The 211,170-nt window shown below is 39.0% G+C and overlaps 9 protein-coding genes across 36 annotated transcripts; 3 read left to right on the plus strand and 6 right to left on the minus strand.

The window, feature by feature from the left end:
* Positions 1-208: 208 nt before the first annotated feature.
* On the minus strand, positions 209-11,207 carry c20h1orf127 (chromosome 20 C1orf127 homolog). 2 transcript variants are annotated; one of them, XM_058993191.1, is made up of 11 exons: positions 9,746-11,207; positions 9,029-9,129; positions 8,753-8,854; positions 8,402-8,526; positions 8,037-8,180; positions 7,546-7,584; positions 7,164-7,301; positions 6,770-6,854; positions 6,452-6,648; positions 6,236-6,359; positions 209-433 (listed from the first exon to the last, which is right to left on the minus strand). In XM_058993191.1, the coding sequence occupies exons 1-11, from the start codon at positions 9,772-9,774 to the stop codon at positions 348-350; spliced, it is 1,170 nt and encodes a 389-aa protein (XP_058849174.1). In that variant the 5' UTR covers positions 9,775-11,207; the 3' UTR covers positions 209-347. The 2 variants fall into 2 exon arrangements, with proteins under 2 accessions (XP_058849174.1, XP_034760855.2); XM_034904964.2 differs by lacking the exon at positions 209-433 and adding an exon at positions 1,816-4,686.
* Positions 11,208-11,249: 42 nt separating this feature from the next.
* On the plus strand, positions 11,250-16,553 carry LOC117432111 (TAR DNA-binding protein 43-like). 4 transcript variants are annotated; one of them, XR_004548749.3, is made up of 7 exons: positions 11,252-11,954; positions 12,483-12,646; positions 12,817-12,957; positions 13,223-13,393; positions 13,538-13,694; positions 14,584-14,727; positions 15,562-16,553. XR_004548749.3 is itself a non-coding variant. In XM_034053600.3 (6 exons), the coding sequence occupies exons 1-6, from the start codon at positions 11,714-11,716 to the stop codon at positions 14,673-14,675; spliced, it is 966 nt and encodes a 321-aa protein (XP_033909491.1). In that variant the 5' UTR covers positions 11,252-11,713; the 3' UTR covers positions 14,676-15,482. The 4 variants fall into 4 exon arrangements, 2 of the variants coding, with proteins under 2 accessions (XP_033909490.1, XP_033909491.1); XR_004548750.3 differs by having other exon boundaries at positions 11,253-11,954; positions 13,538-13,622; XM_034053600.3 differs by lacking the exon at positions 15,562-16,553 and having other exon boundaries at positions 14,584-15,482.
* A 3,648-nt stretch (positions 16,554-20,201) lies between these two features.
* On the minus strand, positions 20,202-24,225 carry LOC117425535 (centromere protein S-like). The gene is made up of 5 exons (XM_034042519.3): positions 24,031-24,225; positions 23,128-23,251; positions 21,398-21,431; positions 21,028-21,094; positions 20,202-20,849 (listed from the first exon to the last, which is right to left on the minus strand). The coding sequence occupies exons 1-5, from the start codon at positions 24,070-24,072 to the stop codon at positions 20,697-20,699; spliced, it is 420 nt and encodes a 139-aa protein (XP_033898410.1). The 5' UTR covers positions 24,073-24,225; the 3' UTR covers positions 20,202-20,696.
* A 3,495-nt stretch (positions 24,226-27,720) lies between these two features.
* On the minus strand, positions 27,721-36,398 carry LOC117425534 (6-phosphogluconate dehydrogenase, decarboxylating). The gene is made up of 13 exons (XM_034042518.3): positions 36,239-36,398; positions 34,886-34,961; positions 34,160-34,339; positions 33,943-34,008; positions 33,670-33,788; positions 33,235-33,304; positions 32,469-32,603; positions 32,084-32,273; positions 30,523-30,653; positions 30,262-30,395; positions 29,204-29,303; positions 28,750-28,872; positions 27,721-28,291 (listed from the first exon to the last, which is right to left on the minus strand). The coding sequence occupies exons 1-13, from the start codon at positions 36,244-36,246 to the stop codon at positions 28,172-28,174; spliced, it is 1,452 nt and encodes a 483-aa protein (XP_033898409.3). The 5' UTR covers positions 36,247-36,398; the 3' UTR covers positions 27,721-28,171.
* A 1,818-nt stretch (positions 36,399-38,216) lies between these two features.
* Positions 38,217-123,380, minus strand: LOC117425531 (kinesin-like protein KIF1B). Of its 19 annotated transcripts, none has more exons than XM_058993175.1 (51): positions 123,054-123,378; positions 119,829-119,982; positions 97,046-97,122; positions 95,728-95,907; positions 95,043-95,108; positions 94,775-94,953; positions 92,619-92,730; positions 92,276-92,353; positions 91,780-91,845; positions 91,663-91,680; positions 91,250-91,325; positions 90,472-90,550; positions 89,878-90,020; positions 88,735-88,776; positions 87,152-87,285; positions 82,782-82,861; positions 82,597-82,672; positions 80,435-80,514; positions 79,238-79,344; positions 78,733-78,816; positions 78,253-78,433; positions 77,739-77,811; positions 66,459-66,552; positions 65,663-65,811; positions 65,361-65,539; positions 65,095-65,232; positions 63,599-63,847; positions 60,417-60,535; positions 59,134-59,219; positions 58,609-58,738; positions 57,965-58,124; positions 57,236-57,326; positions 56,636-56,748; positions 56,349-56,404; positions 55,725-55,925; positions 54,437-54,545; positions 53,180-53,246; positions 52,591-52,675; positions 52,057-52,162; positions 49,486-49,512; positions 47,525-47,639; positions 47,088-47,221; positions 46,861-46,922; positions 46,244-46,389; positions 45,015-45,257; positions 44,815-44,886; positions 44,365-44,486; positions 43,801-43,953; positions 43,416-43,608; positions 42,866-42,984; positions 38,217-42,145 (listed from the first exon to the last, which is right to left on the minus strand). In XM_058993175.1, exons 2-51 carry the CDS (start codon positions 119,932-119,934, stop codon positions 42,103-42,105), a joined length of 5,598 nt encoding a protein of 1,865 aa, XP_058849158.1. In that variant the 5' UTR covers positions 119,935-119,982; positions 123,054-123,378; the 3' UTR covers positions 38,217-42,102. The 19 variants fall into 19 exon arrangements, with proteins under 19 accessions (XP_058849158.1, XP_058849153.1, XP_058849154.1 ...); XM_058993170.1 differs by having other exon boundaries at positions 87,152-87,363; XM_058993171.1 differs by lacking the exon at positions 91,663-91,680 and having other exon boundaries at positions 87,152-87,363.
* Positions 123,381-126,915: 3,535 nt separating this feature from the next.
* Positions 126,916-154,914, minus strand: LOC117425615 (ubiquitin conjugation factor E4 B-like). Of its 5 annotated transcripts, XM_034042690.3 has the most exons (29): positions 154,610-154,914; positions 151,121-151,325; positions 147,458-147,593; positions 146,635-146,722; positions 145,880-146,024; positions 145,329-145,557; positions 144,738-145,166; positions 143,160-143,273; positions 141,189-141,330; positions 140,778-140,878; positions 140,280-140,394; positions 138,975-139,058; positions 137,783-137,839; positions 137,309-137,425; positions 136,200-136,298; positions 135,746-135,859; positions 135,281-135,479; positions 134,729-134,867; positions 133,935-134,034; positions 133,686-133,813; positions 133,123-133,221; positions 132,769-133,004; positions 132,180-132,306; positions 131,410-131,554; positions 130,901-131,035; positions 130,231-130,422; positions 129,358-129,532; positions 128,714-128,860; positions 126,916-128,137 (listed from the first exon to the last, which is right to left on the minus strand). In XM_034042690.3, exons 1-29 carry the CDS (start codon positions 154,631-154,633, stop codon positions 128,067-128,069), a joined length of 4,092 nt encoding a protein of 1,363 aa, XP_033898581.2. In that variant the 5' UTR covers positions 154,634-154,914; the 3' UTR covers positions 126,916-128,066. The 5 variants fall into 5 exon arrangements, with proteins under 5 accessions (XP_033898581.2, XP_033898583.2, XP_033898584.2 ...); XM_034042692.3 differs by lacking the exon at positions 143,160-143,273 and having other exon boundaries at positions 141,189-141,327; positions 154,610-154,913; XM_034042693.3 differs by lacking the exon at positions 143,160-143,273 and having other exon boundaries at positions 145,014-145,166; positions 154,610-154,912.
* A 2,836-nt stretch (positions 154,915-157,750) lies between these two features.
* On the minus strand, positions 157,751-167,559 carry LOC117963643 (nicotinamide/nicotinic acid mononucleotide adenylyltransferase 1-like). The gene is made up of 9 exons (XM_058994068.1): positions 167,448-167,559; positions 167,021-167,180; positions 164,880-165,063; positions 164,586-164,710; positions 163,338-163,727; positions 160,737-160,862; positions 159,178-159,356; positions 158,719-158,820; positions 157,751-158,145 (listed from the first exon to the last, which is right to left on the minus strand). Exons 2-9 carry the CDS (start codon positions 167,133-167,135, stop codon positions 158,092-158,094), a joined length of 1,275 nt encoding a protein of 424 aa, XP_058850051.1. The 5' UTR covers positions 167,136-167,180; positions 167,448-167,559; the 3' UTR covers positions 157,751-158,091.
* Positions 167,560-173,393: 5,834 nt separating this feature from the next.
* On the plus strand, positions 173,394-177,512 carry LOC117963609 (protein LZIC). The gene is made up of 7 exons (XM_058993192.1): positions 173,394-173,499; positions 173,923-174,053; positions 174,473-174,608; positions 175,074-175,172; positions 175,266-175,361; positions 175,633-175,714; positions 176,127-177,512. The coding sequence occupies exons 2-7, from the start codon at positions 173,953-173,955 to the stop codon at positions 176,183-176,185; spliced, it is 573 nt and encodes a 190-aa protein (XP_058849175.1). The 5' UTR covers positions 173,394-173,499; positions 173,923-173,952; the 3' UTR covers positions 176,186-177,512.
* A 3,174-nt stretch (positions 177,513-180,686) lies between these two features.
* Positions 180,687-209,965, plus strand: LOC131698830 (beta-catenin-interacting protein 1). 2 transcript variants are annotated; one of them, XM_058993195.1, is made up of 5 exons: positions 180,687-180,897; positions 190,503-190,565; positions 191,195-191,309; positions 191,934-192,024; positions 207,334-209,965. In XM_058993195.1, exons 3-5 carry the CDS (start codon positions 191,214-191,216, stop codon positions 207,390-207,392), a joined length of 246 nt encoding a protein of 81 aa, XP_058849178.1. In that variant the 5' UTR covers positions 180,687-180,897; positions 190,503-190,565; positions 191,195-191,213; the 3' UTR covers positions 207,393-209,965. The 2 variants fall into 2 exon arrangements, with proteins under 2 accessions (XP_058849178.1, XP_058849177.1); XM_058993194.1 differs by lacking the exon at positions 190,503-190,565 and having other exon boundaries at positions 180,689-180,897.
* The last annotated feature ends 1,205 nt before the right edge of the window (positions 209,966-211,170 follow it).

Genomic DNA, 211,170 nt, shown 5'->3' on the forward strand with positions numbered 1-211,170 from the left:
TAATAATAATTTAATAAGATTGGGAGGGTTTTTATTCTTCATTCGAGATCCAGTTGGAGAACTGCAATGAGCCTTGCTATGCTTTTGTTCTTGTATCGTGATACAAACGATACATACCTTTAGTAGGATATGATATTTCATGGAAATAAAGTATCACAATTCAGTGCCATGCGAGGACTCATTCTACCCCTAACAGTAAATACTGAGGATACTCCTGGAATGTTTATTCCAGTGAGGAAGGCTGAATAACAGAGACGCTTCCAAACGGTGTTCTGATTGTGTAACACGAACTGTGTACAGAAAAGGAAGTTTAAACCTAAATTAAACAATTCAACGAGGAGAATTACTCACACTGTATCTAGTTCCAGCATCTGCTTATCAAAGGGACGGAATTTGGAACAATGTGACTCGCCCAGGCGTTCCGTCACTGGATCTGAAAAGATAGATTTCTACATGAGATTTAACACTGGAACTGTTTATATACACTATGCAAATATAAATACAGTAATACAGGATAATGTTGAACCTAAGCAGAATCATAATCATTGAATTATTCATTTCTCCAGAGGCATTGCAAAAACCAGTTCCTAATAAAATACTGTATATATTATGGTACCTGTAAATAGTAATGGTTTATTTACACAATCTGTAGGCCTGGAAGGACCATGCTGAGGTATTCAAGAAATGCAGGCAACAGCGCCCTCATCTGTCATAAATCTATATTACAGCAATCCAGACTTAAAAAAATAATAATAATAATAATAATAATAATCTAAACTTTCACCTTTATATTTGATTCTAAAAAAAACAACAAAAGAAGAACTATATTTCAATTGTAATGTTATATTTTATTTATATTATAGGTTGGGTCATAACAGGTCATTTTTACATTGCAGATATCGTTGTTAGTTCACCAAAATATGAATAAGGAAAGAAATAACTGTTACTCACGTCACCCGTTGCCCTGCGCGTTAGCAGTGAAACAGTAGCCTGGGAGAGTGATTGTGCAGCCCATCCATTCGTCAGCCTCCCCCCTGAACACAACACACTTTGAATCATATAAAAACAAGTTCAATCTACTGTGAAGCTATCATTACCACAGGGAGGGTTTGGAAAGGCACTGTTAAAGGCACAACACAGCACAGTAGAGAGAATCCACAGTACAACAAGCATGATTGAACTTGAGGAACAGGATTAATATCCCAGTGGGTTATCGAGTGTGAAGAGACTTCTCATTGGTTATCTGAGGAATTCGTATTATTATTATTATTATTATTATTATTATTATTATTATTATTATTATTATTAGCAACTGTATGAACCTCCTTCCACCCCCTGCCTGTGTTGCGGTAGGACTGCACAGGTTTGTTTTCTCTCTGTGTAGTGTACAGGCCCTGTACATAATCCTTAAGAATCCTTTTTAAAACTGATATAACATGCGCATAAGTATCCATGCAACATGGTCATTTATTACAAACCACACCTGTACTGTAACTCAAAACACTGCATGTATGTAACTCAAAGTCATGAACAATTTTACTGGATTTATTGAGACAATTGAATAGAATACACATAGTGATAGAACGGCCTTTACAAAGGTGTTGTGTGTCCAGTTTCAATATGTGTTACGCAAAGGTGAACCCGTTAAAAATGAAGCTGGCTCTGCTTCAGATCAAACCTTCCCTTCCCCTACTTGTGACAGAAGAGGATATGGACCCATTTCCTTCAGAATCTACTGTTAAACCACACCCCACTTGAATTCCAACTGGCCTGCTTTGTATTGTACATTGGAACTGCATGTTGATTCAATGGGCGTTGAATACAAAACATAATAGGTGATGCTAATTATTAACACTAAAGATTGAGAACTTTAGCCCTAAAAAATCAATTAAATATACTTGCACATGTTTTATTATTTTATTAGATTTGTTTGGTTTTTATTACAATAATAAAAACACATGTTACATTTCAATTTAATGAGGTATGATACAATGTATAATCCCATTAGCAGTGAATGTAATAGTAATAATAATAAACAAATCAAACTACAATAAATATAAGCCAGTTGTTGTTTTTTGTGTACACGTCTAACAGTTTTTTTTAAAGAGGACTAGTGTATTGATTCTCTCATTTGCATGATCTGTAAAACTTCAGGCAGTGGTGTTATTAGCTAGTGTCAGAGTAACTATCAACGGATAAAACCTGCTAGTTTATAATGTCAAGTCAGTGTCACTACAGCCTCATGTGCTCCTAACTGCAGTTGATCTTATCTAGTGATAGACTCGTTAGGAATTCACTTGAGGAGACATGAATTGTGTGGCACCACTGATTTCCAAAGAGACCTCTGTAGTATGAGGTCTCGCTGATAAACACACAGTTATTCTGTGCCGTTTGGCCCAGGAGAAACAATTCAATGATACGCACAGCTTTTGGTAAGTGGTTTCAGTTCGACGTGGGATGATGACAACATTCGGCCACCAGGTAACACTGGGTTATGTCCCATAAGAAACTGGTTAAGCCAATAAAAAACACAATAACTGGTCACTGTCTGGGGCTCCGCCTGTAGATTTTCCATTCTTTGAACATCTGCTGCGCTCCAGTGGAAAGCCGTACCAGCGATGACAGACACAGCTCAAAATAACACCTGTGCTTCTTCCGAGCCAGATTTTGTGGCTTCTCCTTTCAATGTTGTACTTGAGCCAGATGGCACAGGCTTGGACTGAAGAGTAATTCCTGATATTTCTTGATCTAATAAAGCTGTCCCCATGCCTGCAGTTGCTGCTCTGTGGCTTGTATCAACCTGATTCTCTTTATTAGTTACAGCAGCATTACTTGTCATAGGCTCTGACTTGTCAGCTGCCCCCCTCAACAATGCTGGCAATGTGTCCTCTGTATTTGCTGCTGTAAATGCTGCTGCACCTGTTGTTGCTGATGCACTGGAAAGAGGATTGGGGCCTGCAGTAGTTACTGTGGAAGATATCTTTCCCTGAGCTGGCAAGTCTGATGACAATATGTTACTGGGAGAACCAGCAAACACAGAGATACTTGATACTAAAGGAAGCCGCTGTGTTGTAACCTGGGAAAAACAGGATCTGTGACTGGTTTCATAAGCTGGTGTTGTCAGTGAGGTTTTAGCAGTTAATTGAGAGACACGAACAACTGGATTCACAGGTATGGCAGGTGAAGGTGTCACCATGCCAGATGTTGGCAGCCCTTTTTTTGATTGCTGGAAAGTGTTAACAAGGAATGGAGCTGATGGCGTCCCAGCATTTGCAAGTTCATATAAATTTCCTGCTGTTTTCGTAATGGCGTCCTCTGTGGAACTGGCAGGACTGGCTGTACTGTTTTGCGCAGGATGCAAGCTTTCTGCTACACTGATGTCATTCTCCTGCGTGATTGGAATGACACCCATAAACGCTTTCTCCACGGTGGGCATTATTGAGTCTGAAGTCGTCTTGTTTGGAGATGTGTTGAATTCAGACATTTTTACTAAACTGTCCGCTGTGGTTCCTGCTGATAATATCAGCCCTGAGGGGGATCCCGTTGGAGATGCGGTGCTGTGGGTCTGCTCGCTGTCAGCGCTGTCTTCTACACTTGTGCTCGTGGATGATTGCTTTGCAGGTGCTCCAGCCTTTTCAGTGGCAGACGTCGCAGATAGCATGTTTACTTCCACTGCACTCGAAGAAGCGGATGCCAGGGACAGAATGGGACTGCTTGGTTCATTGTGAGAAGTCCCCGATGTTCCCATTAGTCCTCCAATAGGTTTTGCTGCTGTCCCCTTTGAGAATCTCTGAAGCTCTGCAGCTGCCTCAGAAGTGTCAGATTGTCCTGTGCGGCCCCTGGTTGTGTGTGCAGTTCCTTTGGTTTCTCCTCGAGTTGTATCTCCTTCCACTACAGAAGTGAATGCTTCCTCAGCAGCTCCAGGCGGGCCTGCACTATGCACCCCCAACAATCTGTTCCCATGTGTTACATCACTCTCGTCTTCCGTTGCTTGCCCCGTGCTTGTCTTCACAGGAGTCGCTGCTTTAGCAGTAGCCTCAATCCCTTCAGTTATTAATGCCAGAGGATTTGTGCTGGAAGCTACCATGACATGTTCCCTACCCTCAGACTGAACTGGAATGTGTGTGCTTGTAGGGAGTGCAGCAGGAGTCAGCTCTGTAAAAGGTTGTCTGTAGTCAAGAACTGGCATTGACATCTGTGCATCGGCTCCTGCAGACAAAGGGTATGAAAGGCTGGCTTCAGAAGGCACTGTTATATTTAGTTCTGTTGGTAAAATGGTGTCTTTCTCAGTTGGCTCAGATCGTGTCTCCTCTTTTGATATTAAATGCTCAGTGGCTTTACTATTCCCATGATCTGATTGGTCAAGAGGCTCCTGGGTGATCGCAGATGGGAACCTCAAAGCTGTCCTCTCGTATGGAGTGCTCGCAGTGCTTTCTTTGTACCCGTGGTCAGCAGGCATGGATGTCTGTGGCGATGGTGTGCCCACTGATGAGGCAGACAGTGATGGCTCTCTGGTTTGACCAGCATCTGAAGTGTACTCACTGCCAGTTGATATCCCTGAGGCTGTTGATGGTGCCAAAGACTGTTTAATAAGCGGAGGAGATATGTCTGGGGAAGTGGAGAGGTCTTCTGTTGAATACGCAGGGTCGGGCGATTTTGTTGATGTCAAGGATAGGCTTTGAAGCACTGTTGATATTACAGTATGGGAAAACACAGAATACAGGTGTTTTTTTACTGAACAAATGACAGTCTGTCTAGTCCTATTGTCTTACCCCAATGATAGAACATCAAAAACATATCTAACAAATGATAGATTTCGTCTAGGTTTATTTTCTCTTTTTATTTTCTGTGTGGTATCGTTTTGTGTTATTTTATTTTTCAAACATGCATTTGAAATCCAAAAAAGTTATATAAATGTATTTTAAACCCCCTTCAATATATGCAATATGTGCAAATCCATTCTACTAATAATCCATTTTCAGCTTTTAGGTTTTGCCTGCAGTCCTCAGAGTATAAAATAGAGTGTAAAAAGATTTTTTTGTAGTATAAACCTTTAATGTAACATTTTATGTATAATATTGATTTGATTTAGTATAAATATTGACTAGTTCTGAGGTGAAGCAGAGGTTATAGTTAACTGAAAATTGCATCGCCCTGAGTTCCCAAGGGCGAGACAATAATTCCTTGTAGCAAATATAAATTAATTCCACAGGAAAGTAAATATTTGTATCATTATATTGCTTAATTGCACCCAGCTTCAATTAATTCTTTGGGCAAGTCAAATGAGTAACAGGAAATCAATAGCCGCTACGTTCTCAGGGTGTGGTGGAGACCAATACATTTAGTCATTTTGTCATTTTGTTGCACAAGCTAGCAACATATTGAAAATCTATCTCAGATGCTGTCTGGTGTGTATATGAATTTAGCAATAAAATATTTGGGGGGTGATTCGAATGTGAAGCACAAAGCGAACATGTGGTAAATGAATGTATATGGAATGCATTTAAAGATGTAGCGCCTCTCACAGTTCTAAAATGACATAAGATGGGATGTGGTGAATTATAAAAGAATAATTCCATCGAGGGCTTCTGTGGCATTAAAAACCACAAGAGCGTCGAGCAACAGTTATAAACTACATTCATTTAAATATTTTGGATTGATACATCCTGTGTAATTAACTGCTGTTAATTACGACTGTATGGTGTCAGAACTATGCATCCATACTGCAATTATAGTAACTAGTCTATATTTTAAAAGGGCTTTGCTTAAAAGCCCGAGATTGAAATATCACCTGGTGTAAAACTGAAACTGGGAACGGGACACTAACACACCATACAGAAACTACTTGATTATCCTTAGCTTTTAGCAAAACACTTGATTGTAAAATTAGATGGTTTTTATGCTTTTAGATGTGGACTTAGTGGATTGTTATTTTTTTTAAATACCGGTATGTTTCACTATAAAATGAATGCAATTCCATAGGCTTATTAGGACCATTCAGTAAATTGCTTTCCTTCAAGACAGCAACTTATATGATAATGCAGCTAGTTATCACACATAGTCACATTTCATCCAATTAGACAGTGGCCAGTGGACTAAAGCCAGCACTGTACATTGCTTATACAGTCATTGATGCCTGGTATGTTTTGTTTTTTTTATTTAGCAAATCAGTGCCACCAGGTGGCCAAACATAAGAATAACAAAATGTCCACGAGTTCTAGTTGTCATTACTTACCAGTGCATGGGAACTGGTTTTCCATGCTCCAGTAGACTTTGTAGGGCATTTCTTTGAAGGTCAGAATCACGTCCACTTTATAGAATGGCTGCACGTATAAGTTCCCAAGTAGATCTTCACATTTCTAAAACATAACAGCAATCAGAGGCACGCTGGCATTGGATTCATGTATAAATGCTGTTAACCCTAGTGAGAAGTGTAGGGAAGGAGTCACACCTTTGCTTGAAGGATCTCAGCTGTGGGGATGGTAACTTGGACAAAGTCGTGGTCTTCAATCACAGAGTAGCTGGCGGTCTGCTTTACCGCAATGTTTTTTACAGTAAGGATCTCATTGTCATACCCCCCTCTCTTGATTAATCCCATTCTCCGTTTTAGGATGTGGAATACTGTCTCGTTGCTCGGGAGTGAGGAAACTGTGGAATACAATAGAATGTAATGAATATTTATATATTTTTAAATGATGTTTTACTTTGTGCTTTAGCCCTTAGAAAGGTACACTATGGTTAATGTATTCCTGATTTGAATAATGCATACCCAGAGGACAGCTGGCTTCCATGCTATATGCATAATACCCACTCACTATCCAGAGTGGCAGAATGTCGATTGTTTTCCCCATTACCTGTAATAAAATCCATCTGTTAATACACAAAGCACGTACCCTGCTAACGCTTTGAAAAACACCTTTATGAAATCGTGACCTACAGCCACAATGTGTAGGGTAACCTCTCCTAACAAACACCTGTATCACAGCTTCATCAGAATCCCACTTCTCGATAAATCTGCTCTTACAACACTAGATAGCAGTGCATGGTTATGCAATTCACACACGCAAAAAAAGACCACGGCATTCAAGAGCTTCCCATTAAAACGTGACTGGCATTAAGCATCCCTTTAATGTCAGTGGAAATGTACACGTGCCACGGCGTACCTCGGTCGTGCTGAGAATGCCTCCTCTGGTGCCTTGTACTGTGATATTCGGACCCTTGGTATCCACGGTGAGCCGAATTAAACTGGCGTCCTCAACTGCTGCTACCAGCTGTCCCCTCAGAGACAGAGACCAGGGAAGCTGGGGACGACACAGACATCTCCTGTTTCTCCACAAATTCCACCTTATTACTGACTTTTCTAATCTACAGCACCTGTCACTTTCCTCTAATTAAGGTACAAGGGTGAACACCTCCATTGCTACCCTGTCGTCCACATCACAGTTGTGTATAGTATGTTATATCCTGGTAAATTAAAAGTGAATGCGTTTTTTAAATCCTGTAGGAAATGTCTAACAGACTTTAGCTGCCGGTAACATCTTGTACCTTATTGTCCCAGTTGTCTTGAGGAAGTGGTCTGGTTACCTGTGAAAACAAAACAAGGCCATGACTTTAAACTTGAGGACGTACAAGTACACTTACAATATTCATCAAAGCTAATCAATGTTATCTCTTTCTTTAAGTAGATAGTAGTTTCACAACCAGTTAATCGACCAAATTATAATACGGAGAAGCTCGTGAAATAGCCAATTGGTTTTCAACACATAATATAAACAACCTTATTTTTCACAGCTTCTGTGTGTCTACTTTAAAAAAAAAAAAAAAAAAGATATACAGTATACTGCATGGATTCACTTTTTGAAAATTAAAGCATTTGTACGCCTTTTGTACCTTGTTTTCTAAGTTAAAATCCCAATCAAATCGAGGGTGAATGTGAATGTAAATAAAAGCAACATTAAAGGTAATAAAACTGTTTACCATGATATCTATATTTATTACTTCTGAAGCTAATGCAGAACATGTAAGTATTAACTCACTTGAATGTAGTCAGGCTTGCAGTGAATATGCTCTCCACCAGGGGGCACTGTAACCAATGGGCATTTCATGACAAAGATTTGATTCCGAGTTCCAAATCCGCCCAGTCTCTTTATCAATTTTACATCCAGGACATAATTGCCTTTCTGAATAAAAAGAGAAGTAGCAGATATAATTTCTGCAAAGGGTAAACGCAAAGTCTGACTATGCTAACTATTGTACAAATGAAGAATGGTAACTGCTGTACAAACGGATCAGAAAACTAGTTCTAAGGGGTCACTGTCCTAACACCTGCATTAACTTTTACTGTACACGCATGCATATTGTTTTAGCAATTGGAAATAAATACATAAGTTACATGTCATACCTGGAGTTGTACAAAGCAACCACTGTACTTGACTCGGAAGATATAGTTCCTGTCTTGATCCCTGTGGAGGGAGTAACCACAAGGAGCTAGTCGGGAGTTTAATCTGTCCAGAGAAGCCAGGTTCACTGTGGACAGGGAAACAAAAAAAATTATATTAACGAGTGATGGGGGAATTAATACTACCTAAGTAATGCAGCACTGTGAATCAGGAGAACAAAAGTAACACCATACAACTCCATAAACTTGTACTAATCACAAACTCCATAAATACTGATTGGATATTGTTGCTATTTATACATATACCTAGGTTGAATACAGATCCCCCCCTATCGTTAATAATGGATTTCTTACCTGGAATTCTTAGAGCTCTTGAAATCCATTCGCTCAGGCCTTCTGTTCTCCTCTGTTGTAACCACAGCTCCATGTATTCTGTGAAGCATTCAACATCCTCCTCTGACAAAAATGGGGAAATATATATTTTTTGAAGCGAGACTTGCATGTAAGACATTTAAAAGTGTATGTTACCTTTTTATCATCCTTATGTATTTCCTATTTTTAGCAGGGCTTCAAGAATTCCTAAAGGTTCTCCAGGAGAACTTTGTGCAAAAGAACCTTTTTATTTTTTACCTGCAATGTTTTGAGATGAGCGACTGAACCAGTCTGTTTTTTGATCTTTCACGGGGAAGCCTCTTGCGAGAGGTACACAGAAACTGGAGAAGAGGTAGAAACTAAGGAGGAAAAAAAAGTTAATTGATCCATAAGTCTGAGTGATTCGCAGACCTCTGCAATGGCAGTTGAAGGTATTTAGAAGAAATACCAGTGTTGTATAGTGTTCATAATACAGCATCACACTGGTACTGGTGTAGCACCTATACAATTCAATGGATTACCAGTGTCTTCTGGTATTTGATTCATGCTCTTATGATCAAATTAATATATCAAAATATGGTTCCTCTGCAATACATCTATCAATGTAACACCATTTACTGGAAGCAGTAACAAGTGAAAAACCGTCTCAGAAAAGGTTAATAGCCATACTTTAACTGAGTCAAAGGTGCAATTGCTCTGAATTTATGAATGAAATCGAGGAATAAACGTGCCGCACAACATTGACAGTACACTTAAAGTCGTTTCTATCTAAATCTTACAACACCTCAATCATAGTGTTCCATACGGTAGACAAATGTTAACCCATCCATTGCCATTCAAGTTCATTGCTCCTGATCCTCAATAACACCGCATAATACAGACATTATTAACACGTATATCTCCCAGTAATAAAGGAGTTCCGTAACACAAGACCTATAAACTGAACACGCAGATGATCAGAATCAGAATACTTACTAGATAACTGTAAAGCCGGCACACATCATTTCTCACTCTGGTAGGTTGCTCTTCGGGTGCAACTCTCTAACTACCTGCCTGTGCACTCTGATGGTATTTATAAGCAGGCTTGGTCAGCTGTGTTTGTGTGCAAACATCTCAAACATCAGGAAGGGAAGTGGAGGTGTGAGGCAGGTACCGGTGAAGGAGGATCACCGGCTGTTGTGAAAACTTGAGAGGAAGGAAGAACGTGAACAGGCTAGTATAGGGGCACATTTGTGTGCATCTAGCATGTATTTGAGTCCGGTTGTTGTTGATTGCCAAACCATAACCCTTCGCAGACTAAAATCATGGAATTAACCTAAACTCGTTCCGTTTGCCGCTTGCATGCTGATACACCTAAATGTGCGCATGAACTATTATCTTTTACAATTATGATTTTAAAGATATATTTCCATAACACAAAATAAAATAAAAATAATAATAATTTTAAAAAATTACACAAAAACAAAAAAGATGAAATTGTAGAAAATAAATGCATGGAATTACGTACTACTAAAAAAGGTACTCCGTGGCCACATGATAAAAATTCAATATATATATATTTCATACTTTATGTATCAATTCATCCAACCAATTTACATTTGCTATTTTCAAGTGGGTTTAACAAATACAACTATTTAAATCATAAACAAATAATTGTTTAAGCGGTTGTAAAAAATAAAAGAGGCGGTGCTTCTGAACTTTACTTGCATATGAAAAGAAAGATCACACAGAAGTGGCATTGTCACACAGAACGACACAACAACGTCCTTGTTTTGTGATTGAACGTCAAAGAAATATACAAATGTAATTAATACAGAAAGCAAGTAAAGCTAGTCATGAGAAAGAAAGAAAAGGGGTTTTCGGGGGTTACTAGTTTCAGTTCACCAAGCGTCGGTTTATTATTCAAAACAAGTAAACACTTTCTATTTGTAATCGTAGCCGACAACAAGTGATTAAATAAATGTGTTTCAACAAAGGTACATTTAAATGAATATACGCATATGGTACATTATCCTTTCAAATACATTTTTTATCTACTTCTTATTGTTAATTGTCAGAATATATTAATCTTGGAAAAGCGGTACTGTATTAAAACGCGGTTTCCAGTAATTTAAAATATAGTTTTTGATACATTTCGTTCATATTCATTGTGTTTTTGGTTTTTTTTTTTACCTAAAAGAACATTCCAGCATTTTAACTGTTTTGTTTCATGACGTAATTACGTTACGTTACATATTTATTCAGCGTTATTTAAGGAATGTACTAAAATGAGTTAATAGAAACACCAGGTTGTCTATAAAAAAACATATATATATATATATATATTAAACACGTATAATTGAAAAACATGTATTATGAATTATTTATTAAATATAAAAATTCAGTAAGCAGAAATTGTCTAGTTTACAGAAAAATTTGCACTGTTACCCCCCCTTTTATGAACTAATGGAAGCTTCCAAAGCGATGAGGTAATACGATCCAAGACACCAGTCGGACATTTTGTTTCGAAGTTCAGGTAGGAATTAGTGAGGCAGGGGACTGTGTGGAATTTTGTTTTCACAATTAAACGGGCTCTTTTCAATTGAAAAGGATAATAAACGGCATCATACTGCGGTATCTCGAGAGCTGACAAACCAGGAGACGGGGTTTTTTCACTTGTTTGTCCTTTAAATGGCGGCATAGAACAATAGGTTTTGTAGAAACCATTCATTGCAAGCGTGGTTGGTCAGGGCCTACATGGTTGCTAGATAATTTTAAAACAAAGCGAATTGTCATCGAATTGTGTTGTATTAGCTTAAAGCTCCTTTCGATATCAGGGGCATAATTATTATTTTTATTTTCAATTTAAAAAAAAAACGTTATAAGTTCGTCGGATTGTTGCATTTATCGTTTAGATCTTGTGGTTGTTGTGCAGTGAACGTTGTAGCGCATTTTAGGGTGAAAATGGCAGAGTTATATATCCGGGTCGCGGAGGATGAGAACGAGGAACCGATGGAGATCCCCTCGGAGGACGATGGCACCGTGTTACTTTCCACGGTAGCCGCGCAGTTCCCCGGTGCCTGCGGTCTGAGATACAGGAACCCAGTTTCCCAGTGTATGAGAGGGGTCCGTGTGATGGAGGGAGTTTTGCAAGCCCCGGAGACCGGCTGGGGAAATCTGGTCTACGTTGTCAACTATCCAAAGGGTAAGCTGTGCAATCTTTAACGTATTTCTCTATCCCCATAATGTATCCATGAAGTAAACAAGCCACACGATCGTTTTTATGATTCTTTCTGTGTTTATATTAATCGGTTTCCCCCAGTTGCTCTTAATTCAGTAAAGATAGTGTTAGGCCTGCTGATTCATGCTCTGGCACTCCGTCAGGTAGTAATAGTATAGCCATTAGTTTTAAGTCTGAGAACACGGGCAGTTAAACTTGGAGTATTTGACATTCAGTGTTTTTTAAATCGTTAAACCCCACTACAGTAAGTGCTATTTTTGTCTTGGGCAAGACTGGCAGTGGAATGAGCAGCCTAGGCAATGTGTTTTATGTAAAGGTAGTAGGAAAAGGGGGAAGGTCTGACTTGTTACTGTATTTCATGTTTACATGTTACCCAATTAATATATTTGAGATCTAAAAAGAGAATTAGTTGATAATTGAAACTATCCAATTCGAGTTTATATATATATATATAAAATATAATGGTGTTTTTTTTTGTTTTTTTTAATTAAGATAACAAAAGAAAAATGGAAGAAATTGATGCCTCTTCTGCAGTGAAGATCAAGAGGGCAGAACTGAAGACCTCAGATTTAATTGTTCTTGGTCTGCCCTGGAAGACTTCAGAACAGGATCTGAAAGAATACTTCAGTACCTTTGGAGAAGTAATAATGGTGCAGGTAAATACTTAAGGTTTTAATGTGAAATTATATGAGCGCTCTGACCAGAGGTTTCTGAATTTGTACATGGCTTCAAACACCCCCAAACACCCTTGGTATTTATTTATTTTATTGTTTCCAGTCTGTTGTGGTCTTGTATTTAATTTTATATTCTCTCTCCGTCTCCTCAGGTTAAAAGGGATTTAAAAACTGGCAATTCCAAGGGCTTTGGCTTTGTAAGATTTACAGACTATGAAACGCAAGGAAAAGTGATGTCACAGCGGCACATGATAGATGGAAGGTGGTGTGACTGTAAACTACCTAATTCTAAGGTAACTTGTTTTCTTTAAGAGCGCAGTGCATAATCTACACAGAGGGAAGCCTTGACAAGGGTCATATTGCTGCTACCACTCTTTTTATAAAGGATACTGTTGGACTATTCCGTTTCAACATCCACTGTTTTTGTTGATTGTAGCTTTATTTCATTGTTTTTAAACTTGTATACCATGTCGGATTTGGCTAACGTTTACCGATCCACTACTGTGAAATGCTGTCTTTACTTACAAATGTGACTTTTTTTTGGTTTTGGGTAAACAGCAAAGTCCTGATGAACCCTTGAGATGCAGAAAAGTGTTTGTTGGCCGCTGCACTGAGGACATGAGTGCTGAAGAACTTCGGCAGTTCTTTATGCAGTATGGCGAGGTTACAGATGTCTTCATACCCAAGCCCTTCCGAGCTTTTGCTTTCGTCACCTTTGCAGATGACCAGGTTTGTTTTGTTTTTCATCTTGCTATAAGTCCCATTTCTTGTTTCTGTAAGCTATATTTTTTTAATTAATAGGATATCGTTTAAAGGTTCAAGATTTATCTTTGTAAAAAACTAAACTTGTTGTATTTATTTTTTTTCTTTCAGGTTGCCCAGTCCCTTTGTGGAGAGGACCTGATAATTAAAGGAATCAGCGTGCACATCTCGAATGCTGAGCCTAAGCACAATAATAGTAGGCAAATGATCGAAAGAGGGGGGAGATTTGGGAACAGCCCGGGGTTTGGGAACCAGGCAGCAGGCTTTGGTAATGGCAGAGGGAGTGGGGGTGGGTTGGGGAACAGTCCAAACAGTAATGTGGGGAGTGGAATGAATTTTGGTGGTTTTAGTATTAACCCAGCCATGATGGCTGCTGCTCAGGCAGCTTTGCAGAGCAGCTGGGGGATGATGGGCATGCTTGCCAGCCAGCAAAATCAGTCTGGGGCCTCAGCTAGTACTCCAGCAGCACAGGGCAATATTCAGAGGGAGCAACCCCAGAGTTTTGGTTCTGGAAACGGCAGTTATGGAGCAAACCCTTCAAGTTTAGCATGGGGGGCGACGGGATCAAACTCTGGCACAAGCAGCAGTGGGTTTAATTCAGGATTTGGTTCAAGTATGGAGTCAAAATCCTCTGGGTGGGGAATGTAGAAAACTTTTTTTTTTTTTTTAAGGCTTTACGTTTCTAGATTATATGGTAAGTATTTTGAAAGATATTTTCCAGATCATTTCTAATATGTCCTAGGTAATTTAAATGACATACTATTTTTTGGCCTTTCTTTTTGTAAAAGAAAACCTGAATGTTTTGTACATTTGACTAAATCTACAAAAGATTAATGTACAGAGTGGTTGAAAGCGAGTCAGTGTTTGCCAGGATGGTAACACTATGTGTGGTTTAAAAATGTTTTGTTTTTCCCTGGTGAAACTGAGATTGTGGCAAACCAGATTCTCTCTGCATGCATTGTAAAAAAAAAAAAAAAAAAGATATTCATTTCAAAAATTGCATGAATAGACCCCCCCTCCCCACACTTGATATATATATTTTTTTTTCCATGTATCTTGTATTGTGAGAATCTGGTTTCAGACTTCATTTAAGTGTTTTTTTTGCAGTTTTCTTCTAAAGTTTTATAGAAAACACCTTCATTAAAATCTCTCTGCAGTTCATCAAATTTCCAATATGCCTGGAGGAAGCTCTGCACTGGCAGCAATGTTCGAGCAATCTCGGTATCAGTACCCTTCTTCCCATGTCTAAATGCTTTGTCATCAAAGAACACAGCTTCGCTCTGCATAAACTGTGTTAGACGGTGGGTGTTGCATTTTTACTCCTATTTCATGGAATCGTATCTGCGCTGTAAAGCAAGGTTGTGATGTGAAAACGGGAGAGCTTTTGAGACGCTTAAGAACTTTGATTGGGATGGATTGTTGGTGCCACGAGTGAGAGGCTGGTGTGAGCGAGCGGAGCAAAAGCACGTGTGGAAAGAACTGGTTGTGCATTTAAAATAAAGCCATTTAAGAACTGTACGAGATATGGCTCAATCCTGTGGCTTTGGTGAGCGAGTGTGAACGGAGCAGCAGTTGCAAGGAAGGTACGAGTGTTTCTAACTTCATCAGAGGACGTCCGTTGACTGTCTTGAGAGAGACTCTAGGGTTTTTTTTTTTTGTTTTTTTTTTTGTTTTTTTTTTTAACTGATCAAGTGAAAAAGTAGTTACAAATGTAGTGGAATGTGTTTAGTGATCTGAATATTTGTATCTTTTCTTGCTATATTATCTGATGTGAATGCCGTGTGGTGTGTGCTTTGTTTTCCTTTTTTGACCTGTAAGTGTGGAAATGTGATCTGATGCTGGTGGAGGCTGTGATGAGAACACTGGGGGAGCTTGTGGTGTGCAGCTAAAGTGTGCCAGAATTAACCAAGTGAGCTCAGTGCGTCTCAAGGAGGATGAAAGTCTGTAAGAATTCCTCAAAGGGGCAAATGTTGCTTTTGTTAAGTGTTTGTGTTTGAATGCATTTTATTTGATTTGTCATTTTGAAGGGAATTATTAAATAAAATTAATTACAATAGGTTTTATTGTCTTAATTTATTTTAACTTTCTTTTTTACCTGAGCCAAACACGCAAACTTATTTAATTCGCACATTTAGGGACCTTGGATAAGGAGTGATCTGTCCCATCATGGACCCAGGTTCACATCTGTACCCAGGAAGACCATCATTTTTCTGAAGGCCGTTGAAGACCCAAGTCCCAAGGATTGTTGGTGGTCCCAAACTAGCTAATGGTGGATAGTAGCCCATTCCCTCTAAAATAAGGCTTCCTCCACTTAACCAGACTTTGGGAGCTCTCCTTTCGCAAACTAACGGACAATTCATAGAGCTGAACTGGGGGGCAAAAAAAAAAAAGCCTGGCTTCATGAAATTAAATCTTTTAATGCTATACACAGGGGGTAAGTATAGCTATTTAGTTGGAGGGTGGAGGCAAACTGACAGGATTCCTGTGAAAGACTTCATACTGTGGCTAACATACTCCCTGTGTAACTTAAACATCTGTTAATAACTTCTTTTTTTTTAAATCATAAAGGCTATGGGTTTTGTATTGTGGCAAATCCATGGAATGTGTTCTTGCTAAAGTGTTTTGTGATCAATGAGTGAATTCAGCTCTCTTGAAAAAACGTACTGCGATGTATGTATAAATCTGTTTAAAGTTTAATTGTAATTTTAAACACTACTCTTTTTACAAATTGGCCTATATCAGAGACACTTTTTATTTTTCTAGTGTGAATTAAAAATAATTAAGTAAATGCTGTGCGATCAGACCCCTTGTGCTTTTCTTCTAAATCTTAAAATAAAACATGGCCTTTTTAAATTGTGATCATAAAACACTAACTAACTAATGTCTTGAAGTTACAAATGTGCTGCTGATATAAATGTTGTGTTTCATCGCCATGCTGCTTCAGTTTGAGGGCATGATTGTACAGAAGACTGAAAGGGTTGAGAAACTTTTATTTGATTTAATGTATAGGCTGTACTTTTGAGTGAATGCCTGCTGTTTAGGACCCCTTTGTAAATGGGACATGTTGTCCCAATGGGTTAATCTGGTGAGCAAAATGTTAATAAATTAATAAAACTTGGGTTACTAATGCTGATCCTTTTATTAGCTGTTTCCTCAAACAAAGCACTTGGGAGTGCAGTAAATTGTAGCAGGTTACGTGGTTGTACGTTATCTGGAAGTTCAACTACCATGTAACACAGGTCTGATTTAGTCCCGTGTTAAATATGGTATTTTTATATCTAGTGAAGCTCACTTTCTTTGATGTCCCCTACTCGTTATTAACAATGACATGCTTTATGGTTATTTGTAAGCAGACAGTAACAGCAGCCCATATTTACATTAAAGTCCCTGCACCTACTTAATGAACTTAATATTTTCAAATAACAATACTTTTTTTTTTTTTTTTAACTAAAGTGGAAATGTCATTAGCTAGATGCTTTCAGTACTAATGAAAAAGCTTTAACTACATATCACTAATGGTGCCTAAATTGCTGGAACAGAAATAATTTACTTAATCCAAAGAAAGTACAGGCTGCTATTTAAATCTGTGTCTGTAATTGGCACATTTTAAATGGCATGTTTGTTTTTTCTTTCTTTCTTTTTTTTTTTTTTTTTTACATTTATGAATGTTTTGATGTTCTTTCATAGAATAACCATTAATGCAAATACAAAAATAAGGAACCTATTCCAGTATGTGACTTACGGGGTGAGTTTTCATTCTGTTAGGCCTTTTAAACAGTAAGTTCATCTTTGCCTGGAATTTTACAGCAAAGTCTATATGGCAGTGCGCTCTGCTATGAACTCTAATCAGTCATGTCATAATATATTGGATTGTCAAGTTAAATATTCTGTTTTGAATTTTCACCAGTTTCTTAAACAGACTGACGCGTCAGTATTTTAAACTTGCATTGATATCTTTCTGCTGTCGATTTCAAATTCCACATTAGGCTGTTTTTTAATTAATTGGTTCTTAAAACAGTTTGGCCACTTAATGTGCATGCTAATGTTTGGATCATTGTGTTCTGCATTTGTTCACTGAGATCCTATTAAAACGGAATGCTATTTCACAATTTGTTAAGCCAACTGTTTTTGTGGTGTTCCTCTTGAAAAAGATATACCCTTCTTATCTCTTACGTTTGTTGTTGCTGATTTTAATATGCAATGTAATTTCTATCAGTAATAACACCAGGGACTGGCCAATTTAAAGATCCCACCAAGATCCATCTGGGTTCAGATAAAAACAAAACACTTTTTTTCTGCTTTGATTTTCATTAATATGATTTATATATGTTACTTTTTTCTTTACATAGTACATGTATGCATGGAACGTTCAGAAAGATTACATTTTACAAATGCGCTTGTTCACACACTGTTAGTTGTTCAATGTTAACAGGTCGAGAAAGTCTTCCAAAAGAAGTTTTTGCAGGGAGTCCTTTCTTTGGGCGGGTATTGATTGAAGATTGATCTCTCACCAAGCTGGGATTCTTTAACCTGATCGGAGTTCAGAGCTGCCATCTCTTTCCCCAAGATGTTGAAATCTGACAGTTCGGATAAAATCTTCAAAATGAAGTCTTTCCTTTCTTTAGCGAAACCCTGAAAGAATAAACGTTCCTTAACAATGAAACAAAAGGGAAGCAGATATGTATTTGTAACTATAGCATTTTAATAATAACTTTAATGGTTATTGTTGTATGAAAACTAAGGAACAAATATATCTATATATATATATATATATATATATATATTAATATGGATAATTTGTTGTGCCCTTATGGCTGATAATGTTTCGATATTAAAACTTGCAATGATCAAATGTCTAAACCAAGTTGTTAATTAAGCATTAAGTAATTAACCATGATCCATAGCCTTTGCCTTAAAAGAGACAGAGGTATAGCTGAACGTTTAAGAGTATGTTAGAAACCTTCATTTGTTTGGATGAGAGACCATTGTATCCTATTGTCCTCATTTTGGCACCACACTTAAATAATTTTATAAACTCAATCTCCTGCAAGTATCAATTTACAGATTGCACAATGATTTACTCACCCCATTGTTATACTGTGCTAGCGTCTCCTCAGCAGGCATGGCTATCGCTGCTCTCGCACTCCAAGCTACGAGAATCAGGGGAAATACTCTTGACAGCAGTTGCATGTTGGCCACAGTGAACTTCCAGCAAATGTGCGATTTGTACTTTGTCGCAGTTTCCAGCCTTTTTATACTATATTCCACAAAAGGCTCTGACGCACACCCTGAAGCAGTTAATTAGGTAAATTATGCCTTTAGCCATTAACCACAATTCCAGGAAATGAATGAACTCCTAGATGAATATAAATTTAAAATACATTTAGCAGCATAGCTTGCCGCTTTCTATTTTCCATATTAGCATATCTTAGTGTACTCTAGTATTTCAGTAATACATGACAATGAAAGTATGCTTTAGGTAGTTCAATAGGGATTATTAATTTTTTTTTTTTTTGTAGTGACATTTTAAAACTAAAATATTCAACCAGTTATGTTATTAATGGGTTAGCAATATTCAGCTATAAAAAAATAAAAACGTATCATTAGGACTGGTGTTTTGTTATATACTCTATGCCAGTATTGATTTAAATTTATACAATACCAGGTTATTTGAACAACTAGTCCCGAGATGTTACTGAGTAGCACCCAAATCTCTGATCATTTGAGGGTCCTGGAAGAAATTTCTAGAAATGATTTGCTCCCTGCTATTTTAGCTAATTACTACAATTAAGCTACATTTCCACAAGGAAGTGATCTAATGACTGTTGTTTACTGTTCCTTTTCATTATTTACATCATTCCTGGAAGGTCAGACGTACTTTATTTGTCAATTTCTGTTTAGTTCCAAAATTAGAATCAGAATACGATTATTGGTTTGCATTGTCCACATCTATAATGTTCTTTAGACAGAATTTATTAAAGTATTATGACCTTTAGCAATTATTGTTTTTATTTTTTGCTCAGGCAGTCTGCACTGAGAATAAGAATCATTCTGGATAAAACTTGAAGAAACACACACAAAGAGGAAGACCACTGTTGAAATAACATGCTCAGGTATCCAGAACAAGATTTGGGCAGCAGTAACTCATCTTCGTATTCAGTGAGGTCCCAGTAAAACTGAAACGCATCTCTAAGCAATCAATGGTAGCACTTTAAAATAATAGCTGCTCATTCATATGAATTTCAATATAGTTCAATAGAATTGCATAGGACTAACATCTGAACAAGTGTTTTGTTTTAATTTTTTTTTTTCTAGTGAAGATCATTTAAAAAAAAAAGTCAAAAATGAATAATGGATATACATGGAACAAAATAGTAGCTAATGCATTGGAATTCATAGTAGTTTGCAGCCGTTATGTTAAAGTGCAGCACCATTAATATACACGTCATGCTGTCTCTTTACATGTAATTTTTTCTGAGGTGTTCTTCTGTATCCAGTAAGATTTCATGGTGAGGAAAAGTAAAGGTGCTAACTTCTTCAATTTGTGCTGAAATGACTATAAGCATTTGCCTAAATAACTTGAGGTTTATTGACTATAGTTCCTAAAGACTCTCACCTTACATTATTGATTAGCTGCCCTTGCAATGTAAAGCAGAATAAGGATATTTCCCACATTAACGGAGACAATATAGGGTCAGCACTGATGAGCAATTACTGTATAAAACTATTTTCCTTTTTTACCAGCTATAAATAAAAATCATAAATCAAGCAAAAATAATATTTTACATTTATTAACAAAAAATACATAATGAAAAACAATTATTTACAATATGGTAAGTGCGGTGCAAATATTTTTCCAATTCTGTAATTCCAACTTTCTTTTCGTTCTGAAGTTGACATTACATATTTGTCCGTGGGAAAACAGATGCTCAGTACTGTCTGCATTAATGAATTAATAAGCAAAATGTTTGTTAAATGTCAGATTATGTGTTCAGCTCTCATTTTATCACAAAGACACTCTACCAAGCTTAGAATCTTGAAATAATAAGGTTGCTTTCAATCACCCTAATGTTATCAAATACATGTTATGTTATCTTTATATTTTCAGTTTATAATGTCAATGCTACCCTCTGCAGATGACATGAGATAAATGCTGGAACATTTGGGCTCATCGATAGCTGATGATAGTTATAATGCAGACACTACCCATTGTGTTGGGTATTACTGTATAGATGTACAGAATTGACAATGGGGCTTTAGCAGAGAGGTTTTAAGCCATGTTGGAGTCCTCGTCTTCATCCATTCCAGACTGCAATGGAGCATCACTCTTTTTTTTCGCTTTCCCGCCAGCCTTCTTTCTTTTCTCCTTCTGTTCTTGGTTATTGGAAACCAGTTCCTCGCTCCTTTGTGTGATAAAACTGAACTGCAAAGCAAATCCAGTATTAACGATTGTGAATGTAGCTGAAGAACAGAGGCGAGGAAAGAATCAGTGCATATTCTTGTTTCACAACTTTTACCCTTCTAAAAATGGACTGAAAATTAAGATGCATTATGGCTTTGTTTCATTACTAAAAAAGATATGATCGAAAAGGTTATCTCACCAACGCGTTGCTTCTCCTGGCAGTGAGTTTCACATCTTCAGCATTTACTGTGGTTCTCTTTGCATGCCTGAATTAAAACCATGGCACAAGATTAACAGAAACACAGAATGCAAAACAAACCAGAAGAAAATGACTCAGGAAATGGCCTAATCTCTAAAATCACAGATATTAAGAGTGTATGTATTGATGCAGATGAAGTCAAAATGCACCAGTACTACAGTAAATTAAACCTGCAGTCTTGTATATCACTTGAAAGAATTCCTGTGTTTGTTTTTGTGCAAATTTGGTGAAAATCAGTTATATATATATATATATATATAAAATCAGAAACAAGGGAAAATAAAGTGTTTTGCATATGATTTGCTCTTACCTTGCAAATGCTTCAAGGTCTCTGGCAAAAATCTCTAAATAGAAGAAAAAAAATAATGAACCAGCAGGAAAATAAGTAAAATAAATGTTTTTATCAAACATTTAGAAATAGTTGCAACATACTACTGTACCTAGTAATCACAATAAGCCCAAAAACAACTTTAAAGTATTTAAAGCCTTCAGATTGTGTACAGCAAATGTAATGTTTTAAAGTCAGTATCCTCAGTCCATTATGTAGCCTTATAATTATATGCTCTGGTTAATACCTTATGTATATTTCTTTATAAAACAGTGTGATCACTTGCTTTCAAAAGTATTTTTTACAGTTGTTCCCAATGTCAAATAACAGAAGGAAAACTTGTTGAACTGTTGTTCTTGTAAGTTTTGAGAATAGATGTGGCCTTGAGATAGCGGAGAAATAAAACCTCTGCATTAGCTTATCTGTCATATAATTTTACATACTGATTGAAGTCAGCATTAACATTTATATTGTCGCTTACAATCGCAAGAAATTTGCAATCTGTCCAAGCATGTAAAAAGGGATTTTTTTTTTTTTTTAAATAGGTCCTTACTTAATATTCAATATTTGCAAAAGCCCTGTTTTAAAGCATCACATTGTTTGTTGGGCTTTGACCAAATTTGGTGTTTCAGTCTGTTTTGGACAAGAGGCGCTAATGGGGGAATAATTCTCATTCCACAGATTTGTTTGAGAAATGATATTCACTCACGCTTTTAAATCACTGTGACTGAAACTGTTGCCTGTTTGAAAGAAGCCCTCAGCAGGTCATTCTTATGCAAAGTGAATCTGATTGCATTGAAATGATTTTTATACAAACGCTTGGCTGCAATGACTTGGTATTTCTTTTCTACGCTTTGCCACCTGTGTGCGTTGGTGTCAATGTGTTCAACATGGCTGATGAATATATACCCTCCTTTGCAAACTCATACATTTCAAGCCAATTAATACCAGCATTATTGTTTCCTTTGACAAGCAGGCATGACACTAGTTATTAAATGGAATGGAAGCACCAGCACCAAATAGTTTAATGTAAATGTTAAAATTTCAAGTCTTCCAGGTGGATTGTTAAAAAACTAAGCAACATAAAAATATGTATTTTCTCCCCTATAAATTGGTAGTTTCTTCCCCCTAATTAATGTAGCCTTCTTTATTATATGGACTAGTTAATAACTAAAAAAAAAACAATATGCTTGCATATTTAACACATTTAGCACATTGCAGTTGTAGTTTTTACCGCACCATTTCTGATTGAGAGATTCTAGAACCTCAATACTTTCACTGGAGTCTTTTGTGTGTTACTCTTCACATGTTGAGTGTGGATTACTGTAAATAACTTGTGTTTAAAATGCAAAATTTGCATTCCGTATTGAGAGCTAACACAGCACCCTAATTCCCATTCACAATCAGGACAGAGTCAGACCCACACCTACAAAAACCTTTAGTTTGTTACTGATGACTTATCACCACCACCTGAGCTTGTTGGTTTTACACACGGCTAACAAAACTCACAGTAAAACCTGGAATAGATCAACTGCTACAGTATGCCGTGGGATCCATATTCCTATCCCAAATAACAATAAAGCCTGCACATTGTCTTAATCAGTAACATGTACTGTGTGTAAAAGCTGTCATAATCAGGACTGTCTGGTAAAACATCAGGAGAAGGTAAAGACCAATGCCTTCTCTTATTCAAGGAGGTAAACCGAACTCACCACACTGTCTAAATGTAGTTTCCGCAATGGCTGCTATGGTTTGCTTGCTGAACTCCACCTCTTTGTGTTCTGCCACTTCTTGGCAGAAGAGGCCAGTAGTGTAGTGGACGGCAGCCTTCAGCCTCTGTGAATAAACACTGTTTAGGTGAAGGTAAAGCACCTGTGTCCCATGAACACTAAAATATAATTCCTTGCTTTCTATTGTGTACATTTTTCCATAGTTTAATCTTCAGGGTAATCCATTTAAAAATGACACCAATATCCTTTAGACTTTAATAACAACTGTAATAAAGAAAAATTATAATTTGTAGGGTTTTATGCAGTATTACACAAATAATTGTGCAATAACTTTTTTTTTTTTACTTTTTAAAAGTGACTATCAGGATATTGGTGCATGAATTATATTTTAATCCCTGGGTATCCATTGCGAACCATGCTTGCAGCAGTAATGTCATTTTGAAGCTTGTAGTTCAAGATGCAAACCAGAACTTAAAAAGGGGTAGCATTTTACAGGAAACATATCTAGTCTATATTTTCATTTTGAAGCTTGTAGTTCAAGATGCAAACCAGAACTTAAAAAGGGGTAGCATTTTACAGGAAACATATCTAGTCTATATTTTTAACATGGTCAGGGTTTTGCTTCGCTTCGTTGTTCATACGGTAAAAAACAAACAAAAAAGTTAATGGATGCGTATGCAGCGATACACCCTTCTTGCAGCTAAAGTTAATTTGGTTTTACAAATGGTCTTTTCCAAACCAAATAATAATAATAATAATTACACTGACAAGCATGTATTTGAGGGGTAAATGTAGATAATGCAGTGAATGGTACATCAAGCATTAATTTCAGGTAATTAAATAACACAATATTGACCTACGTTTAAGTTATTTCTCAATTCTCACCTGAGTCTGAGTAAAATTCCTCTGTTCTTCTGTGTCTGCCATTACGATTCAGATTTTAGGCACTAATATTTAATGATTTGTAAACAAGGGTGTTTTTTCCCCGTGTTAATTCCTGTTCAACTTTCCCGCGATCTACGGATGCCGTCTGTAGACAGAAAATGCAGACGGAAAACAAAAAGCGCAGTGCTTACAAAGGTACTAATGTTGCTTTCAGAACAACTGAGGACCGGTATATACTACGATTTAAAAGATGTGAAGACTATAACAAAACGCTCGGTTAAACGGGAAAGAAAAAAACGATAGAACTTGGAACTCACTCCAAAGTATTAACATAATTAAGGTTTTATCACTGAAATCAGACATAACAAGTTACAATATGATTTAGGTCTACGATTTTAAAACATATGTGTTTATTTTTCATGTTTGCAGTACAATTTAGACACGTGCCTGATTCATACTCTTGTTTTGCCTACGCTGGTCTATTCTTTTTGTTTCACTGTCATTTAGCGAAACATACGATGTAATTAACAATATGCAATTGTTTATCACTGTCTTTGCAAATTAAAATACGGAATAAAGTTGGTGGGGTTTTCTGGTGGGACTGTGCTTCAGGCTTATGTCCATTCTGCTTTAGAATCAGGCAACAAAGCTGGATATTCGTTTCAGTATTATGATTCCTGCCCCATCACCAGTCGCTGCTGACAACACTCTTCAGATGCTTCTCAGGTATGGAAATAAGACTCCCATTGCACAGCAGTTTCACCCATTCCAGGTTTTAATACAAGCTTGATTGTTAGCCCCAGTGTATAGGTAACAAGCCCAGGTATGTCTTCTTAAACTCATTGTAAAACCAGGAATGGATTCAACTGCTATGCGATGGGAGTCCCATTCCATAAGATTATTTTTAGCAGTCGTGTAAGACTAATAAAAGGCTAACATACTGTCAAACCAGTGTGTCAGTTCTGGACAGTAGCTTTGTGAACATTTGACATTCAGAATGCTTTCTACCTTGCGATGATGCGAATGAATGCATCGTATATGAAGAGTGAAGTGCAGCACTGGAGAAATCAATCCAGCAGGTAACGGAGTGGAAAGTCATGTTTCACAGTTGGGCGGTTTCCTTGTGTTTCAGTAGTACCTTCTAGCCAGGTCTGGGTGGTTGTGGTCAGGATCATTCTGTCTTAATTGCATTTCTGCACTGCTGCGTGGGGAGCATATGTAGAAAACGAGGCAAGCAAATCGTCCCTTTAAAAACATAATCCATCACAAACCGACAAACTAATAACACCCGGTCTGGTGTAGAAACTCAACACATGCAGTAATTGGTGTCTGTGATTGAGCACTCATGAATTAAAGGCCTGTATGAATAAGTCACACACTCGTTCATGGTGGATAATCTGATGTATCACTTAGACCAATTATGTTTATTTTTTTTACAGGAATAAAGATATCATCTAATTTAAACCTACTGCATTTATATATTCTTTTTAATTGTGCAGCTTGAACAGGGGCTGGATCCAGCATATTAAGGACTCTGAAAAGGGGTAGGGTTATGTAGAAACCAGTTAAACTTATATACACTTGTATCCCATCTGCCTGAGTACTGGTAGACAATTTACCATATTTAAACTTAATTGGATTTGAAGTGGAGCTTTTGATATGTTGCTAAAAGACAAACTGTAGGTCCACAATCATGCACGCAGGGGCTGAATAACCCTAACAGTGCCACCACCGGTCCTTGAACATCCCCATTGTGACATCCCAGGGACGATACAATCACTAATTGCTCTAAAATGTTCACAGAAATAAAGACTTTTTTTTCCAGAACCAATAAATCAACCAAGCATTTGACTCCTTTTTGAACGGGCGATTCAAAAGTGAAAAGCGTATGTGTGTGTGTGTGTGTTTAATTGTAGTAAATGAATGCCCCGTTACATAACAGCGACAGAGCAGCACACCACTGGGGAATGAATGGTTTCTACACACCCTGTTATTTTCTCAGCTAGCTGTCTCATAATGTACCAGATGCCTCCAATTTGCCCAAAAGGTTTTGTGCATGTATTTTATTTATATATTTCATCTGAGCATTGTATTCATGTCAGCCTCTTTTATGCATCTCCAGCCTGAGGGCTCTTATTCATCTCTGAATTCCACAGCTTTCTACAGACCCCTATTGAATTATGTATTAAATTTAAAAAAATCTTCTACATTCCCCTGCTGTTAAGAAGACATTTTAGGTTAGAGCTTTCAAAGAAGTGGTTTTGAGTAAAGAAAACAGTGTATTATTCAGCACTGTGTTCAGTGATTCATGTTTAATGAGAAATTAGATTCTAGACTGTTTTGCTTATTTGTAAACTGGGATACAATATTTCAGTTTTCCTCTAAACCTTATTCTTAGGCTTTCTCCAGCCCTAGAATTATCCAGCTACAACTGCAGGACAGATTGTGCATACAGATCTGCCTCTGGACAGATCTTACACCCCATGTATTGAGCTGCCCCTCTGTTTCACATGGTTTGCGCTTCTCTAAGGCAGTACCAGCCCTTTGAGAGATGTGAAAGGTGAGGCAGACAAAGACCCTCCCCAGGGAGATCCAGCGATTACCCTGCTGGAGAGGAGAAAGTAAGAAGCCTGAATTCTAACGTCGGAATCCACGTCCAGTTAACGGTCAAGCAGAGTCAGGAGACCTCTGAGAATGTGCATGAAAACTCAACTCCGGAGTACATCAGAGACACCACTGTGGGGTATCGGAGAACATTTCCGGATATCAAGGTTGTGGCTCATGGTATGTTTTGTTTTGTTGGTTTTTTTTTTTTAAAACACAGTTGCGATTGCTTTCATAGTGTATCCACTTGCCCCAGTTCATTATTTAACTGCTGGGTGTCTCCCAATGTAGTAATTACAGTATCCCACCACCGCTGAACTGTCTGCAGCATGTCTTTGAAAGCCTCTATGTTTAATAATAGCATAACACTGGAGACGTTCAAGCAGAATTTGGCTTTAGAAGGCTTTTTTTAGTGTTTTATTGAACCGTTATTGTTACCATTATCATGCCCTGTAATCATAGGGCTGTTTTGTTTTTAGAATAATACATTGGATTTTTTAAGTCTTTGGTAGAGCACAGAATGTGAATCAAATTGAACCAACTTTTAATGTTAGGAAGTCAGTTCTACATGTTTTCTTTCCAGAACCCTCCACCCTTATACCAGAGGATTGTGTTCCATTCTCAGTGCAGGAAAACTGCGGAAACTCCCAACATCTCTGTGTGGGGAGGGCTTAGGTCGGCCAGGGTGTCCTCGGCTCACCGCGCACCAGCGACCCCTGTAGACTGGTCGGGCGCCTGTGAGCCTGCCTGCAAGCGGCCCAGAGCTGCGTGGTCCTCCGACGCTGTAGCTCTGAGGTAGCTGCATGGCGGGCCTGCAGAGTGAAAAGAAGAGGACGGCCGACAGCACACGCTTCGGAGGACGAGTGTGCTCGTCTTCGTCCTTCCCGAGTCAGCGTGGGGGTGGCAGCGGTGAGCCAGGCTTAAAAAAACTGGGCATTTCAAATTGTGGAGAAAATGGGGTAAAAAAAATTATTTGGCGATTTCCAAATAATAAAAAAAAAAGAAGTACAAATTGCATAATGAAGTAAAACAAGATTTGATAAATAGGGTTCACAGCATTTGGGATACACAGAGGACAACATCTAATTAGAAAGGGATTTGAATCTTTATTTAGCAGAAGAATCTAACACATTGTGAGTGTTCAGTTTAATCCAGGATTACAGCTGTAAACTGGCAACATGATTTTAGAATCAAAACCTTTTGACCGCATTGAAAAAAAAAAAAAAAAAACCAACACACCACACACACACTTGAACTTACAGTCGCTACTTAAGTGCTGAAAAGCTGCAACACACAACAAAACATTTTGTTTACAGAGTTTATTGTCCACATTTATCCACCTATTAAATATTCGTTCAGCACGCCTTCTAGACTTCGTTTTTCCTCATACAATTCTATAATAAAAAATATTAGATATATTTAATATTTCTAAACCAGGTGATGGCTTTTGATTTGGTTTAAAATAAGGAATGTGTGAGATGCCATCTCAGGTGGTCAGAGCTTCCGGCTGCCTGTGGGTTGTGGGCCCGGCCGCTCGCTAGGCGTTGTAGGAGGAAGAGGACACGTTGCCTCCGTGGCCAGTCCAGTTTGTGTGGATGTACTGCCCAGGCTTAGTCAGCAGCTCGTAAGTATGGGCGCCAAAGTAATCTCTCTGGGCCTGCACAGGTGAAAGAAGAAAAGCAAAAACATTTTTCAATGCTTTAGTGCTTCCGTTAACTGTAGTTCCTTCTTGAGGACAGTATTACTTATTACACCCAGACGGGTTTATCAGTAGCAATCACAATTAATTATACAGAAAACAAATACTTCTGCACTATAACAGGGTGTGGCAGTTTATCCACCTACTATAGAACTATTACACATTTTATATATATATATATATATATTATATAACTAATACATTTCCAAGGAATTTATACCTAATCTCTAACTTTTGGTGCTATCTAACTTCAATTTTTGTATATCTTTCTTGTGCAATTGCCTGCTGTTATTGCCAAGGACATATGAATCAACTATAAGGAAAGTGTGTGTGAAAAATCCCAAACCCAAGAACAAGTAGCGATTGTGATGTACAGCAGTGACAAGTGAATCACTGCAAACGTTATGTGCCCTGACCTGGAGGAGATTGGCTGGCAGCATGTCGTGTCTGTACCCATCGTAGAACGAGAGAGCCGTGGTGAAGCAGGGCATGGGGATGCCCACCTGCACTCCAGTGCTCACTGCGCGGCGCCAAGACTCCTGAGGGGAGAGGAGGGAGTGAGAGCAATCCAATAACACACTGCTAAGAGAAACACTGTCTAAACTGAATTAAAGGAAATGCATTCCAGTCTATTCCAAATGACGCACATCCACACAACTTTCAAGGAGCTATACAAGATAAACTCAGCTATCCAGAGTCAATCAAGCACTAGTCATCTTCCTTTTTGTTGTCCTGTGCTGGAGTGTTCACAGTATGATCTGACATACAAGGCTAGACTCGGTGTAAATCTGTTAGCTCTATGTGCCCTGTGCTCGTTGCTCAGTCACACTGCAGCGATGCAGCGAGGGAAAGGGTTGATTGATTTCCTACTTGGCAATCCTGAACCGCCTTTCTGAAGAAATCATCCAGAAGCAGGCTCTGGAGCTCAGGGTTCCCATCAAACGCCTCCTTGATCTTGCCCAAGAAAACACTGCAAGAAAAAAAAAAAAAGAAATTAAAAGGGTAGTCACTAGTGTGTTTTATAAGCTTTTTAAGCTGACCGGTTTCTTATCAGGTCAAAATTCACATGTTTAACATCTGTCTGTATGTTGCACAGTTTTACCCTGCATTCTATTATGACAAAAAAAAAAGAAAAAACCTGTCTTTTGTAGTTCCTGGGCAAAAAATGAGCTGTAGAATTAAGTTCTGTTCTTTCTCCAGTTCCCTTGTATATTTCCTCATCTCCCGAGTAGACATAACTGATTTCTCCCCCTTGCATTTCCTCATTACAGTATTTCACAACTGAGCATTGCCAAATACACATTGTGCAATTTGTTGTTTGAAGCAAGTTTTATATCAAACTTGCTATTTTTTAGTTAAAGTACAGTGGGGATGCAGTTAACTGACATCCTCCAGGGAATCAAGAATACTGTTACCTGTCCCAGACCTTGGTTAGAAGCAGGTTATATGAGGTCATATGACTTCTCCCACAAGAGGGCAGACCTATTGCCACATTTGAGATATTTCAACAAAGCTTGATTTTTTCCCTCAGTGGCTTCCTGATGGTGTTTTAAAGCTATTTCACCCTTTCATGCATGGCGACCTCCTATGGGAACGATTAAAAAAAATATGGGGACATATAGACGACACACATGCATGATGACCTCATATGAGAATGCAATTTTTCTCCATATAAAAGCAATGGAATAAAATGTCACTGAAAAATATATTTTATTGTGTCCAACATTTCATGCATGAAAGGGTTAAGTAAATGCACAGTAGTTTTTTTGGGGGGGTTGTTTAGCATCTTGGAATGTACACTCTTTGGGGAAACTTTGTGCTATGCACATCTAGCGAGTGTTTTTGCTGGTAGCTATAGACTCCAGTATGCAGCAAACAGACCGGAGTGTGAAAAAGTGTTGTGAAAATGAACAAGCGTATATTCTAACCTCCTGATGATGCAGCCTCCCCTCCACATCAGAGCGATCCCACCATAGTTGAGCGACCAGCCAAACTCTTTGGCTGCCTGTCGGAGCAGCATGAAACCCTGGGCATACGAGATGATCTTGGAGGCATAGAGAGCCTGAAACACACATAGTGTTTAAAATACTGCTGCTGCACACAACAGAACCATTTCTTTGTTGTACAGCAAGAAATCAAGGAAGCAGCGCAACAGAGTCAACATTCTTAAAGGGATGATTCAAGCATACCTGTCGGATGTCCTCAAGGAACACCTTCTTATCTCCGTTAAATTCCGCCCCTTTGGGTCCTTTAAGGTTTTTGCTGGCTTCGACTCTTTCCTCTTTCAGCGAGGACAGGCATCGTGCGAAGACAGCCTCGCCTATCAAAGAGAGATCCCGTGTACGTTACTGACAAGGGCGCGCTAGATCACAGAGATACCCTTGGCACTGCGCATCAAATCTTTACGGACCTGTAGTTACTAATAAAACATACTGACCATCCATTCTGGAGAAGTGTTCTGCACTCAGCTCGTAGTCAGAATTTCAACATTACTCATTGCTTTATTTACATTTCAATAATACTAGGTTTGCCTAATTAAATAAGAAAAAAAACTGCCAGTCGAGCATGACTCTGCGTATGCTGCTCATTGAATTGATGCAATTGATAAACGCAAGTCACAGTGAATTAAGCAAGTGACCCTGCAGCCCATTGTTAGCATGTTAATAATACACGAGAAAGAAAGGCGTGCTTCTGTGCTTACTGTAGCAGCACCCTGATTTAAAAGAATACTTCCTTTTGTGTATTTATCATCCATATCATATTACTAAGAATGGCTAAGAAAAGGAGAACTAGACAATGCATGAAAAGCCTAATTTACCTTCTACTTCTAGAGACCATAGAATAAACCAAAGAATGCCTTGCGATGCAAAAATCTGCAGCTTTTACAGTGGCTTGGTTTCAGTGCCAGACTCTGTTACACAACCCAGTTTAAAAGATAAAACCTTAACCCCCACAGACAAACACACACAGAATTTGCATTACTGCATTGTCTGCAGAATAATGTTGAACGTTGTCTTTTGTCAGTGTGCGTATTTGCAGCTTTTTTTTTTTTTTTTGACATACCAGAAAACCTCCCAAGATGCACACTCTCTCAGCTGTGTTAAAAATACCCAGCCCCTGTGCTCCGGGAGAGCGGTGTCAAATACTGTTAATGTGACTATTTTGAAAAACACAAAGAAGAGTCTGTCTAGCTGGAACCACTGATGGGGAAGCTAGCAGGATTCACACTCAGCTGCGAGTCTCAACTCTAGGCTGTGAATGAGGCCTCCCCCAGCCTTATCCTGGAGAAAACAACAAGGTTGTTTATTATATTGTTAACAGGCAACACTGGAGTACCAGAGAAGAGAAGAGAAGACTATCCCAGTTACAGAGATTGTGTGGTGTTAGGCTTAGCTGTCTCCAAATCTCATTACATGTTCAAAGAGCCTTTCTGGGAAACTTGTTTGTGCTACTATCCTGAAGGTGTGGAGAGAAGACTTGATTTTAAATCGTTACTACTGTATAAGGACCATTATAAAAGGCAAACAATTGTAGCAACATTTACAGAACTCAGGCTTGGTGCTACAATGGTTTCACTTTTCAACTTCTGGATCACAGATCAGATTTGTGCGTTTAGTTTCCTACCACATAGATAGTCACCATGGGCAACATCCACAGCATGGAGAATTGTGCAATGCAAGTTTTGATTACGGATAGCATTGGGCCCAGTTTTTGCTTGAGTTTCCATTAAATGAGAACCCAGGTGCTTACCTATTAAAGTGACCGGCGTGCCGTACTCCAGCGCAGAGATAGCAGTCCACTTCCCTGTGCCCTTCTGTCCGGCCGCGTCTCGGATCTTGGGGAGCAAGTGCTTGTTGTCGGAGTCCCGGAATTTCAGGATGTTTGCGGTGATTTCAATTAGGAAGGAGTCCAGCTCAGTCTTGTTCCATTCTTCAAATACCTAAAGAAAAAAAAAAATACAAATAATTCACTAATCTACACAGAAAGGGACTTTGTCACATATTCAGAGATATTCACCGGATCACATTAATATATGTAATTGTGTATGCATCTAACATTAAGCAATAAAATTCAGTAGGACAGCAAAACACAGCGAAGTTACAAACTGAAGGCATAGGGCTTGTTCCCTGCTCACCTTGGCCATTTCATCGTGGTCCATGCTTAGAACATCCTTCATCAGGTGGTAGGCTTCGCAGATCAACTGCATGTCTCCGTATTCAATACCATTGTGCACCATCTTCACAAAGTGGCCTGCGCCCTCATCACCAACCTAGAGCAGAAAATCAACAAGACCATTCCAACCAGACACCAGCTACTGCACTCCACCTGCTGCTACTGAATCTGCCTCCTTCCACATATACTATTACATCGGAAATAAAAGCCATGAAGAGACTCATTTTGCCTTCTGTTGAAATACAATAAAACTAATAAGAAACCAAGTCAAGCAGACACACGTTGCAGCTCGTTGTCTTCATCAGTGTACAACTGCAGCTGAAACATCTGTCTGCTTGACTTACTTTTACCTGACTGATTCTGATCGAGTGCTTCCAAGTTATAGATTTACTAACTTAAACCCTTCAAGAGCAGTTTACAGTGTGGTGGCGACATGGACCTCACAGTAGGAAAAGCACACTTCAGAGAGCAATCTCTTCCAGGACTTTACAGAACACAACAAAGCCCCGACCTACCAAGTTAAAAATAATCCTGGCACTGCCAAGCTGTGAGACTGTACCTCCAGGGGCTGGCTGGCTTGTCAACATGCAGAGAGACTTCATTTATAATTAAAGTTGCAGACTGTGGCAGACAGTGAAATGACAGAGGCACAGGTTGCAGAACCCATGAATAAGATCATGCAGTATATAATGTTAATGATGACTCCAGCAACCTTTATTTCTACTCACCCAATCACAGCACGGCTCTCCCGTTCCCACTTTAGCAGCGATGCTCTGGAAAATATCTTTGATGTGTGGCCTGTGGTAAAGAAATAAAGTGTGCTTTAAGCAGATACTCATTCTGGAATCAAGACTTGAAAATGAAATAAAAATGTATTTAAAAAAAAAAAAAAGAAATGGGTACACAAGTTGAAACTTGTACACAATGCATAAATATCCTATTGACATTATCTAAATCGTGCAAAAACATATTGAAAATGCAAGATTGTCTAATGCTGCACAACAGGAAACATCTGCGGCAACTTCACTTACATTGTCGTTCACAGGGATTTTTAACAACAAGTGTTGATTGTGCATTATTTAGGGTTAGGGTAAAAAAGAACATCTCTGAGCATGGCAACACTGGACAGCGAGACAAGGCTATGGAGCCCAGCAAAGACTCACCAAGCCTCTTTGTGACCTCCGGGCATCAGCGAGGGTCCATAGCGGGCCCCCTCCTCCCCTCCGCTCACTCCACTGCCAACGAACAGCAGCTGTGCAGACTTCAGCTCCTTGCACCGCCGCTGCAGAGCAAACCAGAGCCATTTCATCTACCATTTCAGCATGCTTTTTAAAAGGAGACGTTCTGTGCTGCTCATCAGGTATGTACTGAAGAAGACTGCTTTGAAATATCTGGTAGTTTCAGAATGACTCCTGCCCCCAGCCCTCCTTACTTACCACTGTGTCCCTGTATTCAGAGTTGCCTCCATCAATGATGATATCCCCTGCTTCGAGCAAAGGAACCTGGAATGAGAAACACTTTTTAGCTTCATGTAGTAACATAGGAGGGCTTTTGTAACGAGGAGCACTAATGTGACTTACGCCAATTTTAAAAGCAGGGAGTTATATCTGATTGAGATATCACACAGCATGGCAAGTCTTACTCTGTGCTCACCAGCTTGCTAATGAAGTCATCCACTGCCTGGCCTGCCTTGACCAGCAGAACAACTCGCCGGGGCTTCTTCAGCTTGGACACCATGTCCTCCAGGGACTGCGCCCCCACCACGTTCGTTCCTTTCGCTTCGTTGTTTAAGAAGTCCTGCACCTTGGAGACTGTCCTGTTGTAGGCACACACCTGCAGGCATCACAAATCAACAGCTGTAGCGTCATATCCTAATGCAACACAGCAATCCGACTGGCTGTTAAGGTTGCGATGGTGTATAATAAAGAAATAACACCAGCGACTGTCAGATCTGTGTATATTAACTGTCTAACTTCTGAAATGAGTTAGAACTATCTTAATGTAAAAAACCCATATTACACAATGGCAAAACGCTTAAAGTTAAATTGAAAAAAAAAGAGTTGTATTATTTGAATTAGCCATTAAGCAGATGCTTTTATCCAAAAGCGACTTTCAGCGATTAGGGGGTGAGCTATGCATCACAACTGCTGCTGCAGAATCACTTACAATAAGACCATGGTTTTACGTCTCATCCGAAGGACGTGGTATTGGTATAGGATTTGCTTGTATGCCCACTTATATGATGTTACAGTGTTTTACTGCGACCAGAAAACTTGTGGATATATGATGATAGTTAAAATTATACGCCCAAAACACCCACTATAATTCTGACATCTAGTCCAGGTGTATGGCTGACCTCTGTTGCTGAACTGTACTTACCACAAAGCCATGGTCGTTCATGTTTAAGATCAGGTTTTGGCCCATCACAGCCAAACCAATCAGTGCAATATCAGCTCTGTTGGAAAGGAAACATTTTTCAGTTTCCCAACAAAAGGTTTATTTGCCAAACCTAACAAATCACATACAGTATTTGCATATACAGTGGTAACAATACAGCTGTAAATGGTAATATAGAGCCAAACCTTATTCTAAGAACATGGCTATCTATATATAATGTGAGATTACATGGGAGGTTCCACTGAGTAGGCCTATTTACTGTATATAATGATTCATTAAAATGAGGTCACTACCTGTCATTGATAAAAGTATTAATAATAATAATAATAATAATAATAATAATAATAATAATAATAATAATAATAATAGTGGTAGGGTGTTAAACTCTATTGTGTATTAAAAATAAATGGTGTTAATGTTTTCTGTAGTGTAAGGTATTTCAATTCCACAATACTGGGAGATAAAGTGAACTGTGAAATACGACATTGTTACACAAATAATCCACCCCCAGAAATGTCCAAACACTAATGCAAGCTCGTGGTTTTCTAACATTGCAACATCCCTGACATGTACTCTAAACCTTTAATAAAGGAAGCGGATTTCTGCAAATGTGGACAATGCCCGACAGCTGCCAAACGACTGGACTTTTGTTGTAAGAGCATAACTGCTTTTCGATTGGACAGAAAATTGTAACTGATCTGCTAGTTAAAACAAAATGCTTCCTTAAAATCACACACCCTATTCTATGGGGAAATTCCCAACTTCAGACTGTTTGGGTAGGCGAGACTACAAAACATCTACACCCCGTTCTAATGTAGCTTGCAGTCAAATTTAACTCAAAGTTCGCTTAAAAAAAAACTTAAGTAATTCATTCATTCTTTCAAAATGGGCACCCATTCCTGTGCCTCGTTCGCGCATTTCTGTGTACTGTGTTCGTAGTTTTGTTTCCGGGGCTAGTATTCTCGCCACAGTACTGTTTTTCCTGTCTTTAACATTCTCGATCCCTCACATGGATACAGTGGGTGACCGGTCATAGGCAACACATATGAATTATGATCAGCACCAGCACTTAATCGTGACGGCAGCTGGTGTGAGTGCAGCTGGAAATCATATGGATGCAAGTGCATCTGTTATTACTGGCAGTGTTAGTGCGTCTACGCATTTATTTTCAGAAACAAGCTTGATTGTCTAAGCCTTAAAAACATTTGTAATTACTCGGATTAGTCTAATCCTTGGCAAGCACTGTCTGCATTCTAAATCAGTTCAATCCTTCTACAAATTGTCTTGCAATAGTACGTTTGTCACGTCGTATAAGCCATTCAAATGTATACTCACTGTGCCATGGTTTCGCCTTTTATCCTTCAGTGCTAGAATGTAATTAGTGTGGTGGTGACAGTCCACTTCCTTCCCGCAGGTTCTCTTACTGTTCCAGCACCTGAAAAAGAGCTTCACTGTTTCCAGGTGGAGTGAGGTCGCAGATCCCAAAGCTCCGCCTCTTGTGATTCCTTATTGGTTCAGAATCAGTAAACCAATGAAAACTCAATTTGGATTTGTTGACTGAGCGTCAGTCATTAATCTTGCGTTATCCGCCCCCGAAAGAGCAACAAGGCCTAGGTAACCGAGCGATCGATAGCTCGGTGTAAAAGAGACATAAACCCTGCCGCTTTTTGTAATTATATTATTAATTACACGCGGGTGTTAGCCTAAAATCATATTTTAATATTGCAACATACACGCGTAATAAGCTCAGATGGGAAAAATTGGACGAGATTCCTAGCGTAGTGTAAAGCGATTGCTCTAGTCTAGCCCAGTGGCCAGCGCTCCCCATGATGTCACGACCAGAATCCAGAGCTGCAGATTTGTGCAAGTCAACATGACTTGGCTGTCAGAGTCATTTCACATGCAAATCGAGCGAAAATTATGTTGAGAACATCTAATATGTCATTTGATGGACGTGGGAATTTGAATTTCAATTTGCATGGTTTTATCTATAATAAATAAATAAATAAATAAATACATTAAAAAAAAAAAAATCAACAATATCCTTATAAATTCGCTAGGTGTCACTGCAGAGGTATTCTGGGATGCCCATTGGTTTCTATGGAACTTGCCCCATTTATGTATTTTTTAAAAGCTGTATACCCCTGCATGCTTGTGTTTCATATAAATGCTGCATTTAATTTGAGTCTACCTTCTTCACAGCCACGTTTGGGCATACAGTCAATTGTACCAGTATAATTATTATACTCTTAAAAAAATCATGTTTTTAAATGCTGTTTCTAATGCATCTTTTAATATATCTGATGTAAATGTATTAACAATTGCAAATGTATTTTATGCTATGTACAGTGTCGATGTTTTACAGGAGAGGCGCTATATAAAAATACAATTGATTGATCGATTCATTGATTGATTGCCAATCGTACTACCCGGCTCTGTAGGTGCCCGCATTTCAGTTGTAAAAATCTCTGGGAGCGGAAGAGAGTTGTCTTTCACCACCTGGCATGTAGGTTTCTAAATGCTCAATAACTGTTTAAGGAAACTATTTCAGCACATCTTTCCTGTAAATCACAAGCAGAGCTCCTTCCTGGTTTAATCCACTTCCTTGTGTGACTTGGGGCAGACTCGTACATCTTTATATACTAACAGTGACACCTTATGTGAAGCTGTAGAGATTTGTATCATGCATGAAATGTATCTTGACTTGTTATAAAACGCGGTCTGAAGTGTAACCTGTGTACCTACCTCCCAACTGGAATTTGAATCCTGTGTCTGGGCTGGGCAGATATGATGCATGTTCAGTGGCAGGGTAGTATTGGATACAATTGTAATGTTTAATGTAGATTGTATTTAAGAGTTCATATTTTGTTGTAACAATATAAATGCATGTAGTCATTCAGTAGAGTGAAGCGCAGAAGCCATGCCTGCCCCTTCTGAACCACCACTCATTTTAAACTGTATGGGACAAATCGCAGGTGACACTCAATCACAAAGGGCATTGGGCCTCCTGGTCACAGCTGGAACCAAACCATGCTCAAGGTAACTCTTTATTGGGGTCTGTCTTCATCATCTCCAACCCCAATTTCTCCAGCACACTATTGTTTTGCCAAGATGACTAGTAACATGTGAATTTTGTACAGCTGATGACTTATAACAAGTACTGTTGTCTTAATGTGTTACACACACATGTATGTGTGTATGCATGCGTGTATTTATCCATAACATGCATGTATATACTGTATGTGTGTGAATACACTTATGCAATGGTTGAATCACTCTCATGATGGCTGATAAACAACACAGAACTCAGGACTTATTCTGCTAATGCACTGGTTGTACCTTTATTGTTATCTCGTTCACTAAACAGTTCAGTGGTACAAGATTACACACACAGAATTAGATATATCTGCATTACACGTCTAGGCTATACAGCGAATGGATTATAATTAGTACAAATACATGAAATATATTTACATTTTAATTCAAGCTCCATACAACATATATATTTACAAAATAAATGTATGAAAATGAAGCAAATCTGACGAATAAATAATGTACAGTGCCGATGATCTGAAACAAAAACCGGTGCTAAAGGGAATGCCAACCTTCAGTTTCAAATGAAATTGTTCTTTCTGGGGCAACTTGCTTTAGATTTGGGGAATCTTTTTTTGTTTGTTTGTTTGTTGTGATTTTAATTGGATTTTTTTTTTTTTTAAATAATGGATGATAAGCGTTAAGATGAAATTGGTGAATAGATGAGTAAGGAGCTGGACTTTGTAGACCTCAGCCAAAAGTACAATTAGATGTTCAAGATATTACCTTCTATTATAAACCTAATATAGGCCCACTTTCAACATCATAATCCTATGGTATAGAACTAGGCTATCGCTAAGAACACCATTTAGTGTTCAAGTTAAAGATCACCTGTAAAGAAATTGAAATCTTTGAAACAGGTTGACATGTCCTTTCAAACAGGAAGCACACAAATTAAACCAGTTCCCAATAACAATAATAAAAAAAATCTCGGACCACAATGGTATTTGGGAGAACCAGCCACGATGGGCTAATAAAATGCAAACAGGCGTCATCTTACTGACAGCACATTCCGCACTTCCGCACTACTGGCACTGATGCAGCAGCATCAGTGCCAGTCCCCTTACCAGTAATACCAGGATTTCCAATCGAACGACCCTTCACTTTAGCATCACACTGCTTCATTTTGTTCAAGTATATGTTTAGGTAGAGTTAGCGGAATGACTTTTATTAAAAATATGCAAACCTTTGTACTGTATGCCTTTCTGTCCTACTATTGAATTCTACTGTGCAAAGAACTGCAACCCAATATATATATATATATATACACACGACACATGTTAAAATAATAATAAATACAGTTAATAAAGTCTCTACACTTTGCGTTAACCAGCAACTCAAAATTAATGAAAACCTTTGCTCTGACAAACTGCACAGGGTCTTCATTTTGCATAGCCACTTTTAAACCAACTATTGACTACTAGTTATAAGGGCCAGACATTCTGACAGCTGTTATAAAGTATGGATTTCATGCAAGTGATCTTGTAAATTCATTTCATTGTCAACTAGCCGATGGTAATATTTCAGTGTATGTTAAGCTGAAAGGGCCAGGACAGGTTGACATTCTGTGTATGTATGGGTGCCTGTGCTCTGCAGGCTAGCTGACCCCAGACTCTGGGCACCTCATGAAGAATAGCCACGCTCTGTTTGAAGAGAAATGAAAAGTATGCTGTATCAAAAGGTCAATAAGTGGTGTAAAGAATGCATGTCCTTAGTCTGTATTTCCCTGGTCCACTCATTCCCAGCCTCTTTTCTTTAAGTGTGTTGGATTGCATGTACTACTGGTTGGCTGGCCAGAGTCACAATCCCCTGTATTGTCACACTTCAGTCAGGCTGGTTTGTAAAATATTGAACAATGCAAATTCCATCATCCCTTTCAAACCAATACAGCAATACTGTACTGTAAAATTATTGTAAAATTATTGTAAAAGAACAATTGTAAGGAATCCATCTAAATGTTGAATAGATATAAAAGTATTTTATAGGCCTATGTTTCATCCAGTTTATTTCTGACACCCAGTTTCAGATTTATGCAGAGCAAAGTTTTTAATTAATGTTTTTAAAACAATAAAAATCAAGAGTATTTTAGTTTGTTACTTCATTTCGGTGATATTCTGTAATGCAACGAATTCAGCAGGACTTACCACTCCATTCATTAACCATGTACCTCTTACTTCAGGTTAACCAATCCTGGCAGTCAGTGCTTGCTAGTACAGTATCTAAAGCACATTAAAATCAGCAGCTAACAATACTGTGCCTGCTCACACCTCTCCTGCAGCCATCTTTAAGATCAGCCTAGTCCTGCATACTCCCATTATGACTTCATGAGGAATGAAAGTGCTAAACATTGTAACCTAGGAAAGACTTTTCCCCATAACTCAAATAAGTTATCTTCTAGTGACATGATTAGCAATGCTGTAATATTTTCTTAGCTACAAAAGGCTTTGATCATTTTGTCATTGCTATTTCAGGTCATAAACATCTGGGCATTTGCATATAATCTAAAACATATATATGCTTGGCACAGTCCAATGCTGTACCTCAGGTATATATCCTGGATATTGAAGAAGCTCATTTAGGTTCTGGTGCATGTTCTAATCCAATAGTACTTGGAACCCTTGAAGGATCTAAAATGACCTCATTATTCTAGTACCATCTACAGACCTTCCAGTAGTTTTCAAGCTGTAGGAAGCTGTAAATAACAGTGCCTGATATTAACATCCCTTTGGCCAAATCATTGTGAGAATAAACCTGCACTAAAACATCCAGGGAATATTAAAAGATATAAAATACAAATTAAAAGTCAAATCAAATAAAATTATCTGTCTTGCAATCGCCGCTGCAGACACGTCACTGGTACAAACATTATTCTAGCACTGACATATACATAAGACATTCGTTTTTGTTTTTCGTTTTTATACAGCGTTAATGTTTTTCACCTGTATGTTGTTGTAATAGTTACAGTCCAGTAATTGGATGGTCCAATGACACAGCTGGTTATAACACAATGATTTTAGGTACATCTGCTTATATGAAGTAATACAGCACATATGTTCTGTGGGTCTGTGGAGGCTGCATCAGTTCTCTGTCTGGCCTGGAGTAAGATTATCTAGAAACATAAGTGCTTTTTGCATTGGCTTTCTGTCAGCCATTTTGGTATTTTGTTTTCTAGCTGAATACGAATACACTGCCCCCAGAGTAACTGAAATACCTAATCTCACCCGATGCTTCTTTGTTTTTCGTTCTGGTTTTTTTTTTTCGTTTTATGACACGCAAGATTGCAATTTGGTTTCGCCCATTTTACTTTTCGTTCATATTTTTCCTAAGTCTGCAATAGATTCCCGACAGAGATGATTAAAAGTTACCCAATAAAAATAAAAAGTAGGCTAACCAAAGATGCCTAAACATGCCTGCAAAAGAGAGAGGCGTTTTCTAGGTGTCTCATTCCTCTGTGTGAAGGAGTGAGACACAATTCTAATGCCAATACCGTACCTATATTGACATTCCATCAATTGTCAACCAGAGAGAAATCCTACAGACAATCGCCAACAAGCAATCTCTGTAGTGTTTTGTTAAATATGGTAATATTCCAATTTAGGCATTGCACTATTAATATAAGCAAAGTACATAATAATTTGTTAAATGGTATATATTTTGTCTGTTTTCTTTTGCTGTGTGCATGAATCTCTGCTTAACCCGAGGACAGCCATTGGTACCATGCGGGTACAACTCAAAAATGTTTCAGACTGACAGATAACACTGATAGGACAACCTTACAGACACAAAAACTCAGAATTGGAAAAAACTGCTGAAAAATCGTGCACACACAACTAGACTGTATTACAACATGCTACTAGTTAAGTTTTAGGAAAGACAAAAAGGAGGAGAAGGAGGGAGGGAGGTGAGGAGGAGGAGGAGGAGGAGGAGGAGGAGGAGGATTTGGGTAACTTAAAAAGGTGCTTTGAAGAAGAGTTAAGCCACAGGTCTACATACAAGAGAAAACCGTCAAGAATCACACAGATAAATAAGTGTTAACACTTTGTATCTTCAAAGGCAAGTCAGAAGAATAGGTACTGTATTCCCTGCACTCAGTGGAGGGACCGTTCTCAATTCTTCAGCTGCCCTGAGCACCTTCGGGCAAGTTTGGACCTAGAAACAAAAAATAAACCGTGCATTGGTAAATTCATTCATTCCATTACAACATGACCTCCAAAAGCCTACTGATTAAAACAACATGCTTTATACCATTCTGTTACAAGACTTGCCACTGGTGCCCCCTTCAGAACTCACCACTCCCACCTTTACAATCGGATTAACTGGCCCTCTTTACATACCAGATGACTGAAAGTGTGCAGCAGCCAATGACTGGAATGAGTTTCAACAAAAGTTCAAATTCGAACGGCTCATATCGGAGGTTGCTTTTAGCTGTAGGGTCGACTCATTGCTGACTTGACACTACAGATCTGTATATAGGTCTAGGAAAGACAACTGCAATCAAAACTGAAGACCAGTAAACGAACATAAATACCTACGTACTGCCAAAACATGGACACCATGTAACCGTGTAGCGTTGCATCTAGTCTCTCAATGAAATCAGACCTAAATACAGTAGTCGCATATGTGAAGATATTGTCTATCATTTAACAAAACATAAAAGAAAATGATCTGAGGATGTTTAGCATCATCAGGAGTAGTTTATATACTTTTACATTTTTTAGCACAACTAATTTCAACTAAATTAAATGCAACTGAACTCAGTGGATATAGTAATCACTGAATATAGATGATGTAAAGATGTACAGTAAGCACGGCAGCCATTTTAAATTATGACATTATTATAAATTCTGTATTAAACAACGCAGACTGTACCTTATTGTGCCAGCTAGAAGTGGGTTAAAGGCATACAACCAGTCATTCAAATCTTTGTCATTGATAGCCTGCAGTAGAAGCCCACGATGCTTGGTACACACTGCAAACGTGTTGGGCGTCTGGAGAAAGGAAACATACAGCATTCAGTAGGTTAGGCTGCGCAGTGTCTGGGTTTAGTTCTACATTGACATGTGGAGAAGTGGATAAAATGAAGAATCATTCAAAACCTAATGATAATAACAATACAGTACGTGTGCAGAGAGAGATTGTGTCATTTGGTCCTCAACCCATTAACATGCCAATGGTATTAATAAGCACTACATACTACCAAATCAGGTCACAGTATCAATAAAGGGTGATTCAAAAATCTATACTTATTATAAGAGGTCTAATAACTCCATTGTGGTCAAAATCAGTTTCAACAATCAACAGTGTTGATTCTATTTTTTGAATCATGTGTTTGGTGTCACCTGGTGGACAAATGCTGTAATTGCAATAGGGTTTCACTGGAAGAGGAAGTGTCATCAGGGTTTTCTGTGACTGAGCTCACCTTCAGCATTGCCTGCTGGTCCTCGCTGTACTCGACCTGTGCGGTGGACAGGTTCAGGATGCCCCTCTCCACGGGGTCCTTGTCGTTGTGGTACATGAAGACGTAGGGACGCCGCACCACCACAAAGTACTTCACCCACGAGTTAGACCTGGGCTCCATGAAGTTCAGGTAGCCTTTCTTAGAAACCACCGACCTGCAATGTGAAAGCTCAGCATGAGGGCAACTTCATCCCTGCTTCCAGGTAAAACCACAGATTAAAACAACCCTTCAGTGAGAAGCCTCCAAGCCCGGGAGCCTGTTGCCATTGACCTACCTTATTTTATTCTAGCATTCACTGTGAATAGTGCAATTTGAAAAGTACTGTCAAATGTTTGCAACCGCTTACCCGGGTCTCATCTCCTCGATGTCAGGGACCAGGTTGAGGAACTCGTTCTTGCCGGCTCGGGCCAGGTAGGAGGTCTCCACGATGGGGACCATGGGTAAGTTCTCATAGTCTGGACAGGAAGGGCTGGTGGCTCTGGAGTTGGCTTCTGGAGTTCTAGAACACAGTACAGAACCAGCCTTAGAGCTCAGCTGACAAGAGGACAAGTGACAGTTCTAAGCAGGGAATGCAAACACAACTAAGAAGCGACATCGCAGAGGGACGAAGCCAGGAGTTAGTTCAGTCTTTCTTCATGGCTCTGTAAGGTTGTGGTTCTTATTGCCCATTAAAACAGTGTAAAACGTCAGTGCTAAACATTTGAATAAATACCCACTGTATTTCAAGAAGTGGAGCAGAGTCATGTAACAAACTGACTGATTGTGTTTTCCTGAGGGAGGGCAAGGCTGTTTTATGAACTAGACTGATAAGAATCGTGTTTCATCAGCAGCATTAACCCCAGTGCGATCCACAGCTCACAAATCGCTGTTCATTTCTAGGAGTCTGAAATGAAAGCATCAGTCGACCTACTTTTGGTCCATGGAGTTACATCTGGAGTCCGCCAGGGAGGGGCAGGTAGATGACGGGGTGAGGGTGGCACTGCTGAAGCTCGACACTGAAGGATCCCGTCCCATCGGAGAGATATCCGACAGCTGAAACCAACACAGCACCTCAGCAATCACTCACTGCACAGCCGCGAAATGCAAGCGGCAGACATTGCATGCGTCATACTGCGCTAAGACACACTACTATAAAGGGTGTGCTGTCGAGGTTATTGATCCACTATCCAAGGTAAATGACCTTTTTCCAGTTGTTTTACAAAGCAAGCCAAAATCATTAATAAAACAGCATATAAGCACTAAACTATATATATTGCATGCAAAACTGTAATGCCTACCTAATGTAAAATAAATGCTATAAATGTTTATTCACTCTGGATGACTATCCTGCATTTGTTGTTTCATAGAAAGCTTTTCTTACTTTGCAGTCACTGATGCTGTTGCAGACCTGGTTATATTCTCTGTTGAAGGTGTGGGTTAGGAGTCGCAGGCACTAAAACAGATTGCATATACATTAGGATATACATCAGCACAAGAAAGCTATAGTTCACATAAAACTTTTAAGAAGTTGTTTCCGTGTGAATGCGAGAGCGAACGCCTCTAGCTGGCAGGCTCGGGTACCTTGGTGGCGAGCTCTTTCTCACGCTCAACCAGGCTCTCGATGTCGGTCGAGTCGTAGCCGCTGCTCTCGCTGGGGGTGATGGCGCTCTCGAAGGTGGCATTGGAGATCTGGGAGGAGATGCTGGTGGAGGTGCTCAGGGTGCCGCTGCTCATGCTGGGGGAGATGGACTCGCTCAGGGACTTGGGGGCCGTCGTCTCGCCCAGCTTCTCACGCAGCAGCAGCAGGTGCCGGGTCTTTTCAACCTGACAGGGTGCGACAAGTACTGCGTCAGCACCTTAACAGCTATGCAACAGAGCCAGGTTTGTCTGTGTCAGCACCTTAACAGCTATGCAACAGAGGCAGACTCGTCTGCAGGTACGGTTATAATGCTTTTAGCTTGATCTCACCAACAGGGGGCAGATTCATATCATTGAGGCTCACTATTACATTTTAACAAAACACATCCTTCTACTGCATCGCCCAGAGTTGTACTGTCTGCATACTGATCTAAAACCCTGACAAGCTATGATAAATATAGTACATAAACCTGCTGGTCTCCAGAATATTACTGTTACCTTTCAAGTACTGACTGAACTCCCTAATAAAGTGTCACATGCTATTATTGTCCCCCGCTGCGGAAATAAATCACTAATCTTGTCAGTTTAAATCCCTTTACCTTTGGAACAGACATAACTAATTCCAGTCACAGTGTGTCTCCAGGTCTAAGGGACCTCTTCTCCTGTCCTGTCGAATATACAATCAGCCCTGATGGAGAGAGGCTGATGCACAACTACTGACTGCTCTGCATCTCAGATTGCTGGACCCCGGCAAGCTTTCTATTATCTCCTTATGATTGCCAATGTGTGCAAAATGAACGGATGGTGACACACACTTGAAGTCCAATTTCACAGCCTCATTTATGAGCGGAGTTTCAATTCAATGACGCTACTTCGGTTTAAATTATCATTGAGAATCAAAAGGTCTTGAAAGGTGAACAGTGCGACTTTAGAGAGACACATTCCATGCCCTCGTTTGTCATAAAATAGGGCTTATTTTACAACAGAATTACAACCTTTTTTATTTTTAATTATCTGCCAACATAATTCACATCAAAAACAAAATAAAAAGCCCCATTGGCCTGAAAAAAAATCAGTAGAACACAACAGGAAACAATTCTGACAGGACAAGTGCAAGAGTAGGAATCTCAAGGTGATGAACGTCACAAAGCCTTGGTTTCCATGGCGCCCACCTCATGCAGCAGGTCTAGTTTCTCAAGCTCCCATTGGTGCTCCAGAATGAGGCTGTCTCCGCGAGGTCTCCACCCAGCCAGGTTCTCCTCGCCCCTGACGTACGCCACCGATGTATCCAGGACCTTTCTCCTCCTCCTCTGCATACCTGGGACAGACAGCAATGCACTCATTGACCGCTAAGCAGATACCCCATTTTATACCATGGACATTAGAATGACTCCTAGCATCAAAGCAAAAATATCTGCACAGTGGTTTTTAAACAACCTGCTACCTGCTTAGCAATGATTGTATTCAGATCTAAATCCAGCAGACCTAAAACAGCTTGTAATGAAAATGCATGCCAAGATGCTGTATAATTTCTGCATGGCTTCAGTCCAGGTAAATGCAGATTATTATTTTTGAAATCAATCTAAGATAACTACTAGGCATTCCGGGTGTTACTATGGGCCTAAATTAGCCAAGAAAAAGGTTGGTAGCATGTTCTAGATTTTAAGTTCTCACAAGAAAACTTTTAACATATGAATGTGGAATTCAGCAAATGCAACTTTTCAACAATAAAATATGGTAGTTAAAATCATCTCTCTGAAATATTAAAACTATATTTAAAACTACTTACCTGGGCTACCTGTGTCTGCCATTTTACACAAGCTCAGCTCATGGATCCCAGTCACTCTGTTACTGTAGAAAATACATTTAAAAAACAAATCAACACACGGTAATACCGACGACCCTATGTACATCACAAGCCCAGCCATTTCCAAAGCTGTAGACGATGGGATTTACTTCAAACTGATTTTTTTTTAAAAACTGATTTGATAAACTTGTGCAAGATGTGTACCGTACCAGTCAGGTGACTTGGAGTAGCCTCTGCCAAACAGGCTCTTCAGAGAGCCAGGGGGGGAGATTTTAGCATCCCGAGAGTAGAACACCATACAGACGTCCTTCGTGATCACAGCCGGCTGGATGCAGTGGTCAAGCTATCACACAGAGAGAAGGGGAAAATGGTGTTATACTGTGCATAACATCTGATTTATAAAGCTTTTTCAAATGAAAGGAGAGATGAATAGAAAAGGGGTTCAGTGGTGAGGTTGATGACTGCTGCTTCTTGTGATGAATGCCGTTTTCAAAATGTTGTTCCAGCAAGGACTGTGTAGCGTGAAAACTGCATTGTCAAAGCTGTATACATTAATATGTAAAACTACGTGCCTAAAGGGGCTGGCTTTCTGATTCGCTTTCCCCTCAAACCTCGTTCAGAGTTTGAGAGGCACAGCAGCACTCACCTCGAGGTACGCAGACAGGGTCATGTAAATCTTCTCCCCGTACGGAGTCACGCGGTTCAGGAGAAGAGAGTTGTGTAGAGAGCTGTCCCACACTGCCTCAAATCGGTAGAAGGTCCTGAAATATACAGAGACATCACCTGGGTGACAGGGATACAAACCCATGGAAAAGAGCCACAATGATGACATCCCTGCATTTTAGCAATTTAACTACAAGCCACGTATAAAGCTTATAAAATGTGAGATTATTTGTTTGGTGCATTCTGTTCTATTGCTTTGTTAGGTAGGAGGCTGGAATCTTGCTTGCACACAGAATCCGTTTTATCTTTTCAGTTTTTAATAATAAACTAGATTAGATCAACAGATTCCTTTCTATCTGTACAGTTACTTTTACAAAATAATACTTTTAATATACTGCACTTTAACAATAACAACCTACCGATGCATATTTGTCAGCGAATAATTTATTTCTATTTGAAATTACTTTTTTTGTAATTTGCAAAAACCTCCAATAAAAACTTGGTAAAAGACTTTGTTTGCTATTAAAATGCTGTATATAAAATATAAATAAACCTTGAAATGAATCAAATGTCAGTCTCAGTAGGAAGAACCTAGTGATATTATTAACGTCATACTCATAGAACAGATTTAATGTCCCCACAATTCACTTGAACATGTGATAAAGATGCACGTCAATGTGCAATTCCGTTTACTACACTCAGCACAGCTACTCCATTATAAAATGGAAATTTGTACCAAAAGAAAATGGATGGGCTATAAAACTGACACATGTAGCAGCAAGTCCCTGACATACACTTTTTCTTTTTAGGTGAAATCAAAGATCTGTCAGGATTCTCTCTTTAGTATTTTCTGTTCTCAACAGTTCTTTATTTTGTTGTTGTTAGCGGTGTGAATGTAAGGTTTATCTAAGGGTGCCTGTGTCACATCAATGTGTCGCGCTCTGCTGACTGCTCATGTGTTACATCCGGTCTGGGACACAGCGAGGCTCCCATGGTGTCTCAATGAGTCACACCACCAACCAGCCTTGACAACAGTGACAGCACAGACTGCGGTCACGTGTATGAGCACCACAGCGTCTCTTTGAATAACACTGATTGAATTTAAAAATGCTCAGAAGCAGAGCAGAACTTAATTTTTTTATATATAGCCCCAAGGCTACAGCTCTCAAATCTTTTTTAATAGCTGTGATTCTCACTGTCACCTCAGATCATTTGGGGAGCTGTGTAGGGAATCCCAGTACTGAGTTCCCTCTGCTCTATTTGGCGCTAGACAGACAGACAGACAGGGTGACACAAAACGAACCCAGCTGAGCTACCCTCCCACGCCCTTCTCCAGTCTCAGGTCCACCGTAAGAGACAGAGTGATCTCTACAGCGCAGTCATTCACAGGTTGACAGACCAAGTAGACTGCATGACTTTCGTGTTTAGATTTAGCCTTGTTTAATTAAGACACTTGAGACTGGGTGTATTCTGGATCAAGGTTAGAATATCTCTAACAGTATCTCTTCAGTGTATCTCCATGTGAATAGGCAGGGCACCATTAGAACTATTTAAATGGGAGCGATATTTCGATCCACCACCCTTTAAAAGACTATACCCCCGTAGGACCTATTCACAAAACATCAAGGACTTTTTAAAGAAATGCTTTGTTAAGGACTGTTTTTTTTAATCCCATTTTTTTCAAAATACTAATTAACCTAAAGAGCAAATGTATGAACACTCTTAAAAAAAAAACAGTCCTCAAAACATTCCTTAAGTGAATACTGTATGGGGCCTATACAGTATATCTTAGTTTATAAGCGTGAAAAACATAATAAAAAAAAGACACAAAACTAATAATAAAATACAAAACTAACAGCATGTTAAAATATAGCACTAGAGGTGTCAAAGTGCTTTCTATTGAAAAAAGAACTTTATGAGCAGAATTAGCACACAAAAAGGTACCTAGGTATTTCCTTATCAAGACAAATCCTGTAAAACACAAGGAGGGTCCATTAGCAGCAGGAAAAGGAAGAAAAAAAAAGAAGAGAAAAATAAAACAGGCTTAAAGGAAATTAAAAGCAGAAATAAAACTGCAGACATTATTGCAATGCAAAATACATGATGAGGTAATGAGGCAGACAAGAAGAAATGATGACCCAGGATAATGGAACAAGCGACACACAAAGAAAAAAAGGACAAAAAACAGACAGCGTTCCATTGACATATGAAACAGATATTGGACAGGATCCGGTCTGAAGTCAATGCACCTGGTTTAGTTAAATCATTACAGTCAAACCTTGCTTGCAATCAGACCTCCCCCCTAGCACATGTGGACCTGGCCTGTAATGTATCTGTGCAGCCACCAGGTGTCACTGTTGCCCCCTCAAAAGTTGACCTTCAAATAAGCATTAGCTAGGTAGGTCTCTATGTGTCGCTTCAACAAAAGAAGAAAAAAATGTGCAAATTCATCTGGTTGCTCACGACTTTTATTAGCAACACCATGAACTATCAACTACTGTGCTGAACTGATGCAATCAAGACAGTTCCCATTATCTGACCACTTCCATTATCTCAGGCAAGGCCATCTCAGCTGTCATCAATAGATCTCATTCCCTTATAGCTTCTGTCCTCTGAGGAACAGAGCGCAACCACTACGGCAATTACACCTCCTGACTCAGTGAATGATGTCAGCATCTGTAAATGAGTCAGTAACATGATAATACTTTGAAAAGACATTTTATAAATATGAAATCGTAACACCTGACAATCTTTTCAATGCCAATGGCAGAGGCAGCCGAGATGAATGGTGCGATTTGCTGCTTTGCCGCACTTCAATAGCTTTATAAAGAAGAAAATCGGCTTAACAACATAGAGCAGGCTCAGGAAGAGATTGCAATTGTTACATTGTGTGGGCTGCTTGAGACTCCCAGCACATGAGATCTTTCTAGAGCCAACACCTGGGATACATACACCGCCCCCACCCCCCCATCTAAATTGTGCACTTGCTGTTAATAATCTTTGAATACAAAATAATATCCTGCACTCTCGTTGCTGATTGCCAAAGCTTTAATAGTCCACAGTAATTCTATTCATTAGTAGAATGGAAGTTTTCACATAGAAACTTGTCTTGTGTCAGCCCTTGTAGTCCTTTTCTTGCAGGAGCAGCAGAACTAGCTGGCCACACTTTGCTCCCCTTGCTGTTTCCTCCCCCACACACTGCTGCTGGGACCAGCTCCCTGCTGTGAGGGATCAGGATCCAGGAACCTGCCGTGGCTCCAAGCTCACCTCATCCCTTCAGCTGTCAGAGCTTAGACTGAACACACAGCCTTCCGAAGCAGCCCAGCAGCACACACCAGGTCTCCAGACCTCTCCTAGTCTTTAGCACACCAGGTTTCACAGACTCCGATTAGCACTACTTTAATTGTCTTCCACTTCAGGGATGGAGATAACACAATAACCACCTTGCTACAAACAGGTTATAATTCCGTCTACAACAAGTGTATTCTGTTGTTGGATTGTACATTTTGTTAAACTCATAAAAGCTACATTTCAGTCTTCCACCTTATGGACTGTAGTTTCCAGCAGTATTCAGCTGAAACGTTCAGAGAGAAAAGGGAGTCGGTGGATCCCAGGTGCATGTGATAGAAGCTGTTGGAACCTGCTGCAAGGTCAGAGCTGTCTCTGCTCCCCAGACAGACAGCAGTCTGGTACAGTGCAGAACTGGCAGGCAGTACTCTAATCTCAGCTGCTGAACAGTGGCGATTGCTAATACCACGTTTCCATCAGAACCATTCTACCAGCTTGTACACTTCGGTCTGATCTCGCTCCAGTATTAACTCTTACCTTAGCACCATTTGTTAACACATGCCGTCGGAAATCACGTTGGAACCTCACAAGACTCCTAGGTCCCAGTCTGAGGTAGTGTATATAAATATATGTAAAACATGTCTTTTTTTTTTTGGTCCTGTTCTCATGTATATTCAATAAAGGAGTTCCGTTTTGAAATATGTAACTCAATCTCGCATTCTTTAGCTCGACAAAAATAATTCAGGACTGAAAGGGTTAAAAAATTTGCAGGTTTGGTCACAATCAAATGGATTAAGATTCCTACCAGCCAGCAATCCTAACCTGAGCTGACAAAGGGTCCAAATTCAACTCTGTTCGATTTCATTTCAACACTGATGTTACGAAACAGAACTGATTTTAAATCCTTTTCAAAATTAGTCCAGGTGGCAGATGGAAACATAAGATTAATGTAGTTCAAGCCCAAATCAGAGAACAGACCTGTAAAGGATGTGACACTGTAATGACAGCCACAGCAGGGTCAGGGAGAGATAGAAAGTAATGCATTGAAAAAAAAAATAAATTAAAGATCAGTCCCAATCTGAAGCATTAAAAACCTTATCCTTCAGGCCTCTTTCTAACAAGGTGTAAAAACGTACATTAAACTTGGATTACTTCATTGCTTTGACTGATTTCCGTAGTAATGGAGAAGTAGTTTTCAAATCCTGCTTTAAGTCCCCTCACACGTACCTGTTGGAATTGTGTGAAGACTTGATGTTCTTTGCTGAGATTATATTCAGAGACAAAACAGCATCTGCAGCAGTGTCATCAACCGTCGGTTTATTTCTGATGCGACCTTTTAATAATGAAAATAAAATAATAAACACGAATTCCATGAGAAAATAAGAAATGCCAAAGATGATAAACAGCATTGAATCTTTGTTACAGAACACGGCTTCTGTTGGTCAGAATTTTCACCAAATTTAAAATATACTTGAAATACTGTACAAGTGCTTAGCTTTAATCTGAAACTATGGCAAAAAATATACCATCACCTGACAGAAATAACTAGTTTTGCTTCATAAAGTCGAATGAACCCTAAAGATGCACTTATTCTCCTCTGTATTTTTATTTATTTATTTTTTTAACTCTTTGACTCTACTACAGTCTGCACTGTTTATTACAATATATTTTTATGACGATCAATTGTCTCTCTGTATTTACCTATTTTCATTTTAGTGTTCTAGATGCTAATAAAGGTTGTAGAGGAGCTTCAGCACTCACCTACAACCAGCTCTCGCACATCCTTCCAGTGCAGCTCACTGCCTTTCTCGTGGATGATGGTGACTGTGATTCTGCGCTGAATACCCTGAGGAACACAAGGGATTGCAATCCTCACTTTCAAGTCAGGTATTCAAATCGATGGCACCATTATTACACAACGGATAGGAATTCACAAAAAGAATACAGCATTCTCTCTCTCCAATACTGTAATGTACAGTTTATACAAAATTGCACCACTCAAACAAATGCATGTAAATGTGCACATTTTAAAACAGTCAGTCTCTCAGATGATGTCATTCTTCATTTCCAATGTTTCCAATGAGAGATGCAAGCTTGGAACATAATCTCCCTGCTCTACTATATAAAGAAAATCTACAGCTGCTGATTGCTGAAATGCATTAAAAAAAACACATCAGTCTCTCTGAAGAATTTCATGCTTCGTGCACACTTTTCCAATGAGAGACTTAGAGATACAACCCTGAAAAAAGAAGCCCTTTTGCTACAGGTAATAAGAATATTAATTTAAAAAAAAAACATTTCAGCAGCTCTTTGCTCAAATGCTTTAAAAACGTCTTTAAAATAGTCATACCTGATGAAGCAGGTAAGTGCCGTGACAGGGGAGGCCTCCCGTGTGATCCACGACTGCAGGGATATACCTGCAGAAACAGAATAGGAATCAGTCAGGGTCTCAACCGGAGTTAGAAAAGGACACAGCTGGACCAGTACCAGTAGGATACAATACTGTATAAAATCACTACCTTAAAAGGGTTGGTTTGTTGTACAATGAACACTTTTACTTTTTGTCACATATGTATAAAATGAATGCTGTCTGATTTCTTATAAAAGAGGCAGTGAATATAAAAGGGTGCACATTGCACCCCATATAAATGTGCCAGTGTGGCTCTGGGTGTGTAATACGAAACTTTCCAAAAGCAAACGGGTTTGATGCCAACTCGGGATCGAAAGATCTGGGAAGCCATGCAACAGAATCCCAATGATCTCCATTAACTTTCTAAAGCAAACTGCCTCCCACGGTTTAAAACCACAAATTTAAAAGAGCTTAGAATCTGATTGGCTGGCAGTCGTCTAGCTGGGCCAAGGAAGGGAATGAACTGCCTTCTCGTCCAAAAGGCACTGCTTCAAGGGCAGGATGGATGACTTTACAATGCAGGGCTGCCAATACAGTACCTATCATTAGCTCAAAAGTCATCCAAATAAATAAAAATAACTGGCATCCTAACTTTAGAAGTATAAAGTTATAGTCTTTGTCAGTGGTGCAGAGTAATGTAAATGAAACGCTGGTAATCTGAGAAGAGATGGCACTGAAACACCTGCATCCAGCCAACAAGGGCTGGCAGGAGAACCAATTGGATCCATTAGAGGTGCATCCTTTCCAATGTGGCCAAGAGTGTGAATACCTTATGCAGCAGGCCATCAGAATGCAATTACGTATGGTCTTAAATTGTACCAATGTAAAATGCAGTCTAAAATGTTCAGCAATAATAAAGTAGGGTTTGCACACATTGGATTGCAATTGTTATTCACATTTTCATTTCAGCAGGTTGATTTTGTCTCCTTTAATTATCCAACTTCTGTTGGCACAAAGGAGTGTGCAGAAAATGGCACTTACAAAATATAATTATTATAACTTGCTTTTACTGTATTTGACCACACAGTGGCACTGTGCCCCAAATAGAAATCCTATTTTATTTAAAGGTTAACAACAACGCAGTGTCCCAGCCACACTCATGCACAATAATAGAATATTTCTCAACTGTATGGGTCAACTTTAAATGGTGTTTAATATACTGTTCTATATTTTGCATAATAAAAGGACTCCACTTACTCCCCAGTGGGTTCCAGTTCACTGATCTCAAACCAGACCAGTAGGTCATACTTGCTGACACATTGTCCCAGATTGGGCTTGCTTATGGCGTTTAGTTTAGTAGCTGGAACTGCAAAGAAGTTGAACAAAATACATTTCTACATTATTAAACATGTTCACCTTTTTCAACGGTGCAATTTATCTGCCCCCATATTTACGGTATTAGAAAAGACAATTGTAATATTAAAACATTACATGTATATACAGTATATATGGGAAAAACACACATCTTACAAAAATGGAAATCTAAATAATTCATTTTCTTGCCTACCAATTCCCATTTAGTACATCTAATGGTGAGAGGATGGAAATACGAATCCTGTTGCACAGCAGTATCGTCCATTCCAGGTTTTACTATGAGCTTGATTAGCCACAGTGTATAGGTGTGTCTTATTAAACTCATAGTAAAATCAGGGATGGATCAAGCTGCTATGCAATGGGAGACTTATGTCCATCCCTGTGGTGGTACTAATAGGTGAAATTCGAAGAACCAAAAACTCACACACACAGACACCGGTGACAAAAACAAACAGAAGGGAAAAAAAGCTAAAAAAAAACAGGAGATTAATGGAATGAAAAATTCCATTAGACCATGGCAAATTTTTAATTTACATATACATTATTGATATATATAAATAAAACACACAACTAAAAACTGAAGGTACTATGATAGTAGCAACGCAACAGGAATTCTACGTTTATTCTGCTAGATCTCGTCACAGACACAGAGAAAATCAATAGTGGTACTAATGTGTCTAGATGAGGTCCGGTCCCTAAAAATTGATCTACCTCCAAAGTTTACTACTTCATGATAAAAAAAAAAAAAAGGAGATTAGTTTTTTTTTCTCCTGATATTTTAGGTTTCAAAATATATCACGTCCTATTTTTGTTGTGAGCTAACCTGTGTTAGCAACCAGCTGAACAAACTGTAATTTAGAAACATAATAAAGTGAAAATTCTCTTATCAATATCCCATTTTTGCCTTAAGCTATACTTCCATACACACCTATTACACAGAAAATCGAGTTTACAATTCTTCAACCAGAATGTATTAATATTTATTTAGCTGGTAACAATGAAAAATTATCACAGGGGAACAAAGACAACTGGGAATAAGAGAAACGCTCAGCTAAACCTAATCTGAGCCTTTATTATATGAGAGGAAAACAGCCCTGCAGCACACACACAGGCACACAATACAGCACTACACCATTTATTAGTTTGCCATGGGTGTGACTAGGTTACAAACCATCGTGTTTGGGTACTGTGAGAACCAGACAATGCATAACAGGCAGGAATGGAAACTTTGAGAGCTGATCAGCCCTGTCTTCGAAACTAGCGACCGCGGTAGAGGCTAGAGCATTGGCGTTTTCTGATACAGTGTCCAGCACCTGCCCGCTTACATAACCGGACACAAGGTATTTAATCAACTCAATCTTTCTGGCATGGTCTGAAATGAAATTAAGGGAGAAGGGGGAGGTGAGGGTGTGACGATGGAACAGCGATAGGGAGCGGATCGGAAATTGGGAAAAAGATTCAAACATGAAAACCGGAGAGAGGGGAAGAAAGAAAAATAAAGATAAGATATCACATGCAAAATGAGCTGCCACACTGCAAACAACAAATTGGTGATCAATAAAACAAGCTCTTTCAAGAAAAACTAGAACAGACTGTCATTCCCCATCTTTGTTAATTCTCTGGTGTGGAATAAACAATTCAAATTGGAGAATATAATGAACCCCCTGGGCCGCCTCAGCCCTGCTACCCAGGCACCTGGGTAACACTGGGGGCAGGTACAGAAATCAATGGAACTCAGTCAAGGAACAAGGAAATCGCTGGAATCAGAAACAACAATGTTACAAAGGATTCTTACCTGGTTTAGACAGCGGCATGGGTGGAGGGAAAGATTTGCGAGAGGGTTGTAGAAGGCTGTAAGACAAACCGCTAAAAAATGAGTATGCGTACAATGGATTAGAAAAATCAATGTTGCAGTCAGTCGATTATTTATTTATTTTTGCTTTAAAAAGGCCACAGTGGATGCAACCTAAATCGCTGAGGGGGGTTCGTGAAGATGCTATTTATTTAGACAAAAAGCAGCATCCAGCTTTACACACTCCTACTTCAAAAATAAAATAAATCAAATTAAAAAAAGAGAGTTACCTGTCCAGCCCCTGCAGATGTAGAGGATGCTGCTGGTAGTGTCCAAACACCTCAAACACAATGGGCTTGGTCTTTATATACTCAATGAAAGACTCCGTCACCTCAACAGCAACCTGAAAGTCAAGGTTTTAACTGCTGTTATTATCACTGAAAAAAAAGCATCCAAGCAGAACCATACATCTCTTGATCTGCCCCTCTGACTAGGCACTGGACTTCCCTGACCTGTGCACCGCGTTACTGGATCCTCAGCTAATGCACTATCCTTGCACTACTATTACGTCACTGTAACTTGCTGCATCCTGGTTCATATTGTATTTGAGTAGTATTTGCATTTACTGTAAACTATACTGTATTAAATATTAAGCTTGCATTGCAACGCCTGTTAGGTCGCCTTGCATAAAAGGCGTCTGCCAAATATTATTATTATTAATAATTACAGTAATTAGAATTCTATTACCATTAACACAATGGATTTGGAACAGCTATTGAAAAGTGTTTGACACAGCAGTACACAGTCAGGTTCTGATATGCTTAGAGCTACTGCTTCACGTCGAGGATCACCCCTTCCTATCTTCCCATGTGAACTGGAAAAGCACTCACGTTCTGCACATGGAAGAACCCCAGAGGAGCCCCTCGCCCAGTGTTTTTTAAAGGTTCAGTGGAAAACGCTTCATCGTGACGGTGCAGGAAGCTGGAATTCAACATTCACAGTGAGTAACCATTTTGTCATGCAACACGTTCCCTTTTTTCAGGTTGCACGTACTGTACTTGCCCCAGTGACTTATAACCTAATAATGAGCTAAGCCTCATGCCCGTGCTATCCTAAAATCTACAGTAACAATTTCTGTACAACAATGTCTTCGTTGAAGCTGCAGTATCACACTTCTGAACATGCTGAATTGGTCATTTATATGCTGTAGTTTGATTAAAATATATACCTGCAATGTATTCTTAAATAAAACAAGGCTAGGTTTGAACCCGGGAGCGCACGGCTCCCTGTTCCCAACACTGGGGTGTCAGACAGACAGTCTGTCAAACACGAAGTATCAGTGACAGCACAGTGACACCAGCTGAGGTAAGAGACAGAGCATGACTGACAGCCAGCCTGATTTCACCTGTCAACCCACAGCATGACACAGATAAACAAATTCTGCACAGTTTACAGGGAAGTCTAAAAGGGTCAGCGTGTATTTGCACAACAATGCCAATACACCTGGAACACTGTATTCAAGTGCTGCTTAACTTGAAATATATCCTTTTAATGACATGTGCTGCAGTTTAGTTGTTCTGCTGCTACTGCTGCTGCTGCTGCTGCTGTCTATCACTCACTTGAACTGGCAGAAGATGTCTGCGTACTCCGGGAGAATCCCGATGGCCTGCAGGACGGTCACTCGGAAGGTGAAGATGCTTCCGACCACCAGCTGGTTCGCCAGCTCCTCCGTCAGACCTTCAATGGACAGCTTGGTGTCCCTCATGTTACCCTTCAGATCTAGGAGAAGCAGAGCGGAGCTGGTTAAACATGTGCAAGCAAGACCTTCATTCAGTTTCATGTAGCCACAGACCTGCTGGCTCTATCTCCTCTATTTAAATACCCTTAAAGCTGATATTAGTACACGAGGAAGTGCAATAAGAGCCAAATGGTGAACTGCCTCTGTCCCATAAGTTCAAATAGGTAGTCCTCATGTCATGGACCTCAATATACTTGAATCATTGTGACTTTCATAAAACAAAAAAATGCATACTGATAGAAGTCAGCCTTATATATGGATGACATACCTGTCAACTACTAAAGGGATTTAGAGATCTGTGTTGGGCTATACTGCTTACTAATAAAGGGCTTTACAGAAATGTTTATAGCGATACAGAAAGAACAAACCTCCTTTTTCAAGCAGAGTGCTTATAACATAAGTGGTAATAGGGTATCATTGACAGCATGCTATTCATTTCTAGTATCTTTGGTATGTAATCCTCACCCAGTTCATTTATCCTGTTGTGCTCTTCTGAAGGGGTTACGACCTCTGAACTCTGACCCTGCCCTTCCACATATCTCAGCTCCTCAAGGGATAGCCCTGACTGGGTCAGTGCCACAGAGGAGAAGTCACTCTGATACAGAAGGAAGGACAAAAAGGTTAACGTACACTTAAATGGAATATTAAAAGAAATGGAATATTGTCCTATGGTATTTTAACAGTCAACAGGAGAAATTTGCTAGAAGTGCTGAATCTAAAATGTATGAAACCCAGAATTATTTCTCTCTCATTGAATGCTCCAGGTGCAATAAAAATTTTTTTTTTTTAAAAATCTGTCAAAACCTCTAACTTTAGCCCTAAACCAGCGGGGCTTCTGCAGAAAAAGGAAGCCAGATTGCTAGTGGCAAAATCCTGTTTGCATTGATCTTAAGCCTCTGAGACTCGGGGTGTATAAAGAGACTGCAACAGAAGCTATGCTCTGCAGGTAATAGAGCCTAGTTCAAACACAACCTATTGACAGTTACTTACAGTTTGGAAGTATTCATCATCAAAAGAAATTTTTGCAGTTCCCGACTGTCGTATTCCTGAACCATAGTCTGGAGCCTCTTCGTCAGCTGAAGGAAAAGGACGGGATTTACTCTTTTGATTCGTTTTTTTTGCTCTTTATATCATCTAAAATGTTCTTGGATATGCTTTAGAGATTACATGGGTATCATTTATATATATATATATATATACTGAAGCACTAAAGAAACACTCAGGTCTAATGGATTTAATCAAATATTTTAAACATAGATATCAAACAAAATCACAGAAAATGTGAACAAAAACACAGATCAAAGAATCATACGTCTTCAGTATGAAACGTGACACACTGTCAAAATGAAAACATTACTAAGTTAGTATCCCTGAGCACTCACACAATCCTGGAAGCGTATTTTTCGCTGTTCTTGTGTTAATGGCTATTTATACAAATTCTTAATCAACTCATTTTGACAATTTTAACTCAACTCATACCAAACACTGATGTTTTTATGAAATCGCATGACTTGAGCTCAGTATTTTGTTGTCCCAAGGAACAATACTTCTCAAACAATCAACAAACTTATCTGCTCACTATTTAAAATGTAAATAATATTATGTATGTGTCCAATGAGCTATTGATGTAAAACTTAGACTGTTGTGTTTTCATTGTGCATCACTATATATATATATATATATATATATATATATATATATATATATATATATATATATATATATATATATATTCAGAGAAGGTTGAACTGCAGTGTACAAAAATGAAGGTTGATAATTTAATTTTTTTTAGTATTTTTTCTTCTTATCAACCTATATATATGAAAACTTGTGACTGTGCAGAACCTTCTCACTGTCACCTGCTTATTAACTTGTGTCGCACTACAATCTGGAATTATTATTCTGCATTTGTTTAACTCTTAGCTTGAAAACTCTTAAAATTGTACCCCACTACCACGTGAATAACAGCTGCAGCTCTCACAGTCCTTTTAAATCTTAGACGTCCAAATATCCAGGGAGTCTAGGCTCTTCTCACAGTCTTTTTAAATCTTGTTTCCTCATGGGAAGAACACAATCCAGACTGATCAAGTTCCAAGCATATACAGTAGATGTCCAAATATCCAGGGAGTCTAGGCTCTTGCCAAGTGCTACTCAGAAGCACTGTACATGCAATGGAACTGATGATTATAAATATGAGTCTGAAGGTATCGAGTTCACTGGCAGTATAGTGACAGAGCTCCTGTCCCTACCCATTCATGGTCAGCCACTCTTACCTGCAATGGCTTGGACCCCGACACGCAGGAATCCTCGAACCTCCCCTTTCTCACTCACAATAGCCACTCTGTGGACGAGGGGCACTGGGTACAGGAGGTTACTGAGATACACAAAGGCTCTGCAGAACGGAGACAGAGAGGGTATCACACCTGTCAGTCAGTGTGGGAGAGGAAATACCTATCCAGTGTGCTCCTGATGCGTGCACTTGAGAAGCTGCTTCTACTGCATTCACTGCACCAGGTTTGAAATGTATAAAGCATTTTAATATTTATAAAGCATTTTAATATGAAACCTTTCAGTTTTTTGGGGGGCTATAGCCTTAATTGCTGAATTGCTAACTGCACAGTATACCATAGTTCAGTGACAGGTACTGCAATACAACTTTATAACCCAGAGTCCACAATGCTGTTGTGAGCTCAGGGGTCTTTGTAAAGGTCAGGTGTCACATTGTCTATGTAACAGTCTGGCTCCAGGGGAATAGCAGAATAAAACACGGATTCGTCCGTCATCCACACTACAAATGACTTTTACAATAGCGTTTGCTCAGTGAGGTCATGAGTATTGATTGTACAGTATTTCTGGAGCCTGTTCTTATAATAATGGCTGTAATATATCAGGCTTGTCAGTTTGTTTTAAACTGTGCTACAGTACCTGGCAATGGGTACACTTTAGTTTGAGCTATGGTAAGGCAAAAGGTTATCACATGAGGCATAGATGGTATTGACCTTTTAAGAAAAAAAAAAAAGAATAATCCTTAAAAACTATGATTTCTGTATTGGTCAGGAGTCTGTAGTTTGTGTGAACCAAAATAAGGACAGATCTGAAACTGCAAATGAAAAAAATATATATCTTTAGGTTGCTTCAAATAAAATGTGCTGGGAATTTATATTAAAAAACCAAAATAAAACAGGTAACATAAATGCTGAAATAAAATACTCAAATGTTAAAAGGACCAGAAAAAAATGTTAACTGCACAAAAAAAAAATACACAGCAAATTAAAACATATACAATGTTAAAAAAAAATGGATAATTGAGCCTTTTCAGTCTGCTTGAAGCTAATAAGCACAACTAAATAATAGGAGTAGCACTAGAATGGCATAAAGAAAAACTACTGCTGACCACACTGCAACAAAAAAATAAAATAAAACCGATTCTCAGTTGATGTCAGTATGAAAATATATAACTAGCATATTGACAAAGCAGGAATAAAGGTTTCATTATGTCCAGCAGGTTCTTTTAGTCTGTGTCACCCAGTGAAAGGCACGTGAAGAACACAATGACTATTCAGCTACTGACAGCTGTACTCTCACTGCGCCAAGTCTCCATTTAAATAGAAATGCCACGGCCCTTCACGTACTTTAAATATCCTGCCAATTTAACGAAGCCACAATGACGCTGCTTCCCTTCCGTCAGAAACGTTCAGGCGTGATTTGCTTTAACTGTGCTTTTGGTTTTGTGCTTCGCTTAAAACAAAACAGACTGAAGAGGGTCTAAACAATATTAGCGGTAAGATTGGTGAGGTAAAAATGGCATGTTCACAAGCAAAATAAATAATAAAAAAACTAAACAGATAATAATGACAAATGCTGTGTTACAACACAAATAACAGATGACTGTTACATCAAATTCCAGTTTTTTTGTTTCATTTTATCCACATTGATAAAATCAAATATACAAAGAAAAAAAAAAAAAGAAATAAAAAAGGAGCCACAGCATGCCTTAGGAGTAAGATGGCTGAAGGGACGAGCTCTTTCCACTACCTTAACTAGCCTGCAGATATAAATCCATATCTTTACAATGACAAAGCAGGGTGACAGAAACCCAATTCACACGAGGGTCACAAGGTCTGGGAGGAAGCTTCTCAGTTACACCGCTTCGTTTAGTGTAATGCGCGTATGTCTGCATGTTTGAGACGGCTGTTTCAAATTACCCATTAAATATCATTGTCCTCATTCGAGGGCAGGCTACGTTGTGATTTTTTGCAGCATTTTTATCCGGCATCTACCAGTTATTTACATTTTCTCTTTAACTTTATTGTTATGCTAACTTGCCCTAGTTTTGTTAAGTCTGAATGTAACTTAATTCTGCAAATACAGCCCTTCAGATGCTTTTATGACACCTCAATATAAAATAACAAACTCAAGCCTAAAAAGATCAATTTCTTGGTGTTTTCCTCCCCACAGTGATGATAAAGTGGCTCCATTTTCTATATGTTGAGCTTCGGAGCAGGCGTGAAATTTCACTGATCTGATTACTGGCACACTTGACAGTCCTCAAAATAGGACGCAGCAGTTTGTAGCCAAAATGAAGGATTTCATTTTTTTTTCTGTGAAAAAATATTAATTTAGAATGTATCAAATGACAAATAAAGCTTGTGTTTAGATGAATAATGTTTTTTTTTTTTTTTAGGGTTATCCACCAGCAGAACTAAGAATATTCTTACAGCAGATCATATCTCACTTTTATATACTGTACATTATTGCAATGAATGAAGAAATTCTGCCAGTTATATGCCAAGCATGTAATTCACAAGAACTTTCACTGTGGATTTAATTTTCTACACCATAAGGTCAAACAATTACCGTAAATACATGATTTGTGCTCCACAATTTTGTAAAGCTGTACTTGTAACTTTTGATAATTGGGATCTAGTTATACATGAGGCTTATTGCAAGGCAGAGGCTCCAGGTACTAAACAATTCTGCATGTGTTGTAGGTTCATATGTATTAGAAATAATCGTTTGGGTTATTTTGTTCACAGGCGAGCTTCCTGGTACACATTTTACATGTACTTTTTTTTTTTTTTTTAAACTTACAATAAAATCCAATTTTAAAAGGATTTTCACCCACACTATAACAGGTTAAGTTAGTATAGGTCACAACAGCCTTGAAGCGTTGTTGTCGAGGCTCCTCAACCCAGTCGCTTTTGACCATGAAATGAAGAAACTGCTCTAGTCTAAGCACCCACACCAACTGTGACCGAAAACATTTGATATACTGTATAGAGATGCATCCGTATTTAAAAGATTGATCACCTGTGATGATGACACCAATGCAAATAGAAATATTAACCATCACATGCATGCAGACAAGCCAGATGCCGTAGACCATGTAATCTGCGTGGTAGGAAAGAGCTAGCCCCTTTCTGCATCAACCCCCCCCTGATTGGACCTCACCAACCTTCCCACTAAAATGAACCAGGGAGACCGGTCGTAAAACGGGTCCTGGCCATCACTGAAGATGTCTGATCCCTCTTCAGTCCCCGCGTCCGAGCCCGTGTCGTCCACAAAGGCCTCGTCGTCAAAGTCGTCCATTTCGTCCTGCTGCTCGTCGGCCAACTCGGTGATGTCCGAGTCGGCCGTGGAGAAGGTGGGAGACGGGGTGCGGTCTGCGAGTCGCTCGTTCACACAGCCGTGGAAAATAGGGGAGCTGAAGCGCAGTCATGGGCAAGGGAGGGGGGGGGAGTAAGAATCAAGACAGTTACAAAGGTGCACCACCATACATCAAAGCACGCTCCGGGAAACAAAACCCCTGCCTTCGAGGAGGATGCAGGGAGAGAGAGTCACGTGGATTTATATTTTAAGAGACTGCTCTCTAAGAGGAACTTTATTTAGCTTCAGCTTTTTTTAAACTCTATTTGAGCTGATCCTATGAAAAACATGGCTGTACTTCTTGGTTTATATACTGCAATGTATATTTGTATGTATCAAACTGATAATCCGCAATGCCAAACAGGGTCTTGACTGCTCATTTATCTTGGCAATACACTATATATTCACTCCCTGTGCAGCACGTATTAGGCGTGAAACGGAAGTGTGGTGCAGGATAAATCAGATTCGCCAAAGCGAAAAGTCCGGAAAACTATCTATTGCAAAATAAAAAGGTAACCAGTGGAATGTGTTATCTGGCAAACAATGACAGCTGGAATAACACGCATGTCAAAGAGTCATTGATGTTTCCATAAGAGAACAATCAACAGCCTCACATTCCAGAAAGCACTGTGTTAGGTCTGTGAATTCCCAGGTTATAATGCCATGATGTTTGTTCAGCTGACGCATCAGTAAAGAACATGAATATCCTTTGTGATCTCTCACAACCCTGATTCACTAATGTACTGTAGGTGTTTAAAATCCCACACAGCGTCATTATGCATTAATGCATTCATAAAAACGTCCCCGTGGTCAACATTACATGCAATTTGGTAATAACTTGCGTCTCGTGGTTCTGTTCGCTGCTGAGGATTGTCATGCTAGAGTGAGGTGACAGATAGAGAACGCTCTAGCAGAGAGGGAATTCAAAGCTTAAAAAGTTGCCAAAGGACACAATTATATTAAATGGGTTCTCCTGTGAAGCAAAATGCCTCAAAAACAGCTGAAGTAAAGTGCTTTCAAAAACAAATGTACATTTACATCAAACACATGAAAGTTGTTATCGGGTGCAGTCATTTATGAGGGATACAGTAAATTAGTAAATTTTGCATTAAAAAAAATATATAAAAAAAATAAATAGTATAACACACACACACACACACACACACACAACAGGGGTAACAACAAAAAATGGTTCCAGTTGCTTTGAAAACAAAAACAGGCAGAAAGTGAAATTACTTTGAAATATTTGGCGCCTCAATAAGGAAGCAGGTGGAAAAGCGAATTGAAACCTGCCAACCAACCCACCTTCCCACAAGCTTGAACCAGTGGAAGCGGTCGTAGAAGGGGTCGTTCCCGGTCAGCACATTGTCATTGTCTTCATGAATGGAGGACGCCATTTCACCAGCTCTGTCATACATCTCACGCATCTGATCCAGCCTTTGCCTGAAGAGCACATACACAAACTGTTACTGAATACCAATATGTCAAGTATCAAAAACGTTACTGAGCCGGGACTCAGAAGCATTGGCCATATTCCCATCTTAAAACAGCAGAAGTCTTTGGGCACTTACTTGAGTTTCTCCAGGGACCAGTAATGGGTGGCTCCGTTCTTGAGGTCCTGCACCTCCACGGCCACCACGGTCCTGGGGAAGGGGCGAGGGTTCCGGTCCTTCTCTGCCTCTGTGGGGAGCAGCTCGGGGGGCAGTGGGGAGTACAGCGTGTCTGTGAGCAGCACGAACTGGAACTGCACCTGCGGCACAAGCATGAGCGCATCGATAAAACACCCTTTCTTCTTCTTCTTCTCAGTCCTGGTGCACACAGGTCTGCGAGAAGCCGTTTACAATAGAAATATACAGGAGGAATAGCTGCTTACCCTCTTCTTCAGTTCCACGCTGATGGCATTGGCCTCTTTGAGGTACACAGCGTTGCCCCACAGCTGGTCTCGGAGCGATGTGAACTGGTGATACTTCCACTTTCGGAATGCCCACTGCGCCGTCTCAAACTCATGCTGGGTCCAGGGTACTAAACAAGCGCAAAGACATCAAACAGGTGTCAGAATAATTTCATGCCATAATGCAGAATGCAGTAGCTCTGCAGAGGAGTAAACCTTAGTTTAAAGCACATGCAATATAAAGACTGTCAAAAGGACAGAAACATGCATGTATTTTCAATGCTTATAAGCCTTTAATATGTATAAGCATGATAAAATTTAGAGGGTTTTCACCATGCTTTACCACTGACAGTATTCATATCATATTATATATATATATATATATATATATATATATATATATGAATGATTGAGAGAGAGAGAGAGAGAGAGAGAGAGAGAGAGAGAGAGAGAGAGAGAGAGAGAGAGAGAGAGAGAGAGAGCGCAGTTGTTGTATAGCTACAGTATACATGATGAAGACACACGTGTGTTGAAACGCGTCACGTTTTTAAGTAAGAAGACTTTGCTGCACAACATCAGTGGTCATGTCTTAAAGAATACAGAAGAGTGTGACCAGTCCCATCTCCAAATATCAACAATCAAGCATGGTATGCATGGTTGGCTTAGTAGGAAATATTTTATGACCTTGTACAGACGATTCTTTAATATACAAAGCGTCTTTAAATATAAAGCATTGATGTGCATGAATGCCTTCATGACTATATAGTGTTGAACCCACCTTCCTCCTCTTCCTCTTCCTCCTCAGTGGTCTCAGCAGCTATCGAGCGAGTCTCCACCTGCTTCTGCAGCTCCTGCAGCTTGCTCTCGTACACCTGTCAATGACAGAGTGGAAACATGTAGAAGACAGACGAAGAAGAGATGGAGGGTTTCAGAGAAGAGGAAAGACAGCGCTGTTGGAAAAACAGGGACTGTTAAAAGGAAACACACTGTATTATGACCTTTAAAAAAAAAAAAGTTAACAAAATGTATATGATTACATACTGTAGCCATTATAAAAAACATGTGGATTGCTGTGCAAGACTGTATTTGAAAAACAGTCCCTGCTGATGTAGAATGATTCTCCTGTTTGTAACCCAGTGATGCCAAAGTATTTTTGTATGGAGAAAAAGACCCTTCCCTAATGGTGTCCATGTAAAGCAGTTAACACTTTTACAGTACCTGTAGGTGTTCGCTGCAAGTCCTTTCGAACCTTAATGCCCACCAGTTAGTGCCAGCAAGTTATGTTCCACTTTATTACCACCCTGTGAATTCTTAAGAGTACCATCGCCCCCACTTTCTGGGAGCTGCTCTCATGTTGCATCTTCTTGGCTGTGAAGCTCAAGAGTCTCCAAATCACATTTACAATTGCTGGGGCCATGGACTCCTGTCTGATTTACTTCAGCCTGGTTACACCAGTGTTAGGGTCTATAACCATGCACGGTCACTGAGACTATTGAGTCGCTCGGCAGTGAATTCAGTATCTGAAAGCCTGAAGGAAGGATGAGACATACATGACTTAATCAGATTGAATTAAAGCCGGTTGGATCACTCTCTTACCCACATGTAAGGTTTTGAGTTGTCTTTGTCAAAACAGCTTAGTCTTCGACTGTGGAGCCCCCACAGAAAAGGGGGGAGCATGAAATAGACTCACGTGGATCAGCTTGACCTACATTTCACATTCCCTGCAGCACGTCCACCTGTTTGACCTGATCTAATCCGAAAGATAATGAGTTTTCCAAGTGGCATAAATGATTTCCTCAGGTAGTAACCTCAGGTTAAATAGAATTGTATATCACAACTGCCGCTATGGCCAAAGATTTTGCATCACCTAGAGTTTTAGGATTGAGACAGAATTAAATAAATAAATAAAATGAACATAATTTAGATCTTTTGTTTAACATCATGTCATCAAAACGAAACTATAAAATGATATTCCATAATAGTAGTACAGTATTTCATGTTAGATTTAAGTATATGGAAAACTACAAAGCAGTATGTAATTCAATATGTTAACACAACATTATTCAGCAGGTTTCAGTCAACTTTATGAAGCAAAATCTGTTAATTCAATGGGGTGCTTCAAAACTTTTGACCATAGCTGTACCCAGTAACGTGGGTCTGGAGGCTTTGGGTAAAATAACCTTCTAGATGTACGTTGGAGGCCTGTGTGCAGAACACGCTCTCATGTTCTTGTAATGAACTGCAATGGTACACAATACTGAATAGAAGTGAAAAGTGTTAAAACCCTGAATTTACCAGCATCACAAGTGCTGAGATTAAGCCATGCCCCATCAGTACTACAATGTCTAGATCAGGGGTCTGAATTCCAATCCTGGAGGGTCATTCCATCCCCGTTTTAACAGATAATACACAGAATTGGATGGAGTTTAAGATGGCTCAATTAAACAATGAAAACATGGTTGGTACAAAGACCTGGGCTGGAAGAGATAACTGCTAGACTGCTTCTCTTATTTCTTATAGGCCTAGATTCTCAAAGCTACTCCAAGTCCATCAGCTTTATTTTTGTTTGAAGCGGTGAAAAAAAACAACAATACAATTTGAAAACACATATGAAAGAACTTCTACTCACAAGCCCCTCAATTCAATATGTGAGCTTTTTTCTTTCTGGTTTGTTAACCACTTTTTGTTTGTTTGTTTGTTTGTTTTTTGCAAATGACAATTTGGAGTAAATGGCCTTTGAGAATCTAGCCAATAGTACAGCATGTTACTGAAAAATTGGGAGTGCAGCGTCACTTCAGAAAAGGGACAGCAAATGCCTTTAGTTCAGAAGATACTCACCAGCTGAACGGGTCTTAAGATATCCTTAAGTAAAAGGTGGAAGAAGAAAAGGAACGTCTATAGCTATTTAAATAGTTCAATTCACTGTACAAAGTAATGCCATGCTGTAAGACCCCCCATTGTGAATGATGCAGATGGAGGAGCAACACAAGTAGCTGGTAATTGGATCTAAACAGAAGGCTCAAGTAGAATCAGAGCAATGAAGACTCTTTCCAACACTACCGCATCAAGAGCACATGTGTCCTTAATGGATCACTACCGCATCGAGAGCACATGTGTCCCTAATGGATCACTACCGCATCGAGAGCACATGTGTCCCTAATGGATCACTACCGCATCGAGAGCACATGTGTCCCTAATGGATCGTCTTTGAACACTTTGTATATAACGAGCTTGCAGGAAGGGAAGGGAAACATACTACACAGTGGTAGTTCAAAGATGACGTTGGTAACAGGAAACATGTGCTGAAACAGAAGACAAAATGTGGAAATTCGATCGTTTCAAAAAGGATGGGCTGTACAATACAAGTCATCACCTTTACTGTTATCAATGGAAGCCATTTATACACCTACTTGGTAAGATCCACTTATCTGAAATACATTTTCCTGGGAGGAGTGCTCACCCACAGTGCAGATAACTATACACTGATTATTTGAAGGGGTCCAAGGCTTCACATGTTATAACAGTTGGATTTGGAAAGCTTTTTCAATATCTTATTCAATATATTTTGATTTGGTATTTTAATTTCCCTCGGTGACTTTGTTGAAGCTGGTATTTGCGTTTCATATTGATGACAACTCAAGGCCTGAAGCATGGTTTCTGGATGAAGACCATTATTATATTTTGAAATATAATTCAAACTGAAAATGCATCCGTCCTGAAAACAACTTTTAAAATGAACGAAGGTATTCCAGTTTGTGTTGCTCTTAATTGACATGAATAATAAGCAATATACTGTAGAAATAAAATCAAGCTTTCATTTAAGTATGTTTGTATCGAAGTTTGAAATTTCTACACTTTTCTTACTGTTGTCAAATGGCTACATTTTTATCAAATGAAAATGCTATTATCATATGCAGCACTCTCAATAAGAGTCCAAGTATTACTTTGTCTGACCTACACAGGATGCAGTGTAAAAGCCCACTTGAATGGGACTCCAATCTGTAATTCAGGGTGCTATTCAAAGTGCTGTAGATGGTAACAGCGTTCTCGCTTTGCCATGCTCAGTTATCAAAAATTGATTTTTCTGAAAGATAAAATGTCATTTTATTCATCATGCCTTAAACACCTCATGAGTTTGTCCTGTGAATAGGAACCACCAGTCTAGTTTAACAGGCCTGAACTGAAAAAAAGAACAGACGATGACATTGTACTGTACCAATAGCAAACCAGTCAAAACTCCCAGACACTGAATATCTGACTCAATGTGAATAATAAATCTACCACCTTGTGTTGTATGTCATGTGAGGGTTTAGAGTCATATCTACTTTCCAGTTAGCATATCCAATACAATGACATTTGAAGTTATTTTAGCTTCAATATCTCAGCAGCTATGCAAAGGTATCTATAATAAAGAATTTTCATATTCCAGAACGGTTGTGAATATCAAACTATATTTATTCATAAAACAGATTTTGTGGGGGAGTAGATAAAATGATATCTCTATTTCAAACAGCGGTGGCTAATACAATGATCACATAACAGCTATACTGTGCTACCTTCAAGCATGTGCCAAAATACATACCGGTGTAAATAACGTTCTGTACTTCTGCTAGTTCCATAGAGATTGTCTCATAATGTTCCTTCATTCATCACCAAAGGAACACTTGATCCTTCTGCTGCAAGGAATAGCTTGGCACCCACAAGGTATAACCCACGCAAGGAACAGCTCGGCGCCCCCAAGGTATAACCAACACAAGGAACAGCTCGGCACCCCCGAGAGATCCAAAGCGTTTAGCATTCTGACCTTAAGCTCAAGGCCATGCCAGGCTGCAGTCATATATTGGAGATGCAATGCAGCCTAAAGTGATGTATTGCAGGGATCCATTTGGTAGGTTACATTCATACATACTGGCCATTTCTGAGTATAAAAAAAAAAAAAAAAAAAAAAAAAAAAAAAGCATTGGCTTGAACACCAGCACAGAAAGTGAACTATTAGACTCTGCTGTGCTGTAGGAGAAATTTCTTTAATACTTTGCTCAAGGACATATTTAATAAATCTTCCGAATAAATAGCATAGGGTGTTATTTATTAAAGATTTTAATTTTAACACGCAGTGCAATGAAGTGACCAAAATGGTGGAATTTGCAGCATATATCTCTTTAAGGTAGAAATCAAATCAGATTTTATTTTGCACTGAAAGGAATCCTTTGGAGACAGTGTTTAAAATAATAAGCATTATACAGCTCTTAATAGTTCATTTAGAGATTCTGTGAAAATGGAAGTATGAAAAAAAAAAACCCAGAGCACAAGTTTTCATTCAGTACTTGGTAGTTTATTTCACTTGGTACTTGATAGAACAGAACACAGTTTGCATTCTGACTCGCTTGAAAAAACAGTCAAATCCTAAATATTACTGACATCAGCATGTGCCACAGATACACCAATCTACTTTCAAAAGCATGGCAGTTGAGGTCAGATGGAAGCACATCATGTTTAATATATTTGAAGGCTTAGGTAACATGTACAAAAGTGAACAAAAGAGGTACAACAAATACCCTTTTTCCTCAATTTATTATATATATATATATATATTTTTTTTTTAAAAGAACCATTAACATTGTCTATATGTTTCTTTGACAGCTATTTTTGTTGTTACCATGTTTAGTTAAGATGTTAGCACCATTACATTTTAAAATCTAGTGCTGTTTATTGTACAACTAGAAGAACACTAAAAGGCACATTTAGTAATACAAAAGACAAGGAAAGAAGAGGAAAAGGGCATGCAGCTTGCATCAGAATTGGCACTTATCGTTTCTGTGTTGTGAGGATATATTGGCAAATTATTTTCCAAGCTTGAAGGCTGAAAGGCACTAATGTATACAAATCTCAAAAGAATTGTGCTTTGCAAACATGCTGCATTTGGAAAGAGCATGTGATCGTTGATCTTCAGAAACAGCAGCTAGTGCAACGTCCTTTTCTGAACTCTTAGTTTAATAAAAACACCAACATCCATCATCATGTTTTATTTTGTTGGGCGTTTTCAATCTCACCAGGTTCTTTCAACACTGCAGACCTATATTACAGGTGAAGATAACTATAAGGGAATGTATAACCAATCCTGGTCTTCGTATGCCTCCGATATCATTTGTGATATATTTCCCTGTACAAGACTCTGAACCCATTTAACCTATTATTGTAGGGCTGTCTTTCGGCAAAATGATTTCGTGCTGAAGAGAGTTACAATGAAACATGCTGCTTTTTTTTTTAAAGCTTTGATCTTTTGGGATTAAAATATAAAAACAGGACTGGCTTAGACATTTTCTTCCAAAAGAATTTCAAAAACAGAAGGGATTCATATTATACGAAGCAGTATTACATATAAAAGCGTACATATATTTTTTTTAAAGACATTTCTATAATGGGTTTATGTTTTATTTATATATATTTATATATATAAAATTGAAGGCTGTAAAACCTGTATCCTGCTACCATGGCAACCAGAAACAGGACTTCCCTTCCTGGTTACTGATCTTTTTTATAGATATCCTGTCGGATTTGCTACTTGCCAATTTCTCAGAATCTGCCCACGATGTGAGAAAAACAATAAAGAAAAAACAAATGCTTGCTGGGATTTGCTGTAGTATACCATGATAGGAATGAAACACGTTGAACCATTCCAGATTTTATTCTGAACCTGTTACTTCTATAAATAAAATCTAATAATAAAAATAAGTTTGCATGTCTGGTTTTTAATATCAGGAGATATCTTTGCAATGCTCTCAACGAAAGATATAATATAATATTCATATCCCAGCCAGATTTCCGATTAGATTTTGGACAATTCACACTTCAGAGATTTAACCAACCCCTAAATCAAATTTAGACCTGAAAAATAGCAGGTTGAAAGATTGTCTTTGTTATTGTAGATTTAAGAAAGAAAGAAAGAAAGAAAGAAAGAAAGAAAGAAAGGCTGTAATAGTGAGGTATTTATTCTGGCAGGAGCTAAATGCAGAATTATGTTAATGTAACGTTGGAGATCAATTAAGCTCTCTCTGCTTCCCATACAATTTAAAGCACTTTCCTCTGACATTTCCATCACTTACAGTCAGGCAATCTGAGTATCCAGGCTATATAAACAGACCTGAAACTAAACAAGCATGTAAATGGCAACCCTTCACGATGTAATTTAGGAACACAGCTATTATTCCATTTGGTTGTTCCACATGAGGATAGCTTTTCTAGGCACGTCTATAAACATTTCATTTGAATGTCTGGATGCTACTGGTATTAGAGGCTATGTTTCCTTTAAAATGAACCTGTCTGAACATAATAGCTAGTTACAAATACGCCCAGTGTAGTTAAACTGAAAGGGATGGAAAGTTACACTATACTTCTAACAGATATAAATTGTGCTTTTCTTACTATATAATTACAATTTGGATCAACCAACCACACGCTCTGCTCAAGTGCAACAGATTAGTTGTCACAGATGTAATAACTGGATCATTCAAACAATGTTGGGAGTCTCTTTTTTTTAATTCCTGTTTTCTTGAGAATGTTCTCTTTCTTATATGTTTGAAAACAAGTTTAGCTGATGACATTTTACACAGTCGTTTCCTGGGCTGCTTTGAGATTAGGTGCAGACAACTGTCTTCGCATTCTCGGAGGTGCGGTGAAATTATTATAATGATTAGGCCTGTCGGTTTGGTTGTAGTGCTGAAAATTCCCGTAGCTGTTGTCGCTGTAAGTGCTGTTGTAGTAGTTTGGCTGGCGATGCTGCTGCTGGTGGTAGCGTGGCTGGTGAAACGTGGGGTTCTGGGGCGTTTGCCACTCCTCTGGAGACTGCAAGGACTCAGCTGAGTTGGAGGCTTGGCGATGCAGCCCACGCTGTTGCTGTTGACTGCTATTGAAAGAGTTGCTCCTCCAGCGCCCTGGCTGCTGCTGGTTTTTGTAGCTGTGTCTGTGGCCTTGACTTGGATCCTGACCCTTTGTTTTTCCGTAGGAGGGAGCCCCATGTTGTTGGGAGATGTTTTGTCCACATTCCGGATTCTTGGTTTCTGCCTCTCCACTCTCTTCCTGCACTGCTTCCTTGGGAACTTTCAACTCTATCACCTCTTGGTCAGTTATAATGATGTGTGTTCCAGGGCTCCAGGAGTTCCTGTGTTGGGGACTGCTCCTGAAGGGAAATCTGGGCTTGCGATCTTCGGGTGGGATGAAGCGGTGGGGGCCGCTCTGCCTGCGAAGCTGCTTAGTGATCTCCTGCTGCTGCAGGTTCTTCAGACGAACCTGCTCCTGTCTCATCCACCTCATCCGACCCCGCTTGAAGGACGGATCATCGCCCATGAGCTGGGACACTCGCTCTTCCTTGTTACCCTCCTGATCTTCATTCAAATACTTTCTGTTGGTTCGAGCTTGAGAATCGTTTTTGCAAACATTCTTATGATTATTAGCAGCAGACGGTTTCTCCTGGTGCTCCTGGGAGCCAATCAAAGGCAACACCTTTTCCATTTTGATCATTTTGTGCCTTAAAACACGGATCTCTTCATCCTTCATGTTGTTCTGCTTTTTCACGTCCTGCAGTATGTCCTCCAGCTTGTCGATGTGCACCTTGAGGTCGTCCACGTCGGAGACGGCTTTCCCATTTGTCATCACGTCCTCGATGCGCTCGTCTCCCACACCTACAGTGTCCCACACGTCCCTCGCCACTGCGCGCCAGGAGTCGCGCTCGTTAGGGTCTTTCTTTCCATACAGGGCGCAGAGTTCTTTCATTTTGACAATAGAGAGGGCTTCGATCTCCTGCCGAGTGTGTCGGAAATCGTTCAAGGCTACCTCGTAACAGATCTCTTTCACTGCCTGTATCTTGAGGTCTGAGATGGTTACCCACTTGGAGTCCTTGGTGATGCGTCTTCGTTGGGGGATCTGGTACATTCTGACAGGCTCTCTCTTTTTCCCACTGCTGGGTAGGCCACACTTTTTTACAATGGTTTGCAGCTTGCTGGGAGGCAGCTTTTCCCTCAAGGAGGTAATCAATCTCCAACTCTCTTCACAAGACCTCCTGTCTGAATCATCCCCACTATCAGAATCTCCGTCCTTTAAAAAGAAACAAACCAAAAAGGTGCCCAAACAAAACAAAAAAAACGAAAATTAAAATGGAAACTTAAAAGAAGAAAATCATCATAAATATGCAAAATAAGAACGAATAAATGGAGCATGGGTTAGGAGGACAATTTTATTTTTTTTTTGGTTTAAAATCGAGAATTCAAATTAATTGTCCATCGAAAAAAAGAACCTCATACCACATTTATGGATAACGGTGTCTATTTTGCACACTTGTGAAAAATTAAATACATGAATCTCAAATCAATAATGAAAAATGTAAAAGGTTCCTTCTTTCTTAAACTTATTTGTATTGTTGATATTTTTAAAGCTGCATCCCAGGCATGCTACCAAAACATGCAAAAATGTGGTTGCCGTTTCTGCAATCCCCATTTGAAGTCCACGGCAGAGATGAGGCAGAGTGGTGTGGTTCAGACTCTTCTAGTGTTATACGGATGTTAGTAACACGTGCAGTCTATGCTTGTTTACAACCAGTTTAGAACAGGGGGGAAGGTGTGTCTGGGTTAAGAAGCAGTGTTAATATAGTTGTTAAAGTAAAAGTTACTCAAGAGGAAAAGCAGTTTCTCATGTTAAATGAAGAGGAAGCAGAAATCCAAGGCGGTGATTAGAAACTAATAAAGTGGTGGGTAATGACCAACTTCAGGCGGTCATATGATATCAAAAGCAAGTTCATCATACCGTAGCTCATTTAGAAACACAGTCAAAAGGTGTAAGCTAGCCATAGCTTACCTTCATGCAGTTTCAGACCGATAACACTGTCATAAATCTTTGTTAAACCAATGTCATCTAAACTACATTGTTTCTAATATTGTTCCATCTCAAACTACAAAAGGATCTTGAGAAAACAATGCATTGCTCATATAACCAACTGCATTGAAGTTTAAAAATAAAAACACGAAGACAAGACAGAGTTTAAAAAGCTACTTGGTATGAAATATCAGTGATATTTACTGTTCTGTCTCTTCTTGTTTCGCTTCCCTTTAAATCAGTTTCTGTTTTTATTTAGTACACCCTGGGGACTTTTTAAAACACCGAAGTTTTATGCAAACCAGTGGAGTCAAGAGTTCTTAAAATCATGTTGAAGCTCTAAGGACATCAGGTACACCAGCAACTACTAACCTGCCCCCCTGAAACACTCTGCCCCTAGTGGTTAGAAGAAATATCTGTTGCACGAAATGCAACACTGAGTGCAGGGTTGAGGTCAATTCCTGTTCCAATTACTTTTTAAAATAAATTATCAATTCCCTCTTAATCAGCCCAAGCACATAACTGGTCAAAATTGCCACGAGCAGTATTCCTTTCGAAAGAATTGGGAATTGATGTTAAAAAGGAATTGGAATCCAAAAACAGGAAATTGACCCCAACCCTGACAATGTGTTGCAGGGGGACAATTTAACAGTTACACTCCTGTAGCTGCACATTATTCTGAGCGCTCTATTGATGTCCCTGGGGTGCTTTAAACATCTGAATGTGATGACTGAAACTGAAACTCAAATTGAATCTAAATAGGAAGAATACAATAATTAATGTAACTCTGGTATTTCCAACCCTTACCAAGTTTCTCTTTAAAAATATATTTTATGCAACCAAACGAACTATGCAGAACAGTTCAGTTGCTTTTAGTTATTCTAGTTGGATTCTACCTAAATGCAGGTTATTAATGAAATAAACACAAAAAAACTAAAAACATGCTGTCATAGCACAACGATTGCTACCAAAACCAAACCCATGCAAAATTGAATCCAGCAGTTTTTTAGATGTCATTTAAAAACAGTGTATACTGTTGCACTCAAATTGAAAGATCCATTTTCTTAATATAGCTGTTAAGAAATTAATCTGGTTTCAAAGACCTAACCATTTATAGAAGGCAGATTCCAAATACTGAGCCACGTATGCACTCAATCTACAGCATATTTTTACAGTCATCGTAACACATTTACAAAACTTTAGCTGCCACTTAGCAAGGTTCAGTATTATCCACCAGAAGAGATAATGACGAAATGGACTAAAAATGGAAACAGCTTAGAGAATTTGAATGGTTTTATAGCCAAATTGCACCATAATCTGCAAGGCCAGAGAATGCGGACAGATTTTTTTCCCCTCCTACAATTTCAGTGAAGAATTCCATGCAAGAGGAGTGGTATCAAACATGCACTTACAATAAGTAGTTTGAGAACATTCTAATACAAAAAAGTGCAAGAGCCCTGGAGCAGGGTCACAGTGAAGAAGCAGTACTGTCCAGGCATCAACAACACACCTGCTTACAACTTTAAAAAAATTCACACAGTAGGAAAATTGCATCTGCTTCTTCTAATATTACAAAAATAACAAGACAGTATTATTAACTAAAGCCATCTGTGCAAGTACTGGATAAGTCCCAATAAAATTTTTTTTTTTAAAACTAAGAAGTAGGTCTGAGGTTGGATAGATTCTTGTGAACAGGTTCTAATTTAAACGACAAGATAATAGGAGACAACATGTACGTGCACTAATGGCTTAATCCTAAACATTAGAAAGGCTTTTAGGTTGGATTTAAAGAGCTGTTGCTCCAGTGAAGCTAGCACCATTTAGTTAAATAAAATGTGCAAATAGGAGTCTTTAAAATGATATTAAGGGGGTACTATTATGAAGCAACGTTAAATTTAAGTACAATAAATGAACAACTCTTCCCTGCAACTAAGGTATGAATTAAATCAAAAGTTTATGGCAGTCATATCTACACTTCATAATGGCTATGCGTTGCCATCATTTTGAATTAATCCATTAATACGTTTCAACATTTTTGCACTTCAAAACAGAACCTAGGCTTTTTTTATTTCTGCATTTGAAACATAACAATCTTGATTTCTTGCATAAAATAAATAGGTGCCTTGGAGCAAAAACTCAGTAAATCTGTCCCTAACCACAGAGTTCTTGGGTATTAACCAGAAGTTTGTCTTACCAGTCTCTGCTGTTCCAGAAGTTGATCTGCTTCCTCCTTCTCTTTTTTGTACAAGATTTCCATCTCTGTGAGCCTGAGGAGAAAATAAATATTGATTTCATATTTCTGTAGAAGTCCTGCTTGACAGAGCCCTATTGCTGTGAAACGGTTCTGTAGCATTTCCAAAACTAATTTGCTTCAACCTTCAAACTTTCTGCGAGTGACATGTTAAGCAGACCGAACGAACAGATGTTGATGAAAGTCACTTTTGTTTAAGTCACTCTCTGCAGTAATATAAATAATACATAACTTGCAGAGACATTAAAATGAACTGCAGATCTGGAAGCATCTTAAAAATTAGACACACACAAAATGAAGAGAGCACCAGTATCTTACTGGTATTAAATATAAGGAACCCTGAATCATTGCCTTTTGCACAGCTCACGAATCAGCATAAAATATATATTTTTTTATTTGGTACCCGAAATAAAATGTAATCCTAGGGCTGGTGAGATGTTGTATGCGGCACCATTACCTTTTCTCCATCTCCTGCTTCATATCGATGCCCTGCTTCTCCAGCAGCTCCCTCTGAGCGAAGGTCCAGTCCACTGGTTCGGAGGGGGTCTCTGCGGACGGAGTCTTCTCCCTCTCTGCGCGGGCCTGCTCGGGGTGGTTGAACCGGAACACATGGTTCTTTCCCATGATGATACGGTTGCCTGAGAGAGAAAGCGACACAGAGGATTGGACAAGACAGCATGGCATGACTCCAAATGCTCAGACTCAGGTGGGTATCAATGCAATCCAACAGATGACACGGCAGGTAGAAAATATGAGCAGCTCATGACAAAAACAACAGTGCAGAGTAAGAGATCTATCATCCACTCGGGCCCTAGTCAGGTATCTGCAGCTCACATACTGTGAGACATTAAAATGTCTGCTGGCAAGAAATAGATTTTATTTTGGGAGCGTCAAATTTCCCAAAAGGTAAATTGGGTTCCTTTTTCTCGAAGCGTACCTGAGCGCAGCTGCACGGACGCACCGACTCGTTTCCCATTGACGTACGTCTCTGACCCTTCACACGGTTCCAGCAGGACGATAACTGAGGAGTGAAAACAGACCCGTGTCAAACACTTCACTTCTACTACTATAAATAACATGGTACACGACTTGATTTCTTGCTGGTTTATCCCCTCCCCAGTAACGCGTAAGCAAATATATCCTACAGATTGACATCTGACACTGAAAAAAAATTCTTATAAAACATCTAAGATCTGAATCGATGCTCCTTGCATTTCCATTTAGAATATGTCTCACTCAAGTTAATCTGTGCTCTTGAGTTGCACTGCTATCACTGGTTACCGTGGCACGGCAATGCTCAGGTGCTGTGGAAGCTTCCAATACATGGGCCTTTTCCTACAGGTTCTGAACCTGAGCCCTTCTGTCTAAAAAGGCCTTCATTTAATTTCCACCCCAAATAAAAAGGCTAGACAATCGTCTCATTTGTTGCCGCACTGGCTCACCATCCCCGTTGCCATTCCTCTCACTCCTGAAGATACAGTGCTCCTCTTTGATATGGGCTCCACTCAGAACAATATCTTGACGTCTTTCTGGATCTGCCTGGCCAACCCTGAAACAAACAGACAAACAGAAATCAGAGCCTTTTTCACATCACAATGAGCTCTGTCAGAATCTCAACGAAGTGTCCTTCACAGTTGGAAACGTTACCCTTTTCAGCCTGCCATTGCTATTCTGTCTTTATAATGTCCAATAAAGGGTTAAGGGTACGGTATGAGGATAGAGTTTTGGTTTGGAGGGAGCGAAGTTTCAAACAACTGAACGTGCAAAAAAAATCGGAATTGGTAGCACAGCCACATCAGTGAAACAAGAGACAGCCCTAATCATCTCTGTTCAGAGTCCTCTCTAGAGATTTACAATGCTTTGATGTTACCTGGCCTGCACAACCACCCCATTCATCTCAGCAACAGACTCCCTGAAGCACAAGGGCGCCTGTAGGCAACAGACTTTGTTATATGTGAAAAGTATTCTATTGAATATAAAATAGATACAACGTTACACTAAGATCTATTGAATTCCAATATACGCTGCCTTCATTAGAAATATGGTTAGGTAAGCTTTATGAATGTGTAATTAAGTACAGCAGAACGTCCTTCATCCAAAAAGCCTTCTTATCCAAACTGCTCCCAACCTCATCCTAACCCCACCCCGTCTTGTGAATTTCGAGAAGCGTGTACCCCTTTTTATTAAGAAATACTAGCAAACTAAAATTCAATGACAAACATTTTGACTAGAAGTCTTCTTGAATGTCTTGGAAGACACTGAAAAGAAGACTTCTAGTCGCAATGTTTGTCATGAAAAGTTTAGTTTCTTTTACCCATTTCACTAAAAATCGCAGAGTGTGTAAACGGTAAAAGAAATGTGGAACCCAGATTCAAAACAGAGAGCTGGGAATATGTGCAGAGAGGCAGGCGTGCCAACACGGTTTTGACAACAGACCTCCAGATTTACATTTGCTACTGAAAAACAAAATTAGGCTCACTAGGTATTGGAAATATAAAAAAAAACATTTTTTGGGAAGAAAAAAAAGACCAATCCGATTCCCATGGATTTGTAAGAAGTGAAGAGCAGCAGGTATAGACCGCAGTACTAGGGAAGTCGCATTTAACACCCTGTAATGGAATTACCCAATTACACCTTACCTTGTAATGCCGTCCTTGATGTAATACAGAAGACATTCTGACATGAGAGGGTCTTCATTGAGGTTAACAAGATGCGGAGTCTGCAAATCAAATGAAATCCAACAAAACAATAAACACAATACAATCTGAGTAATAGGAAATCACCAATAACAGCACCCTCGCGCTCCTCTTAGACAAGGTAACTTGCATCTATTGCACGGAGGAATATATCCAGCCATTTCTCATATACTGTGTGGAGATGTTTTAATAATGACGCACGACCGACTTTATCAGAACATCACCCTTCGTCCTGAAGTGTGAATACTCAAGAGAGATCAGACAGTGATATGAGAATGAATTACGTCTGGCGATATGACTGTCATGTTGTATTGCATATACACATATATACACACACACACAGCAGTTGCAGAATATGAATACAACTGGGTTATAAGCCATTGCAGTAGCTATCCTTGTTCTGTCATTGAATTGTATATAGCTATGTAATGTAGCATTTGTTTTTCAATTAAGCTTCTCACAAGCATCTGCCTGCTATTGCTATCAGTTTGGACAGCTAGTCCTTTGCACCAACCTTTTTAGGGGAAAACACCCCGTTAGGGTCAGCAAATAAATCACACGGTCTTGGAGCAAAAATCTAATCAGTGGAATGGCAGTGAAGCAGGGAGAGAAAGAATGAAGACAAATAAACAGAACATGCGAGGAACAAAAAATGAATGAATACATTCAAAAAGAATAAAGGACACAGACACATATGTTAATAAAAAAAAAATAAAACTACATTAGAATTCATGAGTCACATAGCTACCTATATCTGGTTTGTTGCACTGGCTGCCCAAGCAAGGCTTCTAATTAAAACTGAATGCTGATCAGCATGTTAAGTACCTGCATCTCCTCTAGTGGTTTGCAATTGTTTAGCTACATTTGTATTTGAATATTATAACCTTGGGCAAACTCTGATTTGCAGAATTCGATTCTAAGCACTGCTGCTGATAGATTGGGCAGATCCCTTTAGCCGGATCACTAGGCTTTTGTTTTCATACATTATGTTTTATTCTTACGGAACGGGCCATATTATATTCATTGTCGGATTTGCCTCGTGCCTAACACAGCTAGCACATCAGTAATTTCACAGCAACTTTCAACTTAGCGACTCAATGCAGATACAGTGCTTCCTCGTTACTGCAGTGTTGTCAGGAGCCCTAGTTTAGTGGCTGCGCTTATAACGAGAATGCAAGTGCAATGAGGCAGAGTTGCATTAGAGATTATTTTAACCATTTTCTAAATTACAGTATGAATCCTGTTCCCTGATCTTCTCAGGGGACATCTGGCGAGGCAGGTGGTCTGTAATCCCCCCACCCCACCCCAATGCTTTATTATGAAGCTGCTTCTCTTCTGTGCAAGCCAGACAATGTGTGACCAGGACTGGAATGACAACTTCAGCAAAACAAGCTTGTTGTTAGTCTACGAAATGCCCTGCTAAAGAGCCGAGTAACAGTTTGCAACTCTAGTGCAATCCAGGCAGGATTATTAATAATAATAATAATAATAATAATAATAATAATAATAATAATAATAATAATAATAATACTCCATTAATGTATTTGTAGTATTTACAGCCCTTGGACACCAGTTGCATTGCATGCTGCGCAATTTAAATACATAGAATAGGAACAGAAACAAGGTACTGGATGTATAACAACCACATCCTTTGCCATGCATATATGAATACAACTTTTCCAAGCTGACTATCGAAGTTAAGTGTCTGCAGTGGCACTATTCTCGAACTCAAACTCATGAATTCAATGCTCCCACAAACCTTGTTAGTCGGAAACGAATCAAAAGCGCTGTCAAACAAGGACGTTGGCCGTTGAAGGCAAATCTAGATGAAATGATTTTATATTGGAAAAAAACAAGCAAAAAAAAAAACACATGCAAAAATGAAACTGGAGTTAGAAGTTGAATAGAATGCAACACACAAGGAAAGCAATGAGATGAAAGTTACATGACCAAATGCAATTAAAAAAAAAACAATGTAAATGTAAATACCAGCTTCTGGAGATCAAATCCATTTGCAAATCAACCAACATGAATTACAATAACCATAAGTCAGTAGCCACAGTAACAATACTTTCCATTCTCCACAGCCGATGCAGGCACTTTACCTTTTTGGGAGAGAAAACGCCCAGTGTTCCTCCGTCCTCTCGAATGGCCACTCCCATTTCAGCCAGCAGAGCCTCTCTGAGATTTAAAAGGAGGGAAATAAGAATTTGTAAGAGCATTCGTTAACATTTTAATAGTGCGCGGTAAGAAAACAGAAACTGCATCCTTGTGTAAACCAGTAACTGACCTTTCCATTCGGATTGCTTCCGTCTTCCTCAGTTTCTCTTCCCAGGTCTCATTGAGCTCTGCAATAAACTTTTCTGATTCCTAAGAAAAAAAAAAACAAGAGAGTTTAGTGAATATCTCATTCGAGGACCTTATTTAAGAGGTGCACAGTATCCGTAATAAGATAACAAGCTGTTACAACGACATATATAGGGGTAAAGTTTAAATGAATAGCTTTTTTTAAATTCATGTTTAGTAACATAAATGTATATAAAAATGACAAAATTAATGTATACATAGCTTTATAATTGTGGTTCCCAAGATACAGCTTAATTTGTCCAGAATCAATGAACTCAATCAATAATCAATTCCGATCACATTTGTATTGGTACTTCTCAAGTGAGCTGTACATACAGCAGCTATGCTTGGTTATAAAATGGACACTAATGAACTGAAGTTAACAAAATGTTAAATAAAAGAGACCAATTACAAAGCACAGGTCTGTTTGATGTATAAAATCACTGCTAAACTACATTTATAACTACAGTATGCATATCTTCTTTCTTTCATTTCAATATGTATTATTAACATAATTAAGAGCTTATCACGTTTGAATCTAATGAACATTTGGAGTGATGGATGCTTTCCCTGATTAAACATTTGCTTGGAGAGGTATATTTTTGTTAGCTGCTTATACCAGTAGGAGATCTTAAAAGGGTGACCCTTCACTAACACAGGTAATTCACAAATCCATCCCAAAACCCTGTCCTTTTCAGCAGAATCAAATATACTGAAACTAACACATTAAATCAAATGCATTTACCCATAGGGCAGTATATTGAACACAGAAATAGCTAATAACCAGATTTATTATTTCTGATTGATTCCTAAAGTATACATCATTTATTTTGTACAGGTCTTCAGTTTCGGATGAGACAAACACTCTAAATTATGCATACAGATAATCAATACATTGTGTTTAGTTTAACATTGATAGTTTTAGGGTCTCTTTCAGTCCAGTACACTGAGATGGTAAATCTAGTACTACTAAAATTAAAAAAAGGGATTCATTACAAAAGGATTTGATTTGATTAATAATACAGCTTACATTTTAACATTATTTTAATAGTTGGGTAAACACATGAAATAAAAATCCCCTCTACTTTTTATTCATAAGGAAGCTCTCGCTCAAAAAAAATAAAAATAAAAAATAAATAATAAAAAATAAATAAATCAGTAATTGATTTTGATAGAATTCCTCAAAGCCTCAAGTGACCATGGAGTTCTTCTGAAAGAAATTCCACCCAAGAGCCTAACAAAGCTGATGTCAATCAAAAAAGAAAGAAAGAAAGAAAGAAATGTGAATGTCCCAGAGGGATTTCACATCATTCACAGAATTAAAGCTGCTAAGAAGCTTATGCATTAATGAATCCGGCAGCACTTCCGACTGCAGAATATAGAATTACATGGAAAACTCCCTGCTGAATATATCCCGGTGATACTTACAACAAAAAAAACAGCAAATATTGTATTTTATAAATCAGGAGTCCCATTAAAACAACACCCGATTCACAGCAGGAGATAACAGGTTACAGATTGAAGGATCAAACTACCGATACTAACTGCTGGTTGAATTATAGAACTCGATCAATATCAAAAGTATTGTTTTATTGGTATTTTTATATTCCAGGTCAATAATTACCCTGTATTATCAATATTTGAGCCTTATTCAATACTTAAGTGATCCCAATTTTTGTTTAATTAAGCTGGCTATTTACTCTCTGGTAATCAATTTGGGCAACCTCCCAGAGATACATATTTAACATCTCTGAATCAGCCTACTCTAACTTCAATGTTAAACGGTATGTGAGCTGTCCCATCGGTAATGGGTAATTGTTTTGCCTATCAGTGCTTCACTAGGGGCGGTGTAATCCCTACATGGTGGAGGATTTATCCAGTTAGGTTTAACAGTACAAAGAAATAATACTGATTTATTTCCCCCTTCATCTTTAAATCAGACCGATACAGTATGTAGGTCACATGCTCTCAGGCATTGAAAACAACATACAGGTGCTTTCATCAAGGGTAAACAGATTACGATTTTGTGCCTCAACTACCAATTCCAAGCCTGCTTTCCGTTCACGCTGCAAAGCAGCGGGGTGTACAGTACAGTACTCTGCAGGCCAACTTGTCTGTATTCTTCCTTAAAAACTGGTTTTATCTTGTAGTGCGCTGACGTCATTCGCTGACAGACAGTATCGGGGGACTGCAGAGACGGTCCCGACGTCTCCATGGCAACAGCGGTCTCTTAATGGATGGAAGATGCCCTGTGCTGAGCTCTCTAACGAGAGAGAGAGAGAGAGAGAGAGAGAGAGAGAGAGAGAGAGCCAGCCCCACGCTCTGCTCCCCACAACACCCAGTGAATCAGTACAATAAAAGAGTACATTCACAGCAATGCACTTTACAGCTGACTGCTCTATAGAAAGAACAATCACTCTATTGTGAGCATCACAACTGGACATTCTATTCAAAACTCTATGCAATGTAGGAGAAGCCTGGGTTTTTGTTTTGTGGTTTGTTTGTAAACTGTTTTCTTATCCACTTAGAGAAAGAGACCACTTTTAAATCTACACTGACAAGACTTCCATTCGATTCCTTTATAACCAGTCCCTGAAGGTTATGTAACATCTTTACCCCGGTCAAGCTGTAAATAAATAAATAATATATATATATATATATATATATATATATATATATATATAAAATTAGGTCAGAAATTAAAATGCTACACATACATATTTATACAACTAAATGTTTTAATGTCTGTATATTGTAGTTGCTATACTAGTGCGCCAAGTTGCCATGGAGATCAATCACATCATATTTCTCACCTAATTCCAATGCTATTTTCAGGGCTAAGTTTGAACCAATGAACACACTGCAGGGCTGTCATTGAAACTGGGTGATCAGGTGCCTAGCCGGAACATGACCTCAGCAAGGTTATTCCTTAAAAAACCCACACCCGTCCACCCACCACTGCTAACAAACTGCACCACATCAGAAGGGGAACGCACCAGTGCAAAGCACATGCTGTGTTCACATTCTCCGCAGCAGTGTGTTTATTATTCACTGATTAAATGTTTGAAGCACACTGCATGCTTCACATGCTGCAGATAAAATCAACGCTGAGAGTCAAGGAGCTTGTTCAAAGAACCCGTCTGCATCACAGTAACAAACACTGACTGTGAACAAGAATCATAATACAAAAAAACACATTAAAAATGTCTTTGCCCCCCACAGATGACTTGGAAACATTTATAACCAGCTTTTCATATAGCAGGGCGACATTCTAGATCTAAAGTCCACTGTACACGGCAGAAATGAATGACAATTGACTTTTGTTGTACTGCAGTGGGACTCTTTTTTTTTTTGTTACACAACACCAATTTATAAAGCCCAAACAGTAATTTCACTGGAAAAGGTCAGGAGATCTAGAAACATCTATCCATACTCTATCTGCACTCTTTATACACAGCCATGATTGTGAACTTTGTAGAGACAGGGACATTTTATAAACAATGAGGCAATGCCTGGTCTTTCTATGTACTGGTTTTGTACTGTACTCACAAAGGAATATGCACTGCAACCCCAGCAACACATATATTTGTTTTAGCCTTCCTTGTTCACAATCAATGCTAAATGTTTTTTTTTTTTCATAAACTGTAAAGATAGTATGCATCACAAGCAGAAGATTTATGAATTCCTGTTGAGAGCATTGTGGAAGCCCATAAAACCTATGCACTCAATAATGTCAGGCTAGGTGTCACTATTAAGATATTACATCATTCAAATGTCCACTGCAAAAATATATTTATTTTATATTCTGGAGTGTGCAAATGGACACCTCAAGATTTGTCATTTATACCTGCATGAAAACCTTGGTGTGGGAATTTCAATTTTCAGTCAGATATAGAAACAATAGGCACTCGTGTGAAAATGTTAGACCACTTTGTGCTTTAATTAGGCATCTTATCAAGTCTCATGCATTTCACCATTTGTGGCTATGTGTTTTTGGCCTAATACAGTCGTCAATTAAATTAGACAAATCACTAATTTGCCTATTTTTGACAATTTTCCAAGATTTTCAGTTCCAGTGGTTTGATTTTCATAGGCACAACAAATCCAAACTACAGAAGCAACGGGGTGTTCTAATACATTTGCACACGACTGTAGGTGGAGCAGTTTGAATTTCAATCCCTGCAATTGTGAGGATTTGTCATGGCTGACACCATCAGATTCATTTCTAAGCCGGATCCGTACCTAGTCCTCCAGAAGGTGCGCTAGGCCTCTGTGCCCCCTGAAGTGGCGTGCAGCACCTATAGTGCTTCGTACCTTTAGCCGTTCGATGGCCTCTTCTCCTCCCGGCGTTGACATGATACGCTCCTGTATGCTGGGGACAGACTGCAGACCAGCCTGGCTGCTGAGAGAGCAGGAGGATGGGGAGGCTGTCAGGGAACCTGTGGGTGCTGTGGAGAAATTGCCAGGGCGTTGATTCTCAGAGGCTAGTAAGTAGCTATGGTTATTGTTGTGTACGTCTTTCAGGTCTGAGCGATAGAGGAGAGGTGTCGGAAAGAAAACGAGGAGGGGAGAAAAAAAGAGACAAGAGGAACGAGAGAGAGAGGGAGGGAGAGCAAGAAAGAGAAAAAGGAAGAAACACTAATGTAAGACCAACAAGGCGTGTTTAGGATAAAAGACAAACCAACAAAAGTTAAGTCACGGGAATGGCAGTTTTAAAACAGAGTTTGCAAATTAGTGTGTGTGACAGCCTCAAAGTTTTTCTTTTTAATTTTAGTTTTAGCAAAAAAAAAAAATGAATTGAATCAGTTTGAAAACTGCCATCAGCTTAAAGAGACAGAACAGAACAAGGAAGAGCAACCAGACAGGAGCCAACGAGCAGAAGCAGAGGAAAGGGCTTATGCATGCATATTTCTTTTACACATCATTTTTTTTTTTTTAGTATTATTTGTTAGACATCATGTTTAAAACATAAAAATTCTGTAGCATCAAATTTTTGAAAAACTTTTACATAATGCTGTTATTTGCATAGTTTTTCTGACCCATGCAAGTAATTCGTTCAAATGTGACAAGTTAAAACTGCAGGCAAAATTCTTTGATTTTCCTTATATTTTAATTAAAGCAGGGGTGCTTACAGCCAAGTGATCATATCAAGAACTCCCAGACAGATGGTGGTTTCAATGCCAGGTCAGAAATGGGTCCTGTAAAATGCTAGCTTTGTTTTGCTTATGCATGTTTAATATCATGTGTGTTATAGAAGGTGCTACAGAGACAAGTAGGATATACACATTCATACAGGATCAGCGTTGTTTAGGATTCAAGCCAATGTAAAGTAAAACATCATTGTTCATAAAGATTCATGTATTTTCTCTGGCACGCCACAGTGACTGCTTTGCATCAGTCTCTAGGCACATTACTTATTTAATACTCAGACATACACCTTTCACCTTTCACCTGGATATGAATACTTAACATTTTAGCTCCATAAATGTTGTCACCCGACATGCATAATATGACTCCTGGTAAATTGGACTGCTTCCCAGAGAATACTTGTAAGGATTAGTGAAAAAGAAAATCTCACCAATTTGTATTTATTTTATTTTTAGAGGAGGTCTTTATGGGTTTATCTAGGCTGTTTTCTTTATTTGATAGTGTCCCAGTTTTCCAATTGCATGTCATTATTGTACATTTTAAATGATCATCAAATAAAAAATAAATCAATGGAATTGAATTACTATTAGGTTATTTAATGCTGCCATTTGTCTGGGACTCCTTGTTAGAGTTGTATATATTTGGTTTTCCCCTATGAGTCTTACACATGCAAAGCTGCGGTTTTAAGGAGCCAGAAGCAGCGGGTTAGTTAGAGGACAGTGAGAAAGTACCACCACACGTATACACACATGTGCCTCCATCTCCTGGGTAATCATCTCCCATTGGATCAACTGAAGGGAAGCAGGAGAACACGAGAAGGGTCAAAAGGTCAACGTTCAGGCTTACAAACTCACTGATAACTGAGGAAGCTGGGGAGTGTTTGATAAAACTATGAACTGACACAATGGAACAACAAAACAATGCAAATGATTTTTATTTGTTTTGTTTTAATGAATCCCTGATGCCCTGAATATTGAATGTGTATAAATTACAATGAGGAAATGGGAGTGCCATTGGATCATGATGATGATGTAATCAGATTCCATGATGGAATTCATAAGCTTGCATTATATTGGTGTCTACTCTACTCATAGTTCTAGAATGATGTTTTTTCCCCAGATTCTCAGATTGTGTGGTTAGTTTCTCAGTTCTGAAAAAATACTTGTTAATATGCACAGGTAGTAGAAAAGCAGTAGAAACGGCACACAGAAAAACTGGAGAAAAGGGAAAATAAGAAGTGAATTACAAAAGGTTTAGTTAACGGTGAAAATGATTTTCTTCAAGGCAGGAGATCATGTGATTCAGTAAGAACTTGTAGTGCACTTTCAGGTTTGCATGTTTAAATATACAAGACCTACCAAATAACTACACAATTGTACTTTGCCAACCTTCTATTGCAATGATCGTAACTTGCACTGAGGTGTATATTAGTGGTTTGGTCATTTTGAGCACAGGGCAATGGCTAATCTTCTTGTGTGTTGTGCACAATTTGTCATTCTATGATCTACTGCAAATATATTGGTTGAAGATACATTCTGTGGTCCTATTGATTAAAAATAACAAATGTTACTGCCGATCTCCCTTAGGGGGCTGTTCCAGTAGCTTCAACTGAAATGCCCCCATACTGGGAGATTATTCAGAAATGCCGAAGTACTGTCATTAAGTGCGCAGTAAAGTAAATGTAAATGAACGTCTTAAGAGAAAGCAAACAAGAGCCATACATGTTAAACAAGGGCGCTTCGACTACAGACATGATGCTGGATAATGTTTTGTGAAGGAGTCAATAAAAAGTAGGTCTAATTTAAAAACTGCTGCGCTTGTTTTCTACCTTTTACTGTCTGCAGACGGGCATGTTAATGAATTCGCCCGGCAGACGTGGAAAGTAGACTTACTGTCCAGGATATCTCCCAGGCCCTGAGCTCGCAGCAAGTCCTTCAGCCTGCCCACTTCCTCCTTGAGTTCGCGGACCAGCTTGGCGTTGGGATCTTCATTGATCACAGCGTTACACTTGATCTGTTTGGCCCGATCTGCATACCTGCAACAGGGAGTGAGCTTCAATAGGTCAACTCAGCGAGAGTCCAGCGGTGCCAGGACACGGTCATGCCATTGCATCTTACATTTATAACACATTGGGACTGCACTGGAAGTGAAAAACTGTTTTTTCAAGTTGATCATATGCTATTTCTTATTGAAGAAAGTCTACTAAATGGTAACAATTTGCAATAAGTGACAGGAATCCAAATCGTTATTTCCTGTTGATCTCCCATGACGTAACAGATGAATTATTATTATGAACACCCTTATCCCGACCTTATTGATGTGAACTGTCACTTATAATTTATGTGCGCAAAACAGAATATACAGAGGCTTTAAATGGAATTGAACACACAGGACTTCATTAATCGTGCAGACTGCAAGAGAGTTTTAATAGTGTAATTTATATCAAAGTATTTTTTAAAGGACCATGCTTGTTCTATGAAATGTACCTTAAAGTGCCGAGTGTTTCATCATAGTTAATGTCTGCTGGACTGAGAGCAGCAACCATCGCAGTTCTAGAGTTTCCACCTAGAATGAAAATTACAGTTGGTTTAGTTTCTTATGGGTTTATTTTAGACAGAAAACCCCTTTGAAGACGGACTAACATGCTTGCAAGTGTGCCTTAAAAAACAACAACAAAACATCTCAAAGTCATTCCTGTGCTGGTATAGTAGCTTATTCTTGACATAACATTACTTAAGTAGGATGAGCAATATGTTTTATCTGTATATTAGAGACATATCTAAATACTGCCATAATTAAAAAAACAGGGCCCTTTGTGTGTCTAGGATGTGGAAAGGAAAAAGCTAGTTTTAAATCACCAGCTATTCATCAACTACGAGTATTTTTCCATTTCACATACAGCATGTGTCCTTTATTTTATTAGATTAGCACAATATATGGCAGGGAGGTTGTGGATTGGCTGCCAATTGAAGCTGCCTGCCAGATAATGAATATTTGGATTCTGCTGACTGAGACGACTGGTTGAAAGACAATCGTTTTATAGGCACTGGCCTGGGACAATTCATACTGCTCTGGCAGTGTCACCTCAATACAGAGAAGATGTCACAGCGAACGACACTGATTTAGAAAACAGTTCAAGTGTTTGAGTGCATCGCTGTGGTGGAAGTGTTATATTAGTTAAATGCTAAATATGCAAAAGAAAAAGAATGGTTCAGAAAAGGACATTTCTATTTGCAATGACTGCTTATCTTGTTCTAACCTTACCTAAATTTTCTCTAAGCAGCCACGTCAGCACAGAGTCTCTGTATGGTATGAAGTCAGACTTCTTTTTCTTCTTACTCTGTTAAAACACAGACATTTTAGTATAAAAGTATATAAAAAAAAAAAAAAGTTTACTGTATGTATGCAAGGCTCTGTACAATAACCTATATATTTTGCAGGAGACCAGCAGGTTTTAGAAATGTAAAAACAAGATTCTGAGCTGCAACCAGAAAATAAACACATACAAAAGCATTCACGTACGTGTATAAACACATGATATAGCCTTTAAAACAATCTTTTTTTTTTCCTCCAGTAGTATAGTTCTCTTAAACTGTACGCATTGTATCATGTATTCATTGGAATGGCTTTGCAATACTGCTGAAGATGATGCAACGATAGAAAGCATGTGTAATTACCTTGCTGGTACAGTTATCCTGGGAGAGGCAGTAATGAAAAGAAAAGAATTCAGATCAGCATGCAACTTGTCACCTTATTACTCACAGTTCTTACTGTAGAACATCTAAAGTACTTACAACTTCAGCAAGAGCAGAGATCACTTTTCCTAATGTTGTGAGGGATTTGTTGATATTTGCACCTTCCTGGAAAAAAAAAAAGTAATCTTTGACAACGATTACTGGCCTTGGCAACTGTGATGTCACGCAGGATCGAAAGAGTTAAGTTACTGAGATTGCACTCTCTCAGGATTTTTCTCTCAAAGTCTACATTCTATTAAGAGCCCAGAGGTTCCCAGGCGTATAATCTCAGCCTGACACACACTGGGCTCAGCTCCCTTTGAAGGAAAAATTAAAGGAGTTTATGGGGTTTTAATTCATGGCTGAAGTGCTTTTCCTTGTGGGAGTCAGTACACAATTTGTTCTCATTTTTATTTATTTATATATATATAAATACTGCTGTTGCACACACAGAGACAGAAACAGAGACACACAGACAGATGTATCCCCTCCTCTTTCCCCTGAGGACTCAGCCTGCAGCTCCCTTGTAGCAATGAAATGGTAGAATTAGGTTTACCTTTAACCTGGTCCCCTTGGCCCCAGTGGAGTCAGCTCTTTCACTGCCCGCCAGATCCACCAGGCTGATTTTGCTGACCTGAAGAAAGCAAGCAAGCCACAAGACCTTGTCAAGGAGTGAAGAACCTCCGGAAGCAGCAGTCCAAACATTGGTTTTTCAGCTGCCTGGCCTAATCATTTTTTTTCAGATCTTTTATTTTAGCCTGCGACTCGCAACACCATTATTTAAAGCAATGCATTCAACACTAGCCACTATTTTTGTTGAAAACGGCTAGTGTAAACAGTCAGGGTTTAACTGTGACCCGATTCCTCGTGTTATTTTGAAATGCTAGCCTTAGTTTCACCTTTTCTGTTGAAAGATTGGTTTCTGCGTCGTGCTTCCTCTGTGTGAAGACTATGGTGAACACTGCGTGGGATCTGCTGCTGGTTTCATTCATGTTGGTGGCAGCTACAGTCCTGTAATACAGCAGCATGCCTAGGGTTAACTCTCACAGTTAGACACTGTGGACGCTGTTTAAATGGGAGACAAAACTGGGCAATTACATCTTCTACTATGCTTTAATCTAAACAGTGTCGGGTTGCCAAAGGACTCCAGGTACACTGGGGCAGTTTGGGACAACTCACACCACAATGCATTCTGCTATGCGTTACCTGTCTCAGGTACCTTTCACAGCAAGACTACACTTACCAGAATGCATTGGGGGTGCAAGCTGAAAAGCCTGAACTGTCCCAAACTGTCCTAGTGTACATGGAGTCATATGGTAACCCTACAACAGCGAAAACAATTACCTTTTATTTTGGAAGTTTCCAAAATGCTATATAAAGGGAAAAGGTTTTTGAAAAATAAATGGACTACAGTGATCATGTCCACACACTATTCAATACAGCTGTCTTGTAGTTAGATCTGTACCCATTACACCTGATATTATTAAACCTGTACTTGTAATTTAATATTATCATAGCTGTATGGTTTTTGGAATTCAATAAATGTACTGTATTCCTCTCTTTAGGTGTTTCTAACTGATTGCAATGATTGGGAATAAAAAGGAAAAAAGGAGAGAAAATGGTACAAATAATCCCTCTTCTGCTCATAAACATCTTCCCAATTTAAGAGTTCATCATTCCAGAGTTATATACGTTTATAATGTGGTGTGAATACGGAGAATGAGTAATGGCTGCAGTTTAGACAGTCTGTGTGTTTGTTTGCTTGATAAACGCCATTCATGGGGCTCAGTGCTGCACACAGCACACACTGAAGCAGACAGTGGACAGTGCATTTCAGGACAAATTCTCAGAGGCTGTGACATTTCAGAACAATAACTGCGCACAGCTGACTGTGAGGAGATAACCTCAGAATGTGAACGGGGAATGTAATTAGCAACACATCATAGAGCCTAGCCACCTTTGTGTGTTGAGCTTGCAACTGCACAGGGTGCATATTAAGTCACAGGACACCGGCTCAAACGAGCGTCTGTTCTTTAATTCCAAACGATCTCAGGATGGGATGCATCAACTCTCCATGATGAACTTGGTTCCTGGTACCTCTATTGTGATACAGAGTTCCTATTGAAAGTGATGTCAAGATTCCTCAAATTCCTCACAGGTAAGCACCCTGTAAACTACTACCAGGACTGACTAAGGACAGACCCCAATTCTATCCATGTGAAACAACTTTAGCTACAGTACGTCCCTGACTTCACTGACATCCTGTGTATTTCTGGAATTATGAACTGGCATGTGTAGGTTGATTTACTCAGTAATAATCTTCATGTGTGTAGTGCTGTACAGATGGTACGGACAGAAATAAACACACTGAAAACAAGCAGGTCTTGTGGGAAATAGCAAAATGCGTTCACAGAAATGCTGAACTACACATGTCCCTTGCAGCACAGGCAAGCTGTCCTCCTCATTAATGAATCTACAGTAAGATCTGAGCATACGCCTGGCTGGTGCAGTGCTTGCATGGCGGGCTCCAGAAATAGCAGCTCTGATTCAGCAGGTCGTGATTGAGCAGTGCGTCTCAGCTCCAGCCCCTCTGGGATCACCTACATTCCTGCTTGTTGTTTGTGTTTAAAAACCTGTAGCAGCCATCTGATAACAATAGTGTTCTATACAGGCGATTTATACAGAATATATATAGGGGATACAACCGGGTGGTCACTATAGACTAGAAGCTCTTCCTTACACATGGTCTTAATACAGCATACTGTATGCTGTCTTTTAAATCAGAACTACTAGTTAAAATGGGAGGCTTAAGATTTGGTGGTTATGTATTACTCTACATGGACAGTTTGACGTTTTACCATGCTTTACGTGCTTCTGTTTGCCTGCGATTTCCCACACTTCATTAAACGTTGTTGGGATTCCAGTACAGTACACAGCAGGTAACTTTAATAAGCATGTACGCACACATTTATAGCAAGAAACACTCCATTTGATATGATCAGGATTAGAAACCTGGCCCTTTATCATTCCCCTGACTGGAGTGACGAGCCGTTACCTGGCTTTATTCCCGGCGTCCATCAGGTCTGCGATGTCGGTGTACGAGGTGACGGCCAGTTTGGAGAGATCTTCCACGTACGGGCCCAGCAGGGGGTGCTCCCGGACTCGCAGGTTCCCCTTGTTCTTGGGGTTCAGTAAATCCCGAACTCTTTCACAATAGATTTCCATGTAGCTGACCTGGAGGATTGAAAAGGAACAACTCTTTAAAAAAGACCGGCTGTAGGGATTTAGACACCGATGAAGGCATAAACTGTTACTTGACTCACCTCCACAGAATAGGAGATTTCATCTTTCCTGTTGTCATTGATTTTCTCAAAGAGATCTTCGCAGAGCTGCGGGAGAAGAACACATTCTAGTTAAAAGGTATTAGCCATGGATGAGTAACAGGACTGCAGGTCATTACAGAGCCGTGCCCAGATCAATAAGAAAATCAACAAGGAACTATTCAAAACGGTTTACAATGCCACTAAATGAAGTAAATGCTGTATGAAATATTTTGAGCGCATTTACAATGGAACAGCAATTTAGCGCTGAACTTTCTGCACATTCTGCTATCGTCGAATACAATACTAAACTGTTACATATGTACACTCCTACGGAGAAACTGTCGGAAAAGACAATTAAATAATTCCAACTGCCCCACTAATGTCTTACAAGTCATCATGACAAACAGAGGCTTAAAGAATCTTAAAATACGAAATTAACAAGTCTTCACATTCAACAGAAATAAAGGTTGTTACTGCATGAATACCCAGTGAATGTGGCACCACCTGCTACAGTTGACTTATTTTAATTCAGTAAGTGGCCTCCACTTCATTTCAAGATACTGAGAAAGACTGGTCAAAACGTGTTGTATTTTTTCATAAGATAGGTCCTTCAGACACACAAAAGCCACCGAGCAGTTCCAATAACTCTCAAATCAGGTAGCGTCAGGTAAAGCCCGTTTCTCACCAGCGGGATGATTCCCTCTTGTCCCTCTTCCTGTTTCCCCATCATGGTATAGGACTTCCCTGCCCCGGTCTGTCCGTATGCGAAAATGCACACGTTGTAGCCTTCGAAGGCATGCTGCAGCATCTCTTTGCCGATGTCATTGAATACCTTACACTGAGAGGCAAAGCTAGGATCTTCTACCTGCAAAATGAACAAAAAAACAAACCCAATTACACGTATGGCATGCAGTGTGAAAGTCTTATACAGTTAATTAAAGAGAAACTGGACTAGTGACTAACAAATTGGACTAGGTTTTCCTCGATAAGTTTAAGGGAGTGTTGTTATAAAGCCTCAATTCCTTTATAAGAGATGTTCAGGTTGTTCAATTGTAACAGGTTCCCAATAGCCCACTGCCAGGCCTCTCCTAATAATTATTTTATTATTATTATTTATTTCTTAGCATGTACATTTTAATTAAAGAGTACGGGACAAGAGTGCAGTTAAGGGAAATTCACCTTGCTTTGAACCCTACAGAACTAGAGACTGCGCAGGCCCGTGCTGTATTTAATTGTATTGGATTGTCTGGTATGGATGGGGACGTGGACATATGGGGATACCTAGTGCTGTTTACACCAAACAAACTAAAACATACATTTTACTGTTGTGACACGAATGCACACAAAAGCGCTAACAGAGGACGGACAGCAAATACAGTGTTGCATGCATTAACAAACTAGGGGGGTGGTTAGTTATAGAATGTTATACAAAAAAAATAAATAAGGCATGTTTAATTTCCAAAGCATGCAAAGAAATTCATCAATCTCTGCATGCAAAGGTCTAAACAATGTAAAATTAGCAAGGACTGCAGAACACAGTGAACAATGTTGAGTTCTGGTGGGGGGGGGGGGGGGGAGAATAAAGCTGATGAGCAAGCAAATGACAGCAGCCCTAATCTCAGCCAGAGAGAGAGAGCAGGCGTGGACAGTCACTGCTGGTAGTAGGGCTGTGCAAACACTCCAGGTCCTGCCTACACAGCCCATGAAGTCTACATGCATTCCTGCCAATAGAGGATAGACAGATGGAGGTCCTGGGTTCAGGGGCTAAGACTGATTGACTGTCATATTTTCTTAATAGCTCATTTGTGGTACATATTATGTAATGTTTTTTAATAGCTATTTTAAGATATGTGGTGCCTTTGTGCTAAGATTTTAAAGCCTTAACCGATCGCCATCTGTCCAGGTTGTATCCCCTTGAAAAGTCTCCCAACCTGCTGCACCGTGCCACACAGTCTGTCTAATCAAAGAAAGCATAAGAAAGGGTAGAGAAGCTGCAGCCTTACCGTGGTATGTGACCAGTATGAATAGTCGAAGCTGAAGGTCTTTAATGGTTCCTTTGGGTTTTTGGGGTTGGAGATAGCTAGAAGAAAAAACAAAAAGAAACAAAAAAAAAGTGTTCATTTAGGACGTTTTCCAATGCAGACGTAGTGCGACAGACTTAAATACACATTTTAAATGCTTCACCCCAAGAGAAATACAAGGGAACTGGGTAGCTTCAAATCACACCAGCCTTAATGCCATCTTAGCATGTAAACACGTCTCTCAACATGTCAGCCGGCTCTTTATCCATGCTGTACAAACAACTATGATTTCTACTGCTATTAAACATTCATTTAGAAAACGCCCAGCTTTTACTCATCAGAATCTGTGAGGAAGGCAACGTTAAATGTTTTTTTAAAACCAATGAAGTATTTTTTGATATGCAAGTGAGTTGCAGGGTTTCCTTCCCTTTATTTTGTGTCTTGCTGAGCTCACAGTAAAACCTGGAATGGCTCAAACTATGTCCTAATACCTTCCCTGTTTAACACCAGGAGAGAAAGGGGGAGGGGGTGAGAGTGCTCTCAGCATGCAGAAAGCAACACTGCTGCGATCCTGTGAAACTGGAATCGCTGGTGTCTCTGACCCTATCAGCAGCTGAAGAGCCGTGTGCAGAGAGCCCAGCAGGGAAAACCTTCACTGGGGCCTCGCAAGTATCTTATCAGCAGAGCTTTCTGACAAGAGCCTCCCAGCGCAGCACAGCACTCCTGCAGCCCTGGAGGAGTCGTCTTCAGGTATACTGGCTCCCTGTCATCAGCACTGCCAGATCAAGCCCTGCAATGCTAGTACCAGGCAGACAAGTACTGCAAGAGGTTTGTTTTATAACTGGCTTTGGGATCTTAGGTTTTAAGCAAAAGAACCTCAATAATATATTTTAATAATATATATATATATATATATATATATATATATATATATATATATATATATATATATATATATATATATATATATATATATATATATATATATATATATATATATATATATAAAAATGCAGAAAAGGGAAATGCACAAACACTTAAGCCCTATTTATTAGCATATATTCGTTCTATGCTAATCATATGAGGACTCTTAAATGGCAGGTCACGTACAGCTAATTAGCATGTCTCCTCTGAATTAGGATACCATTCCCTAATGAGGCGGCTTCTGTTGAGCCCTCGCTCTGTCTTTCCAGTCATTGGTTTAAACAGATTCTGTACAGAGTGTGCCAAATTCTGTACTATTCTCTAGAATGAATAAACATGAGGATGTTGGCAAAAACTGGTGCCATGGGGAACAGACAACAGAAATAAAGATAATTTCCAATTATCCAGAGGAAAGCAAAGCAATCTAAAGTGAAAAGTGGGGCGCAATGTCACCAGGTGGCAAGATCCTTTCTCCATTAATATGAAAGGTGAAGTAGTACGTCTGGGGCTGGTATGGTACATATTAGCAGACTATTCTCCTAGCAACCAGTTACTTAACATGAAAAATACAAACACTGTGAGATATATGCTTTCCCACAATATGAACAGCATTTACCTCCCACAAAACCAAAGTGTTTATTGTTTTGTCATATTGATTTTTCATATTGTTTATTGAGCAAGCACATTTTTCTCCTAGAATCCGTGATTAAGAACTGCATACCCAACTTCAGGGATGGAAATAAGACTCCTAATGCATAGCAGTTTCACCCATTCCAGGTTTTACTATAAGCTTGTTTAGCCACAGTGTATAGGGAACAAGCTCAGGTGGGTCTCATTAAACTCGTAGTAAAACCAGGAATGGGTCACACCTCTATGCAACAGGAGTCTTATTTCCATCCCTGTACATGGACATGTATATTAATATCTCCATATAAAGATCTATTTGATACAAATCATTCCACACCAAGCTACCCTATTCAAACTCCAATCACTCAGATGTGTGTGTGTTACTGAAGCCTGGTGAGAAAGGCAAGGGTTAAGACCTCTTGCTTGCCTTCAGGTTGTTGAAAGCAGAAGCCCTAACAGAACCAAATACTAACATTTGAAAGCAGCCTTTCATCGCTTTACCCCCTCCCCTGGCTAAAATCCAAAGCCCTCTTTAACAAATATATTTAAACAAACATAAATTCAATGCAATGTTAGGCACGCGACCCCCTTAAAGCGCAATGCTACGCGTTCTCATCTCACCACCAATGCTGGAATCTTAATGCACACTGAAAACGAAGACTCTCTCACCGGGCAGATCAAAGACACAGCCCTTCATAAATAGAAACAGTTGTTACGGACGCTGTCTGAAATTCCATGCTGGTCAGTAGGGGAAGTTATTTGGCCCCTATTGCTACTGACAAGCGCATACCGATGCCAGATTGGGAGGGGCTCAAAACTCACAAGGATTAAATAACAAAACTGATGAGTAGGCACAGTATCTGGCTTAGCAACAACACAAACAAATCAGTAACATGAGGCAAAAGGGACTCTCAGTGCACATTTTATTTACCACCAATGTTACAAATATAATCCCCATATAAAGATTTTCCAACAGAAAGAGGGGTGTTCACTGCTGTACTGTTGCTGCTGTACTCTGATGGATTTTCTCTCTGTTAATACAGTACTGTTCTACTGATAAATACATATGCAAAGAGATGGAATTCTTTCACAATTAGTGTGGACAAGTTCCATTACATTTGCGGCATGCACAGTAAAGTGACTCCACTGCTGAGTTAAACCACAACGGTTCCTTAAATGAATGTTCTAAAATGATCATTTTGATCCCAGGAGTGCTATGTACTTGTGAAACTGTATTAGCAAACTTGGACACAGTTGCTATAAGGACATGAGCAATGAGCTCAGTACAGGGGAGCCATTACTAATGAAAGGAATGACCGACGCTAACCAGACCATGGGTTTTGTCTGCTCGGACAGTTAAGCAACTCGGTTCAACTGGTGGAAAAACCTTTAGGTATTCATCTGTCAGATGACTGTAATCTTGAAAGAGGAGGGATATATATAAATTACGAATGCCACTTATATATATATAAAAGTGGCATTCGTAATTTATATTAAAATACACTCCGCACTGACACAGGGTCATTTTTAAATTTTATTAGACTTGGAGACAATAGCAGAAGCAACTAATATGAGGACCAGTACCATTTGTACTTGCACCCATCCAGTGCCAAACTCCATACGTAATAAATGCGTGTTCACGGTTTATTTGCACTGTTAAAATGATTTTAAAGGCATTCAGAGAAATGCTGTCCCTTTTTAGCTCTATTAGCCTCTCTGCAGGACATACAAAAAGTATTCAGGTCGGAATGATCAGCAGTCTCCATAATTATCACAAGGCCACTCATCATTAAGCCCTCCGAATGACATGGGCAATGTCTATTCTTGCCATAAGCACGTTGATATAATGTAAAAAAAATGCAGGCTGTCCTGTTAAAAATAGGACATGGAGGTATGAGACGCATTAAGTATGATTCATTAAACCAGAGCCTTCTACAAAACGGCTCTAAAAAAAAAAAAGAAACCTCACCCAAGAACCATTTGAAAGCACCCCTGCAGCGTGCTCTTATGATAAAATCCATAATGCAGCAGATTTGGAAACGCTACGTTAACAGAGGAAGGCAAAGCTATATTTAGGTGTGTCCCACTGGAAAGGCAGATTTCTTCCTCTTCTTTACCAGAACAAGCAGGCAGCCTGGAGCTTGGCAGAGAATTCCTTCTTGCAACAATATCAGAAATTCTGGGTCCCGTTAACACAATCTTTACTCACGCTACTTTTTAATGAGGCGTTTAAAAAGGATTACATGTGAATGAATTACAACCTTGGTTAGTCAAAACAGGTAATTACAGGAAAATAAAAACGTTAAGGTTTTATTAATTGGGCCAATTGTACTGTATGTCCCACCAACATCAATTCTGAACTCTATACCATGTCTGATGAAGAAGAAAGGCAGAGACTCTTAATCTGTATGTAGCATGTGTTTATTGGTAGGCAGATTAGAGAACGTTTGGATCATTCTTATTAAAAGCCACTGAACTAATCTGCACATTGTCTGGTGCCATCATTTGCTGCTCTGGTAAATATTACACGAAGCAGCTGTTGAGCCATAATTTTTAATCTGTACAGCCCATCTCTTTTTACGTCAGTGATATTAAATTCGACAAAGTCAAATCAGGCAATTGGCTCAAACAGTTTTATTGCTCATCAGGAAGCAGCTTTTGGAAGCAGAGAACATATACCCGTTGTGGTGATTCATACTTTCAATAAGGACTAGTGAGTGAGATGTAACAGTAGCAGCATCATCTCCTCCTACGCTCAATGCCTCTGCCTCTGATTTGTCAAACTGTTCTGGCAAACAGGAGGACGGCCCCCCTATGAGGTGCACTCTCTTCTCATTAGTGTGCTCACTTCCACACTTTCCTCGCGATGACGTTTAACTTGACCTCACTGCCAGTGCTGTACGTCCCTGCTGATTTCTCTTTGAGACGTTCTGCAGCCGAGCACCTTCTCTTTGTGCACGTTTTTTTATAATTTTGCAGTGAAGGCCCTAGCCAAGTACAAAATCGATTTAAAAAAGTCTGCTTGTAAATTTCCATTTAGACGCTGCGTGCAACAATAAAGAAGCAGTCACTGTTTCACATCTTTCACATTTCAATGCCAGGGCTGTTAGTCATTATACCCCTCATCTCATAATGCTGCAAACCTTTGCCGTGTACTGATAGTGTGGGCATCCTGAAATCACAGCTACTGCGGCACCCTGTCTACGCAAACAGGACAATACAGAGGAGTTTATGTTGGGTTATATCTGAATGTACATAACCAGCACTCAGCAGGTGTAGTTAAGCAGAACTGGTTTCCTATTTGATTTAAAAAGTATAGCAGACTAGGTTTCCATTATATTCTACATTGACGATCTCCGTTTCATTTAACCAGACAATCATTGGATATTGAAATACCCTTCAATCTGCAATGCATTTAAAATGGGTATGCTTTATTAAACTATTCAGGTAGTTATTTTTGAAGCTGAATTGTATTACATTATAGATGCAATTCTAATAGCTGCTTCAGATTTCTTTCGACTGGTTCCATTAATAAGATGATTCTTTTAGTTTTTTCTAAAACTACCTATTGTAAAAGAAACTCACCCACTCGGGTTCGTTGCCCCTTTAAGAATGGACCCGGCACACAGAAATGGATTTTTTCCCAAGCGCGTTTGCGCAATTTTTTAATAAACAAAAACACAACAAATACAAAAATCAAAATAACACCTAGCTCTTCTGGAGCACTAACTCGACTTTCAGGAAACACCCTGACTAACGCGGGACAGCTAAGCTGTTTACCCGTCTTCCTAAACCCACTGGTTTCTTTACGGCACTTACTTTCTCTTCTCTTCCTTTGGCTACTCGGAGACAGCGCACCTACTGCCTCCTTCCACTCAGCAGCCCCGAGCAGACTGCTTGCTCTCCTTTTAAACTCCCGCACCTGGGCTTAATTTCTAATAACGCCCAGGTGCGGAAGACAATTAACAATAAAACAATAAAGCAACACAAAAACGGTGCATTCTCACAAGTTTTTTTTTTCTTGCAGGGAGGTTAACCCCCTCCCTGCCGTCTCTCACAACCCGCTATATTACACTATGAACAGCACCTTCAAAAGCTGAGGCGTTGATGTGCCCGTTGCTAATTATGATTGTAAATCTGACAGAACGTTAATTAAAAGCCTGACCAAAGACAGCGACACTCATTGTATGACACTGGGTGAGCCGCATGCCAACCAAACCCATTAACGTACAAATCAAATGTTCCCAGTGCCATTAAACTAACACTTTGAGCTGCTGTGTTGGATATTAACTGAAAGCAATGATTTCACTCACCTCCTTTAAAAGAAACACTAGTTCAATTTCAAACACTGTGGAAGGGAAATCAATTAAGAGACAACAAATAAAACCTGGAAAGCGTCTGAGACAAAGCTTAGAAAAATTTCCATTTTTAATCAACTGAAACACCCACCTAAAACAAAAGAACATTATATTACTGTTCCTTTTGGCCCTGTGCTTTTCTTAAATCACTTGCATCCCAATCAGGATAAATCAATGTACAGTTTTGTGTCACCATTATATGCAGCAGCTAACAGAATGTGGTATGTGCAAGAATTCCTGGTCCGTGAATCAAAACATATGCAAAGTGAATTAATTTCACTTGACGTTTTGAAAAAGCAATCAGTCCTTCATTGGCATAAAGTATAAAGCTACACATTTATTAAAATAAACACATTACAGGGATGGAAAAGCAGTTTGATCCACATAGCTAAGAGTATATCCATAGCAACTAGGGATGTCGGAGTAGCTGTTGCTTTTCCAACCTGCATTTAAGTGGACACAGAACTTGGATATACTTTTCCATTTAAAACACTTCACTTCTCTCCATTTTTTTTAAAGCAGTCTTTGAGTTTCCAGATTGTAAAGATCTAGCAATCAATAACCAAATAAACAGAAACACAAGGGCCTGAGCTCTACAGCACAGTCTGGCTCTTAACCAAGACTCTGAAAATACAGAAAAATGCAATTTAACCATTGCATTTTCTTTTCTTTTTTTTACTACAATGTAAAATAAGTTTAAGCAATTTCTTTTGACATTTGTAATAGAAAAATATGAAACATAGCACTCATATATGCATGGACCTACACACACTGGCTTGTGGCCAAAATGGCTTGCCATTTTTAGTTTTCTAATTTATTATTGCTACGCTGCTAGCAAGTCTCCCCAGTGGCTGGTTGATATGGCTCCGTGATGTACATTTCATGCTTCTATTACACTGCAGACAGATCACTGTATTGTGTAGACAGTGAAGACATGTAGGGATTAAACATTTATTAGCATGCCGTATTGCTCCTATAAAATCGATTGCTGTAAATCAATGATCTTCATTTCGATGAGGTATGTAAACTGAAACGGCGGTCTTCTCCGGACGACGAATCACTGAAGTGATGCTGAAAGCAGAAATCCTTGCCTTTCCTTTACTCTGCCTGTTCCCCTAGATCTTTGCAAACCAGACGAGTCTCCCGACGGGAAACCTGCAGTCTTGTTCAACGGTGCGACACGGTTCATAAAATGTTAGTATTAATATTGCGATTCATAAAATACAATTCATTTGCCATTGTATTTCTCCCCAAGCTATAACTGACTCCCCCCTTCTCATCCTATACCCAATAGAGGCACTTCATTATAACACTGATAGCAGAGGTGCTAGAATAATGAACCCCTGCTGTTTAAATATTTGGCTCTTTACCAGCAGCCCAGCCAGAGATACGGGGACTCCTGTAAACACACAATTACACATTTCAATAGGCTCTATTGTGATAATCAAACAGCTATGACGACGAGCGCTGCCAAATTCAGAACGGAAGAGGTTTCATGAACTAGGGGAGGTAGTAATCACCACAGTCTTAATGATGCCACTCGCACTGTAGCAAAAGGGTGCCATTTTTAGCAAGAGGAATAATTCAACACTGTGGATTAGCTTTAGAAGATTCAGCTACTCTTAATAAGGCTGCTTGCTCGCACGCTTCATATGCACGGTCTGATTACCTGCTTATTTGTCTGTGCACTTTGTTAATTCAGTAGTACAGCTATGGCCAAAAGTTTTGCATCACCCTATAGAATTAACTAATTTTGCTTCATGAAGTCGAATGAAACCTGCTGAATAATGTTACGTTAACATATTGAATTACATACCTCTTTGTAGTTTTCCCATATACTTAATGAAAAATTGATGAAAACTGAAAAATGTGATATTTCGAAATCTAACATGAAATACTACTGTACTACTATTATGGCTTCTGGTAGAATTTTGCAATATCATTTTGTAGTTTCTTTGATTACATGATGTTAAATAAAAATATATAAATTATGTTTTTTTTATTATGTCTCAATCTTAAAATTCTAGGTGACCCAAAACCTTTGGCCATAGCTTAAAGCTGCCATGTCCCACAATCATGCTCAATTTGTGTCTGTACTTTCTTGACACTCCAGTTTGTTTACGCCCCCAAGCTCCCACTCAGTTTAATGAAATGATGAGCACAGGGCACCTCCCTGCTACAGATTAGTTTGACACAAGTTGGCAAGCCCTGGAATATGCAGCTCCTACCTCCTGCCAACCGACAACACTGCCGCTATCAACGCAATGCATGCTGGGAGAAAGAGCAATTAGGTCCTGCACAAGAGAAGGCACTTACAGTGAGAAATGAGATAATGGGCACCATCTCCAGTGATCATTTATTCATTTATTAATGCCGATAAAAAAATTTAAAAAAAGGATATAAATCTGGCTCGCATGGTGGGATAGCGGTTTCGTTGCATACAAAATAAAAACACATTAAATGCATACTGCGGCTCAATTTACCAATTCCTTAACGGTCACAAGCAAATGAAGTTCAGTTATTCGCTGTACAGTTTGATTAGAATCTGCTTTCTTACAGGTCAAAGTAAAAGCACATTCTGTACAGAAGCCAGGATTGTAACAGCAGTCATTTCATTTGTCACAGTATTAAGTTACAAGATATAAGCTCTAGCAATTCCCTTACTGTACAGGCCTACTGCTTCGGGTTTCACCTGAAAAAACTGGGATTCTGCTACCAATTAAACACACACACACACACACACACACACACACACACACACACTAGAATGCAGGTCTGCAGAGGACACACTGCAAAAGGTCTTCAGTTGATACAAATCAAACCTTGATTCTAGTACTATACTCTTGTACAGAAATATAGATCACATATACAATAAATCAATGTTGCCTGTTCTTATGGCTGGCTAACAAGTGATGCAACAGATCTAACTGGTAAAGCTGTTTAATCATTATACTTAAAAGGCAGCTCATTCATGTCAATAGTTTATCTATTGGGGATATGCTACAGAGCTTTTCTGATCCACCTTTAGATCAGCCACCTGGGGCAATGTCAGTGTTCCCGAGTATACCTTTTCTAATGTAATCCACCTGTTCCAAAGCAAGAATGCAGCACCTGGTGTGGTTTTCAGTAACAGCACTGTATTCAAAACCAACCCCACCATTCTAATGAAAGGAAATGAACTGGAGAACGAGTGCACAGTCACTCCTAGCAATGTTTCATTGTACAGCCTCACGTTATTCTTGAAACACTGCTGTAGGTTCGGACGCACACAGCTAGGATATCAAACTCCTTTCACAAGCGATCAAGCCACCCCCTGACTTCATGGTAGCAATATTAACCTTGCAACAAACCTCAGGGACTGCCCAACAGCCCGAATGGACTATTCCTAATGTGGAGTCTAAACACTGCTTTAAAAAAACAAAACTCTGATTCTACTAAATTACTATTTAAATAGCAGGAAAATGCCAGAGTAATTGGTCATTGCATGTTTTACATCTATTGCTGTATTGGCTGCTAATCTAATTCGAATTCAGAAAAACAAGAACATCTATTCATAAGTGTTAGTCATACTTCTGTGAGTAATGGTTTCAGAAAGACATGTTTTAATGCATATTGTATCATAACAATATTTAGTGTACTATTTACAGTATAACAATTATTTAAATGATTGATTATGGCCTACAATTATGAATGAAGATTATCTTATCTCATGTTTAATCTTCCATGTTTAATCTGCGTTTATTGTTCCCCTTCAGTTCAAATACCTGGTATTTGCGTGTTTTAAATTAAGGGTCAATATATAATAATGAAAGGTAGACACTTTTTTTTTAACCCTTTCATGCATTAACTAATGAAAATAGCTGGAAATGTCATCTGAAGTAGTTTTGGATCCATAATAAATATATTTTTAATTGCCGACGTTTTCCATTTTTTTCCATTGCTTTTTATGGAGAACAATGGCATCCCTTATAGAGGTCATCATGTAACACAGATATCACATAATCTACTAGCCTGATACAAGGCTACCATGCATTTGTGCACCTTCCGTATGTCCCCGTATAAAGATTAGAATAGTTTATCTCTTCCCTTATGAGGTCACCATACATTAGAGGGGTGACTCTTTTGTGAATGCACAAGTGTGTTTAGCGGGGTCCCCAGGACTGGAAAATAACACAGCCCATAAAGCTGCACAGTATGTGTGGATCCACTGCAGTTTGAACCACTCTCTGAAGCAGAGTGAAACTGGGAAGTGGAAATCAAATTGTGCTACGTAAGCTAATTTTCTTTCAATAACGTATTGCTTGTGCCTGTCAGCCTGCAGTGAGTCATTGCATTAGTGTAATTACTCCACCTTGCAGAAACCTCCTACCAGAGCACATACTGACAATGAATACTCAAACCTAGCCTGGAAAATCCAGGAGTTCTTCCATGTGGAAATACTTGTGCATTTTATTTATAGGGTGATTTTCCAATGTAAAAACCACCCAGTTTCATGGATTTAGTATTGTTCCTCCTAACAATGCCAGTACATCATATTGTTATGAACTTCAAGACAAGATAATCAAATACATTCTCTGGAAAAAAAGAAATGTTAGCATGTCTACCTCAAAAAGAACTGGAAAACTTCACTCAGCTACAGCTGCTTTCTCAGATACTGGGGTCTATAAATACTTCACCAGCTGGTAGATGCAACTTTGCATGCCAGAAACCTTTCAGGGACAGGAAGGAATCGGTGCGGCTGTCCATTACAACCCCTCTCGCTTCTAGCACTAGCGGATAGCAGCAGAGTCCAGCTGACACCAGACAACATCACTACAATTAAGATAAATGTAACTTACAGGTGGATGTAGTCTGCAGATATTTCTATACTCTGCACTCCATATTATAGCAACAACGAATGGAATTTGAGAGCTGGATGTAAATACAGTATTATAACTTTTAAAGTAAAGGAGTTTATTAAATGTCAAAATACAGTAACACAGCACAGAAAGATGTGGCTTGTCTTTTCTGGAAATTGAGGGACAGATCAGAAAATACTTTTATCCTTAGCTCATGATCAACTGAAAACAGACAAACTCCCTCAAGCCACACATTTGTTTTATTTTTATAGAAACAAGTCTTATATATTGGAATAGCCCTGAGGCAGGGTAATCAGTTGTTTTAATAAAACAGTTCTCTTATTGAACAATGGTTTTGTCTTCCTTGTTGGTATTCTCTTCTTGTGGTTTTGCATAAAGAGTGCGATCAACCCTTTGTGAGCTCTCTCTGTATTTTTGGGACGCTGTTCACCACAGAAAACTAACTGAAGACAGCAGTCCTAACACATATTGCAGGGGCACGTTATTATTCCCTTTCGTCATGAATCCCAAATAATACAGCAATGTTCTGGACTGGAGATGGTGGAAGTCAAACCACTGAAGTCACCTTACAGCAATGACATGGCCAATACATAGCTGTATATAGAGGTGTTCTATATTCTAGTGAAACAGGCAATGCATTTTCAACAGCTGACATTGATCTAATTATCCTAATCCTCTTCTAAATCTATAAAAAAAAATTAATCAACTGTGGGATTCACCACCTTAAATGATCAGACCTTACAGTTCTGGTCAGCATTCAGTACATGCCCTGATTGAATGAAGATATGCATTTTGAATGGCCTGTGCTCCTTTAGAAATAAAAGCATCTTTCTCATTCCTAAAACAAACAGAATATTAAGCCTTTTTTGTGCACTTTGCCCTAAAGACAAAAAAGAATCTTAGAACAGAGGTGTTTAAAAAATAACTTCAGTGTCAAACCATCCGACTATCTATTACACATGTGCTCAGTGTGGCAAGTTCGTTGAAATTGCAGTAATAAAACCTTCAAGAGCAAAACGGCGGCTGTTTATTCAATAGCATGCACAACGATACTTTAAAAGTACCAGCTGGCTATGTTGAGGGGATGACCTTGCCAATATCATATGCTTGTGGCAAAATACAGTACACTGCACTCATTGCAAATACTGTCTTAAAATTAGAAGCAATGTCCTGGAAAGCTTTCGAAACATCAGACGCTGCATCAGATGCTACTGTATGAAACCGTACACTCGAGACGGCTGCTACTGAATAGGTAAGAAGTCAAGCACAAAGTGTCAGGAAAATAAAAGAGAGAGGAGCTCTTAAAAACTGTTCCACAGATCGGCCTGATTCCATCTAGATCATTTTAATGTAGATTTGTGCTTGATGCAGCGAGCCAGGCTTTAGAATGAGTATTGCTGTCAAAGTCACTAACTAAAATGACGCCCTTGTAAAAATCAGAAAATCCATGCACCAGTTTCCGGTTATCAAATCAGCAGGCGACACCAGAGCGCTTTATGGAAAAATACAACCCCGTAATGAATTGTGTTTTCAAGCTGAAGTCATCCAGGATATCCCATATCAGGGAATTCGTTTTCCCAGAATGGTTTTCCAAAATCCGCATGCATGATATCACTTAGAAGAAAAATCACAAACTTGTCTCGCTGGCAATAAATCACTGGGAGATGAAAACAATCAGACACTATAGAAGCATAATCAGAAATCAGGTTAAGTAAGTAGTTTGTAAAAAAATTTTAAAAAAAACAGCAGTTACTCTTGCAGGGAAATTGTAACAAGCAGCTAAATATTTAAAAAGTCAAAGACAGAGTACTGCAAAGTAACAGAGTGTTTCAAAGACTGAAGCTTCTCTGAATACCCGGAGACAGGCACTTCCTTATAAAACAGCCCTTGCTCCTGTCTCGAGGTGACATCATTCGGTGTTCAGACGTGGATGGATATTACTGCAAAAGGTACACATTGGAATTGTATTTCATTAAGATTTATACATTCAATCTGGGTTTAAGTAACCCACCATTTCAATAATCCATTTTAATCAACAGTGCATAGTTGTGTTTAATTGCGTCCATGTATAATATCTTTAGCATTTAAGCAGTCAGGGCTTTTAGGTCCACCACAGGTTTGATCGATTAGTCAGGCTAGTAGGAATTTAAATTAAGATTTGAATTTGAAAATGCTTATTTTTTTTTCTAGTTTTCTGAATGTATAATTAGCCCCTTTAGGAGGTGCAGCAGTCCCTGATCTGTATCTCCAGTTTGTCTCTCAGAAGGTAGAGTACTGTATAATTAAAATAGCTTGGGGGCACTACAGTTGCAATTTTTTTTTAGTTAAAACTGAATGAAATCCCCATATAAAAAGATATTACATTCATGAAATATTCCTCAACGGGTTGCCATCAATACTAGTCCCTACACTAAGTAAGCAGACTGTGATGTCATTCAGGAAACTGGCTGACTTTTTTAAAATATAAAATGTAGTCGTTGCCAATGATTTTTACCCAGTTTTCTCCCCAATTTAGAATCGTCAATTGCGTTATTTTTAATCCTGGTTCACCGCTGCAACCCCTCGGCGACTCGGGAAACGGAGGCTGAAACGCATGTCCTCCGAAACGTGTTCCTGCCAAGCTGTCATTTTTGCACTGCAGGTCCACAGCGAAGCCATCAGCCATAGGGGTCGCTGGTGCGCGGCGAACCCTGGATTGACCTGACCCAATCGCTCTCATATAGCAGCTTGTGCTTACAATACATATAGGATATTTATTCTGCAAGAATGCCACATTATAGTGTCTACATTTTACCTAATTATTAGTTTTCCATTTCTGTGTGCATAAAGTTAGAACACACCTGATTGTATTTAATGATTAATTTGCCTTCTTGCAGGATCTGGTTAATTTTGACAAATGAACGAGTGCCTTTCAGCTGGCTGTATGCAGGTTAGCTGCTGAGAATTACTCAGGCTAGAAAAATGCTAAAGAGAATCCTAATGCTCTACACAAGCTTTCATTCATCAGTTTAAAAAAAGGCATTTTTAAAAAGGACAAGGGTACTTTGTAAAGTTGTATATTCTTGAAATAAACAATATTTTATTGCCATTTTAACCATCACTACTTCACAAGCTGTAAAATCTTGAATAAAAAAAACACCTCTTACTGTCACCAATTGTGAATAATATAAATGGTTCTTTGAAACTATGAATGTGCTCTGTTCTGCCTTGGTTTTGAAGAGTACACATGCCATGACAATGGAAGTAGAAAGGAGGGGGGGCTGACCCTGATGTAGTGACAACGTTCAACCCTTCATATTCACAAAGCCCCCATGTACACAACAGAATGGTTTAATCAATACTCCCGAGCAGGTGGATGGAAATGAATTCCTGTGCAGAACATCAGCAAACAGCGATGGCCCGGGTCAGCAGGTGTTCTGTTTAAACACTTTTCGTTTTAGATGTGTACTGCAGTAAACACCTGCTTATTGCTTCCTCTCCACAAGCAAACTGCATTCTCATACCGAGATAACAGCAGAAGCTTTAAGCATTCATTTGTGGGAGTACAACGAAGCACCGAGTCTGTAGCTGAACTCAACCGACTCTGAACAGAACGAGCTCTCCTTGCTTCCCAAGAAACGAAAAATGCTCCGTGCAGCTGAGGGAAAAGGTCAGAGTAGCATATTCCTTAAATCAATACCACAGCCCGCACGGTAGCCCTAATGGATTAACGACCTGTTTAAAATGAAGTACCTCGATTCCAGTACTGTGCTTTTTACCCTAATCCAACAAGACGCCAGTATGATTATAGCGGTGATCCTCTTCAGAAACACAATCCATTCATTGTCCTTTGAGAGAACCAAGTGTCCTCAGAGATCTGTGACCAACAGGACATGAGCTTAAAGGCACCGGGAACAAATCTATATAAATGACGCCGCCACTACCACATAGCCTCAGGAACTGAATTAAACACCAGATCAGAATCAGCAGGGCTGTTCTGTGCTGCTTTTTATGCGGAAGGTATTCTCACCCTTCATTAGTAGTTTTGTTTCTTTCCATGCTTCTCATCTTTATTGATTTTATTGGACTTTGTTCCTCTGCTCCCATGGAATGTTAGCAGACTGCACCTCACATAGTACTGACCCAGCCCCAATGTAGTCACAGGATGCTAGAGGCATAGTCTAGGAAGACAACGGTTGAATAAGCAAGTAAATAAGCAGACAAATGAGTGATTGTTTCTCTCTTACGTGTCCTACTGGTTTGAAATAAAAGAAATGTATTTAAAGCTTAAGGAGTCCTGCACGAGTACAAAACTCCCACGTTTTTGCTACTCATTATCTTTTAATTGATTATTTAAAACAATAATAATAATAATAATAATAATAATAATAATAATAATAATAATAAATTATAATTACAGTGAAAATATCCAATTCAAATAATTGTTGTCATCAAATGCAGAATTGAGTATAATAGCCATTGTAATTTGCTAAAATATAAAGAACCTTGGCATATTTCTCCTGACTTGGAAATCTCCAAAAAATACAGCTTTCAAACAGCAGCAAACACTTACAAATAAGCAGGACAAGTGGTGTCAACAGCTTTGAATTACTGGTTTAGAAAACACAGTCAGCCTTTTACATACAGTACTGCATTGTGGGAATGACACAGTTTAACCCCGCCATTCCCACAATGCATCATGCTTTCAATGCTGCATACCAAGTGACATCAGTGGTATGCAAATGCAAACCATCCATCGTTTAGGATTATCTGTAATCTGTAACTGGCTGATCATTTGTTCTGGAGGCAATGCTTCGTAAGGCCAGCCAACTGAAAAAAAAACACACGCGTGAACGATTACTGCATATATACAGAACCATGCCTTTCTCCAGCAGACAGCCTCTCATCTGTTATATTTAGGGGTTCAGTTTTTAGGTTTTAACTGATAAAACCACAAATACACCCCTGAAACAAAAAATAAATAAATAAAATGAAACCACAGTTTGCCCTTAAAGCACAGGCAGAACAGCAGAGACTGCAGCCTCTTTTGTCTTCACATTCCCCCAGCGGTTCATGGTGCAGCGGCCTGGGTTTTGTTGCAAGGTATATCTCACACTATAATTCCCATCAGGGCTGTTTTTTTACTTGAGCAGTTATTAAGAAGACTATCTTTGGGCAATACCAGACAGAACTGGTCAAGAAAAAGCCCTGATACACTGATAAAAACAGAAGCCTTAGTTATTTTTTCCTGTTTAACTATCCCTCTGTTCTGAACACAGACCTGGTTTAATAAGTAGCTTCAAAAGGTGTTTGCTACAGTGATCACACTGAATCAGTGACAATGGGCTGACTTAAAAAGGAGGTGCTAGGATTGGTTCTGAATCACACCTCAGAATTATATGTGAAGGTGGTATTAGAATCTAGTTGGCTCACTCATTAAAATCGGTGGGACCCGCTTTTTGTGAGAAACACAACTGGTGGGCTTGCTTGAGAGAAAAATAAATGTATAATAACGTTTGGTATTCAGTGAACCTGCTCAGTTGATGTGCTTCCCAACAGCTTCAGTCATCGCCTGTAAAGTTAAAGAGGCTGCTTCAAATCGCACCACCCGCCACAAGAAATATTCATGAAGTATTCAGCAATACAAATTAAAATAAAAACTCAAGAAAACAAGGCAGCGATAAAAACTAAAATTAAACCGCGGGAGAAATATATCAAAATGGATAATTGGGTGTCAAAATGCTACTCCCCAGCACAACTGTATTACTCGGATGTTCTTCCATTCATGAAAAGTTTGCTAATAAGAAGGCGATTAGTAGTACAAATAATGCATTTTGAAGTGTAATTATGATGCGATGGTTGAAGTACCTTCTAATAACACAGCTGGCTTGAATGCAGCCCAGGGAGTTTACTGCGCTCTGTCAGGTCAAGCACAGAGCTCCACTCGCTGTTTTCTAACATTAAGCTTTATTGAACGTTTCACTGTACCATGTTTATGAAGCACTTTCCAATCTGCTATACAGTAGTTGTGTCAGCAAAGCTATTCATAGGAGGCTGTGTGGTCCAGTGGTTAAAGAAAGGGGCTTATAACGAGGAGGTCCCCGGTTCAAATCCCGCCTCAGCCACTGACTCATTGTGTGACCCTGAGCAAGTCACTTAACCTCCTTGTGCTCCGTCTTTCGGGTGAGACGTAATTGTAAGTGACTCTGCAGCTGATGCATAGCTCACACACCCTAGTCTCTGTAAGTCGCCTTGGATAAAGGCGTCTGCTAAATAATCTAAATAATAATAATAATAATTATTCATCTGGCTCAAAAGTAACATCAAGCTTTCTGAGGAGGAGTATTCATTTATATTAACACGTGTACAGATTTAGCTAAAACGCTATACAAATCAATGAAAGATCTTTCATTATGAACACATTCTTGGGCACGTGAAATCCATTTTACTGCTGAATTTTGATTTAGCACATGGCATTTCAGCAGATCATTAAAAAGGCTACAGTTCAAAGGTCAAAGCCATTAATCTGATGTGTTGCTTCTCAAAGTGAAGAAAAGGTGTGGCTTATTTAAACACAAATGCTTAAGAAGGGATAATATTTACTGCCGAGCAGAGTTACAAAGATCTCAGGGAACATGTGCTTGAAAGGTCAAAGTGTCTGTAAATGTTGGCAGTGGATCTTCTTTATTGCATGACTTCGAAAGCGCAGGATTAATACAATGCAGAGGAAACTGCTTGCTAATTGTATCAATAAATCCTTAACACTTGATGACTATCTCACTTTGTTTGTTAAAGGGAAAAACAATCTGTATTTATTGTTTTTCAAGTGCTAAATAGTATTGAACGATATAGCAATATCTTTATTACCCAACCCACTATAGCTGACAATATGACCTAGATATCCAGCTAGAATAACTGTGCTTGTTATCAAACATAACAGTAGAAGTAAAATGGGTCTTCTTACTTTCTACATTAACACCAGAAACACCTTTAGTGTTCATTTTAATTGAAATGTTTATTATTAATGTTTTTTTATTAATTTGTGTTGCTTATTAATTAACCCTGCTCATTTCAAAATAATCCCATGAATATAAATGGGTGTTTGCTAGGTTTAGTGCAGTGCTGCTTTTGTTACTGGCAGGGTTGCTTGAAAATTAATACTGCTACATTTTGCTTTAGGACAAAATAAGTCAGCTGATCTACTGCATACCATGGTACAAGAACTCCCAGGATTCAAATTACTACAATGAACTAAAGCATAACTAGCAGTTTACAAATGAGGGAGTGTACAAAATGAAGTGGTAGAATGACAGAAATGTCAAATCAGATTTTTAGTGTCCAATATTCAAAGGAATTCCTCCTTTAGTTATGACAGTAATAGTGCAGATTTTCAAGCAGAAATGTTCTGTAGTAGCTGATTATTACATCCTCCAAGGGCATGCTGTCCCATCCCAGAAACAATGATTAAAGTGAATGCGTATTGTGAATGTGTATTTAAAATCGGAACAACTGACAGCCGAATGCATGGAGATGAATGCATGCCACTGCACCCGACATGCAGTTCAACATGAGCGGAAAGGGGTTGCAAACTGAAGCTTCAGCTTACATGCAAGAAGAGTGCTCTGTAAATTGCAGTTGCATTGCTCATAATGTGCATTCTAACTTCCCAGCTCCTTGTCTGAATGTAATATACTTTCAACCTGCAGTTCAAGAAAGGTTCTAGCAATATTTAAAAAAAGCAATAAGTACAGTATACCATATTGAGAACCAGCTCCATTATGCCTGAAAACCAATTACGTTTAGCGGTTTGTATAAAATGGTGGAGACGGCTAATGCGCTTGGTTGTTGTGAAACAGCTTTTTAACAGTGTTCCCTTGGCATCACCTGGAATGGATTCTGCATTTACCATGTTGTATTGTGGATCTACCTCTCTGGGCAGTTTTAATGCTGGCTGACTCTGTAATGCCGAGATATGTGAAAAACCACAGGGGTTAAATTGGTTAAACAATTCCTCCTATAGAGTTCACCTTTGAAGTTGGACATTTGAGGAAGATATTGTAGATTCATCTTTCACGACATCCCCATATATAACACACTAGTGTTTTACAGAAATCAAAATGCAGCACTAGCAAATCATATTAGCACAGCGACAGGACTGTTTGTACAGTACAGGCTGTTAAGACCAACGCACTGTATAACATTTTAAAACAAAGGCAGTGTGCTTTTAAATACAAGTTAACACTTGGCAATCCTCCTACCCACTAACATTTAATACAAAAAAGGAAAGGTGGGTGTTATTCTGGTATGCTGTGCACAAGACATCCTTTTTTGAAGAGCACAGTGTTAAGATGGCCAATTGCTTTTCTTTGGCTACTCTAAATCGGTCGTTGTTTTTCTTTCAACAATGTGAAAATGAAAAAAGCAACAGTAGCATCCTGTAATGGCTTCCTGCAGCCACTGACAGTCTGCCTTTGATTTCTAAATGAAACCATTATTGCATGGATGATGCAATCATACCTCCACCTTTCTCTGGTTTCTTAATTTCAGTCCCAGAAGGGCTTTACATAAATCAAGCGTGCTACTCCTGCAGGCACTTGCTGTGGTTGAAGATTATAAAGGCTTTATATTACATAACAGTGACAAATGTTTTAGTCAGAATTGGATATTTTTTTAATTGTAATTTTAACCGCCCAAAGATTATCTCCTGACAGATACATGAATAGGTCAGCCAGGGTGTCCTCGGCTCACCGGGCACCAGCGACCCCTGTAGACTAACCGGGCGCTTGCGGGCTTGCCTGTAAGCTGCCCAGAGCTGTGTTGTCCGCCGACGCTGTAGCTGGGCTGGCTGCATGGCGGGCCTGCAGAGTGAAAAGAAGCGGTCGGCTGACGGCACACGCTTCGGAGGACAGCGTGTGTTCGTCTTTGCCGCTCCCGAGTCAGCGCAGGGGTGGTAGCGGTGGTTTGAGCCTAAATACAATTGGGCATCTCAAATTGGTGGAAAAATTGGGTAAAAATTAATTGGTGACTACTAAATTAAAAAAAAAATAAATGATGTCACACAATTACTTAGTTGAGTGAAAACAAGCTCTATCAGCACAGGCCTGTCTTTCCATGCAGAGAAGCAAGGAAGATTAGAGAGCTTTTACTGGGTCCAACCAAACTGCCTGACCTTCTGACAGGCCATAGGATTAGACGCTTCAAATCAGGTCAGCAAGCGTGTCCATACTTAATGCTCCCAATTAACGTGACCTCCATCGCTCGACAGCTCTCTCGACCACACCAATCACTCCCTAGTGGACGCGCAGTTGATCCGGACTCCACATCGTCATCAGAATTCTCCGCGGAGGCAGGTATCATGAGCCCCCCTGTCTCACCAGGATACATGCAGAGCCGGGGGAACAAACTTTAAGTAACAGCAGCCAGTTCCATTTGCAGTGTTTTGTGTAAACTCGAAACAACTTGTATTATTGTAAACACTGAGGCCTTCCAGTCATTCCTCCCATCAAGTGCTATGAAGGCTAAGCAATCCCACAGCTGTAGGCTTATTGGAAATCCAAATTCAGAAAAGTACAGTATAGTAACTTCTGATGAATGTAGGCTGAGGAATCCTACAACATCTGTTTAATATTTTCAACACAAATATCTGATTAATCTGACCAGTCTGATTAATGACCATCTTCCCAACAGACCATTCAATTCTAATTGACACAGTCAGCATGTTGGCCATTTCCCAGGTTGGACTGCCTCTGTCTTGCTTGGGACAGCCATGTGAGGAAGAGAGAGACTGCTTGTTGTTTTCTAAACTCCACATCTGAGAAGCACAACTAACTGAAAGGTCTCTGCAAGCATTTGCTGAAGGAACACTAGAACTTGAACACCGATAACTCATTTTGCCCCTCGTGTACGTGTTTCAAATCATGTTTTGTTACTTCAAATGGGCTACGGAGTTCTTGAAGGATGTCTATTTAAACAATTCTGCAGTGGCAGTGAATCTAAATACTGCTGATCTTAAACTAATGAAACCTGCCCTAACATGGATCTCTAGCCACTATATGTTATTGCATTTAAGCAGGGTCAATAAACCACGGTTAGCGCAAAGGCTGTCATGAAAATATATCCCAAGTCTAAGATAAAACTGATTTGATTATTTTATTAAGGAGTTTATCACCTAGATTCCTAAAAAAATGTAAAAACCTAATGGACGATACAGAATTCATTCCCAGTGAAACGCACACAGGTTGTACTTGAACTGATGGTGGCTGAGCTTGTCTTATAGTCCTCTTCTTGCGCTCAGCTCATCCCAGATTACTGATGGTGCCATTATCCAAGAAGCCCCACCAGCAACGGCCACCAGCCCACTCACAAGATATACTATTTCAACATTCTCAGAATACCACTTGCAATCTGCTCTGATCAAGGAGAATGGGCCTGCTGCCAGCCCAACAGTCTGTTCCGTGCAGTCTGTCTCTGCACATGCGACACAGGGTTACACTGCACATTTTTTCATTTACTCCAGTTAACTTCTGCATAAAAAAAATAAATCAACTCGGAGCCTAAAGCAGGCTTTAAAAGTTAAGAAAATTAAGAGAATGCTCAAAAAGTGTTTATGAGCATTCTCTTAAGTTAAGCAGTGCTTTGAAAATGAGAAGGAACAAACATGCCGCCTCTACAACAGTTAAGGGTTTCCTGAAGATTTGCTTTAATCAAAAACAGTCCTCAAAGCTCTGTGACTACGGCCATGTAGCTGTAAACAAGGTTCAGTAGAAACAGTAGAAAGAGTTCGAAATCAGCTCATTACTTTTTACATCCTTACACATTTACTGTCGTTAAGTGTCTTGATGTGCTACGATCTGGATAATGTAATTGCCATTTAAAACTAGATCTGATGAGCAGTTACTTTATCTGCTTGCTGTGTTCACTCACCTCTTAAACTTAATAACGCCGACAACCCTAATGGCCACAGAAGCCTTGCAGCCGATATGCTGGATGATGCTCAGTGATTGGTGAGCCCCTTGTATCTCTAATGGCTAGGCAATCTTCAGTTGCCAGTGGGTCTGGTGAGTAACTTATTTTCATGTGATATCAGGCACAACTAGGTGAAGAGGCTTCAACAGAACTGTGTACTTCGTCATTGATAAGCGATGGTTACTAAAGAGTCATTTGAAAGGCTTGCTCTCATAAATCTTACTATTCCAGTCTTAGTAGCCTGTACTTATAGGTATCATGTGTGTTTCTGATTTGTAGGGTCCTCATAAAATAATATGGGGACCCTTATCTTAATCGTGCTCGTCCGTGACCCCCTACATGGTGAACACGATAACTGTCTTGATGTTGCAGATGTTTGGGATTGCATTTGAAAGGAATGTAATCATGAGGACTGTATCGGCCCTGGTTAGTTTTTTTTTTTACTAATTGAAATGACAGATATTTAATCTCCCTCCTTATGCGATCCTTGTTTTTGTTGAGCAAGGTTTTTTTTTTTTTGTATTGTCTTTTGGACTGCTGAACGTTGACACTTTACACCACATACAAAAAATATTTTTAAAACCGTGACATTTTTCAAGAGGATTTCTAATCACAGTCATTTTTACTAAAAACAAAATTATTAATGGCATGACAGTTACTAAAATTATAAGGCATGGCTTTGTTTAGCACGTACAACGCTAAAGACTTTTTGCCAGAGGCTTATTTCTTAACATGCACAGGTACACACTATCTATAACAAAGCCCTCCACCCTAGTAAAGATATTTATCATAAAAACCAGCGTATACAAATTCAGAACATGGGGTTAGTCACCATTGCCCCAGGGATCTGAATTTAACAGCTGACCAGTCTGACGTTCAGTAATGGCCATGCTGCAAGCCATTTATTCAAGCTTCTATTTTACACACAAGAATTGCTTCCTGATTTGTAAAGAGTGAAATAAATCTCCCTGCTTTTAGCTACAGCGCCGGATAACATAGAGCTTGTATGGTCTAGCCACCACGTGAGCGGTTAGCAGGACTGAAAGCACTCACTGGTCGTGTTGCCTTGCATCTGGATAATACATTTGGAGTCATTGGCCATCTCTCTGGAGTTGAAGGGTCGCACCCTCACTGCTACTTTCACCGAAGCCCCCGACATCTTGCTGTGTCTGTACTCGTTCACTTTACAATTCCACTGTTGAGTTTCCTAGAAGACAAAATGAACACATCAATAAAAGACTGCACTAAAGGTAGTGTTGTCAAACAATTTATAGGACGCACTTTAGCTGTGAAATATATTCATCAAAACTCTACGGACAGGTGACGCTGCTATACAGGTGGGCTTTTATACAGGTTTGTTTTTCAGTTCCCTCTTCCAGCCCTGAGAGAGACTATTCTTCTGAAGGGTCCATTTAAAAAAAAAAAAAAAAAAAAAAAAAAAAAAAAAGATAAAGAATACTAATGGAAGAGTCCAAGGCAATACAGCATTGGAACTCTATCTGAACCAAGTCTCTCACTTCCACAAGGCTCCACAGCCATTATGAGACACACAGACTGCAATATGTTGAAGGACTGTCAACGGCAGAAAAACAAATCTGATGCTACTGTTGCTTTGCCCTGTGCGTTTTGTCTTCTAACAGGAGATTTCCATGCTGGAGGAAAATGCCAAGTGACTATTTTGGGTGTGGAGGCACCACAGGAAATGAGAATCTATTGTACTGCCTGTGTAAATACTGTATAGAATACAGTGCGTGATGTCACATTCTGGGTCAATATCAAATTGTGAGTAATCCTTTTTTTTATCTGAATACTGTGTGTGGTGAAGTTTGTCTACAAGGACTCTGTTGTCCACTTCCTGTTTTACATTTCGGAGTCCTTTGAGAATTATACAATAGTGAAAGCAGTTTGGAGAAAAAAAATACATCCTAATGCATGCATAAAAATAATGGTAATAAGACTCCCATTGCACAGCAGTTTGATCCATTCCTGGTTTTACTGGGAGTTTACCAAGACCCCTTAGTTACCTATACACTGTGGTTAATCACATTAAAATCATGAATGGGTGACACTGCTATGCAACAGGAGTCTTATTCCCATCCCTGAACTAATTGGATTATTATCTGTTAGGTCACACAAATCATAATTAAGATTGAAGGAGTGCCATGCATCAGGGATGGAAGCAAGACTCCCATTGCATAGCAGTTGGCTCCATTCCTGGTTTTACAATGACTTCAAGACACTGTGGCTAATCAAGCTCATAGGAAATCCTGGAATAGGTGAAACTGGTCTGCAGTAAGAGTCTTTTTTCCATCCCTGCTTACAGTACATTTTGTACCAGTATATACTCAGCGAATATCATCAAATGAGTCAGGAATTAAAGTTGGCCTATTTGTTTTCATGTTCTGTCAACTGTGGCTCTAGCCATTGTTTTTAGACAGAGATGCCATCATTAGTGTGGAGAGACAGCCTCCAAACATCTTGGTTTTCAGACTCTGGGGAATTTTAGTGGGTTGGGGCCTGCCAGGAAAGAAACCTATACTGAAGGGCAAATGGTAAACTATGGGAAGCCTATGGCAGATGAAAACACAATTACAGTGCAGAGTTTCTCTAGGAGCCTATTATCAGTTTTCATTTTTAAATTTCATACACAAGTTCCTAAAGTTGTAGTTCATTAAGATATGCTGCCAATAAACCATAACCTCAGTACCCTTTCCTTTTTCATCTCGACCCTGTTCATTTCATAAGAAATACTGGTTAGTTTTACACACTTAAATTTGCTGCACCGGCTCATGTATCTATTCATGTAATAATATATACACATTGTAACCGTCAATAGTGCATTCAAGTCTTGTCAGTGTTTGTTTTATTTATAAATACTGTGTTAGAAAATGTATATTGTTTATAATCAAGGCATGTAATGGAATGTTTTGAGCTATTTCCTTATCGCAACATGGCTGCCATAACCTTACTGCAGTGTGATAGGATTATAGCCTAGCCTAAATTGGGCAAGATAGGTTGTTTATAGAGTTTTGCAATTACTGTAGTATACTGCATATACGATAATTTTCCGTATCCTTTCCTCCCTGGAGGTACGTACAAGAGAATTACAATTTTTAACTTTATTAGTAGTATTATTATTTGAGAAATGACCACTAAGCAGTTATTAACCAATATGTAAAAATAATAAATATTAAAAAAAAAAAAAATTAAAAAGAAACACCAGACGGTAAAAATGTGGCCAATATTAAAATAAATAAATAAATAAATAAATAAATAAATAAATGCCAATCGAAAAACATAACACGATTCCTGACTGCATCAACTTTGCTATTTAACACGTTAACACAATTATTATCTGGTTTAAAACTTTAAAATCTCTTGTTTTCATTGCGATCGTGCACGGTGGTACACGCCCCGGTTGCTCTGCACCGCACAGATTGGCCTGGCACAAAACACTGAAGTAAATAACCAAAGCAGAAAAAAACGCTACATTCGCACATCTTTGAAATCTATACACATATCGGCACCGTGCTGACAGCAACGCGTCCTATTGTTAAAACGTGGCTTTATTAAGAGAGTCTTACTAAAATTGGTTTCATTATGATTATGATTATTATTATTATTATTGCTATTATTTTTTTCTTACAGTATCTTGGTCTACGATGGATCGTAAACCCGAATGATCGCATAGCGGTAATCGATATGCAAAAGTAATTCTGGAAACAATTTCTTTACAACACGATATATTTTATTTAAAATGCGGGTTACCCTACTTTGATAATCTATTTTTTGATAAAGAACTAATTATATATATATATATATATATTATTGTAGGTTATTTGCTAATCCCGTGTTTAGATTATCCAACTTCTTTATGACATTAACTGTTGGGCAAAGAGTAATATTGTATAACTTATCTGCAATCTGATTAGCTAATAATGTATTTATGATATTAAATGTAATGCAAAACACATTCCAACACTGCATCTACATTCTGGGTGGCAGTTTAGGTTCTAATGTTGCAAAACAAAACAAACGAAAAAAACTCTAATCTGAATATTGTATTTGCACGACGTCTCTATTTTAAATACTTTGGGTATTTAAATAATTCCAATTGAAGCATTCGGAATTACTATCCTTAGCGCACAGATAGGTAATACTGTATACTGTATTGCATACTAATAGTCAGCCAAAAACACAACAGCAAGAAAATAATTATAATATGCACAATTATTACATACGTTAAAACCACGGAATGCAAGATAAACATGTTCTTACCTAGAGCGATCCTCCTGCAGGATAATGAAACAGAAAAGACTGGAGAAGAGAATCCTGCTGGCACAACGTCACGGCTCAGTGTAAACTGCTGGTCACGAAGTCAACGCTTCTTCTATTGTCACAAATATCCATTATAAACCGACTTCATATCCTCCAAAACGGCTTCGACTGCAGTCGGTGCGCGACTGCAGCTCTAACTTTCCTACGGCAATCTAATACTAAAGCAGAAAAGGTTAAGCGGCGAGAAGAAGGAAGAAACCCCCCCCGCCCCATCAAAGAAAAATCTATTCTGCTGCTTCTCTGCGGCGCTGAAAAAGAACTGGAGCGGCTTGCTTAGCTCAAGCATTACGTCACCTCGCCCCTCACCAGTTTGATTGTCAGCCGTCGAAGCCAACGAAAAATGTCCGTCCGCGGAGTAAAACGGCAGGGAGCCAATGGAAATTCACAGGAGAAGGAGGGGGTCGGTGTTTGGCAGTGACGTAACACTGCAGGATTTCTGCTTTCTTTATCGTCGTCTTTTTAATGGGTGTCACCGCCGCGTTCCAGGGCGCTACACAGCGCCCTCTGGCTGCAATGTGTTGGAACTCCGCTTTGATCGGCGTTTCCAGCTGATGAGTTTTTTTAAATACTGAAGCTACCTCTACAGAAGGGAGGTTGAGGCGTCTGTTTGTTCCAGACACGACTGAGCGCAGTGTGTGACGAGAATGGAAAGTGGTGTCTAGAATAATCCATCAGTGATGTTTTCAGACTGAACAGTTCTGAGCCAGCTGCTAGTTTTGATTGGATTTCGCTCTTTTAAATAAAATGTGCAGACAGTACATTAATAACGTCTACTGATATGTTCCATATGAAAAATAGACTTTTTCTAACTCGAACATATTGCAACTGGGCTCTGTATGAAATACTGTATATCCATGAACTTTACAAATACCGTGATGTATTTAGACCATCGTTTATTAGTAGCAGTAGTAGTAGTATTTGAGAAACTATGACTTTTTAAAAAGATGTTATTGTTAAATACCCTACAAAACACCACAGAGTATAGTAAGTAAACTAATTAAAACAAACACCAAAAAAAACCGAGAACATCTGCCATAACTGAAAACATAATTCTATGCATTTCCCTTACTTAAGCAATGATAACAATAACATTGAGCATTGAGCCAAATCAGATATGATGTCATGAGCGAAATAGTTACGATCTTAATGGATTCCAAGTGGTTGCTACATTGATTCTTCGTTACATTGCAACTGTATGCATACCAGGGGTTCCAATTCCCTGATACTGTATCCATTTAAAACACGTACATGCGTGTTCTGTAAAACACAAGTCGATTAGCCAAACAAAAACAATTGTTGCCACTACACTTCACTTGCTTTTAACAAATTATATCACACTTAATTGTTTTTGTTAACTGTGGGGGGAATAAAACGCTACAAAGTTATAGCTATTTAAAATAACGTATTACAAATGATTGTTCTCTTTGAAAAAAGTCTCCTAGAATCCATACTTTATAATGGCTGTGGGGCAGGCGTGATTCCTTGTAGCTGACTGAAAACTATTTTATCAGGTAGTGTTTGTCCCTTTGGAGAAGTTTACCGAGGCTAAACCGTGAATTAATCAAATAAATTCTCAGAGCATGACATCACAGAAATACGTATTCTAAGAGACACTGGTTAACATCCATCGACATAAATACTGTAATAGGATCAGAAGTGTAACACCTTTTCAATACTGCAAGCATTGCTCCCCCAGCTTGGGCAAGTTCCCGCATGCATCCTGTCATGATAACATCAAATATTACAAGAGACGTGAACTACACATGCTGCAGGCAGTACATTATAGAGATGACTGTTATACACCTGCTCTAACACCCACTAAAAGGCTGCATGATTAATCGATTACATTTTGTTAATAGCAACTGCGGTAGCTGCATTATCATTCTCTCCTTCAAAACCACATGTCTTTTTTTTCATTGCAATTGACCTCTGTAGCGCTACCTCTATCAGGCCCTGTTCTTTATTGAGACGATGTTGCTCGTTTCCATTGGTGGTGGAGGTGGTCACGATGGTTGCATTTCACTGTGCTGTATATCCCCTTCGGTCACGATTTAAAATCAGTTTGTGTGAACTCTATGGAATTGGAGAAGTGGCCCTGCCAGAACTTTGAAAAACCAAAAAAAACCACATTATAAAATAGACCCATATATATGAAACTTATACAATTATACACGCATGGGGCTTAAGAGAATACATGATGTTAAAGATATCAAGAAAAAACGCTCGCCGTTTGAGAAATCCCTACAGCCTATTTGAATTATATACTGATCAGTAAAAATACCGTGAATTAGTGACGGTATTAAGCTCTGCCACTGTTTAGATCATTAAAATACATGCAGATGTGCCGATACTCCTACTTGATTTAATCAATAATAAATTAAACCTAATTTCACAACTTAATCCATAGACCCTTATATCATCACAAACATGCAGCTGTTCCAAGGGGTCACCTATACATTTTAATGTTACCCTTGACCTCTACCATTCCCAGTTTGTCAGCAGGTAACCCTTTTTCAGATGGCCTGACTAGGATTGAACCCACAACCTCCAGCCAAGGACTCAAAGCACTGAGCTACTCACCCCCTTGACCTTAAATTACTTCCCTGCCCCTGCAGTCAAACTGAAGGCAGAAAAAAACCCTTGAGGCTGGACCTTCTGTATATTGCTAATATATATTATCCCCAAGCAAGCGGTACTGTATGTGACACAATTTACTGCAATCTATATAGTGTTTGTACTGGCTTTGTGTTACCAGCTGATCTTCAAAGAAAAACAAGGTCTACATTCTCATGTCTAGCAGCAGGACTGAATGGTGTAACACCAAGATGTGATCTCTTGCCGTTGTGGCTGTCACCAGTAATATACGCAGCTCGTAAAAAAAAACATCCCCTCCAGCTGGTGTGATTTACTAAACAGTATTACTGCATCCAAGGAGCTCTCTCGAGCTGCAAAGCGAGATTGAGGTTTAGTGGCTATTGAGGACAAACTATACAAAACAAATAAGTGCCAATATGCCTTAATCCAGGGCTTCTCAACCCCGGTCCTCAGGACCCGTGTCTTCTGGTTCGTACATTCAGAAACAGTGTGTATTTATGCACTTGGGAGAGTTTTCTAAATATCGGTACATCCTTTGTGTGCCACAATAATTCAATTTCAGTGTACCATACAATTGATAAACATCTTTATCAAAATGCTTGTCTGCATATATTAATACTTTTTATTTGCATACACACAGTTTTCAAAACAGGTGATATTTTCAATCAGAGCTTTATTTCTGGCATGGGTTTAACGGAAACGTTTCTTCCCACATCTCTGCAAGGTGAACTGAACTTAAACATGATACAAGGATCTTTTATTAAATCCTCTCGACTACTACATTCACCTCTGCCACAAAGGCAAAGAAATGCATATTGATTCATATGCATCTGACCATGACTCAGGAATGTCTTTAATGTAAATATACACCAAAACAGATGAGTTTCATTAACAAGTAGCCATTCCCAGTTGCATTTAGCAAACCCTGCTTTACACATTAAGTTGGTATCCTTTTTTAAATTTGTTTTATTGCTTGAATACATATGTAGGATACATGTTCGAAATATCTACTTACAGCACATGTGTGTGTCATCAGATGTCACCTAAATAAACTGCACAAAGTTTACATTAAGATACATTTGATTGTTGCTCTGCAGGATATAGTGCTGTTAAGGAGAAAAAGCATGGTTTAATATTTAGATTTGCAGTCCCATCCCCACTCCTCCACCTGTAATAAAGAGCATTGAAACACTCCTTGTTGTGTTACTGAATGTGCATCACCGTTTATTAGAATGTGAAGTCTGCGATCACAGAGTCTGTTGCAAATGACAATTTCTGTACAGTTGTATCTTTACAATACTATGATTACAAGTATTTGTTTTCCATAGTAAACAAGGGGCAGTGTATAAAAAAAAAAGAATAGAAATCAAATTCAGATGTCAGATATATATCAAATTGAATGCACCATCCTGACTTCCTTTCTTTATTGTTTTTCTTCAACCGTGAAACATACCGTACATCCCACTGAACAAAACATCACTTCTAAATCCCATTGTTTGAAACAGGCCATACTGATGCTTTGGACACAAAGTGAGACATACTTGATTAGTTATCCAATGCAATTAAAAATAAAATAAAATAAAAAAAAAACAACTGTAAAATACTTACCATAAAAGTTGGTTCAATTTGATCATTGTTCCTTTTTATCTAAACAATTCTATTCATCCAACAATCATTTTCATAAAAGATAAATTAGCAAGTTAATTTCAAAGGTCTACTCAACGAATTGAAAGTTTAAGGATATTATAGCAGTAGACTTCCCACCCAGTACAGTAATTTATGCACAATTAAAGTTGTGCAGCATTGACCATTTTACAATGTATACAGATGGTCTTATTTCTGCTTTCATAATACAGGGACTTCTTGTTCACTTTGGGTGAAATAATACTACGGTAGTGCAATAAATAAAAGGCTGCAGGGCTAGCATCATACAGGGTAGACAACCCCCTTTGGGAAATAAAACTAATTTCTGCAGACATACTTACTGTAAAAATACAAGTGATTGCAAAGCTTGCTTTTTGCTGTCCATATCCATTTCATTTGCCAATAGGCCTTAAGCTGTGAAACCTCAAATAGGTGACAAGTACCTGTTACATTCTTACATTTGCACCCAGCACCTTTGTATATTTGTATTTAAATCTATATATATACAGAAAGCCGTGAACAAAATATTTTAAAAGTCTGCACTTTATTCTTTATTACGTTCAGTACTATAGGCTATGAAAGCCTCAGTCCAAAGAAAAACAAAAATTAAAAAAAAAAGAAACCACCAAACTATCGGCTCTCGTATATCTTCCCGTTTCTAATTCCTGGACATCAACGGGTAATCACTTCCCTTAATTATCAGCAGCGAAGGCTTCATTGAGAATAGCGGCCAGCATTTAGCTTCTCCCTCATCCATGCTTGAATTCTTTCTTTCAACTCCGGAACTGTCATTTAAAAGAAAAAAAAAGATGATTTCAATATTAACCTACATCTCATAACATTTTAAACACAACTGATTTGACTACATTTAAAAGCAATCAGTGAATATACTTGACAGGATAATGTGTACTAGAAATTATAGCTTTGATTTAGTTTTACTGAAGACCAAGTTTACTCACAGAACAAGAAGCTACTGTATGTTGGAACACTACAACAGAATATAACTTTGAAGGCAAATCATGATCCCATGCCAGTAACGTCCCTGCCTCTTATGTCAGCATTGGTTCAGAAATTAATAGTAAAAACAGGCTAGGCACTGCAGGATAATCCTCCATTTGGAACCCCAAATGTACTGTATCAGTGTTATTAATATACATCAGCTTCATATGATACAGGTGTCTTAACCTGCCTTTAAGCCAATATTTTGGTTGACCAGCCCTTAAAAGATTGCCTCTCCATCTTGGACAGAGTGAATTTAGGATGCTCATCAATCAAACCTGTGTACATTTAAATAATCTACTAATCCTCCTGCTCAGCGTTGAACAAACTGTCTACAAACACATCTTTAAATCGTCCCCTACGTGATTCCAGCATGTTCTCAGTAAGATTCTGGCGGCTGAATGGGTCCGTGGGCGAGTTCAACAAGTGCCGCAAGATTATGGAGCGGTCCATGACGTTTCCAGAGGGTAGTCGGACAGGGTCACTCATCAGAGTATCCATCAGAGGATCTGTCAAACAGGAACGAATTGACGTTTAGTTAAAAGCATGTTCAAGCTTACTAAATGGCACCCAAAACATATAGATGCATTACATATATTTAACAGCTGCCAATGCATTTTAAAGTCTTCTGGGCTTTCATAGCAGGTACTGTCGGCTTTAAACAAAGAACAAAAAAAGGCGAGTCTTCTTGTTCTGCAGGGAGTCTGTTTCTTGAACTTGACTTTAAAGCCATGATTTGTTTTGATTGTTTGAGACACCTGATCAGACCTCAAGCAGTGCTCTAAAATCTTTGAGGGAGCTGTTTGTGTATTTGCTACTAAGACTATCAATTTATTATGCAGATCTTGCATTGATTTACCGCTCATAAAAAAAGGTTTATGTATTGTACAACACTGTATAAATCATCATAAGAATGTGTTATTTTTTTATTGAATATATGATGATTTAAATGATAAACTGCCATTTAAAATGCCAGAAGTTTACTGTATCCTTTTCTGATACTTGCCTTTAAACTCGTCCGGTGCATCGCTGTAGTCAATTTCGGATTGAGAATTCCTGGCCACAATCTCTTCAACCTTTTCGGACAGTAGCTTAAATTTTTCTACTGCTATTGTTGACTTGATCCCAGCTTTTGTCATTTTGGAAATTACTTCCTCAAAGAGTTCTCGGCTATAGGACCGCTGAAAACAACACAAAGAAAAAAAAAAGTTCTTATCTATAAACAAATAAATTGCTCACAAGTAAAACGCATTTACAATAAGAATAAGAAGCACATACTAAAAAGTAACCATCAACTGCTAGTCAATGAGAACCGTATACTATACATACCCTTTAGACAATAATGGTAAAGCAATCATGGAAATAAATTCTGTTGTATAACCTCATCTATTGCAGGCTTTATTACCTTAATAAAAATACATTTTAAAAAAAGGACTCCTCGCAGCAAAATGAGCAATGCGCAGTTCAATAGGAAGTGGTGTTCCTGGGAACTGGCCAGATCAGCACTGCAATGCTGAGGACTGCAACATTTGGGAGCAGAAATGTTGTAGGAGGCTCAGCCCTACTGAGTACAGACTTAAATTTCACAATGCACAAGAAAACATCTTCAGGTAGAATAACGATACTGCTAGCACTTTCCCCAACTAGCCAGACAGATGCGCGACCTGCACTTTTATAAACATTAACAATTACTGTTGTGGTTACATGGTCTGAAAACAGACATATCTAGTTTGAAAATGCAAAGAACAGGAAGGCCATGTTACTTTGTCCAGGAAGAAATTAAGAAACACAAAAAAAAATCAAAAGACAATGTTCACCTCTCAATACACTTTTCCAGAAGCATTGTACTTGCTCTGCATTTGTGAAGCAGTACACCCACCTGATCGTCAGCAATAGCCTTGGCAAACCTTGCACAGTCTAACTGAAGGTAAATATCAGTTAGCTGATCCAGCAGCTTCTTTGGCTCAAAACCATACTTCTCGGGATTCTCAACTTTCAGGTCGCGGCACTTGGGGCCACACAGCTGCTGAAGGTTAAAGTTCAGCATGGCAGCTAAACGTGGGCCAAGCTCCTTTATACAATAAAAAACAAACATTAACAAGGGTTCTGTCAATTCAAGTGCACTTCAGAAACTTTTGATGCAAAACAAAATTAAAGCCATTTTTAATTACTGTGCCCAATTCTTTTACCCCCCGATTTTCTCCCCCAACTCCCCACACAGCTCAGGAGATCCAAAGGTTCAGTGGGCGTGCTCCAATCCCACGACCAAGCCAGCTTCCTCTTTTACACCCAGGAACTCGAGAGCGGATATCAGCGAGCTACTGGCCTCTGGAAGGACAAAGGTCAGCCCCTGCAGGTGTCCACTCTGAGCTCACTCGGCTCCTGGCCAGCAGATATACATTATTTTTTTTTTTTAAAGAAAATGTTTATTTCATCATGAGTCTTTGTATGTAATCCAAAGCATTTGCAATGCAGTAAAATCGCAAGCACAAGGTTCTGCTGCATGCTACAAAAGTCTGGGATTGTAGAGGCAGTGAGGTTTGACTCACAGGTCTGAGGAAAGGTTTCTGAACCTGCTTGGTGAGAATATGAAACATGTCAACCGTTTCCGTTGCGAGAGCAAGGTACGAACGAGACACGCGCTCATCCTGGGTCAACTGAGACTGCCTGCTCTGCTGCTGATCCTTCAACAAAAACAAGGAGAGAAAACTCGAGTCAGCAAACCATCGTGCACAAACTCATCTTAATGAGACCAACCACACGTAGCAATAACCACCTCAGACTGATCAACAATATTTTAGATGTTCAGCATGTTTCTAATGTGTACTGCATATGCATAAAACCCAAGACATTATTATTATTATTATTATTATTATTATTACTACTACTACTGCAACAATTCATAAAATACTTTAACATTTGTAATTAAAGCCTGCATTAAAATAAGCTTTTAAAAATTACAATAAAGCAATGTGTGATCTGCAGTGTTTTCAGAATTTAGAACAGAAGAATTCTCAAGAGATTTGTCTCGGCTGTCACACTCTCCGCACACACTAACCCGAGGCAGCAGGTCCCACTGCTCCTTGTTCTTCATCTCCTCCTGCACCTCATGAATTCGTTTGAGGGACTCCAGGCTTTCATCCAGCAAGAAGGTGGTGTCGTTTATCAACATGTTAATGTAGCGAACAAACTGCTTTCCAGAACTGCCAAGTGAACGAAGAACTGTTTAAAATCTCATCTTGCATTCATAAGTTCTCATTTCTTTAAATTCTAACAATATCCTTCTGAAAAGGTTTAAAACAGAAATTATATATTGATGCACAGTAGTTTCCAGGGTGGTTGACTAAATTATTCATTTAAGGAAAAGGCCCTTTCGAACTATCTACTTTCATGTATTATTTTATAATAATGTTTTGGAAACTGTTTCCACACAGTAAAATGAATGCATGGATAAATATTTCTCTGGAACTCTCTAGTCTAGTTCTCTAGGTTGACACCTGTACATCAATTACACTGATCCCTAGACAGCTCATCCCAATCATTCTCATTCAGGTAACACCTGTCAGAACTCGTATAAGGAGATTGTGGGGGTGATGCACACACAAGCAATATTACTTAAATATACTTTACAATACTATTTAAATGAAACTGCTATTGTTACAAAACTAAACGAGAAATAGCTCGGGTGCAGATTGTAAGCCTTAAAAACAGGAAGAAATGTAAACTGCACGTTGATGATTAGTTTTGCAACATTACCAGTCTTTGCATGCCTACTACGAGGCAGCACTGTCAAACTGAACTGCGTCCATGAAACCTGATTTCACTAACTTGAACTCCTCCATGAACGTGCCATGGTGAGCGGTGTTCTGCCAGAGGCTCTTGAAGATTGTGCTGATGTGGTAGCGGATGGTGAATTTGTCATAGAATTCGCTGGTAGCTCCTGTGTGTTCAACATCTGAGGAGAGAGTTTGTCAGAAAAACGCAAATTCATAACAAATTAAATTCTTCCACTATGGTTTTTGTATATTTTTTGCACTGCCTTCTCCAGCACTTAATTGTTAAGCATAATATTTTCATATATTCCATAGCAGCTGCTTAGAACGTCACATCAAATCTAGTAAAAAAGACTGCATGCGCATTGTAAAGATGGTTAAAATTAAAACAGAATATAGGAGGCTGTGTGGTCCAATGGTTAAAGAAAGGGGCTTGTAACCAAGAGGTCCCCGGTTCAAATCCTATCTAAGCCACTGACTCATTGTGTGACCCTGAGCAAGTCACTTAACCTCCTTGTGCTCCGTCTTTCGGGTGAGATGTAGTTGTAAGTGACACTGCAGCTGACGCAAAGTTCACACACCCTAGTCTCTGTAAGTTGCCTTGGATAAAGGCGTCTGCTAAATAAACAAATAATAATAATTACCTGTATAAAACTTCATCAGTGCCGGGACTAACTGTTTGATAGACAGGGGATGGTTCTCCATCATCTCAGAAAACCTCTGGGTGCGTGGCTGGACGGCCGGGTTTGTCACAAACAGGACCTCTACGAGCTTGGCGATAAGGTAAGGGTTTCTGATATAGTTTTGGCTACAGATGAAAACGATAAGGAACGTCACAATGTCCTGAGTGCAAGGCTCATACAGAACCTGAGGAGAATACCTAGAAAACAAACAAAAACAAAAAACACAAAGTCATTTTTATTGAGCAAGATAACATACAAGTGAAAGCGTACCATGAAGAGCTGTGCATGCGAAATGTTCCAGTGAGAATCACTTACTGCACAATGAAAAGAAGGAACTCTGCCACATCTTCAATGTAAAACTCCGGCAGGGCAGCAAAGACGTTGGGAATCTCTGGGTTTAAAGGTAGTGTAATCCTAAAAGGGGAAACAAAATTAAACCAAAAAATAAAATTACAGTGGCATTGTTTAAATGATTACTCAGTCTTTCCTCTTGCAATTTCTTACCATGCTACTACCACTGAATCTAAACAAGCACAACCCTAACAAATACTCAAAATGAGAAATGCTGTCTAACACTTTTGTAGTGACCCCTGCTGGACTATGGTTAAAAATACAATGCTGAGCCTGCAAAGATCTACACATTCAAAAATATACTGCAATCTTTCATTCTGGATCAATCTAATCTATTCCTGTTCTGCTTCTTGACTTTGTTTGTAAAACTGCCCAGTTTCCAGAACTGAAAACAAGAGTGTGTCTCTACTTTTCACCTCTCATTATAGAGTGGTCCGACTGTTGGTCTTTAAAAAAACATGAAACATCTGCTATATCAAGTACTGTAGCGATTATACAGTATAACACACTGTATGTGCTTTACTTACTGTGGGTAGGCTGGGTCAACAATGCGCAGAATCAGTTGAATCACCATGCCATAAAACTGCAGACATCTTCTCAATAAGTTCTCATCCAGCAATCCTGCATCTGCACAGGCCTTGCAGCGCACCAGTTTCTGGATGAAGACACGTTGCAGAACACCGATTTCAGATTCAGATATGATACATATCCACCCCTCCCCCCCTCCCAGATTCATTTCAAACCGTCTACAGCTCAACATGAATGCTCCAACATACCTTAAGCTGGGTCTTGCATCTTTTCAGCATCTCTCTGTGTCTTGTTGCCAGAGGAGAATCCTTCCATTGACTCTCACTATTCTTCAACTCTTCTACTGTTCTGCAAGTGTAGAGCAAAAGGAAAAACGTCATCAACTTCCATCTTCAATGTACAGGTCCCTACTGTACCTACTTTAATGAATATATTGCATCTAACCTATCTATTCTTTAACAAATCAACTACACTTCTATTTTTCCACAATTCATTGCATACAGAAAATTAAGGCAATCTACATAGGATATGCTAGCCTCCAGTTTACATACTGCCCAACTGATTACAAAATAAAAAATAAGTGGCATGAAGTATTTACTCTGATGTTATTTTAATTAGTTCCAGTTGAGGGAGTTTTTGTCTAGACAGTGGGAAGCTCTAGAAACTATGAGAGACTTCCTTAAGTTAAACCGAGATCAAACACAAATAACTTATTTCAGAAAAGAATCTTAGCTAGAATAATACATGATGCACATTTCATTTTCATTGCAGAGTCTCGCTGCCTCAGGAGATCTTTTGCAATAATCTCTGCTTAGTATTCAGGCCCCAGCTCTAGAAAGATTTTACCCTTGATTATTAGTATATATATTTGTAATGCTTTTTCCACCTAAATCATTTTTTAGGGTCGGCCAAGTAAGCTTTTCTAAACGAAATGTTCATTTAAAAAGCAGAAGGTCCCCCCCCACTGTTTCCCAATGGCTTATTTCATGTTCTTAAAAAAAGGTTGACGACTAATTTTAAAAATTTGCCCTATAGTTCTCACCGGTTCAGATCCCGGATTGCTCTCAGTCTTCGTATGTAACGGCGGCAGCCAGGAAGAATAGACAGGTGGTGAGCATGTAGGGTCAGGAAAAAGCATTCTGTAGGGAATTTTGGCTCAGGAAATTTAGACGGATCGTCATCTGTTTAAAACAATAACATTTTATAAGGTTAGCTGCATAGAAGACTTTCACGGCAGCTTAAAACTGACGATGAAAATCAATAAAAAAAAAACGATAAAATAAAAAAACATTAACAGTCTCAGGAAGACTGTTTGTGAAGAAACAATAAAAGACAGCGATTGCCTTGGCAAAATGTATTCACTGACAGTTTCATGCACAGGACCTCTGAACTGCAGGTGCCAACATCACAACGGGAAAATTCAAATTCAATGGGTTCATCAAAATTAAATGTCTAGACATATCTGTAAGCAAACAGAGTATTAATTTTTTACAGGAAAAACTGCCTGTGTCTAAAGCAGCATTGCAATCCCTAAAGATAAACTGGCACAAAGCCGTTGAAATTGAAGAAACTGATTAGTAAAAACTGCACTTACAAAGCTCTGCCAACCAGCTCTTCAAATCTTCCATGGGGGCTTTTAGACGGGTCTCGTCGGTAGTCATATTTAGACGGCACTTCGGATGGAAAATGTAAAACGGATCGACTGTCTCCAGTTTAATTTTCATGCTCAGCTGCTGAAGGACCCACAGGAAATTTATCATGAATCCATCTGTGGACACAAGCCTGTCATCTGTCTAAAAGAAAGAGAAAAAAAGGAAAAAAAATGGCATGAATATGATCTATTGAATGCTGAAGTTTAGCTCACAAAAACGTGTGACCACCTATCACAAAATTGTATATGATAGAGAATATATTAACAATAGACATTAATTTCACAATGTAACTGTAATTTTATTTATTAGTTGATTGAGTAAGCCTGGGAAATTGAGAGAAATCATTCACTGCTAGGTGGACCTCACTGAAACCAAAACAGAGGAATATTGACAGAAGAGAAACTTACTTGCATCTGTGCTTTCTTTATGTTTCGATTGACCACAGCCGCCATGTAGTTTAGAGCAGCCTCCCTGGTCTCCCCATTCAGTAAAATGTTATGCAGGATTTTAAAAAGATCGCCCTAGAAATAAAAAGTCAAGAGTCAATTTACAAAACTACTATAACTTACACATAAAACATTCATATAAAATATAGGGAGCTCAAACTATACAGACTCAAAACACCTACTGTAAGACAATTCTTACAGGATCTCCAGTTTGAATCTCTACAGTATGCTACACTTTCTTTGCAATAGGCTGGACAGATTGTTTTTTAAAACAGTACATGACCCATTGCAGTTCTGAGCCATGATCCAATGTGAGCGAGAGACCACTTACCCAGCATTCACTGGAAAGTGAGACTATTTAAATGTATACTCTGTGGAAGTGAAACCAGAAGTAGGGGAGGATGTGAATACCCACCCTTGCTGATTCCAGGTAATGCTGCAAGGATTGACTGACCAGTTTAGTATTTTCAAGGGTAATCGCAGGTCCTGAGAAATATTTGTCTCCCACTTTTGTCTGAAACAATAAAAAAGTCAAAAACATGGAATATCAGCTACACCATTATACCACAAACTGATCGTGGTTCGAAGAGAGCCACAGCTGTATCTCATATACTACACCATATTGTCATCAACACCGGGGCTCTATGATCTAAACAGCACAAAACCTTAACCCTTTGCAGTCCTTTGTCGGACTGGGTCCGACATTGCAATTATTCCTCACAGGTCCTTTGTCGGACTGGGTGCGACATCATTATAGCAACGCAATAAACGGGTGTTTAGTCGTTTTTTCTCCGGAAAAAGCCGAGAAAACCATTCAATTGCCGAGTGGGAGCGACAGGAGCCGAGACAAGTCGAAAAAATAATAAAATAGGCGTATCTCATGAATAGTCATACATGGTATCAGGTATCAGATAACGGGGCGTTCATAGTAAACAAGCTGGCTGAGTGCGTCAGCGCACAGAGACTATCATGGACATTTGCAGAGCTTTTTTCAGATGTTATAGTAATAAAATAATGACTTGGATCGCATTATTGAGGAGTTTGGTGATAAAACGAGTGATCCGGAGATGATCGATCGGTATGTACGACTATTATTATTATTATTATTTATTTCTTACATAGGTGAACGCTATAGCAAACGAAAGGGTGGGGCGGGGCTGGGGATGCCTAGTGAGTGCTTTGTTGATATGCAGGGCCATTTAAACCCGTTTGACTGTGAAAAAAAATACTTTTAAACAGCGCGTATAAAATTAACTGTGCGTGTGAAAATTAATTAGACCTGGCGTGCCTGACGCGCAATTAATAAATGGACTGCAAAGGGTTAATAAAGCACCCTAAATCAGCTCTATCGCCAAGCGCTTTCCAAAGTTCTCTTACAGTATGTAGTGATGTAAATAAAAGGGATCAATAATTCAGGTGCCTTAACGCTCTTTTTTTTTTTTTTTTTTTTTTAACTTTTTAACTTTTTCAATAGCATGGTCTAAAAATAAATACAAAATAAGTGCAATAAAATTCCCTACTTACATCATCTTCAGCAAAAACAGACAAGCTGAAGAAAGCGCCAATATATGACAGTCTCTGGAGCTCTCTGCCTGACCCCGGGCTCAGAGAATCAGGGCACCACAGGGGCAGTGATGTGATCTACACAGGAGCACAGAACACATGTTAATACCCTCTCTCTCATGCTAGAATGATGCAACACATACATTGGTGACATTGCATAGGAACACTACTAGCAAGCTGAACCATCTAAGGCTTGAATATATAGCAGCAACACTATAGCATGTCATGACTATGCCCCTTTTAAACTCTCTTAATGAATTGCATGTTCATTTAGAGTAATAATATTCAGTATATTAGTAAACTGATCATTTTCCTTAGCCATTTATGAGAGCTTTAAGTCACCAATATGGTATCAAACAGTCCAAAAAACACATTCCTTTTCCTTCCTTAATTTAAGATACATAAATCATTTAAAATCTTCATAAATAAACTTACCAAATTGCACACAGGGTGAGCCTTCCCGAACTTTATTTCACAGAGTTCAGCTAAAGCCTGCAATAAAAGTAGTAATTCAATATAAGAATTCCTTTCTAAAAAATACTCCAAGAATATGAGCACAAACATCTTAAAACTGTTGGATTTCTTGATATTACAAGAAAACACCAACAGGTTGATACAGGTGCAGGTGATCTGTAATAGCCACTGCTCTTGGTTAGAGTTAACTTTAAGTGAAGTATTAAAAAAATTAAAAATAACCTTACTTTAAATACTTCATTGAAATTCATGGAACGATATTGCCAATGCAGAGATTAGTATTCCATGCACACATTAGATATGAAAACAGAGTTGCTATATATTTAACATTTAGAAATGTCACAAGCAGGCATATTAAACTAGTCAGTGAATGCCAGGCTCAATGTTCTCACCAATACCTATGTACGGTACGTCAACAGTGGGCATATTAAACATGAAGAATGTGCTATATCGAGCCGTGCTGGTGCAGCGACTCGGTTTGTTTATTCACTGCACTTTGAGGAAACTAAGTCAGAGTTTAAAAAAAAAAAAAAAAAAAAACTAAAAAGGGTTCTTAACATCTGGACTATTACAAGCCAAAACATTTGGCACTGAAAGTGGATGGAAAATGTCCAGTAAAAGGGACATGCTCTTTTGTCTTTTTTTTTTTTTTTTTTTAAAGTCTCTTTGCAATGGATTCCTTTGTGTATACTTAAAATAAGTGCTAATGTTAAACTGCCAATCTGGAACGCTAATACAGAGAACGTATTCTATTAAACAAAGCTGTGGGCTTTCAGCTCAACAATTGAGGGATTGTAAATGTGGATTTTCTTTTCACTGGAATGCAAATATATAGAAGGAAAAACTGCCAATTCCAGTAGCATTATAGAGCTATAAGGACTCCCATCACATTCCAGTACAGTCTTAAATCTTTTGAGAGACCAATCATCAGTTGTAAAAGTGGTATACTATTTCATTAATACAAAGGTTATCAGAATTCTTTTAACATGATCTGCCAGGATTTATTACTAAACACCATGTAGAATCATTTCACCCATTCACTCACTTTTTCATCATAAAAAAGACACTTAGTATCATTCCTTAAGACTAAAATTCAGACTTAATAAATCATATCCAAGTCATGTTCAAATACTTATGGCAATTGTTCTCTTACCATTAAAGGATATTTAAAGTTGTCACTGTCAAAGGAACACTCTTTGACAGCAAGGGCCAATCCTTGTAGTATTGGAACAAAGATCTGAAAAAGAAGATGATGCTGGAAATGTAAGATGAGGAGGGAACCTTTGTATGTGTTTGTGGCTCAAAAAGAAAACACACCTGCATGTGGAACAGGAAAGCACACATTCAGCACAAACTACATTTCAGTGAGGAGTGGCCTCAAGGTCAGCTTTAACAATGGCTCGGGTAATAAAGGCCACTTTACTCTATCACAGGGGCTTGATCGTCTTTATTTTCAGAGATTTATGTTTCTAATGGCAACATGTCTGCTTTTCGATAAAGTGACACGTGGGCAACATTTCAAATCTGTCAACTGCTTTATTATAAATGTCAAACCTAACCAAGGGAAGAATATTTTGTATGACTTCGCTCACTGGAAACCACATTTAGTGAACACACGTTCCTTGCATCTTCATTCGAATCCTGAAGTGCATACCGGTGGGCATGCAGTATATTAAACATTTAAGTAGTTATAATCCATTTCGTGTGGGACTCTCTCAGCAGCTCTTTTAACTAGTCCCCTTAATAAAGTTGGAGCAACAGTTATCTTCTGAGGCTTTTATATGCACACAATTAGTGAGAGTATGAAGGGAAACCTACATTCTGAAGTCCGATTCACTAGATGTGGCAAGTGACCTAATTGACTGTGGTCTCCTGTGTCTTAACCTCTAACCATTGCTGACCAGTAACTGTAGCAAGTGACAGTACTTGGAGCAAGAACAATATGATGTCAACATTATCCGTCTGCTTTTAGTATGCATGTCCCTTTAACTACATTGCATACTCAGAGCCTTTATTTCAGTAGGATTAAATTGCAGAAAATACCAGATGCTGCAACACTTACTGATGTTGTAAGCATTTATCCTAAACTGCATTCTGCATGTATACTGTTGAGGTGAATCACACACACAAAAAAAGGTGATCCTTTTAGCAGACCGTTTTTTTGCTGGCAGCTTTTCTAAGCAAAGCAGAAGCCACATTACATTGTTGTGTTTAAAAAATCCGAGTCTACAGTACTGTTATCATTGAAAAGGGTATGGGAGGCTTAAATGAATTATTTCTAGACAATAAAGAGAACATAAAATCATATGGTAATTGACATCCATATACGGTGTACACTTATTGACCAAGAATGTTATGTATATTTTAGACATGCATAAAAAAAAAATTAAAGATATACAAAATCAACAAACAAAAAACATCCAGTGTGCATAACTTATTTAATACTCAAAAATCAAACCTGTTTGAAAACCTCTTCATCCTGGTGAGTCATTCTAATGAGTTCTTGAATGAAGCCATAAGGCAGGTTCCGGCACAGCATGTACGGTACTAGCAAAGACTGCTGCAGCAACGACCTTTAAATCAGAGCAAGGAAATAATTGGCTTCTGCCAAAAAGTTTTACAGAGGCTGCACAATCACTAAGTATACACCATGTAACATATCAGCACAATACAGGCTGCATCCAACCCACGTCTGCATTTAACTTCTCATTATTTCATTCATTCACAAATTAGCCATTATAGAAAGCCTGAATACATAAAAAACATATTCAAAATGGTATGTTTGTGATTCAGTATGCCATTTTTTTTATATAAGTTTATTATTAATAAAATATATTCTTTGAGAAGCAGATTTTGTATAATGTCACCGTCATTAAAATGTAAAAAGAAGGTATTTCACCTTCTAGTTTCTGCAATTACAGTACTGTCATGTAAACAGTGTTACATCAGCGTTTACCTCGGCTGTGTGAGTGCTCCCTGTAGCACCAAAGCAGCATGGGAAATACACTGAGATCGAATGTTGCTTAGCAGTTGGCTGGCAGGTGGTTGGCTGCACATCTGAAACAAAACAGATCATGTTATTCAATACAGGATTTCAGACCAGTCACATAACAGTGTATCTCATTCTGAACCAAAAATACTCTTACAACCAGTAACAAATAAGGTGCTTAATCAAGAATTTTACAAACCAAAGAAGAATTCCATATAAAAAAAAATAAGTAAGGAGCTTTAGGTGGCAAATTGAGTACCGGCAAATATTTTGTTAAATTACAGATCTTTTTCAGGAGTGTATCTGCTAATAAATGTTCACATTTTCTGTAAACAAAAGCACCACTGTACCGTTTCAACTGTTTTGTGAAGCAGTTACCTTTGGAGCTTTCCTCTCTTCCATTCCAACACTCTCAAAGCGTTCAATGAGGTAGTTCAGCATCTCTGTCTCTTTGCATGCTTCAATGGTAAAGCGGTCACTTCCAGAATCAGTTACGACACCACCTGATGCACCAAGGCTACTAAAGGAAACAAATTCAGTGAATTAAAATCAACAGATACAAAATTTTTGCACATAGGACTCACTCCAATAAAAGATAAGAATGTGCATCGTTATCTTAATTAAAACATTAACCGTACTGAGTGTACAGACACAGATAGAGGAATCCACATCTATATCCTCTGAAGCTCTAAATAATTTCTTAAATTTTGATTTTTAAAACCCATTTAGATAAGCAGACCTCAGTGCAACATAAGTACATAAAAAACAAACACAGTCACCACCTTTTATGCCCAGATTCAGATACTCTCAATTAAATGCTGACGAATGTCTTAATATATGTCTTTATCATTATTTTGCTCTAGATTGTGACATTCCCAAGCGGAGATCATAAAATATCAGCTTTTGATCTGTCAAATATATAGTGATAGGGTAGTCAAATCAGCCCGATACAGCAATATACTTGAGGGAGACCATTACAGAACTGCTCATGTTGCACACAATTATACAAAGTTGTAGTCTACCATTTAAAAAAAAAGAATATGGAAAAATATGCATTTTTTTTATTATATACCTGAAGGAGTAGAATTTTAGTCTAAGTGGGTCAATGATGTCAACTTTTCCCAGGCACATTATGCACAGTGTCAACATGTGGCTGTCTCACCATTAACATAAAGTAGCAGAATGCAGCCATTAATGTAATATGTTAGGCTAATGTCTCTAAGTCAGCTGTCTGCACGTGTGGAGTAAAAAAAGAAACCTGGAACTGAAAAGGTATTTTAATTACTGCTAGTAACAGATACATTTTCCAGTCAACATTGGAATATACATCTATAAAGAAAATAGATCATTGTCTTCTGTATTGATTACCGTCCTCAATTATGATGAGTGCAGTGTTCCATTAAAAGATATACACAGTAATACAATTTGAAAGCTATGGAAAAATGCTCCCACTGCCAACACAGTACTTGCATTACGCTGAGAGGTCGGTTTCAAAACACTGCAAGCAGAAGAATGTTTCCATAGCTTTGGAGACTCCAAGAAACAAATAAGGAAATAATGTTATTGTTAAATTAAATTAAATATAGCCAGTAAGAGTATACAAAAATCAATCCAGCACTCGGGTCATGCAGCCACCTTGTGAAAAAATAAGATAGGCATACAAAAAAATAAATTAGCATACACAAAACAACTCTATCCACATAGCACTTGTTTTTGTATTTTTACCATCAAAATCACCAGTAATATTTCAAGAGGCCACTGATATTTCAAGAGGCCACTGATCTACTTGTAAATTACATCACAACTATAGGGAACCAAAACAGCTTAACGGATTTTAAATGAGGATTGTTAAAGATTAAGAATACAACTCCAAAGCGTGACATAAGAATGTGTTTTTTTTTTGTTTGTTTGTTTTTTAAGAGCCAACAAAATTATGTTTTTTACAACTGCATCAGCACACCTGTTTTCTCACTCTCCAACACAGCTAAAAATCACCCAGCTTCAGAATATAAAACAAGGAGACTTCCTTATTTTAAAACCATGAAATACTTTGTGCTGCGTCACCAGTTTAAACCTGGTTATAGAACAGAAAGGCTCGTTTTTGTTAGGGGACAATCACACTAAATGACTTTGTACCCCTTGTTAGTATTGTTAATGCTCACATTTATTTGTATAATCTGCCTGCAATCTTTCTTCTTGTTTTTTTTTTAATGATAAATCACATTAAAAATTAAAGTGATGCCAAGTACAAGCAGGTCACACTTCACGGAGCACACCAATATACGCGGTTAGTTCTTGTACTGTATGTCCAAGCATGCCAGTTACTGCACACTCAAATCACGCAGGTACCTGGACCCAAACTGGACCCTAGAAAATTCTTCTTCCTCTGCCTCATCGTCACTGCTGTCCTCAGAGACATCAGAAAGGGCAAAGAAGAGGAGGGAGAGGGGGCTGTCGTAGATACTAGGGCATGGAAGGGAAGAAATAATGAAAGAAAAAACAACAGGGACAAAGAATAATGGAATGAAATAGGCAAAGAAGCACGAGTAAGCAAAGGTAAAATGAGCCACGAAGGAAAAGAATACGGGATTATGCAACCAAGAGCTTCATACAGCAAGCAATAACAGCTTGTTTGCATAACAAAAATGAGTGCAAATAATGAATTTCCACGTCAACCTAGACAAAAACAATTGATCCTTCTCTAAATTAATCAAGCCCTCCAGAGATATCACTAGGCAAAAGTCAAGAAGTGAAAAAAGTTATGTTTTTAAATGAATTAATCTGTTATTAGGACAAGACAATGATTATAAAAAAAACAGTCATGTATGCAGGTTGCACTTCAAGCCAAAAACATAAATCAGGGTTAGAAAATAAATTCCATCTACATGCTACATTCAAAATTTGCATATGCATGAGTATGTGAGTAAATGGGACTAAAGAAGACACCTCTATCTAAATGCATTGGGTTTCAAAACAGAGCCACCATAATTTTCTATTACTTTATTAACAGATTTGTTGCAGCACCAATATTTCACCGAAATGCCGTCAGAGAAAAGTGTCAAGAATATTGAATGCTTCTGACTCCTTATTTTAAGTGGTGTCACAGTGAAAAAGCCTCCAATGAATTATGACGGTTGGTCTATTTAGCAACAGCCACCTTGTCTACAATGCAAATCAATTTCAGCGTACAAAACGCGTAGTTAATTTAGCTACATTTTATTCCAAGAACCCAAAAGAATGCACATCCTTTTAATAGAAAGCAAGCTATCCTTGAGCTATGCTTTACCGTGCCTTAAACTAAGGATTCTAAAATGAACTACCCTTACGTTAAATGTAAGAAATATAAAATTTAAACCAAAACCTACTCTGCAATATTATTAGAATAATAAATCAACCACTCAGTACATTAGCCATGTTGTTTTACATGCATGTTGATTTGTCACTATTTCTTGTGAACTTTGTCACAATTTACTTTTAAAACAGGAAATGAAATGACGGTAATTGAATAAATTTCAGTTAACAGTCAACTTTCAAGCGCTAGCAAGTTCTGCAACACTAGCCACAAAAAAGTAGTTGCTTATTTATTTCCAGCAAATGTTGCCCCTCTAGTACAGTGGCAGTAAACTGATTGAGCATGTTAAAGTCATGCTGTTTAGGAGATACCTTAAACCAATTCAGGCAGAAACCACAACTGAATTTGTATTTAGGTTCACCGAACAGCAGCTTTGTTTTTCTTTTAAATATTGGAGTGGATGACCAGTTAGTTAATCTGGCAGGAATTAAAAGAACTGCTGGAGTATAAAAAGCACATTCAAAACAAAAGTTAGTTTGTCAAATCAAATATATATTAAAAACAAGCACGCTTTGAGGAGCAGTTTTTAATTGTGTGTTAATGCTTGCTGTTCACACTGGCCAGTGGGGAAATACCTAGAAGGTATCCTGTTTATGAGGGAGGGTCGTTGAGTCGCAGTGCTGGGAGAGCCTGGGACTAATGGTGGAGGCAGCGAGGTGGGCCGCCGTGGCCTAGGAGAGCTGGCTGGGACAGCCTGGGGACTCGTAGCCATGACTTGTGGACTCCGGGAAACAGAAATCCCAGGGGAGGAGGAGGAGGAAGCTGCAGTGGCTGGAGGGCTCATGGCTGTGGATCTTGGGCTGGGAGAGGTGGAGAAAGCCCAGGGGTAGCCAACAGCATATGGACGGTACCTCTGGGAAATGGGCAGTGGTGCTGAAGAACTCGCAGGAGAGGAGCGGGAGGTGGGAGACGGCACTGTCAAGGGGGCTGAAGATTGGGATGGAGATGGAGCAGTCATCACAGCAGAGGTGACTGCCTGCGGATTTGGACTAGTCCCATACAGACTACAATAATATTGCAAAACAAGGAAGCAGTAAAACAAGTTAGATATAACTTTTACACCAATTCATGTTTCCTAGTGTGTGTGTGTGTGTGTGTAATATATAAAATAACTTTCTAGATTTTCCTTGTATGTGTGTGTGGTGGTGATAAAATCATTCACTTGCCTTGAGAGAGAGCTGGCCCCAAACGATCCTAAATTGGTAAGCATGGGGCTTGTTCCTTGGCTCGAGGAAGGGTTCAGAACCAGATGTCTATCAGGAGATTTGGCAGCTGCAGCGATTGGCTGTGATGTAGCGGTCAAACTGGCAAAAGGGTTGTCCTCTCTCGCTTGTGTGGACATCATGAGAACTTCCATTAAAATCTGGCCAATTAAGTCCTTAAAATCTGAACAAACTTAAAAAAAAAAAAAAAAAACTATAATCATCAAGTCTTGATCATTTTTGTGCAACCAGGAGAAATTGTCAAATGAACAACTTGCAGAACACAGTATTCATGAAATAAATGCCATTTTATTGTCTAATTAAGCCAAATTTGTTCTTCAGTGTAAATTAATTTATGATAATTGAGGAGTCGTGTGGTTTTATCACACTGTTCGGTAAAACAACGTGGGATCTTCCACACTATGATGGAAGTCTGCATGCCAGAACTATTACAAACATTAGAAATCTGAAACATATGAATTAGTTCTGTTCTGTGAAAAGCTCTCCCACTATACCGGCTTTAGGATCCTGTGTGAATTCAGCAGCAAGTAACGGAAGGAAAATGACATCCCTGTCCCTCTCCTTCCAGGAGACTCTGAGGATCTTACAGATGACCTGGAGTGCCTGCTCCTCTGACACTTCAGAGTCCGAAGAAGATTCCTTAAAAACAAATACGGGAGGCATTAAATGAGCGAATGCGATTAATTCACGATTACCAATGCCTGTGTGTTTTGCATCTGGACTGAGGGATTATCCTGTTTTTGAAATTCCCTGTGCATTTGCAGCAGAGACTGTAAGCGAAGGTCATTTTACAGTTGCGGGGAAACAGGTTTGAAATAACTTAGCATTTAAAAAAACAGAAGGATTAAGGAAAAATAAAAGCTGTCAGATTTATTTGCAAATGGAAATACGACTGCAAGTGTGTAACGGGATCAGAAGGGGTTACTCAAGAGGAAGGACAGCAGCTCGGATAGCCTTCTGAAGAAAAAAATTGGAATATAAGCAGTTCGAGGAGAACGCAGTTCACACTGCTCATTCCATTTGTAGCAAAACTGTACTCAATACTAAATATGGCATGCCTTCTCCTAGCTAGCTGACCTAAATTTGTCTGCCTTATTTCTGTCTTTACAGACCACGGCTTGCACAGCACAAAGCTGTCCTTGGTTTCTTCTTTGTGCAGGAAAGGTTTCTCCTTAAAATGCTTTCCTTGCTACAAAACAAATAACACTATGTCTGCCCATCACAGTCCACCTAATCTGAACATTCTTACCTTGTCTGTAAGGCTCCTCTTTTCTCTGCGGTCACTCTCCTCAACCTCCATATTTTCAATTCCTGAGTCAACATCCACCTGGGACATGCTGTGCAAGCAAAAAGGGAACCCGGTTAAACTTACCGTTCTCCGTTTATGGTCTTGAGTTGCATTAGTGCTAAAACTGCTTTAAAATACTAATAGTTTACAACACTCAAAAGCATTCCCCGACAGCACACCACCTTAGAAATATTCAAGAAAAGTCAACTTCTTGTATATATAAAAAGAAAAAAAAACAGATCTTGCACAGCTCCCAAATAGGACATTCTAGACTACCAGGATGTCAGAATCAGTCTAAGAGATTATCCTACTGTAGGACTGTGATAATGAAAACATATTTGTTTCTTGGTTAGAAGCTAGTTAATTTGCTGCTGTTGAATGGGGCCTCTGTTTTAAATTCAAGAAGGGCATTCCACCGTCTCTAAAGCTCAGCATTGCATTTTAAATCAATGCAAAAACATCCTTCTTGTGGTTACTGAACAATGGAATCCAGTTCAAAAGCAAGAGCTACAATATGAATGTTTGATATAAACTCCCAGGTCTTTTCACTTCATTTATTACGCTTCAACCCAAATTAAATAAATTTACCAGACAACGCTAAAAGTTAATGCATAGTGTTAACTACCACCTGTCTAGTGTCTAAAAGTATATTTTACTCCTGAAGAAAGACAACAAGCTATGCATATTGCAGAACATTAAGATTTAAAGCTACTCAATATTTTTTTAAGTCAGGTGGAAGGCGAATGTTGCCATTGTTTGTTGCATAGAGTACCAAGAACTTTACCTTTTTTCACAGGAAACACTGTCGATGTCCATGCTCTGAGATCTGGAGAGGGTCTGGGATTGAGTTTCCAGGCTGTTTGAGGGAGAGCTGCTGAGAGAACTCACCCCCTCACTACTCTGACTCCGGCAAGCAACTCCTGGGGAAAATAACAAAAATAACCAACATCCCTGGAATTAGCGCTTGGCTCCTGTTAACAGTTGTCCATTTTCACCTGAAATGTTCGGGGTGTAATCTTTTCCATCTAAAGGCTGAAAACAGAAAATGAATTACTGTTAAGTTGAGGAATAGCCTTAGTGTTAAACAGCACAAGCCTACCTTGATAGCATCCATGGAAAGAGGCTCTTAATTAAATATGGTGTCCGCAGGTAATCGCTAAAATAAACACCAATAGAGCAAATTTCATCCATGGTGTTAAAGCAGTAATCCTCTTTTTACTGCACTGCAGGACTCATACTTAAAGATCACAAAGATCACTACGCTGTACTTTAGCAAACACACTATAGAACAGCAGCACCTATAGCAGCACCTAGACACTAGCAAGAAAACAACTCCTTTTTAATTTAGATGGGCTTACTGATAATGCCATGGATCAGCTGCTCCAGGATTTCTCTCTCCCTCTCAGGATTGCTCAGCCTGGGTTTACTGTACTCTACATACATGATGACATGCACCTACTAAAGCTCTGACAGGGCTCAGCATTCACAGCCTGTCCCTCACATGGCATAGTCAAGAACCTTGCAATACAGAATGCCACATAATGATCATCCCAATAACCATGCTGCCCTGTACAGCTACAGTATGGCCAAATGTTTTGCATCACCTAGAATTTTAGAATGGAGACAAAAAAACTATATGAACATAAGATCTTTTATTTAATATCATGCAATCAAAGAAACTACAAAACGAGAACGCAAAAGTCTACCGGAAGCCATAATAGTAGTACGGTATTTCATGTTGGATTTTGATGCGTCACATTTTTCAATTTGTCAGTTTCATGAAGTATATGGAAAACTACAAAACGGTATGGAATTCAATATGCTAACATTATTCAGCAGGTTGCATTAGTTCTATAGGGTGATGGCCATAGCTGTAGGCGCCAGATGAACACACATCACCAAGCAAGCAGAACATTGCAAAAAAACTGGAGTTTACAGATTAATGTACAACTAATCAATAGGCAAACAAAATTACTCCAGTCAAAAATTGAAAAATGTAATTAAAAACTAAAACTAGCCAATTCTCCAAGGTCCTGGGGTTAAACAGAAAAAGGTACTCTCATTGTGTCTTAGAGGTCGATTTGATAAACCAAGAAATTCTGTACTCCTATTTCAAGTCTGACAATCAGATAGTTTAGCTCTTCGGATGAAACACATTGGGTTCAACACATATAAAAATATATCCTACATCACTTCATGATAAAGCTAGGGCACCCTTTACATGAAACCAGATTAAACCTCAACAAGTGTTAAGGAGGTTGTCCCATTACTTTAAGTAGAAAAATGTTGTAAGCTTAATAACCTTGCTGACCAATGCTTAATGCATGTTAGCCGGCATTGAAAGATGGGTCTTCGTATCCCATCAAGCTCCTTTTCCCTTGAGGACACTGCATCAGAGGAAAGCCATCCACCCATGCCATCAGCTAGACGAGGCACTAACACTGTTCATATTTCAGCGTCACTGTGGATAAAGATTCAGAAGCTTTCTAATGATGGGTAACACAGCGCATTGGTTTATCTGACCAATTCTGAAGGTTTATGTAAGATCGCTGCTATTACTGGGTAAACGAAACAGATGCACACTGACAAAAAAAACACACCTGCAGTGTCTGAAAGAACATGACCAGCAGCTTTGGGATGACTCTAGCAAACAGGAAATTGAAATAAAGACAGACCCCACACGGTTTTCCAGTACAATGTCAAGCAGGTACACGATTTGACTGACACCTGATCAGCTGTCCTAGATTGGATCCAAGTAAACAAGGACAGCTTCATGCAGCCAAACTCAACAATTCAAAACTTGTAGTTTTGGCATGTACAGGCAATAACATTCTAGGTTCCGCTACAACAGGAGAGCACAAACACAATATCACTTAGCTGGAACATTAAACTATGCTGCAGGGTTTCATGCACATGCCTTTCAGAGTCACTGTTTTATCTCAAGCATAGCTTAATCTGGAGGCCATGCAATCACTGCATTAAATGGCGCATATACCACAAAATGTAATATTTTTAAACCGGCCCACTAGCTTAAGAATGTACTACACAGACAGCAAAGGTTTTGCTTAAATAAATAGAAGTTTGTACAGAATCCAAACAATTTGCAATGCTGGTTGAAAATACAATAAAAAGTTAAAGGTTTTTCTGAATGTTCTTATGGCAGTCGCTTAAATCAATGCCTTAGTATCTGTGAAGACTACAAACGCAATGATGCGCATATCAAACAGTCTTTACATGTGTAAAAAAAGCAGTAGCGACAGGACACGAGGAGCACAGTGCTTTCTTTAAGAAATGTTCAAGTATATGTTGTATTCAAACTGCCATACATTAATACAGCTGCATTTTGTTAAAACAATTGGGCTGCCTCATCTTTTGTCCCAAGGAAGAGATCTTATGTACAAAAACGCTTGAAACTCTAAACAGCAAATACATTTGTGTTTCCATTTCTGATTTGCATGTTTGATTAGCACTTCAGGGAAATCATAATTCAGTAACACATGCAGTTTCATGGTACCTCACTAGGCTATCCGCATAAAAATGCTGTTCCACTGGGACTGGCACAGACCCACAACTTCCATCAATGCGTTAGTAAAAGGATATCAGTTCAGCAGATAGGACTGTAAATCAGGTTTTGTGACACAGACAGAATTCCACCTTTACCTGACTGTCTGAAAGGTCAAAATAACCAAAATAACCTGGGTTTTACAGTGCACCATTTTTCAACTAAACATTACAGTACAGAATATACTGTTATAAATGCCTGTCATTAACTAATTAAGCAAGTTACCTGATTGCACAGAAACCGGCACACATTAAAAATAAATTGGAAGTGAAAATACTGTGTGCTTCTTAATTATGTCTTACTGTTGTCTGACTATAAAGTACAGCACTTCTTTACATCAAATTGTTATTTTTTATTTTTATAAAATGTAGTGTGCCCAATCATTTTACTCCTGATTTTCTCCCCAATTTGGAATGTCCAATCATTTTTTCCCCCCCCGTCACTGCAGCAAATCTCCACACAGCTTAAGAGATCCGAAGGTTTAGTGGGCGTCCTCTGATCCCACGACCGAGCTAGCTTCCGCTTCTACACCCAGGAACTCAAGAGCAGATGTCAGTGAGCTACCGGCCTCTGGAGGACAAAGGCCAGCTCTATAGGTGTCTGCTTTTGAGCTCACTGGTTGCCTGGCCAGCAGGGTTCGCTGTAGCACGATAAGGAGAAACAGTCCCTGACGGTTTTGCTTCCCTAACCTACGGGAGCGCAACAGCCAATGCGACGCTCCCTTTGGAATCTCCAGCAAAGACTGTCAACTCCTCACAGCCAGGACGTGAACCTGCGCTGCATGACTCACCCTGCACACCACGCGGCTGTGCTTTTACCATGTGAGCCACTTGAGGGGACCATTTACTAAACCATGAAACATTTGGTACACAAACAGTCCTATACCTGATGCACCGATGGGAGACGTAGCAGGGGTCATGCTGTGAACGCTGAGCCCCAGGAAGTGGGATGGGCCGGGCGCAGCTGGTGAGGGGGCTGTGGGAGGTCCAGGAGGGTTCTCTCTCTGTGGAGAGGTGAGGGGAGTGCTGAGAGGGGTGGTGGGCTGAGAGGTCTGTCCGCCTGCGAGTCGGGCAAGGCGTCTTCTCCGGATCTGGAGGAAAGAAAAATAAACCAATATGGAAAGTTACTCTTGTGCAGCCTTGGATGACTGATTATTGTATATTTCAGGTAGTCAAGTCAAGATTTGGTTAACCCCAATTTACACCGCATAACAGGTACAGCAGATATAAAAAAGGGTTAAATTGCAAAATGTGTTCATTGCTACTGATCCAGTTTATCTACATAAATCAGATTATATGTCCAATGCATTTCCTGGAAAGACTTTGAACTTTTCTAATGATGAACTGCAGAGAACATCAAGATACAGGAAGATTTGCTGTGGATCAAACCCCCATGCTGTGTACCTCTCACACAAGTAGGGCGCTAGTAGAATTTACCAGGGTTGAACCACATCTAAGATAAATTGGTTAAGATAGAAAAAGCAAGGGCCCAACATGACATCCACCTCAATGAGGTCAAACAATGGAGTAGCAGAAAGGGAAGACAAGATGGTATTACCAGTGTTCTTCTGTTCATTTTGTATACTGTTTTTCAATAAAAAATGTAATTACAATGTAATTACATTTAAATGTAATTTAAAAAAAAAAAATGGGGGGTTAAGCCACATACCACATTATGAATAATAAAAAATAGTTACTGTATGGATAACAAGCACAAGAGACTGTTCCTAAACCACATACCATAATGCCATCAGAATACTGAACTCATGACAATAGACTATCTCACTTGAAGTGACTCTTTGCTGACCCAGCTATTCCTAACATACTCTGCTGAAAACAAGTCTGTTTAAAGGGACCCCCCCCCAATATTGCTATTACAAAACTTAATAGGAAGTGAACGTAGCTATATAGCCAACATGAGAACTGGCTGAAAAAGGGGGGGGGGGGGGTAAGTTGTTTACTCTCAGTGTAAAGTGTCACAGTGCAGTTTCATCATCAGCTCAGTATGGAGCAAGCAACACATGCGACGTAGGTTTACCAACAGCTAATAATTACTGTTATGGACCATGCTTGTTAGCTGAATAACCATACCATCTTTCATCTTTATCTTTCAGGTGATAATAGTTTGATAGGTGATAATCTACATTTTTTAATTATTTATTTTAAGTCAACAATTTACTTTTCTGATTTAAGTTTTTCTCTGACTATGTTCAACTTCAGAGACTTATTTTCTTTCTTGCATCAGATTTACCTAAAGCAAGAAATGAAACGGCACCTGTCCTGTTTTTGTATTGTATGCCAGTGTGGTGAGCAGTGTTTGCCAATGTCTATTACTGATGTTATCACCTGACAGCAATGGAGCCGGGGAAACATAGCTTCTGATTTCCCAATTCTATGCTAGCACTGGTGGACAACAGCTCTGCTTAACTCAAGTGCTACAGTACCCACTCCCTCCCCCACTCCCGGGTGGCATCACTAATCTAGAACACTGTACATTTCCGTGGCTGAGGAATCTTGTCTTAATACAGCTCACACTTGATGTATGCAGCGTTTTTCTTTGATGCCAGCATGTTATGGTGGTCTCTGTCTATCTATTTTTCAGGGAAAAAATAAATACATTTGGAAGACAACATCAGCATCTATCAAGATTTAATTTTAAGATCAGACACTCTTAATGGTCACTATATTGATTTATGGGGCATGGTTTGTCAGATACTTCATACTGTATCTGGTCAATGTTTGAATTTGTTAAGCTTCTTATATTGGAGAGATTAAACATTTTACCAGGCTGACTAATAATACAATTCATTTCCCTAGATATGGTGTGGTTTACGACTAATATCAAATCTTAGCCTATATACTAAGAAACGTTATGGCAGGAAAACAACTGCATATAAAATAATAAAAGATGCAAATACTGTATCAATAGAACATGGCTATCAGGAGGATTTGGTCAGAATAATGCATCACAGTTCTAAAGATTAAACAACCCTGTGTTGTAAAAATGAATTACTGATATAGAGGGACGCAAAAGAAAAAAGATTTAGCTACAAATTATGCAAGTATATCCCAGCTACATTCCTAATAGGGTCAATTGTAATCTCAAAAAAAAAAAAAAAGAAATCTTATCCACAGTATCTGAGAATTAGATTCGATAAAAAATAACTAGTACTGTATTAATCAGATTACATGAAATGCTTACTAACAAATACAAAAGGTTAGCTAAATAGCAAAAGTCAGAAATACTTACAAGCCAATGTTTTTAAATACCACACATTACAAACTTACAGCTGTAAAAGCTACCAGGATAACTGAAATCTAATTTTCACATTCACCTATTCTTATTTTGTAAGCATATGTATTAATAAGTACACATGAACAACAGGAATGGTGAAAATGTTCACATTTAACAACCAGTACTTCAAGAACTAGTGCAACTTCCTGATGAATGTCAGAGTCACACTGTCTTCACAACTATTGTATATTGACAGCATTGAACAGGAATACCACTATTGATGTTTTTCATAACAGACTTCTTAACAAACTTCATTTTAAAATAAAATAATATGAAATACTCTTACCCTTCTTTTACAGAACGGGTGAATAGCACCATGGTCCCATTAACGCTGGCACAAATGCTCATCAGCCAGTCTATTCAAATAGGGTATGGTGTGAACACCAGAATACGTTACATAATTTGGTTTGAATGCTCAATCAAAACAGTAACTTCTGTTGTCACATTAACTTCCAAATGAACGAGAATGCTACAAGTACCAAGTATGAATGTATATTTTTTAGATAACCTACAGTAAAATGACTTGACATGCAAAAACTGCATTTAAAGTTAGAACATTTAGAAAATTGTTGTTTTGTGAAAATGCGTATCGTGCATTTTAAGTATACTTTATAAATGATGTATGGTTTTAGGAAACGGTGATCGAGACAACTGTGCTATATATATATATATATATATATATATATATATATATATATATATATATATATATATATAACATTTATTTTTAAACGACGTACCGGTACGCATGACGTTAAAAAGATGACTGCAAAATGTGTAGCAGTAATTAACAGTTGGTGTGATTATATGTTTAAAAAAGAACTAATAAATATAATAATTTAGAAAGCCATAACCTATTTTCTAGCAGAAGAAATGCATCCAACCAAAATAAAACTCTAAACAGATAGCGAACGGACAAAGACCAAAAAAAAAAAAAAAAAGACCAATTGAATAAGTTATATATTATTTGCGTGTTATAAGTTAATGATGGTCAAAGAACACTATGTGCACACATAAGAATGGTAATAATGTGAGTATGCTATTTAAAAATAAAAAAAATAAAAGACAAATTCATCTTACCTCATCAGCACTCAGTTCTTCCATCTCTTTCCTTTTAATTTGTAATGTCACTCTGTCTCTTTAATTTAAATTGAACAAAAGTGCATAGTCTAAAGTCGATTAGATTTGAAATAGGGGCGATTGTTGTCTGTTTGTGTATATAAAAAAAAGCAGTACATATAATTTAAAAACGGTTTTCTAATCGCTTTCTGTCAAGAACGAAACAAACACACAAAGTATTATTCATCAAAACAACAAGGCGGCCATTTTGGTTCAGAATCACGTGACCGGGGATTGGGGCGTCGATATCTGACAGGTGGTGAGAGCCAATCCGATGGCGACTTTAGTTTTGGGAGCGCAGCAACAGGGGCAGAGGGGTGGGGCTTATTCTGACGCTGCCCTTGTCGTCCGTGCAGAGATGGGGTGCAAATCAAACGTTGTGCCCCCAGTAAAAAAAATTAAATTAAAAGCGGTAACAGGCTAGTACGGTACCTTTGAAAATACATACATACATAAATAAACATTTTACAGGTATACAATTCAGTTTCTACCACCTTGGGCCTTTCCAATAATAAAAAGAGCAATGTGATTTTGAAGGCTTTTATTGCATGGAATCTACTCATTGGGCTGAGGTATACTGCACGGAAGGAGAGTCCGCCCTTCGCTCAACCTTAAACTGATTGGCAGAATCCTTCTCACTCCTGCTGGTGACCGATGGTGAAGGCTGCAGGGGGCTTGATGTGCAATGGATCAGCAGGCTCTGTGTTGAATGTCTTCCAGGACACAGTGCTGTGTAGAGCAGTGTGAGTAAAGCAGCTGCATGCACTGTTTAATGAATAAGCTCATTCTAAAGTGCTGTACCTTCAACTGGGATTGCATTGGTATTGGGTCTGTACTGCTGTTGCAACCCCAAGCCATTCAAACAAGGGAACACTGTCTCTTTTAGTGCATTGGAACGCAAGGCAATAGGAGTTATAAACAGGTCGACATCTTGTTACAGGTGCAGGCCTAATGCACTTTGATTCAAAGTGATGGATATTATTCTGTTGGGGGGTCATACAATGATTACATATAGATCGGTTCTGAATCTTAATGTAAAGATGCACATTTTAGTATTGAAAGCTGTAACGAGACAGCAGAGGGTATGATACTGCAAGGTAAACCTAAAACTGTATTGTTAAAGTGACAGGCAGTTGTATTCAAGGGAAACATACATATCTTTGACATTTATCCAACCCTTACATGAATACACCACAGCCTTCTGGACACAGTAACTACCTTGAGATATTTTAAAACGTTTCTCCACCAAAAATTTGTATTGTATACAGTACTTTCTGCATGTCAATTCCAGAAAGTTAATGTTTTTTTTTTTTTTACCTATAGTATACCTACCCACCTCTGCTTTCTCTTATCAAAGTGACACCCATACTACATCATTAATTTGATCAGCCTATTAGATTCTGAGACCTCTTTCCTGTAATTAATATATACTGTATAACTATTTATATTTCCTGCAAGACTAAAAAAAAAATTGCAGAACAGAAAAATCTACCGGGAGTCTTTATTCCAGGTTACCTCACACAATGATGGATGGGTAGAACACTTTTTTGCTGTTAAAAATAGCTAATTCCTGCAGGGCTATATTGCTGCAGAGTGAGCCAGCTGAAGAATGAGACAAGGAGGAATATAAGGTGCGCACAGCCGATATAAAAACCTTCCTTTTGCTCTCCGCTCTGCAGTGTGCTAAAGCAGAGGGAGGGAGGGGAGCTCCCCACAGACACCTGTGGTCCCCAGTCGTCCTTATAATTGCTAGTATTTATCTGTAACCTTAAACTCCAATCGGCGTTCATGTGTGTCAACCAATGCATTCGTCACTCTTATGACTAGCTGTGTTTGAAGTGTGCGCCATAGAAAAAGGCATCGTTTGATTGGTTGTTATGTACAGGGTAGGAGGTTCAATTGAAAGACCATGGGGTTTGCTTGTATTGTCAATAAGTCATCCCTGAATGAACCTATCCAGTTTCGTTACCCTGTCACACAGGTCACCATATAGCCCTAGGTTCACAAAGACATGCGCCTCATCTCACTAGCATGTCACCTTGAATTGCAGCATTGTACTACAGAGTGTTCAGAATGTATAGGAGGTATAAATGCAATGTGTAGCTATATGTGCTATCTATAAATGTGACTTTGTACGGAGTACTGGTGGTATCTTTATTAACACAGAAACAGTGCTATTTTATCAGCTGTACAATTGGCATTAACACTAAATGTACAGCCTGTGAGATGCCTAGCTCAGTCTAATCAGCTGGTTTCCATTAACCCTGCAGCATTTACACTTAAACATTTTGTGATGTGTCCCCGACTGCAACTGCCTGTTAGTGATAGGGGTAGCCTTGGGCGCTGTATAATTGAAGCAATCACTGCAAGGGATACTGACTGAGAAGCACAGGGGGCTGGACAAAAACACCTGCTGTGATACTGTCAATGGGGTGTAGGGCTTGCCATGGACAGTACAGCCGGTGCAGATATGTTACCACCTCTAAATCCCTTCAGGGAAGCTGGGGGTGTAAATATGTTCCCAAGACTGGCCACCTGCCAAGCTATTGTATTTTTCTCTGTGGTTCTCTAAGCTATTTCTTTTTTGAAAGCGACAGCACACTTTAGAATTGATGATCAATAACACACATCTGGAAATGACCTCTGTGTCATTCAATCCGGATTGTACTGGCCACAGTTATGTAAAGACCTGTTTATACCCATATATTATTAGATACAATAAAAGGGGATTCTGTAACTAAGACTTTTGAGCATTGTGGGGGACTAGCTCTTTAAAATCCTGGTAGTGTGTTTTTGAGCTCCATCCATTGTACTGGGTTGAGAAGTTGCTTCTTTGTAAAGCCTGCTGTTGCTGTGCTGCCTGAGCTGCTTACCAATTGGTATTTCCTATTTTAACCAGCTTAAAAGAACCAAGGGAGAGTATAAACTAGAACGTGATCAAAAGGTGCAATCTAGTGGTCCAAGTTATGCATGGCACACCACTTTCTTTTTCTAATTTCAGTGTTAACATACTAAAACGTTGTGAAGCTGGTTCTCTTAAGCGAAACAAATTATATAACATAATACAATGTTTTTATAAAGTGTAAAAAAAAAAATGTAAAATTAACTGGTAACAGTACTTTTTATAGATTATGTTCTTAAACCAATTATCCTTAAATACATATTTGGCTGAGAAAATACTTCATTGGCGTTAGCAGAGAGCAGGTCTACAGCATATTTCCTGTTGAATTCTATATTCTTTATAAACAGCTGCAAAGCATTTAAAACAAAGAAAAAACAAAGTAACGATTTAAAACACAAGAAAAGTCAAACAAAATGTGTAAAATAACGTATATGCTATCCTTCTTGCCTGAACAATTAAAAAAATTTTTAGAACCAACATACAGATGGACGAATACATATGAATTACTTTTAAACCACTAGCCCCCCACAAGAAGCATTAATCAATCAGCCTTCTTATAGACTTGCTTGCAGACTTGATCCTCACAGGATAGTTCCTGGAAAAGAAAAAGCAATTATGTTAGTAACATTTATACAGATGGCAGGGATGGAAAAAAAAGACTCCCATTGCATAGCAGTGTGATCCATTCCTGGTTTAATAGACACCTGAACTTTTTACCTATACACTGTGGCTAATCAAGCTTGTACAGAAACCTGGAATGGGTGAAACTGCTATGCAATAGGAGTCTTAATTTAATCCCAGAAAAGGACAGGTTCCAATATACAGAACCCATATTCTTACTCTTACTTGTTTTCAGACATTAAAACAGTTTCAAGCCAGTAACTTGAACTTTCCAACTGTTTGGGAGCTGAAAACAATTAAAAAGGTCTGATTAAACAAATGATCAGTTCAATTAAGGTTCTAGTTAAGTAATTGAGAGCTCAGTTGGAATGAAAACCAGCAGTGGATCCCCAGGACCAGGATTGGGAAACCCTGCTCTAAAGAATGCCCTAACCAAGTTTCATGCCAACTGGATGAGCTGGGCTGCACATGCCCTGTCATCAGCCACAGATTCCCTAACTCAATGCACTTGTTTCTTTTCTTATGCATTTGCTAAAAGAAACCACACCAGAAACAGCTGGTCTCCCTCGATCCAGTGTATCCAGCCTCGGTTATTCTTCTCTCCCTTTTGCACGCAAACAAGTCTGTCATTATCCCACGTAACTAGCGTCTGCGGAGAGAAATTAAAAGGCATTTTTCACACAGAGTTTAAGCAACGTTCAGTTGGACTATGGCAGTGATTTACAGGAGTATTCAATTACAACAAAATCTTTCCCCTAACACACCTTGATGGAACACACCAACACTGTGATCAATGCTTCTCTTTATACAAGCTTTTCTGTTGGCAGCGGCTGCCCTCTCTCACACTTAAAAACAGCCTCTTTATTGCACAGAACCAAGGCAGTATGGGTGTGGCTTCCATACCCCCCCCCCAGTGTAATTTCCCAGTTGCTCAGATGGAGGAAGTGACATAACAAGCACCCATATGCACATCCGTTCTAGTGGCAGGTGGAAACCCAGCCCTCACCTTGCACTTGCGATTGTCCAGTCCTTTGGTTTCCTCGTTGAACTCCACCCCCACTGTGAACTCAGCGTTGTAATTCCGAAAGGAGCTCAGAGTCTGCACGTGGAAGAAATCCCCTTTCTGCTCAATCACCTTTTGGGGCTTCAGCATTTTAGCAATTTTCCGAGTAGCAAAATCAATGCCTGGATTTAAAGAAAAGAAACCAGGGCCGGAAATAAGCCTCCTCTTCAGGGACGGAAAAAAGCAGTTTGAACCATTCCTGGTTTTACTATGAGTTTAATAAGACACACCTGAGCTTGTTCCCTATACACTGTGCCTAATCAAGCTTGTAGTAAAACCTGGAATGGGTTAAATTGCTATGCAATAGGAGTCTTATTTCCATCCCTGCTCCTATTGCAGAAATAAATAATAATAATAATAATAATAATAATAATAATAATAATAATGCATAACAGTTCCACCCATTCCAGGGTTTACTGCATGCTTGATTAGCCACAGCGTAGTGGTAACAAGCTCAGGTGTGTATTGTAGCAAAACCAGGAATGGATCAAACTTCTAAGCAATGGATGTCTTATTTCTGTCCCTGGAAACTTAACTTTATAAATGGTATGCCTACCTAGGTCTTTATCCTTATAAAAGTCCTTCTGAGTTCAATACAAATTCAATGAGCTGTCAGGCAAAATGCAAACAAGCCTGCAGCTTCATTATAAATGACAAATGCGCTAAACAGATTTAATTTCACTTGTCATAATTGATAACATATTTGCTGTATTATTCACATGATGTTTTCAATTCTTAACATAACATATTTCTAAACGGAATAGTTTGACAAATAAATAAGGAGGACACACACGAATTATCACTGGGTAACAGCTTCCAAATACAACTGCAGTGCTTTGTTTCAAATTCAAAAGATTTACAGTGTAACGTGAACTAGTCGGGTCTGGCTGAGGGTGAAAACTCTGACCTTGAATGAAAAACTCAGGCACCCGGACTCGCTGGGTAAGTCACGAGTTTCTGGTGCCGAACTTTACCATGGTGATCTGTGCTTTAATTACCAGCGTGCTCAACTACACTTTTGCCATGGTATACCACAAAAAAAAAAAACTTTTATAAGGCAACTAAATGGAGATTGCGTCTCCTAACCTTGGACTCGCCAATTAACACAAGGTAATTTACCCAACACTCAACCGCTGCGCTTGTCTCGTTATACGAAAAACCAAATGGTAATGATCCTATTAATCTAATCACCTGATCTAGTCACATTATTACATATTCCTTCTAAATTAATAATCTCCAAATCAATTGACTCCGAGTAAGGCAAGTTACAACCCAATCATATGACTGGACGTGCTTGTGACTATAATAACGAATGTACAAAGAGAACGAGGTCAGTGAGGATATTTAAATCGCCACATATAACGCGACTAAAAGGTCTGTGCTATATATTGCAACTGATTCCGTGGTAAATAAATAAATAAATAAATAAATTAATTAATTAATGTCCTAGTCCTACCTGACCTGCAGACATAATTAAAACTTCATCCACACTTTGCACTCACCCAATGCTTGCATGTAACCTTCAAAGTTATCATTGCTAACCATATTCCAGGTACCGTTATAATCGGCAGGCATGTTAGAATTCAGTAGAGGACAGAAACACTCTTCAAAACGAACTGCCGAAATGTGTTAAGAGGAGAGTGCAGCTGAGGTTTCTTTCGTGTGCACTTGTATTTGTAGATTGGGGTAACCCTGCCCGGACAGGGGAGGAGTTGACTGGAGGTACTCCAATTTTATTTGCAGTTAGTCTGGATTTGTTAGATAGGTCACGTTCAAAATGTGGAGCAAATGTTAACTGATTTCAGTGTCCGATTTACGACCGGAACAGCGTTTCACAATCACAGTTGAGCAAGCTATGTATATAAAAGCTAGCCACAGACATTATAATATAGATGAAACGCCACTTAATTGCCAGACTTTACCATGGGTCGGATTTACAAACCCATGTCTGTGCAAAGTTTGCATTAAATAAATAATATATATATATATATATATATATATATATATATATATATATATATATATATATATATACACATACTATAATAACTAGTGTCTAACAACTAATGTAGTGTTTTAAATTCATATCTTGAGTTGGTAGATGTGAACCACAAAACGCCATGGCACCTGTAATGAACACTATTTGCCGTTTGCGCTATAAAACTATGACGTAATTTAGAAAACACAATGGCACACAATTGAATTACCATTAGAAAGCACGTAACGTGTTGTTTTCAATATGGTTGATTGACGTCATTGTAGGTGATAGTAGACATGCAACCACCCCCTTTTTTATTATTATTTGAAATTAACATCCTTTTCATAAACTATGGACACACATTAAAAACCAATGCCAAGTGTGTTAGATGTCAGTTGGCTTTCAGGGTAAGCACACAGTCACAGTGCAATTTAACCTTTACTGCTAATGAACTGTTTCAAAGCAAAGGAGGCAGGAGGTCAGCAGAAAGATTAAACACATGCAGTGTAACAGCAGTCTTTATATTTATCAACGTGTTCAAAGCCATTCTTCTTATTATACAGCACTTATCATATAGTCTGGAGCGGTTACCGTGTTTGGAACACATGCTATTACATTGAGAGCATTACATGAAGCTAAACCGTGGTCTGTTAAGGTGTGCGTGGAGCTCTATCGGAGTTAAAGTGCTTCGCTAAGCAATACTTGTTTCTGTCGCAATAGCATGGTTACCCGATAAAAGCGCATTGCTTCATTGAAGAGAGGAACACAGTAATTACTGGAAAGTTATCTTACTCCACATTATTCATTAAGGTACTGCTTTGTTTTAGTTACAAGATACACAGGGGCAAACTAAGCAGAGTGAGGATAAGGTGAACTGTGTTATACATAGAACGGGGAAAACACATACTGTTTTTTGTACTGTTTCAAAACAGTACAAGCAGGGGTGGTTTGCTGTAATGGCATCCAAATACGACATCAAAGGTTAGTAGTTATTTCATTTGAAATGCTGTAATTTGCTTTTGGTAGTGCTTTGTTATTTGAATAGCAAGTACAGGCAAACCACATGACAATAAAATCAAAATTCAGTATTAGTGCTGCGTTCTGCCATTGTAACACATCATCATCCCAATTCACCAGTCCTTGAGCCATTTGCTGCCATTGTGTTTATCTGGTGTTGCCCAATGCTTGCAGCATATGAGCCAGCACACAGAGAAGCAATCCAATTAGAACAGCAAACTGCTCCAAACGGAGCTGCAATTGAAAAATAATTGCTTGGACCTTTCAGGCAGAAATATTAATAGAATGACCAATCACTTTCAGCTACTTTTGGCTGTCACTTATTTATTACATCAAGGGTTGCCACGTCTGTGAGTTCAATCTGAGTCACTTATCCGCCCAGCTACAACTGGTGTTACTCCGAACCAGGTGAGATTAGTGATTTGAACACTGTAATCTCTTACATCTACAGAAATTTAAATATATAAAGAGACTTGTAGAATGCTTTGTAAAATCAATCATGTCAGAGAAATCAGTCATGATTTTATACTTTTTATTTTTTTATTAAAAATACAAATCTAACATTTGAATCCAGTATTACCGAGAAAACACACTATGCAGCCCAAATTTTACTTGAACTGTAGGAATTGCTATTGCAATTTTTTTTTTTTTTACCAAGTTCACAGTACGGGTTTAACCCTCAGTGTGACTGTGTAATCACAAACCAGCATGCAGATTTAAAAGGGGCTTCATTTGTCACAAAAAGGAAAAGATAAATGTTTGTAGTGTATTTATTTTATACTTAGCACAAAGCTGCAAAGCTAGTGTCCTATCACTATGTTCAATGTTACATTCAATATTTTGTGTTTATTTACTACTTATTTCCTTAACCCTTTTGTGTATTCTGTTATGAGAAAGTGTGGTCAGATTCTATTTGTGTACAGGTAGTTTTAGCTGCAATGAGTTAGGGAAATCTGTTTGTCACACAAACAGTTATCTTCCTGGCTCTGCTTGCAGCAGTGGGAGGTTATACATGACAATTCAGCTCAAGAAACAAAACAAACATTTTTTAGAAAAGTCTCCCCCTGTTCTGAAGTAAGTAAAACCGGTATGACACCTGATCATTTTGAAAGGTTGGCGTGTTTCTGCAATGGTGCTAGTATAACATCAGCATTCTTTTCCTCGCTGTCTGGGCTGTACAGATTGTGACTCTGAATGTAGTCGAGCACAGGCTCTGGTAACAGGTACTTGACGCTCTGTGCTCTCCGCAGGGCGCGGCGGATCCTGGTGGCCGAGATGTCATTCGTTATCCACTCGTTCACCAGGTGAATGTTCTTCTTGTGTTTCCAGAGGAGATCAGACTGGTAAATGAACCTCTGAGCATCGCTCCCGGATCTAGTGACGCAAACCAGCCCGTACTTGCCCACGATCTCAGCAATGTCTTCCTCCTTCCACAGGTTCGGGGTGCCGAACGACTCCAGGAGGTCTGCGCCGCACAGCAGCTTCAACTCAGGAACAGCTGGGAAAGATACAGGCTTAACTAAACAGCATGAAATGGGAATTTGTGTTTTTTTCCTTATCATTGCGTGATGACTGATTTTGGTTCAGTTTGGTATTCCATACTCCAAGGTCCTTCTATTTTGCACTTCTTGCAGTCACTATCAAACCTAGACCCACAGTTAGCAAAACACATTTCTATTTGTTAAACTGTAACAAAACTACAAAGTTTTGGAAACTACCGCCCTACAGTCTGTATATATATTTGATGCATTTAAAATTACAAAGTGAGACAGTTTCAGCTATCATTTTTTGCTAAGATTACTGGATTTTTGTATTAAATGCTTTGTAACGTGTGTTTTCTTTTTAGAATTCGTATAAACTTAGCACTAGAGAAAATGATCGCTGAAGCGGTCTCACTGTGTAATTTTAAATGCATCAAATGTATATACAGACTATAGGGCAGATATATGACTCCATGTTTTCTAGTTATCACTAGTTTGACCTTTACAAATCAGACATCACATGGTGTATTCCACTGACTCATCTTGATACCACAGTCACTGAAATCATTCAAAATGTAATCTTTTATGACTAACACCTCTAACAGAGCTAGTGTTTTTTTCTTTCTGTAACACACAAAACTTCAGGGTAGCTTTTTGTATTGATTTGAATGGACCCCCCACTGTTCATATCAACTGAATAGCCCCCCACATGTGCTGGGTCCCTTTCTCTATAGAACTGAATCCCTGAGCAGAATCTCTGTTGCTTCCTCTCACTGGCATCTACAGCAAGACCATGGCATTTTGAAAGACTGGATGAACCAGCTGCTCTCTGTAACAGAGAGAAACAAGGTTGAATATATTGTTACATTTTTTACCAGTATTCAAGAGCTTCTCCGATACTCCGCCCTCGCTGGCCCTAAGCTTCCTCTTTTTGCCTTTCTTCACATGGTCAGCTTCATCTTTACACTGGCCAGACATCAGCAATTCTTCATGGTGATGCCTGCAAGGCATTGCATTCACAGGTCAGCTAACCAGGGAATGGCATTAGGACACATGGCAGACAATCATTCTAAAAGGGGATGCATTCTTAATGTCCTTGTGAAGAAGGTCTTAGAAAAAGGACAAAATCCAATGCTATGACAATGGCAGCTCTGCTTGTCTATAGTTACCGAACAACTTTGGCTGTCTCCACCCATTCCTCTTGCTCGCTCTCCCATGGGTCCACCTTCACCCAATTAGAACTCTCTGAGGCCAGCACTGCCATGGCAACACGGTGATACGCCTCAATCAGGCCTTTCTTCTGGTAGCCATCGCCCACTGGGGAGATGATACCTTTGACAACTTTGTATTTTCCTGAAACAAAAAATAAACACATTTACAGATCTACAAAAGTTTTACATCACCTAGAGTTTTAAGATTGAGACATCAAGAGAATTTAGATTTTTATTTAACATCATGTAATCAAAGAAACTGTAAAATTATATTGCTAAAGTCTACTGGAAGCCATAATAGTAGTACAGTATTTCAAAATATGTTCAATTTGTCAGTTTTTCGTTAAGTATATGGAAAACTACAAAGCGGTACGCAATTCAATATGTTAACGTAACATTATTCAGCAGGTTTCATTCGACTTTATGAAGGAAAATTAGTTAATTCTATAGGGTGATGCTAAACTTTTGGCCATAGCTGTACATATGTCCAGTCCCAAGCAGTTGGGATTAGTGAGCTTCTACTGTACTGGGAAATGCCTGTGTTGATGTCTTTGTTACACAGTACTGAGCATATGTGGCTCCATTGAAATTGCAGGATGTACACACTGAAATCTCATACACTACATATTATTATTATTATTATTTATTTCTTAGCAGACGCCCTTATCCAGGGCGATTTACAATCGTAAGCAAATACATTTCAAGTGTTACAATACAAGTAATACAATAAGAGCAAGAAATACAATAACTTTTGCTCAAGCAAAGTACAAGTGTGACAAACCACAATTCAATAATACAGCAGATAATAGTGATAGTTACATCAGGATATGATTAAATAGTGATAGTCACATCAGGATATGATTAAATACAAAGTACTACAGGTTAAACACTTGGCAGATTACAGTATTCTGAAGTACAGGATTAAATGCAGTAAAATAGGGGGCAGATAAGATAAAATAAAGCACATTTACATGAAGGGTGATAGTGTCCCAGGATACAAACAGAGGAGTTCTACAGGTGCTGTTTGAAGAGGTGAGTCTTAAGGAGGCGCCGGAATGTGGTCAGGGACTGGGCAGTCCTGACATCTGTAGGAAGGTCATTCCACCAATGCGGAGCAAGGGTGGAGAAGGAGCGGGCTCTGGAGGCAGGGGAGCGTAGCGGAGGTAGAGCTAGTCTTCTAGTGCAGGCGGAGCGGAGAGGTCGAGTGGGGGTGTAGGGAGAGATGAGGGTCTGGAGGTAGCTGGGTGCAGTCTGGTCAAGGCATCTGTAGGCTAGTACAAGAGTCTTGAACTGGATGCGAGCGGTGATCGGGAGCCAGTGGAGCGAGCGGAGTAGTGGAGTAGCGTGAGCGAAGCGAGGCAGAGAGAACACCAGGCGGGCAGCAGAGTTCTGGATGAATATACATACTGAAATCTCATACACTACACAGTGAAATCTCATGTGTAGTGTATGCGATTTCATTATATAGTGTAAGCGGTTTCAAGATTTCACTATGTTGTGTATTAGATTTCAGTGTGTCGTGTATGAGGTGTCTGTTTGAATTATGTCCCTAACGGTGCCTTACACATTTTTTGTGTGTTATAATTAGGGCTTCACATTTTCAGAGTTTTACACAGACTTTTCTACCCTACTTTAAAAATGCAATTGATACCTGTTAACCATTCGTGTATCTCAATCATAACTGAGAAACGCGTGCGTTGTAAAATTGATTTCATTGGCATTTATTTTTCCTGTGAAACAACTAATAAATGGGCTTTTAAATCGTAAGTCTTACTTTTTCATTCAAAAGCAGAAACAACTCATCTTTATTCATCTAAATACAGTTAGGTAAACCCGTACATTAAATCAATTATACTACTGTATAAACACCGTTCTCAGTTGTGATTGTGATATGCGAATGGCTTAAAAGGTACCAACTGTATTCTTAAAGGAGAGTAGAAAAGTCAGGGTAAAACACCGAAAATCAGAAGTCCTAGTTACAATTCTTGTTGGAAGGTAGGGTGTGTGTGTGTGTGTGTGTGTGTGTGTATATATATATATATATATTTTTTATTCGAGAACTCATACAATACATCATCAGATCATCGAGTGAATCCTACCAGTTTCATGCAGGTGATCTCGGGCCAGTTCAAACAGTCTCATGTGCATGTTAGTAATGGGATTGAAGGAACCGCAAGCCAGGAGCACCACTTCCGTTCTAGTGTCCGCCTCCATGTCGCATTAGATCCAAACTTTCTGCTCTAGGATGCAAACGTAAAACTGAAAGAGAACGAGAGAAAGAAAATAGAAACGTGTTATAGAAAAAACACTCGCTGGACCTGAATACTTATGTTTGACTACATGCCTATCATTACACTGAGAATGAATTGCGCAAAGTGTATTCAATGACAATAAGGTACAATTTACTCAACACAAGCAATTAAGGTTAACACAAACCAGTGAACTACAGTACAGAACAGTGGAATAACACATTTCTACAAGATACAAAGTTTTTATACAAAGCATGACGGCTTGATCAAAACTCACCGATTTATTATTTGCTTTCTCTTTGCATTACTCTAAAGCCCCTTTCACAATGGCACGCCTGCTCCGGTTACACAACCCGCGTTGTGTAAAACCACGTCGGCAGCGACCCACATATCTCAGGATTGGGTGGAGCGAGACATGAACTTAGAATATCATAGAAAGCTATTTCTTGATGAAACTGATGAGACACCAAATGCGGGAAATGCAAACCAACTAGAATACAACACGTCTAAATAAATCACATTTTACATCCGAATTGAGAATGACAGAGGGCCAACGGTGCTTTACAAAAATAAAACATTTAAATCGAACAAAAACTAAAAAACAATGTGAATGCTTTTGTGAGAGAAGACGAAACCACGGTAAAACTGAAAATACTTTTTCTACTAGGTGAACGTTTAGGTACGGTGCAGCTTTAAAATCACTAAACCAACCCCCAGATGAACCACTTACGAGCTCCGCCCAAAACAGGAAACACAATAACATGTTTTTTTTCTCTCTTTTTTGAACGTTGGACTGACTTTCTAGAAGGAAAACTGTCTATTGCGTTCTGGTAGTCCCGGGTGGTAAAAAAAACAAAAAAAAAACTTCCAAGAAATAAAACAGAGGCAAAGGATTCAAATATGTTTAGATTCTTCGCTCAGTCTATCGCTGTGTTTCTCTTAGTTTTTGTTATTTTAACAAACTGGGTAGTGGTAAAAAGTGCGGAAGCTGTAAACGGAGCTTACAGGAGAATTTGTAAATAATGTTAAAAACATTATTTCAAAAACGCAGTTTGGGACATTATGTTGAGCGTGTAGGTGTATTGTACAGTATGTGGTCAAATAGGCTTACTGTAGTGTAGTACGTTTTATCCTGATTTATTGTGTATGGAATTATCTAGAAGTTACGTTGACTCGAATTGTGATTGAAAACTAATGTTTTTATAGTGTTATAACGTGTATTGAAAAGGAAACCTGTTTTTGTTTACATCTACTACAGTGGTTAAAAAAACATTTTGATAACATTTTCCAGTGTTGTTTTATATTATAATTCTAGTGCGTCATCTTTCAGCTAACAGAGACAAGGTATTGTATTTAAATATAAGTGTCCTTATTTAAATAAGATGCAACGACGAAGCTAGAAACAGACTTGGACTACATATTTATTTTGAGAAACAGTATTTATTTTATGTTGCGGATACTGAAAACCCTTAGACCACCCACAGGACATATTAATTGGTGATATTCAGCGTGCAGGTAAGAACACATTCTATGTATACTATAGTAAACATTGTCCTTTAAAACATTATTTTGGTTGATGTATTTGTGTCAAGTGGCATCGATATAAGGGGTACTGGCGATTGATGTTTTAAGGGGCACGTTTAAAAACCGTATTGTCCATATTGTTTCAGAACAAAAAACAATAATGTACGTTTGAGTACAGTGTTTTTTGTGGAGGATGGGTAACCTGGCCACAGACCTCAGACTGATACAGCTGCGATCCATTCAGGCATGCAGTCGGTGATGCTAATTCAAGCAGCCTGTCAAGTTTAATCTGAGTGTTGCTCTTTGCATGCATGCAAGCCGCATCGGATATATGCACGTACACCAGCTCAATGCATGCTTTCACTACTCCTGAAAGTCCGTGCAGCCGTTTGTTTTGCTTTTCAGAAGTATCGCTAATGCAAGCAACATGTTCCATTACTGCCTTGCGCACACTGCTTATCATTTGAGCAGACGGCTACCAAGACACGGTAGGCTGAAATTGTAAGTGTACTGAAAAATTACATTGGCGTTGTGCCCTGTTTTTGAATAAAATACACTATTCCTATAGTAGGAGAACCTTTACAAATCGGATGTTAACGGACGATTGCACAGTCCTATTTGTAACATCGCATGGTACATAATTCCCTTTAACACAGCGTGTGTGGTATTATAGTAAGTTATTACCAACCACAGAGGCACTTTTCTTTAACTTGTATTTTCTGTGTTTGTTTTTTGCAGTCAAGTCATTGTTGTTCTTTTTGTGACAGTCATTCTTGTTCCTCAACTCTACGTCCTATTAAGGTAAGCAAAGGTGAACCCTGTTAAGCGTGTCGACATTAAATAAAACCCTATGAACAATCTACTTTGTGTTAAATTAAATTTGTGTTTTTTTTGTGTTCAATTCAAGGCCAAAATCTGCTCGATTCTGCCAGCAACCTCTTCTTAATAACCTGACATGCTTCATCGTCTTCACTTTCATCACAACAGGTACATATTAACGATGTCTATAAAGTTTGCAAGGCTGCACTTGTTAACTGAAGGTCCTTACGGTGTGCTAAAGTATGCTCGGCTAAGCAGAGTCGTTTAACGCAGTTTAAAGAAACCAGGCTTTTGAATGCAATTGTAGGCTGATGCTAATGTTGTTCATTTAGGATTCACAATGGTCCTAACCCTGGTAGACCCGGTTCCTCAGGAGGTGAAGGCAGGATTTCATGTATATGGAGTGGCTTCCTTCGCAGTAGGACTGTGCACGACTGTACTCACTGCCAGGGCACCTCAGTGTGTAAGTGGGATTAATGCTTTACAGCGACAGTAAATATTTTTTCAAGTACAGTGTAGGCTTGTCCTGTACACTAGTATATCGTTCTCTTTAAGGTATGACATACTTGTGTATTTATTGAAACATTGTATTGCATGGTTTATATATATATATATATATATATATATATATATATATATATATATATATATATATCAGAATTTCACTTGTAATAAAATTTAAAGTGGCAGAAAGTTTTTACATCAGTATTTGCATTCTGTCTAGTTCTGTATATTGGTGCTGGCTTATTAAAATCCTCAAAGATAATTCTTATTTTATTTTTTTATTTTTTTAGGCAAAAACCACTCCTGAATTGTACTACCTATCTTTAGTGCTGTCAATATGCTGTATGTTATCTACAGGTATGTTTTTGTTTATTTATTATTTATTTTCAATTAGTCTACCTGGATTTAATACAGCCATAAGTGTATACAAATATTAACATACTGTCACTTCACTACTTTCCTCTACAATATAGCTGATCCTTTTTAATTAGTTTAATTAGTACAGCTAAATATAATGCCCTTTTTTTTTTTTTTAAAAGCGCACTGTAATTGCATTTTCATAGTTCAACCTAATACTGTATCCTTTCCTTTAGCATTTTTCCTGATCATGGGGGCATGCTGGATTGCTAACAAGCTCTTCCCTGGACTGGTGCTCGATAAACGCTCTCAAACTGGTTTCTGCTACCAGCCAGTAAGCTGCTGCTCCTGCCTGTGGCACGTCTAAATCAAACACGAAGAGCCTCATAAATAATGCAAGCCATTTCTATGGCAACCCCAGCAACTGGAAATATCCACAGTGGAGCCAAGTGCCTGTACAAGCCACAGCAGAACTGATAAGAAAGACGTCTCTGTTTATTCATAGACTGTATCAGAGCCCCGGTTGATTAATTATTAAGAGATTCTGCACTATCGAGTCACTCATCTGTTTTTCTCCCCCCATCATTGCTTGAATATAAACTGCAGAGACAGTTTAAGGTCAGGTGCTTGAAAAAGCCTTGGCACTGATGGGTTTTTTTTCTGCATTATCTTCAGTTACCGTAACAGGTTTTTGACCGTTTACAGAAATCTGGTCAGTGTCTTAACTGCAACCACAGAATGTGCCTAATTTGTAAATCCTTCCCAATTAAAGTGAACCCCCAGAAGGCCTTGTTTAGCAAAGCATGTAGGAGCATTACCTTGTCATGAAGCCTTGAGAGAGAGAGAGAGAGAGAGAGAGAGTTAGGTACTGTGTAGTAAATACAGGTAACCATTAATTGCTGTTATTTGCCTTTAAAATCAGATTGTTACTTGATTTTTTTAAAACAGTGTTTTCACAAATAGTGTTGTTTTCTGTGCTAACATTTTCAGGCTAAATGATAAAGAATGAATCTGGGGTATGGTTGACTTTATCTTTAACCAAATGCTGTGGATTATCTTTTAATTTGGAGTCCAGTTACTCTTGTTCATTCACTGGACGATGAGGTTCATCAGTTTTAAATGATTTAAGTACGACATAAAAACTTAAGAGAAATGTTTACTTATTAATACAGTACGAAATGTGTGTAATATACTGTACGTGTCAGTTTTGTTTTCTTAAATGTACCCAATTAATAGACATACCTGTTTCACTGATCACCAACAGAGACTGAATAAGGTGTTTTTTTGGGGTTTTTTTTGTATTTCATCTATAACTTTAAAAATTCATAAAGTCTAAATAAAACTGAACTTTTTAATCCAGTAGAGAAACAGTTATGAAAGCTGAAACACTTGACTAAATGACTGTGTCTTTGTACCTAAAATTGTTTTCCATTTTAATAAATGTATTTTACTGAATTTAGAGTGACTTTAAATATACCTGAATGGAGGGTGTGTGTATTGAACAAATGATTAAAAATCTATTCTGAATGGCATTACAGTTGAGAGAATCTATTTAAACAACAAGGATTTTCTGTACTGTAACTTAACAGAGTGATGTTAATATGAAGACCCCACTGGATTTTTTTTTTTTTTTGCACTAATTTGAAAATTAGTTTAAATGTCCAATTTATTTTTCTAAAAATACATGTATATTTAAAATGTCCCTTTATAGTACATAAATCAGAGGCCAGAACTACTGGTGTCAAAATCCACGACTAAGATTCTGATTCCTTCAGCAACAAGGAATGCCCGCACAAAGTTCCATCATAGTTGGTTGAGAGGTTCTGGGGACAGCTAAAGTGTATGTGTGATATGACTACAGGGATAATTATAGAGCAAAGCTGTAGCCTAATTTAGGGAATTTTTCAGGGACCATCTGGGATTTACTAGCTGACAGAGAGCGGAACAAACATCCCTCTGATGTATTTGAAAACTGTGTTATAGCAACTATTTAATTGTGCAGAATGGAAATTGATTGTCACAGATTTAATATGGAGCACACTCAACTAAGAACAGCATCCATAAAAAAGGCAATACAAAATTATGCAAGTTTAATTCAAAACTCTAATTTCGCGACAAACTGAGATCATGCTGTTAAATCACGACCTAAATATTGAATAAAATATTTATTTCACTTATAGAAATATAGAAAGAAAATACATTTCACTAATAAAAATTGTCCATGGATTTGACACAATCAAAATGCAATGCGCATGGAATGGTCCATTTAAAAATAAATTGTTTGCCATGTGAAACTAAAAACAAATCAAATACTGTATTAGCTGTCACAGGTCTGCTACATAAAGTATTATAACTATTTACAAGTTACAGTAGTTTGAAATGTTTTTAGTTATTCGTTATAAAACACTATTTTCTGTTAAAGTATTGTAGTATACACTAGTTTTTTTTTTTTGGCACCAACAATATAACCCTTTTAATGCTACATTATTAATACAGTATGCAGATTTTCACTGCTGCCTCTCCGTCAGTTGGGTTATTTATTGTCATATCGCCAAGGCAATACAATGTTGGCTGGAGTACTAAAACACGCTTGAAGACTTGTGTGTATCCCTCTCGTTTTAGTCAAAATGTCTGAAAGCAAATGCACTTTGAAAAATAGGTTTAATGAGGTATATATCTCTGACCAATGAATGCAATCCTAATTAAGTTGTGCACTTTTTAATATTATGCACGTCAACTACTTTATGTGGTATTTACATTACCTGTACTACGTTTTGATAGCACTGCAAATACTGTTGAAAACAGGTTAAAACCAAAGTGATGCGCGCCATGCTGGTGAAGTATCTGTATGGGGTATTTTATATTATTTGTATGTCTTTGAGTTAATTAAATTCAAATACAACAAACACAATTTTTAACCACATAATTTACATACTTACATGCACCTGCATCCCGTCTTCCATGGTAACCGCTGTTTCGCCGACCTCGGGGAAGATATTGTCTGTTACACTCAGCAGGTCAAGAACCGCTCTGTGATTGGACAAGGGAGTCGGAAACTGGTGTATCTACACAGATTCCCCCTATAATGAGATTCCAATCAAAACACTGTGTTTGGACAAAGAAAGGTAAGAAACTAACATCGGAGTGAAACGTTTATTTAATATAAAGATGTCTGAGTACTGTGGGAAATTATTTATGAAAGGAATCCGAGATGGTGTCGTAGTCGAATCATTTAAATCCGTCTCCTTTTTTAATTTTTTTTTATCTATCTGTAATGTGACAGACAGACTTGTCGAAGGGCGTGTTCTCTTTGTAGCTAAAACTGACCGTCTGTGCAGTACAACAACTTGAAATCATTACCGTAGTCTGGTGTTGAACTGGGGTGTAGGATCTTCATAAAAACAACTCGCAAGCGCACCCACCCCTAATTTTAATACGATATTGATTCACTAACATTTTTAGGATGTTCGATCGCTTTATCCATCTGATTTGAATTCTGATTTGTTGTAAATAGACCAGACACTGACTGTCTGTTATTGTGCTACAAGGTAGTGGTCTTTCTGTGAAAGTGGTAGAAGATGGCTTCACGAGGGAAGACCGAAACCAGCAAATTAAAACAAAACCTGGAAGAGCAACTGGACAGGCTAATGCAACAGCTTCAGGATCTAGATGAGTGCAGGTAAGAGTCCCAGTATATACCTAATAACATGTAGGGAGTACGGGGGGTTTATTAGTAGCTGATTATGGATTTGTTGCCTTGAAAATAATTGTTGTAATTGGCTGTTGAAGGGTTATGGTGGGCTTTGAAAAAACTCCAGTTAAACCAGTATAAACTGGCATTAAGGGATAATTTAGGCCACTTGAAACTGGTTTTCTTTGTAATCTGTCTGCTTATAACATGAAACATTTGTCCTGCTGTAAATGAGTTACTAAGCACCTCGCTGTCTTCTTGCAGTGTGAATGTAAACTAGCCTGAACCACTCCCTTCCTCATCTTACTAAATTCAGTTGAGTGTTTCATCGTGTCCATGAGTCATTATTTCCATGATCAGCAAGAGTGGCTTTTTTAATACATTGTTTGTCTATCTTCCTGGCGTAGAGAGGAGCTCGACGCGGAGGAGTATGAGGAGACAAAAAAGGAAACCCTGGAGCAGCTGAATGAGTTCAGCGAGTCCCTGAACAAAATCATGTCGGGAGATATGACTTTAGTGGATGAACTCAGTGGAATGCAACTGGTAAGCAGAGCAGTTTCAAACAAAACAGTGAGCTAAGGATAGGGCTGCTTTGGTAGTTACAGAAAATGTGCTCCACAGAAGGATCCAGGGTTCATTTTGCTGGCGCTTTTATTCTGTTTACAGACTATTTGTGTTTTTAATACAGCTGATATTTATATTATCTACAGGGAATTAAACCCACCCTGTGCACTGTTCTGGTGATTCAGCGTGTTCCTATTGATAGACTCCATTCAGATGTTTTCATACAAAAGGGTTGGACGCTAAATTATAGATTACTGCTAAAATGTTCCAGAAAGTCATGATAATCGTATCATCATGACCAATTAAATGTAATTATAATTCATATATGTTTTAATGCCCGGCATCTCTTTATAGACAAACCTATTGTCTACAGGAAAAGAAAGTTACTAAACGTCTCGGTAGCAGTGGCAATGATCCTCTTTCTGTGTGTCTTCAACTTAACAGGCAATCCAAGCAGCCATCAGTCAGGCATTCAAAACTCCAGAAGTAATCCGAATGTTTGCAAAGAAACAGCCTGGCCAGCTCAGGACAAGACTGGCGGAGGTGAGGGAGACTGCATATCCCTGTGTAATAATGAGCGTTTTCTCTGGTGCTGTGCGTAAGGTTAATATTAAATTGATTGATTTGTGTCTGCAGATGGACAGAGACATTATGGTTGGGCAACTGCCTCGCAATGTTTACACCCTGCAGAAAGTGGAAATCCTAACAGCCTTGAGGAAACTGGGAGAAAAGGTCATTTTTATTGAAATCAAAGCATTTACTGTTTCATTGCATTCCTCCATTTATCAATATCCTAAACAATATGTTATAACCCAAAACTGTGTAGCTGTAATAATCCAATTGACAGGTAATATAATCTAGCAGGGCACTGCTAAAAAAACAGATCATTATGGATTTTAGTATTCACAGACATTATTATTATTATTACTGCCTACAAGATGTATATAAACAAACATTGATTTAATGTTATCTTCCACCTCCACCCTATTTTTTTGGGATTTAGCTCACACCAGAAGACGAATCATTTCTCTCTGCTAATGCTAGTGCCACACTAAGCCATTTTGAAAAAGTTTCTGGAGATCTTGGTAAGTAAAACTTATATGTAGTACTATAATAGGGTTTGAAAAATAATTGTTTATTCTGATATCAAAAATGTGTTTAGTCTTTACTATATATGGTACTGAAAAATGATTCTTGATAAGCAGATTATCTGCATGTTTAAAAAGGATGAGTGCTACTGCTACTGAGATGTTCTGTCCGGTTCTCTTCTTGTATACAACCGCTTTATAATACAAACAAGCGAAAAGCACAGAAGAAAAGTGTGTGAGAGAGAAACTTCACAATTAAGAGAGAGTTATGAGCCTGATCAGTAACAGAAAAATTTACTGTGTAACACCATTTTGAAAAGAAAAGTTTGACTTCAAGTAATGCAGGTCTTGCATAAACAACGTGGTGGGTAAAGCCATGTTTAATTTATTTATTCTTTGTACCAAACAGGATCTGGAGACAAAGTGCTTGCCCTGGCCAGTTCAGAAGTGGAAAAGGCGAAGAAGTAAAGCACTCCTTCTCACCCTGTCAAAGACTGTCAATTCTGTTTACTCTCTTGGCTGTGATCAGTCCATCTTGTATGATTTGTTGAAATTTAAGAATAAAGGCGCCTTCTGGCTTGTGGTCTGATGAAGTGTGGATTGTGGGAGACCAGCCTTTGTGTTGATGGTAGCCGTTTTAATCAGTACTACACAATTTGGTGCATCGTATATATAAATGTATATTTTGAATTTTCTAACACTGTTGCATGCCTTTTCTAGTCCAAACTTTTATAATGCTTTTTGTTATTAACTTTGTGCATTGTTTTAGTGAAAACACAATTTATTTCCATTTGAAAAAGTACAATTTCATACAAATTCAGTACTATGCTTCCAGGTTTTTCCTTTTTTTATTTCTAATAATTATGGTTGCTTAAAGCTAAGTTTCAAAAACATTTGACCATGTTTTACTTCAGAATCTACGAAACTACTTAAAGATGTAGTTTATAACCTCCAATTGCTGCAAGTATAACAATAGCAGAATCGATTAGCATACAGCAAGTAGGGAGAAAGCGTGTGTCTTTACAGATCATAATAATTTAGATGGTGTAAACAAATGGACTGTCAACAAGATCTGTTTTCTTCCTGAAAATGTAGAGTGCCCACAGTGTCATGCTGTGGAAGACTGGGGGCAATAGACATTTTATAAGAACATAAGAAAGTTTACAAACGAGAGGAGGCCATTCGGCCCATCTTGCTCGTTTGGTTGTTAGTAGCTTATTGATCCCAGAATCTCATCAAGCAGCTTCTTGAAGGATCCCAGGGTGTCATTTAATGTACACTTGGAAAATGAACTGTCTTAAAATCGTTCAGTCTTAAAACCGAGGTATATTTTTAAAGAGTTTTCATTTTTTAATATGTTTTAAAACATTGTTTTAAGTTTTTTTTTTTTTTTTTGGACAAAACTGTATGTCTTCCACTTGTCTGTGTTTGTATTTTGGTGGATACAGTTAGCCTGTGCTCCACGTGTTTCCATAGGTTAAAAGTAGTAGCACATTTTGAATTCACAGTCACTTAAAAATTGCACTAAACTGTATTTCCATGTGAACACTTTTTAAACTTCTATGCAGTTTGTGACTGTACTAATCTTGTCCAAAACATGTAGACTTTTTGTGTATGATACAACATGTAATAATGAATGTATTGGGGTATAAAGAAGTCTGTTTTAACCTTTTTTTTGTAATACCTGCTACTAAAATAATGACAGCACAAGCTGTTTTTGTTTGGTAAAATATTTGTACGTTTACATCATACAATGGACCTATTTCAATTGTAATAAATGGTGTTGTTAAACAAATTGTGTTTTTTCCCTTTAATATGCACCAGGAGGCGCTGATAATAATACAGTTAGTTTTACAGTGGAGCAGCAGTGTTCTTTTTTAAGTCTGCCTTTACCGTAGAGACATGCTGCCCAAACAGAAGCACCACAGTTCGTAAATACGAAGTATTTTGTATTAGATTAAGCAGCATTTAACATGTAGCTTAAAGGATCCTAGCAGTTGTCAAGCAGGTAGCTTTTTTTAGAATCTGCCCTGGAGTCACTGTTAAAATAACTCCCAACGATATGTGAATTCAACACCTTGATAGTTATTCTAAACGTATGTGTTGCATAAACATCAGCAGGAAAGCTTTAGGATACAAACATCAGGTGGTTATGTGAGATAACTCCCCTGTTGTAAAATTAGCTGGAAAATAAAACCTTGGGCTGTTTTGATAAATGTTGCTTCTTTAAAGAGTATTGAAGAAATTCAGAAAGATAAGGTTTTAAAAGCACTTCGGACTCCTATTCCCGCTGCGTAGCCCAGTGTCTTCCTCACCCCCCTTTTGCTCTGCTGTCAGGGTCTGTTGCATTATCATGTAAATGCCAGCTCTCTGCACATCTATAGACCACTAAGTACTGGACTATTATGCAAACAATAGCGTGGGAAGCCAGGGCTATTCAAAACAGAGCTCGGTTTTGATTGACATTTCATCTTTCAGTGCTAAGACATTTCTGAAGCCATAAATCTGACTGGTCTTCTTTTCAATACAGTGGCTCTTCGGAGCTTTATACATCAGTCCCAGTACCAGTATTTGTTCATACTATTCTGAGACCATCAGTATGTCATAATATTAAAATGGGAGCAGGTGCTGATTAGAATAGAGTTAGCTTTCTTTCTTGCAGCTGTGTACTTTATTCAAAAAGGATATCAGGTTCTGAAGAACTTAGTGTACCTGCTTTTGGAATTCCAATTGCTGTGGCTCCCATGTACTGACTCACAGCATACCCAGGATATCAGATACATACTAAAAAACAGTTCTGCAACATATGACACTGTTGACTGTTGACCAAAATGTGAAGCACAGCAAATAAAACTGCATTCAAAATGAAATATTAGTAGAGCTTTAACATACTGGGATGCTAGGTGGTAAAATGGAAACCAGACAGATTGTAGCAAACAAAATCATTCAAACTCTAACCTGCTGTGCACTGCCATTCATTATAAAGGCTTTAAAGGTGCAGTTTTGAAAGAAACACATACTTTCAGCCAGCAACATTCTTTAACCCAGAAGACACCCGAAAATGACCTAGGATGTGCAGGCATAACAGAGTTCCTGAGAGTGAGGCATGAGTGAGGTAAGATTTATCAAACGATTTTATTAGCTCTCTTAAAGCCTCATTTAGTACTGAGTTACTGTACTTGATTCTTGGAAACCTGCACCTTGTAGCATATTTGGTCACCCAGACCAAATAGGAATACAAATGTGCCTACATAATGTTAAACATTCATTTGAGCTCATGTGCATATTTCACTGGCTTGTATTTTGATTGATATTATTCTGATCTTATTATGTATGCTGAGGTTGACTATTTGCAATAGCAAGGGAAAAGATCCCAAGATGTTACTAAGCAAGCATTATACTCCAATGTAGAAGCCAGTCTGTATGGAAATTGTATTCCCATTATTTTCCCAGCTCTTTTCAGTGACAGTGATATTAGTGGAAGCTGCAGTGTAACCATCCATTAAATGGGTTCAGCCATTCAATGCACACAGAGCGACGTCACCCGCAATGCAGCACAACAGTAATATTCTATAGTAAGACTCCATTACAGCTACATACACACTATGAACCAGTATTGCCACACTCAAACAGACTATGAACGTCACTTGCTATTGAAGCATGGAATAGGCACATGAGTATGTTCTATTGATTTTCATGAAGGGTTCTTGAGAAAGAAAGGTATTGTCTCTCATACTATACAGACTGACAAATGTTGTACACACTTGAAAGCCTGTTCCCATAAGTGCTCAGTGTAACAGCGGCTTGTATGCAGTGCTGTGTAGCTTTTCACTTCACAATACAGACTAAACTCATTAGAGAACTGCATGCTGGGTAATGGTAGCACACTCAAGTCTCTCTCTCCGCAACCTCTAATTATCTCCCAATTAGTATGATGTGTAGAGAGGGCCCCATACTGAGCACTGCTCTAATGGGAACAAGGGAGGCTGACATTTGTTCCTTGGAAATTGACAAGAGATATTCATGGCTAATTTTATACAGAGCATCACAGTAAATAAGCTACAGCAAAGAAGTGTCTCTGTGTGCCATTCTGGAGCACAGACAGCATTGCATTTCCACCCTTAGCATCCTTAAAGGAATTAGAGGCTGTACTCATTGAGGAATGGTCACATGTCTCTCTAGAACAGTTTACTAGAACACTCGTGAACAATTTATTTTCTTGTAGTTTCTTCTATAGAATGAAACTGGATTTAGCTGACTGCTACACAGAAGTGGTGTAACTGGATACAGGGTTCAACCCCATACATATAGGGACAGATACAAAAAAACTCTCTTCTAGTCTTTATATGAGGACGTATGCAAGACGCAAATGCATGATGACCTCATATGAGGATGCCATTTTTTCCCCATATACAGTAAAGCAATAGGGAAAAAAATTAAACATTTTCAGTGAAAAATGTATTTATCATTAGTCCAAAACTACTTTATTGTCAGTTGTTATGAATATTTCATGCATGACAGGGTTAAAATCAACGTTCTTACCTCTTAGTATTAGAAACATTGTCACTGATCCTCCAATTATTGAATTGGGAAAACCTGGACTGATCTTCATTGTAAATGTATGCTTCCTGTGTCAGATTCACTCACATGGTCCACTAGAGACATTGTACCGGGGGGGGGGGGGGGGGGGACTGTTCCATTTCTATTTGTTAGGATGTGGTGTCTGAAAATGTTAAGAAATGTAGACACACTGACACCAACTTAAAGTACACATCACAAAAATGAAAACTATGGAATATAAGACTGGGTGAAAACAGTATGCTAGCTAACACATATGAAGCATAGTTTAGTTAATAAAATACCATCATATGAATAGCTGAATTAGCTGTATGGCTTATGAAGAGTTAGAAGATGTTGTTACTTTATTATGTATTTATTTTTCATTTATTAGGACGGGTGGTCTTGCACCTTTCTGCAAAGCCTCTCATCAGCTCTCCTACTACACTGCCCCCTCGCGGTAGACGGCCGCCACGCCCCGGCAGGAACTGATTCAATGTCTTTCAGCTCCAACCCGCTTTCGCCGACTGTCGGGATGTGACCCCGGAAACAGGACTCCTCATCAGCAACAATACACTCCATTCAAATAAAAACACAGAGAAGACACATCTTAAACAGTAGTGGTAAGTGTCCAAAATATTATGCCTGTTGATTTATTTTTAAATACTCTTTTGAGGGTTTTACTGTAACGGGATCGACGTTTACAGAGGGATTTAAATGGGAAACGTTTGCACAGGATCCTTGCGGTACCTGGATATTGCCTGCATAGGAACTTCATTCAAGCCTAGTAGGCTTTTGTCTGTCTGCAGCCTCCATCCGACTTCTTGTGTTTGGGATCCCGTTTCACCTCCTTGTATTATCTGTACGAAAGTCAGAAGTCTTTCGCCTAACTTAACTGCGCTTTCTGGGTTTTTTTTAATCGTGTTTTGTTTCTGCATTTCGACGCTTTTAGTTTTTACACTGAAATTTGATTGAATTTTAACTAATTCGCGACGATACAGCATGTGATTGGGGTTTGTGTGAAATTCACACAGGAAGCTCCTAGTTTTTTGGATAAAATAATGACTTTTCCACAGCATTTGACTCGGTTTTAATGCAAAGTTACGCTTACAAAGCACAACAACGCCGGGGTAAAAATATAATAGAAAACAACAGCGTTGCTGTGATATTGTTTCCACCCGCCCAAAAACTAACTTCGAAATCAAAGTTACTTAAACGAATCAAAGTTCATTTGATAGTTGAATTGACGCACTATGGTTAACTGTAGCACATCGTCATGTAAACAGCTGGTCCGTGTCTATTCAGTTTGATGAATAAAAAAAAAATGCTTACGTAGTGTAATTTGCATCTTGCCAACAAAACTCGTCGATGTTATTCATAATATTACTGGTAATCTCACATGTGTACTGGAATAGTCATTATAAAGTGTTATGTTTGCGACAGTAACTGTAAAACAGACTGTCACGTGAACTGAATTAAGGGGTGGTCTTTAATAACAGAAGCAGTGCAAACTCCCCAAAATCTGGTCAACTTGCAATGGGCAGTTGGCCGGAAGCAAGCTTTTTTGTTTTAAAACTGGGAAAGTCTGTTCACACCCAGGCTACTGTCTGACCCATGCAACGGGGGCGGTGTGGGAGTTGCTGACTGACGCTTTATTCCCAGAACGAGTTGCTTCCTCTAAACCCAGCACATTCCTCTGGTTTACTGGTAACCCAAGTACTGATGGTACAGACTCAGCTGGCATGGGCCAGGTGCAGCGCCCAGCCACTGAACTGCTGAAATCTCTTCCGATAAACTGATACAGATGAAGACAGATCCTCAGCTGTTGTCAGCTGAAGAGGATGGGACAACATTTGTTCAGTCCCCCGAATCAGTTACTGCTGAAAAGCAAGATCGCATTCACTGCTGAAGCGTGAGCCGGGTATTGTGCTGCCAGCCACATGAGTGTTAAGTACTTGGCTGGTCAGTCCCTCACAATACTGTAGATGGTGAGACTCCAAAGCATGCTGGTATTACAGAACATTGAAGAAAATGCATTGCAAAGTAACTGTGGAGGTCAATGCAATTTCTTATAATGCAGAACACTGTCATGTATGTATGTAATGATTCTCTTTTGAAATGTAGTTAAACAGAAGTGATCCAGAAATCTCTTTCACTACAGTATTGTTTTGCTAATATCTTGGAACAATATTTCATTTTAATGTTGAACACTGAAATAACAGGATATTTGTCCACAGGCTGTACAAATTGCATTGCCACAGTGCAAACTAAGCACTGCATCATTACTAACTGTTTGAATTCACACTTGCCTGAAAACTGCTTTTGGTGTAACAAATCAAACTGGAATGTAAACGAGGTCTGCTTTATGATAAAATTGAGTGTCCTGAAAGCTGTACTTAAGCTAAGAAAATACGTCGTTTACATGAATAAAGAACTGCCTGCCGTGTTTTCAAAGCGTTTACTTCAGTCTTTCATTAACTCCTGGGAATTTTACACACGACTAAAACCAAACAATTAAGTTCTATATTTCAAGTCCTCTTAAGCACTCTCAAGATGTTTTCTAGCTAATTTCATAACATAACGGAAAATAATATGCAGCATTCGTGCAGTACAATTGTTTTCATCATTTTAATACGTGCTTGTTTTTTTAAAAAATAAATAAATAAAACATGCAAGGGCAATTATCCTTAAATCATTTTACACAGTGCAGTACATGACCAGATTGCAAAGGGGTGGCTTGTTTGTACGAGTGCTATGACCAGGATTCTAGTGTTTCAGGGCTTTCTTTGTGTAGCCGAGCAGATCACTCTGGCTGTAGTTTCATAGGCACTGCTTCAGACATGCCAGAACTGAGTCAGTGTGCAAAGATAGCCAATGCAGTGCCTGTACCCTTATAACTTTCCTCACTGTAATTCATATACATCTGGGAAACTGGAGCTGAACATGATAATCTCTAAGTCCAACAAACTGCTGGATGGTGAAATAATGGGGTTGCCATAGCGCTTTCTGACTCAAAGCTATGATTGTGATCCGGGAAACTTGAGCTGAATCTCTGAGTCCAGCATTGAGGTTCTGTTTCTTACACGGTATGACCTACTTAGCAGTCACACATTTTCAATCTAGTAAACCCCCTATTGTTTTCATGAACTGTGCCCTTTGTATAAGACAGTACATGCAACAAATGGACACAGCCATACGGATGCCCATGCAAATTTAGCAGCTTAACTGGGGAGAATCGCTTGCACAGTAGGAGCTCAATTTGTTGTCTGTCAGCCTTCTAAAGCCCTAGTCAAAAACATAAAGTAACATACATTCACGTAATCGTCTGGATAGTTGTCACTGACTCAGGAACAGGATTGCCTTGTGTTTAGTGTTTATCCTTCTACTTTGTTGCTGTAGCACAGTCTGCATTCTGTATAAAACAAACAGACAAAAAACACACCATATGAAAAGAATATAATTACATCCAGTAATGTGTTCAAATTGAGCTCCACCATCGGATTCCAGTTTAAAGGATATGGTGGGTGTGATGCTTCTGTTTGAATGTATTTATTATTCGTCAGTGTTTATCAGTGCACCTGTGGTGTGTTGTTCAGCAATCACTCTGAACAGAATTACTTTCATATCTGAAAGTAGCAGTACTGCCACACCCTTTGTGTTTTAATTGTTTATCCTTGTTGCCAAAGACAAACTTGATTAGCCACGGCGTGTAGGTAACAAGCTCAGGCATGTCTTATTAAATGCCTAGTAAAACCAGGAATGGATCCAAACTTCTAAGTAATGGGAGTTTTATTTCCATCCCTGAAACTGCTCAACTGACTCGACCATTCATATTGTAACCTCACAGAGTCCTGCGCAATCCCTGAATCGTAATGGGGTAGATTTTGCTTTGCAGGAAGCAGACAGAATGTTGACGTTGGAAACGCTCAATGCATCCATCTCGTACTGCTGTCAATGCATCCGTCTCGTACTGCTATCAATGCATCCATCTCGTACTGCTATCAATGCATCCATCTCGTACTGCTATCAATGCATCCATCTCGTACTGCTATCAATGCATCCATCTCGTATTGCTATCAATGCATCCATCTCGTATTGCTATCAATGCATCCATCTCGTACTGCTATCAATGCATCCATCTCGTACTGCTATCAATGCATCCATCTCGTATTGCTATCAATGCATCCATCTCGTATTGCTATCAATGCATCCATCTCGTACTGCTATCAATGCATCCATCTCGTATTGCTATCAATGCATCCATCTCGTATTGTTATCAGTGCATCCATCTCGTATTGCTATCAGTGCATCCATCTCGTATTGCTGTCAATGCATCCATCTCGTATTGCTGTCAATGCATCCATCTCGTATTGCTATCAATGCATCCATCTCGTATTGCTATCAATGCATCCATCTCGTATTGCTGTCAATGCATCCATCTCGTATTGCTGTCAATGCATCCATCTCGTATTGCTGTCAATGCATCCATCTCGTATTGCTGTCAATGCATCCATCTCGTATTGCTGTCAATGCATCCATCTCGTATTGCTGTCAATGCATCCATCTCGTATTGCTATCAATGCATCCATCTCGTACTGCTATCAATGCATCCATCTCGTACTGCTATCAATGCATCCATCTCGTACTGCTATCAATGCATCCATCTCGTACTGCTATCAATGCATCCATCTCGTACTGCTATCAATGCATCCATCTCGTACTGCTATCAATGCATCCATCTCGTATTGCTGTCAATGCATCCATCTCGTATTGCTATCAATGCATCCATCTCGTATTGCTATCAATGCATCCATCTCGTATTGCTGTCAATGCATCCATCTCGTATTGCTGTCAATGCATCCATCTCGTATTGCTGTCAATGCATCCATCTCGTATTGCTATCAATGCATCCATCTCGTATTGCTATCAATGCATCCATCTCGTACTGCTATCAATGCATCCATCTCGTACTGCTATCAATGCATCCATCTCGTACTGCTATCAATGCATCCATCTCGTACTGCTATCAATGCATCCATCTCGTACTGCTATCAATGCATCCATCTCGTACTGCTATCAATGCATCCATCTCGTACTGCTATCAATGCATCCATCTCGTATTGCTATCAATGCATCCATCTCGTATTGCTATCAATGCATCCATCTCGTATTGCTATCAATGCATCCATCTCGTATTGCTATCAATGCATCCATCTCGTATTGCTATCAATGCATCCATCTCGTATTGCTATCAATGCATCCATCTCATATTGCTATCAATGCATCCATCTCGTACTGCTATCAATGCATCCATCTCGTATTGCTGTCAATGCATCCATCTCGTATTGCTGTCAATGCATCCATTTCGTATTGCTATTTTCTACCTTCCAGGATATTTGCTGCTAAAGGTGGAATTCCAATAAAACATTAAAGCAAGGATCTCAAGGGGCTTTCAGGGAGAGAGAGAGGAAGGAAAAAACAATTAAAGAAATAAGAAAAGCTCAGTGTCACTCAGTGAAAGCCTGCAGTTGAAGGGCTGGGTAACATCAGGGAAGCTAGAGGCAGCTGGGCCAAACAGCAGCCACATCCCTCTATTGTGTGGAGTCCCGTCAGCTACAGAAACAACAGGCTGTGCAGGGGAGAGGGCTGTAATCTTGGCATGCTTCCATTGTACTGCAGAGAAAGAGGAAGAGTCTTCTGCCCCCTGTAGCAGGTCAGTTGAAGCCTAACACTTGAAGCATGGGACATGGCATTTTTCTACCTATTATTTATTTCTTTCAGCAAGTGAAAGTGCTGTTGCGCCCAACCTTCCCTATAAATAGATAAGTTCTGGATGCTGCATCTCCCCCGCCCCCCCCCCCCCCCCCTCCCAGGGGGATTAAATCAAATGTATGCGGCAGCTGCTGCTCGCTGAAGGTCACGAATCATTAAATTAGAAGGGAGGGGAGGAGGGGTTCCAGCACGTCGGTTTTCTGGGCTGCTCTGGGGGTGCTGAGGAAGGGATTTTGCTTCGCCGGTTGCTGGCATTGAAATTCTAAATCAACAGGGCTTATAAACCTCCCTACCGACTATCTCACATCTGCACCCTGCAACTCCCCTCTCTGTGGAGATGCACCCTCCTAGGTTTAAAACGTAATTGGGTGCTTTTTATTTGCACAATGTAGGATAGACTTACTGTCTCGCTGAGTGCATCCGAGAGTATTATATATCTGGAATGAGATAAAGTAGTGTAAGAACATGGATACAGATATACATAGATAGAGAGATATATCTAAAAAAGAGCCATTTATTAGCTATCGTTAAGTCTGTTTTTTCGTTCTGATTTGGTTTTAAAATACATTTCTTGGTTCATGCATTTGTGAATTCCCATCCCATTTAGAAATCAGTGATTTAGTTCCAGGACCCAGAAAACGAATTTAAAAATCACGAAATACAAAATGAAAGTCCCATCATCCGTTTGAGTTAACAAACGAGCTCCATTGTAGTCCCTATGCTTGTGTATTTGCCAGGGCAATTCCTGGATATTGAAGTAGATTTCTTCACCAAAGGAAAACGGTACAGCTAGCTTCTGTCTTTTGCGATGCAGAATGTATGCATTCCGAGTTTGTTTTGTGAGAGGTCCTGGGTTAGTGTCTCCTCTATTTGTAAAATGTGTTTCTCTGTGTTTTCGGTATGAAGCAGCTGGAGCCGGGGTCCGAGTTCTGAAAGCTGTAATAAGGTTGCTGGCAGCAGGCTGACGTGGGGCTGTCACAGGGGTCTCGTGGTTCTCAGAGTCTTGCTGCTGGGTTGGATCTTTGCTTATTGAGGAGTCCCACATTTCTATCCCCTTCGGTCATGATTTTTACATTTTGAATTTGTAGACATTTTAAAACGGTTTGTGTGAACTCTATGCCAAAACTTCTATGCATTATAAAATGGTTACATAGATAGGAAACTTAACGTGGTGTAGTTATTCACACAGTGACTGAAGAGGATATACAGGACATTAACTAAGCCAAGTGTATTCCACAGCCTGCAGTTTGTTTGGCCTAACATGTGCCTACTCTGTGTGATGGCTAATCCTTGCCGAGTTTTACTAATAGAGAGATATGCAGTTATTTTGGGATAGTGGCAGTGTTGTGTGATGCACTGTTAAAAGCTATAAAACCACGCCTGTAGACGAGCCTGGCTGTTTTGTATAGTGGTTAAGACGCTCGCTTGCAGTGTGCGGGTTCGCCAGTTTGTGCCCAGCCTCCACCCTGTTACTCTGACACAGAACAAAATGACATCTAAAATCCCTTTTTATTTAACATTGCTGGCAGCATAGATCCAGCTGGCTTGTGTTGTAAAGTAGTTTATTTGAATGTTCTCTCCCGCTGTATTGCTAGTGCGTTTGCAGCCTGGTCATTCATTTGGTAAGTGGTGGGCACTTTGCAATGAAAAGGGAGGTAACAGCTGAATAGGTTTTCAATTTCAGTGGGTTTCTAATTTGAGCCCATGGTTCATTATAAATTAATTATACCGTATGCGCTGACTTGGGTCTGGGGAAATTAGATTGCTAAATTGCAGTACATTACAAAGCATACAGTATCTTGCAGATTGCAATTTTCCTTTCTCTTCACTCCTTCTACCAAAGAACTGTTTCTGACTGTGGGCTTTAATTACTTGCATTGCTACCATGAAGACCAAAGGCTTGTACAAAATCCATTAACTATAATCCTGTATATTAAACAGACTATTGTATAAGCTTAGAAAATCATGTGGATTATCCCAAATAGCAGAATCTGCTGAGTATCTTCATGCCTTAAAAAACAAGCACATTAAAGCATGGATTTCATCTTTCTTAAAGTACCTAGTTTCTCGTCTTAAAAGAAAGTCTTCCTACAAGGAATTGAGCTCACAATAGCAATTCACATGTGCAGACTACGCTCCTTCAAGACAAGTGCAGCATGGAAAAAAGATCTAAGAATTCTCATTCCCTTTTTATCAATTCCAACACATTGATCAAGATTGCAATTAGCAATGTTCTGTTAAAATAAGCTTCTCACAGTGGCAACAGATTACTTCCATTGAAGTCACTGCTAGTCAATGAAATTGGCTTCAAATGAAAGCAGTTGAACAATCACAACAATGATGTCTCTAAAATCTAAATTCTAATTCCAATTCCTTCGAAGGGATTGGGATTGGGAATTGATTTTAAAAAGGAATTGAAAAACAGGAATTGACCCTGACTCTGATGGCAGTACATATTAAATATGATTTGCAGGATTAATTTGATTTGCTCTATGTACAGCACTTATGATTTATAAGACTAAGATGTTATTTTATTCCAAAAAAAAAAAAAAAAAAAAGCACAGTGAATGAAAATGCTTATACTGCAGAAACCTTGATAAATGACTAATTTAGGTTCAGATACAGATTCTGGTTTTTGGAAGAATTGCTTTTGCCCTTTTGCCTCTCTACAGTATAAGAGCAGCCTGCAGTATTGGGTTGTTCTGTACTCTGAGCTGCAGCCTGCAGTATTGGGATGCTCTGTACTCTGAGCTGCAGCCTGCAGTATTGGGATGTTCTGTACTCTGAGCTGCAGCCTGCAGTATTGGGATGCTCTGTACTCTGAGCTGCAGCCTGCAGTATTGGGATGCTCTGTACTTGTCATAAAAGACCTCCTGCTTCTGGCATTTGCATAGTGAGAAGTGGCTCCACTGCTTGCACCTTCATTCTAATTTAGATTGAAAGTGAGTCATTACTGAGAGTGAGGGAGGAACAAGGGCTGTGCACAAACTTGCATAAAACATTTATAGGCGCGTTTATATAGTTAACTGCTCCCAGTATTGTTCGGTGTGGGAGTTGGTTCTAAGTGAGTGTCCCACGGTCTGTTTCTCATTGCTGCTTCCTACAGCACTAAGCAATTCCAAATATACTGAAGTAGCACCTTAAACAAAAAAACATTTACTGACTGACATTTAAAAGCACTGCAATGCTATTGGTATTTCTTTAGCTGGATTGCTTTCAACCTTCACTCATCGCTACTGTGCATGAGTCTGTTTGTATTGGAATATAACACTGTCCTTGTAATTGCCTGGCTGCAAGTATTTGGGATTGTCTCCTGGTTTTATTTTGATCATTTTTAAATAGGAAACACGCACCCACAAACAGAAGGTCTCTTTCACATTTCCCACTACAGAAGGCAATGGATTAAATGTACTTCAATGTACAGAAGACTAACAGGTTGATGAGTCATGTGTTTGTTCCAGTATGCAGGGCACTTGTTTTTTCTGTGTGTGTGTGTGGAAATACTACTGTAGGGATGTCAGTATTTTAAACATTAATGCGTTTTCCAAGGTAAAACCTTGACAGTTTTTCTTGACCGTTTAACTAATGTTAATGATATGCATGTCAAATATAGAAATCAGCTTCAGTGTTTATACACGAAATCTTGAAGCATTAAAATTGTGTGTATTGTTTTCAGCATCGGGTGCCCTTATAAAGAGTATTCATTCTCATTGAGTGGAGTGGTTAATTCCTTCATTGTGTAAAAGTGCAGTTCTTGCCTGATTATTACTGCAGCAATTAAGGTAGTTTCTGTAGTGTATAGAAACTGTTTGTTGATGGAATGCCTCAAAGCATACTCTATAATAAGCACTTCAGCACAAGGCTGTTCAGCTTGAAGGAGGCAGGGTAGCTTAGTGATTCTTCAGAGTGGGACCCAGTCACTCTGCTTCCAAACTGAATTGGCCTGATTTCTTGCAACACAAACATGCTTCCCCACCTTAATCAAACAGGTCACACATACCAAGATATTAATCTGGTAATACATTAAATATTAGTAACAGCAGATGATATAAGGTATCGCTTTTAGAAAAATCATTGAATCTCTTTAAAATAATTCACTCACCAGGTGGCACCATTCAAAGAATCAAGAGCATCAAAGACAAACCTGTGATGCCAAGGTCATGTTAGCCACGCTGTTGGTTAATACTGATACTTACTGTATAGTGTGCATTCAAATCATTTCTCCTCCATGCTTTCTGTGCATGGTTGCAATTAGCCTGGGTACCAGTGTGTGTGTATATATACGCCAGTGTGGGTGGTAACCTATATGTGCCACCCCTGATACTGCAGTAGGTATTCTATCTAGATTGCATTTGATTAAGGCTCCAGTGCTGAAGTCTGAGTCTGTAGCTACAAAAGCTCTTTTCACAAAGGGAATTCAATGAAATCTGAGCCCTGGATTTCAAATCTGTTTCAGGTCAATTAACTCGAGCCAGTAATGTAGGAGAGAAGTGGATTCCAGTGTCCTGGAGTAATCCCAGTAGGTAGAGATGGTGTTTGTGTTCCTACAGTAACCTGCCTCATTGTTTCAGCTGCCCGGAGGACCTTTGTTTACTCAGACACGTTCCCACTACAAAGTGTCACTGAGCCCTTCCTCGTCACTTTGGGTGGAGACCTGATCTGAGAAAACAAAAGCATAATCTGTCAAAACTGACTTGATCATTTGACCTATTACATAGTCATGTTGCACTTTTAAAACATTCAGCATCTTAAAGCCCTTACTTATACACATTTCTTGTGTGACAATATCTGTTGATTTTTTCAAACTGATTGCGCAGTACAATAGATGGAAATAATACTCCCATTGCATACCAGTTTGAGCAGTGGCAGGTTTTATTAAGCTCTTAATTGGACACAGTTTATACCGTGGCAAATCAAGCTAGTATAAGACTTGGCAAGTCTCATTCCATTCCTGAGGCCGTTGTTTACAGATTGCATCATATATGGAGAAACAAACTGGCTTGCAAAAAATGTCTCCACGCCTCTGTGCACAGTACATGTCATGACTGGCTTGTGTTTTGAGGCTGTGCAGGTTATATAAAGCTCCGTCAGTAGAAGACAGCAGGAAGAGCCGTGGATTTGTCATCGTTCCTGTCCTTGCTGTTTCAGGGTTACAGGCACTGGGGTGATGAACAGCGACGCTGCCCCCGGGAAGACTCCTGAGGAGATGTACATCGAGCAGAAGGTGCGAGTCCTGCTCATGCTGAAGAAGATGGGATCCAACGTGAGTGTCTCTGTGCCTGGACAGCGCAGCTCTTTCATATGCAGAGCTTCAGTTTTCCGCTGTTTCATTTTTGAGTGCCCAGGGTACTGTAATGAAACACTTGCCTTTTAGATATATCTACAGCTATGGCCAAAAGTTTTGCATCACCTAGGATTTTAGGATTGAGACATCATTTAAAAAGAACAAAACATTATGAACATAATTTAGATCTTGTATTTAACATCATGTAGTCAAATAAACTACAAATTGATAGCACAAAAGGTTTCATTTGCCTTTATGAAGCAAAATTAGTTAATTCTCTAGGGTGATGCAAAACGTTTGGCCATGGCTGTATTTGTATTGAGCCGAAACTGGTTTGAGGCCACTTAACATAACTTGTGGTTTACTTCTGATCAGCTGCATTAAACACTGCCTGACTGTCTGTGCTGAGGCTGTTTTGGTCTATTGGCTATTTAAGATTATTCAGATTGATTCACCTGTGTGTCTATAATCAGACGGCCACTGTTCAGTATATCTTAAAGAATCAACAGTAAACGATTATTTGTTACAGTATCTAAGGTAGTAACCGTGGATTTGAAACCATTGCATACCTGATAGCAGTTGTCTGGATGTTTCCTCTGGTAGTTGACCCCAAGTGAAGAAGCCTTTCTGCGGAGCTACTCCGGAGTAGTTAACAGCCAGCTGAGTCAGCTTCCACAGCACCCCATCGACCAGGGTAAGCACTTCAGCACTTCAGCACTCTCTTACCTCCAGGGTAAGCGCTTCAGCACTCTCCCATCTCTCGTGGTAAAGAACCGCACCACTTCTGCTCTTGCTTTCTTACTTGCTAACAAAGCGATCGTTCTATTATTTAGATCACGCCTCTCCACAGCTGAGGGTCGTGAGTGTTGATTGAGGTCATTTACCATTCCAAGAGCGGCAGCTGTCACTCATAGTGGTAAATTAGCCCAGTCAACACCAGTGACCCTCACCTGATTTCTGTGGAACGATCAATCCGAATGATCGGTTTGTGCAGCACTTCTTGCTAACCGAAATGGTTAAGATCCGAATGGAAATGGAGGTTTTACAGTAGCACAGGTTTATAGCGAAAAGCACCCCTCCATCTGTCTTGCTGTACCGTGCTGTGGCTGCAAACGGTGACCCACATCCCACTTGAATATAGCTTTCAAATACAACTAACAACATGCATGTGCATAGTATTAGTTATATAATATGGTATATGCATTGAGAAAACTATTAAAAAGCCAGAATAAAAAAAATGTAGACTCTTCACAAATTCTTCAGATAGAAAGGCCTGCAGTATTGGGATGTTCTGTACCCTGAGCTGCAGCCTGCATAGCTGCCAGCGTCTGCATCAATATTAATCTGGTTGCTACTGTATGACGAAAATATGATAACAAGCCAAGCTTTAAGTTAGTCTACTCGGATATCCGTTCCTTTTGAAAATGGAAATCCACCAAAAATGTAATCAGGTAGCCCAAGATTGCATGAATATTGCTTTGAGGGTTTCCAGAATTCCAACAGCTTGCTGAGAGCTTTAGCTAGTTTGTCAAAGAATCTTTGGCACAGAATGACAAGAACCAAAGCTGCATGTCCATTTAAAAATCTCTTGGCAAGTTATTGTATTGACAGATACAAAGTCAAAAAAGCCAAACAAACCCTTTGTAAGGCATTGTTTTGGTGCCATTTATTTTGTAAGTTATAGTAGGTGCTTTAATATTGAAATGAATGTCTGCGTTGCCAAAATAAATCTAGTGATGGTATTTTCTCATCTACAGTAAGATCAAAACCGATAAGCATTTAATATTCCCACTTACCTGTTTACGCAATAAATGAGTGATCAAGCCAACCTTCTCAGCCCCAAGGCTGAACAGCATTATTACATTAGGAATCAGTTTGGGTGTGGGTTTTTGATTGCTGTTTTATTTTATATACAGCCAGATTCAGAGTCATTATATCATTATCTCGATTAGGAGAAGATTACAAGACTGTAAACTTATGTCCTATTTTTTTTCTATGAAAAAAAAGTCAGGTTGAAAGGGTTCTTGTATTAATATCTTTGGTTTTACATTAATCTATTACAGGGTATTTATTATTTTTTTAATACAGGGATGGAAATAAGACTCCTGTTGCAGAGCAGTTTCACCCAGTCCAGGTTTTACTTCAAGCTTGATTAGCCACAGTGTATAGGTAATCAGCACAGGTGTGTAGAAACCAGCCTGCTCAAAATAATAATAAATGTGTTACTTAGTGGAAGTCACCAGGGGGCGCTGTTTTCATAGAAATGATACGCAGAGCATTTCAGCTGTCACGCTGGGCCATGTGTGTCATTGCTGCTGCAGGAAGGTCATTGCTTGGATTAGCTTCTTTGATTGGGCAAATCTTATCAATAGTCTGCCAGATTTATTTTTCACTGCGAACAATTAATTTGAAATGCTTAATTATGCACTGAATCTATGCAGCTTTCTTAGGGAAATGAACATTAATATCATGTTGTAAGCTGTGGAATTATGAACCCACATTGCTCTAGGAATAGGGCACTGAATGGGTTAATATTGAATATTCCCTGTTATATGGCTGCATTGTGTGGGGTCAGATTACTGTGAATTGACTTCTGGCAAACCATATTCACTGATCGTTTGATTCAGTTTCGGTTTTAGAAACTGTAAGGCAGGATAACATTTCTGCAGCAAACAAGATTATCCTGCAGAAAGCAAGCCACAATAAGGCTTGCATTGTCTCAAACTGTCCCAAGATAATTCAACGTTACTTACAGCAGCTTAGCTCTATTTATTTAGTAATAAATGGGCATGTTACTCAGTGCTTTACTTACAGCAGTTTCCATTCAGAACTGTACTTTTATAAACAATAAATGTGTATATATATATATTTTTTATTCCTTCAGTGACTTTTTTTTTTTTTTTCAGGGATAATTTCAGGGCTAAAGTAATCTGTTAAACATGACAAGCTTAATTGTTTAAGATATTCTTAATCTTGTGTAACAGCTTTCCGAGTCATTTTATAGATCTTACAGTATGACCAGTGTCTGAGTAGACAGGGAGTGTGTGTGTGTGTGACTCACAAGCCATTGCTTAAAACGAGCGACTTTGAAAACCACGGCTTTTCATAGGATTTCCTGGTTAGTCAGCAACACAGGACACATCTGGGCTTGATTACAAATGCAAACATCTTTATCCAAAAGAAGACTATTGATGTATACGGATATCCAATTTCACCTTGTCTTCATATTTCATAATTAGTGCTTTGAGTCCGATGAGAGTTTTAACTGCCAGTTCTGCATTAACTGCTTCTATCATGAGATGAAAACAAATGGAGGGTTTTACAGGAACATCGAACAGCAGATTGCAAATCGTGTCAGTATTCCGGTACCTGAGCTTGCACGTTATCCGATACAGTATAATAAATATATTAGAAATATATTTTTTGGAAGCTTGTAGGTGTGCAGTTCATTTTTTACTTTCACCCTACCGGGAACATGGCAGTATTAGATTTGCAAACGCTATTAATGTAATCCTTTAGTTATGAAATGATGATTTAAACATGATCTCACTAGCGTTATTGAGATTTCTAGAGATGCAATTAGACTGACACAGTGTTAATTTAATTCTTTTTTTTTTTTTTTTTTTTTTTTTAAAGGCGGGGGACCTGCATGAACTGATAACGAATGATCAGATAGGTAGCTTGGGGTTTTGCAACCATAAATCAGAAACTGCTGAGCTTGAAACAGCTCAGTCGACAGAATAAGGTGCGATTTGCCACACATTTTCTTGCTTGCATTGCAATGCCTCCTGTCTATCAAGATTAATGATGACAAGTTGGGGGAAATCTGCTTGATTTTAATGCAGATTTATTTTTGAAATTAGAAAAGTGTGCATCTTCTTTCTTAATGCTGCTGTACACACGGTAATCATGTGAGCGGAAAATCCTTCTACCTTCCCAACCTGATCCTTCAAACTCATTAGACCTTCTTGGCAGCAGAAGTCTCCCCCTTGGCTCTGTTCTTGACTTCTGTTTCTACATAGTCTAGTCACAGATAAATGGACTCAAGATATTGTCTAAATGTGTGATTTATTGGGCATAGTGTTTTCACTTGCACTCTTAAGCCCGCCGCACGCAGCCCGACTCAAGCCATCCCGACTCCTCTCATCTGAGTTTGCACAGATTCTGTGATCAGTTGTGCTCAGTTTTGGTTTGACGTCACAATTGAGTTTTTCCCGACTGGGTGTCGCACACTACTAAGACTGAATTAGACTGACTGACAACTAGATCTTGGTGATTACTATGTATGCAAATGTAATTAATACTGCCCTGTACACATTTTTGCATTAACTTAGCCCAACATAGCGACCCTCATATTATGCATGGCATCGTATGCTGATTAGACGGCGGAGACAGCGCCGTGAGGCAACCAAAAAGAAGCGCTTAGCCTATTAATTTAGCTATTGACCATTTACACCGTGCCAACGTTTCAGACAGCGTTTGACTTTTGTATAGCTTGTCTACTACACTTTAGCCTGTGGTAAATAAAATCCAACCTGTTAATTCAGCGTGTGGATCTAGGGGCTTGTGATTTATGACCTATTGGAGATTACTTACATTTTAGCGCAACAAGAAAATATAGGCTGCCAGTAGATTTGATAATAAAAAGGTAAATTGATCATTTACCTTTGATTAGTAAACACCTAAAAAAAACTATTCAATTGTGCACATATTTGGTATTTTTGAAGTCGGAACACTCAATTCAAGACTAATGTATTTTTACCTGTGGAACTAAAGCTGTCAGGTTCACAGGTCCAAATACTAAGTCAAATCACAAGCCACGTCACTTTAACCTGCTTCACCATTGGTTGACACCCTTATGACTAATCGGTCTCAGTCAGTTTTGGTCTGCAACCGCTGCACACAGACAGACTGATCACATCTGAACTAAACTGCGACTGAAAAAGATGCTGCATTGGGGCACCTTAATGCAAGGTGCTGTTAGTGGTCCTCTTCTGTCGACCTCCAGAGCAGGAATCTCGTCCCCTTCAATGCACCATGGGTATGCTGCACAAACATAACTGTATGTATCAAGCAGTGCCATCGCATTGGGTTGCAGAACAAAATGTGAGGCTCTAACTGGAGATTACAAGAACAAAGACATTCTTAACAGAATACAGAGCAGCCATTGTTTGCAGAGGCTCCCAGTATGAAACAGGATGCAGTGATGGAGTACAGTACTGATAATAATGTAGCCTGAATGCTGCTTTGTTTTTGTTCCTTAAAGTTATAATCACTGTAAAATTATTAGAGTGCAGACCTTGGACTCGACCTAGCTGAAAAGATATTTGGGGCAGCCAACACCAGTGACCATGCTATGATAAGTCAAACACAGCTTGGAAGTCCGTCATCTGGATCCAGATTCTGTTTCATGCTTTGTGTTTTTCATTAGATAACATTACCTGTCAGATATAGGACACGGCTTGCATAAGCAGCATGCTTGTTGAAAAGCCTATAAAGTCCTCATTTGCATTTGATATATTTTTAATTGGCTGATTAGCATACCTGCAGATGTTAAATGAATTGCAATACATTTTTAATCTTAGCGATAAGATGTTTGTGTGATCGGCATATTCCGTATTAAACGGTAGGTTTAGTATTTTTATTTCATTTAAAAATGCTACATTGTGTACCCCTGTATATTTAAATTTTGTATGCATAAGATGGTTTCTGACTCCTCTAGTGAGGTATAGCTATTGATTAGTACTGATTGTAAAGGTGAGGGAAGGACAGCCTTTTCTGTTTCGAAATCAACAGTTATTTAATATCTGTCGATTTTTTTAAAATACTTCTTAAAGGGAGTAACAGCACACCCATACTGGGAATGTTTGCAGCAGTGTGGAGTAGTGGTTAGGGCTCTGGACTCTTGACCGGAGGGTCGTGGGTTCAATCCCCGGTGGGGACACTGCTGCTGTACCCTTGAGCAAGGTACTTTACCTAGATTGCTCCAGTAAAAACCCAACTGTATAAATGGGTAATTGTATGTAAAAATAATGTGATATCTTGTAACAATTGTAAGTCGCCCTGGATAAGGGCGTCAGCTAAGAAATAAATAATAATAATCAGTCATCATAAGACGCTCTCCGTCACTTTTCATTTAGCATTTAAAATCCCCAAAGATTAACTTCTGCAGTAAAAGATAACTAAACATGTAATTGATTTTAAACCTCTTTCTGAATTCAACAGTCTTTCTGCTTTACATTTAACAGAGAATATGTTACCTGAAGTTTGTTTTGAAGAAATCTTTCACAGATTCCGTCTTTGTATCCTAGTTTGCAGTCACAAATTACATTCAGCTAGTTTTAATTGCTCACTTGCATACTGTGTATGTAATGCGTTGTGGGACAAATATGTTCTGCACATTAGAATGCCGTGCTAATATGTTAATTTAACTATGCATATAAAGCCATATTTTAAAAAGAATAAATGAACATCTTGGATCGTGAAAATTAGCTTTGGGAAGTGGACAGAAATTGAACAAAGAAACATTATGCAAGAGTGTGTATTACATGATCTAATATCCCAATATGTTCATGTAATACAGGCTAACTTCACTATAACGAACCCTTCTTATACGAACACCTGTTTAACGATCCCAACAGCAAGAACCGATTTTTTCAATGCAAATTAGCCCTATTAGAACGATCACGTACAGGATCGACCCGGATACAACGATCTCTGTACTGACTGACGCTGAACTTTCTTCAGCGTCAAGTGTGTTAGTCTCTCAGTGAAAACAAACACCATGGTTGACTAATTCAAAGATGACCTATTGTTGTACGAATCATGCATGACGAATGCAATCGTTGCCTGTCCGTCATCTTCACACAAACTGCAACCAGGCAATGGGCGTGAGGAGCAATCTACGCTGGATGGTTTTTTCAAGAGAAAGGACACATAATTACTGTATTCAGCATGTAAGTGTACATTCTTTCCTTTTTCTTTACTGTTTTCTTTTAAACATACCTGTAGCAGGGCAATTGTCCTGCACAGGGGGAAATTAGTGTTGGTCTAATTTATATGTGGAAACGGGTTTGTTTTGTGTGCTTTTTGGTGTTTTCGCCACCCTCCAGTTTGAACCCCGGTGCAGCTGATCTTGATCAGACAGTATAACTATCTTACTGAGTGAGAGGCAGCGGTTGAAGGGTTTCCATGGCGGCGCTAATCACCGTAGCCCAATCAAGTCTCCCGTGGTTCGGAGCAGCAGCACGGCTAAGAAAGACGAGCAGCACCTCATTAACAAGGCAGGAGCGAAGCTGGCGTGGTAATTATCAACTGATGGTGGGAGACGTTTCATTTTCACCTTCTTTCTTTTCTTTTGGACTTGCTTTTCTGCTGCCTGGTAATAATTCGCTTCCTACGTTCAGCCAACAAGTTTTGCTGTGTGGGTATTTTTATTTTTATTTTTTAGGTTTGTTTTTTCTCTTTCTCTCAGCCACGTCCTAAACAAGCTTCAAAGTGAATACTGATTAGACTATTAGACTCTCTGCAATGCCCCAGTCTGCTTGACACAAGTGCAGGACAGCCTCAGAATGCATATTGTATTTGCAAGTAAAAAAAATCATACAAAGCCCTGCAGGTGACCATAGTCATTCGGGAATTTGCATCGACTCAAGCTGAAAAAACATTTGTCTGGGAATGTATTTCACTGTCTGTGTCTGGAGGTGATTAAGCATTGCAGTTCTTGGGCTTATCTATTTGGGTAGGATTAAGTTAACTCATTTTTGCAAAATGCTTCTTATGGGTGCTGGATACTGTCTGGAGCGCACCTTAGAGGCATCAACATGTTCAAATCAAGGTATTACTGTACCTTGGATGCAGTGCTGCACAAAATGATTATTGGGATAAGCTCTCTAAAAGCTAGGGCCATTGGTGTTGACTGGGCTAATTTACCATTTCAGGTGAAACCTGATAGGGTCCTCCTTGATTTACAAAGCGCACACACGAATATCTGCATAAGAGGGTATTGAAGAAGGTAATCCCTTTTGCATTGAATTAAAGGAGCTCTTCAGTGCTTCTCTGCCATCTTTTCTCATGTGCAGAGTGATTGTCACACAAATCGATGTTCTCATTCTCAAGTTGTAAACAGCTCATCCCTTTGTTGGTTCTAGGTTAAAATGGCACACTGTTCATACACCTCACAGAGCATGTTTTCACTTTCAACACTTCATGTCCTGTTTTTTTACTTGGCTGAGCAAAGCGTACACCCCAGACATGCTCACCTCAAAGTGTAAGCTGCTGGTTTGGCAACGTCTCTAATCAAGCTTGCTGTTTATTTAAATGAATCAAATACAAGTGCAATCGACGTGTTGGAAATGAGTGCTTAATTATAACCAGCAAAGCAAAAAATGCAGAAGCAGTTTTTTTTAATACTGATCTGAGTTTTTACAGTTCGTTTTCCCCCATGTTACATGATCTGATGCCTCAACATTCTCCTCTATTGATCCCACATGGCATCTATGGATGAGATGTAAACCAAGCTCTCCTGGTGTAGTGAAGACTAGAGATATTGATCCAGGTGCTCCAGACATACAATACAATACATTCTTCCTAAGAGCTTCACTTTGTTCCCAAACACACACTCCCACAGAAACAGAGATGAAAGAACAAGGGACAGCCTTGTATTAACATTGTCTGCTGATAATCCGAAGGATACGTTGACTTCCGTCATTGCCTTGTGGAAGAGACTGATGCACGTTTTGAAAAGAAGCACTTATAGGTGACACTGGAAAAGTAATTTAACGATGGCAGGTTTGAAAGGTTCGAAAGGTTAGTTTATTGTGCAGTACTAGTCGTACAGCCAGCCTCACTTTATTCCTGATGACCGAGCAGAAACTTGCTGTGTCATGTTCTTCAGTGCACAACTGGATAAGGGCGTCTGCTAAGAAATAAATAAATAATAAATAATAACATAGAGCTTTAATTACCCATGCCAGATTGGGATTTAAACCTGATCCCCATAGATCATGTAGCTTCCTTATCCTGGACCAACTGAGAACTTATGAAAATTTCTAAAAACCCTTTTCTTTCGCATCCTCATTGTTTTTCATTTACATCATTGGTGCTTTTGTTTTATTTATGTTACCAGGGAAGACCCAAGTGGCAATTAAGCCTCATTTAAAGAGGATCAGATTTAATAGAAAACAAGAGATGAATGCAGGAATAAAGCTGTTTGTATAATAGGTCGGGAGATCTAGTGTATACAAACATTGACGGATGCATCCAGACACGATAAGAATCATCAAGGAAATGTATCTCTTTACTAATCCTCGCTAATGTGTCTGTAAACAGAGTGCTGTATGAAGATGGCAATAGTATATCTTGCTTGTTTGCCAGTTTTGCAGTAGACACATTAGTTTTTCTGTTGTCTACGATAGCTGTGCTCCCCTTTCAGTTGCTATATTTTAAAAATAAAACGTCAGACTCTGCATTTACTCCTTATTGGCTACACATCAGTACGTTCCAGTAACAAAACTTTCAACTAGAGCGAGAGGCGACTGAGTTTATAGACCTGTGGTTTAGTTACCAAATTGTGGAATTAATCAATTTAAAAGTATGTGTTCCTGTATCTCATTTTAAAATGAATACACATCATGTTCTGACACTTAATATAAATAGCTGCCCCTGCTTCCAAGCTCATGATGGTGTGTGACTGTCAATCAGAAGATAGGCTCTGAATTGCGCTTCCCAAGTTGATCTCGCTCACCTAAAAAACTGGATTAAGCTTCAAACACTTAATTGCGTTTGGGCATTAGGAAGCAGCTCTGTGGACTTTGAGTACAAAGCATCAGGGGCCTGAACCATCAGTCAAATTGAATGAGAGATCTGTCCAGTACAGTAACACAGTTAACTGGGAGCTTTTGCATTTCGTCATTGCCAAATCGCTTTCTCAATGACTTCAGTGTAAAGCTTCACTCTACACTTATGCAAGTGATGCCACTAGCTGCATGGATGGAAATAAGACTCCCATCGTATAACATTTTGATCCATTCCTGTTTAATAAGACACACCTCAGCTTGTTACCTACACGCTGTGGCTAATCAAGCTCGTAGTAAAACATGGAACTGCTATGCAATAGGAGTCTTATTTCCATCCCTGAGCTGCTTTAGAGGCTGTGTCACCAAGATGCTAGCAGCCCTCACATCTTCCAGTTGAAATAGTTAAAATTGAGTTGTGGAAAACAGCGGGATAGTACAGTAGCAGTGCTTGAGCTGGTACAAGCGTTAAAGTAGAATCATTCTAGCAATAAGCAGATACTATGTTGTTTATTATCTCTGTTTGATAGCGTAGTCTTGTAATGTAGAAATCTGGGGGCCTCGTGTGTTTCAGGTTTTATGCAGAAGGCGTGTTTTTACCCAGACTAACAAGTAGAGGTGCTCTGATCTCTGTGAACCAGAGGTCTCGCATATGCTTGCTGTTAGGTGGGTGTAATCAGATTTGATAAAAGGCATATGTTGTTTTTTATATATTTAACTGAGCTAATTAGAATTGTGAATCTTTAATGAGAGAGATGTGGGAAGCAGCACTTCCATTTTTTTGTTTTTGTTTGGTACTAATTGTTTTGAAAGACGTTAGAAAATCACAAAAAAATAAGTGAGATGCTACAGTTAGCTAATCCTTAAAGCTAAAGGGGCTGTAACGCTCATGTAAACTGTTAACATTTTAAAAACTTCTCGCTTTTAATTAGTATTAAAAAAAGTAATTGGGACATATATATTGAGACATATGGAAGCCACAAATACATGATAACCTCATATGAGGATGTCATTGTTTCCCTTACAAAGCAATGGGGAAAAAAAATACAGATTTCTGTCAGACTATTTTTTTTTTTATCGAAATAGTTAGTCTTTAAGAGTACTACAGCATTGCATCTTGCAGCACAAGGCCTAGGAAAAACTATATCCTTGGACTTGCATGTCTATGTGTGAGAGGTGGTGTGATAGGAATGAAAGAAATAACACCTAATGCTGTAAGTGTCAAGTTTTATCAGCTAGTCATTCTACAGCAGCACGGACAGCCAGCTGAAAAGCTTTTTACAGCTCTGTAACGTGTAGCCTAATTTTAGATACAAAAATATGAAGAACTATGTATAAACAACCTTGGCATGTAGGAAAGGCAGGGGATGTCGAAAACCACAATGCACACAGCCTGCTCGTCCTGCTAGTAGTGAGGAATAAACAACAAATAATTACTCCCGTTCAGTGCTGCCCTTTGACTTCACAATTGTGCTCTCGCCTCTGGGAGTCAGGAGTCTTTTAATAGATCTGCTCTGACTACCACAGAACTGAAAGAACTCTGCATGTGCGCGGTGTAGAAGCGAACGTGTCCATGGCTACAGTGTATAAGGAAGCTGTACAATTCAATGAAATGCCTAAAAGGAAAATGTTAACCGATTTTCTGGGAAGACTTCAATTTGTGTGTTTTTTTATTATTTCAGGATGTTTCTGAGAAAAAGCCTTTCTATGCTGCAGAATATAATTTTTCTGCGGTTTAGCCGTGTTTAGCTGTTAGAGTTGCGAAACGCAGGTTAATGCTGCAGGTGAAGACCCTTCATGACCATGCCCTGCCCTGCAGTAAGAGGGTCACACTGGTGCTGATATTCTGTACTCGAAAGGAGGCTGGTAATTCTGTAAACCCAGTGTAAAGGTTGCCACAGTCCAGCCCATGTGATGCTGTACAGCGTGTGTATCCTGGGGAGGTCTGCAAACACACGACTCGAGAGGAAAGGGCAGAGCTAAATACATTTATTCAGGAGAAATGTTTTAAAGAAATATCAGGGCTTGATTTAGAAAGGTTAAAAAAAATAGTCTTGTTTTTAAACTCTGTCACACCCCCATGTGGATTCCAGCAGAATCAAAAAGAAAACATTGTGTAAACTTAACAGTGCTCAGTGAGAGAGAAAAAAAAAATAATCAAAGATAGAAACCCTACCAGCTGCTGGTTCTCAGGGTTTAGCAGTCATCCAGTTGATGATGTAATCTGATTTGCAGCAGTTGCTAGGCGACGCTGCTCAGTGTTCTGGCTGGGGGGATATTTAAGGCCCGAGCTGCATGGAGAGAGGTTAATGTTGTGGAGTGCAGAAGAACACTCCAGTGCTTTTTCCTAAAGGTGGGGCAGGGGGCATATCAGAGAGACTGTTGAGTTCTAGTTAATTGGTTTAATTTATTCGAGTCGTCTTGACTCGTTGAATGTGACCTGGGCAGCGCTGTATATATCAGTGGCATGTATCTTGGGTATGCAAGTTTCTGTTCCTTATGAAATAGGGATTTAAGGTTTGAATATAAAGGTTTCTAATATTGTAAGACGATTGATATCCTCCGTAATTTTAAACACTCAATAATAATCTCTGAAGTAAAAAGTATACAAATCTAAGTCAAGCACTTTTGGAATATGTTTTTTCATACAAATCCAGAAAAGAAAGAGGTGCAGTACCTAAAGGAGGCTTTAAGAGCTTTCCTGGACGGCCCATGGGTGCATTGAAACCGAGCACAGAGGTTAGGAACGTACTCAAACATACCAGAAGGGCATGCTGCTTCTTGCAGCCCCGCTTCCCAGGAATCAACACCCTAGCGACATAAGCTCTTCTAACACTGCGGCTGTGGTGACGTGGCTGGGGAACAGGGGAACAGGACATTGCAAATCTGGCTCGACTGTAGAGGTGACATCACATTGCCATAGCATCTGCTTCCATCTGCTACCCTACAGATATCCTTTACTGCCTTGCAGTGCTGTGACCGGCTCTGGCAGGCTCCTCTATCATTTATCTCAATGAGCTAATCCTGGCACTGCTGGTAGAGTAGCAGCTACCAGCCACTAGTCATCCAGCCGTAGCAGCAGTACATTCCAAACCTCCTGTGTTATGTTATACAGCCTAAGTTTAGTGCATTGCAGAGTTCACAGAGGCTTTGTGAGAATGGTCCCTCACTGTAGTTACATCATTTTGTCCATCTGGTGGTGCTGTTTGCTATGTTAACAAAATAAATAAATACATTGCATTTGCAACAGTTGAGCACCGGGAGGTACTGTGTACTCCAGAAGAGTACATGTTAATGCAAGCGCACACCTGTCAGTTCTGAGAAATTGAATTTCCTGTACGTTCTCCTCTTCATCGTCATCCTCAGAACTTCGTCGCCTGGCTCGGATCGAGGTGGCCTGTCATATCTAGTTAATAGCGTGCCCTCTGCTGGGAAGAGCATGGAAGGTGGAAGTCCACATGAAAGGGATGCGCAGCCAAGATCTTAAACTGTACCCTCTTGATGCTGATTATTGTACGGTGGTTATTAGGTCGGCATGAAACCTTTATGGAAAAGTCCTCATTATTTGTGTTTGATGTTGAGCAGATTGCTAATTCGCCGTGTCTGTCTTTATCACGGTGCCATGTGGTGTACAGCTTGAAGAGGAAAGTGGCAGAAGGCACACCCTGGTGATCAATGTTTAATCAGGACAGTGTCCTACTTTTGCTTTTCCTGCTCCAGTTAAATTCATCAAGGTGTTCGGTTTCTATGATTATTGTCTGCTCTAGCTGGGGAGAAGGGTTTCTGTATGGGGACCCTGCTTGCAAACATTACGTAACAAAACTTGTTCGGAAAATGAATGGAATGGAAAGTATACAAGCTTGCACCTGACCTAATTTTGGTAATTGCACAGGAGACTACAAAGATCAGATCCTTATAATTGCGCTCTCCATTAAATTCATAAACACATTCATATCTGTAAGATTGTATACATCAACAAGAGCATATTCCTACGATTTATGACTGATGTGAAAATAATGAATTTTGTATTTTATTAAACCAGTCTATATTATGATTATTATTATTATTATTATTATTATTATTATTCCATTTGCGATTTCTTCTATAATCCCATAAACCAGAAATGCTACTGTGAACATACGCATTATAACAAATATTAATTTAACTTGAATTTCATTTAAACAGGTCTCGTTTTCTTTGCTAGATTACTGTAGAATTCACTTTGAGGTTCTTGCTACTGTATTCAGACTTATTTGAAATGATCTGACTGTTTATGGCAAATGCCTTTCTATAGAGTTTAAACCAATTGCATTCTTTTTTTGCTACATAAAACATAACTGACTGTGTGTCTTGAAGCGTTTTTAATAGACAGAGGGAGTTTCATTCTGTTTGGAGGAGAATTCCATACTTCATGCTTGGAAACTTCAATTTAGATTTAGACTTTTCGGGTCAGGGGTTCAGGTCATGTAAACCTGTTCAGTGGAGAATGTCCTTGCTTGCAAAGCAATACATCAAGGAGCTGCCGTGAATCCAGGCTGATGGAGCAGGCGTCTTTCTTTCTGCTTCAGAGAAACCAAAACTGTCTGTGATTTTACAATAATTCTGTCTTTTGACAAAAGGTTTCTAGCAGTGTCTTGTGTATCTCTGCATTTACACACACCGTCATGAGGGGGATGGATAACAAAGTGCAAGTGTCACTGCATTTTCTCTAGCATTGCACATTAATACTGACGAATTTACACATTTGAACCTCGTTCGTGAAAAGAACTAGAACTGCGAGAAGTGCTGGCATGTTAAGATCTGTTTCGATCGGGGGCTGCAAATGAGAAAATTAATTTTCTTCTAAACGGTTTAGTATCTCTGCATCTGCACGTAGACAGTGCAGAGATGAAAGTGAAATGGCTCACTGCCTCAATGTAAATTGAGTATGGCTTCTCTTTATCACACAGCCTCCCTGCTCCCGCCCACCTCAATTCTTACCACGGTTTCAGGCACGCTGTGTATTCTGTGACCTTTCGGTGGGTCATGCATTTCATGATGAGCGCAGTTCAAAAGGCCATTCTGCAGAAGCCAGTTTAATTTGAGACGCAATTGCAATTTCCTATCCACCCCGAAACTAAATTAACACAGTATATGTTTTCATATTTGGCTTAAGTGAACTTATAACATTTGAAAAAAAGGTGCAAGTACGAACGTGTGTTTTTCATTCTTGCAACGCAATTGACAAGTAATATTTCTGCAGTACTGTACTGTTAATTCAGTTATTCCTAACATAGTTTATCTAATGAATTGTGTATGAGGAGTCAGGGAATAACCAGCCTGGAAAGACTGGTTCAAAACATTAATTGAATGTCCTTTTTCTTTTCTGGCTTAATTTCCGAACCACGGTAATATCTCATTCAAGCAGAAGAGATGTACAAGGCAAGAGAGTGAAACTTATCAAGCACTGTTGACAGCTAATCAATAGGTGGAAAAGGCTGACCTGGTGAAATCAGGCTGCTTAAGAGAAGCCGCTTTACATACAGTGGCATGAAACCTTTGGAGTGGCTTTGCTGTTGCAATCACTCCATTGCAGGGAATAGTAAACAGCATTGTGAGAAGTAGTTAAACAGAACTAAGAAACATGGGAACAGTACCTGCTGTGGGTGGGGATGCCTTTAGTGTTTTTGCACTTTTACCACATTTTGTCCCATGGTTATACTATGCATTGGTTTACCCTGGTTTGCTATACCTCTCTGTATTTTACAGTGCTTACCTATGCTTTTCACTGTGCTTTATTACACTACAATTACAAGACCGTCCTGTCTGCAAACCTGTGTAACACAGGACACTTGGCAATAGCGCATAAAGCAAATACTCATTAAGCTGAAAAAAAAAAAAAAAAACATGTCTGGAAATGTTAAAGCTGTTATCGGATTGTAGTTATATTTTCTTTGTCGGTAACAGCCCAATTGAATTAGGGTTTAGAAACTAATCGGCAAATGCTGAAACGTTTGTCAGATGTGATTGTGAGATATTTATCTTGAAAATTGCTTCTGTTCACTCTCTCTACTTTCCTTAGTAATGCTGTAATCTGCGCTTGTTATTTTGCGTTCGACAAAGTTGGGAGCTTAGCTCCTTTGAACACTTTTTACTGATAAGCTGGACCTCTGCACACAATCGGCTCGGTAACTCGGCGATGGGATAATATACCAATCTCTCTCCTACAGGTGCTGAGGACGTGGTGATGGCTTTCTCCAGATCTGAAACGGAGGACCGGAGGCAGTGAGTCACAGCGACGAAGCTTGACAGCACCATCGCTGCAGAGGGGCGGGGCCAGCCGGGGGGGGGAGGAGGATTCCAGAGCACAAACCAATCACTCACCTTCCCCCTCCCTGACTTCCTGAACAGTGACGTCACAGCCATCTGTCTGCGATGGGCAGGCTTCTGCAGGACAAGTGAACGGACTAACCTGTTTTTTTGTTTTGCTTTTTTTGCTTTTGTTATTGGCTGAAGGGAACAAATCCCTGCAATTCCGTTTGACTGTATTATTTATTTGTTTAGTGGGTCAATGGATGGAAGGACTGTGAAAGTTGTGTGTGAGATCCTGAACACAAAAAAGCACCTCTCCCTTTCCTCCCCATGCCATACATGTCTGTGCTTCTCTGATCCCAGTTGCATTCTTTGCATTTTTGTTCAAGGATTTGGTTAAAGGAACTGGGCTAGGTTTGATGCTGATGGTGTGTTTTTGTTTGTTTTTTTATATGTATTTTTAAAAAAAAAGCTGCGCTTGACAACATAATTCAGTTTAACTCAAAACATCACACTAGAAGAGATTAATACCTGTGCCGCTGTCTTTTTAAGATTGCTGTGTATTGTATAATTATTAAATCTATTGTACAGGAAAAAAATATGGAAAATGAATGAAGTGGTCCGTGCCATGCTGATGTGTTTTAGCCATGCAGGATTGAAACAGAGCAACCTCAAACTGAGGAGTTGTCTACGTGGTCTAATTTATTATAATCTTTTTTTTTATTTTACTGTTCTATGATAGCAGTTTTTCCATACGCAGTTGCGAAAGAAATGCAAGCAATTAACTAAATAGGACATACATAACTGAAGCAGTGTTGGGGAACCTAGTTCTGAAACAAATATGCAATACAAACTGGTTACTGTAGCTGTGATTGTTTAACTCTAAAAGCATACGCTGTTCATTGGAACTCACCTTACGGAATGTTTCTTACAGAACATTCTTAGATTGATTTTTAACCCTGTTGTGTCCAGGAGACTCAATTTCCCTACATGGCAATTATTATAATGTGTGAATGCTAATATCCTGTGAGTTTTAAGCATCCCTTGCAAGTATCAAGCCCTTATATAACTACAGATCAGTGTTAGATCTATTTTTAAAACCCAGCCTTCAGAAGAGATCTCTTTTTATATTAAAGCAAACTTGTGATTTTGTACGTGCAGTGAATAAGCTTGCTGTTTAACTGGAACGTTATCTTTTAAGCTTCTTAGAAATATTACCCAATTAATGCTTTGTATTTAATGCGTTTTATTTTTTGTTTTGTTATTTTCTGTACTCTCCACATTTCTATTTCACTTTTAAATATGGGCAACTTTTATGTTCTAAAAAGTACATGCCTAGTTTGCTGTTTACATTATGGGCCTGTCTTAAACAGCATTGTCTTTATTCATTGAATTGTGGATTTCCATACCCAGTAGTTTTGGCCAATAATTAATCTGTGCTCTAGAAGCGGAATGCCATCTGAACTGGAGCTTTTAAAAGGCACTGGAACTCAAATAGAATCAGCTGCCAGAACACCTGATAGTAAAAGTATCTGATGCCAATTCTGATCACATTTTACTGTTTTCATTTCTGTATTGATTTGCTATGCATTGTTGTATTTTTTTTTTAATCACTCTTTAACAGAACTTCAAGTTTGAAAACATGTACCTGTATTTCTAGTCCTGCATTGGCTGTACAATTGTCGAAATGTCTGTGTTTTTGATTGAGCTATGTAATTTCTCTATGATCCCTTAGCCTCACTTTCAGATATTCGGTTTGGAATGGGTGGTAATAGTCCTAGGGGCAGATGCCAAAAGCATCTTTGCAGAAAAGGTATTGTTTTATTAGGTGTGGCTGGCTGCTGAGAATGAAGCCATGCTTCTATCTGGGATAAAGGCTTCCAACACTATACTGCTACATTAGCCCATGATCATTAATATTTTAATACAATTGGCTTTGATCACTCCATGTGTTCGGTTATTGAATCCTTTCCATCTTAATGCATTAAATAACTTTTTCAAGTGACAGAATCAAGTGAGAAGCCGTCCCTACCCCTTGATTTGTAGGGATGCCAGAAGCCGTCCCTACCCCTTGATTTGTAGGGATGCCAGAAGCCGTCCCTACCCCTTGATTTGTAGGGATGCCAGAAGCCGTCTCTACCCCTTGATTTGTAGGGATGCCAGAAGCCGTCCCTACCCCTTGATTTGTAGGGATGCCAGAAGCCGTCCCTACCCCTTGATTTGTAGGGATGCCAGAAGCCGTCCCTACCCCTTGATTTGTAGGGATGCCAGAAGCCGTCCCTACCCCTTGATTTGTAGGGATGCCAGAAGCCGTCCCTACCACTTGATTTGTAGGGATGGCAGAAGCCGTCTCTACCCCTTGATTGGTAGGGATGGCAGAAGCCATCATTTGGTTTGATTCCCATGTGGAGAGATGGAGTTGACTTCAGTGTTAGCATGCTAGGATGGAAAGGTTTGAAACTGGTCGCCACATGGAAAAGGGCAATGTTTTTTGTTTGTTTTTGCCAGTTATTTTATCACTGACATTAAAGGGAGAAACAGAAAATGGAAGTATTGCTTCTGACCTTTTATTTTGCATCTTGACAGACAAATTGCAGTAACCTTTCTAGCTACATTACCCTCTATACAGTAACAGTGGTCTTGAAACCTGTACCTGTGTAAAACATGAAAAACATAATCTGAAATACTGATGTATTAGTAAGTGAAGTCACTACAATATACTACAATGCGCTCCACATCTCTGCCCTTGTGATACATAATTAATCCTTATTTTAAAGTCATTTTATTTTAGATTTTGGAAGTTTGTAAAATGCCAATGTCTTTAAAAACCTTTGGGGACCACTGATAGTGGTGATACTTCAGTTTTGATACCCACATGTCCACTGGAAAAACACTAACTTTATAAACCTAATGAAATGTGGCTGAAGTGGGGGGGGGGAAGGGGATGTTTATGGTCTGGAGGCTAGAGCAGTGGACTGAGGCAGCTAAATCGAACCTCTGCTAAGCCACGTGACCTTGAGCATCAGTCTGTCAAGCTGGGAAATTGGGTGCAAGCACCAGGCACATTATTACACTGAAGAAGAAAATTGATGCTTTCAGGACATGACAACTGCTGTTCTGGTGTTCTGTATATATATTTTTAATCAACTCCTTTTAAAGCCTGCTACATGTTTTCATAATGTGCCTGCATGAATTCCTGGGAGTCCTCATGCTGAAATGCATTCTCTACCCTGTCATGAATTCCTTTTCCATTAGTCCTGTTCTGACCCAGAACCTCCCTCCCTCCCTCCCTCCCTCTGCTCGCCTGTCTGCCCTGCTGTCAGATTCTGCTGCATTCCCTCAGCCTTTTTGAGAACAAAAAGAAATCCTTTGCATTGGGAACAGGAGCCAGGCCCCTTCTCAAGGCACGTTACCGTTCAGAGGTCAGAGATTTTAACGATGTGGCAGTGCATGTCTGGAAGGAGAGGATGCTACTTTTACAGGTTTAGACTGCACGCTGTTTTTAATTCAGTTGCTTGCTTTGTTTTAGTTGTGCTCCTTGTTCTGCATTACAAAGATTATTGTTTTAACTAAACAACTGAACTCTCTAATAATAGCAGCAGTGCAGCCAGTCATTGAGTTTATTCATGAGTGCTTTGGATAAGTAATTTGGCACAGGTGGGATTTATCAAATAGAACTATTGCTAGAAACAGGTTTTTGTTTTTAACTGACTCCCCTCATTTGCATTCTAAGAACGACACTACATGAAAACACT

This window comes from Acipenser ruthenus, chromosome 20 (genome assembly GCF_902713425.1).
Source record: "Acipenser ruthenus chromosome 20, fAciRut3.2 maternal haplotype, whole genome shotgun sequence".
Taxonomy (NCBI): Eukaryota; Metazoa; Chordata; class Actinopteri; order Acipenseriformes; family Acipenseridae; genus Acipenser; species Acipenser ruthenus.

Excerpts from the sequence above, each read along its gene's own strand:
- LOC117963643 (XM_058994068.1), bottom strand. The coding sequence starts at position 167,135 with ATGGAGGCGGACACTAGAACGGAAGTGGTGCTCCTGGCTTGCGGTTCC. Across the intron at positions 164,711-164,879 it reads GAGACAGCCAAAGTTGTTCG|GCATCACCATGAAGAATTGC; the intron begins GTAACTATAGAC and ends AATGCCTTGCAG. Across the intron at positions 160,863-163,337 it reads GCAGAAACACGCCAACCTTT|ACATTTCGGCAGTTCGTTTT; the intron begins CAAAATGATCAG and ends TCTCCTCTTAAC.
- c20h1orf127 (XM_034904964.2), bottom strand. The coding sequence starts at position 9,774 with ATGATGTGTGCCGGCTTTACAGTTATCTA. Across the intron at positions 7,302-7,545 it reads AAGACAACTGGGACAATAAG|CTTCCCTGGTCTCTGTCTCT; the intron begins GTACAAGATGTT and ends TGTCGTCCCCAG. Across the intron at positions 6,360-6,451 it reads CTGAGATCCTTCAAGCAAAG|AAATGTGAAGATCTACTTGG; the intron begins GTGTGACTCCTT and ends GTTATGTTTTAG.
- LOC117425534 (XM_034042518.3), bottom strand. Across the intron at positions 34,340-34,885 it reads TGAACGACCATGGCTTTGTG|GTGTGTGCCTACAACAGGAC; the intron begins GTAAGTACAGTT and ends TGATGCCTGCAG. Across the intron at positions 30,654-32,083 it reads CACGCCGGTCACTTTAATAG|GCGAGGCTGTCTTCGCACGA; the intron begins GTAAGCACCTGG and ends TCTCTTTGATAG.
- LOC117963609 (XM_058993192.1), top strand. The coding sequence starts at position 173,953 with ATGGCTTCACGAGGGAAGACCGAAACCAGCAAATTAAAACAAAACCTG. Across the intron at positions 174,054-174,472 it reads CAGGATCTAGATGAGTGCAG|AGAGGAGCTCGACGCGGAGG; the intron begins GTAAGAGTCCCA and ends TTCCTGGCGTAG. Across the intron at positions 175,362-175,632 it reads TGAGGAAACTGGGAGAAAAG|CTCACACCAGAAGACGAATC; the intron begins GTCATTTTTATT and ends TTTGGGATTTAG.
- LOC117425531 (XM_058993170.1), bottom strand. The coding sequence starts at position 119,934 with ATGTCGGGGGCTTCGGTGAAAGTAGCAGTGAGGGTGCGACCCTTCAAC. Across the intron at positions 90,551-91,249 it reads GCTGCTTAGAGAAAATTTAG|GTGGAAACTCTAGAACTGCG; the intron begins GTAAGGTTAGAA and ends TTTTCATTCTAG. Across the intron at positions 78,817-79,237 it reads GAGGAATGGCAACGGGGATG|TTATCGTCCTGCTGGAACCG; the intron begins GTGAGCCAGTGC and ends TTCACTCCTCAG.
- LOC117432111 (XM_034053599.3), top strand. The coding sequence starts at position 11,714 with ATGGCAGAGTTATATATCCGGGTCGCGGAGGATGAGAACGAGGAACCG. Across the intron at positions 11,955-12,482 it reads CGTTGTCAACTATCCAAAGG|ATAACAAAAGAAAAATGGAA; the intron begins GTAAGCTGTGCA and ends TTTTTAATTAAG. Across the intron at positions 12,647-12,816 it reads GAGAAGTAATAATGGTGCAG|GTTAAAAGGGATTTAAAAAC; the intron begins GTAAATACTTAA and ends CCGTCTCCTCAG.
- LOC131698830 (XM_058993195.1), top strand. The coding sequence starts at position 191,214 with ATGAACAGCGACGCTGCCCCCGGGAAGACTCCTGAGGAGATGTACATC. Across the intron at positions 191,310-191,933 it reads TGAAGAAGATGGGATCCAAC|TTGACCCCAAGTGAAGAAGC; the intron begins GTGAGTGTCTCT and ends TTCCTCTGGTAG. Across the intron at positions 192,025-207,333 it reads ACAGCACCCCATCGACCAGG|GTGCTGAGGACGTGGTGATG; the intron begins GTAAGCACTTCA and ends TCTCTCCTACAG.
- LOC117425535 (XM_034042519.3), bottom strand. The coding sequence starts at position 24,072 with ATGGCAGACACAGAAGAACAGAGGAATTTTACTCAGACTCAG. Across the intron at positions 21,095-21,397 it reads GACCTTGAAGCATTTGCAAG|GCATGCAAAGAGAACCACAG; the intron begins GTAAGAGCAAAT and ends GTTTTAATTCAG. Across the intron at positions 20,850-21,027 it reads CCAGGAGAAGCAACGCGTTG|TTCAGTTTTATCACACAAAG; the intron begins GTGAGATAACCT and ends TTTGCTTTGCAG.
- LOC117425615 (XM_034042690.3), bottom strand. The coding sequence starts at position 154,633 with ATGGAAGAACTGAGTGCTGATGAG. Across the intron at positions 145,167-145,328 it reads GGGGCCAGCTCTCTCTCAAG|TCTGTATGGGACTAGTCCAA; the intron begins GCAAGTGAATGA and ends ATATTATTGTAG. Across the intron at positions 140,395-140,777 it reads GGAGCACTCACACAGCCGAG|GTCGTTGCTGCAGCAGTCTT; the intron begins GTAAACGCTGAT and ends TCTGATTTAAAG.